Genomic DNA, 243,530 nt, shown 5'->3' with positions numbered 1-243,530 from the left:
TTATGCTGCTTTCCCCCTAGCTTTCGCAATGGATACCCCAGTCGTCGTCTTCTCGGCGTCCTCATGCACACCTTATCGGTTTATCGCAGCGCGCGCCCGTCGAACCCCGGGGCCTCAAGTTTCCGGCGCGGCATAGTGAGAACGAGGATGTTCGATCGAGAATACGAACCACGATCTGAATACTTACGGCACGAGTGTGTGGGAACACATCCGCTATCTCGGGCCCAGGCGGCAATCATGTCAGCCCTTACGAAGAGCACAGCATTCATACCCTCTCTTTCAGTGCTGTGCTCCCGGTTAGGGCGGTCCGCGAAGCGCGGAGGCTCGTCCTGGTGGTGATTCACCACAAGCCGGTTTCAGGTCCTGTGGACCGCCGAGCATATGACACCTCTTGAGACAGAGTGAGTGGTGGCACGCTCTCGGGAGGATTATATTCACCGATTTGAACTATGGGTTAACCCGCGTCTACTCAGACAGAGGCACCTCGGTCTCATACAAAGCACCGACTCGGACTGATGTTAATGTGAATGTTGAACTTGTAACTGCGTTTCTCCGACTTGATTTGGTTCCGTCAACCTTCCGTTCTGTAAAGAAGATCATCTCACCTGCCCAGGGGTTGACATGGACATGGACAGGTTTTATGATGTGACCCAGTTATGTCCTCACCGTAAACCGAACGGACACCCTTGACACAGGACCCCGTGTTTCTTCGGGCGCCCACGTCCACCAGGTGACACCAGAACGACTGGAACTAGAACCGGAAACCCCACCCTCTTCAAATCTGATCGCATAGGTCTCATGGCCTTTCGAAAATGTCCGCGGATGCATCTGTCAACGGTCGTATGTGTTCTTGGCACTTGTGGAGAGGAGCACAGCAAGAGTTCAAACGTTCATGGTCAATGTCGGGGACAACCCCGGTGCGGCAGCGCGGGTTGCGCGCTACTCCGAGTCCACAACTTGAAGCTTCCTGGAGAGTTCAAGAACTATCACCCTAGTCCATAAATGAGTACTGTTGGGTTTATACGGTCGTCAACACTACATAGCAGATATACATTGCTCTCACCGTACCGCGGCGACCTACTGGGTCATGTTGGGTACACAGATAGATCGCAACTCTGGATCATGTCGAGATACATATTCGGACGGCTAGACCGCCCACCACACGGCGCAAACTCCCTGGGCACCGCTGTTCCACCGCATGGGAGGCCGAGGAGGGCATACAATACAATGGCTCCCACATCGACCGCCTCATCCCCGCGGCCCCACCGGACTGAAGGGCCATTGCACTGGCAGAACAGATATCGCACAGTTCGGCGCCACTGTCAGAATGCGTGGTAGTAGCACTAGTGATCAACTATATATGCGCGCTGAATAAACATGACGTCTGAAGCTCACCTTGTCCATGTCCTTGCATCCCGAGGACCTCTCAAAGAGCGTTACTAAGATGACACATACTATGGCCGACTCGGTAGTGCCATCCATCAGGAACCCCGGTCACTGAGATGCGTAGCGGGCAACTGGGATCTCACATGTTTTGCACATGCTCGTCACTTTCTGTCAACTTGCCTTCGTGACTGATGTCGTAGCGGACGTGTTAGGGCATGGCCGCCAAATGCCCGAGCCGCCACACAGGCTGAGACCAACCGTGGCGCTGATCTACAACATTGCCTGAGGGCACTTCTATACTGGATGCCTTCCCGCAGGCTTTCCAGTGATTCTAAATGCATGCGCGGGCCTTGAATCTTATGGTTAAGGAATGTTTATCTGCAGTGCGCCTCCGTAGCTCCACTCAAAGTCCATGGATGCTACCTTGCGGAGTTCAAATGATGCCGCGCTGCCGTTGTGGCACAACGTTACCGTCGCGTAAGACACCAGCTGGCTGTGCGAATGTGTCTGTATATTTTCAAGCATATATATCTCACTGACTCGCATGTTCCATGGGCGAGGCTTGTCTGCTGTCATTGTCGAGCTAGACCGCTGCGAGACGGCTTCGTCGAGCGAATATGCTACGAGGTAGCCTCGTCGCGTGAACTCGGACATGCTAGTATGAGACGGCTTCGTCAAACGAGCACACTACACGACGGAAGTACGCTACAAGACGGTATCATCGCTCGAAGCGACTCGTCACGTAGAAACGTCATCACTCAGAGGAGGCATTACATAGAAGTGGCATCGCGCACAGGCGGCATCGGGGCGGTAAGATCCAAATCTCGTCGGAGGCTCAAACTCAACTTTACGGACGTGTTTTGTACCTAGAAGGGGGGGTCCTACCCCCCTTCTAAATGAGCTGTTTAGAAGAGAGGTGTACTGATCCGAAGCAACGGTACACACGAGATGCCGACTTGCCGCAGAGATTTACAGTGCGAATTTAGGATAGAACGCGCTGTAAACCTCTGCGGGAAGGCATCCACTAGGCAGGTGTTGTAGAACGTTGTGGCTGAGTCGGGGAGCCTGTGGCAATCGGAGCGCGCTGCGTACATAATCTGCGGGGCCGACGGAATTGTGCGGCCAGGGTCCCCAAGCTCGCCGGTGCCGCCACTAGTCCAATCTAAGCGAATTTGATGCCTCCCCGAACGATCTGAGAACGCGGGACCGACAAGGGTGCTCCCGAAAGCTGTGTCGGGATCGAACCGCTTCTGTGATCTGCGGCCTTGGTACTACCTTTCGTCACATCGTAAAAGAAACAGCACGGTTTGTTCAACGGCCAGCTATTAGCCACTCAGATCGACGCTCATAGCCCAGGTCGCGGTGATGCGAGGCAGATGTGCGTCCAGAGCCATACATAATACACACATCTTGTAACGCGCAACTTCATACATGAGAAAAAATGCACAAAGCCGTCGCAGCGCATGGGTCCGTTTGATTGGCACTAGGCGAGTTGGAAATTGAGCCGGAATGCTGCAAAAGGATAGGTTGTGATGAGGACCTAACGCGGGATACGAAACGCAGACAAACCTTCCAGGTCTTGTCTGTCACACAGGTTGGCCAAGTCCAGCCTTTGCATGTGCAGGCAGCAGGTCTTCAGACTCTCCCACAAGGTCAGCGTTGTGACGCCGCGCTTATCGCCTCCGCCGGCCGCCTCATGCACGCTGTCGCTGTCCTGGAGGGACAAGGCGTCCAAAATGTGCTGGGCTGCCTCGTCGTACCGCTAACAAACGTCCGTCGGCCTTCAATGAATACCCCGTAGCGACTACTTGTGCGACTCACCCGAAGGTTGATGCAAGAGATGCCCAAGTTGAATCTGATACAAATGTCAGCGGGCAGGCCGGTCGAACCGATGAGAGAGCGTACCTTGCACGGATGTACGCGGGGTTCAGCTCCAACGCGCGGTAATAGTACTGCAGGGCATCCTCAGGACGACCACTGTTCGCCAGGGTCGCGCCGACACGGTTGTACAGTAGCCAGTCCTGCCGTGGGTTAGCACGCAAATAGACACCGGCAAACAGCGGGACGCACGTCGGGTCGTATTGCTAGCGCTGTATTGAAGCAGTCCCGCGCCTTGGCGTATTCCTGCAGCAGCGTGAGCGGCAATGCAAGTCGGCAGAGTAGTTCGTCCGATGCGTACCTCATTGGTGTTCAGTAGGACGGCGAGGGCAATTTGTATGTCTGCATCTATCTCCCCGCTCTGGTCCCCGCGTGCCATCTCAATCAAGCATTGAATCAGGGTAGCGAACTTCTCGGTCTGCGTCATCTCGTCGTTGATGGGATTCAGGGCGCGGAACTGCTCGACTGTCGAGCGATAACGCTCGTTGCGCTCGACCCACTCGTAGATGGAGGCGTACGTTCCTTGCCTGTTGCTCTCGTTGGTGTGCGACACCGCGACGGCGATCCAAGACGGGAGGTGAGATGGATCAAGTTCCAGCGCACGGCGCAGTGCCTGTACAGCTTTCTGCTCGCGCTCGTTCTCTTGTTGCTTTACACCGAGCTCATACCATCGCGACGCATTCGTGGGATCCCGCTGCACAGCGGCCTCCAGCTCGAGGACGCTCTAATGTGTAGTTAGTACCTCAGGAAAGCATCACGGAGAATCTAACCACCGACGCACCTCAAAGATAGAGTTCCTGGTATCTGAATGCATTGCATGATGATGCGTACTCGACGCTTCTCCGAGGACATACGGATTGTGCGGCTGGAATTGGTAGTGTGCGAGCGGCCGGATGCCGGTGACCGTCGCTTCGAAGGAATCCCAGTCCCTCTGGAGCCTTCCCCAATCCGCATCCTGTGGCCGCTGAGAAGTGTTCCACCACTCGTACCTGGTGTCGGGTGCAGGCACGGTGTCATGCTCTTGCTGCATCCTGATGTACTCCTCGTTCTCCTGCCGGAGGTAGGCATCGATAGGGCTCTCCTGGTAGTCCCCATGGAGCTGATCAGAAGGTCTCTCGGTGTAGACGGGCCTAAGACCTTCTTCATGTCCAATGGGGCGTGCATCCTGAAGTGTACCCATGCCCGGAGCAGAATGCATGATGGTAGGTTCGATTGCCCGGCCTTTCCCCTTCACGTCGGTAGAGCTAAGCGCAGCGTTGGGTGACGCCTCTTCTCGCAGCACCATCTTGTCGCCATCAACCACGACGTTGCCGTCACGCAGTTGTCGCATAAGCCCCAAGAACTCGCTGTTCTTGAACTTCGCGTTTCCTGCATCCCCGACTGTGTTCACTAGTTCACCTGCGATGCGTGCAAGCTCGTCGCCGTCGTGCTGTCGGCTGGGGGCGGGAGCCTCTTGCTGTGGTTGCTCCGCGGCGGTCAAAGCCGCTTCTTGGGACTGGAACTCTCGGTCCCAATGAGAAGCTGATACGTTGCGTCAGTCACATGATACATACACATACGCTAATACTCACCGTCAATCTGACTCACTGGTTCCTGGGCATTCACAGGCATTGCGAAGGGCGGGGAGGCCATGGACATACCGGCCATGCCATATCCCATCGGACTAAAGGGGCGGAAGTCTGATAGCGGTCAGGAAATACAGGCACACTAAGAAGCACGTCAGCACGTACTAGAGGCCATACCATTGGGAGAAAACTGTTGTGGTTGGCCATGGATATTTTCCTGCTGAGCTTGCGCCTGTACCGGGGACTGGGCCGCTGGAAGCTGCGACACTGGCGACTGCTTGCCGGGCTGTTGCAGGAAATCCGAGGCCCATGACGCAGAAGACACAGGCGATAGAGGCCCCTGCCTCTGTGGTGTTAGAACGGGTGTTTGCGCGTGTGCATGGGGTAGTGCTGCATGGAGCGCGGCGAGATCGAACGCAGGAACGGGAGAGGCGTGGGCAGATGAGAATTGGTTCGTAGAGAAGAACCGGGCTGCATCCTGGCTCGAGCCTGCAGTGGCTGAGTATTGCGAACGGAAGACCTGGGGTACGTGAGGCCTAGCGTAACCCGGTGCATGCGACCATGCTTACCTCCTTCGATGAACCCGCGCGACCTGCACCAAAGTGGTCCTGCAATCACGTATATGAGACAAGCATACCTCAACCCCATACCATGTTCATCGTCACCTGCTGAATACCGCGGTCACGATCGAATGTCTTGGACAGACTCTGCAATGGGTTGACGGGGCCGCAATCCGCGCCGTTCACGAGGAGCGGTAGAGACATGGCCGTGGTAGACAACAGCCAGCAGCCTTGAGGGAGGCAATGCGGACGGGAGCTGAGGAGTTATATATACAAGTGTGAATGTCGAGCTCTCGTGGCCGCTAATTCAAAAGCAGGGCTGAGGCTCGCCCGGTAGTCTGCACGTGTCAATGTCATGTGAAATCCCGAATCCGTCTCCCTCGGGGTTCGGCCGACTAAGTAATAAGTATCGAATAGCGAGCACCTTCAGTTGCAAAGACAGCCTGGCCAGCGGCCGGATATGCACCCCAGTTCCGTCAGCGTATGCCTAGAACAGTACAGGAATGCCTAAGGCTTGCCGGAGAAGGAACTCACACGCAGAGGTGTCGCTTGGGAAGAGAAGTTTGACCGTGGAAATACCGTGACTGACGAACAGAGATCGTCGCAGCCACATCGGAATGCAGTCGCTCTCAAACTTGTATCGAAGGCCTGTAGGGGATCCACTAGCAAAAGGTGTTTGTGCATTGTTTCGAATACGATGATCCGTACTTCGTAGTATCGACTAGGTCATTACTAACAGATGTACAAATTACTAGTCATTCACAGCTACAGCAACCCTTTCTACGTATAAGTCTTAACAACGTGACGCCAGTCACAGAATCGCCGACATACTTACGCTACAATAAGTCTATTGCGCCTTGATCCCGTCAGGTATCCACAGATAGATGACTATGGCACACGATCGCGCGGTCATGCAGCTCGGGCATCTGTTTTTTGATATAAGGCCACAGCGCATCTACCAGTCCTCGTCCACGTAGCACCTCGACAGTGACTCTCCGGAGGCAGTCAAATCGACGTTCGCACAGGATGTCATTGACTGCGGCCCAGTCGAGGGTATCGAAGTCAGATGGCGAGGCGCCCCCTACGCGAAGCCGGAAGTAGATGTGCTCAATCGCAGGAGAACTCAGCTCCGCGAGGAGCCGCGGAACCCATGCGAGCGACGGCTTGGGTGTTCCCTCGCCACCGTGCAGCTTCAGGGACCAGAATGCGAGCGTGCGGAGGCCTGTGTTGCGCGACAACGTCAGAGGTTTGCTGAGAGAAGCTGCATGGCGGTCAGCAATGTTAGACAGTCAGTCACGGTGGTGGCACTCACCATCTGCGTTCAACTGTTCGACACCGAGGTACAAGTGCTGAATGCGAGGCCCTAGGTCCTGTAGAAGCGCGCCGAGAGTGGCCGCGTCCTGCCGGCGCGCCACAGTGATCTCCAATGTAGTGAGCTGGACATGCAACGACTGCTCGAACAACCACTTCGTCAAGCTGATCGAGCTGACTTCTCCGAGAGTGCCACCCAAGGGAAAGCGCAGTGTTTCGACCAAGGGGCGAAACCTCGTCGGCACGGGCCCCTCGATGGCGTTGTGCGCCGGGAGCTTTACGGCGAACGTGTCCCTGGCGAATAGGTCGCTGACGACGAGCTTCCTCATGCGCGGGAACAAACAGATGAACCCCGCAACGAAGGCCATCGTGGGTACGACGCAAATATGCATCCGCACAGACTCCACCTTATTCAGGTCGCAGACCTGTCGAAGCAGCGGGACGGTCAAAGCTGTGTGGTCTAGCCTCCTGAGGTCAAGCTTCGTGGCTGCCGGAAACATGGGCACGATCTTCTTATCTTCGTTGGCCTCCTGGACCTGTGGTTTGATGAATTGCGCGAATCCAGAAGGGTCTTGGACGCCGAACTTGAGCAGAAGGGGCACCGGTTGCGTGAGTTGAAGCCGGCGCACGGCGCAGCCGAGATGTGGCGACTTCTTCGCCAGCTTCTCGTACTCCGTCCAGCGATGGGGTGTTAGGCAGATGGTGCGGAAGAGGTGGAATTGCGCACGAAAGCGCATCGAGCGGTGGGTGAGGCTGCAAGCGGTCAAAGTGGCCGCATCCTCTCGGAAACGGTCAATGATGTGGTCAATGAGCTCCGGGGGCAAGTCGGGTATGGACAGTGTTCCGTGACCATCACTCCTCGCAGGCTGGGTGGTCATGGCGGAGTGACGATGAGTAAAGTGAGATGCCGTACTTATAAGGTGTGCAGCCAGTGGCCGGCTACTGTGGCCACTCACACGATCACAGAAAGGAGCGACACGTTCGCGTTGTAGCCTTTGTTCTAGCATAGTAGTGCGCAGCTTGGGCCATGTGCGCAAGATCCGGATCGACATGTACAATAATGCAGGACTTACGCTTCACATCCATAGCAAGTACTGTGTAGCGTGATTGCTACTCACGAAAAGATGTCTCCGGGTTGCTGCAATAGGCGCTGCGGGATATGGTACAGGAGTACAGGACGATGCAAGATGCACCTTGAACTATGTGTACAGGGCTGAAGCCGGTGCGTACTCAGTCTCCGCGAGCTGTGTTCAGATGGAAAATACACGTACGGTTCCTTCTGATGGCAGCGGAAGGGTGGTCACCGCAATCCGAGGCGTTCCCCCCTTGTCATTGCCTCTCTCTTCCTCTTGGCATCCTCTGCTGCGACGAACGGCCGTGAAGAGGCAGACGCGCCAGCCTCGAAAGCGGCGTATTGTTTGTCTGATATTTCGACCCACTTCTGAGCGGCCTCGGCTTTGCGTTTGGCCGCGACCATGTCGCGGACCTGCTGCACGTCCGCGTCCGTCATCCCGATGAGCGTGGGGTCCCTGCGTATCATTTTCTAGTCTCCGACCAGCGGTCCAGGGGTGAGGAGAGGATTTGACAGCGCAGAGGGTCGGTGAGCTGAGGACAATGGCGGGAAAGGACAAAGGCAGACACTGCGCGGCCTGCGCCGCAGGCGCGCACGCGCTGGCAGTGGCACACGACGCGGCGGCCAAACTTCCACGACTCACGAACCACCACCCACCAGCCTACCGCATCCCCGCCTGTACACTGTAAAGCGGCCACCACCACCACCACTCTCTCCCTCGTCCACCTCGCAGCTCACTATCCTTGCGTATACATCAAAGCACAAACAATGGAGGCGCTTCTTCGTGTCACTGAGACTGTCAAGTCCTTCCGGGTGCGTCTTCTGCAGCGTGTCACGCCTCATGTGGCTGCCCGTCTTCGTGCAGGCATGCTTACTCGGAACTTTGAACCGACCAGGAGACCCGCCTTAGTGCACTCCGTCCGGTTTCGGAGTTCTTCGACCACCACCGTATCTCAAAACCCGCAGACTTGAACACAGCCACCTCTGTACGTCGATCCGCCATGCTCACGTTGGAGTCTCCGAACCTGACCTGCGTGCCCTGCAGCGCATATCATACAACACACGATACTTTTCTGGTACGTCTTCTTGAAATCGGGCTGCTCTCCGTGGCGGCCTCAGCAGGGCCGAAGATGTTGACGGCGGCCTACAGGCAACTATGGCGTGATAGTCGGAGTACTCGCAGTGTATGCACTGCTCACGAACTGGCTATTGATCATCTCCCTGGGCTTCCTCATCGGAGGTTTCGCCGCAATTAATAAGTTCGGTGCGTCCAGGCTTGCTACCTACTTCGGCCTCGCGCTCACCACTTTCCAAACCACCCACTTCGTGACCCCTTGTCCGTATCCGAATCCACAGCACCTGAGCCGTTGCAGGTGGGTGACCAGGTCATCACCCAGAAGACCCTCTACACAGGGCTCTTCGTCGTCGGCATCCCCCTCCTCTGGTGGTCCTCGCCCCTCGGCACCTTCTTCTGGCTCGTCGGCGCGTCGTCCTTCCTCATCCTCGGCCACGCCTCCCTCATGGAGCCTGGCATCGAGAGCGAGTACGCGACCGTTCAGGAGGCTGTGTAGTGGACACTTGACGGTGCGGTGGCAGTGCAGGGCTGGGGCACAGAGCGTTCGTGATCGCAGATCTATTTATTTCCGTATGGCTACTTAGCCCGGACAGGACCGCTTGCGTCTCTTCTGCTGGTTGGATAATTCGTGTAGATGGTTTGGTCTCCCCCCTGCGTGCTCACGCGCCACAAATAGCTGTTGTACATGCAAATACACTTTCGATTTGGTCTCAACAAAATACCCGGGACTACGGCAGCGCGGTGCACGTATAAATAGGTCGCTGTGGCTCATACGAAGGTGAGGGTGAATGGAACAGACGGAAAGCGGTCGTGAGACGAGAGCGAGATAGCGTTACAGATAAATGTGGAATGCTGAATGTCCTGAATGGAACCGTGAACGGTCATAATAATGGAAGCCACTGTCCTGCACCGTTGGTCAATACATCGCTTGTATGCAAGGGAATGATCAAAACATACCGATGACAAGGCTTGGAAGGTCCATGATGTCCCTCTTGATTGAGAAGCAGAATGTGCATGGTACAGGGGCGCCCGATGGCTTCAGTAATACGCAATGTGAGTATACGCTCTGTGTCGTGTTTTCGAAAGCATGATTGGCGAAGTTCTCCCAGTATTCCACGACGGATTGGTTTTCGAATAGCTGATAGCACCCAGAGATCAGCCACATCGTCCTTGCTCACAACAGTCGACTGAATAACCCACCTCATAGATATACTTCCGCCGACCAACGAGCTCATCCTTCTCCCAACCCGTGAGCATGCAGAACTCCGGGCCCACCAGGCATATCTCGCCCGTCCGTCGCCACGCAACGGTCGGGGTGCCACTGAACGAGACGAGCTTATCGAGCTCCTGTAGGGACGCCATGAGGATCGTCCCACAGTGGACGGAAATGAAGACGTACGATGAGCGAGCGCTGGAAGCACTTCTCGACGAAGACCTCGTCTTCCTCCGACAGCGGCATCTGCAGCGCGATGAGGGACGGTCGGAAGATCGCAAGCGCGCGCACGATCCGGAGGATGTCGTTCTTCTCGAACCTAAGCCGAATGGAAGGAGACCCTCAGCATGCAACCCGAGCACGCCGCATCCACGAGTGGCAGGAACGGGGAATGGAGCGGAAACGCCGAACTTACCTCATAGGCAGGTGCTTCATCAGGAAGTGGTACCCCTCCGTGTAGTCGTACGGTTTCGTGACAGCCTGGTACACGCCCGCACCACCCTGCGCGCCCGAGGCCAGCGCCGAGCCTGCACCGAAGCCTGCCTGAGTCGCCCAAGCCGCCCCACGCTCGGGACGCATTGCCCCGGGTATTGACGCGCCGACCGCTTGTGTCCGCTGTGCGTACGGCGCAAACCGCTGGGTGGGTGATGACGGGGATGCTTGTGTGGTCGAGCTTGCTGTGTAGTCAGGGTAGCCGACGGGTGCTTGTTGACCTTGGACGTTCAGCGACGGCGGGTTCCCCTGTCCCGGTGTGAACCCGGTCCCCGGGGGATACCCACCATACTCGGAGGCAAGCGCGGGGTTTGCGATAGGTGCGGATGGTGCGGATGGTTGAATACCGAGCTGCGCCTGCTCGGCGTAATTTGATGGGCCTGCACCGGCACTCGAGGCATACCCTGCCGGTTGTTGTGAAGGCGCACCGTAAGCGTCGGTTGACCATCGTGCTGCAACCAAATTTGGGGCGCCAGGAGGAGTGCCATAGGGAGCAGACGGGGCGGCATGATTCATTGTGGGGCTTCCAGCAGGTTGTTGAGAGGATGAATCGGGAGAATTACCAAGGATGGCGGAGAGGATGCTGTATTCGAGGTTCGCGCCCTCCGACCCAGCACCAAACGATGTTTGGTTCGGGTAATGTGCGTACATGGGGTCCGGAGGCGCGTATTGCGGTTCTGGCGGTGCTGTTTGACCGGTTAGGTCTGTTATATGCGATGAACAATGGAGAAGAAAGAAATGCTTTACGTTGTGATACCGGTGCAGATTCGGGGCCTATAGAAGACCCGTCGCCAGACTTTGTGCGTTTGAGTGCCTCTGGCAAGGATCATGAGCATGGGGCGTGAAGCGGGCAGACGATAGGATGGCTGCGACTGACCGAGCTCCTCTGCGTCCAGAAGATACTTGGCCTTCTTACGGCGACCTTCCATGCACTGGTCAGCCATTCCACGCTTGACGCATCGTTGACATGGGCGTGCTGCATGACAAACAGTCCTGTTGAGTAATCATGCACAGATGGCTCAGAGCGGAAACAAGTCTATCAGACGATCAAACTAAGACACAAACAAGGTTGGGAGTTCTAGGAGCGCGGTCAATGTAATTGATTATGCATAGACTCGTGACATCGAGAGCATGGCACGGGGCTACTGCATAATCGATGCGGTCGGGCTAGCTACCAGATGACTTCATGAAGAAGAAACAAGCGGAGTAGAGCAGCCCAGTGCGCTGGCGGTGATTGGAACTCGCAAGAAGCAACTTCGAATGCATGCAAGCCTGGGAAGCCAGCGTCCAAGGGTGCTTTGCGGCGAAATGGCGAATGTACAGTGAAGCAGACGTTCTCACAGTTACATCGGTGACAGCATCTGCATTGGACATAGAAGACATCATTGTTCGCAGAAGCTTATACCACCAGAATCTGTGTGGCTCAACGGTCGAATAGGCAAACCATGCCATAGTGGGGGTGCATAGGGCAGAGAGTGGCAAAACACACCACATAGACGGACGGCCAGGTATTCGCACCCCGGCGAAAGGAATGCAACATCCAGAGAAGGTAGAACACGAGACGTACCGTCGTCGCAAGTGAGATGTGCCTTCTGGCAACTCGCGCATGCGCGGTTGGCCTTTTTCTTCTTCGGGCCATCGCGCGTGCGCGTGGGTTGTGAGGATGAATCTGCACTATCGCTGGTGCCGTCCTGTGTTCGTTTGCGCTTGACGGTGCTCTTTTTCTTAGGGACCGCGGTCGGAGGATCGGTCTCAGAGACCGTGGAGGCAGAGGCGGTATGGTACGGTGGGAGAGAGGGCCGCTGTGCTACCGCGGTGGGCACGTTGCGAATGTCGTCGAGCGAGTTCTGAGAGGACAGCATGTGGGCGACATAAAGGAGGGCGTGCGGCGGTGGTGTCGGAGGGAGGGGGAGGATGTGAAGGCGGACTCAACGAATCACTGCAATGTCAAGTGAGCGCCAGAGAGCGCGCGACCTGCCTTTTCGAGGCCCAGTTTTCCGGCCCGAGCGGGTCTGATCAGCCAGAATGACCAGTCACCGTCACGCCCCGTCACGTCCCCTTGCTCCCCGCCACCAGCGCGTGCGGGACCTCGAGTACCCGTTGCTGACATCCTGTCCGCGCATAAGTACCACTCTGCGTGTACTGAGCACCTTGGGCGTTCGTCTGTACGTTCAAGGTACTTCGGGAGGCGTAACTGTTACGTGGCCAGCACCATGAAGGAACCAATCGAGACACCTTCTTCTACAGAGACTGAAGTTGTCTTGCTATGTTTGCGGGCACCCGGCGGTCCGCAGGTGTGGGATGTGTCGAGCACATCGTGTTCTCTGCGACGATTCTGGCAGTGGTGCGGCGCATTTCCGCTTACACCGATAACGTTTCTTCTGGAGCTGAAGTACTGGAGCGTATTAGCGTAAGGAGCGAGCTTTGAGAGGCGATATCGTTCGCGTCAGCAAGTCCTCGAGGTCCTCAGACGCGTCGGTGGCACTGGCAGGGCGGCAGAAATTTCGGAGTTCCAACGCGTCCGGTGGTCGTGACGGTGCTTACGCGCTCTTGCTTCGGACGCTCACTGTCAGTGTGTCTATTCGCGCGCACCATGCTTCTCCATGTTAGCTGCCGTAACTAGCTGATTGGCTTGCTGTACATCACACGCGCACAACTCCCTATCATGCCCGCCGCATCCTCAGGCTTACAGCCTGCGGCCGCTCGTCTTCTAGACGCCCTCCTCAAACAGTCAACCGGCGTGCAGGCGGCCAGAAATGAGCTTCGATGGATGCAGGAAGCTCTCAAGCAGTCACCTGCGACTGTCTCGGGCTCTACCGACATCGAGAGTATGCTTCACCGGCGAGTCACAGGTGAACCGCTGCAGTATATCCTAGGTCAGTACGACTCGAGTAGTTATGTTGTAAACTGTGAACTGAGCTTCAGGTCAGGGACTCAACCGTTCGGACCGCTCAATCTCCTCACGCGCCCTCCAGTCTTAATCCCGCGTCCAGAGACTGAGGACTGGACCATCCGACTATCAGAACGTCTTCGCTCGTTTGGCAAGGCGCCGATCTCTCTGCTAGACCTCTGCACGGGTTCGGGCTGCATTCCCATCCTGCTCTGCCACCTGCTTCCGGGCGGCTCCCTCCATGCGACAGGCGTAGATCTCTCCCAGGCTGCGGTTCAACTAGCGCGAGACAATTCGGAGGTGTGCAACGTTACCATCCCACCCGAGGGTCCTGTGCTTCCCGAGCAATGCGGGGACTGGACGTGCAACACGTTCTTGCCTCTCTTAGGGAACATACGCGACCCCGCGTTCGTGGCCGCGTGTGGTTTGCGCCCGCCCTACGACGTGATCACATCAAATCCGCCGTACATCACGAAGGACGATTATGACAAGCTGTCACCATCTGTGAAAGACTGGGAGGACCCGCGTGCGCTGATCGGCGACCCCGAGGGGGAGGCTACGCACGAAGACGCTCGAGGGCTGACATTCTATCACACGATTGCCGACTTGCTCGCGACGGCTTCTCGTGGTTTGCTGAAGGCTGACGGTCTCGTCGCTCTTGAGGTCGGAGAGGGTCAAGCGAACGCCGTCGCGGAGATCTTGGAACAGAAAGCTCACATGAAGGATATCGAGATTTGGAAAGACCCTTGGGACAAGGAGCGCGTAGTGGTTGGCAAGAACTAGGATCTATCAGGACGTACAGGCCACAGCTCCTGTTCTCAACGCGTAATAGTAGGTGAATGTGTATGCCAAAACCTCCGTCCAAACCTCTCCATGTGATGTTGTAGATGAAGCTTATGCTTGCTCTAGATCCACCTGTTCCTTCTCCTTCGCGTCAGTCGTCGTAGGTGCTACTTCCCGCGATGCCTCATTCAGCGACATCTCGCTGTGCTGGACCGTGCCCCACTGCAACACCTTCCCAAGGTAGAGTGCCAGCCATGTAAGCGCTAGAAGCACGGGCACCTCTACAAGTGGCCCTATCGTCGCCGCCAACGCTTGGTCGGAGCCAACGCCGTACACAGCGATAGTCACCGCGATAGCGAGTTCCTGCGAACACGCTCTCGTCAGGATCTCACCAGACCTAGCCCGAGGGAACGTACGAAGTTATTGCTCCCAGCCGTGAAACTCTGGACCACCGCCATCTCGTAGCTCCACGTTCCGGCTTCCGCTCGCCCTCTCGCTGCTGCGCGCCGACCGAGGTACCACACCAGCGCGAACGCGCCCGCCCACATCACGCTGAAGTACAGGACGAGTGGGACGATCACGCGGAAGGTGGGCCCGATGTTATGCAGGATGTGATGGCCTTGGTAGGCGAAGAGCACGATGATGGTGTAAAGCAGGCCTAGGGGTCCGAGGGGAGAGATGAGGGGAAGGAAACGCGTCGCGAAGAACTCGCGGGAGGTGAAGAAGAGGAAGAACAGTCTGGTGAGGAGGCCTGCGCCGAGAGGTATACCGAGGTACTGTACATAGCGCTCTTTCCGTTCAGTGGTTCTGCGAAACGCGAGGACGAACTCACAATGAGCACTGATATCGCGACGTTGCCGTAGGAAACATGGATGTCCGCGCCGGCTCCGCCCATGACGTTGACGAACCACACCGCGTACGGCGAGTAGAGCGCGATCTGGAGCACGCTGTTGATCACCACGAGCACCGCGCAGTAGTTCCCGTCGCCGCCCGCGAGCTGGTTCCACACCATGACCATCGCGATGCAGCGCGCGAGGCCGACCATGATGACACCCGTGCGGTACGTGGGCAGGTCGGGCAGCGTGGCCCACGCGAAGGCCAGCATGACGAGCGGGGCGACGATCCAGTTGAGGAAGAGCGAGAGGAGGATGTGGACGAGCATGCTCCGCGTGAAGAGCATGCGTGGGATGGCCTCGTATTGGACCTTGGTGAGGATGGGCCACATCATCACGATGAGACCGATGGCGATTGCTGCGCGGAGCGGTGAGTTGACGAGCGACTGGTGAGATGGGAGACGTACGGGCTGAGACACTCGCGAACCGCGCGGTGTCGAAGGCGGGTTGGACTCCGGGAGCGAACTCCCCGATGATGACCCCCACAATCATTGCAATGAGGATGGCAGGCGTTAGGAGCCTGTCTGTGAGGCTTAGCTTCTTGACGAGAGCTTTGCCTGGTAGTCAGTTTCGTGCAACATGAGCACCCTACAGGTCACATACCTGCCGGCGGTGCGTACTGTGCAGAAGAGTCAACCGACTCTGCTTGGGCTCGGCTCTGTGATTCCACTTCCATGTTTTCTCACACAGCTCTACAGACAAGAGTAGTCAGCTGGAGGAGATGGTTGAAGGGCTCGAAAGTGAGCTGAGCGGTCCGCACTTTGCTCACTCAACGTAGGCGCCGACTTTGAATATGCGGCTTCTTCGTCAAATTCAGATCGATTAGCCCGATCCCATTGTGTCGACAAGTTGGTATTGACAATCCTTCTTTTCGCATTCTCATGCCCTTGCTCTTGGCTGGAGACCCCATTATATATACACATGCGCGGAGAGCATTTGCCTTAATTGATAGTATACGCTGTAATAACCGAGGAAGCTGGACTTTGGATGCTATACACAGTGCTGCATGACATCCCCGGGACGGAAGCATTTGTTGAAAGCGAATCGTAGGCGGTTACAACTGGGACATTCGCTGAATATCCTCCTTTTCGTCACCTCTGAACTTCATTAGGTTACTCAACGCAGAACTATGCTACTTACTGTAGATGTTTTGCAGTGATGCACGCACGGCATGCGATTAGACTTGAGTCACCGCCGGAATGAATCAGAATCACATGCGGTGCGCGGTCACATCGACACGGCGCCTATGACGGCAATAACGCCCGTTTGACACGGCGGTCAGCTGAGCGTCGCACATATTGACGGCCGCGATGCTTCACTCGACTCTTCGTTTCCCCTTACACCACTGTCGACCCCCTGAAGCAGACGGGATCCTTAGGGCTTGACTTTCTGACTATGTCCAAAGCTGATTCGACCTATTCTGCGGCCAAAGTGTCTGGTCGTGCCGAGGGAGACTTCGCAAAGCGCACCGCTGCTCGGCTTGAGCAGATTCAGACGCAGCTCAAGGCGAAGCCGAGGGGATACAGGTTGAAGGGCAAAGTAGGCATCATCACGGGAGTTGGATCTATGGTTGGCATTGGGTGCGTTAGCATGTCTTTGAGGTTGTTAACCCACGGTACGATAACGTATGGGCAGGAGGGCTGCCGCGCTCCAGTTCGCGCATGAAGGTATGCAGCTCAGTGAAAGGTATCATACCGTAATACGTATACAGATGTGCTGCAGGCGCAGCGCATCTTTACCTGATCGACTTCGACCCGACCAACCTGCCGAATCTCAAGTCCACGATTGAGGGGAAGTATCCTGACGTCAAGGTGAGTATGTCATGATTGTCAATACTTGTGAAGTCGCTCAGTTCGGTATAGGTCACCACTCTGGCTGCCGACGCGGCAGATGACGCCGCCATATCTGGAGTGTGCAAGCAAGCCCTCCAGGAGGAAGGACGGCTGGACGTGTTCTTTGCGAATGTGAAGAGTTCAGTACGCCGCTACCACACGGCCCAACTCACTTTCTGGGCAGGCTGGTATCGCGACTCAGCAACCCCTGCATGACACCTCAGCAGAGACATTCATGAACACGATGAGAATCAATGGATTGTCGTAAGTTTGCAAGTATGTTACCTTCCTAAGTGGTTCCACGAGTTCTCGCGTGAAGGTGCTTCCTTGCCCTGAAGTACGGCTCTGAGGCTATGTTGAAGACGAACCCCTCACGCGGAAAGGAACTTGGCGGTGGCAGTATCATCATGACAGCATCTGGTGCGTCTCCTATGTGCTAGCCTATATATACGACTGAAGTGACGTGTCTGTGCAGTTGCTGGTATACGTTCGGGGGCGGGGACGGTTGATTGTAAGCTATGGGTGAATCTACGAATTATTCGTTGTCTGACACGACTTCAGATAGCGCAAGCAAATCTGCGTAAGTGTCAAGGCCGGTCGGCACGATGCTTATGCTAATGAGCATCGTGTAGAGTGAACAACATGGCCCAGACAGCTGCGAACCAGCTATCGAAGACGGACATTCGCGTTAACTCAATTTGCCCCGGTCTTATTGAGACAGGAATGACTACTGGAGTGTTCCAGTACGCGCGTTCAAAGGGCGCAGGAGGAAAGATCGGACAGCTTAACCCCTTGGGTCGGTACGGTATCGCAGACGGTACGTCCGGCTTCCGGCCATTGAATGGCACATGGAGCCTATGTTGACGACGACCATAACAGAGATCGCAAACGTCGCCACCTTCCTTGCATCCGGTAAGTCGTTCGTTGGTGTAGGCTTGGACGGCGCTTTTCTGACACCGTAATAGATGACGCGAGCTATGTGAACGGCCAGAACATCGCCGTCGACGGAGGACTGACAAGCTCTGTCCCTGTTGTTCCGGGGAGATGGGCGTAGTATGTTGTAGTGATAACGGACGGGGTTACCTTCGCTTACTTCGCGGATTCAAGACATCGGCGAGCAGGCACACGGTGTATGTTGTTGCCGCCTCGTGGTCAAGTCTATTGTTCGGTAGTGCTGCGATTGTGTATTCTTGTGTACCCTCGGGCAACATGTTGGCGTCATGGGAAGTTGTGACATGTGACAGTTGAGCCGTGCTCTGTACGACGCGTACGATGAGAACCGAGGCGTGGATGTCGTGGACCCTATATTGAGAGTTGAAACGATAAAGACGAAAGCAATTCCATCCTGACGCAGCTCTGTCGGGGCACTCGCTTCGGACGCCGGGAGCATTCAGCTCTAACTCTCCTTGACACGAGGATATCGACGGTCATCGAAGTCGTTATGACAGACATACGCACTAGTCCTACTGTCCGACCATAGACCATGTCTCGTCGGTGACTCTGGCTTTGACAGAAGGACGCACATAGCGGCTAGAGGCCCAACGATACTCCGCACTGACGCAACCACGCAACCATTCCCGGCCACTAACAAATCGCTCTCCGCCGCGTTACTCCTTGCGGATGGATTGATCTAATTGTGTTGTGCCTACAGGCTCAACGGTCAGAAGATGCTCTGGTCAGTCGAGAAGGCAATGGCACATACCTCAGACTCCTTCCGTCAGACGAAACGTCGGCTGTCTGAACACATATCGGCGGTCGCTGCGGCTCCTCGACCAGTTCGGCGACTGCAGTCCTTTCCGAGCGGCCCTGTATCTGTTAAGTTATGAGAGCGAGAGCAGGTGTGAGAGTAGAGGTGTGAGAGTCGTGACGCGAGCCTTGATCACGGTCGGCTGTTGGTCGCGAATTGGCAGACGCGGAGCAACAAATTTACGTCCTTCTGTGGATCATCAGGGCGCGCAAGACTTGGCGAACAAGGTCTTCTACTTTCCGTCACCGAGGCTGCTCTCGCCCCTTCGAAGAAGACGCGACTCGGGAGATTGCCTCTGCTGTGATTCGATTCCACGGTCAGTGATCAGCAGAGCCTATCACAACCCGGGAGCGCGATGCGGGGAACATTGTTCACGTATCTGTATCTCGCGGACGGACATCGCCGTCCCCGCCTGCGTTCCGGAAGAGTAACGTTGACCGACAGGATTGGTCGGCCGTTCTTTTGTTCGCACAGTCCGCCGAGCTTATTTGCTGAGTCCTTGACGCCGTGTCAGCGAGGTGCATAAGCAGCGGAAAGCAGTGTTTTGTGGACTCACCAACTCGGTGTCGCCTATGTGTCCATATCGGTGTCCTCTCCACCGGAAACATGGTGAATAGAGTGGTGAGAATACCCACCGGTATCACAAGCGCGACGCGTGCCGTCACGAAGTGAAGCTTCAAGCAATGCGAAACGCTTCAGATTTCGGTGAGCACCCGCGCCATGACATCGTCGAAGGCGAAAGGCTTTTGACTGGACTGTCAGACAGACTCCCGGTACTATGCAACGCGTTACAAGCTGAAAGCGTACATGACCGATCGAGGTTGGGACCTCGACTGCTCTACAGTGGGTGTATCGTATCGCGCTTCTGCGCTGGTTAAGCTGTCAAATGTTTTGGCAGCTCACGGACCTGAATCAACGAATTGCGTGCTGGTCTGGCCACTTCCATTCTCATGGTACGTGCCCTAGTGTTTCCTTGAACCCAAGGAAGCACCAGAGCACGGTCCATGAGAAGGGAGCGACCAGAACGGTGGACGGTCATCGACTCCTCTCTGGAGCCGCGTGGGGAGTACATGTATCTCTCGCGAGACGAATCGAACATACGGGCATGCAAGTAACGAGCTTACCGGCGAGGCACGGAGTACATACTGGTGGGTCGCATGCGCTGCATCCTGGTCGAGGATCAGGGACCTGGCGACGTGCGTTGTACGACCACGGCGATGCTCTGGACTCAGAGAGACTGCAGCTGGTGGAGAGTGGCAGACGACGTACCTGGTGCATTGGCTCTCTTTATAGGCGAGAGAAGCGTGCCCGACGTGCAAGAGGGGAGTGCAGGAACGGAGGTGAGTCCTCGGAGCACCGCTGACGGCCCCTTCGAGCGAGCCCTCGTTTTATACCGCATATACTGATGCTCCTTGCATGTTTTACCCCCGAACGCAACGAGACAGGTTCCGAAATCGCAGTAGCACCGCTGGAAGGAGATCGGACCCCATGCGTACTCCGTCGACACCAGGTCGACACCACGGTTCAATGACTCTCGTTGGCATCGTTGAATCATTCATTTAACACCGAACAAAGACCCGTTCCTCATGTTCACGTTGATCATCGACGCGCTAGTACTTCTCCGGCAAGTGCTCACCGGACACGATGCTGATCCGACTGAAGAGCTGAGATGAATTTGGACTCCGCACGGCGTTGGCACGGCGCACCCGTCTCGGTGGCCTGCTCGCAGAAGTACTCCTTCGGAGTCCATGTATTCTGTCGATTGTTATGTCCCCTTCCCCTTCTCTCAAGAGTAGTGAGTCCTCAGCCCCGCTGAAAACAGGCCGCAAGCCTTCCCAGTAGTGAAGCAAGGATGTGTTGGGGCACGTTCGAGGCGTGGTGTTGTATTGCGGCGGACCGGCGAGTGCTATCATGGGTGTGTATGTTAATTTGTGAGTACGGTGGCATTACTCTCGTGTTGAAGACTGATCGCCGACCATGTCCTCTGTCCACGACTTCGGGTGGACAGAGTTGTCATTGCGGCCAAACTGGCCATCAAAAGGCCTTACGCGACTCCTCCCCTCTCATTGAATTCTGCCCTCAAGGCCCATGGCATCATTCTGTCACGTCGAATTGAGCCCTGGACTGATCCAGAATCATGCAATGGCCTCTGCAAAGACCGGGCCGCTTGTATCGACCGTCGCATGCTGTGTTGTGCTGTGCTGGGTGCAATGGGATGGCGTGAAACTCGCGCGACAAGATGCCCCGCGAGTCGCTGGAAAACGCCTGGACAGAGACGCCGTGGTCTGAACAGTCACGATTACGTGTCTACGACAACCACCGCGCCCGCCGCTCGTTTCACGGCAGCACCTCTTTCATCTGCCACTCTCGTGCCATCCACAGTGGAACCTCGCCGTCTCTGCTGTGCACTGGCGGTTGTTTTCTTCTGCAATTGCCATAGATTCGAACTCCCTTCCTCACATGCCCGCAGACTATCTGTGAGTTACTCAACCTATTGAGATGGTATTTCAAATGGGCATCATGTCAACAGCGTGCGGGGGGATGCAGGTCGGCGTCTATGTATGATACGGTGCGTTCCACCATGTAGGCGTTGGGTCGGCGAGTACTAACCACATCAACGCCCAGACATCTACATACTTCGGACTGCAGGCCCAGGATCCCCGTCAGCCCTAGAGCGATCGCACAGAGTCACGTGGGTGACGTACGGTAGCCAGCTGGACGGGACGCAGGCGTAAGATCGGGCAATGTTCGAACATGGCCGACGGTTGGCGTCGACCTGGGCAAAATTGAGATGCCAGCCTCTGTGGGCTCGAAGGAACGGCGACGGTCTGTACGTTTCCCCCCATTTACCATCATGTCTACTCCCAGTCCCAAACGCGTTTGCATCGTCGGTGCTGGAGCCTCTGGGATGTCGGCCGCATATGCCCTGAGTAGGCATCCCGACAGGTACCAGGTGACAGTGTTCGATAAGCAGGACTTCGCGGGCGGTATGGCGACGTCGATCGACATCGACGCTGAGAAGTACGGAGCCGCGTACATCAATGACGGCGTCCAGGGCTGTAGCCCCGTGTTCGCGAATACCTTACGGATCTTCCGAATGCTCGGCTTCGAGGCTACCGAAGTTGGGATGCAGTAAGTACAAACCACTCGGTGCTTATTACTGTCTCACGCACGCCTCTTGCAGGATAAGCTTTGGCAAAGACAAAGATTTCTGGACAAACGTCTTCCCGTCGTCGCTTGTAGCCCAATTCCAAGGCGACATCAAGAAGTTCGGGACCGCGCTATCCATAATCAAGAAATTCGAGCCTTTCTTTGCTATGATACCCGTCCACACGATGTTAAAAATGTTTGGATTCTCGAAAGACTTCGGTGATAAGATGGTGTACCCCTTGGTGGCTTTGTTCTTCGGGACGGGCAATCAAACACCCTATATTTCATCAGCCATTCTGGTAAGCCACCCCCCTCATGGCGTACTTCTTTGCATTGAATCTCGCCCAGGAACGGGTATTCAAAGACCCCAGCATGCGCCTCTTCGAGTATTCGGAGAAGAGTTTGCTCGCAAGCATCCCGACCATGTTAGCATTCCCGAAGGTGATCAGTCATTCGGCCAACCGTCTCACCATTACTCAATAACATTCAGCTTCATGATGTATATGAAGCCTGGAAGACGGAGGCAGCCTCGCGCGGCAACGTTAACTTCCGACTCGGTCATGAAGTCGTCGAGGTGATGTCGCGCCATGCAAAAGGTGGCACCAATGGTTCCGGTCCTGTTCACATCAAGCCGAAATACTCAAGAGATGGTCAAGAAAGCCTCGAGGAGGAATTCTTTGACGAGCTCATCCTGGCTGTTGATGCGGACTCTTGCCTCAAGTTGTTGAACAAACAGTCGACGTGGATGGAGCGAAAGGTCCTCGGCAACGTCAAGTATCTGTACGACGTGACGATCACTCACAATGATCTAGACTACATGCGGAAGGCAAGTTATGCATTTCACAACATGATAGCTGTACGCCCTTATCACGCTACTCGGCAGTATTACGAAACGCAATATGACCCATCCCACAACGCGCCTTTGGAGGCGAGTGGGTCTGCGCAAGAGCGTCAAGAAACGGAAGATTCCTTCAAGTTTGCAAAGGACAACTTCCGTCCGCTGTACTACACCATGCAGTATCCTCAAGACAAGTCGAAGATCGAGATGAGCTTCGATCTGACGCATTATCAGCCGCAGTTCCGAGGCGAGAAACCTGCCGGTCCCATTGACTCCGAGGACAGGTCAGACCATCGGAACGAGTGTGAACACGCGCAGATCACTCGCGACGCACAAGATCCGACTAAGGGTGAGGTTGGCGCGAGCGCACGTACGGGCAAGGATGCAGACGGGCAGTCGGAGCCTCCGTTGGAGCAGCACGTCTTTCAAACCATCTTCCTGGACAGGGACGGCTCGCAGGACCTATGGACGTGGAAGGACATCACCCCCGAGAAGAAGATCTACGAGAAGTGGTGGAAGCAGCAAAGCCACCGCTGGCAGCACTACGCTGGCACTGTCCCCTGGATGATGTGGATCAACGGCAAGAACCATACTTAGTGAGTAAACGTCATTCCGCCGAAGCTTTGCTCACAAATCGATCTGCATCAGCTTCGCCGGAGCGTGGTCTAGTATGTGTACTGGTGTTTATTTCGTTGCGAGCCGCCCTGACGAGTTTGATACGCCCTCTAGTCCTCAATATGCACGAATTGGCCGTCACATCTGGCTTCGCGGCTGCTTATCGCCTGGGGGCCGAGTATCCATTCCACGGCGACGAGGACTGTGAGCGTCTCTTCAGGATGTACTTGGCCGCTAGTCACGGTGTGCGTATGGTAAGTCAAGCAGATGGAGTAGTAGCAGAATTGCGTTCCTGACGATCCTGCAACAGAGGAAGGAGGATAGGGAGGGCTTGTTTGCATAAGCGGCAGAGGTGCCGACGGCTATGTGACCAATACCCTCGTTCTCAGTCGTAATGGCACCATTGTTTAGTGATCGAGACAGAGTTGAGACGAAGATCAGGAAGTCTGCGTGAAGACCTTACTACAGGTGAATACAAAACGTGTCAGCGAGGATGCGCGATTCCATCATCGGTGGTACTCTGTCTGGATTGCAACGCTTCTACATTCGCGAGGGGAACTGAACCAAGTCCATAGCATTGATCCGCGCTATCCCGTTTGACCTGGCCAGGAAACGATGCGAACAGGTCGCGGTTATCCTGACTCCGTGAAGCAATGTTGCCGTGAGGTCGCAGCAGGAGTTCCGTTCATTTCGGTTATTTCATTCCGTAGCCGGCGGCTTGGTGTTGTTCCCGTCCTCGCGAGTTAAGCATGAAGCATAGGCAACCTGAAGTAATGGATTCTTGGAACACCCTTGACGTGCACGCCGAACGAAGTAATCTAATTGAGGAATTCCTTGATTCTCGCAGTCAAAAATTTGACGTCAGTCGGGTTGGCGCTGCCTCCCGCTGTGCAATCCCCCGAGAGGTAAGCATCTGGACTTCACTCCTATGCGCTACCAACTCACCGACGTGACCCCACACACTGTCGATTACAGTGAGCTGTGCATTCTGCAGCAAAGAGACTTCGACCTCGCTGTCCTCGGGCTATATTCACAACATCTCAGCTGAGTCTGGAGACCAGCCGTCCTGGGAAAGGGGCCACCCACGCAGAAATACAGGTCCGTCTTGCAGGGCATGATCAGCGCCTTCGCTTTGATGGAATGCAAGCAGGTCTCGAAGTCTCCACCGTCGCGGACGAGAGAGACATCCCCATTTTGCCAGGTAAGGAGCAGCGCAACCATGTCGTTCGCGTCCCAGTACATGATGTAACGTCCCTCCCAAGCCTCGCGGAGCCAGGCCTCCATCGTAGGATATCTAGGCCAAAGTCAGTGTTCCCAGCTATATCTTCGCAGGTCAAACCCTGGATAGTCACGTACAGGCCGTCGTAGCGATACAGATGCTGGCGAAACCACTGGGATCGCACCATGAGATCAATGACTCGTGAGAAATCGTAGGGTCATACCGCTTGCCCGTATGCCCAAGCACTGTACGCCCGACCAAACGCTCTGATGGCGTGTTGAGGAACGCTCTTGTAATGTCCGTCATCGAAGTCCTTCGCGGCTTTCATAGCATTCTTAGGACCCTCCAGGAAGCTGTGACAAGGCCCAGCGTTTGACTTACTGGTTCCGCACCACGAGATAGGTCTGACGCTCACCATCTGTTGTGCGGGCTCGTTCTTGCGGACGAGCAGATAACAACTATCCTTTCGACAAAGTCAGGGTACACGACAGCCCAATGGTAAGCCTGATTTCGACAATGAGATGGGTTGTTTGCGCGGTGAGCAACGACAGACCTGCTGGCCGCCCATGGAGAATCCAATGGCACAGTACAGTTTATTTACACCGAGGCTCTGTAGTACTGCGTACTGTGCCCGGCTTCGACGAAGCTATCAGTCCGGTATCGTTCCAGTAGGTCCGGCGTACGCACATATTATCCTCGTAGGATACGAGGGGGAAGTAGGGCCCGTTGTACGGTGGCGGCTTTGACGGGGGCGGCGTTCACATATAAACTAGATGTAAAACACAAGACTCACGGTGTTAGACGGTGATGACGACTTGATAGACTGTCAGCAGTATATCGGAGATGAGTAGCAGCTCATACCTCTCCGTTGCAAAACAGAGCGAAGGTGACGATGAAGTACTTCCTAGGATCCAGAGCCTAGACGAGTCTCTTTGAGATTTGCGTTCAAGCGAGCAGGACAGTACCAACCTTGCCTTCACCAACAAGGTACAGTTGACCTGCTCCCGCATCAGCCTTTTCTCTGAGGAGCCATACTCAAACCGTACTGTCAAGTCTCAGCTGCGCGCCATAGCAGGTCGGGAAGACGATGCAAGGGTTCGCGGAATCTCCGAACGTCTGATAGGCAGTTACAGCATCTGGCAATACTCCTCCGGAGACTTTGAGTCGTCCGTGGTAGAAGTACTTGATCTCGACGGAGGGAGTGACCGACATAGTAGAGCAGAAGGTTCAGACTGACTCGAAGGGACAACCTGGCAGGCCGTCGCTCCTGAGCAATATATGCCACACCGCTGATAAGAGAAGTCTCTTCGTCAGTCTCGTGGCCTCACAATGCTATATGTGCAAGCAAGCCTGAGAGAGTAGCGTGTACCGGACACCCGTCGGGACGTAGACGTCGACCGCGGAAAGCGTAGCCGGGTGAGCATCATTTGCAGTACCTCACCACGACCACAGACACTGAGCGACCTGCTCATCACATGCGACTATCAACGTTAGTAACTTATGTGGGGCACGAGAACATGAACAGTGATGTCATTGCGTGTCGTGATAGATCGTCCCCGAAGCAGAGTCGGACACATACATCGAATTTTGTTCCGGGATATCCTGGCAGGCCCGGAGGTGTGATGCGCACTCAAGATAACTTAGAGAGCTAGATGGGGTCGCAAGCTCAGTTGATCTTCAAGAGCTTGACCTCTGTTCGGAGTTTAACATGAATGTCAGTCACGGACAAGTGTCTCAGCACGTACCGAAAGTAAGCGTAGAGTTCGGAGGAATGGGTCCGCTCTTCTTCGAGCCGTATCCCATGTTTGGAGGGACAATAACCTTCCGCTCGCCACCGACTTGCATACCAGCAATACCGATGTCCCAGCCTACGCCAAATACACATCAGCGAGTGCACGGACAACTTAACACACGACAGCACGGACCTTTGATGACCTCACCCTTGCCCAGGCGGAAGCGGAACTGGATCCTTCCATCAGGGCCTATGTCTACCTCGCTGGACACAAATTCCACTCACCGGTGCACCCTTCTTGTTCTCATCAAACACCTTGCCGCTCTGGAGTTTCCCGATGTACCTCATAGACAATGTGTCGCCATTCTTCGCCTTAGGACCATCTCCAACCTTGGAATCAACGGTCTTGATGCCGCCACTCAACTCCTGTTCCTTGCCCTTGCCGCTCAACTCCTGTTCCTTGCCCTTGTCGCTCTTCTCCTTTTCCTTCTTTTCCTTCTTCTCCTTCTTTCCCTTCTTTTCCGCCTTCTCAGGACCAGACGCACCGTTCGTGTCGGCCGGCGTCGTCTCCTCAGCAGTCGTGACAGCCTGGCCACCCTCAGCCTTTAGCTTCTTCAGCTTCTTCCTCTGCGACTTCGACAGCTTCTCCTCGTCAACGTCTGTCGCAATCGCATCCGACTCACGAGGGCGCTTCTTGCTCGCCGGCTTGGCCGCGGGCTCATCGTCGGCGACCTCCTCGAAGCGGTTGTCGTCGTCACTGAGCATGTCCAACTCATCCGGGTTTATCTCGACATCCGAGCTGACTTCACGAAGATCGTAGCCCTCCATGTCCAAGTCTGAGTCACCCTCTTCGTCCGATTCATCGTTGAATGGTACGCCAGGGGGCGTCTGGTCTGAAGGATGAACGTGAGCATTTGCCGCCACTCGCATGACACCACGCTCTTACCAATGTAATTGCCGGTAAGGTAGATGGTGCTGTCAATGAGGTTAGTCTAGCGACTCCAGTGCATTGAGACGGCAAATACACACTTCTTGCCTACTACCTCGAAGAGGACCTCAACATCCTCCTCCAGGATCAGGTCAGCGGTGGCTTGCTCGACCTGTGAAACAAAGTACCATGTATCAGGTCTTGGCTACGGGTGACGAGCAATGCCCCATACCTTCCCAGGAGTAAGCGAAGCCAGCACCGTCTCTACCAGCTGTGCACCACCCTCCTTTTCCTCCTCATCATCGTCCTCGTCTTCCTCGTCCTCATCCTCATCGTCGCTTGGCGCAGCCAGACTCTTGTAATGAATCTTCACTGTGGAACGAGCATTCTCGTCCTCAAGCTCGGCACCAAGTGCAACGTTCGTGATGCGGAGGTCGCTCTGCGGGATGAAGGATGCAATCCCATCCTCGCCAGGCTTTACCTCAAGACTCCTGTAGCAAAGCAGTGAGTTAGGTTCACGCACGCAGACGACGCGTGAGCTATATCTTTCACGCACCAAAGGGCAACAGCGACGGGCATTTTTGAATTTGAACGGAAGGAAAGAGTGACCTCAAGAGAAAAGTTTCGGTAGCGCCCAAGAGACGCGTCGAGGGACATGAGGCACATGACCAATCTCCGCTCGAATCGCGTCCTGCCCAGTGCCAACCCGTCCTCATACCGAGCCATCATGGTGCGTGCCCGACTCGACATGCTCGCCTCTGTGTTTCTGACGAACAATGGACGTATCATTTGCAGTCCAACACACTCAGGCCATACCTTGCGGCGGTAAGATCGACCCTCACCGCTGCCTTGACGCTTGAGGACTTCGCATCGCAGGTACGATGCTGTGCGTCACCTAGACATGAGCGATCGTCCTAACACGCTGTGGTTCAGGTCGTTGAGCGACACAACAAGCCTGAGGTGGAAGTTGGGTGAGAGGCGAGCGTCGCTCCCAACCCGCTTACCCTCTGACATTGACTGATCGCGCAGACAATCGAAGGAAGTGCTCCTCAACCCCCTCATAATCTCCCGCAATGAGAACGAGCGCGTGCTCATTGAGCCTTCCATTAACTCGATCCGACTGAGCATCAAGATCAAGCAGGCGGACGAAATCGAGCGTGTATTGTGCCACAAGTTCACTCGGTTCATGATGCAGAGAGCGGAGAGCTTCATTGTGCTGCGGAGGAAGCCAGTCAAGGTGCGTATCGCTTTGATCCGACGTGCAGAGTCATCACAACTAACATTGTTTACAACTGTTCGAAGGGATACGATATATCGTTCCTCATCACTAACAACCAAACCGATACCATGCTCAAGCACAAGATCGTCGACTTCATTATTCAGTATGCGCGTGCTGAATATCCCCTTGCGCTCTGACTTACGTGTTCCTAGGTTCATGGAAGAGGTCGACAAGGAGATTAGCGAGATGAAGCTCAGCCTAAATGCCCGTGCTCGTGTCGTGGCGGAGTCATACTTGACGGCGGTATGTCTTCAGTCTGCCCATGCCGAAGAGGCGTTGACACCTATCCACAGTTCAACTCATGAGAACTAGTCTACCTGAGATATAGATGCATCTGGGTGCGGCAGCGCAGAGCAGCGAGTTGCGGGCATCGCTGGCATGCTGGGCCATGTTGCACGGTTCGTCGAGGCATCCAAATTGTAACCTACTAAGAAGCGCGGAGTACTGTAATATACGTCAGATGGGATGGGGCCCGAGTTGCAGTGTAGGCTGTCTCATATCGAAGACAACGAACAACGCATCCCTTATAGTACCTCCGTCTCCCTCGATGCAGAGCGGCAACGATATCGGACCCAAGTATCCCCAGAAGTGAAGGTTAATCCGCAGGAGCATCCGCTTGCATCTGATGGCAACTTTTGCGCATAGGCTGCAATCCTTGGATGCGACCATCTTCCTGTGGTGATTTCAGTTGGGCGGACATCCATTGAGGCTTGATCAGTTTCCACAGACGGTCAGCGGTTATGCGTCACTGATCAGTCAGTGCATAGTGCTCTTCTTGTCTGATGATCCATGCATGAATAGTGGGTCTTACAGTCTCGATGCCAATAGTACCGTTCTGGCAGGAATGTTGGATCCACTGGCACCAATTAAACCTCCTCGCGCACAAGACAGGCTAAGCGGCGCGTGGCTCGCCAACTCTATGCGCAGGTCCCCAATCTTCGTCAAACAATCATTCTCAAAATCCAATTAGTGCAGCCATGAACCCAAGAGCAGCGACCTGCAGGCGCTATTGTGCGTGTCGTGGGCATCCTATGATAGCCTATGATCGAGTTGAACGTCAGGGCCGTGTGATCGAGCGGAAGGATTTCTGGACGTACGCATACCTGTTAAGCCAGATCGATGAGACCGCGGCCATGCAACGTCGGACACACTCGTTGTAGGTGCGAACGCAGAATGGAGTCATCGCCTCCTCCATAAATGACGAGCTTCTTCAGCCCTGCAAACTTAGGTTGCACAAGCAGCCTCTCCATGTCCCGCCATTCCAGAGCGCGCAGCTCTTCCCATTGCACGTCCCTCGCCTCGACCGAGGGGAACTGCGTGTCCCGCATGATCGACGTATGGACGGCCAGAGTGATCGTAGTCAAGGACGGGGAGTCGAGCCATCCCAGCAGTGCGTTGATGTCGGACAGATGAGAGTATTCGGTCCAGCGGTTCGAGCTGATGATGAAGTGCAGCGTGAAAGTCTGCAAGCCCGTATAGGCAGACAAGGGAAAGGGCGCGAGGTCGTCAGGCCCTGTTGATCTGTCAGACAGGTGCGGACGACGCATGCACGGACAATTGCGTACTTCTCGATGCTAGCCAGTCCATTGCTAATTCCAGATGCTGTGGGCCCGCGGGCCCAATATCACTGAGCACGCCCTTTAACAGGCGACCCAGATCCATGCGAGCGCGCAAAATGCTAAGGACGTCTTCCCCCGCTGGATGCTCGATGAACCACCACAAGAGGCGGAGCTGCACCCGCACTGCAGCGAGTTGACATGATCCGGTCCAATGGAGATCCAGGGTATGTAAGGCTGGCGGGAATATCACGAGAGTTTGCCACCCCTGTTTGGTTACATTCGAGGTGGAGATCACATCGATAGGGGAGGAGAGGGATGTCATTGTGGTTGCGAGCGAAGTGGAGGAGCCGGCCCGGGTGCTGTATGAACAATCACTAAGACGCAACTGCTTGGCCGACGGCAAGTGCATCATACGCAGCGCATTGACGGCCGCTGAAAGGCCGTCGCGTAGAATGAACCCGGAAAGTTCGACGCTAACCAGGTTGCCACATTGTGGAGCCTGAGGAGACCGGATTCTTTGGCGTGTCATAAGGCTGAAGAAGCCATTGTCAACAAGCCGGAGGTTCCAGATAAGTGAGCCAAAGTCTCCAGAGGCTGCGCACAGGTCGAAGAAAGTTAATTCTCTTGCGTGATTATTAATCTCTACTGTGCGAAATCGGTGCATCCTGGAGGCATGGACCAGCTCGCGACCGGCCAATGCGCATGCGCCGAGGGTCCATGTATCGTCGTGCAGATGGTCGACGATGCGTTCGAGAACTTCCACGGGGAGGTATACCATTGCAGTCGAAAAATTGTGGCGAGATCGTGATGGACGAGGATGTGTGAGGTATTGGTGCACATAGTGGCACAGACTCCGAGTCGGAAGCCAGTAAGCGCGGCGAGTCACCTGATTGAGTGCGCAGGCAAGCTGGTAAATCGAAGGCAAACTGGCCCAGTTGTGAATAAAATTGAATAGTCCAGCGTAAGCTGAACAGTAGGAAAGTACCGGAACGATTGGATGCGAGACAAGGTTGAAGGTTGAGTACTGGGTTCTGGCAGCCACCGTCACGGAACGGCTCTGAATCGGGCACGTAGGATCTCGGATCGCGATCGTGTGATCGGCCTTACAGTGCCGCTCTCGACCGCTCGACGACTGCTAATTACATACTTAGTAGCTTACCCCTCGTACCACCTCTCTCTCGTCCTCCACATCCCCGCGACCACAAAAGCTGCATTCAATCGCAGCAGCAAAAAGCAACACATCAAAGCACAAATCATCAGAGCCAGCCATGGAGATCTCGTACGTGCACCGCCCGCTCACTCCTCTCAGCTGAATTAACCATCCACAGGTCCGTTCTCGCAGGCGGGTACCACCACTCCCTCGCGCGCTCCTGGCAGGCTAAGCGGCAGCTCACCAAGTCCATGTTCATGTACCCCATCTTCATCACCGACGACCCCGACGCGCACGTCGAGATCGCATCGCTGCCCGGGCAGGCCCGCTGGGGCGTGAACAAGCTCGAGGGCTTCCTCGGCCCGCTCGTCAAGAAGGGCCTCCAGAGCGTCATCCTGTTCGGCGTCCCGCTGAAGTGCAACAAGGTGCGTCTGCCCCGCCCGCCCCTCCATGCACGAACGTGACTCGACCCCTTCGCGCGGACTTGAAGGATGACCGCGGCACGCCCGCTGACGACCCCGACGGGCCCGTCATCTCCGCGATCCGCGTCCTGCGCAAGCTCTTCCCGGACCTCTACATCGCCACGGACGTCTGCCTCTGCGAGTACACTTCGCACGGGCACTGCGGGCTCTTCCGGCCGGACAGTTCGGGCACGCTCCTCCCCGACGAGTCCGCTGCGCGCATCGCGGAGGTCGCGCTCGCATATGCGCGGGCTGGTGCGCACTGCGTCGCGCCGAGCGACATGATGGACGGCCGCATCCGCGCGATCAAGCGTGCGCTGATGGAGGGGGGCTACGCAAACCGGTGCACGCTCATGTCCTACTCGGCGAAGTTCGCGAGTGCGCTATATGGGCCGTTCAGGTGGGTATATGCATCAGTGGGCGGGTGACAGTACTGAAAGGAATTGTGTGTAGGGACGCTGCGGGCAGCGCGCCTGCGTTTGGGAACCGCAAGTGCTACCAGCTTCCGCCTCAAGGCAAGGGCCTTGCTCGTCGGGCCATCGTATGCATATCCCTTCTCGTGTCCTTCCCCTTCACTCATGGATATGTATCATCACTCTAGCAACGCGACGTTGCCGAGGGCGCAGACATCGTGATGGTCAAACCCGCGCTGCCCTACCTCGACGTCATCCAGGACGCAGCCCAGCTTGCGCCCGACCACCCGCTCGCGTGCTACCAGGTGAGCGGCGAGTACGCGATGGTCGTCGCGGGCGCGAGGGCGGGCGTGTATGACCTCAAGACGATGGCGTTCGAGACGTCGGAGAGCTTCGTCCGCGCGGGGTGCACGCTCATCCTGAGCTACTTCACGCCGCAGTTCCTCGACTGGCTGGAGGTGTAAATGAGAGGGGCGGTGGGCAGTGCTGCTACTTAGGGGAATATGGAGGCGAATGTAAAATGGCGGCGTTTGTTGTGATGTTGTACAAATAGACTGGTGCAGATGCTGTAGCCCTCGACTCATTGAAGATACCTCTTCGGGTCCAGCGACTGTGCGATGAACCCCGACGACTGAACATAAGGATCACCAGTCCGGTGACGTTACACAACACGATTATATGCGTACTATGATTACATTCCTACAGTTCATGCCAACATATCCATCTACTAGGAGGGCACATGCATTAGCAGCCTTCAGTCTCGTCTTGAGGTGGCAGCACCGCCCGCCGGACTGGCGAGGTTGCGGCGCGTCGCCGGTACAATTTCCGGCTCGGCGCGTAGCGTAGGGATTTGCGTCACGGCGAATCCAGCGACGCCGAGAACTGGGCGACGTGCAGATTAGCACATAACGTAACCGAGGTATAGGATGAGCGTACGGTAGCCTGTCAGCTTCTCAATGGGCGTGTGGAAATACACACTCGTCGTGTACGTCGCGAACAGGGATAGGAGGACCACGAAGGCGTTGAAGGTGACAGCGTACTTGTGATATGGAGGCCACCGCTTGCCCACGCGCTGACGGTCCTGAGACGAAGACGCTAACGACGTGCGGAGCTGGTCGACGAGGAACAGGATCGACATCGTGAGCAGGAATATGTGCCCCGAGACGTCGTGGCCCCTCCGCAACCTCGGCCGTATGTGGAATTCATCCTCGGGGAGGATCAGGACGGAGGGGAGGAGGCTCGCGAGCGCCCCGGTGGTGATCGGCGACCTGGTGTAGCAGAACTCGTTCGGGACGCTGACGACCGCACCGTTGGGGAGGCTCACGACGCACTCCCCGCCCGTGCTCACGATGAGCCGTTCCAGCACAGCGGGGCCGAAGAACCAGCTCGTGAAGACGAGCCAGACGGCCGTGGCGACGGCGTATTGCGCGAGCCGCTGCAACCTCCGCGTGCCTGGCGGGGAGGTGAAGAAGAGGGAGAGGAACGCGACGGTCGTCCAGCCCCATATGCGCTTGATGAAGTATACGTTGAGAGTGTTCTTCTTGTCTGCGAAGTAGTGCGTCGCGTGGAGCGGATGGGGGAGGGCGGTGAGGAGGGGGTTGGATGTGTCGAGGTAGGAGTCGTTGACCACGGAGGAGAGCGTGCCGAGGCCGACGATGGCTGTGACGGTGATGAGGGCAGCTATTCGGGGGCCGGGCATTGCGACAGTACTTGAAGCGGGAGGTGAAGGGAGCTCGAGATTACAGGGAGGGCGTGCAGGTCGTGTACAGGACAGGTGTAAGTAGCGTTGGTGGCGCGTGTCCCCATTAGGGTCACCCGTCAGTGCGTCATCACAGCGCGCGCCTAAGTCGATGAGCGCCTGTCGATAGTACGCTTCCGCGACACTGCCGTCTCGTTGGGCCCTGTACTTGTTTATCTGGAATTCGGACCAAGTTCTCACCATTAGAGTACATTCTATATGAGCTAAATCATGTCACCCAGCCCAGCACAGACGCGCGACATGGAGCTCGTGTACGAATCAGCTCCGAGTTCTAATGCTTACTTCAAGAAGTGGTCGAAGAGCACCGAGTGCTGGTTGATGACATGGGCTACTTGGCGAGATAGAGCACCGGTGAGAGAGTACTTCGATGAATGAAGGTAGTTGCATATGACTAGGAGGTTACTACAGGTTCAAACTTAGTGACTATATCCGGGTCCCAGAGCGAGCGAGACACACCATCACGTGGTCGCGACGCGTCGCGACAGCCTGCCCCACTTTCTCTCGAGTCTCGACCTCTCAACGTTTCTCATTCTCAACCTACGTCGACGAACCCCAAAACATCCACCATAAGTCACAGACCCAATATCCAGGTAAGAATGTTCCCTTTCTTCCCCGCATACATCCGAGTAGATCACTGCCTGACACGCTACTACTAGAAGTGTGGTGGCAGTGAAGGATGTATGCGTCCCAGACGGCCCAGCCTTCCTCCACGTCATGGCAATCCAACCCGCCAACATGCCCCTACTTATGCAAAGACTGCCGCGAACAGTGCAAAAACCAGCGCGAGTACTTCCGACACAGGAGATCCTGCAAGGCGCTGAAGAAGCGCATAGAAGAAGCACCGCTCAAGCGCGTGGAAGAGGAGACGAAAATTAAGGCGGCGAAGGAGAGGATCCGTCGCGCGGAGAAGACGATGGCGGCCGCGCAGGAGGACATCGAGGCCGCTGAGAACGAGATTGCAGCTGCTCGGGAGAAGATCAAATCTATCAGCTACTTCGTGTTGCTGTGGTCTGACCTTGACGAAAGTAGCGCGGTATGTCAGTGATAGGTTATATACAGCAACTTACACCACGCTATATGCGCTGTTGACGTGATGCACAGGACGAGTGGCGGTTCCATCGCTGTACCAAACGTACCACCGAAACAATCCTTGCAATATGCAAGTGCTATCCTATTACCAGCCATGGGCGCTCGGATACTGTCAGCAAGCGATACTATCGAGCCCGGGACGGAAAGACGACACACTGCCACCACCGCTCGCGCTGAGGAGCCAGTGTCCGACCATGTCTTGGCAGATTATTTTGATATGCATTAATCATCGCTTACGAGCAAAGTCCAGATAGTCTATAACTTGTGAAGGGTCGTCACCTGGACGGTCCCTTTGTCTAAACCGCACAGACGCCTTTTCAGACGTTCTTCCGGTGCTCCTGTATCCGATATCAGCTCTGCAGTCAATACGCTGGAGGAGAGTCTTACCGGGGCGTGTGTCGTCTCATGGTCGACGTGCACGAACGCGCGCTCGACGTTCGGGAGGACCTCGATCTTGTCTTGCAGCTGCTGGCTGATATCGTGCGCCTTCCCCAAGGGCGTGTCCGCGTGCATGACGATGTCCACTTCCACGAAGTAGTTCTATGCCCATCTGTCAGCATCCTCCAACAGTATCCGTACACGTGATGCACGTACAGGTCCGCTCTGGATTACGAGTTACGAGGGACCATCAGCAAATGACAGACGAGGGGTAAGGGCGGACAGCGTACGTGGTAAGCTCGGACAGTGTCGACCTGCTCAATGTCATCGCTGAACGTCATCGCATTGTAGATGACGAGCTGAATGAACTCGTGCGGCGCGGACTTCCCCGCGAGCAACCCGAATTGCCGGTAGATCGTCCATCCCCACGAGCCCATGACACCGACAGAGAGCTAGCAGGTCCCCGCGTAAGCGTGGGTTGTTAGACGGAAGAGTAAATGCACCCACGATGATGGCACCCATGGGATCGAGCCCTGATAAGACGTTAAGTACGGGGAGAGCAAGGACAAGGACGCGGGCTTACACCAAACCCATCTGCTGCCCCCCGCGGACATGAGCAGACCTATGGGATACCCGTGAACTGGCTGAATACACGGGCATCAGTACTAGGTCACTGCGCACCGAAGCCGTTGATGAAGATGTCGTTGCGGTGGTCCTCCCAAAGCACGTGCACCTGGCTTGATCGGCCACGGAAAGAGGAGCAATAGAGGAACAGCAGGAACTTCACGCCTAGGAGAGTAGGTCAGCGAACCAGGCGGAATATAGGGTTGATATTAAGGGACATACCGAGCGCCGCACCGACCGCAACCAAGGAGGGGATATGGAACTCGTCATCGTCGTGATGGTGCGATATGATTTCTTGTACCGACTCCACGAGCACGACCAAATTGACGGAGCTCATCCTTTCAGGTGCAGCACTTCAACCCACATTGCGATAACCGGGTTGCATGAAGACCTACAAGAATCCTGACAATGTCGTACTGAGCGTTAGGCACGTGAGTAGTGAGGGAGGACAGTACCGTATATGATGTTGCCGATGGTCTCGAGCCGCGATCCGCCGACAGGCCACTTGTTGACGTCCATGGACAACGCTTTCTTGTGCAGCCAGTACAGGACGACGTTGCTGCCAAAGTCGAAGACCGCATCGATCGAGGTAGCAATGAGGGAGAGTGAAGCGGAGGTGATGGCGGCATAGACTGTTTGCTCATGAGCGACACAAGTCCTCAGAGAATAGTGTAAACCGTACGCTGAAGTATGCAGAGAACAAAATTCCCGATGAGACTTGCCCAAATTGCGATTTTGATCTAGCGTGAATGAGGCATGTGCACCGCGTGAGGAGAGGCGGTGGCGCTTACCGGTAGCCGTGAGGTCTCCTCATCGGCTTTGGCCTCCTCCGTGTGTTCATCCATGGTCTTGAGCAGCGAATTGATGAGCTAATAACGGATTTTGAGCCACAGCAGTATCAAGGAATAGCTGAAACGCACGTCATTCTGCTTGCGTTGGTAATTGACCAGTCGTTTGCCTGCCTTCTTCTGTCGCAGGGCAGCCAACTCTTCCTCGGTCAATAACGCAGTGCGGAACGCATATGGGTCGGGGCGCTCAGAAATGACTGAGGTGCCAATCTGTTCTTCATCCCTACGCTTTCCAGTATCCCGGTGTCTCGCACCCTGACGACGTTAGGATGAGTGGACCGCGAGTGGCATGGGAGGCGGTGGCACTCACATAGTCGGTGGAGTTGGAGTTGGGGCCCACCAGGAGCGTCCCGGAGACAGGGGTCTGGGGATAATAAGCGTCTTTGGTTTGAGTGATGACCATAGCTGGATGCCCTGGCTCTGAGGACGAAGAGAGCGGGCGGGAAGGGAGGGAACGCAGACACAGCCGTCCGCTCAAGTAAGCATGAAGTCCACGGGCGCCAATAGAACTGTGGCTATCTCCGCCCAGATCGACCAGTGCCCGCCGCCTTCTCCAGCTTCGCGCCAGCTTGACAATGAAGGGCGAACGCGACTCTACGCGACTCTGTCAGAGTGAGTCTCAGACTGACAGACCCCGCTTTGTCGTCCGCTACGTCCCTCTGTACCCCACGGCCACATCTGCCCTTCATTCAACAATTCTTGGACTCATCAATGTCTGCCATGTTGCTCATGCATGAGAGCTCACGAACATTTGCCGGAGGGAAGCACCACGTCTATGGAGTTCAGGTTGCGTGGCGACATGATGAGCCAATAAGCAGTAAGTCTCGGCTAGTGCCTGTGCTACTTACCTCGCACCATCGCGCCCCAGTCCCCGCCTGATTGTGAACCACGACCGCGATACGACCCATGGGTTGGCTTGGGATGCGCGTGTCACGAATGGGCCGCAGCAGGACAACACTCGGAAAGCACCGGCACTTGCATTCAGAGTCGTTCCGTAGCATTCATCGCAGTGTCACTGTGGGCTTCTTGGGATGATCCGCTCTCCGGAATCCGGCGGTAAGTGCATCGGAACCCTTGCGGATAGTCAATCACGGCCTTTACCAATGCATTGGGCACGCGTTCCTCTGGGCGGATACTGCCTGAGCTGCCGCTCGAACCGTAGCAGAGTGCTCGCTGCGGAGTGACACAACGGCCTTGCACGGCCAGCGTAGAGTCTGGCGGCATAGGGCGGCATGCGTTCATAGGCTGGACCGGTACATTGTAAGTGCAGAAATGATTCACAACCTTGGCATTGGGGTTGGCTTCCGGCCAGAAATGCTGAGAAGGTAACACCGCGCGCTAACTTGCCCACCTCCCCGCAACCGTTGCAAAGGACCTCCAAAGAACTCCTGCAGGACGATCAACTGCCGGTTCCGCAGCGGCACCGCAGCCTACCGCAGCACTCCCATTCAGCGAACGATAGACATAGATGTCGACACCCCACGACCGCGACAATACTCTACTCACACAGTCTCCTAGAGATACGGACCGAAACGGACACCTCCAATACGATACACACCACAGATCTTCTATTTACTTACTGTAGATAGTTACACTGTGCTTTGGCGCGCTATGTTCGCCTGTCGCGCAGTATAAATACAAAGAACTTCTCTCTCTCTCTCTCCCATTCAGCGAACGCGCTGGCAGTTGGCTGGCCCCTGCTCCTGTGGCGTTTGCGGGCAATCGGCGTGTACACGAGGGATGTTAGGTATTATGGTTATGCTTACTTTACTATGCTCAGAAACGGACGGAAAGCCTTACAGTCGATTGCAGAAATCATGGCACTCGCGGATTTTTTTTGACGCGCGCAATGACGCGCGTGAATCTTCCGACCCAAAGTTCCGAGCTTCCTTACCAGTGTCTCTAGCTATGATAATGCAGCATAACTTCGCTTCTCTGTTCTGGAAATGACAATAACACTACCAGATAAGTCCCTGGTCATCATAGCAGTGAGGTTTAATGGAGAAAAATACGGCAATGCGTAGAACTGGGTTCTGTTACGCGGTCTATCCAATTGTGGTAATAATGCACGTGATTGTTCTGTGCTCGACACGCCAGACTTCTTATTGCGCATTCAGCTCATGGATCCTCCTTTTTTATGTCATAGACCTGTTCCAAGACACATAGAGTAACATGTGGTAGTGTAAATTGCTGTAGTTTTGGTAGAATACATGAGAGATTCGTCATTCGACGACTCGGAAGATGGGCCGGAAGATGCGTGGGAACTTCAGTCGGAAGGTTCACGCGCGTGTCGAATAATTCTGTGAGTGCCAACATATTCGCAATCGACTGTAATACGATAGACATAGATGTCGACACCCCACGACCGCGACAATACTCTACTCACACAGTCTCCTAGAGATACGGACCGAAACGGACACCTCCAATACGATACACACCACAGATCTTCTATTTACTTACTGTAGATAGTTACACTGTGCTTTGGCGCGCTATGTTCGCCTGTCGCGCAGTATAAATACAAAGAACTTCTCTCTCTCTCTCTCCTGTGGCGTTTGCCTTCACCGTACTACGTTGCCTAGTCCAAGCAGCTACGAAACATTCATGCTTTCCGCGGCACAATTGGGGATACAGATGGTTTCGCTTGACATAGCGGTAGGCATAGCGACCCTTCGATGGACGAACGCTCCGCCGCATGGCTTGGGTGTCGGCACACCGCGATAGCTGGGCGATCAAGCCTACCAGATCAATAGCATCCGGGGTTGTACGCTTGTTCAGTCCTGGACCACACGACGCGCCGTGTCAGCATGTGCTCTACTAAAGGAAATTGCCTTTGGAGATTGTTCTGCAGATTGAACTCCATGGCCCTTATATACGGAGCGTCGCGATCCTCTCAACCCATCTTGTGCGCAGGCTGAGCCTCCAGTTCCAGCTTTCTCTGTCCTTCCCCCCTGGCAGGGTCTTCTTCCTCTTCGTGACTGGTTCGCCTATACTTCTGCGTTCTTCTTCTCCAGGATGCATCAATCCGCTTCCGCCTCGTCCGTCGCCACCTCAACCATGGTAAGCGTCGCTTCTACAGCTGCAGCTGCAGCCGCGTCGACCGCTGGCCAAGCATCTGGTGGCGCAGCCGCCGCCAAAGCAGCCCCCCCGAAGCTCAACTCGACCGCGTTCTTCTTCGAGTTCGACTTCATCCTCCTCCTGGTCGTCGGGCTCTTCGTCCTCATGGCGCTCCCGCGCATAGTGGCGCGCTTCATGCGCTCGTCCGAGTGGTTCGCCGGCTGCTTCTTCCGCTCCGTCTCGATCCCGCGCAGCTCCATGTCGTTCATGACCTACGGCGCGTCGGTCAGCTCATTCTCGGAGAAGATGTCTAGCAGGGTGGGCGCGGAGTCGGTGTACTCGCGCTCGGACGAGGAGTTGCCCAACATGGCTGTCGGCTCGGGCGCCCCGAAGAGCCCCCCGTCGTACATCCCGTCCTGGGGGTCCGTCTTCCCGACGGGCGCGGGGATTCTCTCGACGAAGATCAGGCCCGGGTACTCTCTCGGGCAGGTCACCCTCATGACGGGTTACCTCGCTGCGATCATGTACAGCACGTTTTTCGACGTGAACTTGTTCACGAGCCCTACCCGTCTTGGGTTCGTTGCGGTCAGCCAGATGCCGGTGATCTACGTCTTGGGTACGAAGAACAACGTCTTGGGCACGCTGATCGGCCAAGGATACGAGAAGGTAGGCGATCGAGCTGTCACTTCGAATTTGTCTTGGTGGCTGAACACGGTTAATCCAGCTGAACTTCTTGCACCGCTTCGTCGGGCGTCTTGTTGTCCTTTCTGTGAATCTTCACGCCCTTGCATACTGTGAGCACTTACTTTGACGCAGTGTCGTTGTGACTCACGTTTACTTTGCTAGTCGCCAAATGGTCTCAGGAACCGGGAGGCATCGCGCCGAACATGGAGCCAAAGATCATCTGGGGTTGCGTGGCGCTCGGATGCATGGACGTGCTCTGGCTGTTCTCTATCAGCGCTGTGCGCCAGACGTACTACAACCTCTTCTACGTCTCCCACGTCGTTGCCGCCATTGCCGTGCTCGTCGCTGTGAGCATCTCATAGTCTACTGTCGCATGCGGTCATATGTCTGAACTCTACCAACAGACTTTCTACCACATGCCTTGGGACATGCCCTACGTATATATCTCGACCGCGGTCTATGGGTTCGACCGACTCTTGCGCATCGTTCAGACGCGCATCGTCACCGCGCATTTGCACGCGATCCCTGAGCTCGGTGCTACCTGCATCCAGATCCCCTCTGTGAACGCCGGGTGGCGCGCTGGGCAGCATGTACGTATGCGCGTCTTCTCGACTGGTATGGGCGTCCTCGGTTGGACCGAGAGCCACCCGTTCACTATCGCTAGCGTTAGCAAGGCAAGTCGTCTTTCCTTCGCTGTATGAAGCCGACGGCTGACCGCGCACAACTCACAGCACGCGAGCGAGGAAGGTCTCGTCTTGATGATCAAGAAGGCTGGCGACTGGACTACCAGCCTCTACGACATTGCCCAAGGTTCCGATGTCAGCGAAGGTGGCAGTGGCAGCCGCAAAGTTAAAGTCATGCTCACTGGTCCTTTCGGTACGTACCTTGTTGGGACACGGCGTAGCCGGTGCTGACTCTATGCGTGTCACCCAGGTGGACCGGGCCATGCTATTGTTCCCAGCTTCTCTGGAGCCATGCTCGTCGCTGGTGGCAGCGGTGTCACGTACGCTCTCGCTACCACCCAAGAGATCATGCAGAAGAGCGCAGAGGGCGCCAGTCGCACCCGGGTCGTCGAACTCGTCTGGAGCATCACCGATCCCGGTAGGCACTGCAGTTCCTTCGGTTATGCTCAGGTTGGCTGACCCATCAACGTCTAGCGGGACTGAAGCCCCTCCTCCCGCTGTTCGGCCAGCTCCTCTCCGACGCGCGGTCGACCTACACCACGCTCCGCATCTCCGTGTACTACACGCGTGCCCTCACCTCGCCCGACGCGCTCAAGATGTTTGAGCGGCTCCCCCTCGGGCTGACCCTCTCCCCCGGCCGCCCCCGCCTGCAGAAGCTGCTCGAGGGCGTCGCCGACCGCACCGCCGGGTCCGGAGGCGTGGACGGCGTAACGGGGGTGGTCGTCGGAGTCTGCGGCCCGCCCGCGTTGGGCGAGACGGTCGGGCGCACAGTCCGCAGCCTCGACCGTAAGAGGCGCAAGGCTGTCGGAGGTGTCGAGTTGCATTCAGAGTAAGTGGATGTTTGCTTTGCATGGCGGGTCTGTCGCTGACGGTGCTTCGGCGTGACAGGATTTTCGGCTGGTGAACGCCAGGCCTTGTATGGGTTATCGGTTTCTATGTTTGATGAAGAAGTGCTGGTTGCTTGAGGCAGCCTTGACCAACTACACTCGCACACTAGTCCTCATCTCCAAGTGATGGGGCCTCACCATGTCTGCAAGCCAGGCAACTTACGCTCACTCGCACAACGGTCATTACTTCTTCTGTATCCACCCTGTACTACCTGTTGCAGCAGTAGATTGTATCTACTAGCTTTTTCTTTAGAAGTACAATGACGCGTGCTACCCGACTCATGTCTGCGCTACTGAGCGAGAGTGTACATCCACGAGATTCGCACGCATGCCATAAGTATCATCTAGTGCGCAGATGAACGCACGAGCACTTCGCGTGCTGGTAGTATGTGTAAGTGGCGCACGCTAGATGCAGCTGACGTACGTGTAGGTGAAGGAGTCAAGGGAGAAGCACGTACGCTTCCCACACGACGAGCCAGTAGCAATTTACCTCAGTCTAAGATACAGGCCAAGGGGCGCATGAAAGCCCACAATCTTGAACCCTCGCCTTCTGCGCGCGCAAGATGCTTTCCCGAGATCATCGCTGCTCGTCATCCCTACGTACGCATGTTGAACGCAAGCCGGGGCCGAGTGCAAGGGAAGCTATTAGCTATCGCTCGCCGGGCCTACCCTGCGCAATGCGGTTAGTCCAAGTTGAATTTGTAGTGACCTACATTAATTAGCCTGTAATTACACGGCAAGCACGTCCGGAACAGCAGGGAACAAACAGGCAGCTCCGGTTCTATCGCTCATGGTGGCCGCGCACTGCTCCCGGGGACCTACGTGAACTGCGCTGTTACCTGGCCTCGGATGCCGTACACTTACGGTCTTAAAGGTGTATAAGCGATATGAAAGCCAGCGTTGCTTCTGGCACATAAACTCCCTGCACCCTCGATCGCTATTGGAGTCGAAAGAGGAGCGGATCGGACACGCTGCTGCAGCTGGCCATTAGGCTGGCGCCGGGCGGACACATCGATGCGGTCGTTGACTAGCAAAAGTGGTAAATGAATAGTGTCGGGCTATAGGTTCGGTATAGGCTGTAGTGGTAGGCAGATCACAAGACGCTCCAGATTAAATAGACATAGAATGGTAGCGCGCGGGCTGATGGTGCCTCGTGCATACTCATCTGTCCGGATGTCTTCTGAGCAATGTCGTGGTCGAATTGAGCTCCGTACCACCACCCATCGGCAGCCGGAAGAGGGAACCCGCCTCGGACGATAGCTCTTGCGGGACTGATGGTGGTGATGGTGCCGATGAGGCATGTCGGCGAGGCTTGAAGATGAGGACGACGATAAGACCGAAGATGATTAGCAGAAGCAGGAATATGCACGCTCTCCTGCCAGTGTTCTTCTGGTACCTGAGAGGAGACGAGGTAGAAACGCAATATGGTTAGCAGCTGTTCCCCACACGTGTGCCGTAAGCCGTTTATGCATGATCGACGTACCTTGTCGCTGTGTCCAGCTCCTTGACCGCCTCTTCCATCTGTACAGCTGTCTGCTCAATGTTGTATTCAATACTGTCGAGGAGTGTCCCCTGATCTATGACCATCGCTGACAAGTCCTTGAAAAGCTCCGCCAGTGATGCAATGGACTGGGCAATCTGCGTGAGCTCATGGTCACGTCGTCGCAGATCAACGTCCGAGGTCATCATGTCTTGCGCAAGAGCAGCGCGGTTGCGCGACTAGAAGACGAACCAGGATGATCAGCAGGCTGGCGTGGGTACGACCGAGGAAGAACCGCCAGGCGGCGACGCACGGCAGTGGCAGCTTCAACGTCTTCATCGACAGCAGAGAGGCCTTCCGTACCCCGGGAAGAGATGGTACCCGAAGCAATGAGTAGATCCTGGTTCTTTATCGCATGTCCTTGCAGTTCTACGGTGAGGATGTGTTGAGTAATCGGGCGCCAAGGTCAACAGGACAGACTGTTGACGTCTTAGAAGACACGCACTCTCCATATACACCCTCTGCTTCTTCCGGAATGTCGCACTAAGTTCCTGCACTTTGGCCGCGAGGCCACGTTGTACGTTCTTTGCGGCGAGGTCTTCGTGATGTGAGCGTCCCGATTGGGCAGGCGGGAAGGCGTGGTTCGGCGTTGCAGCTATTCGCTGAATGAGAGCATGACATTGGCGGAAGTCCTGTCCAAACGGAGGCGCAAAACACGCGTTGGTGAGTGGGTATCACTCGGGCCAGCTGATACAAGCACATTACTTTGGTGATGTCGTTGGTAGCCGCCTCAATCTCCCTCTCTTCAGCTGACCGGTCCGAGAAACCGGGGAGGACATGTTTCGCGTGGAGCTTGTCGAGGACAGTGACTAGCAGAAATACGTTAGAGAAAATGCTCGGGGAAGAGGAACGACGGAGTGGAAACATACTTTTAGCCTGTGTGCCGACGAGTATCTCCTCCACCTGGTCCGCGACGTCGACCCTGTGTCACCGGCGATCGATTAGCACGAGAGAAAGCGGGCAGAGGAAGATATGATCGGCTCTGGCGGACGGGACGGGGATTATTCACCATCTCGGCGGTAAGGGTGCGTCTATGGCGACATGGCCGGGCTCGTGGTCGATGAGATGTTCCTGCTCGTCGCCGTCGTTGAGGGCGTCGTCGTAGTTTGAGACGACACGGGAGCGGCGGAAGCGGGAGGAGGAGGCTCTGGAGTCGCGGTAGGAGATGAAGAGGAGGGTGCGCGAGCGGGTTGAGGGCGACGACGAGGAGCCTGAAGACATTGCGCACGCTGCGTCGCGCTGCTCTCGCCGTGGCCGTCGTCATGCCGTTGTTTGTTTGGCTCCCCGGCACGCCGCCGACGTCGCTGTCTCGGAACGGAAACTGGGGTCTCGGACGCGCCCCGGCGCTCCGCCCGCCGGCACCCCGGCTCGAGCTTAAGCCACGCGAGCGCGCCGGTCCGAGCGGCGAAGCGGTGCCGAAGCGCGTGGCGGAGGCGCCGGGTGTGGTCCTCGTCGTCGTTCCCGCATGCTCGACGTCGACGACCGCAGGGCCAGCGCGGGCCACGCTGCACGCCACATGCTGCTGTGCGAACGGTGCCGCTCTGTGGTTGCTTTATGTGCCCCGGAAGACCGGCGAAGGACGACGAAGGCCACGTCGCGGAGTAACAAAGCAGGAAGCCGCCACAGCCCCGGGGTCGGGGAGTTGTCACCCACCCCTGTGACAGAGCGAGTCGCGACAGGGCGTCATGCGACGGCTGCTCGCGCGGCTGAACACAGTGTACACCTTCCGTTTGACTTTCATCTCGCCCGTTCGTCTCCCTGGCCGCAGAACGGTCGTGGCTGCTAAGTTATCGCCTACCGATCTTCCTTGTCACCGCCGGCAACGCTGCCTGCACGCAGCAATAGATTGTTATCGATCTGTGACCGGATCAGGAGCGCGACACCTAGCCGTCCTGTGACTCTACGTCCTTTGCCTCATACTCTCTACTCGTCCTTCGCCTGGTGCTCTTTGTCCATTTCCTATAAAGCCTTCCGACCTTAATGATCAATCGCCCACCCTCCCTTGGTCCCCGTTCCCGCTATTAATCCTCCGCCTCCGTAATCGTCGCCCCCGCACACCAGCGCCCGTTACCTCCGCCTTCATCACCGTACGTGCCTCTTCGACGTCTTCTCCGGGGGATCGCTGATTCGCCGCGCGATCTAGCTCGTCACTGTCCAGGATGTGCAATCTCCACACGTACGTTCCCCGACCATACCTGATTTGACCGCTTCCGTTGACCCTGTCCCACAGCGAAGGATACAAGTATGCGTGCGGGGTATGTCTGCGCGCTAACCGTGCCCATACGTGAGTTGCTAATTGCGTCACGCCACACCTCCTAGCACTACATAATCGTAAGTCTACTATCCTTCTGCGGTGGCCAGCACGACTCACGAACTCATAGGAGAACAAGAAAGCCAAGGTCGACTGCGGCAGCTCATGGTGTGTCCACTCAAGAAAGCACCGCACGCCGTGCAACAACTGTGCATGCGAGAAAGTACGTGCATCTCTCGGCGCGTCTCCGCTCCCTGTGTTCATTCGAGAGATGTCCGTCAGTACTACGGGCCTGATGCATCAGAGACTGTCCTCGGCCTGCGGCCAGGCTTCTGCCCCGAATGCAGGCCGTGGTACAAGAACCAGAACGGTGGCCGGTAGCATCGACCCACGCCACCGTGGCCCCGCCCGTCATCCGCATATTTATACTCTATTACCTCATTATTGGCACCTTACAACTCGAATAGTCTCCTTGTCGATGCTGTATCGTTGCTCCTGACTCTTCATCGCTGTCGGCACTCTCACATTTCTATTACGCAATCAATCCTGTACAACACCACACCATCATGGTCCTCGTTATCCCTCTAATAACAATCATTGAATGATTTCAATAGTCGTGTGCGACTCCGGAGTGGAAGAGTACAAGGTAGTCTACCATTTGACAGCCAGTCCGATAATCTCGCTTTCGACAGCCCGGTACTGAGTCCGGAAGAACTTGCGTCTCCACTCTTCAGCCTCGTCATCCATGTTAGTGTGCCAGCTTGTTGTCGGAGACGACACAGCAGTTGGTTTGCACAGGTCGAACAAAACCTGTGAAGCAAGGAGGTCTGCATTCACCGACGGCCGCAGACGGTGTCCATTAGGCTCTCCGGGTTCAGCATTCGGTGGCGTTGGTGGTGGCGTGGGCAGTCCTCCCCAGTACGCTCCCTCGACCTTCTTCGTCCATTCCTTGCTTCCCCAGTTTGCCTTGGGTCCAGAGACAGTCGTGTCGCTGTCGTCGTCAACTTTCACACCGTTCTGTGCCCAGTCTCTAGGATAGCCCTCCGCGTCCTTGTCTTGCACGGGTGACCGCAGCTGGCCGCCTCCGTTCACGCAACCTCCCGGACATGCCATGACTTCCACGTAGTCGTAGCCCTTGTCCACCTCCGGTGCCGCCCCATCTGCCGTGGTCTTCCTCCCCCTGCCGCGCGCACGCACCGCAGCCATCCGCCCTGCCGCGCCTCGTCCGACCTGGACGCCCGCGTCGCGGCCGACCTTCCTGACGACGTTCTGGAGGTTCCGGAAGCCGTAGCACTTCGCGCCCTTGAAGAGCACCGCGCCCGTCGCGCGGTCCGCCACAGTGTACTCCTCGTAGTCCGCGCCGCGCACGGTGCGCACGGCGAGCTCGCACGAAGATGCATCGCCCGCCATCGAGATCACCGATTGCAGATAAGATCCGGAGCTCGTGCCTGGATGCGCGATCAGCTCGGGCAACTCAATCTCGTCGCCATCTCCGAGACCGAGAGGCGTCGCGGGGGACATTGATGATGAGGCTGGTGGTGATGTTGAGCCGAGCTTGAGCGTGCGTTTGGGCGCGTCTTCGCCGCCGACGGCCATCGATAGGTCCCAGTTCTTCTCGCGCATCAGCAGCTCGAGCTCGCCTGTCGTGATGACGCAGTCGACGTCCCGTGTCGCGTACTGCTCGTTGTAGAAGTCCTGCCGTGACGCCTCTAGCTTCTTGTCGTAGCACGGCATGACCGTGACGTGGTAAATCTGATCAGGCCTATTCCGTATTCAGGAAGGCGAACGCGGAGAAACGAGGCGTGCACTCACTTCTTACCCCACTTCCCGCCCATCCACTCCTTCACCAGCGTACCCATGACCTGCTGGGGACTCTTCGTTGTGCTGATGAATGGTAGCATCTCTGCATGTGTCTTCTCGGCATAGCATATCCAGCCGGGGCAGGCACTGGCGAGCATCGGCAGCTTGCCTTCCCCGCGCTTGCGTTCCTGGAACTCTCTCGCATGCTCCAAGAGCGCGATGTGGCGCGCGAAGGTAGTGTCAAACACATGTTCGAAGCCTAGCGCCTCCTTGCAAAACGCCTTGACTCGATGGAGAACGTGCGACAGATCGACTGGGTGCGAACTGCTCGAGGATACGGAGGCGGCAAGCGATGCGAGACTTTGGGGAGAGATTGACAAGACGGGGATCTTGTGGGTGGGAGAAGACCGGTCTGGGTTGTTGGTGAGGAAATTGAGGACTTCGGTGTGGGATTGCATTGTGATCAAAACGGATTCGGCAGAGGTAATGCAACCGCTACGCCCATGGGTCACCGTCTATGTCGTGGAGAGTCTGGAAAGTAACACACCTGCATGCAAGACAGTCATTGAGGCTTATCTGTGCTGTCTCCAGTCTCCTTCCCGCCTGCTTAGTACCATCGGATGTAACCTCGTAGTAGGATCCACTAGAGTCGACTTGAATTTCCGTCTGGTGTAAAGGACATGAATGAACGTCTATTCCCTAACGATTCATCTGAGAGAGACTCACAGAGGCTGCACCCGGGTCTTTGACATCTGGCTTGTTCGTTTGCTCTACTGGCTTGATACAAGCTTGGGACGGGGTAATGAAGTCATTGAGGTCAGTGAGCGTCTATAAGGAGGTTATGAGGTACTATCAACCAGCAAATGACGCGAGCACATACCAGCGCACCCGAGAAAGCCATGTCCTGCACCAGGTGTATGTGGTTGCTCTGCGAGACAAGATCGACGCGAGGAGGATCGAGCTCAGTCAGCTCAGATCGAGTCGGCGTAGAGTTAGGCGCTGACAAATAGCGCCACGGTGATTTGCTTACTTAGTAAGGCAATGTCGTACTTCACTAGCACTCCTTCCGCCACTCCGAGTCATCCACTGAATACCAGTGTTCAGGCTAGTCTCCCGTGGGCAGAGTAGACAATTCCTTCAACCTCCGCTGGCTTCAGATATCCTTGTCAGTGTTCCGAGTCCTAGCTCGGGCTTGGGCACAAAGTGCACTGAGATTGAATACCGGGCCGTCATTGTTATCTTACTCAAGTAATGTTAGGGGATGCTCGAGTGAATGTCTGACCCGACCAGGTAACCGCAACTTGCATTAATAGTCATAGGATACTATCAGCTATTACAACCAGGCTTGAATATACAACGTTGAGAGTAGGGAAGGAATGCAATCTGCTATGTATACATTACGGTCATACTGTAAGGTAGTGCGTTCACGAGTAGAGTAACACAACAGATGTAATACAACAGACGACAATGGGCGAAGCTTTCACGTTGTACAATGCGTGTCCGTTAGCCAAGTCAAACAGAGGAAGGTCCGCGCCTGCCAGTTAAAGGTTACTCCCCTCAGCCCTGCACGACGCTCCCCCTTAGCCATCTTGCGTTCTTCTTCACTCCCTTCCCGCCGTCGATGCCCTTGGCAAGCTCGCCTCTCCCTTCCTCAGGCCCCTTACTGAGGCCCGCCCGAGCCCGACTCCACAGCCTGCTCATGCGCGAGTGCGGCTGCTCCGGCGTAATATGCATAAAGCTCGAGTGTCCCGTCCCGCCGCTGTTCGGCGGAGTGCGCGGGCTCGAGGACCGGCTTATGCGGGACGAGGACGGGGAAATCGCCGGGGGCGTACCGATCGGGTTGTGCACGCGACGCCATGAAGCTGACGGCAAGAGCCCGACGTGGCCGTCCGCAGACTCGGAGCCCAATGGCGCGCGCGCGGAGGCTTGCATGGACGACAGACGCGCCGTGCGCTCGGCTTCGCGAGGAGTGCTTGCGGTGTGGGTTGCACATCGCACGAGACCAAGCGAGCTGGGCAGAGGCGCGGAGCTCGCTGTCGGAGGGACAGGAGGCAAGGGCGGTAGGGGTGGAAGAGGCGGCAGGGGAGGCGCGATCGATCGATGCTGCTGCAAGATAGGCTGTGCAGGCTCGTAGCGGACGGGACGACGAATAAATGGTGTGCTGCGAGCTTTCCGCAGAGGTGACTCCGGACCCTTTGGCTCTGGCGGGACTTGGGCCTGGATACCCCGGGAACGGTACTCGGCAGACGGGTTGCGCGTGTGTCCCGCAAACGAAGCAAAGGCAGGTGTAGAAGACGTGGAATGAGCCACAGAGGAGTAAGCGGATGCGGAGGATGTCACAGTGCTAGAGGAATCCCGCAGATCTCTAGGGCTCACAGACTGGTCTTTTGAACCAGCTGCCAGAAGCGGGCTCGCAAACGATTGCCATCCGGAGATGAGTGGGTTAGACAGGGAGCTTGACCGCCGTTTGTGGCCCTTTCCTTGATTGTAATGGATGCGCCGCGTCTTCTCAAACTCAAACTCCGGCAAGAGCTCGATGGATGGAGGCGTCAGGGGTGATGACACAGACGGTGTGCGAGGACTAGAAGCCGTCGCAGAGGATGCGGTGCTCGGGCTGAAGGCGGGAACGCCGGCGCGCGCGAAATTCGTCGGGTTGAGGCAGCGAAGCAACCGCTCCAGTCGGGCCTCAGCATCACTATCGACCTCGTGCGAGCTGAGATCAGCCACGTCGGTGATCGGGGAATGGATTTCTGACAATGGTGAGCTAGCGTCCGTCGAATCAGAGTGAGTGAGCGGCGGGGACACGTCCTCAGGAGGGGGTCTGTGCAACAGCACTATTTGACCTGCATCGCGACCACGGCCGCTGTCGAGTTGCACTTCCTCCAAGTCCTCCTCGTCATCGTCGAAGAAGCAGGCAGGCTCCGGCGCGTCCGGAATAGGCCCAAACCCTTCCAATTTCGCTATGCTCAGTTTCAGCCGTGTCATGCTCTCCTCGGGATCGAATGCCGTCATCCGATTGTCAGCGAAGCCCCCACTAGCGTAGACATGTGGGCTCCGCGCAGTCCGTAGGAACGGCGGAGTGGGCGGCAGCGGGAGGTTGGGTGGCGTGTCGCGGTCGAGGGCGAAGAGCGAGAGCGGAAACTCGGGTGCAGTCTTGGGAGGCGAGGGAAAGGCAGCGGCAAGCTCATGCATGGATGCACTACGGAGCGCGGGTGTGTTCCCCGACGTAGCACTCACCGCCTCCCAGGAATAGTCCTCGTCATACAGGAAGTCATCGTCATCGTCTTCAGGTACGTCCCGCTGTCCGCGCGGTGACTGTTCGATCTCGAGTGTCTGCTCCGGCGACATATCCTTGCCCTCCGGAGACGCGCCTTCCGGCTGGGCGAGCGTGCGGCGCAGAGCCTCCGAGAACTGCGCATGCGACTGGAAGTGAACGGCGCGCCGCCGCTGCGCGCGCTCCTCGCGCGACGCGTCGGCTTGCGGTGACGGTGCCAACGCCAGCTTCTCCACGTCGACGAGTCCGAGGCCAGTAGGTACGCTGGGGCGCGCTCTGTGGGTGATCCGGCGCTCCGACTTGCGGGCGGGTGATCCGATGGGCAGGCGAGAGGGACTTGCGCCTGATGAGGGGGATGACGACGAGATGGTGCGCGAGCGGACAGGTGTGGAGAAGCGAACACCTTCGTAAGACAGAGAACCGCAAGAGTAGAGACTGTGGGCCCTGTTTCCCTCTGGCGGTGGCGTCGCGGGTGGACGAGTGGACAGCGGGCTCATAGATTCTGAGGGCCGCGTGGGCAGAAAACCGTCCAGACGCCGCTGTTCATTAGGGGCTAGACGGATCGCTTGGGGGGCACCCATGGGGGACGCAGAGTGGCGTGCCTCGTGCAACAGGGGCATGGAGGAGAAGATGTAGAGTGGGCAGAAAGAGGGCACCGGGACCCGAGTCGAACATGACCAGGGATCCGGGTGTGGTCCCTTTACCCCGCTGCGTCGATCGAAGACTAGATCGGGCACGACAGCGCCGTCGCCTTCCTTGCGCCGTATTACGCAGGACTGGCAGGACACGCCTGTTTGCCTGCTGTAGTGTCCGGCGGGTGCATCTGCCGCACCAGGCGCGTCGGCCGCAGCGGCCGCGAGTGATGTACCTGTGCCATGTCTGTGCTGCGCGAATTCATAACAGTCCTCACCTGGAAAGAGGAAGACGGAGGCGAGACGGAACGAGACACGCTAACTGGCGGCATGTCAAACCGGCCGATCGCCCAGCGGCACGCTTCAACAGATCGCCAGCATGGATTGTCCCTTGCATGACTGTCAGGAGCCATATTGTTATCCTTTGGATTAGATGAAACGCCTAGGTCGATACCCTTGGGTATCAGAGAGGAGGTCAAATGGAGACGAAGAGTCGCGACGAGAGAAGACTATGGTCGTCCAAGTTGGGCGGGTTCCTGAGCCGGGACGTTCCTCAGCCACAAGTGCTGGTGGCGCAGAATTGCTTCTCGCCCGAATTGGAAGCCTCCTGGAAGGCACACCTTGAGCGCTTCAACTGCTTCTCGGCAACCTGAACATGGAGGAGCCCGTATGTCTGGGCATGTCATTCTCTCCTTTCCGGTACGCAATCTGGACGGGGATGTGGCACTCCGGTTCCTGGACCCTTGAGTCTATCCTGGGGCTCCTGGCCGAGGCTTGGAACATAGCCACGAAGCCCCAGTTGACTCCGAGTCATCAGGTTGGCACTGCAACAGGCTCACCGGCAGCGATCATGACATGCATCGTTCTCTAACATGTTGTGTATGCAAAGCAACGTGGATCAATTCCTTCACGTATGTATCCACATCACTCTCTTGCATTTCGGTAAGTACAGGTGCAGTACTTCGTGACGGGCCGCACACAGCGTTGGATTGAGCTACAATGTAAGTAACCCACTCAAAGAATATATCGACTTGCCAAATACTTCTATCCTATCTGTGCGCAATTCGAGGTGAGTAGTCGATTATGCGATGAGTCGTGTGGACAGGCATCTCACTGAGGGCGATGTTCTAGGTGCTCACACAGGTTCCAACCAACAACTGGACGTTTCCATTTTGTGAAGCGAAGCGTACTAAGCATGGAACCCACTGGCAGAGGGTTAATTATGCACAACTTCCAAGCTATCTCGCACTAATCTAATTCATCTACATCCATCCTCGCGTACAGCTCTGAATCATCGTCGAACGCGCGTGCCAACAGCTCGTCGTCTTCCAGTTCCCGGGCGAGGAGGTACTCGTCGAGCTCCCTAGGGCTAGGGTGCGGCCTCGGCCTTACTGGAGCGTTCGGATCCGGGCCGGACGGACGCGGGCCAGTGTTCGACGGCCGGCGCGGGCGCGGATGAGGGACCCCAGGGTACGGCCGCGGTGCGCCGGGGATTGGGTGCTGCGGCCGGATCGGGCTCAGAGGGCGTGGACCGTTGTAGCGTGGAGAACGTGCTGTTAGCTCGCGGGTGTAGAGCTCGTCGGCGACGTCGCGCTGGACGAATGTCCTCGCGTAGAGCTCATCCTCCAACGCGCGTGCCCACAGCTCGTCGTCTTCCGGTGCCCGGGCAAGGAGGTACTCGTCGAGCTCCCTAGGCTTAGGGTGCGGCTTCGGCCTTACTGGAGCGTTCGGATTCGGGCCTGACGGACGCGGACCAGTGTTCGACGGCCGGCGCGGGCGCGGATGAGGGACCCCAGGGTACGGCCGCGGTGCACCGGGGATTGGATTTTGCGGCCGGTTGGGGGTGCCAGGGCGTGGGTATGGGTTACCGCCTTTCGATGGAGAACGTGCTGTCAGCCCGCGGGTGTAGAGCTCGTCGGCGACATCGCGCTGGACGAGCGCGTCGTGCTCGACGTTGCGGGTACCACTGGTGTGTGGTGTGTGAGACAAAGTTGAATGAATATGAAGGAAGAACTTACAATCCCCAGGGCAGAGCGGATGCCGGCACCGCGGTCGCGGCGATCAAGGCGGTAGAGACAACAGTAAGATAGCGCATATTCAGTATGGATAGGCGTCGAGAAGGATCGTCAAGTCGTTAGGAAAAAGCAATGACTGGTCATAAGAAATGTGAGTGTCGGACCGCAGCGGCGTTGAAGCTACTCACCAACCAGTGCCCTTGCAAGGTGAGCTCGAGAAGCAAAAGTGAGCTGAGGAGCGAGCACTACGCTCATCGACCTTTATACCAACTGTAGGATCCCCAGACATGTCGTATCATCACTTCTATATTGGGAACTTGATGCGCAATATCAACCAGGTGTGCGAAGATGCGAAAGCTCAGCTCAAGTGATCATTTTGTGCCTTGATGTACTTGATGCGTAGAATAGTACTACTATGGTGGTATCTGGTTCGTCGTCGCTTCGTAAGTTAGCACGCTTCGCTCGGGCGACAAGCCGACTACACCGGCTTACAACTTCATGAGACGATGTGGATCAAGGAAGCCGAGGAAGGTGTTCGATTTCCAGTCCTAGCAAGTACTATGCAGTCTCGCCCTATGGTTTGGTGTCGATCTCATAAGTAGCAAATTGATGAAGTACCATTTCACCATTGATGTCATCATGTTGCACCGCTTTCTGTCGGTTCGAGGGCGTAAGCACTCAAGTACTCATCGGGAAATTGGACCGTTGAGGTGATGTACAGTATACGGCAGCGGAGGGCAGCCTAGGGCAGCGATTCGGAATCTGTTGGCAGATGCTGTCAACAGAACATCAGTGCACCCTCGTGGCGACTTTCCGATCGTTTTATTCCATTACGTTGTGAACAACGCAAGCAACGCAGCGTACTTGAAAATCGAATGTCACTGTGGAATCGATGGTGCACAAAGCTACGAGACTCAATCTGGAACCAAGTGAGGATCCGACGACTCCGGTTGTGATAAAACGCCTGAGGCTGAGGCTGAGGCTGCGCCAGTCAGAGGAGGTGGATTGCCCGCGCACTGCGCAGTACTTTAGAAGGTATGTATGCACGTCATGTGCTCGTGACTCGAGCTCGCCGTCGCTCGCGTCCCACCCACTCAGCACTGCCACCAGGTCGTCCCACTCTCAGTCCTGCCTACTCTCCGTCTTCGCCTCCAGATATTCTGGAGAATAACGGCATTGCTGTTGCCTTACTGCAGTCCTCGCCCTCTGCTCAATGCCACGCTTGCCGGCGGAACTTCTCGACCTCATCCTCGACCATCTATACCACTGGCAGGATGAGCCGACCATTAGTGCATGCGCATTGGCCGGTCGCGCGTTGGTCTGCGCCTCCAGAGCCCACCGATTCCGTGATATAGCGGTCTATTCTGTTGCAAGAGCAGAAACGTTCCGCGACCTGTGCGCGGCTTCTGGGGACCTAGGCTTGCTTGTCCGGCACTTGACGCTCTTCCCTAGTACCCGTCCTCGTCCCTTTTTCTTAGTTCGCGACATGTTTCAGTGTCTCCCGAGACTACCACACGTCGTCGAGGTGACCCTCCTTGGGCTCACGTTAATTGGGGACACCGTTCGGGTCGGCGCGCTGCGTTCCATACAGTCAAAAATACCGTCGCTCAGGCATCTATGTCTTATTATTTGTAGCTTTAAACCCCGTCAAGTGTTCGCGGACGCTGTGTCATTCTATCCCTCCCTCGACTCGATTACCGTATGGTCGAGCACGATGACGTGTTCGACGTCTGAGCGATCGCCATCAGTCCTGTGTGGAGTGTATCTTCATTTCACCGGACATCAACTCGCTCTTATGCAGCTGCAACTGCGTCTCTTATGGTGGTTCATTGAACAACCGGCGCCGGAAGCATCATCTCATATGCGGAGAGTCTGCAACAGTCACTTGACCGACCTGCTGACAGGCATCTCTCATGTCTTTGTGGGGTACATGAATCTCCAACATCTGGACCTAGTAGTGGACTGGTTAGCGTTGAGAACGTTGAAAGGTACGCAAACGCATATGTATGTACCATTTGCACCTTTCTGATAGATCAGCAGACCGTCCCGACGACACGCCATGGCCCCTGTCTGCGTGCAAGAAGTTGCAGACCATTACGCTGCATTTCGTCATCAGCTCGAAGCGTTGGACCAAGTACCCTCATCTGTCCGACATCAACACGCTGCTCGCAGAGCTCAACTCTCGCTCATTGACGACGATCACTCTGGCTGTCCATACTGCGATCATGCGGGACGTGCATGCCCCTTCGGTCGAGGCGAGGGACGTACAATGGGAGGAGCTGTGCGCCTTGGACTGGAGGGGTATCGAGACGCAGCTTCTGCGACCGAAGCTTGCAGGGCTGAAGAAGTTCGTCGTTTACGGAGGAGGAGGCGACAAGTCCTCTCTGCGTTCGCACCTCGAGGAACAGTGCTCAGGGCTGCTTGAGCGCAACCTCATTGATCTGGCATGACCGCAGACGTTCTGCAGTACGCATTCAGTGCCTCCCGCTTAGCTGCACACTAACATCTTGTATTGGCAGCAGCAAATTCACCACATAGACGATGTAACCGATCGTGCGCGACGGCCGATGTTCACGGCCTCAATATTTTATTTGCGAGGACCACTGCCGATAGAAAGTATAGAAAGTCTGTCGACAGGCGACTGCGACAAGGGATCGATTGGTGGTGGAAATAGCGACTTCAACGTCTCGTGTATGGAACGAGCTGTACGACTCGACGGGCGTACAGCGCAGGCAGTACGTGTCTGATGTAATCCTCGAGAACGGCCATCTCACCTGTTCCCTCTACCAATAGCTTTTGCAGGGCAGGTAGCCTGGTCGGTCCCAGCATCGCGCCGATGCTAGCCCAGTCGAACGCTTGCAGCTCATCGAAGCGCACTCTACGAGCTGTGCTGGAGTCCTCTGCGTCTTGGATGTATAGCGACAGCGTCAACGTCTTCAAGAGAGGCGATGCGAGCGTAGCGAGGAGCGTCACGAATCCGCGGACATCTGGGTCATTGTTGTGGGAGGGGCTGTAGCGGAGGAGGACCCGCAGCATGCAGGTGCGGAGGCGGGTGCAAGGCGCGAGCGTGAATCCTTCGCGTTCAATAGATCCTGACATGCAGTCGTAAGTACAAGTTTAGAAGTACAAGGTTTGTTCGTACTCAGCAGTCCATTCGTACCGCCGACGTCCAGCTCGAGCGCCTCGAGGGTATCTGAGCTGAGCGCGTTGAGCAGTTGCTGAGCGACATGTACCGTCCTCTTTGTGTGGATCTCCAGCATGAGCATCTCCCTGACAGTGACTATCTCAGAAGACCTTGCGTGGTCTTCTGACCGTGGCTCCCCTAGTCTGAGCGTCCGCAATCCTGCCGGGAGGTGGGACCGGAGATCACTTGCGACGGAGGCAGGCAGTGGGAAGTGGAAACGCCACTTGATCCCGAAGGAAAGCGAAAGCGTGTGGAGGGATGGAAAGGACCCAATCAAGGTTACCAGGGACTGGAACGACCGGTAACGACACCTGTACATGGCGAGCTGAGTGACGCCCCTCAAGCTCGTAACGAGCATGCCTTGCACAGAGTCTTCGAGGATCACCGCGACGAGCTTGAGCCTCGCCACTGCCGGTAGCAGCGTCAAGAACGTGTACGATGCGTTCTCCCAGGTATGTACCTCCGCCGATCCGACCGGTCCGTGTAGCTCGAGCGACTGCACCAGGATACAAATCTCTGGAGATGCGAGGAGCACTTCATGGAATCGTTGTGTAGAGTCGCGGCTCACAGGTAACGAAGTGTGGTGGAAGCGATGGTAGCGGACCGTGGGCAGCCACTCGCGACATGTTAGTGCGCATGCGCTGAGGGAGTGCTGATCACCGTAGAGGTGATCTATGACTATGTCGGTGAGCTCTGGAGGTAGGTGCATGAGTACCGGCCAATAGGCAAATACGAGAGGCACACGAGAGTCGAGGTCGACGTGCAAGAAGAAGTACGTTGATTATTTGGTGTGCGAACAATGTGCGAACAATCAACTGACGGCCGCGTTGCAATTGCCTTTCTCGGGTATTGTATTCAACGCCAAGGCTCAAGCGCTCAAGCGCTCATGGTCCATCTTGTTCCCCAACCTTCACTTTACCAGATCCAACGCACGTCCCCAACACGTTCCTATCGGCGTTAGCGGGGTCGGAGATGCGTAAATATCTCAGACTTTAGTACACGCCTGCATCGACGTCCTTGTGCGGCCATCTTCCTCAGGTGGACACTCACTAACGCACCGTTCCACTTCCCTCGTTGTCGCGATCCGAACCACATTTATTATCTCATCTTTGTGGCCGGATCCTAACAAGGCTTGAAGCTGGATGCAACCCGAAACCACTCCCTGACTTCCCACCGTGTCGTCACGACGTAGACGTGTTGCTTGCGACCTATGATGCATACAGCGTCAGCGAGTCGTCAGGCAATTGTCGCGTTGGACTGGCCATCTGACCATACCGCAACTCCTGCATGTTGTGAGACATATACCAGGACTAGCTACGAAGGTACTAAAGGAGGTGAGTCCCACTGTTCCAGAACCGTCGCGGTAACGCTCATAGCCACTTCTACCAGCTGATGGAACTAGTCGTCGATCTGATAAAGGGCGGATCTCGGATCGTCCTTGAGCATCAAGTTGCGACATAAAACCAGACCTACATACGGGTTACCGCACGTCTAGTAGGGCTCATGATCAAGAAAGGAAATACCGCAGGTTAGAACAAGGTTGGTTCCACCGACGATGGGTGATTCCGACACATCAGCGAGCAGTTTGTACCCTGACTCGCTCACCGGCTTGGCTGGACACTTATGGCGGAATGCGCACTGCATCATTCAACTCCAGAGGGACAATGATGTGCCTCTACTCAGAATCCGCAGTAGCGCCGCGGCGCAGCCACCGCGGTCACGGCGCTCTGTACTTCGTTGACCTGTCCTCCTGTATCGCATCCCACGCGGGTAGTAGCCCCCCTCGAGGACCGATTTTGACAGCTGGTGGCTGCACACAACTGTCAAAGAACCATGTCATGCACCCTGCGGCGCGGTCGTCCCTTATATGAAGGTGGACTGCCGTGAAGGCTATGCAACCGCCAAAGTCGTATAGAAGGGCGCGTCCCCAATAGGGGTGCAGCATCCACTGCGGTCATTTTCCTGGCGCTTTCAACCCGGATCCGATGTCTGCTGAGCCTACGAAGTTCCCTTCCCCCATAGGCGGCGTGCCCAACCAACACGACCTCGCTCCTGCAGTGGTATTTGCCGTTGCTTATGCCATTACAATCCCGCTCGTGGTGTACAGACTCACGTCGAAGAAGTCGCGCAACATCTTCTGCATTGCCACCGCCGTGTTCGCTATTGAACGGTATGCGTCCCATCATTCACATATGGGTTGACTTAACACTCATGCGCCATCCCCTCTCCAGTGTCGTAGACTTCAGCTTCCGCGCGGTGGAGGCGGAGAAGCCCAACCTCCGGACGACGAGCTTCTGGGTGAACTGGCTCCAAAGCGCATACACGATGGGCTTCATCAGCATCGCGGGCGACGTCGGCAACATCGCGCGCGTCTTCCTGCTCAAGTCCACGCGCGGGAGCGATCCCTCGGCCAGCGCCGCCGCGCCGTCCCTGGATTTGCTCGCCTCGTCTGGCACGGACGCGGACGAGGAGCGCCCGGCGGGTACCCCCAAGGCGGAGGGCAGCGCCGCGGCGTCGATGACGATGTTCGACGTCCGCGAGGCGGAGGTCCTTGAGGACGAGCCGAAGCGCAGGACGCTGATCGAGCGCTGGGGGCTCGTCACGCTGCTCATGCGGCTCACCGCGCTCGCACTAGGGGGCGTGTACAGTGGGTTCTACTTCGGCGGGACGACGGACCACAGCAAGGCCGTGACGGCGCAGCAGACGAGGTGTGTGCATGCGGTGTGTACGGTGGCTCGTGTCGAGGGGGCTGACGGTTCTGGTTCGGTTTGAAGATACGCGTCGGACATCATCATGGTGGTCTACTTACAGCTCGTCATCGCGGTCCTGCTCTGGGCATACCTCACGCGTCCGAAGCGCGTCGCTCGACGGCCCACACTCTTCTTGGTCGCCATTTGTCTCCTCCTTGTCAGTATCGCTCATCTGTGCATATCATCTGGAACTGACAACCCTCACTTGACCTAGGACATACCCGCCATCTATCGCCTCGCCGCTATGGCGAACTACACCGACTCGCTGCTCTCCATGGCACCAGGCTCACTCAACGGTCCCCACGCGAAGGCGGTGTTTTACGTGCTGCACATCGCGCCAGAGCTTTTTGCTGGCACGTTGTTGATGTCGGTGAACGTGAGGGAAGTGTATGGTGTCGGTGGGGGGATGCGTGGATAAGGTTCTTTCTTTGACGTGTCTATTGCATCGATTCCTTTCTATCTACTTGTTAGCACCGTATATATTCTCTTTTGTTGTATCCTTTTGGTTTGGAGTTCGGACGTTCGCATTCGGCCGCTGGGGTAGTAGTACATATGAGCGCACCTGTCAAAAGCTGCAGCCTGAGTGTGCCATGTGCCCGCAGACCCTCCGTCACGCTTTGCCTCGTTCTCAGAAAGCCGCGTCCCGGGGACCTCGTTTCACCAATGCACTCGCGCAACATACGACCTTCGGTCCATTTGACTGTTGGCACAATGTCTAAATCTTGTTAAACTGAATCTTATAGGCTAGGTAAAATGGACCATGGGATCGGCTTGTCGACTTACTCCGATTGAATCAATTGTAAGGCTTGTCTCTCACTGACTCGGAATCATTGCCCTCATCGGATTCGGCCCAGCAGCCTCAGATACCTGAGCTGTTTGGCGAGACTGAGCGATCATGCACATGTGTCTCACAGTTTATACTTACATCCCAGTCTCACCTTGTCTCTCAGGATCATCACAACTTGAACTACCCTCAGTGCCCTCCTCATTGCTTTCACCGGAAAGCTGAGAAGGGTCGTTGCTGGTGTGTGTTGGCATGTTCGTCGAGTTCAACACAAGTTGGTTGCCGCCATTGAGCCGGTCACTAAACTACCCCCGCGCCCGCTGAGACCGCTGAGATGCTGCGCAGAACGTCAAGTGCTCGCATTCTTCGCTTCGCTAATGTATCCCGCAGTACATGCTGTGCATACTCATGTTCAATGAACGTTGCTTTGGTGCTGCGGGGACGCGCCGGTTTATGTTCGCCGCTCAACATAACGGAAGTCCATTCCCGCAGGCGCAAGAATAGACGCGAAAATAGCTTTACGAATACATTATACGCGCGTTCGTATAGTACAATACGGATATGTAGGCGGTGCATAGAGCGAATGCGAAGTAGAGGTACAACGGCATCTCTAAAGCAGAAGATGCAGACACGGTCGCAAGGAGTGCAAGCAGGAGTCACAAGTGATCATGAACGCGATGTACGACTGGGGACCAGCACGGCGTGCTCTGGGGTAACCTTCTGGCGCTTTTCACGATACAGATGCGAATAGGGGGGAAGGAAGCGTCCACGCCGGGCAACAAGCGTCAGGCAGCAAGCAGGGCAGAACAGACACGAATAGCACTCAAACTCTCCACACGCGGTCCAGACACTCCGCCTCGACCTCGCGCGCGTCCGCCGGTGCGCGCTTACTTAGTACGCGGCGCGGCGAGAGCGGTAGCTGCCGAAGGTGCCGCAGAGGCTGGCGAAGAACGCGAGGAAGAGGGCGACGAGCGCGCCGAGGACGAGCCAGTTGGCGTTCTGGTAGGTGGCGACGCCGCCGCGTTCGCGGACGTGGTCACGCGCGATGCCGAAGAGCGCCATCTCGATGATCCAGACGATGAGCGTGATGAGGAACGCGAGCGCGGAGACGAGCGTCATGAGCACGGTGCCGACGCGGTGGTAGCCCGCGCCGCACAGGCCGAAGAGGAACGCGATGCCTGATAGGCCGGCGGCTGTGCGGGGTGTCAGCCGAGGAAGTGGAGCAGGACCTAGAGGGACGTACCGATGGGGACGAGGATGAGGGCAATGGTGAGATTGTGGAAAAGGCCATCGTTCAGCGTGCCGTCAGCGACGCCTGACGGGAAGTACCATCCGATGTGTGTATCCGAGCCGGTGTAGCCAAATACACCGAACGAGGTTGTTGTACCGTCAACTGTAGTGGTCAGGAAGCGGACAGGGTTCCATGTTGGTACTGAGACGGAGGCCTGATGTGGATTCAGTAGACGCGCGACAGCGCAAGCATGAGACTACGCACGAAGATGAGCAGCACCATCGCCGCGAAGGTGAGGAAGAGGCCTGGGATAGCGGCACTGGCAGCCATGGTTGGTCGTAAGAAGGTCGTGAAGAGGGGTCGTGAAATCTGGGAAGCGTTCAGTATGGCACGAGGGTGAGGTGGGCGGGGAGCGACTGACCGGGATGTCTTGTTGGCGGAGAGGAAGAGTGGGGAGGAGAGGATGCGGCTGGCTGGGATTTATGGGCGCAGCGGATATGACGTGCATGCGATGGATGATGTCCCGGAAAGGGAATGGATTACGTCAACCCGATTGCTGGTCATTTCTCCACAGTGCTCGCCACCGCTTTCCACTGCGGCCCACGCTCCAGCCACGCTCCAGCCAGTGTCATTCGCCGTGCCTGTCCAGTCTCCCGCAGCCGTATCCCCGCCAGGTCAGCGGACGCCTCCGTCGATTCTCCTCCGCGCGCTCGTCGACGCAGTCATGCCAGTGCGGCTGCGTGCGACTCGGCTTGCATGTTTCCGCAGGCACGGACTGGGCTGTGTCCGCAGTCCGAGCATCGCCTCCTCAGTGACCGCCCTCGACCGCGTTCAGTGAGTCCATTTCATTGCACGACCGCGTCGGGATTGCAAAAGATACGATAACACCGGGCGCACCCCCGTTCCCAGCCCTGTTTCTCAGCAGGATCAGCATTCTGATTGCTGAGGAAGAACAAGGCCGAGTCGAGTGCACCGAGGGAGAGGGTCGTCGCAGGGTCGTCCGCTGTGTTGGGCCCTACGCCCGCCAGAAGCATTCTCCCGTGGCCTGCGATCGGCCGGAACAGGCCGGCGCCCCATTTCCGGCAGGTGTCGTGGTTTGCGTCGATCCTGCTCCTCCCCTCCTCCTCGCCTGCCAGGCATGGCATCCTGTGCACATCCCAACGCATCGCCTGCGTGGCTCCTGTGAGGCCACCCAGTGGCAGCGCCCAAAAAGGCCACAGTCTGCCCTTCAGACGCCACTGCACTTTGTTCTCCCTCGTACACGGTCCGAGCGCCCATTGTCTTTCATCCCTATAAGGCAGGTCATCTGAACCCTCCGGCACTTCGCTAAAGGTCTCGGCCCTCCACAGACGGCCTTGCCCTTGTTACCTCTTGTAATCGTGCGTACAATTTTTTGATGCGCACCATGGGCGCACGCTTCATCGATTTGCTTACCTCGGCCGTAATGCATAGAATTGGTTAGTGCATAGGTCCTTCACCCCGTTTCACGCGGTTCAAATGTTACCACGGGCACTCAACGAACAAAGACTTTTCGACGCCACAGCCACTTACCCGCTTTGATAAGCCGCGCTGCGTCTACATAAGCCACTTATCGAAACGCTTGGGCCATACTCAACACATGATTTAAACCCCCAACTTCAACCGAGAACGTCTTGACGACCTTACTCACCCTTCTTTCCCGCTGCCCTTTTCGACCCTCATCATCACTACACCCACACCTCAACATCAACACCGACACACTTTATCTCTGTCTGAGACAGAATGCAACGCGTTCGAAAGCTATCGAACTCGTTGATGAAGTGCGTCCCGTTCCCAAGTGTGGCACCGTTCACCTACTTACCGGTTTTCAGACCGCTCTCGGGCGACCGGGAGCGGGAGCGCAACAAGAAAGCCGAGATCGAACGAGAAAACCAGCTCGTCGCCGACTGGAAGCACCTCAACCAGCGGCAAGGCGCCATCCTCAACCGTTCGACCTCGAACCCAACCAAGAGGGGCGCCTCCCTCTCCCGCTCAACCTCCAACCCGCTCTCCCCGAAGGCATCCGCCTCCACGTCCAAGCACACTCCGCCCACTCGCCCCACCATCATCCACCCCGAACCCGCGACCGAGCAATCCCGCCAACGACTCCCGACGCGGGAGGAGATGGTGCAGTTGCAAGAGGCGCGTCGCCACGCGGGATACGGGCCACTCCCTGACCCCAACAAGATCAAGGGCGTGCGCGCGGGTCCCAAAGCGCACGTACGCCGTAGCGCGAGCGAGTCGCATCTCCCCGTGCTGAGTTACGTGCCGTTCCTCGACCGCAAGCCCACGCCGATGATGACCGAGGCGGAGCTGGCGCGGCAGCGCAAGGCGGCGGAGGAGCAAACCGCGGCGCGCTTGAGGGCGGAGGACGGGTGGCGCGAGAGGCGGCTGCCGACGGGTGGCGAGAGGGACTACCCGAGCGGCGACGAGAAGGTCAGGGAGAAGGCGGGCGAATTGGCGAGGATGGCAAGGAAGCAGGAGAAGGAGAAGGGCTCGGTGAAGACGAAGGGCGGTGCGCTCATCTCCCCGCCTCTCACGAACACGAACCTTCGTGAGGACTCGTACAGTAAGCCGCCACACACTGTTTCCCAGCCTCCCCGCAAATCTTCGTCGTCTCGAACGCCCAGTCGCCCTTCGGAGACCCCGAAGCCTATCGACTATGGCCTGCACCGCACATCTTCGGAGTTGGCCGTGGACCGATTCCTGAAGGAGCAGCAGCGTGAAGCGGAGATGGAGCGCCGCGACGCCATGGTCGCTGCATGGAACGCCGCCAGCGAGCCTCAGCACCGGCGCCGACCGTCGCACGACACCAACAAGCCCACGGTGCCTCTCAAGATCCACAAGAAGGCATCGAGCACGGACATCACCATGTCGTCCCCCGCCGTCCTCCCGCCCCGTCGCTCAGCCGAGTCTGACCGCGTCGCTGATCATCGCGACCATCGCAAACGGGACCAGTCTGCGCACAGCACGCGCCGACGCGAGAACCCTGGTCCACCCCTGTCGAACTCGCACCTCTACCGCGAGGAGTGGGTCACTGAGAAGATCCCGCGCCAGGACAAGGTGGCCGTCACCTCGAGGTCGAAGTCGAGGGACGTCCCCTCCGCTTCTCCGGCGCCTGCTGTCCAGGCCACGCCCCCCATGTACCCCCACATGGACGTCTACATGGGGTCATCGACGCCGGCGAGTCGCCAGAGGCAGCTCAGTGGCGGCAGCTCGATGGGCTCCCTGAGCTCGCTGGGCTCGCCACTCCGCCAGCCACAGCCGATGTCGCTGTCGCCCCCGCGCATGCAGCGGCAGATCAGCACCGGCAGCTCGACCGGGTCGTCGTCCAAGTCGTACCCTTCAGAGATGTTCTCGCTCCTCAAGCGACCAGCGCAGAAACCTGCTGCCACTCCGCCCCGTCAGGGCGCGGCACCGCTCCCAAGCTCGCGAAGTAGCCCTGGGACGTCCACAAAGGATGTTGCATCGCCGAAGAAGCCGACCCGCCAGCCCTCGAGCTCGTCCATCGCGCAACGAAGGGAGAAGTCGGTCGATCGCATCGTCATCTACCCGACGGACCCATATGGCGTGCCACTCGAGAAGGAGCTCCCGGAGACTCCGTCGCTCTATACGCCGACCAACTTCGGCCCGCCCTCGCCTACGACAAAGAACTATGTCGTCCCTCCCGTCCCGAGCCTCCCCAGGTCCGTGCGCGTCGGGATGAGCGCGACGCTCGACACGCCGTTGTCGTCGTTGCACCTGTCGCCGACGACCAAGCTGAGGCAGCTGCCGGGCGTCCACCATTCGGTGGAGGTGTCGAAGCCCCGTGCGTCTGTCGTCGCTGCCAGTGGCTTTATGGCAGAGATCGTTACCCAGCCTCTGCCGCTGCCCAGAAGCTCGTCGTCCCACCCCAAGAAGCACGAGCACCGCGAGCGGTCGAGAGGTCGACATGAGCGGCGGGAGGAGAGGCGGGAGGAGAGGCCAGCAGCGGAGCCTGCCCAGCATGTCAAGCGCATATATGGCCCACCGGCCAGCGCTAGCAGCGAGCAAGTGCAGAGGGTGTACGTACCGCCCGCCCATGCCACGCAGCCGTCCAGGAGGATCTACGCCCCATCGACTGCGATCGATCGCACGAGGGCGGACCCCTCCGCGGTGTACGGCAGCACCAGGTCTCCCCCGGCGAACACATCGACGCTCAAGAGCAAGCGGTCCGACTACGGCGGCCTCTACAGCGGATACTCGCGTCCCTAAATGCATCCCGGATCGCGTTCCATCAACTTCTCTCAAGTCCCAAGTGCTCTAGACCCTTGTAACAATACGTCTTTTCTCCATTGTCCTCCCAGTTCAATCGCCTCGCATCTTCGGCGTCTGTACATCACCTTCGCATTTGCGCTCGCCCGATCGCACGCGAGCATACCACTCTCCTTAATCGCCCATGTTATTTCGTTTCGATGTGTCGCGTCGCACTGCGGCCGCTTTCGCTCGCTATGCCCCCCTGCTCTCCGTTATTTGCTCTACATATATGTATCGCTCGTACCCGTCAGCCCTCCGCTCCTTGCATTGTACAGTCTGTATCGTTATCCGTGATATCTGTCGCTCCTTTGTCGTCTCCGTTTCCGCCTTGCATTGTATCAGTAGCGCTAGACTGTATCCTAGCCGTGTAGATTTCTGTGCTCATGTTTAGGGTAGAAAGTCTGGTCTCGTGTCGTGAAATGTACCATTATCATAGTCGTTATAGCCGGGAAAGTACACAAGTCATCCCACAAATCCTGGGTGTCCGCAGAGCTTATATATCATGAAGACGTCAAGACTGGATGGATAAACAGGATCATGAGATCGTAAATATACTACAACCCGCTGCCACTTCCTGCAGCCACCCACCCGTCTACCATATTCGCTTCACCATCGTAAACCGCGTAATCTCCTCCAATGGCAGCCGTTTCTTTTTGCCGCTCTTGCCTGGGTTCCCCCCAGGGTTACGCTCCCCGATGTCGGGCACAGGTGTCGCGTCGTCGCGGACATCGTCCAGAATTGTCTTGAGTTCCTTGTTGTACGTCTGCTCTTCCTTGCCTTCGCCGATCGGGTCGCGCCCGAAGTCGTTCACGACGTCCGCTGCCTCGCGCGCCTCCATGCCCGCGCGCCGGCGGGTGGCATAGCTCAGGAGGTGCACGCCCATGATGATCTTGATAACGACGAAGCTGTGAACATGCACGCGATCGCTCAGCTCGAGGCCTTGGACAGGATAAATAGGCGCACGTACCAGAACCAGAGCAGGACAGCTAGGGCAGTCCATTTCGCAGCATTGATCCACTCGTCGGTCGAGATGTCCTCGTAAGAGCGGTTCCAGATCCAAGGGACGTCGCTGTCCGCGTGCATAGAGATCAGGAGGTTGATCGACTGCGAACCGATGAGGATTGCGAGGACCGCCAGTGGCACCGACGCAAAGCCTAAGCGACGTGCGACGAGAGGCGATTGGTCGACGTAGGTGTGCTGGTTCGATAGTCAGCTAGAGTACAGGGTGGGTTCAAGCAGACACTCCGTACCTTGCGCGCTCCCCTCCGGCCTACAGCGCTCCCACTGGCCAGGTCCCGGCAAAGCACGTCCGTATAGCGCTCGTAGACTGACGGGCGTATGTGGTTGAACTTCGTGATGAACGCGTGCTTGAGCCAGTCGACGATCATCTCGGAGGCCATCACTGATAACACAGGCTGTAGAAGAGGTGAACTTAGGCCCCTTGAACTTGTATGATATGTCGATACGCACGTATGAGATCGTCCAGAGAACGTTATTGCCCCTGAACCAGCCAAAGCTCTTCGGCAGCGTAATACCCTCGCTGAGATCGAACGACGACCCGCTGAGCTCGATAAGGTTCCGGAATGCCACGACAAGCAGCATCAGCGCGAGCGTGAAGCGCTCGACGATGTCTGTAGTAACCAGGTGAATAACGCGCGACAGATTAAGTCGACGTACACACCAGCACATGTGATCTGGAAAAGATTATCCTTCTCGAATTTCTTGAACACGCTGCCCTTGATCTCAACGAACTGATTGGACACCAGGAGGGTGAGCAGTGCATGGTCATAGGAGTTGACCGCGACGTTCAGCGAGATCATCTGGTAGATCATGACCAGGGTGTGCGCGACTAAGTGCGGAGTTCAAAAGACAAGCAGAAACGGGTGTCCGCAATAGACGAACCATTGTATACGAGGGCGAGCGCAAAGAACACGACAGGTCGGAATATGTACGATGTCGGTTTCTTGTGATGTGATATGACTTCCAGCGTTGAACGCGAAAACAGACAGTCTAGGATATCTTGTCCTATCGATGCACATAGCCTGTCTGCAATCTACAGTCAGTTGTTAGCACAGCGCACACTCAAAGGGATCAGTGAGCCCGAGGAATAGCGTACTTCAAGTGCATTGAAGATGACATACAGTTTGATGGTATCCTGTCCGCGGATGGAGTGGTATATCTTGCTGGCGTCGGTCAAAGGTGCGAGGATGACAACAGAGACGAGTAAGAGTAGTGTCCGTAGGATGTCTGCTTTCTGCGACGGAGGCAAGGGCTTCTCTGACCGAGTGATCGTGTTCAATAACAGGCGCCACACGGCCAGAGCGAACCGGATCGGCAGGATGGTGAAGGTATACAGGAAAGAGTCGAAGCAAACGATAAACCCAAAGAAGAACATCTGCGGGTCGTAGCATTTATACCGGGGTCAAGAACATGTGTAGGTTGCATCGCCTACCTTCTCCAAGGCAAGTGGCATGTTCAAAAAGTTGCTCACCCGTTCCCATTTCAGCTCCTGATGCGAGTCGAAGTCTATGGCAAGCAATTCCTCCCGCAGATAATCCCATATTGAGAATGGCGGGTCGTGGTAGAGTTCAGCGGAAGAGAAGGACGGCATGGACGGAGAGAAGGAGGGCGGGGATGCCTGCAGCGGCGGGGACGAGGTAATAGGCGTAGGAGGTAGAGAAGCATACGCCAATGGCGTCCTCCCTCTGTCAATCTCAGAGCTGGCTTGACGGAATGAGCGGTCATTGTCTGAGACAGGATACGAGTGATCATCCTCGACGCCTGAGTCGTCGCTGTTCCGCTCGGGCGAGAAAGGGAAGCCACGGCTGGATGTTGAGGACCCTCTCCGACGCGAACGCGTCGCAGACGATGTGGCTGAGTGTGCGTTCAGCTTCGTTGCATATCTTGCGCCCGTTGCAGCCGAGGCAGAGAAGTATTTGCGGATTCGTTTCCGTCTCGGAGACTGGGAAGTCGGTGGCATTGTCGAGTGTTAGGTCGGCCTCGCCGGCGCTGCCTGCAAGAAAGAATAGAGTTGGCAGATACAGGACAACGCGATATGTCCGCGCGACCTGGGCTAGTGGCGGCTAAGCGAGGAGAAGACAAGATCGCCTCAAGCGTGGTGGCTGGTTGAAGCACCGAGTGAGGGCGCTACTGCAATCGTGACGGTGGCGGCGCGACGCGACCTGCTCAATCTCAGATACAGAGTGTATTGATCCCGATTCATTTTCGGCTCCTGGGTCCATCCGTGGCTGGGCTTACTTGCCTCTGGGTAGGCTGTCGCGGAGACGGATATCACTGTCGCTCGACAAATACAATGATTTACTGAAGGTACAGCGACACATAATGATAGGACGGGAAAAATCTCGTGACTACAGCTACAGTGCAAAAACAGAACATAACGGTACATTCGACAGCAACGCCGAAAGCATATCATACATACAACACAACGAGAACGGTATCACTGTGCTTGCGCCTCCTGCACAGACTACCGTCAGAATGACTAAGCTTCGACATGGAGAGCACACGAACCTGATCGACGAACTCCATAGCCTCTTCCCGAGTAATGTTGCGGATCGAGCTGACTTTCTGGTTGTTGAACAGCACGCCGTAGAACTTGTCGGCGGTGACAAGCATCTCTGGCCTGAACGTTGTCGTGATGAATTGCGCAGTGGACGAGAGGTCATGAATCATGGCTGGAGATTGCGTGAGCTTCCCAGAACCAACGGATTCAGCGTGCGATACGTACCAGCGACAGCAGTCCGGTATTGAGCATCCAGATTAGCGTCGATCTATGGAGAGGATTAAGCACAATTCGTGCGAGACTTAGTGTGCTCGTACCTCATCAAATAGGTAGAACGGAGCAGGGTCGCATTTTTGGATGGCGAAGACTGTTGCATCTCGTCAGTATCTACCCTACACAGTGGACGGGAAGAGTCATACCAGTTGCCAGTGCCACCAATGACTTCTGTCCGCCAGACAACTGCTGGATCCTCAGACCCTCATCCACTTTTGAATTGAACGAGACCTTCCGGGGCGCGTCAGTGATCATGTGCGAATGCGACCGATGCTGCTTACCCTAATAGAGACACCCGTGTAGTTGTCGATGGAGCTTTGCTGCGTCTCGTCAGCTTCCTCGACGTCTTCCTCATCCTGTACCATGTATCAGATTGAGCATCGCCGAGATGAAGATGTGTTGCATACCTGGTCTATCCGACGCTGAATGATGAGCCTCCCCTTGCCAGCGGGTACCAGCTTCTCGAAGACCGTTTCGAAGTTGCTCGCCACTTGCTTGAACGTACGCTCGATGGCCTCGTCCTTGCGCTGGTCGAGAGACTCTACCAATCCCTCGATCGATCCGGCTGACTTGACTAGGTCCTCATGTCGGTTCAGCAGCTGGTCACGTTGCTTCGTGAAATTGTTGTACTGCTCGAACGCTTTCTTGTTGACGTGGGCGAATTTCTTCAGGCCTTCGTTCACTGCGTGCAGCTTTTTCACGAGCTGCAGAGCATACGTCAGATCTTCGACTCCAAAGAAATAGCGAAAAGTGGCGTACTCGATCGAGCTTCTCGCTCGTGTACTTGACAAAGGCTTCCTCGGGCAAGACACCGAGATCTCGAACGTTGCGACCGCACTCGTCCTTTCGGTTCAGCAACATCTGCTTCTTCGCAAGGTACCGCTCAGTGCTCTTTTGCTGCTTCGAGATGCCCCGATTATCGTCTGACTGCTGGTTTTGCAAGGCTTCCAGAGCAGAGCGCTTCTCCTGTAGTTCGGTCGTGAGCTTCTCGATCTCCTTTTCCGCGTCTGTCCAGGTTCATTAGCGAGGCAATGAGGCAGAGGGTAGGACGTAGGTACCATTGGACCTCTTAGTTGCGTCCTCAATGTCACGATTAAGTTCGCGCAGCTCTCGGGTGCGAGCCTCCAAAGCTTCCTCAGAGGAAGCATCGCCAGCCTCGACCTCGCCCAAGGCGTCAATCTTACGCTGCAATCCATCTCTCCGGCGACGCAAGCTTTCATTCAGCTCTATCTCGATGCCGTTCTTGCGGCTGCCCAGCTGCAGAAGACACGGTGAGTCGGATGAGGTAGCAAGAGACGCGTTAGCCGCACCTCGTTCTTCTTCTTTGCAATCTCCAAAAGCTGCTTCTGGCGCTGCTCGACCTCCTTGCCCAAGTCCTCGATCAATTGTTCTTCCTCATCGGTCATGCCGCGGGCAAGCGGGCTCTCTAGTTCAGCGCGGAGACTCTGCAATCTTGCATCAAGACTGCCAATCTCCGTCTCGAGATCGACAATATCACCCTCCAGCTTGGCAACGCGCTCCGTCTGGCGCTCCTTCTCCCTGCTGAGCGCGGTCATCTCGTCCACCACGGTGTCGCGTGTGTGCCGCGCCTGCATCTGCTGGTTGCTGAGCACCTGGATCTTGCCCGTAATCCTCGTGATCTCCTGCTCGGTCGTGACGATCGTGCGCTTGACCTCCTGCAACCGCTTGTCGTCCGTGGAATGCTTCGTCTTCCAGCTGGTCACAGCCTTGATGGCCTCAATGCGCGAGCGACGCACGTCGTGGTACCCACCGGTGAGCGCACCTTTGCGGTCGACCTTGTCACCGTCGAGCGTGATGGTGTTGATGCCATGGCTCTTCACGTATGCGGCAGCGATGGTGAGGTCGCGGCAGACGCAGGTCTTGCCGAAGACTTGCTGGAAGGCTTTGAGGTAAGCGTCATTAAAGCGCAGCTTCTCTATGAGGGGTATTGCGTCTTGGGCGTCGGGGTAGGCGGGAACATTAGACTTCAGACGGCTCAGCGGCATGAACGTCAATCTTCCGGTCTTCTCTCTGTTCATGATGTCGAGCACTCTCTTGGCAGTCTCATCTGTGTCCGTGACGACATGGAATAGGCTAGGCAAACATTCAATTAGACGCAACAGAACTGAGTGAATGCAATCACCTGTTGCCAGCGGTCAACTCAACAGCAATGTTGTACTTCTCGTCTGGGATATCGAAGAGGCGGTAAAGAGGACCGTAGACACCGTCCATGTTGTACCTTTCGATAATCCTGTCGACGGAACGCAGACCAATTCCGGTGTCCTAGGACATCGTGAGTCAAGCAACGGAATTGAACAAAGCTCAGACCAACCTTGTCCATCATGCTCGCTAAGTTCCTCTCAGCAGTCCTCAGTTCGTCAGCAGCATGCGTTACTAAGCTATCCAGCTTCGTCTCCTCTCTCCAGAGGTTCTTCCGTCGCTCGGTCAGTTCAGCGTGCTGCTCCTTGAGACCTAATACTTGTTCCGCGAGGTCCTTGGACCTCTGCCTCTCCGACTCGATCCTGTCCACGTCGTCTTCATTCCTCGTCCCAATCTCCTGCAGGGAGTTCCGCGTCTCCTGCAGGGCCCTCCGCAGGCCATCCAGCGCTGCACTCTGGGAGGTGCGATACGCGTCGATAGACGCGATCTCGCCCTTCAAAAACTGGTCGCGCTCGGCCCTTGTTCTGAACCGGTCCAACCGCCCACGTTTGGCAAAGAGCGCGTCGAGCCGCGCACGCGCCTCGTCCAGCCTCCTTTTCTCGTCTGTCTCGAGCGTACGTTGCCTTTCCCAGTCCGGTAGGAGAGCAGCTAGTGAATCTTCCCGCTCCTTGATCTCAGATTTGACGTTGTTGAGCTCTCCTTGGAGCTCTTCACGTTTGCCTCCGGCGCGCTCAGCCGCGAGGCGAAGGTCAGCGATGGTGCATTCCAGCTCCGTACGTGCTCGCACGAGGTCAGTAAGCTCGGACTGTGCGCCGGTGCGGGTCAGCCCTAGTGTCGTGATACTGGTCCTGATCTGCGAGATTCGCTGCTCCAAGCCCTTACAGCACAGTATATATCAGCCCCATTGTCCTGACAATGAGAGGGCACTGGGATATGCGCACCTGTGCCCTTTTCTCGCGCTCGGTGAACTGCTCCCTTCGCACGTTGGCACTGTGCACTTCGCCCTTACGTTCTTCCTCGATTTCCTCTAATGCCTCTGTGACCTCTTCCAGTTCGCGTTGATAGAGTGCATATTCGAGACAGCGCCGTTCCTTGTCTTTCTCTTGATACTCTTTAAGTTCTTCCTTCTCCTCGTCTAACTCAGCGAGTCGCGAGTCGATGTATGCCAGTAACTCGTTGATCTTAGTCCGCTTTGCGTCGGTCTCCGCCATGATTCGAAGCGATTCTGTTCGTCGCTGTTCGTATACCTTCGTACCTGCGACCTCTTTGAGGAGGGCTAAGCGTTCGTGATCTTTTGCATTTGTGAGGGCGGTGATCTGCATGCGAACGGTGGACTCGGTTGGAAGGTCGAACCAGCAGTGGTAGATTGGAGCACTCACCCGTCCTTGGGGCACGATGTAGTACGGATTACTCTTGCTGAAACCGGCACTCTCGAGCAGGTTCATCACGTCGGCCTTACTGGCACTCTTCTTGTCCAGACTATACTCGTCCTTCTTCAACCCAATTGTTCGTCGAAGAATCACTTCATCTCGGCCAGTAGGGAAGCGGTTGTCAGAATTATCGAAGATGATTTCGACTGTGGTACAGCAAAAGGGGCGTTGCCACGCCACGTCGTACAATGAGCGTTGACTGTAACATGGAACGGCGTCTGTACGCACCATATGCTGACAAGGTCGTGGCCACAGATACTCCTTCATGCAGAAGGGACTGCCGTTCCTCCCGCGACATTGAGGTATAGGCGTCTGATAATACGAACCGAATGGCTGGAAAGCAATTTCAGTCAGGAGCAGAGGCGAGGATGAAACCAACACGACGCACCAGCGAAGAAGTTACTCTTTCCCGACCCATTCCTGCCTACGACTACATTGTGTCTAGGAGAAAAGGGTTCGATTTGGGTCTGGTCGCGGTCTAGCGACAAGCATGAGCATAGACTGCAAAAGTTGTGCTGTGCAGGACTGACATGATTTGAAGCCTTGGATTGTTAGTGTCTTGATATACATGGCTTGAACAGTCGGCCGGTGCCAACCTGTCTGCGATCGGCTGTGTTATGGCCGCGACGATGTTGTGCGTGCTGGAGGTCGCCCAGTGCTCTTCTGCCGTATCGGTCTCACCAGACGTGGCGTGGCGAAGACTTGAGCGGGAGAACGTTGCTTGAGCAAGCGCGGCAGCTGGTTCGAAGTAAGATACTAGTAGTATGGCCACGCGACGCGCGACTGTGACCCGGACGCGTGACATGTCGCGCTCGTCACACGGCGTTGTGACACGTCGCCCTTTGCCGCAGTCTGAGTTCAGAGTCGTTACTGTCTGGCCGCAAACCCCGAGCTCTGTCTTGCCCACCATCTTCAGCGGCCGTGTCCTAGTCGCTCCGAAACACCTCAAAATATGCAGATGACTCGTGCTTGGAGAAATCTGCCCTTTGCGCTCACCCGAGCATGTCGTCGATCATACTCTGAGTCGGCATCACACTTGCCATCGCTTCCTCCTCATGAAGAATGGCGTCGGATATTCGACACAGCCAACAATATTAAGGAGCGAGCTTGCATCAAACGAGTCGACACCGCTCGATTGGTTGTAGAGTCTTTCCTTGGTGACAAAAGCCCAGCAGGTGGCGAAGACAAGGTAGTCATAGAGGCCTTCCCAGGTATGTCTTCGAGCAAGCAATAGTACGGGAAGCTGCATCGTGTCATATTTCTAGGACCGGGGGCATTGTCAAGAGCGCTGCTAGAGCTACCTCGCTCGAAATTACGCAAGTTGATCATATTGGAAGACAATGCGGAATACCTACCCCATCTCAAGGTGTGTCGAATCGCTCCCGCCATTCTGCGGTTTTTTTCATTGACAATTGTAAGGCTCTAGAGCTGGTAGACACACGCGTACATGTAGTCCCATACTCCGGGTTCCTATGGGACACGTATACCTACCTAGAGGATACGGGCCTACTGTCTGACATTCAACCTGTACCCTGGGAGAACGGTAGTGAGTTCTATGTCGCGAGGTGCATTGCCGGGCAGAATGCTGACGAATAGTTTGCTGCACTAGTTCATCCAAACCTGCACTTCATCAGCCACCTTCAGCGCAGCATCAAAGGCGAACAGTTGATTGCCCAACTCTTCCGCTGTATACCGGACAGGACATGGCTATATCGGTATGGTAGAGTACCTATGAGCTTCCTCATGAGCGACTGGGTCAGGACGGTACGTACTGAGATTCCAAAGCATCCCGACGACTGATTCACTTTGTTTGTCAGCGCATGGCGGCGCCGCCCGGCAACTCGGTGCGATGCAAACTTTCTGTCATCGCCGAGGCCGTAGCGAAATGTCATGTTTCATTGAAAGAGGAGCTTCAACCATACGAAGCGAATTTCCACCCTGTCGCATCAAGGGGGGGGGGAGGTAAGAAACCTATAACCAAGCGGATTGGTCACCCCTTTGTAGCCATGAACATAATTCCACATGAAGACCAGGTTAGCGTTATCCTTGCACTGCACCAGCCTCTTCCATTCGCGACTCACTCCCGTCACAGTTCATTACCAAAGGAACCTTGGATAAGTGGGATTATTGCTTGCGTCGGCTGTTTGTCTTAAAGTCAACGCCCTTAACGCGCTGTATCAAGTCTGTCACAACTCACGACTGTGCTGGAGTTTGTGCTTACGATGATGTTGTGTGCCCAGCTCGCTAGCTCCTGGTGCATCGATTCTCCTCAAGGCGCTTACCGATCCGACCCTGCCATTCGATCAGCGGGTTGAAGTCAACAAAGCGCCGCGTGGACTGACAGTCGCAGATTGGGCATTGCTTGTTCGCGCGTTTGATCAATGGCCATTCGCACCGGAGGTCTGTGCATGTATGTCATATGCTCCCACTGATGCTCACTGTCTTGCCTGTAGGACCTCATGATTAACGAGGGTATCCACCAACCTCAGCAATCCAACCGATTCTTTTGATCATTGTGTCGTCCCATTTCTAAAGTTAATGATCAACTAGGGTGTTCTGGACCATGTGCATTATACATACAGTGGGGCGATACAGTAGGATACAGTCAAGGTCATCTACACGCCAAGCAACTGCTGACAGCTCAACCTACAACCACTTCAACGGTATTGTTCTCGTGCGTGGGAGACGGTGGCCATTCGATAGGTTCCGGACTTCCAGCATTCTATCAAGCGATAGGGGTTATACCGTCAATAAACTGCCTGTTGCCGCAATGGCCAACGACTCACCTCTGTGTCTGCGTCCTGGTTTATCTCCGTCTGAAGGGCGTCCATGGCTGGCTCGTCCGCTAGCGGCTGCGAGTCTTCGTCATCAACTGACTGTGACTCTATCATGGTCACGTCCATTGTCTGTGTCTCGCTGTCGTCAGTTGGTTCGGTCTGCTGAGAGTCGACCTGGCTCTCGGAGGCCTTCTTTTTCTTCCCGACTGACTTCTTCTCTGCTTGCGGATTCGCGGGCAAGCCAAAGAGCGTCGTCTGGCGTCCTGCCGACTTCTTCTCTTTCTCCTTGGTGTTAGCCTTCGCTTTTCCAGCAGGGGGGCCTGCATTGGAGAATGGGGTCAGGCTTGAGGTGCCCAGTTTCACTGAGTGAAATGACTGACGTTTTCCCTTATCCGTCTCCGCGGCGTCCACTTTCGAGAAGAAGCTCTCGCTCTTCTGCAGTGCCTTGTTGACGTCGGTGCTTCGTGCAAATGGATTGCGGTTGTTGTCTGTGCCAGTTTTCCTTGCGAAAGGATTCGCTCCTGTTGACGATGAGTACCGCTCTAGTCCTGGCACAGAGTGAAGACTTACGCCCAGCTGATGCACCTGCCTTTACCAGTGGTACCGGCTCATCGACTGCACGACGCTTGGAGGCGTTGTCCATCCCCGGTGAAGGATAGTCCCGCACAGGCTGCATTTCCTCTGCCCGCTTCCTTTTGCCGTCCGGAGATGAGAAGGAGTAGTCATTCACAGAGTCGTCGAAGGACGTGCCATAAGCAGCAGTGTCTTCCGAGAACTGACTGCTCATCGCTTGCGGTTGGGCGCGAGGAGCATTCCTGTTCGTGTCCACAACGGGTGTCGCGCGTTCCAGCCCCGGACGGTGTTTCGCGGGAGGTGGTTTGAAATCTTGGAATGCCTTTTGGCGCGGTACCGCCGCAAAAACCGTCCGTGGCGCGGGGATAACAGTTAGATCTCTTGCGCGCTGTCGGCGTTTCTCGCGTGCGTCCGCCAGGCGATCCGTCTCTTCCCTATCGTCCTTCAGTGCTTCTATCTTCTCCTGCAGACCGATGAGGTGGTAGAACCCTGCAACCTTGATGGCCATGTCGAAAGACGCGGTGTGATGCAAGAGCTTGGTGAGGTCGAGAGCACGCGCCAGCCGGTCGTTCTTGCACGCGTTCTGGATGAGCTGGATGAGCTCCTTGTCGAGCGCCAGCTCGCGCCGGGAGATGTCGTCCGTAGTAAGCTGATCTCCAAGGCTGTCGCGGAGGATGTCGAGTAACATTCCTTCACGTGCGAGGCTACACAACCCCTCATCATTACAGGATCGAACTTCCAGTGAGGTCAATACTTACTGCTCTTCAAGAGGTGCTTCCTTGGGATCTTGACGGTGGAAGGGAAGCTTCAGAGGAAGCTCTTGGATGAGAGGTCTAGGGAACGTGGGATGCTCTTGTCTCCCCTGTATCTGTGTAAGTATCCCAATGTACAGAGATTTCCCTTGGGCTTTGTAGCTCACCTTCAATATTAAGCACATTAACGTCTCGCCGGCGACACCGACTGGCCAGTATGACTCCTGTTTGCCCTCACGTCGATCCAAGACGTTGGTATCAAGTGCTCGCGTCCAGGTTGCGGCGAAGGGTAGCCGGAATCTTGGCATGACGTTGAGAATGCCAGCAGAGTCATATATGGCTGGGGCCTGGAGGAGATTTCAGCGCTCGTTCGATGAGCCGTTGTTGTCACAAAGACTCACCCCTTCCTCAGTGACTCCGATCCACTTCACCGTGTGACGCTTTGGTACGGGCAAGGCATCCTTCTGCAACACACAGAAATCGTCGAATTGAATGAGTCTGCCCGTCAGATTCTGCGAACCTGAAAAACAATTGAATCATTGTCGTATCATCATGGGGTATAGGTGCTTACCGTCCATTGTCGTTGCACCGTCGCGAGTCACTATGAACACCCATTCTGGTGAGGCGACCATCGTCACGAAGTCACCCTGCAAGCTCAAAATACACCGCTCGATGCCCGTCCCGGTCAGGAAAATGAGCTCGCCCGTGCTCGTAGCGATGACCACATTGCCGTTGCCCTGCATATCGGCGTCGGATTTCTCCCGCAGTGACTTCGTCGGTGGGGGGCCTCCGGCCGCGACGCCCAGAACGCGAGTGCCCTTCGGGAGCTCGTATGTCCACTCACCCTGCGTGGCCCAAGTACCGTAGGGTTTGTAAGTGACATGCGCGGAGTGCTCGTTCTCGGGTTGACAGGCGTAGGCTGCGCCACGTTCACCTGTGGAACGGTGAGTCTGAGGGGGAAAGTTGATGAAATATGGCCTAGGGACGTACCGAGGGAGGCTATGTCATACTTGAAGTGATCCGTGAAGTGGTAGCTCTTCCGCGCAGATTTGTCGTGGAACTCAACGTTGACTATGTGGTGCGTATCTTGGTCCGTCACCTCAATGACTCCAATCATGTTATATGCTACATGGGGGAATCGTTCAATCATCCAATTTGCAGGACCAGAACGTCGCATTCCTCACCTAGGTATCGTTTCTTATTCTCCAGGGGTGTCGAGCTAGGCTGAAACGCGGGCTGTGCCTTGGTTACACTGACTGCATGAAAGATGTAAGTTAGCCGACGTCGTGCACTCAATGCGTCAAACCTACCCATCTCTTTTATACCTTCCTTCGTCCTCTTGTCCTCTGCGTCGTCGTCCATTCCGCCACCCAGGTCATCTAGGATCCAATCATCGTTGTCCAAATCCGCACCGAGATCCTCATCCAAGTCCACGTCCCCACCCGCATCCTTCCTCGCAAATTCCTTGTCTGCCTCGGTGTCAAATAGTGTGGGAGTCCTCGCGCGCTTCTTCTGTACGCCGGCAGAGCTTGACGCAGTAGAGGGCTTTATGGGATGGGGAGCGGTGGCTGGGATGGGGTCTTGCCAACGCGTATAGGCGCCCTCTAGGTCGGTCCATGCAAGGAGGTTCTGCGAGGGTGAGAACGCTAATTGGATGGGCGGTGAAGATATATCCTGGAAACTAATACATGTGCAAGATCACTCAGGAGTGTTGGTGCATCAAGTACATTGTGCACGCACCGGTAAAGCAGCCGACGTGTTTGGGTAGACCAGATGAACACGCCCGACTTGGTCGCAGAAGCGATGTATACCCCGTTCGGGGAGAGGGCGAGGGCAGTGATTGTCCCTGAAACATCCTCATTGGAGAAGGTAGAGGACTTTGACCAATCGTTGCGAGAGATGCTGATGATCTCTGGTAACGGATTCAATTCAGTGTATAGGCAGCGATAGAAGAGTTCCAGCTCACATACCATGTGTGCGCGTCGCGACAAAGAAATGTTGGCCAGAAGGGTGCCATACTACAGAGCAGTCATATGCGAATTCGTCAGACCTGATGGCACATGAGTGTGAATCTTCTTGCACGAAGCAAGTAAGGTCGCGTACTCGGTATTAGCCACGGCGGGAATTACGCCCTCGATAGTCTTGGCTTCCTTTCCTTCGCCTTCTGAGATATCCCAGATCACTATTCTGCCGTCAGCGCCGCATGTTGCCTTTACAATGTAAGTTGTAGTGCGTCTGATAAAATCATATTGGCATACCAAGAGAGAGCCTGATGGATGCCATGTAGCCCTACGGACGGCTTTCGTGTGGCCTTTCAATAGCACGACGTTCGTTATGTCTGCCAATTCAATCACTTTGACTGTGGTTTCACTGTCAAGCCGCACTCATGAGACAGGGGATTGTGAAAGATGCGCGGCTCACTCACTCAGACGTCACTGCTATTCGACTTCCCTGCGGGTCTACCGCCAAACTCCGGATAGCGACTCCAGCAGCATTGGTGACCAGCCCATCTTGCTGGGGCGAAGCATGTGCATATCTCCTGACCTCCGAATCATTGCTTCCGGAGAACCAACAGTCGTGCTAATCCCGTTGTTGTCAGACACGACAAGGACACAGACACCCGCGAGCCACGAACCCCAGCAGCGAGACAGGTGACTCCTTCCTTTGCCTCCCCTGCAGAATCTGGTTCCTGTGTGGTTCCTTCGTTGGTGTTCCATATCCGCACGATTGTGTCGCTTCCTCCGGTGTAGACACGTCTGACGCAAAGTGAGCAAGACGACTACGCGTGTACAGAACTGGGCTTGCTCACGAGCCATCACGAGCGAATGCGAGGTAAGTAGGTCCAGGTGGGTGTGCAGAGTTCACGAGTGAAGTCGCCATCCCAAATGAGTCGTATTGGTTAGACAGAGGTACGCGTCCGGGGTTGGTTGCAGGGGATGGTCAGGATCAGAGCGCGTGTCACCGCGTGTGCATGCAGAACGCGTTCCGTAACGCGATCGTGACAGGTAAGCGCTCAAAATGGCTCCGGCGTCTATTCTGAACCGCCAGTGGGCGCTAATGTGCAATCGTCCGCAGATCCTCTTGGCCGCCGACCTCTTCCATCGCTGCACAAACCATGTTTCTGTCCCACTGCGACGTACAAGCGCATTCAAGCGGTCTTCTCATGTCCGCTGAGTGAATCTTGTATGCGTATCATTAGAGAAATCGCATGTCGTTTATTAGGCACGGAGAATCACCGGACCGCGAAGGACGCGATGATGGGCTCAAGCCAGGTAGAGCGGTCCGGTCCTCAAGTGCTCCTGACTCTTGCAGAAACATAAGTAGCGAGCCCGCAGGCTGTAAAATGGCAGCCTTCCTAGGTTCTCGTCGCCCCAGCCATGTCGTACTTCGCACACACCACCCTTTTCGCCTCCAACCCGCTCGAGACCAAGGATGACCTCGCCAAATATCTCGTTGGTGTCCTTGATCCGCTTGCTGCCCATACATCGCCTGGAGGTGCTCGCATACACCTCGGATTCACTGGTACGCACTACGATGAGGCCGCTGCCCAGCTCGAGGGCTTCTCGCGACCCATCTGGGGCCTCGCGTCGTACCTCGCCGGCGGCGGAACCTATGCGGGTACCGAGCGATGGGTGAGGGGCTTCGCTAACGGGACGAACCCCGACCATGAAGAGTTCTGGGGAAATATGAGGGACAAAGATCAGCGGATGGTTGAATGTTCTGCTATTGGCTTCTCGCTCGCCGTGGCTAAGGAGCAATTATGGGACCCATTGCCCGACGAGGGGAAGCGGAACTTCGAGGCATGGCTCGCTGGGATGAATGATAAGGAGATGCCTAATACCAACTGGCTTTGGTTCAGGGTATGTCCCAACGTTTGCACCTCCATACGCATGTCGGCTCACCATGGACGGATAGGTATTCGCCAACCTCGGGTTGTCGAAGGTCGGCTCGCCCCAGTATGACGGAAAGCGGATGAAAGCAGACATGGATCATCTCGATACTTTCTACATCGGAGACGGATGGTCCCGCGATGGTCCGGAGGGAGTAGTCCAGCTTGACTACTATTCGTCGTCCTTCGCCATCCAGTATGCTCAACTTGTATACTCCAAGCTCGCGCAGGCAGAAGATCCGGTGCGCTGTGAAGAGTTCCGCAACAGGGCGCGCAAATTTGCACTGGACTTCGTGTACTACTTCGACCCTGAGGGTGCGTAGCTCAGTGTGCGCACGGCACCTCCAGCTGATGAGCGCTATGGGTCACAGGACGTGGAGTACCTTTCGGACGAAGCTTAACCTACCGCTTTGCTATGTCCTCGTTCTGGAGCGCCCTAGCTTTTGCAGATGTTGAATTGCCTGCACCACTCACATGGGGCGTTGTGAAGGGTCTGCAGCTGCGCAACATCCGGTACTGGGCTAGGCAGCCCGGTGCCTACAATTCAGATGGCACGCTTACCATTGGCTACTGTTATCCAAACCTAAACATGACCGAGGTGAGTCGGGCAAATGGTTTGACACTTTGGCTGTAAAGTTTGAATTCTTCGTGCATAGAACTACAACTCACCGGGCAGTCCGTACTGGTGCTGCAAGTCCTTCATCGCGCTCTCCCTCCCGACCTCGCACCCCTTCTGGGCATCCCCCGAGGAGCCCTACCCCGCGTCACTCCTCAACACCACCAAGTCGCTCTACAAGCCGCTGCACATCGGCACGCACTTCGGCGGGCACACCTTCATCCTCTCGTCCGGGCAGCAGTGCTCGTACCCCGTGAAGCAGTCCGCCGCCAAGTACGGCAAGTTCGCGTACTCGTCCGCGTTCGGCTACAGCGTGCCCTCGGGCAGCCTCACGCTCGAGGAGCACGCCGCGGACAGCGCGCTCGCGCTGAGCGACGACGCGGGCGAGGTGTGGAAGACGCGCCGTGCGACGAAGGACGCGCGCTTCGAGGGCGCGGGCGGGCGCGAATGGCTCCGCTCCATGTGGTACCCCTGGCCGGACGTCGCAGTCGAGACGTGGCTCGTCCCCCCGGCGCAGGACGCCCCACTCTGGCACCTGCGCGTCCACCGTATCCGCACGAAGCGCGCGTTGCTCTCGGCTGAGGGCGGCTTCGCGATTTACGGCCAGGACAGGAATGATAGGGCGCTCGCACCGGCGACGGGCGAGGCGTTCGGGACGCTAGAGGGAGGCGGGGAGACGAGGGCGGCGTCGAAGGCGGGCGCGTCGGGCATTGCGGAGCTGAGCCAGGGAGGGAGGACGGGCAAGGCGCTGCGGACGGATGCGAACACGAACTTGATGGTCCCGAGAGCGGTGCTCCCGACGCTGATGGGTGAGCATGCGGCGGGCGAGAAGGATATCTGGCTTGTGACGGGTGTGTTTGGCATCCCCAGCGTGGGTGACCAGGAGGGAGCACCGGCTGGCTGGGAGGCAGAATGGCGCAAGAGACCGACCATTCCGGAGGAGATTGCTGCCCTGATGGCGCAGTAGATAGATGCGGGTTGAGCAGAAGTCAATGATCAATGAAATGTAGCATACCTATCTATGACATATTCGTCTGCTATGACGCGCTCTAGTGCTGGCCCGAAGCCATTCACCGTATGCGCATGCTCATGCGAGCACGATCACTGCACGCTGGTGCAGCTCGGGGTACTCGTGTTCAATGTATGCCTCTAAGGCGTCTGTTGGTCCTCTGCCTTCAATGACAAATTTGCGAAGGGAAGATAAGTCTTCTCGGGCAAGCGTCGTGTGCATGCTCGCCCAGTCCAACGCTGTCAGATCAGCGTGATTGGCCTCGGTCAGTTGTCGAACTGCATTCTCTGACGCCAGAGTGCGCAGGTCCATCATGTCGTCGACGTGCAGTGAAAGCGTGATTTGGTGCAGGTGAGGAGCGTGCAACTGAGAGAACAGTCTTGGAATCCAGAGGAGGTCCTGATTCTCCGGGACGCACATCTCGGCGAGCCATAGACGGAGCGTGAATGTTTGCAAGCTCGTACATTCGGACAGCGAGAAACCCGCCTTGCCCAATATTCCTGCCGACAAATACGGTCTAGGTCATTAGATGTAAGCGATCAATGCGAGGCTTACTGTCAAGAGACCCTTCAGTCTTGATGACTAGCTCGAAGTGCTGTAGATGCGACCCGCAGATGGCCAAGATGGCTTGCGTCGGCCAGACTTCCCAGATAACATGGCAAGACATGCCGACCAATTGCTGGGGATTCGGGACGTCCTTGATCCATTCGAACAATGCAGCCGCAGGCATGCGGTCCCACTCCAGGTCTCCGAGCTCTATCACTTGTAGTCTATCTGGCAGGGACGGGAGCGGTGGTCCACGAGCATCAGGGTCGTCAATTAGAATTGACATTGACAGGAACTCGAGACACTGAAACGAGGATACAAGCGCCGCGAAGTCGTACAGGGTTGCGAACCAGCAGTTATGGGCGGTTAAGCGTCGGACGGCGGAGAGGCCTTGCACGAAGGCTTCGTGCACGGTGTCGCCAACTCTCATGGTGTCCAGGAAGAAATCGGTAGCAGCGGTGAGCGCCGTGAGGAACGACAAGTCAGCGCGATGCCACACTCGCGATCCGTTCGCGAGGCTGCGTAGCTTGACTGAACGGACCGCCAGCGCGAGCTCCGGGGACACCGCAATCAGCTCTGCAAATGTCTCACATCTGTGAGGGACGAGAGTGACGGCACCGAAGGAGTGATAGCGCGCTGCTGGTAGCCATTGGCGACAAGTCAATGCGCAGGCTGCGAGAGCGCAGGAATCGTCGTGTAGGTAGTCGATAATGTGATCTGTGAGCTCTGGAGGGAGGGAGGGTGCCATTAATCTGTCAAAGAGCGACATCAATGTTAACGCAGAGCACAAAATGAGCAATTGGGTTAGTACATATGAACTGACCTTGGATTTGAGTTGACCGCACGGAGGCAGTGAGCGTGCGGCGCGACGCCACACTTCCACTTCAGGCCATTCTACTCAACCGCGCGGCGGCTAACGTCTTCCTAACGTCTTCCATTCGAGTAAACGTCCTTACTTATGCACTCACAGGCAGGAGATCCAGACTCACTAGAACTCACACTGCCGGCCGGTCAGCTCGTCTATCCCAATTAGCCCACTGGACTATGCAGGTGATATCCATCGCACCATTGCGTCCGTTGCCCGTGCCTCGGCACCGGTACCATGTGCCTGCTGCATCGTGGCTCTCGTGCTGCTTCCTCCCAAATGAAAGGCTCAGCTCTTGTACAGCCGGTCGCAACTGGTCCTTTGATCTTACACCGCCTCGTCCGCCTTGCATGGCTCTCGGTCTCCCCAACGGTCTCCCCAAATTCACCTTGATAGGAACGTTACGCAGCGTTGTGTGAGCGCAGACACAGTGCTATATGTGCAGAACGCTACCAATTCATGTCCGACCCTTTGAAATTTCCACTGGCCGATGCAATTTAGACTTTCCACGCCGAACAAAAGGTGCGTCCGTGAGATTAGATCTTCCGCGAGCCATCTTGGAACGCGTGTCCGTCGCGTTGAATGTGCGGGTGCTCCGTCTCCTCCATGTCCTCTCCGCGGCCTTGTTGTCCTCCCTTCACTCGCGTGGCGGCCTTCGTCTACACCCAACTCCCTCGGTCTTTCCTTCTTATACACCGTCATTGCACCTCCTTCTCTTCACACTATCACTATGTCTGACACGGCCTCACAGACTACGACCGCTGCAGCAGGCTCTGCGGCGGCGACCCTCTCCTCCGTAGATGCCTCCTCTGCGAGCAGCGGTAGTGCCGACTTGCTGCCCAACAATCTCTACTTCCTCGCGGACGTCCTGCTCTTATGTGTCGCCGCCCTCTTCTTCCTCCTCGCTCTCCCCCGGGCCGTGACCCGTCTCCTCCGCCTCTCCGCATGGTCCGAAGGTGTCTTCCTCCGCTCTGGCTCACAACGAGGGCGCATACAACGTACTGGTTCTCTCTCGCCGAAGGAAGGCGAAGTGTACGATTACTCCGAGCAGAGTTACGCCGCCCGGCGGTTCTCCTCGCGGCGGCGCGCCAACCTCACGAGAGACCAGCCCACAGCGAGCCCTACAACTGGTACGAACGATCGAGACTCTGACGGCAGCCATTCCACCAACCGTGCGCGTCGACGTCCTCCCGCACATATGCCCGCATGGTCGTCCATCTTCCCTGGAGTCAGCGCATGGTTGGGCGCCACCCTCCGCCCGGGCTATTCGGTCGGCAAAGCACTGCTCCTACTGGGATATTCAGTGTTGATATTGTTCATTGGGCTGGAGGGGGGGAGTCCATTTGTGCAATATGTACCCGCGGGGTGGGTAGGCGTCAGCCAGTTGCCGGTGGCGTTCATCCTGGGCACGAAGAACAATCTGTTGGGAGTGTTTCTGGGCAAGGGTTACGAGAAGGTGTGTCTCCGTTCTTGGCTCAGTGTTCGTATTGAAGCTGATCAATCAGTAGCTCAACTACTTGCATCGGTATGTCGGACGCTTCGTATTCATCGCCATCAACGTACACTCTCTCGGATTTCGTACGCCCCAATCTAATATCGGTCTCCTTCTACCTACTGACTAGTATCGCCTCACTCAGTGTATAAATGGAGCATTGAAGGCACGCTGTCCCAGAACCTTACGCCCAACATCATCTGGGGGTTCGTGGCACTGGTCGCCGTCGACATCTTGTACTTCCTGTCCCTCCAAATACTCCGCGAACTGCTCTATCCGGTCTTCTACTTCTCGCACGTTCTCGCAGCCATTATCCTCCTGCCTGCTGTGCGTACTCTTCACCTCCCATCTTCGCCTCACCTCATCACTGACTCCCCCGCAGACCATTTTGCACGAGAGCAGCACCACATCCTACGTCGTCACGGCGCTCGCGCTCTACCTCTTCGACCGGCTCCTCCGGCTTGCCCAAACGCGCCTCACGTACGCGCAGCTCCGCGTGCTCCCCGCGCTCAGCACCGTCCGGCTCGTCATCCCGACGCTCAACGCGGGCTGGCGCGCGGGCCAGCACGTGCGCGTGAAGGTGCTCACGACGGGCATGGGTTGGTGGGGCTGGGCGGAGAGCCACCCGTTCACGATCGCGTCGTGCGCGGAGGGCGTCGCGGGCGAGGGCGAGGGCCTCGTGCTGCTGTGTAAGAACGTGGGAAAGTGGGGGGAGAGGCTGATGGTGATGGCGAGGAGGGCGGAGTACTGTGAGGCGGGTGGTGGAATCCCGAGGGTGAAGGTGCTCGTTGATGGGCCGTACGGTGAGTGTTCAGGTGTGCTCGGTGTGATATGTAGCGCTGACTCTGTTGTCGGGTGATAGGTGGACCTGGGCATGCGGTCATTGCTAGCTTTTCGGCGGCGCTTCTGGTCGCGGGCGGAAGCGGCATCTCGTATCCCCTCGCTGTTGCCGAAGAGCTGTTGCGCGACGCATCGTACGGCGCAAGTCGCGTCAGGCTCATCAACCTTATCTGGAGCGTACAAGACTCTTGTATGTGCCCTCTTCCTCCATTCGTCCTGCGTGAAGCTCACTACCTCATCTGCCCTTCCTCCACCAGCCTCCCTCGATCCCATATTACCCGACTTCGCCCGGCTCCTCGACAACGCGCGCGAGACAGGCATCCACCTCCGCATCCAAGTCTTCCACACCCGCGCCACCAGCTCCGCCGAGCCGAAGCCCGCCTCCCCCTCCGCGCGATTCCTCCCGCAGGGCCTGACCCTCCGCTCGGGGCGCCCACCGCTCGAGAGCCTGCTCTCGAGTGTCGTCGACCGCACCCTCGAGGTGCACAAGGCGTCGGACGCGTGGACGCCGCGGCGCGGCGCGCAGGAGCGCAGCAGCCCGAGCGGCGTGGTCGTCGGCGTGTGCGGGCCGCGTGCGCTCGGCGAGGACGTGGAGAGGATCGTGCAGACTTTTGCCGCGCGGGAGGAGCGCGCGGGGAGCGTGGGTGGTGTGGAGTGTCAGGTGGAGGTGTTCGGGTGTTGAGGGCTGCGCGGGGTGGTGATGCGATGTGTAACGACTCGGATGGCTTGACGTCGGCTCTTCATGTGGGGTTGTGGGTTAGATTGTATGATGCACGGTTTGGATTGTACATTACTGGGATATGATGTATACGGTGAACTTGTATTGTTATATGTATGTTACTGTGGGGCAGTCGGCGTAGACATCTATCTGCATACATGATTGTGATAGGCGATCTGGACATGACATTGATAGAGGCCATTGCAAAGACAAGCTGTTTAAGGAGCATTCGATTAATGGCTTTGGCAGGGATGTGCACCTTGATACCAAGATCGCTACAACTTAAATACGTGAGCGTGTCAAATGCATTGTCCGGCAACATTACAGCACCCTTATGGATACAGTACGCAAGCAAATAGAACTAGATACAATACTGGGTCCGTCAAACAAATCGTGAGCTCAGAATACTGTCCGCACATCAGTCATCATGATATAGCCTCATCAACCATCTACACTCCGTCAACACCCAGCATTCACTTGGGATCCTTGAAAGCCAGGTCCGCCAGCCCATGGTTGATGTCGAACATCTGCTTGACGTTGACGACGAGCATCATCAGGAGCGCGATTGTCTCCGGGGTGATCTGCAGGCAGTAAAAGAGCACCTTCGCCGCGGTGCCGTTGTGTGAGCCCGGGCCCATCGCGAGGAGCGAGTCCGTCCAGTTGGCCATCGCGGCGAGCCGGTAGATCGGGGTGATCGACTAGCAGGGGGGAGGGTACGTGAGGATCTGCTTGTGCGGGAAGAGGGGGCACTTACGAGGATGCAGCAGAGAAAGGAGAGGTAGAGCGCAGGCACGATGGCTACTCGCAGGGGGCGCGTGACGAGACCCCAGAGCAAGAGAAGGTTGCTGCTCTGGAGTAGGAACAGAGCCAAGCCCGCTGAGATGTACCTATGCCAGTCGCAAGTCTGAGTAAGGCTCCGTTCTGCTTATTGACATAGACCATGGAGACTTACCGTGAGTGCTGGACCAACATGGCATCGTAATGGCTCATCTCGCCCGCGTAGTAAGACGCGCTGGAGACAGCTCCTAGGGCCATGGCCGTAAGGCGCAGCGGCAGCTGAGCCAGGCAGAACATCCTGATCCAGTGCCTGCGCCTCGGCTCGTCCTCCATTGGCATGTCTGCCTGGGACACCTGCATCCCGAGAAACCTGCTCGAGCTCACGGAGGAACCGTGTTCGTAGAACTTGGGCCGCAGCAGCTCAGCGCGCTCAGCGTCCTCGACCACCTGTGAGTCTGCTGGCAGAGTTTTGGCGAGGGGGAGCGCGTCGTTGCCGCGCGTGCTGTTGACAAGGAAGATCATGACGAGCGTGCCGATATCTTGGGTCATCCCGACCACGCCAATGGCGTACCCGCCCTGCAGGAAGTTGACGTACGCCTTGGGCGTGCGCAGGTCCGAATTGTACGCCTCGGCAGAGCGGACGGAGAAATCGACGATTCTGCTCGGAACGACGGAGTGTTAGTCGGGGGATGATGGACTGGATGGAGGGAACGTACCGTTCACATGTGAAGATGATGGTGCCGAGGATCGCGAGCGTGCGCGAGCTCTTGGAGATGAATCGGTAGGCTACGAGAGCGAGAATGAAACCGTATAGAATATCGAAGAATAAAGCTGGGGCAATATCAATGTGAAGGGGAACCCCTCCCATAGGGGCGGGGAACATATTAGAGGTAGAAGACATGAGGCGTTCGGAAAGAAGATATTAAAAATCAAGAGAAGTGAAGAAGGTACCTCACCAGCACACAGCGGCCCAGCTTATATAGCGTTCGTACCATCTGGCGCTGTGGACTTGGGGTTCGCAGCAAATGAGAAGCTGTGTCAGTACGAAGCTCGAGATTGGTTACTCAGAAGGGACCAATCCGAGGCCTCTCCACCATCGAATCCATACATTGCACCAGTGATAGCACAGAACATCTGACGAGGACAGCTTTACCGAAACTAGCGGCCAGCGATGCTCGTTACTCGGGCATGTCGCATTGTCTGCAGGCACATCGAGGTGCGTTGATTCTGAGACCGACTCGGACAGTATTAGGAGCCCGAACGCAGTCCGTTCTCGTGCCAGGTTGTCCACACGCCCGACCAACCATCGCAACAAAGGTTAGCCAATAAGATGGCGGGCGGGAGCATCTTTGCTGCTAGACAGGTGTCGCCTCGATCTACCCGAGCGATGTCCGAGGAACCATGGTACGCTGTGCAGTGCGCGCAGCGTTTGGTCGCTTGGTTGAAGACCAATCAGCACGCGAAGGGGGCGCAACTACAACGAGAACCAATAGAGGATTAGTACATTCCCGGCGCGAGAGGGTACAACGCGCCATCGCAACATTGGTCGAATTTCATTTCTTTGACTGTAGAGGCCAAGTCTCTGACTGGTGTCTGTGCGCTCTTCATGAAGCCACGGTATACCTTGCGCAGCTGTATATGTGGACCCTGGCACACTGGCATAGAAGACGCAGGGCTCCCAAGCAAAGCAATCCGCTGTGGCCATGTGGGCTTGAAAGTACTCCGTACGTTGGCCCTGGCAAATGGAAGACTCGCCACGCGAGGATACTACCAGTCCGTGTAACCCGGCGGCGTCCGTTTGAGGGGGAGAGCAACTGGCGCTCATCTGGGGCAAAGGTATCGAGGCCGACCAATCAGAATTGTGTCTTGGCGATGTACACCGGGGCCATGATGGACTGCCGCGGCTTGCACGTAACACAATAGGACTACAGTTCAAAGGCTGAGTTACCCGCGCGCGGACGACATTGCACATTAGGCAGGACAGCCGGAGCTGCTAACATGCTACATACCGAATCATCACTCCGAAAATTCCTTGGATTCCTGGAGGAAGTCACGAACAATGTCGTGAAACCCCCCGGCCGTGTCTCTGGATCTGTATCTGCGCTGTCAGCTTTGTTTTGCCATGGCTGTCACTGCTCAGCGACTGCCACCGTCTCCGAACGATGCGACGGCATCCGCTCCTTAGGTGGGCTGTTGTCGAGAATGCCTTCTTGATGTGCCATGAATCAGTCAGGCTGTCGTGATGGCCGAAAGGATGGGGGCTGGATAGAAGAGCTGATCAGAGCGTGAGCCTGAAGACGGCGGCGGGACGGGCTCGGTGCGGAACACGATCGACGACCACGATCAGCCACGATCGAGCGGGCCGCTCCTCCTCCGGGCGCCTGTAGGCCGATGCCCGACGTGCTCACCGTGACCGTACTCAACGGGCAGCAGACTTCCCTCAACTTCTAGATACAGCTCATATTTGTGAGTCTCCGAGAAGCCTGGCGCAGTACCAGAGAGACCAGCACGATGGCACCCTCCAAGCCTATCGTCGATTATTCCCTGTACCTCGTCACCGGGCGAGAGCTTCTTCCAGCAGGAAAGGTGCATAATTCAACGTCTCTAACTGCCCAGGCTCACAACTCGATTGCACGAAGGACTACTACGAGTCCCTCGAAGAAGTAAATTCTCATTCTTCTGCTCGCAGTCCGTTTGGTGAGACTCTGCACAGTCGCTCCAAGGAGGGGTGTCCCTCGTACAGATTAGAGAGAAAATCGCGGAGACAGGCGAGGTACGTCCTACCTTCTACCCTCACTGCCAGCGCTCGAGCGTCCCTGCAGTTCCTCGAGATCGCCCGCCGGTCCAAGGAGATATGCCACAAATACAACGTTCCCATCCTCATCAACGACCGGATTGACATCGCGCTCGCCATGGGCGCCGACGGTGTGCACATCGGCCAGACCGACATGCCCATCGCTGTCGCGCGCTCCCTCCTCCCGGCCAATGCCATCATCGGCATGACGTGCAACACCCCCGAGCACGTACGGCAGGCAGTCAAGGACGGCGCGGACTACGTCGGTGTGGGCCCCGCATGGACGACACAGACCAAGAAGAACCTGAACGCCATCGTCGGCGTGAGAGGCCTGGGCGACATGTTGCGCGAGTTGGACGGCACGGAGGTCAAGGCCGTTGCTATTGGTGAGCAGCCATCCGGTCTATTCCGGGTATATTCAGGCCTATATGACCTCGTCTCATCGAACAGGCGGGATCAAGTCCACAAACGCCCTTCACTGTCTACACGGCTCGGTCTCCGTGACAGGGCACGCGCTCGACGGCCTCGCCATTGTTAGCGACATCGTAGGATCGCCAGAACCGAAGCTCGCCGCGGGGAAGCTCGCGTCTGTCGTCCGTGCCTTCAAAGCGCACTCCCCCTCTTCCTTCTCATTGCCCGGCGCGCAATACGCACCCGAGTCCATCAAAGCGCAAGTCGGATCTCTCGTGTCTGCAGTGCGGAAGCACAGTCCCCTCGTACACCAGGTGAATCCTCCGCAACCTGAGTAACCACTACGCCTCTAACCACCGCACACGGCAGATCACGAACACAGTCGTAACGAACCAGTCCGCGAACGCGACGCTCGCGCTCGGCGCGTCCCCGATCATGGCGAGCTCCGCGAAGGAGATGGAGGACCTCAGCAAAGTCACCGGCGGGCTCCTCGTCAACTTCGGCACCATCCAGGACCTCGACGGCATGCTCGCCGCGGGCAGGTTCGCGAACGTCAACCGCAGGCCGATCGTGTTCGACCCCGTCGGCGTGGGCGCGACGCGATACCGCCAGACGTCTGCCGATAGTGAGTGTGCACCTCGAAAGACGGAATCTGTACTGAAGGGAGGTTCGCGGGTAGCGTTGTTGAACACTTGGCAAGCGACGGTCATCAAAGGGAATGCGGGAGAGCTTTCCGCGATCGCAAAGTCCACTGAGGTGAGGACACTGTCTTAACATACCATTTGTTCCCGCGATGCTCATGCCGCGCTTCAGGTACAGTCCAAGGGCGTCGACAGCATCGGACAAGGTTTCGCAGACCCGGTCACCTTCGTCGCCCAGCTCGCACGCAAAGAACGTACGTACCCCTCGCCCACCGCTCAAACGGCACTCACACCCCACAGGCTGCATCATCGTCCTCACCGGTGTGCAAGACTACGTCTCTGACGGGTACACCGTCGTCCGGTGCTCGAACGGGCACAAGCTGCTCGGCGATATCACCGGCTCGGGGTGCATGGTCGGGACGTCCGTCGCGACGTTCTGCGCCGCGGAGAGCTTGGAGGCCGCGACGGGCGGGAACCCGTCTGTCGCGCATGACGGACTGTTGGTGAAGGGCGACATGCTCGTGGCTGCGGTCGCAGGGTGAGTACTAGTCGTTGACCTCTGGTGCACTGTGGGTTGCTAAAGGCGATTGGGCGGCCAGGGTTCTGGCGTTGACTGTGGCATCCGAGTTCGCTGCGGCGAGGGAGGACGTGTTCGGAAGTGGCACCTTCTTGCCTGCGTTGATCGACGAACTTGGCGCACTCACGCCGGAAAAATTGTCGAAGGCAGCGAACGTCGAGGTGTTCCGTCCGGAACTGGCGTAGAAATGAAGAGAGCATTCAAATTTGTTTTGTATCCGTAACCCATACACCACTGAGTCCTAGCCTATCTTTGTTCGTATCTAGACGTACAAGTATAGCATACAGCCCTACAACATGACACATTCGGATACCTCATACAGGCTATACAGCACACCCCAGCATGGTCACCTCGCCTTCTAAATTGGACACAAACCCCCAACCCCTCACGTGTGCGCGTCTTGGTAGGAGACTACCTCGCCTTCCATGGTTGGCTTCAAGCACCAATCGGGACAGTCGTCGGGTTGGGCTTGTCAAGGATGTGCGGGAACGGCGTCTCCGGTGTGGGCTGCAGCCAATTCTTCTCGTCGTACCGCGCGTACGGAGGAGACTCGATCATGTGGAACGTGTATGCGTAGCGCGTGTGCGGGCTCAGGTTCTTCTCCGACTTGTGCAGTATGCTCCCGTGGATCAGGACCATATCGCCTGGTAGTGCATCCCAGCACGTCATTCGCCAATTACGCATGCATCACAACAGGGGAAAGCACACCTGGGATGCACGCCTCGAGAAGGTATCTCCCCTCCGGCTTCGGGGGCGCCTCCTCTGGGGGAATGAGGGTCTCGAAGCCGGTGCCGCCACCGGGTTTGCGCACGAAGCGCTTCGTTATCGGCGCGGTGAGGTGTGAGCCAGGCAGGAAGGACAGCGCGCCGTTCTCGGGTGTGCACTTCTCGAGGGCGATCCAGAAGCCGAGCGCGGAGGGCGGGTCGGTGTACTGTTTACCGGAGGCGTCAGCGGTTGTGGGGTACCCTCGCAGTCGATGTAGATGGACTAACCAGGAATGTCCTAGGGAGCGCGTGGACTGTGTGTTAGCAACCGTGTGGAATTGGTAGATTGAGGACGTACGAATCGTTGTGCTCCCCGACTGGGCTTGGAGTCAGGGGCGATCTACCATGCTATGAGACCATAACGCACCTTCACCGCCGATATGGGGCTGCTTGCAGATGACCATCGACTGCAAAGCTACGCATCGTCCGACGTTCATTGACGGGCAGTATTCCTCGAAGGCGAGTGTACTTACCCACGGGGTCACGATGGAACTGGAGGTCGCGCACAACGGCCTTCATAGTTTCGTTCTCGAGTGTCACTCTGCGGAAGTCGGGATCGAGCTCGTGCAGACCTTGAGTCGGTATTCAATACAAACCCGGTAGAACTACGCGTCAAGCGACCGCTCACCGTGCCCGATCTTGTTCACCGCCTTCTCCTTGGGCCTGTTCAGCTGCCCATCTGTGACAGCATCCTCCTCCAGGAAGTAGCGAATCTTGTCCCCGGAGTTCAGGAAATAGTCGTCACCGACATGGTTGTCCTCTCCTGTTGTGAACTTCGTCTACAGAGTGAATTAGTGACTAGCACCTGCATAGAAACAGTTAGGCATACGAGTGGGTGGTCCTCCAAGCTGAAGTTCTCGATAAGCTGCTTCGACCGCGTCAGCAGAGCCTCCGTCTCCTGCGGACTGAGGAATGCCGGCAGACGCAGGTATCTTCAGAGGCGTCAGGTCTGCTACATGACGAACGTCTAGAAGCATGGTTACCCGTCTCTGCGGAACTTGAGACATATCTGACTTGAGTATTTGCGTGAGCACTTGTATTGCTAGGAACTGACCTGGTCGACTTGCTCCTGAGTGAGGTATTCGAGCTCGCAGACACTGGCAGGCATGGCGGTCAATGAGAGCGATCGTGCAGCGGGCCGAGTTGCCGGAACTGCTCTGCACCAGTCGCTCACGAAGCCGACTCGCGCGCTGCAGACCTCAGTACATTCGTACGCCCCCAATAGTATGCCTCTCCACCAGTGAACATTACAAAATAATAATAATACAAGCAAGCCGACCGCATGATACGAAAGTCTATTTATCCGGTCCTACGTCAATGTTCTCCCCTTGCCCCAGCAAATGAATCAAATGGTCGATTTTCGCCTTGTGTATCCGGTGGTGCTCTTGCCAGCCCTTCCAAGGATGATGCGGATACTAAACGTACCCCGTCAGACGAGTTACAGACGTCAAACAGTGAATGCGCCTGACCAAGCGTCCGAAATCCTGGAACACTCTGTCGGAGGTACCCTCGGGCTTGTGGTAGAAGTGCTTTGCGAGCAGCACATCGTCCTGACGACTGTACCGCATCTTCTTCTCCGGCGGTGCGGGCAAGGGCGCGTCTTCGTCCGAATGATGCAGCTCGTGCTTATGCCTGCGATAGAATTTCATCCACGAAGCGCGCGAATGGTGCGGAGCCTGACGGACAGACGCAGGTTTGGCTATAAGCTACGAGCCCGACGCCGCGGAGGGGAGATGGACATACCTTCGCAGCGACATCCTTCCAGAACGTCACCATATCAATCTTCCCGCTCTGGGTCCGGTTCCGGTACTCCAGAAAGCGCACGAGGAATGTCACGTCTTCGTCGGTGAAGGCGACACCCTTCCCTGTCGTGCTTCGGAAGAGCGCCCGAGGCGGCGTTGGTGACCTTGTGCGGTTCACGTCTGCTGCGGCCACCCGGTGGGCAGCTGCGATAGTGCCGGGGGCGGCACCAGGAATCGGTATATGCTGCAGCTGATTATCTGCCATGTCTTGCGGTTGCGGTAGCGGCGCATCCATCGGCTGTTGTGGCTGTTGGCCTTGCTGGACTTGTTGTGACTGCGGTTCATCGCTCCCCAAGTCCTCATCCCCTTCAGGAACGTCCATGACATAACCTCCTAATCGGATCTGATGCTTGTTGCAATACCGGCGCCATGAGTAAAACCTGGGCGGCTATAAGATACGCACGAAGGTCGGAAGACGGGCAACGTACGTATGATGGGGAGCCTGGATGGCAACAAAACTCGTTGAGGCGCGCAACTAATGAGGAAGAAAGAAGACCGACCTTGACGGCAATCCGTTCGCATATCTCTCGCAGGCTGGACATAGAGCGTGAGTAACCTCGATAATCGCTGCTCAGGTGTGCAAGATACCTTAAAACCAAACCCTGTTCTTGACTGTAGTCGATGTACTTCTTGAGATACATTACATCGTCTGACGTGAAGAGATTGCCGCCGTATGTACTCTTGATCACCCGTGTCGGAGGAGTCGGTGACCGCGCAGGAGGATTCCGGCGGTTAGCCACTAGAGTCGAGGCGGGTGGGGCAGGTTGAGGCTGCAACTTTGTCAGCAGCAGCACTACACCGAGTCAGCATCATTATTACCTGAGCCCGGACTCGCTTCCGGCCTCTGGATTTGTCGCCCGCAGGGGACGGTTCTGCTTCGGCCGTTGGCGCAGCCGCGACCGTGGATGAATCTGCGGTGGAAGGACCGACTTCCTCCATATATGCATCTTGTTCGGGATATGGCGCGGGTTCGTACTATAGGAGTACAGCTTCTCGTCAAGATGCGGCAGTACAGTGAAACGTTAAGAGTCTTACCGGCTGCTGATAGTACTCCGGTGGAGCAACCCACGTACGTTGGTCATCCCTGTATCTGTAGTCATACTCAGCGCCAGGGGGAGGTGGAACCATAGCTCCCGGGTGCGGCGGTGGTGGTGGAGGCGGCTGGTGGTAGGGACCTGCCCAAGCTGCTTGCCCATCCCTGTACGGATCATGCGGAATCATGTGTGGTGGCGGTGGCGGTGGCGGCGGGTGCATGTGTGTCTGCGAGGGCGCAATGCCATTCGCGGCCTGCCAGGACTGAGGAGGAGCAGCCGTTGGAGGGTGCATGGATGGTGGGCCGTACACTGCATAAGGGAAGGCGTGTTGGGGGTGGTGCACCAGCGGATCGGTCGCTGCGGCTGAGATCGGTGGAGGGATAGGCGGGGGGTGTTGGGCTTGTGGGTCGAGGACCTGTGGAGGTAGAGGAGGAGGAGGCACCTGCTGCATCTGGTGTGCCATCTCTTCCGGAATGGGCATTACGGGCGGAGGCAGAAGAGGAGCAGGTGGCTGGACATGTCGTGTCTCAGGGATCACTCTAGACAAGCATTCTTGGTCAGAGTATCATAATGGTAGACAAGCATGTGCATACTGCTCTTCCCCTGTAACCTTACATTCCGCCCAGTTGTTGTGATACGTTTGCAGCTGACCAGTATTGACACATTCGATCACCCACTTGGCGTTCAGGATAATCTTGCCCTTCTTGCCGGTATATTGGCGAAACAAGCTTTGGCCAGACTCCTTATACGGATCCACTTAATGACAGACGTAGACCATTGATGTTGTGCAGGCGATATTTGAAAGTATGGAATGAATGCATGGCGCAGTGTGAGAACAGCTGCTCGCAATCGCACACAAAGGCAACAGACGCACCTAGGATGTAGGGTACACCACTATAGCCGGGAGACACTATTCCTCCATGGGTCTGCAGAACGAACGGGTATGAGCGATGAACTGCCCGCATACATGCAATAGTCTCGCAGCAATGTGACTCCGACGACGGTGTCGACGGTCGTAACACGTCGCCCAGCGCGCTGCTGGGTAAGCCAGACACGTCTTCCATCCAAACGCAAGACTTGACGCGAACTACACTCTGCCTGGCAAGGAAGACGCGACATACCGTTATGAGCTCTACTATGGTGTCTCTGCCCTCGACGTCCTTCTCGACATAGATTTGGAGGGCAGTGCCCATCATGGGGTCGATAAATATGTCTTGCGACGGGTCATGGTTTGGGTCGGGCTGAGCGACGGGCTGCTGGAAGGCGTGATCGCGTTGTGCTCGACGGTTCGCGGTGCGAGCTGGTGCCATGGGTCTTGCCCAGAAGAGCACAGATGGTGGTTGGAGTCTTCAGGGGGCCTCGCGGACCTCCCGCCGCCGGGCTTCAATTTGGCAATTTGGCGCCCGCGCCCCTGCAGCCACCGCCGCCTGCCACCGTGCCACCACCACCACCACCTCCTCGCCTTGCGTCCTGCTACAACTGCTGTTCCTCCATCTGGCTCCTCGCAATTGCTTTGATGTGCCAATACGCTGCTCTATCTGATCCCATTTTTGGACACGGCAACCCTTTGGTCTCACACGCGGTTTGGCTCCCTGGGACCTTCGACACTCCGAAGTTCCGTCGGCCTTCAGTCGCGGTTCACTGCAGCCTGTAAGTACTTGGCCTTCGCTGAATATCTCATTATGTAGTCGACCTCCAGCCCACTCAGATAAACAGCGGCATTTCTTGCATAGAGTTGCATTGGTGAATTGCTCTGTTGAATATGCTTACCCTCTGGCGAACGCGGTTCCAAAGACCTCGGTCTACTCGGTATGTGTATATAGGTGAGTAATCATGCTAATCTAGAAGTTTGTACACGAACAGTAGAAGTCAGATTGCTCCAGTTACGGTAACGCGTTGCTGCAGGGAGTTACAGCTAGAAGCATATCAAGGCTCTACAGTTCTGCGAATGCGTGTTCTTGTTTGCACACGGGGCCAGCCTGCTTCTCCGGTACGTGAAACGACCGACATGCTTCCTGTTGCACGACAAGGTTCATACGGTCCCGGACGTGTAGCCATCGAATGTCCGTGCGACGTCCAGATGGAATCGAACCCAGCCTGATAGCACATCCAGATGCGGCGTGGACAAACGTCAGCAGCAGAGTCTGAGATGTACCCCGCTTCCTCGCGGAGGTCATACGCGCCATTAGACGTGGCTTGAGTGTGAGTGATTAGCTCATGTCAGTATACATGGCCGCAGCTACGAAGGTTCGAGGACAACGGCAATTGCGCGCACAGGATGCGATCGCCGAAATGACAGTTCGTCTCTATGGCTGCTTATCTCCATTCTTGTTCCCTCCAGGTACCCTGCGCAGTGCGGCGTGGTGCTCGTTACGAGACAAGTTGGTATCCCATCTACAGCTGTCACCTCGTCTCCCATCCTGTGGCACACTGACAATGCTCAGTACCACTGACCACCTGCGGGTCGGGTGGATTTTCTTCATTGTTGTGGGCTCATCAGTGTACGTCACAACCCAGGCGCAGGGCATCGTCTTTCCTGTGAGTTTTTCTGCCGAGTTTAGCTATTGATAGAGTGAACCATCTCATTACTCAACGAACGTCTAGGATGATGGCGACTGGCAGATGCCTGTGACTTCCGAAGTTAACCAAGTTCGTCGCTTGCCATTCTCGTGGTATTGGTTCCCATATCTCAGTACCCAGTAACGGCACTACGAGTTCACGCTCGACGCATTCTGCCAACTTCCCATTTCCGACCTTCCCGGTTGTCAGCGCTGAAACAAGTCGAACTGTCAGCACAGACAGCTGGGATCTTATCGCGGTGTTCATGCACCATCACGGCGTTCTAACAGTTTGCGGTGCCCAAACACGTCCAGGTGTTGTAGTTTGTCACATTTTTCCTCCGTGTATGGCACTCGCCCCTGACATATGTCCACTGACAACTTGAACATGCGCAGCGTCAGGTCAGTGGTCACGCGGCGGTGACACGCAAAATGAGCAGCACTGCACTTGCTCAGAGCCATCGCGCGGAGATCACATTCCCCTAGCTCGAACGGCATTAGCCTCGATGTACAATTGTGATGCACCGTGCCCAAGCCCGTCGAACATTCCCTCCATTTTGCCCGTCCGTTGTGCTGGCCCGCCGCCGTTCCGCGTAAGTTTTGTTCAGCAGATAGTTCCGCCCGAGGGCAATTGTCTCACTTTGCTTCCGCCCTCCCATTGTTTGGCTCACTAATTATATCTACGATGTTGTCTGGCGTTGGTTCCGTGCGCTGCTTATTGTGGTGAGTACGCGCGGCGCGTCCGCACAAGTCCGGCTCTGGCGATATTCTAGATCGAAATCATGTGTACATGTAGCAGGTACGGTACCTGAGGTGCAGGATGGTCGCGCGATGCCGAGAGCAGTCGAGTCGATCATGCCTTGCAAGGAACGCAAATACAATGATGATAGACTCTGCACTGCTGCTTAGAGTTGGACGGTGCGTGCGGCCTTGCAATTGTATTTCTTCGAAGTTGTCATGGCTGCTTCGCAGTGCTGGAAGAGTACTGTTGGTTCGCGATCGTCCAGCCCCTCATCATGCACAACCTCAACTGCCGACCGTTCTCGCGGAACGCATACGGAAAAATGTGGTATCCTCCCTCGGCATGTCCAGATATCCATGGCCAGTGAAGGAGCCCGAAGATTCGGGGGTCGTCTTGATTGGCCATGGAACGTTAACTCCATGGTGCTCGCCTTCGATGACTGAATATTCCCGAAGGAGTACACATGGAAAGTGGGTGCCGCCTGATGGAGTTCTGTCAGAGTACACAACATTGATCGTACGCGGGACCCCCTGCCGCCAATCACAGACGTGATGCAGGCTTATGAATAGCTTCGAGTACGGATCATGTCAATGTTTGCAATGACGTCGACGTATGACAGCTCTGAGATGAGCCTACTAGTCCAGCACTCACTAGTAGTTCGCTGTATACCCGATAGTCGGCGAATAGCCTCGAGGCAACTCAAAGGCCATGGTTGAGCTTTATCGAGGCGATAAGAAGCGCGCCACGAAGGCTGATGCAAACGTAGGGGAAGCCCGGGAAGGTGGCTGATGGCCAGTGACATGTCATGTCAATGCAGAATGTGGTAGTAGTAGCTACCTTTTTCCGTGCCAGAAGATATGTGTGTCAAGGACATACGGTGCCGTACAGGTGTGCTCAGGACTCGGCATGGAAAGGTGGTACTCCTGCGTCTTGCCTGCGTCCCAAACTCTGATTATGCGGCCAGACCGGCTGAAGTAAAGCTGGATATCAGCGGTGCGGTAGCGCGCCGGGGTGAATTCTATTAGGGCGGAATTCGCCGCGGAAACTCGGCCTCAAGAGAACTGGTGGCTTGGGATTCTGTTGTGATTCTGAGAGCTCCAGTGCGGGAGGTTGAGAGATCGCGCGGGCTCCAGTGATCGTGATCGACTCGAGCGGGGGTAATTCCTTCTGCCCATGGCCAAGCGGGTCCTCGGAACCTCGGTCTGGTAGAGGCTCGCAGCCCCCAGACTGTGTGTGGGGGAACCATCGCTCGCGGTGACATTGAAGTGGGCGCTGGCAGGACGCTCGAGAAGGGGAAATGGGAGACGGCGAAAGCATGAGAGACCGATCTGGATGGGAGATTGGCGGTGGGAAGCGAGAGAACAGAAAGGGGGGAAAGGAAATCAAGGAGGGTTCTGGCCTTGCTTACATAATTATTAATCGCAATCCGGATTTGCAAGGCAGATGGGGGGCAAACAGAGCCAAACAGGGGGTGTGTGCACCAACCGAGCAGCCCCCGGCTTCCATCTCCCAAGCACACCCGTTACCTTACGACTACTCTCCCTCTCCCTCGCCGTCCTGCTCGCCCTCGCTAGCAGCGCCGCCCCTCCGACATGTCCGCCGCTGGGCGCAAAAAGTCCGTCATTTCCGCAAGCACGCCCACCATCGAGATGCCCGTCGCCAACAACACCCTCCTCAATAAGGCGGCGTCGCAATCAACCTCCCTCTATCAGCAATGCTCCGCCCTCCGCACTCGCTTGATGCATGTCCGTGACTTTGCTGCATGGTTCACTATCTCGTCCCCGCCCGACTCTTCGCGGCGTTCTACGGATCCCGTAACACAGCTTTGGGACTGCTTCGTACTGGGGTTCCCGCTCTGCTACCTCTTTAACCTCCTGCCCGACACCGTCAAGCGCATTGACGTCGATGCCGAACCTTCGTCTTTCTCCGACACGGAGAAGGCCAAGAAACGCGCCGTTCTGCTCTTCGCCATGAGGATTCCGGAGATTGAGGGCTGTGAGGGCTTCACTGTCTCAGAATTTGTAGACCGTAACTCCACCGATGGCTTGGTCAAGGTGCGTAAGTTCCAAACTCGTACTTCTCGTCTCACATAGCGTGCCAGGTTGTGAATAACGTCATTAAACTCGTGCGAGTGCTGCCCGAGGATGTATTCATCGAGCCTAAGCCATCTTCGCCTTCCCTTGCGTCTGCTCAGCAGTCAACAGACTCGCTTACAAGCGACAGCGTCGCGACGTCGGCGGAGACGAGTGAGGGCGGTGCTCGTTTCAATAACATTGTCCGGGAACTCGTGGAGACTGAGAGGAAATACGTGCAAGACTTGGAGGTCATGCAGGTGCGTCGCAGTGGATATCTACTGTGCCCTCGATACTCAACCAATTTGTAGAGATACTCTCAAGCCGCGACTCAGATGAACGCGCTTGATCGCGAAACGATTCATCTCCTGTTCCCAGGTCTGAAGGACCTCCTCAATTTCCAGAGGAAGTTCTTGATCAAATTGGAGAGCATGGCGGAGCAGTCATGGGGCGACCAGAGCTGGGGCACGCCCTTCATGGAGAACGTGCGTACTTCCAGTTCACCGCTGTTGGCTTGGGGATGCTATACATGGCGTTCCCGTTGTCCGTTATTGTGTCCGCGATCGCTAATCGGGAACGGAACAATAGGAAGAAGCCCTCGCTGTTGCATATCGAACCTATTGCGCTAATTACACGACGGCGTCCGACATCCTACTACAAGAAATGCCAAACCTGAACGTAAGTAGTCTATTGCGCGTGACACCGCCCAGATGTGAGGCGTTGCATTCTGACCAAACATGGCAACAGGCGCTCGATACTGTACTCGCTAAGTCGGATCTTCCGGCTTTCCTAATTAAGCCAGTACAGAGAATATGCAAGTATCCCCTACTATTGGAGGTAAGTTTGGTGGTCTGACCGTCATTGAAACGTCCGCTGACATGGCATTACGCCTAGTCCTTGCAAAAAGCGGTCAAGGGTACAGAGTACCCGTATTACGAAGAGCTCGTTGAGGGTGTCGCATCCGCCAAGCGCGTTACCGACAGGATCAACGAGGCGCAGCGTCAGGCCGAGAACGAGGCGACTGTTGAGGCGCTCAAACTCCGGGTCGACGACTGGAAGGGGCACGAATTGCCCAATTTCGGAAACCTGCTTCTCGATGACATCTTCACAGTCACCAAGTCTGCCGTGGACCGCGAGTACCATGTCTTCTTGTTCGAGAAGATCATTCTGTGCTGTAAGGAGTACCTCGCTGCGCCGCAGAATGGCCGAAAGGTCGGCAAGAGCAACTCGATCCTCAAGAAGCCTCCCGTTTCCCCCATCTCGCCGCTTCCTGGAGCCGGAACCTCCAAGAAGCGAACCACACCCCTCCTACTCAAAGGTCGTATCTTTCTCAACAATGTCACAAAAGTGGAACCCGAGATTTCCGCAGGTTCGTTCGTGTCATTTTGTGCCATGAGTCGTACTGAGAGTCACAATTTTAGGACAATACTCTCTGGCGGTGTTCTGGCGTGGTGATGATGACCTCGAGTACTTCACTCTGCGCTGCCGCAACGAGGAGCAGCTTCGGATGTGGGAGAACCAGCTTAACAGATTGATTCAAGAGGTTGCTAGCCGCCGTGCTTCGGGACGAGCTCACCAGAGGGTGGCTCACCTCACGCAGGCCGCGAACATGACTAGCGGCAGAGCCCCTTCATACGAGCAAGATCGGGCATACTCCACGTTCTCTCAGTCAAGCGCTTACGGTGCCACATCTCCGTACCACTCAGGTCCTGTGCCGGGACGTATGTCAAGACATCCGTACGCTGCCGCCGGCGAAGACCCGGCGATGGTGGCTGGCCCTGCCTATGCCAACGGGTTCGGTAACGGGCCTCAAGGCTATCCGCCTCCCGACGGGTTCGATCTTGACCCCGACGACGAGTACGAGGAGTATCCTCCGACGTCACGGCCGCCGTCAGGGCGGGGAACGCCATTGGGGGCGCGCCGACCAGAGCTCAGCGGCTTCTCTTCTGCGGGCAGCGTTCGAAGCAGCACCCATACACCGGCGTCTGCCGGTGCCTACCCCTCTCCATACGGTACCGGGAGACCGTCGATGTCACGCAATCCGTCGAGCTACATGCAAGAGAGCATGCCTGAATCGGGTCTCCCCAGAGCCAGCCTGCGCAACCAATACAGCGCGACGAAGCTCAAGTCGGCGTACGACAAAGCGGAGACGCGCTCGAATCCGAGCCCGCGCGTCAGCGGAACGGGCTCAGTGCCTATGCGATCGCGCAGTGCCAGTCAACCGTCAGCCTACGTACCACCCCAGAACATGCCGCCGCCTCCCTTGCCGACATCTGTCCCATGGGGCCACAGACCAGGGCAGAACAAGCGCGGCAGTGGCTCGAGTCAGTCCACTGGCGACAGCTCGGACTACTCGCCGCACAGCAGTGGCTCTCCCATTACCCCCTTCGGGTCCAGCGATTCGTCATTGACAGGTGTGTCCAGTACGCGTACGTCACACTCGCAGCACAGTGACCAGGTTGTCACGTCCGCTGCTTCAGCATTGTCAGCGCCGGTGAAGGTGAAGGTGCATTTCCACGAGGACATCTTCGTCATCCAGGTGCCGCGCTCAACGGAGTACGACGAACTCGTCGAACGGGTCGGGAAGAAAATCAGGCTATGCGGCCCACGGAGGGACGATGGTCCGCTGCGCGTGAAGTACAAGGACGAGGACGGCGACTTGGTGTCTCTTGGATCCACGGAGGACGTGCAAATGGCCTTCGAGTCCTTCCGGCCTGGGAACCAAGTAACACTCTACGTCCAATGAATGAACCCACATTATGCCAATCCTCCTCTCCTGCCGATACCTCGCCCGCCATACCGCCGCTTATCTTACACCCTTGCCTACGTGCACCGCATCTCCCTGACTGACTCGCTCCGTCAATTATCCTTATACTCGGGGACTCTCCGCACTGCCCACACTCCTTGGCTATACCGTGTATTACGACCGTCATGACCTCTCGTATCTGGTCTTCTCTGGTAATCTGTTCGTACTCTATCAGCTCGTTGCATATACAACATATTTCCCATCATGCCATCCCTGCTTCGGGCGTGCTCGAGGCCACCGCTCGCACTCCACTCGTTCGCAATTTTCTCGATCACCTCCTTCCGTTCCTCTCCCCTCTCGTCTCCCCTCCCTTCGTATTCTCTAGCGCGCTCTCCTAGTGGGTCCCGGCACAATCGCTGTCGGATACCCGACGGTCGTTCGTTCGTAGCATGTATCGCATGTAGGTTTTGCTCGGCTGGATCGTGTCGCCGACTGTCGTGTATCATTTAGTAGATTGTTGCTCAGGCGGACCGCTTCATGGAATGTTATTCTTATTCTCTCACTCCGGAAATAATGGGTGTGCTTCGAAGAATGCGTCCGACCGTCTCTGGATTGGTCTACATAGTATTCAAAGGCATGTACATCATATGTCGGTCAATTTGACGAGCTTAGGTTACAGCCGATGTTCACGTCGATGACGGATACTTTCGTGACGTGTTGTTCTGGCAGACTTTAGGACGTGGCATGGCTATGTGCTATGACATGAGGCTCAATGGCAGGTCGAGGGCAGATACAACAGGTTCGACGACAGAAGTGACATCCTTTGTTGCCGCTGGACAGTGGCCCGACTGACCCGACGTTATCGTACGACGTCAACAGCGATATGTTGCCGGCAGCTTGAGCTTCTACGACAGGACATGTGTTCCTCAACTTTACTGACTGGCCTTGAGCACTGGCAGCGGCCGCGGACCTCGGTGAGCATGAATAGCCATCTGTCATTTCGACTCCATGCTGGCTGTCAAGATTCTATGTATGCGGTCATTCTAATTCAACGATATATGTTCCATGCCGTGATGTGCTTCGTAGGAATTCATGATGGAACAGATGAGAGACTCGGAGGCCGAGGCGACTCGGTATTCCTGCACGATTCGGATTCGGCGCGCCACAGACGCGTCGAAGGCATGTGGGGAGTTTAGGGCACGTGACCAAGACTCTGCCGGGCGCGTTGGGCCGGGGACCGACTGCCCCTCTGACGTTCTGCACACCTCCACCCGGCACACAGCCCACTTCAGGACCACCAGCACGTCCAGTCCTTGCAAGCCCGTCGCAGCCCCACATATCTAGCACACCCACAGCCACATCGCCCTCGTCCATTCGCCTCTGAGCTGCCCATCTCACCTCGCACCCGGTGCTTTATGCGTGCCCCCAGTATCTGCCTAACTCTATCATGACATCCACAGCGACGTCTTCCGGAACATCGTCCGCCGTGGAGGCCGTGCGGCCCCCCGTAGTCGAGACGAAATCCAAGGAGCCCTGGCTGAGCCCGCAGCTCTCATCGTACTTCATCGCGGGCGGGATTGCGGGCGCGGTATCGCGGACCGTGGTGAGCCCATTGGAGCGACTCAAGATCATACAGTGCGTCTATGCTGCTTCTTGTGTGTCCTGCGATGAGTCGACGTTGGTCGGTGCACAGGCAGGTACAATCATCCACCGCCGAAGGCCAATACAAGGGTGTCTGGGCGAGCCTGGTTCGAATGTGGAAGGAGGAGGGCGTCAGGGGATATCTGAGAGGAAATGGGATTAACTGCTTGAGAATCGTACCTTATAGGTGCGTCCATTGACCACAGCTTCATGCCATCCTGTAGTGACAGTGGAGCGATCGCAGCGCTGTTCAGTTCACCACATACGAGCAATTGAAGAAGGTATGTCCGAATCTTGTCGCACTGGTTGTTTCGGTGGAGCTATCTGCCGCCTAACACAACGCTGACGATTGCCTCGAGGTTTAGTGGCTCACAAACTACGGGGAGAAAGAGTTGGACACTCGGACGCGGCTCACCGCCGGTGCTCTCGCCGGTATAGCCTCCGTATGTAAGTGTCACCGTATCCCGCCAGCAGGGATCTCTGAGGCATCTGACACTCTGCGCAGGCTCTACATACCCTCTTGACCTTGTGCGGTCGCGATTATCCATTGCGACCGCTTCGATACCCATTCAGACTGCCGCCCCAGCCCCGTCCGCGAAGCCGGCATTAGCATCCGCATACCATACCTCCTCCGCTGCACCCCTTCCTGCATCAAAAGCCTTGAACTCCAGGGATTTGACGGTGTGGAGCATGACTTTGAGGGTCGTGCGTGAAGAAGGTGGGGTCCGTGCTCTGTACCGAGGGATCGTTGCCACGGCCGTCGGGGTGGCGCCATACGTGGGTATGTGCCGCGGTATCTGCTTTCATTCTCCCAGCGAGGCTGACAGCTCCGTGTCGGTGTGGCTTGGGTCCGCCTGCTGTGGTGGTAGGAATCAACTTTGCCGCTTACGAAGCGCTCAGAGGAATCATCACGCCGCCCGGGAAGAGCAGTGTTCCCCGGAAACTGTTCTGCGGGGCGCTCGCGGGTGAGTGTCGCAGGCTAAATGCGAGACGGGCCCCAGCTAATCGCGCTGCAGGCTCGATCTCCCAGACCATCACATATCCGTTCGATGTATTGCGCCGCAAGATGCAAGTGACAGGAATGGGCGGATTCGGCAAGAAGTACGACGGGGCATTGGATGCCCTCCGGAGTACTCTGCAGACGGAAGGTCCGAAGGGCTTGTACAGAGGGCTGTGGCCGAATCTACGTGCGTAGAGCTTTCTCCGACGTGTTCATCGGGATTGCCATGCTGACTTCATCGTTTTGATGTTTGATGCTTGTCTGCGACGACATCTCCGGAACTGCATGGTGCTGCGTGGGTGTGGATATGTGTATCATGCTGTTGCGCGTTGCGACTCGCAGTGAAGGTGGCGCCGAGCATCGCGACGTCGTTCTTCACGTATGAGCTCGTGAAGGAGTTCCTGCTCGGAACGTCGTGATTGTGGCGGTCCCGCATGACGCGCAGTCGCGCTCGCTTCTTGCGGTCTTGGCCGGGCAGTTGTGCATATGGGTGGTGTGGGCAGACGAGCCCTGGCCGCTGGATCGTTCGTGCATCAGAAGGGGGAGGGGGGTTCGCAGTTGAGTCGCATATTCGAAGGTCGATGCACGATCAGGCAGATGAGCATTATCGCATGGAACGGACTCGATTTGTAGAGGACTAGCTACGGATAGACTAGTACGCGCATACTATAGTGTAGAATACCATTGCATGCCTGTTGCATACGCTTCGAACGGGAGGGCAGGGAGCGTATTCAATTTTGCGGATGCTATAGGCCCTTGGCGGGGTGCCTTGCGCGCTAGGGCCCGACGAGACTGTGCCGGATTGGCAAACGGGCGTGACCCATCCAGACACATCTGCGGAGTGCGCAGGAGCCCTTCGAAGTGGGAGGATGGCTGGCCTATTCTGGGGTGAGAGAACAGACACGCTGTGCGCCTTGGTGTGAGCGGCGCTGCCCGTGTCCCGCGACTCTCGCTGGGAACGCCGCGGCGGGGGCGGCGGCGACGGAGGCAAACGAGCAGCTGAGACCGGAGAGCGCCCGCCCCTCCGGGCGGCATCCGGCGATTGATGGGGCCAGCGCCGGCCGACGCCGGGATGTCCCTGTCGCGAATGAGTGGCCAAGTTGGTATCTCTCCTCGTCGTCGTCCACGTCGACCAACATCGCCCCCCCTCTCCTCCCCACGAGCTCGCTGGCCTCGCAGCCGGGCAGAGGCCTTGGTGCGTCGCTCCCACTGTCCTCGCATCGCCGGCTGTGCCGCTGACCGTGCCGACAGGATCGCCTCACACCGTCCGCGTTGTTCTCGCCCCACCCCTACGTCTATCTCCTTGTAGTCCCGCGCTGAAGGTCCGAGGCTTTGACCGCCTCGCGCCCTTTGCCCCTCCCCTGCCTCTTCCATAGCCTTCAGCAGGGGCCCTTTCAGTCTACTTTATTACTTTCTCTCTTCTCACATCGTCTCTTCACCTCGCCTGCCCCTCTGAGCTAGCCATGCACTATCCTCACCTCGCACGCTCGAGGGATCCTCACCCCCATGCCTCCTCCAGCAGCTCGCTCTCCTCTACAGCTCCCTCCGACATCCTGCCGGCGGCACCGCCTTCGAACTCGAGCCAGTCCGATATCGCGACTGATCTCTCGAGGGCCTCCATCGTCTACAGCCCGCCGCCCTCGACGTTCCCCGCAAAGAGCCACCGTTTCTTCGCCAAGGCCGTGACCCAGCGTTCGACCTCCATGGGCCAGATTCTCTCTCCAGCCGCTATAGTGAGTCCGCCGAGGCCGAGTTCGCCCAGTGGAGGTGGCCGCTTCAAGCGTGCATTCGGTCGGAGGAAGAAATCCGAAGATCTCACGTCCGTATTCTCCAATGCTATCGGCAACAGCAAGGAGCGGGACTCAAGCGACCATGTTGCCCCCAATGCATCCACGTCTGACCTTTCGTATACCACGGCCCATTCACGCGCAACTGATTCGTCTGGTCCTCGAAACCACAAGCTGCCTAACGCCCTGCAGGCTGCGTCAACCAAGCTGAATGTCTTCGGCAAGCAGAAGACTACAGGTGGCCCGTTACCGAAGGCCCCGACGTTAAGCGGCGCGCCGCCGCCACCGCCTAAGGAGGTGCATTCGCCGCCGCCTCTCACGACTCCCCAGACATCATTGCGGCAGCCGAGACATGATGCCAACGCACCCCTTCCGGCTTTGCCAAAGGAAACGCAGCGATCTCCAAGATCACCCTCGACATCGCCTGCGCAGGAGAGCCGCGAGCGGTTGAAGGAGGACTGGAGGAAGAGTGATGCTACCATGACGTCCCATGTCACGATCCGCCCTGGTGCACTGGCAGGCAACCGCTCACCTCGGCCTGTCTCATTGGCCGAGTCCAGCCACTCGGGTCACACCATCGTTCCGATGAACAAGCGTCTCAGTGCGCTCATCACGGACTCCGAGTTCAACGTCGTCGAGGAAGGCCCGGGCGATCATTTGGACGACGACAGTGCGTCGCTTGCCGATGATGAAGGCTTGACCAGGCGTACTTCGACGAGAGGCAGTCCCAAACCGAGACCATCAAGGTCGCCCTCTGGCTCGATCAAGACACGCAACCGGCGATCCATGTCTTTAAATGTAGGTCCTGGCCACCGATCCAGCATAGTAGAGCCTGTAGCAGCACTCCCCGGACGTTCGCCATCCACCCTTGGACTGCACACTCAGAGCGCGAGCACCGCTGCCCAGAATCCGTCACTCGCGACGACAACTCAGCGCGACAAGCCGACCCTCACTCGTGCAGCCGCCAGTGGCTACATCGCACCCCTGAACACCACCGGCGCGCAGCAGAGCACAGGGAGCAACATCCGCAGCCGGCTCGTCCCCTGGATGTCGACATCGGCTGGTAACACACCGACGCAGATGCACCCTAGCAGGGGCCTCCCTACGCAGGCGAAGCAGCCGAGCGGGTTGCGGCAGACGACGGTGAGTATCACGGGCGGGCTCGCACCTGCTGCGGGAATCGCTATGGGTTTGGGGAAGCGGGCGGTGGAACGTGTCGGGCGCGCATGGGGTGGCTTTGGCTCGTCGAGCGGGGCATCCATGATTTCGCAATCGTCCTCTGTCTCGTCTATCACGTCGTCAGATCAAGGCCATCCTCTAGGTCGAACGATGTCGAAGGAGTCGAGTGCGGCATTCGGGGGCATCGTGAAGAAGAAGCGGCGGTTTGGCCCTGCACCGAGTGTGTCGTCCGTAACCTCGTCGTCCGCGGCCTCAGAGGCTGATGCCTTCGTCGCTGCGGGTCCCGGGCTTGGACGTAGAGTGCGAGGACCGAAGAGGACGCCATCGGGGGCAAGCATCATTGGTGGCCTCGTCTTCAAGCGCGACCTCAAGACGTGCGTCGCTGAGACGGCGATCGATGGGCTGGACAAGACAGCGGCCCAAGAGGGTGGAGAAACAAAGCCGCTCGAGCAGCGGATGTTGCCTGCGCTCGTAGTGCGGTGCGCTCAGCACTTATTGAAGTACGGCGTGCGGGAAGAAGGCCTGTTCCGGTGAGTGCGGTGCTTTCTGATGGCAATATCGTGGATGCTTACGCTTTTGTTAGGATAAGCGGGCGATCATCTCACGTAGCCAAGTTGCGCTCGGAGTTTGACACAGGTAATGTTACGTCCTGCCGTTATTGTTGTGGGTGGGCTTTGACATTGTGATGGCCGGCATGGGCAGGCGCCGATTGGGACATGACGGAATGCGATGTTTGCGATCTTGATCCGCATGCGGTCGCCTCGATCTTCAAGACGTATCTGCGTGAACGTGAGTCGACAATGTGTTTGGTCTTGTCATGATCGCTTATGGATCTCCCTAGTGCCCGAGTCCATCTTGACCATGAGCCTCATTCCGTACTTCGAATCTGCGCTTGCCGCCGAGGATCAAGCGAGCCGGGCGAGTACGGACTCTTCCACCGACGCCTCCGTCAAGTCTTCTACGACGTCCCACCAACGCAGCGGATCTTCGATGGGTCTTCACAAGGCGCCTTCCCTCTCTACGCTTGCTGTCCCGAGGTTTGTGGGGAAGCGGTCCGTCTCGGAATCGCTCTTGAAGGCTCTTACTTGGCTCATCGCGCGCATGCCGAGGGAGAACAGGGATCTTCTGTATACCGTAATTGAGCTGATCAGGGAGACAGCCGCTCGGAGCGCCGAGACGAAGATGCCATTGGCCAACTTGCTGCTGTTGTTCTCACCTACTCTGAACATGAACCCGGGCATGCTTCGTGTACTGTGCGAGAATGAAGACATCTGGCGCGGTGTTCTCCAAGTGCCCCAGCAGCCAGAGACATCGGTCCCGGAGGCCACAAGTGCTGGTGTTGCTGCTCAGGAGGATGAGGAGGACGAGGTGATTGACATTCGTGCCACGTTTGTTACGGCACGAGAATCGACGGGTAGCGTGGGGGATCGCCCCGATTCATCTGCACTGGAGGTCCCGTCCTCTCGTAACGACGCGGAGGAAACAACCGGCGACGATGAGGAAGAGGATGAAGCAAGCCTTCACACCCCTGAAGAATCTCCCGAACGGTCTGACGGGGACGTCGAGGAGTCGCTCGGCAGCGGGCTCACGATGAAGGCGGATTACCGAACTGCACAGGTTACGACCGACCTTGTACTTCTCCCACCCATAAACCCCGTGTCCCCTGTGTCGTTTGGCGACGACAGTGCCTCATTTATGTCCGCTCTGGAGCCGCAGTCGACCTCCTCGACACGCTCGGCGAGCCCACACTTGGCACAGGACGTTCCGCAACTGTCGTCCTCGGAATCCCTGACTTCCCCGTCAGAAGCCTCCGAGGAACCACTGTCACCGCATGGACGTCCCTCCTTGGATGCAAACGAGGACGACGACATTGGGGTCGAGAACGTGAAGGCAGCAGCGACAGGGTCGCGGGACTCGTTCTTCCTGGCCCCTTCTCCCTCGGACGTGGTGGACTTGTCGCTCCCTGCTGCTCCCCGGAGACCAGCGATCAATACTGACCTGTTTGAGTCTCCGATTGCTACACCCGTCCCTGTAGCGCCTGTTCCCTTCCCTTCCACCAGCGGAAGCACGCCTGCCACGCCGATCTCGCGGCGCAAGTCCTTCGCGCTTCTCTCCTTCCCAGGTCTCCGGCCCGCCTCGCCCAGCCCGGGGCCATCAACGACCAACTCGCCCGCATCGACGAGTACGCCGCCCTCGACATGGCGCCGGCCGAAACGCCCGTCACTGCACTTGCTCCTGCAGAAGGTGACCGGTACGCGGAGCTCGTCAACACCCATCGCGGACTCACAATCTGCAATGGCGAGCGTGCCCTCGCTGTCGGTCTACTCGCAGAGCAAAGCGGCGTCGGCGTCGGTGCCATCTCTGACTACGCCGTCGCCGACGGTGAGGGTGGGCTACAGTCGGACGCTGTCGAACGTCGCGCCGAAGCTGGACACGACTATCTCGTCGTCGCCGATTAAGATGAGCTTTGCTGACACTACGGCGGCGCACACCGAGCAGGGGTCGACAGAAACGTCGCCTAGCTCGGCGGGCAGCTCGAAGGTACCCGTCGTGAACGTGGTGACTGATGATGAGTCTCCATCTAGCTCGGACTCGTCGCGCTACGTCCGTCCGCGCGCGGGCTCATGCGCGACCTCGCTGTACGTGACACCGACTGGGACGACGCCCAAGACGCCCATCGCGGACCTGTACTCGCAGCACAGCCGGTCAAAGTCGGCGATGTCGTTCTTCAACACCGAAGTCGAGGTGTCGTCGTGGCGAGCGAAGCAGGATGACGACGACTCGCTCTTGCCGATGAGCAGGACGGAGTCCAGCGCGTCGAGGCTCTCGCCCACGCCTTCGATCAACCTGCCTGTTGAGGAGACGAAGGAGGACTGGGCGGAGAGTGTCTTGATGGCCGCGAAAAGCCCCGCGGAGCAGGAAGTACAGACTTGAAGAGACCCCTTGTACAGTGAGCCGTTCGCACCAGATCGTCGTCTTCCTGTGACTCATCTCCGTAACAGAAGTCACTTTCATACCCGACGTTGACGTCTGCATGATGTTCATGCTCTTCACTTGCTTTCTCCGGACTTCTTATTGCTATCGTTAGGTTCGCTCGCTTGGTTTCCGCCCGTCTCATCTAGCCTTGCACACGACACGTGGCACGCATCCACTATTCATCTCTGCTCTGCTTTGGATCTCCCTGACATAAACGATATAGCCATTCCTACGCATATAATACCACTCTGCTGTCACTGGCAATGCACGCTGGACGCTTCCCACTCACATTTGCTCTACTCTTCTACGCGGCGTCGGTTTTTGAAAAGTCAGAAGTGTGTTGTGGACGGCAGGATACGGTACAATGCTCGATGGATACCTTTGCATTGCAAATCAAAATGTCTGTCTGCTCACCAGAATTCTTTGGAATGCTCAGGATGCGCGTTGGATGGATTCACAGACTCAGAACATGGACAAACGGGTGCTTGATCCCCGGCTGACCGCCGTGAAAATGAAGTTCGGGTTCTTGCGCTGATTCCTCTGAAATATACTGTAGAATGCATCGAGGGCCCGTGTGGAAGCAAGTACGAGTATACAGCGTGAGCAATGTGATCCATCGTCCAACCTAAACCTGTGTAACAGTAGATGACACGCCGTCCGCCACCGACGCGTCTGGTTCGCGGGCAGCCACCAGCCACCGCGCCCGTCAGCCACGCCTGTTCGTGCCAACATATAAGACGACCTCGCTTAAGCTGTCGGCGACATCTCTACCTTCACTCCTGCCTTCCTTGTCGCTCGCCAGCCGCCCCCAGCACCGTGTTCTTTGCCAGGCATCGGCTCCCAATGTACGCGACCTCGTCGTCCGCCAGTGACATCGTGCTTCGTTCGTGCGCTATGAACGCTCTCAATAATGTGCGCTCGAGGTACCGCAGAACGTACAACCCCCCTTAACTTAACCATCACTGTCCAACTGGCACTTTCGATACTCTTCGCGTCACTCGATTTCAGAGTCCATCGGACATAGCTGCGAAGCCCAACTGCCAGTGGTGTCTGTCCTTACCCAGTCTCTCGACTCCGGCCTACACGGTCTCTACGCGATCTCAACATCGACAAACTCAAGTCTGTCCTTACCGGGCTCAGTCTCCTTCGCCTAACTCAAGCCTGTCCTTTCTGGGTTCTGTTCAAGTTCCTCTCTCGCCCAACTCGAGTCTGTGTTTGCTGAGTTCTGTTCCTTCTTCGCCCAACTCCTGCCTGTCCTTACTCGGTCTCCCATCCTCGCTTTCTTTGGACCAACTCAAGTCTGTCATTCCTGGGTTCAAATCTCCTTCGTCCAACTCAAGTCTGTCCATTACACCGTCTCGTCTACCTGACTCTGGTCCATCGACGTCGGATTCAACTCCGCCTTCCACCCAACCGACGTCTGTCCTTACGCGGTCTCTGGCTACCTCTTGGATGGCCCAGCTCCCTACTGTCTGAACTCACATGGTGCCTCAGCCCCATCTCGACCCGGTTTCCTCCTGCATAAACAACACCGCATAGCCCCCACTGGGAACCACTTGCACGACTCTAAATACTGCCTCGACTCAAGTTCACCCAAGCTAGCATACATTCCCTCGTCTCGTATACTCTCGCATGACTCCAGACAATCTCAAACAGCCTCCCGCTTCGACAACTGCACGCTGCCTCGACTCCTCTTGCATGGCTCAACTCCTGCCTGTCCTGACGCACTTGTCTCTCGCCTCGACCACCTCTCCACTACACGAGTTCACCTATAACGGTCCGACTCCTCACTGTCCTTACGTGGTATCACTCGCATGGCCCAATTCCCAGCAGCCTTGTTTTGTGAACTCCCTACGGTCCTTACACGATTTCCAACTTCGACCAACTCTGCACTGTCCCTACTCCGTCGCTTGGTACTTGGTCCAACTCCCCACTGTCCTTACGCGGTCTCCCCTAGCATAGAACAACTCCTCGCTGTCTTTACGCGTTTTCCTCATTCGTTCCGTATTCCTCTCGTCCAACTCCCTCACTGTCCTTACACGTTTCTCAGCCTATCTCTCCCACTGTCATTGACTGGGTTCTGTTTACTTCTTATAACTCCTCCACTGTCGGTTCTGTGGGCTAACTCCCCGTCTGTTTACATCGTATCGTGGTCTTACGCGACGCGGTGCGATCTGACGAACTCGAAGACGGGTGAAGGCATCACAGTCAGAAGAACTGACGATGGTTACTACAACAGACAACAACGTGTATTGAATGAGATCTAAAATGCGGCGGGCTACATGCTGGAGGTTCTACCGTGATATATTGTACACAATCGTGGTACAGTCATCCGTGATGGGCTATCAGAACGCCAATGTCCAGGTGAGGATTCGAAATGATTTTACAAAGCGTCGGGGGAGATGTCTCCGAGGGTGTTGAGGTCTGCGGCGCTGTATGCGCTGCGAAGCGAGTGCGTCTCGTCGCCGTACTCTGACTGCGCTTCGATGTGTTCCTGGGAGTGCATACGAGTCAGTCCAGTAACCTTGATCACAGGCGTAAGGGAGACATACGTCGAAATAGTGGTGGGCAAGACTGCGAGGAGCTGTCGAAGACATGTCAGATTACGTATACGGTAGTGTTATACGGCTACGTACTCTTGGGGGTTCTCGGTAGCCTGCAGGTAGCACCGCTCTGGAGGATATGGTATGCTACGAGCCCAGACCTTGAGGAAGATATCGTCAGCGCTGTTGCACAGTCGCAATCCGTACGGAAGACGTACCAGCCAGTCTGGTGTGATGCGCCCAAGCCTCGGCCATCGTCAGCGTGGAAGAACTGACGAACATTAGTAATGGGTGAAGGTTTCTACTCCATCATCGATGCTCATACGGACCTCGTGGAACCAGACGTAGTCCCTGAAGTGCGGGTCACGGTCTAGCTTCGGGTTACCCCCGTTCGTGGCTCGCCGACCCTCAGCGTCGCGGCCGAAGATGTGGATGATGCGGTGTTGAATCTCCTCCGCGACTTCGACTAAATTCATGTAGTCCCCGCTGCCCGTCGGGCACTCCACTTGAAGCTCGTCGCCGTAGTACTGGTAGAACCGCTGCAGACTCTCGATGAGGAGGAAGTTGACGGCGAGCCCTGGGAAACCGTCAGCATAGAAAAACGACATGATCATGAAGACATGTACAGATCGGGCCTCTCCAATTCGAATTACCACCAAACATGCCAGACTTGGAGTCTCCCGGCCAGTAGTTGACTTCGTACCGCTGGCCGTGCACATCTATACCCCAAGGTTGGTCCTTATGCTTCTTGGACAAACTGCCCAGGAATGTGAGCACCGCGAGATACACAAATCAAGACGGAACACGTACGACCGGATGCCGTGCTCACTGAAGAACTCGTCTTCGTCCAGCATCTTTTGAAGAATCTTGACCAGACGATCCTTGTTAGCAAGCGCGAGCAGCCTGCGCTCGCCACGACCTCCGGCTAGGGGACAACGTGAGCTACACATCTCAGTGAGTATTACAATGGGCCGTACCCTTCATGTTCGCCACGTTACGTTCAGAGAGCTCAGGCCTGTTCTCGATGAACCACTCCAAACGCTTCTTGAAACCAGGGACGCGGTTGAGCGTGGCAGGCTCGATCACACATGTTGCGTACAGTGGGATGAGGCCAACCAGACTACGAACGGGAAGCTGCATAGTGTGCCCGCCCTCGAATTCAATGGCGTCGTAGTACAGACCGTCGTCCTCACTCCAGAGGCTGAGCTCTTGCTCACCCTGACGATAGGTCATGGCGTCAGCAATGAAGATGAAGTGCTGGAAACATGCATGTTAGAATGGTTTGATACAAGGGACACTAGGCGTCACCGACTTCGAAGAACTTCGAGGCGATATCTTCATAGACAGGGTTGTGCTTCGCCAATTCGAGTGCGATATTCAGCCTGTCACGACTGATCAGCGTGATGTTCAGACCAATGAGATCGCCGCATACATATTGAGGCAATAGAAGGCCATCCAGGCAGTGCCATCCGCCTGCCGAAGAACGCCGCCCGTTGGTAGTGGCTCCGAGCGGTTGAAAACACCGATGTTGTCCAAGCCGAGGAAACCGCCCTCAAACACGTTGTTTCCGCCTTGGTCTTTGCGGTTGACCCACCACGTGAAGTTCAACAACAGCTTCTGGAACACACGCTCGAGGAACGGGAGATCTTCTCGGCCGTACAGCTTGCGCTCGATCTTGAAGACACGGAACGTCGCCCTTAGGAAGCACGATGAACACGCGCCAGTCAACATGGCATGATATACAACGACATACCATGCATGCACGGGAGGGTTGACGTCGCTGAAATTCCACTCATACGCGGGGATCTGACCATCGGGCTTCATGTACCACTCGCGCGTGAGCAAGTCCAGCTGCTTCTTGGCAAAATCTGGGTCGACCACAGCGAGAGGGATACAATGGAATGCAGTGTCCCATGCCGCAAAGAAAGGATACTCCCATCTGCAAGTAACGGTGAGTATATGCGCAATACTGATACTCGAGCACTTACTTGTCGGGCATGGAGAGGATGTCCGCAACATACATGTGCTTCCATTCCTATACAGCCTCAATCAGCTGCGCACGCGATCATCGTCATTGTGCCGCACACACCTTGTTCCTTATGTTTTTCCTATCAGGCGGCGGCGGAGGTTGCGCAGGATCACCCTTGAGCCAATCTGTCTGAACGAATTGGTAGAACTGCTTTGTCCACAACATGCCACCAAGCGCTTGGCGCATGATCTGCTGCAAGTCATCCGTCATCGGACCCATGACAAGCGCGGCGTAGAACTCGTTCGCCTCCTCGCGCCGTTCCTCGATGGCGTCGTCGAACATGCCCTCGTCTTCGATAGTCGGGTCCTGGCCCGGTTTGCGGCGCGTGAGCTTCATGCGAACGACGGCACAGCCACCGTGCCCAGGTACGTCCTCGAACACGTAGTGTGCGGCAGACTTGGTGCCGCGTTTCTCTGGGTTCACGAACGACGGCGTCTGAGGGAAGGGTGTACGCGGGCCCTGCTCCTCCTCGGAGCTCGGCGTCCCATCCTCATGGTGCACAGTATTCGAGTGAATCTTGGTCTTGAAGTAACTCGGCTGACCATCTGGAGGCGAAGTCGGGCGGTGGGAAGGAATGATGTGGTCGTGGAAAGCGTCCTTGACAAACGGAACATCGTTCTGTCCTCCATAGAGTCTATGGAAGTTGGTGTTGTTCTCGGTGAAGAGGAGCTCCGGCTCGATGGCATCCATGTCCTCTCCATCTGCTGCACCGTTCTCACCGACCGGTGACCCGTTCGCAGAGACAGGCGGCGGTGATGGGAGGCAGTACAAATGATATCTGCCGAGGGTGGGATGGACAGCAGTGATGACCGTGTTGCCCGAGGCAGTCATGGTTGGCATCTTGGGCTTCTCCGCCGGCCATGACCAGGTGTTCGTGAACCAGAACTGTGGAATGATATGCAACGTAGCTGGGTCGGGGCCGCGGTTGTAGGCGGTGATCCGGACGTAGATGCTTTCAGGGTCTTCTTCATCTTTCGCATACTGCGAAACAGTGAGTGTCGGTCGCATATAGTCATGTATCGAGAACATACTTCTAGGAAGACATCCCAGTAGCGGTCCTCATCGAAAGCGTCCGTGTCCAGGATCTCGAACTCGGACACATCGCGATCGCGATGTTGGTTCTCCTGCACGAGCTCCTCGTAAGGGAAGGCCTTTTGAGGATACTTGTACAAGAACTTCATGTACGAGTGCGTCGGAGTTGAGTCAAGGTAATAATAAAGCTCCTTGACGTCTTCGCCATGGTTTCCCTGATGACCGGTGACACCGAAGAGACGCTCCTTCAAGATGCGGTCCTGACCGTTCCATAGCGACAGGGAGAAGTTGAGGCGTTGATGGTTATCCGAGATGCCTGCGATACCATCCTCGCCCCACCTGTAAGCGCGCGAGCGGGCATGTTCGTGGGGGAAGTGGCTCCAGGCGTCGCCGTTGGCAGAGTAGTCCTCACGGACAGTGGCCTACAAGGCATCATGAGTGAGCAGCACGTTCGGCAAGCCATCTGATAAGTCAGACGCACCCATTGCCTGTCGCTGAGATACGGCCCCCATCTCTTCCAGTGCAGCTCGTGCTTGCGGTCCTGATCAAGACGATGCCTCTCTACACCCTTGTATTCATCGCCCAGTCGATCAACCAGCCTAGCTCGGAATGGTCGAGTGCCCCCGTCCCGTTGCTCTTGCTTCGGCGACGAGGTAGCCTCTGCCCTTGCCATTTTGGGTGGAGCTGGAGAAGCGGTCTGCGACGACGCGGGCTTCGGTATGTTGATCGTGAGGGCAGGATCCGACGTCGAGCGAGGCTGGGGCCCCTTGCCGTTCTCGCCTCTGAATATTTTGCCCTGGATTTTCTTGGTTTGTGACATGGCTGGGGCAGCGAGGATGGTTGACGGAGCAAACGAACGCGCCGAGAACAGTAGGCGCCCGTCTAGAGCTCGCGTCTCGCGTCTTGACGTCAAGCCGCGTGGGCGTCATTGACACGTGACCGTCTCAGCAGGGAAAACGGTCGACGCCCCCACGCCCCCGCACCGCAGAAAGTCGGAACCACGGGGACATTCGTCCCGGGGACGAGGGACGCGAGACGCGAGACGTCACAGTCAGTCACAGCACCGTGAGTGGCCGGCCACCATCATCGCTTTACCTCCCACTTTGACCAGCTTTGACATTGTCATTATTGAGGGCCAGAAAGACAATTCACCGGTCAGCTAGGTGTCTAGATATACATATAGACTGACTTAGTCACTTACTGACTGAGATTTACGAAGGCGTCACGGAGGCCAGGCATAGTGGCGCGCTACGTGACGGAGATGATTATGTAAGCATACCACAGGCACTACTCATAGGCTCTTGTATATAGTTACCTTGAACGACACCCATTGTTTTGAAACCGTGAGGCTAGATTAGATGGTGTAATTACTCAATACACAACGATCGTTGTACACGGAAACGGGGAGTACATAAGTTATTGGAGGACTTCCTGAAATAGTAGCCCCTGTTACTCAAGTCAGTCAGTGTGACAGCGTCCCGCGGGACGTCCCGCAGAGCGTCCCCGGGACGTATGTCCCAGTCGTTCAGACGTTCTCCCGCACCGGGGCCAGACAGACGGAAGCTTACCCTGGCCCATGGGGTAAGCAGCCATACGGGAGGGGCGGAGCGAAGGCGGTACTGTATTGCATTGCACAAAGGAGATTTTGCAACAGAGATATTTACAGATGAGGACTGAGCAGAGCACCCTATCAAGACAAGCACAAGGGCAGAACGGTCGCTTTATGTCACCACAAGAAGGTAGCAGATACAGCAGGTACAAGGCTCATTTTCTTCACAGCAGCTAGCATTCGTACAGCTTATGCCGGGGGTACAGTCGCAGGAGAGCCGCCTCGAGCGTCGTGGAAACCTGGAAACAATTTCATCAGGATACAAATATCAATCGCCTGCTGCTTCAACTCACCGCGTCCCCGTCCCCGTCCACGCCCACGCCCGCGATGTTCGCCGTCAGAGCCCCCTCTCCACTCCCCGTGCGGCTTGCCCCGGAAACCTAGCGCAAGAGTCCATGTGAGCTTGCGAATGCCTCTACGTGATGTTTGATACTTACCACCACGGTCACCGCCGCGATACCCTCCACGGGGGCCACCGCGTTCACCACCACGGAAACCATCACGTTCGCCACCACGGAAGCCATCGCGTTCGCCACCACGGAAACCATCGCGCTCACCACCACGGAAGCCACCGCGTTCACCACCACGACCTCCTCGGAAGCCACCATGCTCGCCCCGGAAGCCGCGACCACCGCGACCACGGGCCCGCATGGACGTGAAACCATCGTCTTCCGCATGATGAGCATGGCCGTTCGTCTGCACGCCATTCGGCCTAGGTGATGGAGGCCCGCTACGCTCTACAGGGAGAACTTCAGGCGCAGGTGTGGCATCACCCGCAGTACCGAACTGAGCGTGTAGACTGCCTATGGACGGAAGACCCTGTTCGTCTTCATCTGCCCAATTAATTACACCGTTCGCCGCAGGGGTTTCAGGGACCTGGCGTGGTTCGAGTTAGTAACCATCTGACTACGGCCTCCTAGGATTTATCGCACCTCTGTCGTCGAGGCGACAGTGACAGATTCCTCTACAACAACATAACCGTTGACCTCTGCCTCGACCAGAGTCTCGACGACTTCCACTTGCGCAGGTTCTTCGACAACGACAGCTTCCTCTTGCACAAGCTCGGGTTCGACGGCTGGCTCCAGCTCGTCTTCCTGCATGAAGTGGAAACCACCAGCAGGGGCAACACTAATGGTCGGAAGTCCGATAACGGGAGCATCCACAGGCTCGGGGACCTCCGGAGCGACGTCCGGGGTCTCTTCAACTGGCGGCTCCTCCGGTGCGGGAGGGTTCAAGAAGAGCTGTGTGATTTCGACAAGGCGGGAGTCTAGTCCAGACAGATGTGAGGGTCTGTATAGAACCGAGGACCGGAGCTACGCACATGGGACTCCATGGACTTCACCCTCGCCGGATATGAAGCTACTGATGATCTCCAAGCGGGCCTCGCTCTCATCACTGAACAACGTATCAGTGACATGGTAGATCGCCGTGCCCTCAGACTGTTCAATGCCGAGGTTGGTGACTGCTGCGTGACCTTGCGAGAGGAGGTCTCTCAGGCGCAGGAAATGGATGAGGTCGGCGGTCTTCTGCCGATGCGCGGCCTTAATCGCAGGTTGCATGTCTCGTCAGATGCTGTAGCGTCGTATGAACGTATAATTATCACCTGTGCAGCGGCAGCAGCCTCGGTCAAACGTTCCCTCTCAATTCTGGCGGCCTCTTCCTGCTTCACTGCCAGCTCTTGAGCGACCTCCGCCTCGTGTATCTACGCGCGTGGTGAACAAGATGGCATTGAAGCGAGTATTGAGAGGAATACATACAACAATGACTTTCTTTACATCCTCCAGCTCCTTCCGTGTCGCCTCCAGACTTGGGAGGGTCGTCAGTAATCGCCTCTGGTCGTCATTGAGCTTGTCGGGTGGTAGAGTCGAATATTGTTCGATTCGCAACTGCCAGACATCACAAATGGTCAACCTTCATTCCAATCATAGACGGACCTGCCATAACAAATGGGGAGGGGGGTCGAAGCGGGATGACGCGTCGAGGGCACGGCGCACGTCCGTCGCGTGATACGTAGCGAGCGATGTAGATACTGTCACTCACCATCTTCTTTTGTATCTGCTTCAATCGCTTGTTGAGCATGTCGACGATCGGAGTTGCTTTCAGCGACGGGTCCTCCACCGGTGTCTGAGCTTGCGGTACCTCCGGCTGGACTGCTAGCTCCGGCGCGACCGAACCCTCCTTCACGTCGACCTCTGTCGGGGCCTTCTCCGTGAGGGCAGCAGACGTCGTATCAGGCAGAACGACATCGTCGTGTTCAGGCGTCTTCTTCGCAGGCTTGGACTTCTTTCTCTTTTGCGACTTGGTCAGTGGTGCCGGCGGGGGAGCGCCAGGTACGATGCGAATGGTCGGGGTAGTTGGGGTGTCGGACATGTTTGGCAGCGTTTCTCGAGGGGGTGGGTTCTGGACGGGGCTGATATGCTCGGGTGGCACGTCAGAAAGCAGGGGGAGCGGGGAGGGCGGTGTTAATGGATGCGGTGTAACGCAAAAATCGAAGGCGTCACTCGACCTCGGCTCATCAGTAACTTACTTGTCACTAGGTACACTGACCCATACGCCTTTCCCACGCCTTCATTGTCGTCGGTCCATAGCCTCCAGGCGATCGCGGAGCTGCCTCCCACCTCGTAGCAAGCAACCCACTAGTCCGGCTAGTCCGTGATGGACGGTCATCACCTATCTCCTCGACACCAACTCGGCGACCTCCCTCGTTCGTGTGCTTGGACAAGTAGGACATGCCTAGCGTTGTCTCAACTGCCGGACATTCAGCAGACTGGCACTCTTCAAATCTTCTTCACTTTCCGACCTCAATCTGACAGTACTGGTCTCTACAATGAAAAGGACTACATCCCGGTTTGGCATAAAACGTCGCGTTGCCGGCGGCCTGAATCATAACTTTCGGGACTCATAAGTGCCAGCCCCATGACGCCCGCAGTATAACAGGTCGGACCTCTCGCTCCTCACTCTAGGCCCTCTGGCGTACTCGTTTCCTCCGATGGTCCTGGACAGCGACTTCAGCTCGAACCGGCATGCCACCCCGAATCTCCAGGAGTTCGAAGTGCCCATCCGGCACCCGGAGCTGTGTTTCGACGATGGCAATCTGGCAGTCGTCACGGGCCGTCAGTACTTCCTTGTGCACCAGGGCCTGCTTTGCCACCACTCTCCTGTCTTGAGAAGCCAGGTGGATGCGCTTCGCCCGGGCCATGCTTGTACGCTCGAAGGCCGGCCAGCACTCGCCTTGCCAGACACACCAGAAGATGTGGCGTGCCTCTTAAAGGCTCTTTACGGGTGCGTCTCGATGTCACCACGTCAATGCAGATCGGCTGACGGCAGTTACAAGCTGCGCTCTGGGCTTGGAAAGTAAGGAATTCACCGACGTCTCGGCTTTGCTTCGTATGTCGACGAAGTATGGCGTGGACGATCTGCGCAAGGAGGTTCTGCAAGTGCTCTTGCTATCATGGCCAACTAGTCTTGCTCTATGGGAGGATCGCGAAAAGAAGGTCACAAGCATACAAGGTATCTATGCCCCGCGTACCGGATTACCCCATCCTCTGTAAGTGATACCATTTTTAGTCGCATGGGCACATTTGACCGGTTGCAGATTGATCATCAACTTGGCTCGCGAAGTCGCCGCTCCGGAACTGCTACCATCTGCTTTCTACGACCTATCTCGATACTTGCCGAGTCAACTCGTGCTAAACCACATGAGTGGACTCGACGAGACTGGAATTCGGCTTTCGCACGAGGATCTGCTCAAAGTGCTGCGAGGGAAGGAACAGGCGGCCCGTTACTTCTCGACCTTCATCGTCAACGAGCTGGAGGGACGGGATCCTTGTGATGCCTGTGCCCGGAAGCGCAACCCCACAACTCAACGTGCATGTCAGGTGGCATTCGAGGCCATCAACTTCGAACTCATACGCGACGTCAACGGCATGGTATGCAACCGGAACTCGGACCCTCTGTTTGCTATCGCGGAGAGTCTAGAAATGCAGACGAGGGAAGACGTGCCCGGGGTGGTGAACGATGCGATATATAGGGCGTGCGAAGCTTGTCGCCTGGAGTATGGCGCCGTTGTCGACTCGCTTCGGGAGAGCTTCTGGCAGCGGATCCCGGAATGGTTCGAATTGGAGGTGGAAAACTGGGGCTGACCGTCTATGCTTCGCTCTGTTCCTCTGCTTGGCTAGTGCTCGTCTGCTTGTTGTCCTATCGTTTGTCTTTGCGTTGTGGCGTCTCGTGACTCGTGCAGTTGTGGGTCCGAATGTATCTTGGTTATCGAACGCGGTTCGTCACAGTGTGACAGGTCGCGCCAATCTCGATGCCCGATCGTGCCTATCGGTTAGCGTCCTCCCGCAGCCCGCCCCGACTTTCTCGGACTCCCTATCGCTTGCAACTGTACGCTCTGCATATGGACGGCGAACTCTTTGACGACGACTACATCACTTTCTCAGACGATGAGGGCACTGTCCAAGGCGTCGACCGAGCCTTGGCCCTCCAAGACGTGCATATATGCGCCGAAAATTCCCACTGGCATGACATCATGCTGATAGACGAAGACGACGATATCCAACGTGTTCCTGCGAACGACGGCGGTCAATGCGTCAGGAAGGATGCGGAAGATAACACTCTTGATAGTGGAGGTGCTATATCGCAATCCTCCACTCTACACGACGACTCGGAGGGCAGCGAGCAGAACATAAATGGCGACCTCGAGGGTCTGAGTTGGGAAGCAGAGGCAAGCCCGGACGTCTCTGAAGAGCGGTGAGCGTGGCACTATACTCCCCTGTCAATATTGATTGTCCGCTGGCAGCTTGGAGGTCATGCAGCAGCTCGAGAACTTGGTCCTGTCGGTCCTAGAACAGCTCGCAGACGCGCTCGACGAAGGTGATATGACGAAGGGGAAGAAAATGACGAAGAGAATCGTCGTTGAGCTTGCTGACCGAAAGCGGACGCTCTCGGATGGGTCGGGATTTCTTCTACACTGTGGACGGCACAGGCTGAATGTGCTCTGATAGGTCTATGGGAACACGTACACTGATGTTTCCACGGAAGGGCAAGGGAGCGAGCATACAATCACTTGGCATGACCTTCACTCGCTGAGGAGTGGCTATTTGCTGACCGTCTCCTCTCAGCTCAACTCTTTCGAGTCATAAGTCTGGTGCACGAAGCCTTGTCGAACGATATCCCTATGACAAAGCGGTGCGTGTATGTGGCGTAGTGCCGCTTATACTGAACCTTCAATTAAAAATCAGTGACATGTACTATAAGGATGTTGAACTCTTCAAGTCCCAGGCCATGGTCGACAGAGTGAGCTGAGTCAGTGCCTTTGTATCATGTAGCTGACACTCATGTTATACATAGCTTGTTGATGATCTTGCAGCAACCCTTGGTGTCGGTCGGGCTGACCTGAATGTCGTATGTGGTCGACAGTGGACCTATCACATACATTTTCGCTAGGCTGACGGGAAATTAGCGCGCCTCATCGAAAGGGCTTGTATGCGGGTCGAGCCTAGTGATTCACCTTCACGATGAAGAAACGGTGGACGTCAACGATTCAGAGGTCTGTCTTCGTCGCTATCATCCGGTGCATATATTGACCGGAGAGAAACAGGGCACCCTGATACCTGTTGGTGAAGACATCGCTCGCTTTGAGATAGATGAGTCGCTGTCATGGGTGCTTGTCGTTGAGAAGGAGGCGCGTTGCAAGCTACCATCAATATTCGCAATAGCTGATGCCGCCCTAGGCGGTCTTCCAGACCCTATGTCGCGTGAAATTCGCTAGTCACCCAGCGTTGCCTGGTCCCGGTCTCATAATCACGGTACAATACCCATCCTGATCCTCAACATTGCTCATCATGCCTGTATTGACGTCCATCAGGGCAAAGGCTATCCGGACGTAGCCACTCGTCAGCTTGTCAAGACCTTGTCGGATAACCTCCCCTCCTAGTGGGCATTCCTTTCGCTCTGCGCATTCTTATGACTGCTCACCCCCTGCAGTATCCCCATACTCGCTCTTGTCGACGGCGATGCCTTCGGGCTGGATATCCTCTCCGTATATCGGTTCGGAAGCACTCAGATGCGGCACGAACGGGAGAGCCTCGCCGCCGGGCGGGTGCGCTGGCTAGGGCTCTGGACGAGCGAACTGGCGGGGTAAGCATTCACACACGCTCTCAGCCCTGCCAGATGCAGGAGGCTGACGAGCGTTGCTCGACTGCGCCAGGCTGGGCATCTCCAGGGACGCGCTTATACCAATCACGAAGCATGACGCGAAGAAGGTGTGTCTCGTTACCTCCTTAGCCTGTCGGCTTGCCCGCGGAGGCGCACCCGTCCCGTATGTCCTGTTGTGCGTGCGGCCCGCTCATAGAGGAGACAGGCACTAAGTATGCTGCGGCGTAGTGCCCTGCCGAAGAAGTGGCGGTGCGTGGAATGTCTTATTTGCTTTTGCGCGTCAGATAAGCTGACATATTCGGGCGGTTGGCCGCGCAGGAAGGAGTTGCAGTATATGCTGCATAATCGGCGAAAGGCAGAGATTGAAATTCTGTCGAGCGTACAGAGGAAGCCGACTGCTTCTGGCTCTCGGCGCGATCTCGGGCGACAGTCTGGCGACATGCTCGACTCAGTTGACTACGAGGATCTGGCGACGGCCTCTGGACATATCCAACCACCTCAACCGCCATGCCTCGTCACCTACCTAACGGACAAGATAAATGCCATCGTTGTCAGCTACGCCGCCAAGTACTCCTGACGAGTCGACGCCTCTGCTTCTGCCTACGTCCGCCGCACACGTGTGATGTTCTACTCGTCAACGGTCTCAACCGCACGGGTCAAGGTCGCACTATGATATTTTTGGACGCCCCGGACGGGCGACTACGCTACAAGGTCTAATGCAGTAAATAGTCCATGGATGCAATGAATGGCCAGCACTAGAATATAGGTTATATGTCCGATAGCTGAGAACAATATATGACAGTGTGCTACGTTATATGTACGCATGATTGCGTCGGAGCGAGTGCGTCAGCAGAAACAGGACACCACAGGCAGATGGGATGTCAATACTAGGTAACCGTATCGATGCGATGGGATGCGATGCAAGAATATCAAGTCCGAGAGTGTCCGTGCCGTTCCACAATGCCAAGTGCAAATGCAATAGTCCAAACGTCGTGTCATCAAGACAAGGTCATGCATACCCAGGCGCACGTTCACGGTCACCGCGATGCCGCGTTCGCTTACGCCATCGACGATGACGAAGGCTGTCCCGAGCGCTCAGGCCTCAGGGCTCCCGGATACCGAGTGGCTGCCCGACTCGCGCTGGCGGTTCAGCAGCAGCTCGTGGACAGCACCTGCGATGGGCGTGGAGCCGTCGTCGGTGTAGGCAGACAGGGTCGTGGTCGTGGTGGCGGTGGTAGTACGCGAGATGGGCGTGGGACCGCGCTCGAGTGCACCGACAACATCGGCTGCCCAGGAAGACTCGGACAACGCCCGTGAGCCGGGACGCGGCGTCCGGAGGTCCTCGGAGTAGTCTGAGGGCTGTGCCAGGTGCGCGGGCAGCGGGAGCGGGGTCGCCAGAAGGGATTCATGTGTCATGGACTGCTCCTCATCGTCACCGCCGTGTTCGCCACCATGGCCGTGCTCGCTGTGCGGGTTTGGCAGGGTGGTCGTCGAGACCTCGGGGACATGCGCGGGCGGCTGCACCAACGTCGTAGGGCGATATGACTTGAGATCGAAGCCGAAGTCCTCCTGCTGCGGTGCGAAGTCGTAGAGCGTGGACGATCGAAGACTCGAAGGGCTGGAAAATGAACGGGACTGCGGGCGGAGAGACGGAGGAGGCAGGAGTGCTACCTGGCTCTCCTCGAAGTGGTCATCCTGCGGAGACTGCACCAGCGATGTCGTACTGTGGTGGCGATCAGCCTGACCCTCTGATGCTGCACCCCGCTTGTACTCCTGCTCTTCGTGAGCAAGGGCGGCCTTGAGCTTGTTCCGTGCTACTTGCAGTTGGCGCAGGATAGTAAGGAGCCAGACGATGAGAAGAAAGATGACAACTACAGTCGGTACATCAGTGATCGGTGCTGCGCGCGATGACGACGAGAAACTCACCGCTCTCGACGATTATGGCAACCATTGCTCCAGTACTAAGTCCGGAGCATGACGCTGCAGTGACGGCGGCGGGGGCGGAAGCGAGCAGGGCGAGGGCGAGGAGCTGCATGGTTAATAGATAGTCGTGAACGGGGCGGCGGGGGAGGCGTGTGGAAGGTGTGGAAGGGTATAAGATGAGTGGGAAAGAAGAGTGGCCACGGCCTGCACCGCAGCAGGTTGGAATACACCGCAGTGAGACGGGCCTATATATAGGCGCGCTTTGCCTGGCTGTCGGCACGCGTTCCTCAAACGCTGCCTCTCGCGACCGCCGGAAGCTGATCTTACGTGGCTGCTGGCGCGCAGCTTCCACAGCCGTGGGCACCGATGGCTCTGTTGAGAGTCCATGGGAGCGCGGGGGACGCGGGAACAGCGACGGGCCTGCTGGGTGCGAGGCTGTGAGCGGCTGTGGCTGGCTGCCACCGCAGGCTGTGGCTGCTGCCACCGCAGGCGGTCGCGCGTCGGCACCCGCCGAGACGCGTCGGGGTCACGTGCCGACGCGTCGCGACGCGGGTCACGGAACATTAGGCGCGTCGCGTCTCGTTGATTATTCGGCGGACTTTGAAAGCGCGTCAACTCCGCACGTGGTTAAAGTCACCCCTCCTCTGCGCTGCCTCTTCTCCTTCAGTCCCTCGACCATCCTCGGCCACGACACAACCTCCCTGCGGTCTCCCTTCAGCGGCCAGATACCCTGGGCACGTTACTCAAGCTGCCTTACACCTCATCAGTTATGCCGGCCACGCTTCGTTCGACGCGTAGCACTGTTCTCGGTAAACGTACACATCAAGAAAGTTCCAGCGACTCAAATATCGGTACCGGCTCTGTTTGCGATGAAGGCTTTTCCTTCCCGACCCCCGACCCTAGCCCCGACCCAAAGAGGCCGAGGACAACGACGTCCTTCGTCGACGGCGACGGAAACAAGGAAAACATTCCGCCGGTTGTTTTCACCGTTCTGAACCGCACCCCGTCTTCGCGTCGCGTGCGCCGATCCAGCACGGAAGGATCAGTCTCCCCGCGTCGCAGTATGTGGTCCTTTTCTTCACACAACATGACACGTGTCTAACCATACTCCAGCGCCACGACGAACCGCATCCTCAAACGACCTGACAGCGTCGCCTCGGACGCCATCAACCTCGTTTAACCACCTTTCTTTGTCGACTCCGCCACCATCACCACCGTCGGCTCTCCTCCCTTTGCATGTACGCGTTCGCGCCTTGTTGCGCGCAACATCTAACGGTGTCGCGGGGATGACGGGGCGGACCGCGGAACGTGCCTTAATTCAGCACTTCCTGACCGCATTCTTCACTGCGGTCGAGGAGCATACTGCTCTCTACATCTCGGGCTCTCCGGGCACCGGGAAGACGGCCCTTGTCAACGACGTCTTGCGCGCCTGTCGCACAGAGATGGAAACGAGCGATGTTAAGGCCATTGTACTCAATTGCATGACCCTCAAGGGGGTCGATGCAATCTGGGAGGGCCTTGCAGAGGCCCTCGACGAAGGATCGAACGCTCGTCGCCTTCGCAAGGCAAAGGAGTCTCCTGCTCAACGTGTTCAGCGTTTGCTATCGACCGGGAAGTTCAAGTCGTGCGTCATCCATACGTTGCAGCTGGTCCGCCTGCTGATTATCTTACTTTTGCAGTGTTGTCGTCCTCGACGAGCTTGATCATGCTGTGTCGGATGACCAGTCCCTTCTATCTCTGTTCACCTTCGCTGAGACGCTCAGTGAACATCTTCGCGTCATCGGCATTGCGAACACCCACACCCTGACATCCTCAACAACGACCGCATCCCTGCAGTCTGTCAAGTCCGTGAAGACAACGCACTTCACTGCGTATGCTCCTCAACATTTGCTGGAGATTCTCACGTCTCGTTTGGCGCCTCTCTATGACGACGTGGATTGCGCGGAGCATATTAAGCAGTTCCTCCCTGCTACATCCTTGACGCTGTTGACGAAGAAGATTGCATCCCAAACGGGAGATGTTCGTGCGGTTTTCGAGGTCCTGCGCCGCGCCATCGACTTGGCCCTTGTTGATGTCAAGTCTGATGATCCCTTGTCTGCGCCGAACCCCGTTGTGACGCCAGCCAACGTCCTTGCGGCATTGAAGGCCCAACCCTCGGCGAATGTGGCCTCGACGCCGTCTGTATCTGGTGCTTCCGCGGGTGGCAGCGAGCTCGTCGCGAAGGTCCGCGGGTTAGGTCTCCACCAACGATTGGTGGTATTGGCCACGCTGCTTGCCCGCAAACGGGTTGAAGCTAGTCTCCCGCTTTCTGGGACTATCGTAGCCGCTTCGCCAACGAAGACGCCTCGCTCTCCAGTGAAGCGGGCCCAATCTTCATCAGCCGCAGCATCCGCTGCAAATGGCCCTCTGGATGTTGCTCAGCTCCATGCGTTCTATTCGGCGATCCTTTCCCGCGGCGACTCAGCCATCTTCAAACCGGTTTCGCGAAGCGAGTTCACCGACCTCCTGGGCTTGCTCGAGACCGTTGGGCTCGCGACGCTCTCATCGGGACGTGGCAACATGCCTGGTACTCCCTCGAAAACGGGCCGCAAGGGCTTCAGCCGTTCGGCGTCCTTCACGACCGGTTCCAACAAGGGTGTCACCCAGGAGGTTTGCTTCGCTGCGGATATCCGTCTTGACGAAGTGTCGCGCGGTCTCGGCATCGCGCTCGCCGGTGCGGAGGCTGAGCCTCCATCGGACGCGCGTGAGGAGGAGGTCCGCACCATCTGGGAGCGCGAGCTTGTACGCATCGCTCGGGAGGTGAAGGCGTCGGCTCGCGGGTCGGCCGTAACGGACGTGTTCGAGGGTGCCTTGGAGGCATAACAGTGCTCCATCTCACATGCTCTAGGTTCCCCATCTCTTTTCCCTTTGGTCGATCTGTCGCACACGCTATCATCTATCGGTCTGCTCATCATCATCGACAATGTCTCAGTACGTATGCATGCATCATCTCTTCGTCTCACATTTCCTCTCAGTTATTTCATCCATCCATCATGTTGGTGCTCAATGCTCGGGGCTCTGACACCGGTCCAAAAGTGCTTGTAGAATTAGGATAATCTCTCACACCATCAACCTAGCTCGCTGTACTGTTCCTACTTGTCATGTATCGTTTCGGGAATAATGAATACCACTTCACGCGTCGTTCATCCGGTGTGATCAATGTACAGAGTGTGGGATGTGGGGTATAATTCATTTGCGTATCCACCAGTCTGCGACATCGAGGCGGGTAACAAGGTCGTGGAGGCTCCCTGTCACTCCGTCCAAACGGGACAGATTCGCTAACTGCGCTGCAACGTCTTCCACGGCCTCTCGTGAGGTTCCAGAACCTCGGTCTACGAGAGCCCTGAGGACCTTGATCTGAGGACACCTGTTAGGACAGCGTGAAGGTGCAGAAACGGTAGTCGAGGCGTACCAGAGTCAGCATCTTCTTCCTAAACCTCTCCCAGACATCCTCAAGGAGGGGCGCCGCCTGGTACTCCTCCAATCGACCCCGATAGCGGTCGCCAGCGAGCACGGCCAGTTCCAGGACAAGTTCGAGGCATCCTCGTAACACGTCGCCTACTGCCTTCTGCCCAGAACGTAGAAGGCATGCGCTGAGGATATCATCGAGGACGGCGGAGTGGTATTCCGCCAATGCGAAGACGTCGGAAAAGCCGTGTTGTGGCTTGCTTTCCGCTTCCGCCGTGCCATCCACGGGAACCGTGAGCTTGGCGAGGAAGGCGTCAAATCGGAATCCGATGGCGCGGTCATAGATGTAGGAGGACAGAGCCGTTACGAACGCATTGGCGACGAAGCGGGCGTGCAGGAGGAGCTTGTTGGTTTGGGACAGGGTCGGGAATAGAGGCGATGCGGATCGTCGGGTCATTCTGTATGTTGTCGCCATAGCATTCGCAGCTATCGAGGGATCATCTGGTATGGCATCAGGAGAAGACGACAAGTGAAGGAGGCTCACCTCGCATGAGCCTGAGGTTGAACGCAAATATGCGGTGATACTTCGAGAGCACGTCTGGCGTTATCACGACGTGCAGAGGTCTCGGGGGCTTGTAGTCCATGTATAAGAAGTCTAGAGCTCTGCGACGACATTAGAACAGCCGTCAGGCGGGAATTCGCAGGCGACTCACTCTATGGCTACAAGCACGCGTCAGCCACAATGCAGAACTCAGAGGACGTCGGACGCACATAAAGGATCCAACCATCTTTCCTTGCCTGTGCCAGTCGGCAGGTCGCGGATAGCGAAGCCCAGACGGTATTCGGCTTCATGTACAATGCTTTCGTGCATCGGAGAGTTTCCTGACCGCTCCGGCGATAATCCATTTGAACTCTGCAACGAGTCGTTGATCACAGTGCGCAGATGGAAGCTCAGTTCCGGGACACTCGGTGGCCAGAGGGCAGCTACCGTCAACGAAGGCGACAGGCCCACTGCCCAGCGACCAGCTGCTAGTGGCGGACTCGCTTCCGCACTTCGGCGACTCGCAGCAGATGCCTTCGACGCAAACTCTGGCTGGTCGTCGGAGTCGGAGAACAGCGCGGAAGAGAGCCTCGATTTGAAGGAATGTGAAGCGAGTAGGAGATAGGAGCGGAGAATGGACAGGTGCAGGGGGAGATTCAGAACAATGGGTGAGAGGACCAGGGATACCAGCGCCGCCGATAGTGCCTCCATGTGGCGAGTGAGAGGAGATAGGACAAGGGTCGTCAGATGTGACAGGTTTGGGGTCAACGGCGGAAAAGAGGACGGAAAAGACTTGGTGAATGACTGTAGGTCATCCACCTCCCTGGGGTCCAGGTTGGACGTTGACGGTGCGAGCAGATCGAGATGTTGACCAGGCGTCAGGTCGAAGAGAGCGAATTCTTTCAGCTCGTCTTTGTATTCCCTTTCTTGAACAGGAGGATCGACCTTCGATGATTGGCCAGGATTCTGCGCGCGCGAGTCGTCTGGCTTCACGATCTCTTTGCGCCCAAACCAAGCGGCGGCGACTTCCGCATCTGTCCAGAACCAATGGATATCAGGTTGCTCTGTCTGATCGTCTTGCACGTGTAATAGTGGATGATCTGGCTGTGCTTCACGGAGGAGCTTGAGCGACCGTTTTGCACGAGGGAAGGCATTGGCTAGCGTATTCTGAATGAAGATTGGATAGGGCTCATCGGTCTGCTCATCGTCATAGAACGTCTCGTCCTGTTCGTCGGCAGGCTCTTCCTCCCATTGACCAGTGTCATAAAGGCCTGCGTCATATTTATGCGCATCGGTGCTGGGTGCAGCCGACGCATTATACCCGACTGACTGGCCGAGTTGTCGGAGATAATCTTTGGAGGTAACAGTCAGGATGAAGGCCAGTATTGCTGCTAGTGCATGCGGCGAATGATCCTCTAGGCTCTCATCTAGCTGGCGGTAGACCTTGGATAGAAGCTCTGCCGCAGTTGTGGGCAACCGGACATATGCAGAAGGTGGCACATGCAGTTCCTGAGTTGTATTCGTCGAGGTGAGCAAGTACAAGAAGATAAACACGCACTCTGTTGCAGAGAACTCCAAGCGCTTGCAATATTTCTTCTGCATCAGCGTATCGCATCCATACTGCGGCGAAGTCAAGCACTGCTCCAGGGATACCATCCGGGGCCATCGGTTCGGCCAGTCGTTCCCGTAAATTGTCAAGCACTGAAGAAAGTGCATGTATAAATGAATAGGTGGCTTGGTCAGTGCGCCCACGACTGAATGGAGTTCTCCGTGAGCATGAGTATAGATTCATAGCTTGTGCACGCACATGGTCCCGTGAGCCTGTATCAGAATTTCTAGACGCCGCATCAAGGTCCCGATCGTCAGAAATCGCTGTAGAATACTATCAGAAACACGACGTGAGTCGTGATGCATAACTACTAGAGGTATGTCCGCCTCACCTCTCGCTGATGACCTCATCCGTACCAATCAGGACGATGGTCCCTTTCGTTCCCCGCGGAACGGCGCGCAAGGCGAACTGCTCGAACTGGGGATCCCAAATGTGGATGGAAGACGAAACGCCTGTGAGTGTCAAGCGCAAGGATTCCAACAGATCGCCGCCAGTCACGTATACCAATGGCCTACAGGGATCGTGCAGTTGGGGCCTGACACTAGCAGGCATCAGTTGCTGAGTCAACAATCGACATCTGTGAGCGTACTAGTGGCGCACGGATGCGAAGACTTGAGGACCTTGTTGCGACAAAAACGCGGAAGGTATTGCCCGCGAGCTGAAAGAGTCGCGTAACGATTCCCAAGACATCAGACGATGCTACAGAACCGCTCAGTAATGCACCACACATATATGACAGGTATCCCACCGTTTCGGATTTCTTTTCCGCTGCCACTCGCTGCCAGATATTGTCCTCGATCTTCCGGCGAGCTTCCGCGACACTGGCAGCCCACATATCCTCTGCCAAGGCTGCGACTTCGACTGGCAGAGGATACGACACAGGCTCGCGTGTTCGCTGCACCAGCTGTATTGTATCCATGATAGGATTCTGCGGTTTGTCTGTGAGACGAGGTATGAAGAAGCCCGAATGTATCTCAGGCAGCGTATCCAATGACACTGGTGGTACTTCCGGACCCGGAAGGTCTGGAAGACTTGGCTCTACCATTTCAGTGGTTGTGAAGGTTCGGGTTCGAGGACCCGACCCTGTGTATTTTTGTGAGGAATATAATGCGGGTGGTAAGCCGAGAAACGCACTACGCGCGACTGTGGCGGACTTGGAAATGATCTCGTCGCGGTGGTGGCAGACAAGATTGTGCGGCGCGTGCGGTCACGGATGTCAGTCACATAGCCATATGTCACACAACGCGTCTTGATCACGAGCGTGCCGTTGATTCGGGCGCCTAAGACCGTGGCGGAGGAGGGCACGCCTCGTTCCTGCACTTCCCTCCGTCCACCGTCCCCCTCGCATACACGCCGCCCTCGGGCCCTTTCTTGCATACCCCGTCGCAGGGCTCGTCTAGGTTTGCAACGTCGACGCGCAACCCTTCCATGGCTACCCTTGCCCGCAACCCGCTGTCCATGCGACCTCACTCCCAGCACCATTCAGTCGCCCTCTCGCATCAGGCGGCCGCCATGTCCCGGAAGGCGTCTACGAGCAGCAAGAGGGCAAGATCCCCGGACCCAAACAAGGATGACGAGTCATCGCAGAGCATGAAGCGGTTGAAGGCCGTGGCCGCGCCTCAACCTCCCGCACCGCCCACCCGTGAAGATCCCCGCGAAGAAGCAAGGAAAGAGAAGGAACGAAAGCGCATCGAACGCGAAGAGGAGTTTAGGATTAAGTACACGCGTGCTTTTCCGAACTGGACGTTCCATTTCGACTTGGATACTTTGAGTCCCGATGTGGCGGCTCTCAAGGATAACCTGGAACGGCGACTGAGGCACATGGGTGCGGTAAGTAGCCGAATACGCTCTAGCGATTGAACGTAACCTTATATTTGGTTGCTCACGCTCGCTCCGCTTCTGTGCACATAGGCGGTCGAGGACTTCTTCTCCAAAGACATCACTCACCTCATCACCTTCGATGCTGAGGGCTCCGAGAAGGAGAACTCCAATCAGCCCTCGACATCTGCAACAACCAGTCTACTTCTCAGTCCGATCAAGCTGAAAGGGCGGTAAGTGCTGGGATGATCGTGCTGGAGATCGTGCCCATGAAAATGTTATGATAGAGCGACAGGTGACGCGCCCACGACCGCCTCTGAGCGCATCGCGAAGAAGGCCCTCGCCTTTGGGATCAAAGTCTGGTCCCCAACCAAGCTCGAGAGTGTCCTCGACAGATGTCACGCGCCGGCAGCATACAGCACACGGGCACCGTCTACAAGGAGCCAGGCCGCGAGCAGCCGCCCACTGACGCGCTTGTTGGAAGAGGAACGCACGTATGGAACGACGAGCGAACGCGACCCGACGCAGAAACGTCATGGCTTCACATACTTCTCGAAAGGAACATACTTCGTGCTTGTCGAGGACATGCGGCAAGAGCTTGCGACGATTGCAGCCGCGGAGTACCCCATCAAAAGAGGTAGGGATGGCCAGGAAAGACCATCCTGGCCGGTGCTGTATTGCCATCCCCTCGCGCGTGGGCCTTTCGTGCCATACGACGAGAGGGAAGAACGAAGACGGGAGCGCGCGGACCGGATGGACAAGGAGAAGGAGCAAGAGCGCGCGCGGCGAAAGGCAAGGCTAAGGGAGGAGGAACGCAGGCGGCAAGCCCAGGCGATGGCGAAGCAGCACGACCTCCGCCGCACCGCGTCCATGCACAACCTCCACCGGCGCGCAAGTCTAGGCGACGCCGGCTGGGCCGTGGACGGCCTCGGCGACTTCGACGCGGAGTTCGGCGATGGGGACATGCAGTCCGCGAACGCGTCGGGCTACCTGGCGAGCGGGGCGTACATGGCGGCGTCCGGGAACAGCGTCGGCGTAACGTCGACGACTGGGACGACGTCTGCGGCCTCGAACACGCTCCGCAACCTCCAGCTCCCGCCAGGTTTGAGGGGGCGACTGCAGCAGCAGGTTGTCACGTCTAGGAGAGTGGTCAGCGGCGCGGAGGGCAAGGAGAAGATGGGCCCGCCGCCGAACATCCCAGAGAAGCCGAACATGCTCCGCAAGAGCCGTAGCACTAATACGCTGAGGCTGCCGAAGCGCGAGGAGGGTGTGAAGCCTGGCTATTGCGAGAGCTGTCGCGTGAAGTTTGAGGATTTTAAGTCGGTGAGTGCGCCGTCCGTGTGACTGTACTTTGCAGTCGCTGATCGCGTTTGCTGGGGCTTGTGTAGCACATCAATGGGCGCAGGCACCGCAAGTTCGCGACGGACGACTCGAACTTCCAGGCGCTAGACATGGTCCTCTCGCGTGTGCGCCGCCGTCCGGTGGCGGAGGTCGAGGAGGAGAAGCGCGAGTGGGCGATCCGGTATACTGGCGGACATGCCGACTTCGAGGGTGCGGACGAGGACGCGACGATGCTGCCGACTGTGGCGGCAGCGAGCGATGACGACTTGAGGTGGGACGACTGGGTCGAGGAATATTAGGCGTTATTAAGGATGCGTCCTCTATCTCCCATTTTCCTTCCCCTTTAAAGTATTGAAGACATCTCTCGAAGAGGCCCTTCATTGTACTCGATGACATCACGGACCCATCACGCAGTTTTCTCCCCAATGATTCCCTTGCATAGTATGATACACCCATGCATACAGTGATTGTAACTTGGTTCCATTGTACAACACCTCGCATCCTGCAATTTGACTATTCGTGTCCGTAACCCTCCAGTCGGTGTCTTGAGCGCGTTGAGTGGTGTGTCATTCTTCGTCTTCGGCCCGCGTCCACTTAGAGTCTTTTGGGCTTCTCGACTAACACATGCAAACGTTTGGGGTGTTCGGGATGTTGACATCCGTCGCTGGCGATGACATCCCTGTGGTTGAGACAGTGTTCTGCACATTGTGTCCACAAATTCGGGGTAAGGTGCCCAATGTGATATAACCGTATATGCTTCGCGATACAATACATTGTCTGACGGGGTATAGTTCCAAGACCGGATCGTCACTGTTATCAACACACCAAACACATTCCTCGAGAAATCCATGCTCCCTTTCGTTACTCCGCGCGCGCGTTCACCGAGACGGTCAGAAGCGTGACGATACCGTCCACAGCGATGCCTGCACGAACGCCAAACACCGAGTCAGCGCATTCTCGGCGTGGGGACTCGCTTAGATAGCTGCAGACGCACCGTGGTTGACCCCCGCGCTCCCGGCGGGCATCAGGCCTGTGATGTTCTGCGCGACGGTGTAGTACGTGATGTCGTCGAACGACTTCGCGCCGATCGCGTGCGCGACGAGTTGGTCACTGTCCACACACGCCATAAGTCAGCCCGTCACGATGTTGAAGGGAGCGGTGGGGGGAGGGAAGGAAGACACGTACCGCCCGACGTTGTACCCGTCCGGGGTGATGTCGTGGCCCGTCTCGACGTCCTCTTCTTTCGACACGCTTGGTAGGTCGGTCAGTCAACATTGGTGGCTAGACAGAGGGTGAGGGCAGCGACGTACGCGAGGAAGAGCGCACCGCTGTTCGCTAACGGCCCGTTCTGGATGTACACCCTGTCCTCACAATATGTCAATAATGCGCCTGTTGTTGCGCACGTGCGAAGCTGCATGGGGCTCGCACCTGAAGTGGTTCCCGCCGATGAGGCTCTCGAGGCAGGTGCCGATCTCCGAGCTCCCGTAGTCTTGCCGGAGCTCGATCGTCTGGTTGACCGCGCCGTGGCCGTCGCCCAGGTTGGCGGAGAATGGGGAGCCGAGGTGGATGTCGAGACATTCCTTAGAGCTAAGGAGACAAGTACAAGCGATCAATTGTTTTGATTGTAAGCATCATGATGCAGACGTTTGCACTCACAACCCTATTGCACGTGCGTAGTTGACGATTCCGTCGAGCCCGCCATCAATCAGTTCCGGAGAGCTGAGGCCCGAGATGATGACCTAGTCACCATTGAATGCATCAGCGTCGGTTTCTGACTTGTTGGATCAGGTCGATGCCCTACATTCAGAGGCTCGCCGAGTCCATTGCCAGTGTTGTCGAACATGGTGCCCCCGAGGTCGACAGGGTTGTAGTAGGCGACGGGCGGGCCAGCGAACGGGCTCTGGATGCCATCTCTGTTGACGAGGTCAGCAGGAGCAGGCGATGCGAGCGCGACTACGCTGAGCAGGGCGAGCTGGAGGACCGCCAGCATCTCAACGTTCAGCACACGGTGCGCAGGCACTGAGGAAAGACAAGCGAGGAGATGGCGGGGCAGACCCTCACGAGGCCCGTCTTATTAGGAACGCGACGTTGTCATTGATCAGAGAAGCATGGGGAAGTCGAAGCTAAACTGAAGAGAGCCCGTCGCCATTTTCGGGCGGCCTGGTGGATAGGGTGGTCGCGGGGCGGCCGTGCTATACATGTTCTCGAATCGAAGGCAGGCTGAGGAACAGAGCGTCCCATTTCCGCAGTAGGATCGCTCAGGCCACCAGCCAATCAACGTGCGAATCGGCGCGTTGCTCGCCAGACACGTGTCTCCCAACGCCACCACGCCCAGAGCGCCCGTCAACCCGGTCCCTCGTTCGTCGGTCCACCACCGTGCATCCGAGACCTGCACACAGAATCCCTTCTCTTGTCCCCTTACAGTCCCAATGCTATTAGATCCAACAAGGTATACATCGCGAGCGCTCCAACGGCCCGAGCGCTCACTGGACGGTCACCGTCAAGAGGGTCACGATCCCGTCAATCGATATGTCTGCACGCAAGGCATCACCAGTTCAGTCAAGCAAACTCAAGCTATGCATCGCATGGAAAAGCCGACATACCATGGTTGATGCCCGCGCTGCCCGCCGACAGCAAGCCCGTGATGTTCTCAGCCGTCGTACTATATGTCACCCCGCCATAACTCGTCGTCCCCAGTGCGTCCGAGACAAGGTCGTCACTGTGGTACAGATCATCAGCCAAGATCTGACGCTCAAATATATGGTCCACATACCGCCCGATGTCATAGCCATTCGGCTCGATGTCGTGCCCATCGGACGCGTCTTCCTCATACGAGACGCTGCATCACAAGCGCCGCACGAGGTGAGTCTTAGCGTACGAGGAGAGCCGACATCACTCACGCGAGGAACAGAGCACCGCTGTCAGCCGCGGTCCCGTTCTGCACGAAGATCCTGCGCGCGACAGCGTCCGTCAACATCTGTGCTGCCACTCTTGACGTTAACTATCGACGTCTCACCTGAAGTGGTTCCCACCGATCGCGCTCTCGAGGCACGTCCCCACCGACGCGGAGCCGTAATCCTCGCGCAGCTCGATCGTCTGGTTCACCGACCCATTGCCGTCCCCCAGGTTCGCGCTCTGCGGGGCCCCGATGTGTATGCCAAGGCACTCCGTCGAGCTGTGCAGATTGGTGAGTCATGAAGCATGTGTAGGGTTCGTCCACTCACAACCCGATGGCCCGGGCGTAGTTGATCGAGCCGTCGTACGTGAGGACGTCCGGCGAGCTGAGGCCCGAGATGATGACCTAGCAGCACACGGCGGCGTCATCAGCTCTGCACACTTGACGTGGCGTTTGGGCGCATACGTTCAGCGGTTCGCCGTACCCGTCGCCAGCGTTAGTCAACATCGAGCCTCCGTCGTCAGCAGGGTCGTAATACGCCGCGGCGCGCTTCGCGAGCGGGCCCGCAGACACGCGCAGGGCGGCTGCGAGGAGGGCGATGCCGAGGGAACGCACAGCGAGCATGGTGATCGTGCTGGAGACCCGGGGACGAGGAGCCTGAGACGTCGGGGATGTCGACGCTGGCGGGGACAGTCCTTCAACGCATCGCGCTATTTATGCGTACGTGGGTAGGTGTGGAGACGAAGACCGTTACGAACGATGTATCGCCGAACAAGGCAGTTTCCCAGCCCGTGCCGGTCGACATATGGGGCACGCTTTCTGGGAGGTCTTTCTGAGACGGAGAAGCGGCTGGGAAGCAGGCGTGATCGCTGTGACGCATGGCTGGGCGTGCGATCGTGGAAGGAGAGCCTCCTTTGCAGCGCTTTGCTACCCTCAGCTGTCGCTCGCCGCATGGCCGCTGGGGACGACGATGAACGTTCGACACGCCTTTTCAGGGACTGAGCGCGGCGCCGTGATCCTGATACGGCCGTTCTTCTTCTGGTACCCAGGCGCGATCGAACGTTCAAAGTGCACGTTCCACTCGGCGCGTAGACCCATTTGCGTTTCTGTCCGGCGGCAGGATCTGTGAGTGGGATCACGTAACAGTGCGCAGCTCGTGATTAGACGCGAAGTTCAGTACCGCAGCACTTATGGTCTTTGGGCGACAGGCACAGCACCGGGATCGAATGAGTGGGCGGCAGGGCGTGTGCAGGAGGCTGATAGACGTGCGTCACGCGTCCATGAAGACGTCCTTCTCCGTCCCACGCTCGATCTGCGTCGTGCAGCACATATGCAGGAAATGTGCCTTTCCATGCCGTTTGCGGGATGTCTGAATGGTGAGCGGGAACCGTCGACTGGAATGACCCGTGTTGCATGTGTACATGGCCCTGGAGGATGGTGTCCACCATATGCAATCATCCTCTTCGCGGAAGGCTTACGCGCCGTTGTACCGTAACGGACCAGGGTCTGAATTTGAATATCAAGACGAATTGGGCATAAACGGAGTCCTGGGGTTGGACTGCGCACGTAAGTATACGTATGTCGAACGACGTCGATAGCAAACGTTCCTTGTAGCGCCTTGATCTGTGCCACCCACCTAGCGTCCTCAGGTTGAATGGTCGTATACAGTACACAAGCACACAGCCCATCGCTCTGTGATTGTCGTGGTGGGTATAGATATCTGATCTAGGTATCCTACAATCGTAACTTCGTAGAATCGTAAAGGACACGAGTTTGATTGTGGGTGTCCATCCCGGTGTCCTATGGACGCTCATTGGATCGTAACGGTCAGCACAGTCACAATACCATCGATGGCAATGTCTGCGTTCCCTCGTTAGCAAGCATATCCAAGCATAGTGTTTGTTCGAATACTCACCGTGGTTGATGCCGCTCGTGCCCGCTTGCAGCAGGCCCGTGACGTTCTCGCCCGTGGTACTGTACGTGACGCCACCGTAGCTCGTCGTGCCGAGCGCCCATGAAACAAGCGTGTCTCTAACGAACATTCATGCATGTGAGTGTCAACTCAGTCGAGGGCAGCGGGAGGCCTCGGACGCACCGTCCAATGTCGTATCCGTCCGGGATAATAGTGTGGTGTTCCGTAGACGGCTCTTCCGTCGACGCGCTGTGTGTCGCAGAGAGTGCACATGGTCAGACATCACGAACAGACGGGTGATCAGAACACTGACGCTAAGAAGAGCGCCCCGCTGTCCGCGTCGCCCCCATCCTGCTTGAACACCCTGTGTGCGGAAACGATAGCGCATCAACACGCAATCGCAGAGCGTCGGGACGTTATGGGAGCGCGCACCTGAAGTGGTTCCCGCCGATCCCGCTCTCGAGGCAGGTCCCGACGTTCGCGTGCCCGTAGTCTTCGCGCAGCTCTGCGGTTTGGTTGACCCAGCCGTTGCCGTCGCCCAGGTTGGCGCTCTGCGGGCCTCCGAGGTGGATGCCGAAGCATTCCGTGGAGCTGTGAGCGAGGCGTGGATGTCCAATCAGAGATTGTTGGAGGTTAAACAGAGGGTACCTACAAGCCGATCGCGCGGGCGTAGTTGACGATGCCGTCGTACGAGAGCACGTCTGGGGAGCTCTGGCCCGAGACGATGACCTGGACACGGATAGCACCGTTGAGCATGTTACCCAGCGGCATGTACGAACAAGGCACTGACGTTCAAAGGTTCCCCGAGGCTGCCAGCGTTGGTGAGCATGGAGCCACCATTGTCGGCAGGGTTGTAGTACGCCTCAGCGCGCTTCGCAATGGGTCCAGCGGATGCGCGCAGAGCGAGGAGGGCGAAGCCAAGGGTACGGAAGCCGAACATGGTGGAGATGCTTGGCAACGGAGGAACCTAAGGCGGGCCGTCGATCAGGAGCAAGGGTGGTGAAGCCGATGCTGCTGAGGGCCCTCGACTGGCAGGGACAGTATTTATGTATCATGCAGTAGTGCTCACCTGAGGAAGTGCGATACTTCCGTCGTTCCGGCGATGGCATATGGTGATAGCACCTCGTCGCGGGAGGTCATCATATGGATCGAGTCGGAGGAAGGATGACGGAACAGAAGACAGGCATGACCGCGTGGCTGCTGGTGTGTTCAATTGAGGAGGCTTCTTCGTCATCTCGCTTCAAGTTCAGTAAGCATGTGCACACTTAGTCTCTGTTGCTGACCGAATAGTGCACACTCCGTACATGGTGGATGTTGAGTCCCGTTTGGGACATCGAACCCGCGACTGAGCGCTGTTGAGACGGTCAGATTCGGGCCACAGATAGAAGGGCGAGGAGGGAGACACACGACCACTGATGCTTGGCAGTTGAGAAGTGATATAAGGCACCCAAGGAGTATCTGTACCGTGGGCATGGCCCGGAGGCGCTTCTGTGATATGTCTATCAGGATGCGAACTCTTGTTCAAGTTGCCCATTCGCGACGGTGGCTTTAGCGGCGCGCGCAGGCGAATGTCATTGGTGCCGCACGTACCAAGTTCCAACGATTTGACCGCGAATCTAACCGGAGGCCGACCTGCGCCAAGACCGCGTGAATAGACCTACGTCACGGGAGTGTTTCCGCATCGAAAGAGCACGAGGAACGACTGCTTCGCCTACTTCTAGATCCCGCTTCGGTGTATCACCGAAGGATTGCCACGCATGGTATGTCGGCGGGGAGCTTCGGGTTGGCTTCGGGTACCGTACTGGCCATACGAGGGGTGTTTATCGCAGGTGTGCAGCTGTCAGTGAGATGATGAAGGCATCCATCGCGAGCACCATGTGTAGCCAGGAGCCTCCGAACTTTGTACTCAGCGGTTCGAGTTGTGTCCTCTTGCGAAACAACCAGCGGGATCGTGTCATCAGTTGAGCACGATGGTCTGAAACAATGCATTGTATCGGTCAAGCAGCTCTTGACGGTCCTCTGAAGAGGAGTGATATCAGGCTAGCAGCTGCTGGTTCATGATAACCTGATGATAACGCGGTGACCGCGGCCGGTACATAAGACGTGATTTGTCGGCGGTTCGGCGCAAGACCTAGTGCCGACGGTGCTTGACAGGCATATACAGCAACATACGGTCGAGTGAGCGGTTTGGAAGCACGAGAGAACATGACTGGTCACGACGACGAGACGAGCAGCGAGGCGTGCGGCCGCCGGACGACATTGATTCGGACGAAGTTGTGCGGCATTCGGGGCGAATCTGATGCCGTTCTTGGTGCAGATGGCTGCAGATGGGTGTGGATCCGCATTTGGCAACTAGGAATCTCCGGCCATCTCCGGCGCGGGTCTTCTGAGTGGTTGCGTGGTTCAGCTCTTTCGTCTCTTGTTCGCCCCGTTGGGCTGCATTCTGCTCAATGCAGCGCTGCTTGGGTACACAGGCGTTGTATAGCTGAATGGAGGTGTTTTTCATGACACAATACGCCGCCCGCGCGCGAGCAGCGGGGTATAAAGGAGGGAGGGACGTGCAGGAGGAAAGATCAGTTGGCCCCGCAGCGCTTCGGGGTAACAATTACTATTAGGTAACGGGTGTCACGCTTCTGAGTAGGTTCGTTTCACTTCTCGCCAAATTTGGTTTCTTGAATAGCAACCTCCTCCGCCACCGCCTCGCCCGCCACGCCCTCGCTGGCCGTTCGCGACAATTCTCGTCGTCGCTGCCCGGCCACGACCCATCAGGCGCAACCTCAGCGCACTCTGACAACCCCGCAGCGTCCGCGTTCAATCGGCGTGCGCTAGCCCTTATCTCACACGGCCTTGCTGTCGTTCGTGGCTCCATCAGACCGTCCACCGACTGCTGCGGCGCCCGCCCCTGTCGGTCGATCCTCTGCGCACTGCTCAATTTTTACTCTACCACCTCCAGCACATTTCTACCATGACTGACTCCCCAGATGGCACCGAATCGGTAGGAGCCGAGTCGGGCGATGACGGACAGCTCACCATCCGCATTCCTAACCCAAAAGTCTACATGGCGCGTCAGTCGCAGTGGAAGGGCCGCAGAGGAAAGCCCCGCTGTGATCACTGCCGTTTGAACAACCTCAAGGTATGTTTGATATGTATTATATAAGCATCAAAACGAGTACGCATGCTCATTCGGTGCCTGTGTGGCCAGTGCGACCGCGTCTTGCCCACATGTAATCACTGCTCGTGGGCAAACGGGCGTGAATGCAAGTACACGCCGTTACCGACTCCTGCACATAGGGGCATCCCGAGATGCGACAGGTGTCGCCTCAAGAATCTCAAGGTATGTTCTCGTGTGCAATGTACGTTAGACCTAGAACGATGCTCATGTCTCGAATCCTTGCAGTGCGATCGCAGTCTGCCCATATGCAACCACTGTCAGGAAGATAACGAGGAGGACTGCAACTATACCCCCAAGAAGCGGCACAAGGTTCCCACAGAGAACCAGACCGCCACTCCCAAGGGCGACGGAAACATGACGCCCTACGCATCGAAGACCGCTTCCTTCCTCGTCTCTGAGGTACCCTCGGACCACGAGGCTGAAGTCCCGGCAGAAAGCTCCACCGCCCCCAACGGGAACGGTGCTACTCCGGCCAACAAACACACGTTCGAGAGCGAGCTGCGAACAGAGCCGCAGATTAAGCAATATAAGCCACCTGGCTCACCAACCCCTGGCGACGACAACGCTATGGATGTCGATTCGGAGATGTTCCAGCAAGTTGGTCCAGACGGGGTGGTGACTTGGGTGCGCAAGCTTGCATTGCCACCGCTTGCGGCGAAGAGTAGTTCCTCTACGAGCGCCAGTGCGAGTGGCTCGGGCTATCATCGCCCCTTCGTCCTCGACCAGGGCATGATCGTCACAACACCGCACATCGATCCCTGGACACATCCATCCTTCGCACCTCTTCCGACAGCCGTCCTGCAAACGCTTGTCGCCATCACAGCCATCGAGATGCCGGCCCGCCACGCATTCGACGAGGCTCTCGTCCGGTTCGTGGGTGGTTTGGCACCGGAACTGCGCGAGACAGCCACGTTCATTCCCGATGTCTACGCCGATGTCGCACACGCTATCACTGAAGGTCGCATATCCGAGCTCTCGGTCCGACTACAGCTCTGGGCGAGCTGTCACCACGCAAGGTCAGGTTCGCACAAGCAGCACCTGCTCATCCTTCCGCGGGACGCGTACTATAACATGGACCGCGCAGACGAGGAGAGCCTCCGCACTCACTACGCTGCTCTCACGGATGGCGAGCCCGTTCCGCTCAAGCCGGAGGACCCGGTGGCGGGAAGCTTGGCTACGCCGGACCCGGTGGCGGTATTTGATCGTGTACCCGTGCAGCAGCAGATATACGACGTGTTGGTGTACACACATAGGAACCACAGCACTGCTCCGAGCATGCTGTCGGAGGCCAGGCGGATAGGCGTCGTAAGTGCATCTTCGAATAATGTCGCTCTCGCCGCTGAGCTTGTTCTGATGCAGGCGACGATTACTTGGCCGATGGTGGAGATCTTCACTCGACTGTGTCCTCTTTGCAAGATGCGCGGCAAGAACAGCACACGTGCCGCAGTCTCGGAGGAGGACCCTTCGGCGTCGTCTGCCTCGCGGTCGCACTCGCACGTTTCCAAGCGATAATTTGGCCCCCGCTGACGCGGCTACTGTATCTTTATTTAGGACATCTACTTCGCCGCACGATACATCATGATCTACACGCTAGCAGTCTTTGATGTATGCCTCGTAGTATTGGTCGCAATCGGGATGGGATTCGTTTGTACTTAACATTTATTCACTCTCGTCGTGTAGTCAGTGCTCCTCTCCTGCCTTGGTGATGATATGAGTTCAGTATTGTTGCTGTACTGTACCGGCTTGCTCCGCTTGTATCGCCGCTGCTAAATAGCCCGACTCGGAATGGACAACACGTTGTCCCCCGGCCGCTCGTGGCGCCTATGTTAGGCTGGCCCCGACATGTCGCCGCGGAACTATGTAGCGCGGCCACAACCACAGCGACTGCCATTTAGGGACATGCGGTTTGGGGATCATATCAAGATTGCCCGGCGTGTCAACGGAAGAGCGGCATCCGGGAAGCATGCAGGGTGGAGTTCCGACAACACACACTCACACAATTCTGGCGCTACAGAATGATTGATACAGCGAACATAACATAAGTTACACACGGTCGTGTAGGTGATATACATAGATGGTACTTTTGAGAGGCGTGAAGACGGGCGGAGAGCTGGGGATGGGTCGTGGGGGCCTGCTTCTCACTGGCGAAGCTCGAAAGTCGCGAACGCGAGGTCGTACCCGCCGAATTCGTAGTTGATCTTGTCCGTGCGCCTGTACGTCCCGCTGAACCCCGAGGGCGCCTCCGCGCTCGCGGTCCCCTGGGCGGTGCTGCCCCTCGCGGCGCGCGCGCACGGGAGCGTCAGCGCGGCCTTGAACGCGCGCTGCGCGGCCTCCACGGCGCTCTCGCCGTCCTCCTCCTCCGCGTTGCTGTTGTCCTCGCCCGAGATGAAGAGCGTGAGCGTGAGCCGCCCGGGCTGGAAGATGTTCACGACGCGGCGGATGAGCGTGCGGAGGTCGGGGATGCGCTTCTTGCCGTCCGGCGCGTGCGTGTCGCCCGAGGGCGCGGAGGGCAGCGGCACGTTGCACTCGAAGGAGGCGTAGGACCAGCCGGACTCGGGTGTGACGTGGATGGTGTAGTAGCCCTCGCCGGGCTTGGTGGGGTCCGTCCCGGCGTCCTCGCGCCATTTGAGCAGGGCGTTGCAAGAGTAGCCGCAGGGCGTGAAGGAGTAGGCATCGAGGGTCGTTACGTGTGGTGGGAAGAGTTCGGAGATGCCAAGGGAGGAGGAGAGGGACATCGCTTGAGCAGAGGGAGAGATGTCAGACTCTGGGGAGGCATTGGGGCTGGTCATGAAGGGCGCGCAGGCGGTCGGAGAAAGGTGGGTCATGAGAATCTCAATGGTGTAGTCTTGTGAGATCTCGTCGTCCGTCGAAGACGTTTGCTCTGGGGCTGCGTCGTCCGCATCGACGCTGTTGGCTTGCTCGTCGGAGGTAGCGCCGTTCAGTGGATGCTGCAGGGGAGTGTTTGGTCTTGTGTTCCCGTTGAGGCCGTCTTCTCCGGGAGCGGTCATGTAGAGCAGCCAATGGTCACCGTTCACCTTCCCAATAGTGTACGCCGCACCGTTGGGAAAGATGTTGTCGAGGTAGTCAATCTCCGCACGCCAGTCCCTGTGAGGTCCCATCTGCCGCTCCGGGAACATGAAAGCCTTGCGAGAGTAGAACAAGCGATAGACGGTTGGCAGCGAGGCATGGTCGCGAGCAATCTCTAGTATGCGCGGGACCCCCAGAAGGTTGAGGGTCGTGCCGCATGTTTTGAGGATGAGACGATGGGGAGACACGAAGAGAGACGATTCACTAGATCGGGCGGGAGCATGAGTATGTTTGCAGTGTGCTCGAAGCAAGGATTGCTAGAGAAGAGATCGCGGCGTTCAAACAGCATCTACGAAGCACCCGGAGCTGTCTGATGCTGTGGAAGGCGCAAGCGATGTTCGAGAACGGGATGCCAGGGCACGATGCGCCCAGACTCATCGTTACAGATATTGGAGACGTATGTCGCACGACCGATCCCAGCGGCCATATACGAGACGGTAGCCCTTTTGGCCTCCTTGCGGATGCACGCACGCACACACTCGGGCGATTGACGTGATCGGCTGGACGGTGAAGCTTACCTGAGGAGATAGGCGTCCACCTCCATGCCCTCCGCGACGGACAGGATCTTGCACTGGACGATGTCGAGCATGTCCGCCCAGACCTCCCTCGGGACCTTCCTGAGGCCGAACTTGCCGTCGGTTGCGGAGGCGGCGTCGGGGACGTCTGCGGGGGACGGCTTGAACCAGATCTCGAGGAGCTTCTCTGGACCCTCGAAGGGGCCGGTGGGCGGGTCGTCAGGGCATGCTGCCATTCAGACGAGCGGGTGCTATCTGGGGATGGAGAGACGGAATGTGGGGGCGGCGGCGGAGGGATGCATGAAACGGCGATGAGGGTGGCGGGCGCGCACAGAGCTCAAAATCTGCAGCACGATCGATGCCCGATCACCCGCGTTGCCGCCCGCCGCCGCCATGACGCGCATCCTTACATTTCCATTTCCAGTTATTATTCGGCTGCCACAGCGCCGTCCTCGCTGTCCTCCCCGTCGCCCTGCTGCCACCACCACCGCTGTCCCCGCCCCCGCCGCCCCCGCGTCGATGGTGCGCAACCTCATCCTCCGCTTTCCCCTCTTCCGCGCCCTCGCCCCCCGCATTGCCAGGCCCGTGCTGCCTCTCACCCGCTTCGCAACAAGTCCGCTCTCGCTCACCGGCGCACCCGCAACCGCCTCTCGTATCTTTCACACCAGTCCTGCCCGCCTCACCGACTCGCCACCCCGCTCACCGCCACCAGATGAGCCCGAGAGCCCCAGCCTCCCGCCGAATGCGACCCTTTCGCAGCGACTAAAATACCTCATCAAGGCCTACGGGTGGTATGCCCTCGGCATGTACATCGTCATCTCCACCCTCGACTTCTCCGTCGCATTCGTCGGCATCAACCTCATTGGTGCCGAGCACGTCTCCCGCGTCACCTCCGCCGTGAAGGACTATATTGCCGGCATGATTCACTCGAGGCCGCCAGAACCCGGCAGGGAGGACATGGAGAGCATCTCGTCGCACGCGCACAGTGGCGGCCAGGAAGGCTTCTGGGCGATGGTCGTCCTCGCCTACACGGTCCACAAGACGCTCTTCCTTCCGGTGCGCGTCGGCCTCACTGCCACGTTGACCCCGAAACTCGTCCACTGGCTGCGGGCGAGAGGCTGGGCGGGCGGGGAGGGTACGAAGCGTGCGGCGCGCGAGATGCGGGAGAGAATGAGGAGAGACAAGGAGTAGACGATGTCGGACGTTTCCGGTGTGCGTGCATAATATATTGTCGTCATTGTTCGCTTATTACTCACTGGTATGTATCGACACTTGTCATCATCGTACAGTCGTCTTGCTGACCGGCTTGTATCGCAGTATAATGCCCACCTCCACTCATCCTACGCAATAGACTATGCTCCCTCGCAAGAAGCACTTGACATGACGTTTGGAACTAGTAGGGGGATCGCTTAGCGTCTCCGAATGCCCTCGTCTGTATATCGCTTTGACTACAGAACTCTGCTGCAAGTGCATCCGCGTCTTCATGTTTTCTTCCACGTAATCGGCCCGTGCCTTCATCTTTGGTGCGTAATCTGGCCCGTCGTCCATCACCATTTGTACTCCACGGGCGCGCAACGGTGTGTGACACCATGCATTTTCCGCCTGCTCTACGCCGTCCTATCCCATTGGCCTCGTATGAGCCGCGGTCATCGTAGCTGCTGCTCCCCGCAAGCAAGTCGAAGAGCTTAGGATAGCGGTACATGCGACGGAATGCAGAATAGTGGGTACCCTTCTGGCGCTCGAATGTTGCTCTGGACCACACTTACTGACGCGCATACTTTGGCAGATCGGCGAATATGTTGTTGGCGGTGCTGCATGCACCGTGGAATTTGGATGGTGTTCTTCTGATGTACGTGATGCTGAGTTGCGTTCGATATCGATCGGCGGTAGGTACTGTACGTATCCCCATTGGCCCAGCGGATTCCGGACAACGTCGCGAGCAGCTCGAAGATTGCTAGTTGGAACAGTGAGGTTACGTCAATACAAGATGCAGCACTACGACCCGCAATTTGGCCCCAGGTCCCTTGCAAAGGGGGATACGAGAACTTACCGTGGCCTCACTACATGGACGTGAGTACGGCATGTCCACAGTCGGGAACGCGTTGCAACGAGGGCAATCATCTTGTACACTGATGTATCATGATGTGAAGCCCGCCGGGTCCCTGCATGCACCGAAGTTCTCGTCATGTTCTGGTTGGATTCTGGTGGCAGCGATGGGAGCTTTCCCAGGGGCGGCCGGGCGCATCAGTCCTCTCTGACACATATGACATTCAAGACAGGGATTCCAACGTTTTGACCAGCCTATGCTCAGCGCCCATCCTTGGTTGTCGCATGCGCAGCAAGGATGTGGTGATCCATTACAGTAACGACCGGCCTGTGGCGATGCAGACCGGCGCTGGGCTCCAAGGCGCGCTTGTGGCGCACGTACGTCCGGACTCGACGGAGCGCGCTCGCGTATGGACTAAGTTTGTCGAAGCGGAGGTGAGTTCGGCCTCTCTGCGTTGGTCAAATTACACGTGTGGTGACTACTGAGGCAGCCCCTTGAAGGCTTTCCGGTGCGCTGAGGCCCCAATTCACGACGAATCAGCGTCCTGCGAAGATTCTGCGGCGGAAGTACATTCCGTATTCATTGCATTATCTCCTCAAGGCAGCAGTGCCCCGCTGATTTCAAGTAGGGGTGGGGCCGCAGCTTGCTGCTTCAGCTTGACAGCTGGACGTTCCCGTGATTGTAGATCAAGCCGCAGGGCTTCGCCGCATCGCCTTGCGACCACAATTACGAAGTGGACGATCCCGCGGGTCAGATGGGGGGACTCTCCTGAGGCGCCGTGCTCGCGGATAAAAGGCAAGCTGAGCTGCCAGGATTCCCCAGCTCTCTTCCTTTTCAGAGTTCACTGAAAGCGGGCACTGGTTGGTAAGTTGCGAACGGACGCGTGTTTCGATGCTGCTTTTGCTGATGCCTCCGCCCTAGCTTTGCTTGATTTTTGACGACCACCAATCTCGCTCCTTTGACGATCACCCTCGTACATCCTGCAGATAACGATCATGCGTTTCGGAGCTACATTCTCGTTGCTTTTCGCAGCTGTCTCGGTTGCTCCCCTTGCGCTCGCGCTTCCCTTCGGTGCCGAAGGGTGAGTATTCACAGCTGTTTCACTGCGTTAATGTACGGTTCTAATTACGTCTTTACAGCACTGATGCCCTTGAGGTGCGCGGCGTCGAGTTCGACTCGGCCGACTTCCTTGCGCGCGCCGATTACGACGACGAGCTTCTTGCTCGCGACGACGAGGAGTTCTTCGCTCGTTCCTTCGACGACGACGAGACGACTCTGCTCGCTCGCGCCGTGCTCGAGGCTCTCGAGGCCCGTAACGACCCGCCTCATTACTCGAAGCACGACCCCACCAATGGCAAGAAGCCGAAGTACTCGGAGAAGGATCCCAACCCTCCTCCGAAGTACCGCCAGAAGGACCCGCACAAGCCGGACCGTCAGCCCAAGCCGAAGCCAGGCCCTTCGCGTCCGCGAGACCTCGCCGAGGTGGAGGAGATGTGGGCGCGCGATGACCCACCTCCTTACTCGAGGCACGTCCCCCACAACGAGAAGACGCCGAAGTACTCGGCGAAGGACCCCAACCCTCCTCCGAAGTACCGCCAGAAGGACCCGCACAAGCCGAACCGCCAGCGCAAGCCCAGGCCGGGCCCCTCGCGCCCGCGAGACCTTGCCGAGGTGGAGGATATGTGGACTCGCGACGATCCTCCTCCGTACTCCAAGCACGACCCGATCCACGGCAAGAAGCCGAAGTACTCGGAGAAGGACCCCAACGCTCCCCCCAAGTACCGCCAGAAGGACCCGCACAAGCCCAACCGTCAGCCTAAGCCCAGGCCGGGCCCTTCTCGGCCGCGTGAGCTGGCGGACTTCTGGTGGTGAGCGAAGGTGTAGCTCGGTGTCTATGGAGTGGGTGGACCTATACTAGGGTGTCACTGTACTGTGGTCGTAGTCATGATCAAACCCGAGATTTGAGTGTTCTGAATTCCTGTTGTGTGATGCATGAGTTGCTCCCGTCCTCTACAACGTCGACCATGTCGAGGTGCTAGTCTCCCGACAATTTGCGACTCACGGTGACATGGTGGAAAGTAAGAAGATCGACTATGAGTTATGTAAGAAGTCTCACAATGGATCTACTGCGCAGTATCTTGGCTACTCACAATTATATACCAATTATATACCGCTTCCGGTGAGATTGTATCCATTCAATCGTCGCGAGAGCGAGCATGCCATCAGAAGTAGAGTGAACTCGTACAAGACATGCAGTGGGCCTCGTCAGTACATATGCGACCAGCGCCAACATTCAGTCGTTCTGTCCTCTCAAACTCCCAGCCAAAATTCATCGTTGATTCCCTTCGTCTCCCTGTCTTCCTTGTCGCGCTGAGCGAGGAACTCCGACGAACGAAGTCTCTGCTCGCTCTTGACCTCCTTCACGAGTGCCCGTGTCTCCCGGATGCTCTCGCGGACGCGCTGCACCTCGCAGGAGATATCATCGTCCATGCGCTCCAAAAGCTTGATCAAGTTGAGGATGGGGCTGCGAGAGGGCCTAGCAGTGGGTTTTGGGGTGGGTGACGGTAGCAGCTTTGATCGTTTCAAGCGCGACCGGGTCGGTGTCCTTTCGATAGAGGTCGAGGAGACTAGCGGTAGACGAGGGCTAGACTGTGCTGAGTCGATACGCGGTGAGAGTGGCAAACGCGGCGACGTTGATGGGGGCGCGCCCCCGGCCAGCAGAGGAGAGAAGGATAGCTCCCACGGCAGCTGCGGCACGTAGGAAACGCGGAAAGGGGCCATTGTGCTAAAGATGTGAGGATGGTAGTAGCTGTACCTTGTGAGCGTAAAACAGCGAGGAATTGAGGCAGTCATGGGCACATTCACGCATATATAACCAGATAGCCTCGGAGGCTGACACGGTTCAAGCTGTGCCAGCCGCGTTACGATCTTGGCCGTAGTAAGCCAGCCGCCTCAACTACCATGTTACCGACTACCGAAGGGAGTATAGAGGTCCGGTCGGCTACTAGAAAAAATCTCAGCTGTACTACATGATGAAAGAAGCAGTGCCGGGCAATGTGAGCATGAGAGATGGCAGCGCTCTCGACGAACTTGAACGACGAAGGTGATTGCCTGATTTGTATGCGCATTCGCGCCACGTGGTGATGAGGCCCGCGTCCCGATGGCGGGCAACGCTCGTCGAACAACACCACCCCGTCTACATAGACCCTCGCCGCACTACGATGTCTCTCGCCAGAGCGGCCGGCACCGTGCTCAGGCCAAGACTCATCTCTACCCCTCTCCTCCGTACTCGCGCGGCGTCGTCGCACGCGCATGAGGAGCACCACGACGACCACCACGGCGAGGCCCACGATTCAACAGTCTATCCGAAGGAGGGTGAGTAGCTATGTTAGCTGTACCGTCTCACAATGTCCCATGGACACTCCTCTAGACTTCTCAAGTCCCTTCTGGGGGCGACTCGCGCTCTTCGGCCTCGGCGCTGTAGGCTTCTACAAGTTTGCGCCTTCCCCGGACGAGGATAACATCGTCACGCGTGTGATCGCGGCCTACTCGACCCCGAGGGAAGTCTGGGAGAAGCTGAGCTTAAAGCACTTGGTGCAATCGGTGGAGGTGTCGGATGATAGTCTGCTGGTTGCGGATGCCCAGCGTGCGCCCGTGCATCGGTACCGCTACCCCCAGTGCGTCGTGATGTGCCTTGGTCCGCCCCGCTCTGCTAACATGGCTTGTATTCCAGACGCTTCGAGCAGACGTCGCCGCATCTGCACCCGGTGGGGCTCGCGGTGGATATCAGCAATGTTGTAGTCAAGAATGTCTGAGGTTGTCTTGCGTTCAATGTCACCCGTGCTCTAGAGTTTGTGCAATTCTCAGGAAGGTCGGGGACCATCCCTCCATGCGGCATCATGGGTTTCTAGACTCAACTTGCCTTACTGAACGTTAGCTGCTCATTCAGAGGTGATCTCACGAGAACAGGCACGCGGTATGTTGCAGCATTTAGCGGCCGAGACTGGTCCCCCGGCAAGTCATAATACTGCAATAACGGTAGCCCAGCGAGACAAACGTGACAGAAGGATGCGTGCGTGTCGACTCAGAGCTTCGCGCCGATGCGTTTCCGCTGACACTGCTCGACCTCCTCCTTGGTCGCAAGCACAAAGCCGAACGTCCACACCCAGACTCTACCATCCGTAACCTCGCCATCCCTGAAACCCATCTCCTTCCACTTCTTCGGATCGCGTTCCTCGTACACAGGGCAGATGAGAGATTTCTTGGTCGCGAAGACAGGGTCCGTGCCCAGGAACGGCGAGTGGGAGGGATACAGCGCGGTTGTAAGACTTACCCGGGAAGGCGACGTCATGAATCACAGCGAGGTACGAAGTGTGTCAGCACTTACTCGTCGTACCCAGGAGCGGTCAGCATGAAGTGAATGTGCGAAGCACGGTGAGGATGCCGGCCTATGTTAGGACAACGGCGTTCCGAGACTTATGATGAGCGTCTCAACAGGGACCGACCCATGTATTTATACTCACCGAGCGCACGCAGGAGGTCGCCGCCGGGCCCATCACTTGGCTGGCACACATTGTCAGCGTGGAGCTAGGTGTTACTGCGGATAGGACGCACAATGGGGTACGCGGTGGGGAGGATGCCACGGTAGGACACTGTCCCGTCGTCTTTAGCTAGAATTTTGCCGCGGTCGTTGACTTCCTTGCTATCAGGATATTGGACATCGTAGATACCGTCTCCGTCGGCTTGCCACTGCGCATGGAATGTCGTGGTCAACACTCGCATTTCACAACCACAGTGAACGGTCACTTACCACGTCCACCTTGGCACCCTTGATGGGCTGTCCCCGGGTATTCTTGATCGTGGCGGAGAAGTACATCGGTTCGCCCGTCGTGCCGGCCTTCGCCAGCGAGCAGCCAGACGGGAACTCGGGAGCACCAGGGTAGTAAAAAGGCCCCGGCTCGCAGCTGTCAGTGCAAGTCTAGCAGCAATGCCAAGTGGTCAGCGTTTCGGGTAGCCACGGTGATCAACACGTACCGGTGGCTTGGGGTGGTTCAGCTCGTCGATGAGCGCGCTGAAGCCGAGGATGTCGCTGAGGAGGATGAACTCGTTCTTGTAGTCCGTGCTCTCCTTGCCGACGCGCGTGAGGAACTCGACGACCTTGGTCCACTCGTCATGGGTGAGTAGTGTCTGCCGGGCGAAGGTGTGGAGGTGGTTGACGAGGCCGGTGATGAGCTGCAGTGTGCGGGGGTCCTTCACCAAGCTATGGTGTAATTCGTTGACGCTGCGGATGACTGGTCAGGCCTCAGGCTGGACACGGTGAGTACGGAGATGCAAGACGGACTTGTCAGTGATGGTGTACTCGGAGCCTTCACGGAAGTCTTTCTCGAGAGGCAAGTCCTGCGGGATTTCTTTCTCGAGCTGGGCGCGGATGGCGACGCCCACACGAAGCGGGTCCTTCATCTGCTTCTCGGAGGCCATGATGTGGAGGTGGAAGACGGGGATGTGTGGGTACCGCTGTTGGAGTGCCGACAGAGGAGGCTGGGTTAAATATGCGGCAATGCACGGTCAGTGGCGCGGTGCTTCTCGCGATGGTTGGCCGGCTCGGAGGGGGCGCGGAGAGGACACCAAGTTCCCAGTTGGGCGAAAGTTTCACTCGCTGCTCGTAAGATGGCAGTAGCTTACAGACGACGAACGCCTAAATTATGAACAAGAGGTGCGCTTCTGAGAGTAGGAAGCGATGTGAGGTCATGCGACGGGTCTAGAGAGGCTAGAAACGGACAGGCTGCCATTGGGCGACGGGGTTGAGACGTGACCAAATGACGCGCAGTTTCACTTTAGTATCCGATGGATTCCCCGGACAGTATGCAGCCGGCCGGTAGTTAAGAAGAGAGTTGTCGGACCAAGGTACTGAAGGGGACGCTAGCTGGTACGCTGACGAAAGAAGAAGCACACGAGGGGTGGTACAGGCGGTGTGTGATGGAGAGCTTACAGAGGCAGGGCGGCTAGGCTGTTCTGCGAGTGTCGCTGGGGACTGCGAAGGACCATTTTGCATGCGAGGCGGCCGCGCAGGGTGTCTTATGACGCCCCTGCCAGGCCCTGGGGAACAACCGCGGCATCTGACTGTGGCTGAGCGACGGCCGGCGGCGGCGCGCGTGGACGCGTCCGGTCACGTGGAGCGCGTTGCTGGGCGATGCTTACGTGAGCAGACGAACACGCGCGGTCGGGTTGTTGGTGGACGGCGTCGAGGTCGAGCACATCGTGAGCAGCCTTTCCCCGCGTGTCGCTCGTCCGCTCGCTTCTCGCCAGTCCGTCTCTCCTTCAGCCCCGACCAGGCCAAAGTATACCCTTACCTCCTCCGTGCATGCCTCTACGCAGATGAGACCCCCCACCTCCCTCGTCTCCTCCGCACTCTGTATTCTTTGCGCCCATGTCGTGTCCGCTTCTCTTCCCCTGGTCGACTTTGACCGCATGGGCACCGTAGCCCTCACTGGCGCGTTTGCAGGACTCGGCATCTCCGACAACTCGACCGTTGCTACCTCGTTTGACTCTTCCACTGCAACACTGCTTTCTCGTGCCTCCGACGGTGCCCTCACAGCGCTTGGCTCTACGGACAAGGGCGGCAGCATACTCGCCGGCTGTGCTCTCAACGATGTCTTCTACTTTGGTGGCAACTTTTCCTCCATCAACGGCACCTCCGCCAGCTACATCGCCTCGTATTCTGCGTCTTCCGACTCCTTCTCTACCCTCGGCTCAGGCGGTCCCAATGGCCCGGTCCACGCCTTGTACTGCGACGCGAGCAACAACAACGTCTGGGCTGGTGGCAAGTTCACGTCACCCGCCAGCTCTGTCGCGGTCTGGGAAACCAAGTCGTCTCAGTGGTCCTCGCCTCCGTTCGGCGGGTTGTCAGGCGCTTCCGCCGAAGTCCTCGCCATCACCACCAACTCGTCTGCATCGAGCCTCTTGTTCGCGGGCTCGTTCACGGTGTCGTATGGCAATGCGACCGTTAACAGCACTAACAACCCCAGTGTGCCGTACTCTCCCGGTGCTTCGTCATTCTCGTCGTCCCTTGTACCCATCGGGCTACAAACTGCGCAGATTGTCGCACAGCCCGCTTCATCTGAGTCTGGGTTCAACGACATAGAGGACATCCTTTGCCCTGCTGGAGCGGATGGCGCAGGCAATACGTGGTTGGCGGGGGACGGCCAGACGGCCGTTATCACCGCTCGCGCATTCTCCCTGCTTTCCGCGAGAGGCATCCGGCTCGGTAACACCTTCGTCGATGGGCGTGGTACCACTGGTTTCACGTATGTGCTTATCCTTGATCGGTGTACTGATGTCTGACACTTTGACGAATAGCCTCACCACTATTCCGGACAACACGGTGCAGACGATGACCTACCTTGACCCCACCACCGGCCAGAACCAGACATGCAGCAATCCTTGCCCGCTATTGACGAACTCATCTATCCTCTACCAGGACTTCTTGTTCAGCGACAGCCTCGACATCACAGGCTTCCAGCTGCAGCTCACCGAGTGGCAGGGAGCGGGAGCAGGATTGCACATCATGCAGCTGCTGTCGTCCGGCGCGTACGCCTCTGCCGTTGCATCTAACAACACACAGTCATGTTACGCGCCTGGTTCGTCTAACGTCACCTTCACCGGGTCTTGGACCGAGAAGCAGGCAACGACCAACATCCCCGGTACCGTTCAGACTGTGTTGGTATCCGACGTCGCTGTAGGCACGTCCGCTTCTTCAGGGCCGAGCGTGACTTGGTTGCCATACGTCTCGGCGTCGGGTACCTATGATGCGTACATGATTGTCCCTGGGTGCAGCAACTTCCAGGATTGCGGCCTGCGCACCAGTGTCTCGGTCACCGTCTTCCCTGGCTCCGGCCTACAGCCCTGGGTCACTACCATCGCGCAGACGAACACTGACGACCAGTCGACACTCATCTACAGCGGACCGGTTGTACCGTCCTCCCCCAACTTCGAGATGACGATCGAGATGACACTGGCGGACAGCCCCACGGGATCGGGAGAGAACGGCCAGTACGAGCTGGTAGCAGGAAACGTCGAATTGGTCCTTACAAGCGCCAACATCACGGCAAACGCGACTGGGAGCGGAAACGGGACCTCCTCTGCGTCAGCCAACTCGTTCGGCTTTTTCGAATGGCCGCTGTCGTCCTCATCCGCGTCGTCTACAGTCAGCGCACAGGTCGCAGTGCCCACCTCTGCGGAGACGTCTCTTGACCGGGTCGGCGTGGATTTGCTCAGTGCCCTTGGTGGCGCTGGGAGTCTTACGTCGAACGCGCCCGCAGTTTCGGCCGTCGTGCAGCACTCCTCTGGCGCCCTCTTCATCGGAGGTTCATTCACCCTCTCGTCGGGATCCGCCTCGGGCGCGTCGAACATCGTTGCTTACAAGAATGGCGCGCTCGCGGCGTTGTCGAAGGATGGCCTCAATGGGCCGGTGACCAGCCTTACCGTGGACGGGGACAACCTCTTCGTCGGTGGCGATTTCACTGATACATCCTCGGCGTCGAACGGTGCGCTTGCCGGCGTGGCATCGTACAGCATTGGAAGCGACTCGTGGTCGTCGCTGTCGTCTGGCCTGAACGGTGCCGTCGCGAGCCTGGATTACGTCAGTGGCAGACTCCTTGTCGCGGGTAACTTCAGCGAATTGAGGACGTCCAGCGCGAGCGAGTCCGTTGAACAGGTATCCGGCTTCGCTGCGTGGGACACGGCCAACAGTACGTGGGTCAACACCGGGGGCTACCTGATCGGCAGCATGACCTTTGTCGGCAACGGCACTTCGTCAACTGATGGTGAGTTCGTCGCTGGCAATGTCCAGGCCTCCCTCCAGATCGGCGCTACGGGCTTCGTGATGGTGCAGAATGGTGCGGATGGCGAACCGGAGTTGTCGCCTCTCGGGGTCCAGCTGACTGGCAACTCTACGTCCGCCACGAGCACGTCGTCCAGCTTGTCGAAGCGTCGGTACGCCCACGTTCACCGTTCGAAATGGCTGCCCAGGGTCGATGTCTTCAAGCGTATGTTCGAGAAGAGAGCTACCGCGACTACACTTGCCCCTCTGCCTCCCGCACCGGCCTCGTCTGCGCCCGCTGTGTTTGCTGGTGCATTCTGGACGAACAGCAGCTCCAACGAGAAAGTGATCGTCATCGGCGGTAACTTCTCGTTCACGTCCGGCGGTTCAACCTACGAGAACGTCGCCATCTACGACAACAGCTCCGACACAATCACACCGCTGCAGGGGAACCAGATCAACGGCACCATACGCACACTGTTGGTCCAGGGTGACAAGCTCTTCATTGGCGGTGACTTCACCCTGGAAGGTACGAACGCGATGGGCTTCGCCATCTACGACCTTGCCGAGCAGAGCTGGGACATGTCTGGCGTCGCTGCGCTCTCGCCCAGCTCTGGCTCTGATGTGATCGTGCGCTCGATCACTGCGTCACCTTCGCAGACGGATGTCATCATCGTCGCGGGGACCTTCGCGCAAGCTGGGTCTACGGTGTGCAGGGCGATCTGTTCGTATAACTACGCGTCGGAACAGTGGAGCGCTCTCGGAAATGGTATTCAGGGCGAGGTCGCGTCCGTCGGGTACACTGAGGTCTGTTTATCTCCGTCATGAAGCTAAATGCTGTGCACTGACTGGATTGATTATCCAGAGCAAGCAGGACATCATTGTCGTCGCGGGTTCCCTCGCACTCGCAGATAGCACTGCGGCGAATGTGGCCCTGTACTCCGTCTCGAATTCGACGTGGACGGCTCTCGGAGAGGCCAGCTCTCTACCTGGACCAGTGACAGCTGTGGCTGTGAACGACTATAACACCAGCAGCATCTTCGCTGCTGGACGAGCCTCTGACAACACGTCGTCGTTCCTGTACTTCTGGGACGGCCAGAGTTGGTCGAGCGTTGGTGAGTGCATGACGGTGAACTAAGAAGAACCGCGCAGCTTATGCCCCGTGCCCCTAGGTTCTTCGCTGGACGCTGCTACGGACGTCACACAACTCGTGATGGTCCCGCTCCAAAACACCCACACTTCGAATGCTGTGATCCAGTCTGACCGTGTCTTGATGATGTCTGGTGCCCTCACCGATTCGTCGTTCGGAAACGCATCCGCCGCTCTGTTTGACGGGCAGTCGTTCACGCCCTACATTGTCACTGCGTCGGCTTCTGGGTCTGCCGGTGTGTTGTATGGGCTCATCCACTCATTCTCGACGTTCAGTTTCGCGCAGAAGCGTAAGTCGCCATCGTCAGAGCTGCTCTTCCGCTATCTTTTTGACTGACGATGTGTTCTTAGACTTCCTTGCTACTGGAATCGTCATCCTAATCTCTATTGCGATCGCGGCCGGCATCGTCTTCCTCCTGGCATTGATCGGCATCCTCTGGACACTGTTCTCTCGCCGAGACGACAAGATCAAGCTTGACAGTGGTCCGGTCGATGAGGATGATGACTCCTCTCACCGTCCATCCTCTCTGCTGGAGCACATCAACGCTGCCACGCGGGCAACAGTTCTCGGCGAGGGTGCGTTCGGTCCCAGCGCAGAAAAGCAGGCGGCTGCTGGTGCAACAGCTGGCGAAAGCGACCCGTTCCAGCCTGACGCAGACAACTACATGCGTGCGGAAACGCCGTCGGACGCCATCGCAGGAACAATGGGTGTCGAGGATATGACCCGCTCGGCTCATGCTCGATACTCGTTCGATGGTGGAGGAGAGGGTGAGCTGCCCTTGTCGGCTGGGCAGGAAATAGAAGTTCTTGATGATGGTGATGCTGCGTACGTCTTTCTTCCTTTCGTGCACGGTGATTTGGACTCACGCACTTCATGCAGGTGGTGGTATGCACGAGATGTGCGCTCAGGACGTGAAGGCGTCGTGCCAGCGGCTTATGTTTACTGAGTCTTAATTTTATCTCTCGATTTGTATCTGGATTCTTGCTGTCGTCGTCGCGCACTCAAATGGGATAGTGGATACCCGTGATGACGGACGATGGACGTCTCACTGACTTTTGGATTCAGTCCACGCTCTCGTACCCTTTCGGTTGTCGTAGCTCAATTGCCTCTCTACACTACTAGACTACTTATATGTTGAATAAAGCGGTTCGTGTCATGCATGCATTCATGATCACTAGAGAAATACGATGAGCAATCTTGGGACCGGGAGATGGAAAATTGATGCTCACCTGAAGCAACGGATCCCTGAAATGCTTCTGGCTGTTGTGGATGAACCCGACCTTAGTCTTGAACTCCTCCCTCCGTCGCTGATCCCTGAACTCCCGAACATGTCGGCCGGCCTCCCTGGCTTCTCCCCTATTCCTCGCCTTGACGACCTCCGTACCAGAACCGAAGGCTCCAAAGCCACCCTTCCTCGGTACAAGAGCTGAGTGCTTGTCATCGAGCAGGCGGCGAACAAGGGCAGCACCAGAGTTGGGGTCTTCGGGCTTGCCGCCGCGCGGTGCCCTCGCGAACGACTGTGCGTAGTAGCGGCGCATACTGCGGTGTCCAATGCGTGCGCCCGACGGTAGGACGAGCTCGTACTCGGTGTCACCGTAGCTGAGCTGATTGTCGGGAACGCCGTCAGAATCGGAGTCGGCTTCGCTCGCGCTTTCGTCGACGACTTCGTCTACGTCCGAACCACCAGCCTCTCCGTCCACGTCCTCCCATTCCTCAGTCTCAGCCTCGGAGTCGGATGCATCGCCGTCGTGAGCGGCACGCTTGGCCTTCTTCCGTGGCTCGTTTTGAGCGTCAGGATACGACGCCGAGAAGTCGTAGAAGTCGGAGATCTCGAGACGGTCGTCTTCGGTATCGTAGGCGATCTTGCAATGGCCCTTGTCCAGCATGTGTTTCCGGACGGCGTCGAGTGTGCGGAACTCGCGTCCCTTGCCGTTGCAGTGAATGCAGACGTTCCCGACGGCGATCTTCTCTCCAAGGTAGGTGATGAGGCCTGCCAGGTCGACGAGGTATTCCGCGTCGGGGATGAAGAATGAGTGAGCGACGGACATGTGTGTGAGGTTGTCTTCGAGGGAGGCGGAGGAGTCTGTGCAGAACAGGCACTGGGAAGAAGAGATCCGGGAGCGGGCCGCCGCGATCTTTTCGTCGATGGTCAGATTTACTTGCTCATCGGAAGCGTCTGCGTCTACCGTCAATGCGGCGGGCTGGGACGGCTGAGCAGAGGCCATGTCGACATCTTTACTACTGCTCGCTGATGGTGAAGATTCAACGACCTCGGCACTGGGCACGGTATCCTCAGGAGGGGTGAGCTGCTTCTTGGGTTTCGAAACAGACTTGAGCTCGTTCTCCTTGTGTTTCCGGGAGCTCAAGTGAGAACGATACGCATTCTCGGTAGTGTACGCTTTCCTGATGCGGATGGTCAGTAACTGCAGATGGAGAAAAAGCATGCAGACTAACCCGCAAACCTCGCAAGTCATGCCCTTGGCAGAAGTGGTGACTGCGGTCTCTGCTCTTCTCTCGAGGACCTTCTGGTCGAAGATGGCAGGACTGACAGGCGGAAGGCCAGCTACGCGGCGCTTCATGTTGTAGCGATGGTGATCTGACTTGTAATGTTCCCCTGAACCCAAGGTGCTCAGTCTGAGAAAGTCGGGTAAGAAAGAAAGGACGCACTCTGATCTTCGGCAGAGTAAAATGCGATGCTGCACGAGAGGCAGGTAAAAAGCGAGCCATTTTGCTGCTGCTGGACGGCGTCCTGCATGTCTGGAGATGGGTGTGCTGTGTGGGTACTGGCGGTGGTGGAAGGAGTCGAGCGAGTTAAGAGGAAGGCGGGCAGACTCATGAGGCGGAAGCGAGATCGCGATGGGTCAGCAAGATCGCGTCCGCCATCTTATCTTATCTGGGAGAGGGCCACTGTGACTCGAGGGCAATTCCGGAGATGGCTCTCTTGCATGCAGGGCATTCTGAGGCTTGCCCTGAGAGTCCGACCCATCCACACCATGGCCTCCCCCGTATACCTCAACTGGCCCGCCGCCAAAGTCCGCCAGGAGTTCTTCAACTACTTCCGCTCCAAAGACCACACCTTCGTGCCCTCCTCCGCCACCATTCCTTACGATGACCCTACCCTGCTCTTTGCCAATGCGGGCATGAACCAGGTGCGCCGGGTTCTGCGGCAGATGGTGTCGATTTGCTGACTCTCCCGCTAGTTCAAAAGCATCTTCCTAGGCACTGTGGATCCTCAATCCGATCTTGCAAGACTCAACCGCGCGTTCAACACACAAAAGTGCATTCGCGCAGGCGGAAAGCACAATGGTGGGTCATAGGCGCGTATCAATAGCATGATATCTCATTCTCTCGTCTAGACCTGGAAGATGTGGGCAAGGACTCCTACCACCACACATTCTTCGAGATGTTGGGCAACTGGTCCTTCGGCGATTACTTCAAGGTACGTGTACATCAGGTTGTGCAAAGCGACATACTCACTAGATACCCATAGAAAGAAGCAATAGCATATTCCTGGGAGCTCCTGACGGAAGTTTACAAGCTACCCAAGGACCACCTGTACGTCACATACTTTGAAGGCGATGCCAAGAACGGTCTGGCACCCGACACCGAGGCGCAACAGTATTGGCTTGACGTGGGTGTGGCGGAGGATCACATACTTCCGGGGAACGCGAAAGATAACTTCTGGGGTGAGTGACACCTACATCAAGCGTATACCTGTGCTAAGCGAAGACTAGAAATGGGCGCCACGGGTCCATGCGGGCCATGTAGGTATGGATTATGCTCCCTGCTTCGCGACCGTATGCTCAAAGTTCCCTAGTGAAATCCACTTCGATCGCATTGGAGGCCGCAATGCTGCCCATTTGGTGAACCAAGACGACCCAGACGTGCTCGAGATCTGGAACAACGTCTTCATCCAGTTTAACCGTGAGGAAGACGGTTCGCTCAGATCGCTCCCTTCCAAGCACGTCGATACCGGTATGGGCTTCGAGCGTCTCGTCTCTGTGATTCAGAACAAACGCTCCAACTACGACACGGATGTCTTCTCTCCGATCTTTGCAAAGATCCAGGAGTTGACGGGCGTGCGCCCATACCAGGGCAAGTTTGGTGACGAAGACGAAGAGGGCATCGACACGGCGTACCGAGTCGTCGCGGACCATGTTCGGACGCTAACGTTTGCACTCAGTGACGGTGGCGTTCCCAACCCCGTCGGCCGTGGTTACGTCCTCCGGAGAATCCTCCGTAGAGGATGTCGCTACGCCCGTAAGAAGCTCGGTGTCCAGATTGGCTCCTTCTTCTCGTCCTTGATGCCTGCCGTGGTTGAGCAGCTAGGCGATACCTTCCCGGAGATCACCCGCAGAACGGAGGAGATCAAGGAGATTCTGGACGAGGAAGAGGAGTCCTTCTCGCGGACGCTGGATCGTGGAGAGAAGGTGTTCGACCTCTGGGCGCGCAGGGCGCAGCAGGCTGGGCTCAAGCAGCTCTCGGGCTGGGATGTGTGGCGGTTGTACGACAGTTTCGGCTTCCCGGAGGACCTTACGCGCTTAATGGCGGAGGAGCTCGGTCTCGATATCAACGAGGAGGAGTTTGCGGCCGCACAGGCCCACTCGAAGGAGGCGAGCAAGGCCGGCCAGAAGAAGGGAGAAAAGGACGTCGTGAAGCTTGACGTCCATGACATTGCAAACTTGGAGAAGACGCTCAACATTCCCAAGACCGACGATTCCGCGAAGTATCGTGAGTATACCTCGTGTATCGACAATGACAAGTGGCATTAACATAGCTCGCTCCTTAGAGCTTGGTAACGTCACTGCCCGCGTCCTGTCGATTTACTCGGATAAGAGTTTCGTCGACTCCACGGCATCCATCTCTGAGGATGCGAGCTTCGGAATTCTCCTTGACAAAACCAACTTCTATGCGGAATCTGGTGGACAGGAATACGATACCGGCGGCATCGTTATCGACGGCGTGGCAGAGTTCGAAGTAACCAATGTCCAGGTCTTCAGTGGCTATGTCCTGCACATCGGCCATATGAAGTACGGGACCCTGAAGGTTGGTGATGAGGTTCTCTCCAGCTATGACGAGGTACGTAGTGTCATGTACTCAGCAGACTTTCAACCTACTTAAGGCATCCGTAGCTTCGACGGTGGCCCCTGCGCCACAACCACACCGCGACACACATACTCAACTACTGCCTTCGTGAGGTCCTCGGAAATCACGTCGACCAGAAGGGGTCTTTGGTCGCCCCCACTAAACTCCGCTTCGATTTCTCTCACAAGGGTCAGATCGCGAACGCTGAATTGTCGAAGATCGAATCCATGAGCAAGGATTGGATCGCGCGGAACGTCACGGTGTTCAGCAAGGAGGTAGCGTTGAAGACCGCGCAAGAGATCTCTGGTCTGCGTGCTGTCTTCGGCGAGTCGTACCCTGACCCAGTGCGGGTGGTCTCGCTGGAGTTTTCCGTGGAGGAGATGATGAGCGACCTTCACAACCCGAAGTGGAGGTCGACGAGCGTCGAGCTGTGTGGTGGAACGTAAGCCGATCGACCCATATCGCACTTTCGTGTCTAATATACCACAATGATGGTTTAGTCATGTCGCACGGACGGGCGAGATCAAGGACTTCGTGGTGACGGAGGAATCGGGTATCGCCAGGGGCATCCGACGTATTACGGCGGTCACTGGGCATGAAGCTGCGGAAGTTCGAAGGGTCGGGGATGCGATGGCCGCGAGGCTGAACCAGTTGGAGGGCATGTCTGGCCCAGAAAAGGATGCTGGTCTGAGGAGCTTCACTGTGGTACGTACATCAACGCTCGCCTGCAATGATCTGTGTTGATAGCCTCTGCAGGACCTTGACCGGGCTGACATCTCTGTGACCCGGAAAGCCGAGCTTCGCGATCGCTATGAGGTCGTGCGCACAACGTTCGACAAGGAGACGAAGGAGAAGTTGAAACAGGCAAACAAGGCTGTAAGTTGATTCGGTTAACTCCCTGCTAGCACCTGCTCAATCTTTTTTCATTCTAGGCCTTGGATGCTGTCCAGGAGTACTTCCAGACAAACGAGGACGCGGAAGCCTACATCGCTATCGTTGACAACGCGAAGGTCTTGCAGAACATCGTCCAGCAGGGTAGAAAGCTCGGCAAGACGATCTACGTGTTGAGCCCCGATGCATCTAGCGGGAAGGTCGCGCATTTCAACTTCGTGTCTGAGGCGGCAAAGGCCAAAGGTCTCGATGCTCACCAGTGGGCTGTCACGGTGACAGACCTCATTGGCGGCAAGGTGAGTGCGACATGGACCCTTTCTTTGATGAGGCTGATTTATGTTCTGCAGGCTGGAGGGAAAGCCGACAGTGTTCAAGGTTCCGGTGTCAATGCCGACAAGACGAATGAGGCGCTCGATGCTGCTCGTAGCTACTTTACAAAACAGACGGGGTTGACGGTATAATACGTAGAACAGGATATGACATGAGTATGTGATGTGTACTATATAGACGTAGCTGCTGCAAATCTCTTCGACCTGACAGGATACGCACGATCTGGCGAGAGTGATACACCGTCACATCCGAGCCTTCGACTGGCCACTACTGCATATCAGTTTCCAACTTAGGATGAATGATTAAATTAGGTGCTCACTGTGTTCCCCCAGAGTCGCGTCATCGTCCTTGCACCTCTTCATACTCCGGTTCATCCTCATGGTCTTTAATCTCATCACTCCGGAAGGAGCCTCTGGGGGATGGAACGCGGTTCTGTGGTCCAGCGGCGGCGACAACACGCCTCCATGTGGGTCGTGCTAGTTCGGTGATGGGCAGCTTGCGAAACGTCTTTCGCCCGACCAGTCGAAAGAGCGGTGTAAACGCGACATCTCCGCCCTGTTGTACGCCGCACCTGAAGTCGCCGCCATCCGCAGTATGTCGCCATTCGGCCTCCGCCCTGCCATGGAAGAGGCGTTGGTGTGCTTCGCCTTCCAAGCTGATGTTCACGACGTGTTCTTGTCGTGGGGCGAGCAGACGTGCGTAGGAAGCGCAACTGTAGAGCTCGCTGACCAAGAGGTGGCGTTTCTTGAGGGCTGTTGAATAGACGAGATCCTTGAGGGTCCCAGGAGGAGAGAGCTGGGTATATTGCGGTTCGAGCATGATGAGGATGGCACCGTGGCTACGCCTAATGATGAATGTCTTCTTCGCGGTTACTCTGTGAGCCCAGCTTGCGCCTCTGTGAAGCAACGCGTCAGACATTATTGACGAAAGCCTGACATCGCTGCCGATACGCACATGCTGCCGGCGGCGGTTCCCCGTACTTCTTCGACGTCGGAAGACTGAATGCAAACAGTACTATTGGTGGGTCCGCGAATCTCTACAACGCCAAATTCTGCTGCCCATCCTTTGCTGAAGATGTTACCCTCCGTCGCGAATGATCCGTCGGCTTGTAGGTGACCATAATCACCCACCTAGGAGACAAGGAATGGGTGTCTCAATCCACGCGTCATGTGTCGCGAGAGGAGTGGGTAGCCACTCACCCGTACCAATCTGGCAGGATCCCAGCTTGCGTAGTAGTTACTGTTCTGGTGGATCAGAGAAACGTAGGTCTGCTCAGGATTTGTTGACCTGAACATCGCACTTTTCGAGGTCTGGCGACTTTGTAGAACGTAAGTATCTCGCAGAGCTCGGGTTCAAATGTCCAGTAACACGACCGACGTGATTGCGTTGTGAACTTTGTCTTCGACATGTCTCTTCCGCGTGTATCGAGACACACAACGGCAATCTCCCTGTATGACATAAATCCTTGAGACCATTCAGTACTCGGGCTTAGAGCTTTGACCTAGGATCACGGGCTGTGACTGGAGCGACTGAATGACGGAGATAGATCGCCCCAAATGGTGTGCACTGGCAGGCAACTCCAAGTTCCGGATAACAGGTCTATACAGTAAGCGGTCAATGTACAAGCAATCTCTGCATGATGGGGAAATGGTATGCATCCTAGCGCATGCAACTTATCTGCGTTGACTCTAAGCCATGAGCGGCGGTACGAGCGGGTACGAGATCGACGCTCCAAATCGAGGCGGACTACTTACACTGACATTGGGCGCTTATGTGAGCGTCTAGACTCCCGTTTTGGAACGCGCACGGGACCGGCCGGCTGGTCTTCCTGCGACTGTCCTCACCGTTGGGCACAACCTCGTCGGCGTCCTCAAGAACATCTGTGAGTATGCTACCCTGCTGTATGTTGGTGGATCGCTGTCTATGGCCTTCTGGGATGGACTGACCGCTTTAGAGAGACGGAGAACCTCTGGAAAGGCTGGATGGCGGTCTATGCGTTGGGATGTAGGGCGGCAGATTGCTGACTGTCGTCTCGTTCTAGTACGGCCGTCCCCTCTCGCCGACTAACACCATGTCTCTCGTCGTCCCGGAAGCCCACCAACAATTCCAGGTGCGCTCGCTAGGGTTATATGGCGGAAGCGGCGTCTGATAGTTTGTCGCAGCACATCTTGCGTCTCCTGAACACCAATGTCGACGGTAAACGGAAGATTATGTACGCCCTGACCGAGATCAAGGGTGTTGGCCGTCGTTACTCCAACATTGCATGCAAAAAGGCCGATGTTGACCTCAACAAGCGGTGCGTAACCTGTGATCGCCATCCGTGCACATGGCTCATGTCCCCTCAGGGCTGGTGAGCTCAACTCGGACGAGCTCGAGCGTCTCGTTACCATCCTCCAAAACCCGACTCAGTTCAAGATCCCCACATGGTTCCTGAACAGGCAGCGGGACATTGTCGATGGCAAGAACTCGCAGATTCTCTCCAACGGTGTGGACTCGAAGCTCCGTGACGACCTCGAGAGGCTGAAGAAGATCCGGGCGCACCGTGGTCTCCGGCATTTCTGGGGCCTCCGTGTGCGTGGTCAGCACACCAAGACCACCGGTGCGTATGCAGCAACAGAGCCTAGTCGTACTGTACTCATCTGCTTTGTTAGGCCGTCGCGGCAAGACCGTCGGTGTGTCGAAGAAGCGTGGTTAAACGCTTTCTGGGGAGGGTCGTACGTACATGGCCATTTTGCTGGCATCTGCGACATCATGTCTTTCATACGTCTACATGTATCATGCGATCATATGGAGTACTCTGCACGACACGTCCAGCCTGTGTGTTTTTGGCTCCCTCGCGCTGATGCGGATTATTTCTTCGGCGGAGTGCACGCGAGCGTCTATTTCACGTGACCGTGCTCGAAGGTTCGTGCGTGTGGCTGGAAGGGACGGGGTGGCTCGGTGGCGCGTCCGGTCTGTTAAGTACTACCCTCACTGTCTCCGCCATCCTCGTCTTGCCCGCCGCCATACGACTTGCTCTCTCAATTACTTACGCCTTCTCGCGATGACAACCTGGGCATACTCTCCAAGCGCTCATCCCTGGTTCCGCGAGCCCTCCCTGAAGCGCAAAACACTCGAGGACGACGACATCTCTGTGGTCGAGTTCCCCCAGACGCGTCCCGTCGCACCGCGTCCGAAGCGTCGCAGGTGCGACAACATCGAGCATGGGCTCGCTCAGATGACACTGAATCATCCCGTCGTCTCATCGCCACCAGCTGAGCCCCAGTTCGTGCCCCTCGTCGAGCCGCCGTACGCGCTACAATACGCCTACTCTGAGTCCACAGCGCATGCTCCATCAGTACAAGAAGTCCCGTCGTCTCCACGCCCTCTATTCTCGATGGGCTTCCCTTCGCGTGTGGTCCTCCCCGGCTCTGTCGAGGAGCCAGCGTCCCCCGAGCAAACGAGGGATATCCCGGACGTCAGGATGAAGATACCCTCTTGGTACGAACCGGAGAAGGACCGTAAGTAGCTTTTTAGTGCTTCCCATATAGGCTGCCCTCACGATGTCAGCAGGTATCGTCATCACGGATCTCGAGGACTCGGACACGGACGACCAGGAGGAGACACAAGGTCCGAACGCGGACGCAGGGTACACCGTATCTTCTGCGCTCCTGGATCGCTTGCCGATACATGCTCCATCCTTGCCTCTACCTAACCTCTCAGACTCGGATTCTAGAAAGGCACTCGTGTTGTTCAGACCATTGGTCGTGCCGAGTGCCGTTGAAACGGAGCCAGAGGAGAGCAGTGAGGACGACGTTGAGCCGGATGTACCAACGATGGACTTGGACACACCAATGGATGTAGATGACGCCATGGACGTAGAACCACTGTAGCAATCCACTAATACAAGCGTTGCGAATGGAACGGGCGAAAAACAGTCCAGAACTACGAGAGCGAATCAACGCTGAGGATGTGTTTCCTATACGAACGGTATTAAACGAGGGGTGGACTCTAACAAGAAGGCTGGTAAACGAATCTAACACCGGAATCAAGGGGCAAAGACACAGCGATTACTAGGATGGCCACATAAGCAAAGCGATGGAGAAACGGTTGGAAGCGAAAGGTATATTGTACAGTGCGGCAGGCGCATTTATCTCCTCGACGACTCGGGACCCGTCCCGTATCTCATTAGGTCTCCAGCACGCGATTGCATGTCTCCCTTCAGCGATCCAGATATACCCATGACATTGCGATCATCAGCGTACAACCGCTCTACGTTGTTCACGTACGAGTGGTGGTGACGGGCATGCGCGTGCGGGTGGGGGACGTGGTGCATCTGCGTGTAGGGAGCCCGGAGGTTGATTGAAGACGAAGGGGGGGCGCCTACCTGCGCGACGGGCTGAGCGGACGCGTTAGAAATGTGGCTCCCCATACTGGACGAGGAGGCGGTAGAGCCCATGTGCCGGGAGTGGTCGTGCTGCCCGTGCTCCTGATGGGAGTGCCCGTGCGACACGTGCTCGCGGTTGCGCAATGCGTCCGACATGCTGGGGTGCGGCGAGAGCGGCGTTGGTGAGGTAGGATGGGAGAGGGAGTGTTGGTATCCGACGCTCAAGAGACTAATGGGCCCGGCGTTGTGCCCGAGCGAGAGCTGGTTGTCGAAGGGCGTGCGCATCGCCCGGTGGTTCTGGGAGGATTGCGGCTGTGATTGCGCTTGGGGCTGGCCCTGGAAGTGAGACGACGGCTGCATGTGGACGGGCGACTGCATTTGGGTCTGAGGCTGGCTTTTTGGAACGTGCGTCGATACCTGCGGCTGGGCGGGAACCTGGATCTGAGGATGGGAAGGTTGCGGCCGGGGCTGAAGATGAGGTTGAGCAGGACGCTGCTCGGCTCTGACCTCTGGGAGCTGGACCTGCGGCGGGGCAGCGAAGTTTGGCTTGATCTCGAGAGGACTGTCGATGGACATCTCAGCATCCTTGTCGGTGTCCTTATCCATGTCCTTGTCGACGAGCTCTGCATCGTCGTCTTCGCCATCCTGGGAGGTGGATGCCGAGGGACCGGCCTCAGCAGCCTGGCTGGCTTTTTGCGCGGCGATCTCCTCTGCGGTGAGGAAGCGACCACCGGGACCGCGGGGGCGGCGCATGGCATGTTTGTGACGCGACTCGTGCAGGTAGGGCTAGACGGCGCGCAGTGTGAGTTAGGTGCGCAGACGATAAGGGCGGCTGGAACATGCCTTTCTCTGCCTGGACAGCCTATGGAGCTCTTCGAGCCGCGCGCGGGCTACGCGCCTTTTGAGGATGCGATAGTACTGCTTTGCGTTGACGTACAGGGGCTCTTCATCTAGCGGAGGGTCATCTTGTATCTGGTCGACGGGGGGCTCTTGCTCGCGTTGGTCACGGGAGTGGGAGTCCGGCTGCTGTGCGTGCTGCTGCTGTTGCTGGTGGTGGAGAAAGAGCCCATGGGGAGACGGAGGGATGGGGGTCGACGCGGGGGACTGGTGGGGGGACGGTTGGCGAGACTGATGGGGCTGTTGTTGTTGTTGCTGCTGGGGGTAGAAGTTGTAGAGATGGGCCTGATGGTGGGCTGTTCGGGGAGCAGTCAGTGTGTGTTGTGGGCAGGGAGGAGGCGACGGACGGTACTGATGATATGGATTTGGGTTGAAGAGGTGATCGACGGGATCCATTGCAGCTGGCGACTGGTCGACGGACGAGGGCCGCTGATTGGGCGACCACCGCCACGCCCGCCTCCCATTGGCCGCCCGCACGTGCTCCGCCCACGCTCTGCAACGCTGTGGCCAAGCTGCAGTGGCTCTCCTCCTCCTCCACCGCAATGGACGCCAAGCTGTGAGTATGCCCGTCTTCTGCCCTCCACCGTGCTCACCGCCCGCAGGAAAGCACTCAAGGTCGTCGACCTCAAGGACATCCTCACCCGCGCCGGTGTCTCCGTCCCCAGCAAGTCCAACAAGAACGACCTCATCGCGCGCGTTCTCGCGTCTCCCGCCGCCCTCGACGTGTACAACGCGCAGCACTCGCCCAAGGCACCCGTCGCGACGTCAGAAAAACTCACTGAACAACAGCCGCAGCCCACACGCGACGAGGTAGTGTGTCTCCCTCTTCCCTCCCGCGCCGTGCTAACATCGCATCCTGTAGCCACCATCAGAGCCACCTTCGCAGTAAGTCCTTCCACTCGACGGTGTTGCCTGTCTCATATTTCCCTCTCAGACCCACACCTCCTGCCGCCACCCCGAACTCGCCTGCACGCGCACCCGTCAAGCCTACATCATCTGCCGCACAAGTCGTGAATATTCTTGTAGCCACCCTCATTGCAGATGAACTGAATGTGGTCACAGACACCCGACACGCCCTCCACCGAAACGGCAGCTACTCCCAATGCCTCCAAGTCTGCCGAAGACGACGAGCTGGAGAGGCGGAAGGCGCGAGCAGCGCGGTTTGGCCTTCCCCTAGTCGAGCCGTCGAAAACGCCACCGGAGTCCAAGAAGGTCGTCAAGAACGCAAACACAAAGATCGCTGGTGCGCCGCTCAACGTCAGTATCTGTACGCTGTCGAGCGATCGCTGGGCTGATTCACGGTCTCTCGTAGGATCCGGACAAGCTCGCTGCTCGTGCAGCACGGTTCGGTACAGCGCAACCTGCCGCGACGCAGACGACTACCTCTCAGTCTAACGGCCGGAAGCGTAACGCGCCGCCGGTAGAAGCCGCTGACGAGGAGGAATTGGAAAAACGGAGAAAACGCGCAGAACGGTTCGGGATGCCAGTTGTTGTGAGCATTCAGCAGCGTCCTCGCCGTTCTGTGCCATGTACTAACTGCCTGCTGTGCTAGGGTGCGAAGGCTTGAGAGTAGATGTTTGCTTTTGTGACATACCAGGTTCACACTTGATGTTTTGTACTTGCAGACCTTGGCTTTTCGTGCAGCCTCCAGTTACACAACAAAACCAAGTGGGGTGCAGTAGGTTACCAGATGACACAACCCGCTCGCATGGAGTCAATCACATAGCTCATGCAAAATGCAAAGAATCACCAATGTCATGGGTACTGGTATCAGCACAGCTTGAAATTGGTTAGACTGAGCATTCTACAGTGTACTACCACTTCTTTACCCAGACAATGCATCTAACCTAAATAGCATTGTTCCCATGTTAGATCTGCCCAATGTTAGTTCTGAAGTCATAGCATAGTTGGCAGTCTGAGAGAGGCGAGGCACGAGCCGATCGCAGACTTGAGTCTAAGTACCGTAGTGCATGGATTAGGCGCGCAACGCTTCTCTCGTTGCGCGCCCACTTGTCCTCAGCCAGCGAAAGTATTGTAGAGCTTTCGCAACGCTTCGGTCGTTTTTCACCCACCCGCCACTCCCAGTTTCCGCGGCGTCAAGCCGCGTCAGATGCAGGCAAGCATGCTTACCCACATCCACTTGGCTCGACGCGCTTCCTCCCCGCGACCTGCGATATACAACCGGAATGACTCGGAAGCTCTCGCGGTGGGCCCGCCCGCCCGCGCAGCTCATCCGTCGCTCCGCAGGTCCCGGAGGTTCGTTTTGGGCCGGGCAGCCCGGAGGGCTGCGCCCCGCACTCGCTACAGCACCAATCTCCGTAATTACTCAATTGCTCCGTTTGCATGGCGAGCATTGAGCTTCATTTGCTCGCCGCTCATGTATCGTACTACATCTCTTCTAATCAGCCTCATTCCGAACGAGGTACCTAGATCCGATATGCTAATATCGGGTCTTTTCCGCAACGTCCGAGCCCTCGCTTAGTCAGCACCGCGTTAGGAGATCGCGACATTGGACAGTCTCATTGGACAGAAACGTCGGACAGCTTACTATATCGGGCAGGGATCTCGGCCACCCTAGCTAGTCGGTCACTGGACTCTCGTAAAGCTCCAGCCTCTTCTGTAGCCAGGAATTTAATACTATTGTGTTAATGTACACCTGTTATTTGCCTGTGCATCAGCTGAAGTCAATGCATTGAGGTTTGCATCCTAGAAAAATCATTCTTTGAGAGGATGTCCATTTTAGGTAATCAGTGGCTGGATCTCCTGGACCCCTCGACTTCGACTAGGCACGTTGCTCAGATCTCATGTCTAGCGGCCAAGGAAGAGCTGTAGACATATCTTTGGATATATCTGCATGATTTGCGGTCCATGCAGATGTGTGTTGGCGATGTACAGTGCTGCTTGAAGCAGCATGGCCGACTTCTTAGTCAGCACAGCTCAACCCACTCGTGCCAGAAGAATCTGCGCTGACCTTCACTCAGTCAACCTGGAATTTTTCTGACATTTTAAACGTGTTCTAGGGATGTTTTAACATGACATAAAACACAATTCCAGGGGTGTACAGTGTATATAGGGCGAGGAAGGCTCGATGAGTGCTTAGGTGGCCGAGATCCCGGCCCGATATAGTACATCATCCGCGCGCTTCCGAGTCAAACATTCAAACCGCCTGTTGTAAGATTCGAATTCCAGAGTTGCAAGAGCCTGCATCCGGTAGCATTGACTGGTCTGGTGTCGTAGTAGATTCTATCTGTACTAGTAGGGTTCTGGGTGAACAAGGAAAGTGGTAATATGCCTCTGATTGCGGCATAGCTCCGAATCGCCCGGGGCGGCGAAGCCGCCGCGGGCGAGAGGAGCACTGTACTGTACATAGGTGCTCACAGGTCACTTGAAATATTTTTGTGTCGTTGCCTTCACATTGGTGCATACAACAATATGCATATCGGATCCTGCCGGGCGTAGCAGCGGCAAATAAGACAAGTCCATAGCAGCAGGACTATCTTCACCAAGTCCCTTTTCGCAACATAAGTAATTTCTCCCTTTCTGTCCTGCCAAACCGGTACGAAGCGCCCAATTCTCGGGCACATGATGCCTAGTTTACCAGCGCCTACCAAGCCCTACCATACCTGCTGGGTCTTCCCGTTCTCCTTGCGTGGGTCTGCGTTGTCATGGACTGGTGCTACGACTATCGTGCATGCTACTTTTCAGATGACGAAGATTCGCTAGACGACAAACAGAGCACGACGCTAACGGATGGGATCCTTCTCACGGAGCTGGACTTGTCGAGCAGACAAGATACCGCTCAGCATCGCAGCAATCCGTGGACCATTGCAAAGATAAATGCCTCAATGCGGACTTCGACTGCTGCGACCAAGTCGCAGGGCGATCGCGGTCGAAAGCCTGGCTCCTCTCTTGTCAAGCCTATCTGCACGCGCGGGATATCCAATGTCGAAAAGCCTGCTTCCGCCGAACCCAAGCACCGGATAGATGTATGGTCTCATCGCGTCGTCTTGTGATCATCTCTGGATGCACTGAACTACGTCAGCTTGCGTTCGGTGTCAGCGGTAGTAGGCCAATAAAATCACAAAAGCCCAAGACACAGCCCTCGAGACATATTGCTACAAGCGGAGAAAACGCGCCATCACAAGTGAGATCTCCAGCCACTGTAATTATCACATAGATATCCACTTCAAGTTCCTACATTCACAGCGTGCAGTTTCGCCGGTCGGGACTAGCCCTGATAGTGAGCTTCAGTTATCTACCGTGCTAAACAGCGAGTGAACATGCATACAGCTACTCGCACTGCAGAATGCGGACAGTCACTGCAGGATGCGGGCGTTGTAACCCGGCGCAAAAGGTGTGCACCGTCGTAAAATACTCACAATCGACGCTATACACGAGTCCCCACGGTAGCGAAATAAACCGAGCCATTGAAGAAGTTCGCGTTCCGGATGATGCCTCGTTGAACTCTGTGGGAGACGATGGCCGCGTGCAGGAAACAGTGCAGCCCGCAAACGACCATTCCACTCTTATACCCGCCGCCCCCGCCGCTCGCACGAAACAGCCAAACACCCGTCCCCATTCACCTTCTGTCCTCCCTCCGTCCTCTCAATCCCGAAGCCATATTCTCAAACACCAAGACCATGTTATCGGGACCCGCGCACCGCCTGCCCCCGGTCGGCCCATTAAGCGTGACGCATACAGCGCCTTCCCGCCTTCGCCAGACGCGGCCTGGGGTACAATCCCATCGAACAAGCCCAAACGACCTGCGCAGGGGGCTACCGCGCGCACCGCGACTGCGAAGAAATTCAAAATCCCGTTGCTGACGAACAACCGCGGGGAGAGCCAGCCTGCTGACGGGAGGCGCCCCGTATACCGTCCGCCTCCTCGAGTAACGACCAAGTCTCATATCCACGACACATCAGGAACATCCTCCCGTGGCTCGCGTGCCGACAGGAACCCAACGCCTGCTGATACGGACACGACTAACAAGCGACGTTTCAATCCCGTCGTCACGATCTACGCACCGCTGTCACCAGTCTCCTCTCCCGTTCGTCCGTTTTCCACTGATCAAGCTACTATCCGTGCCAGAGCTTCCCTTCCATCGCCACCGCCCTCGGATCCTATCCCAGAGCCCGACGATGACGAACGCCCCGCATGCCCTCCCGTCCCCTATGAGCCGTTCAAAATCAGATATGCCAGTATGAAGAGGAGAATCGCTGAGGTACGTCCCGCCCCTGTCATCACCCGCATATACCCACCCCAAGAAGCCGATGCGCCCTGCCCTATATACTGATGTCTTTACAATTAGTAGCGCAAGCGCGTGTCGACAGGACTATGGGATCGCCTCGGTCTGCCCAGCTGCGGCATCGTCTACAAAGATCCTCCCTGCACCCTGACCTCGCGGGAAGATGGAACTGCTCTTGATATGCTGCCAAACGAACTTGAAGAGACTCTATTTGAACTGCCTATATGCGCCTGGAACCGAACCGACCTTGCGTCTCCTGCTTGACTGCTTTCGTGAAACGTCTTCGACTCGCTGCAGCGCACCCTTCCCCGGTCCACAACGCAACGTCCCGATCAATCCCGCTGCTCGTTCTTTGTGCATTATTCTCTCGCTGTCGCTCTTCCCTCGTCTCAAACAGTCCCTTTGTACGCTTCAGCGTCCCAATACCCTGCGTGTATGTGTGTAGTGATGACAATTGATGTTCATTGCCGAAGTACACTGTGATGACATCCTCCACACCTGAGCGCGAGCCTTCACACAAATCAAATTCGTATGTGCATATATACATCAAAGACGAGCATAGAAACAGGGGCGTTCAGACCTTTGGACAGATCATACATGCAAGAGCGACTAGATACACTATAGCCTTTCATGACTAGTGACTTCGGACATCAGGAATGAGGGTAAGGGGTCTAGAATGGGTGTCGCATTAAGCGGAGGGGTGGGCGGGTGATGCATGTCCAAGGGGACAGACACGCGGGATAGTATGGGGAGGTTACATTTAACAAGGTGTCGCAATACGAGTGAGTGAACGGGTAGAAGAGACGGAGATGACGATCAGTAGGCAAGTAGATCAGCACGGATGGCAGATATGAAAGAGACGACATGCTCGAGGGTGTAACATCAACAACACTCAAGAAAGAAAGCAGAAAGGAAATCCGGTGGAGCGGATATCAAGATCAGCGCAACCTAGTCGCATAGCATAAGCAGCATACTGTTTCGGAGCACAGCTCGACGCTCAGCTCAGCCCTTCACAGGCCTCGCAGGGCCCATCGCCCGACGAGCCGGGTCGCTATCCTTCTCGGGGAGCCTCGGCGCAGCGCGCGCCCGCGCGCGCGTCCTCGGCGGCTCGTACGTCGCCGTCGAGGTGGACGCACGACCAATACTATCAGTGCGGGCGATCGGGATCCGCTGTGCAAGCCGTTTCGCCATCGCAGCTTGAAGTGCGGCCTCGTCCACCTCGACTTCATTCTCCTCAACCTCAGGCACGGCAGCCAGCATCTTCCCCTGCGGCAGCTCCGTCTCCTCGTCGTCTGAGTCGACCGTAGCCGCGCGGGACCGCGAACGTGCGCGTGTTTGTGAGCGCGTCTCGACGCCGGGGCTGGGGAGGCCACGCGAGTGAGTGGGCGTACGAGGCTCTGCGGAGGGCTCGCGGTGCTTGCGCAGGTCGCGGCGCGCCCCGGGGAAGAGCAACTTCGGAGCGTAGGTTGCTGGCGGGCTGTAGTCCGGGTGCGTCTCGGGGAGTAAGGACGCGGCCTCCGTAGGGGAGTCTGGAACACCTGGGGACTTGTAATGCGGATTTGCGAGTTCGACCCTCTTGCCACGGCTGCGAAGTTCGTTAGGCGGTGATAATCGAGGATAGAGATATGAGGACGCACAAAACCCATGTCACCGTCGGTTTCTCAACAACTCGCTCTGGCGTGCGCGGTGCCTCCAAGGCAATCGCTGCAGCCCTGGAGGGACCGGGCGAATCGTCAGACAAGAACGGATTGTCAGGCGTATCACGCGTAGGGAACAATCCTTGTTTCTTCACCCGCGTCTCGGACGGCGCAGGCGGAGGAGGAGCGGGAGCTGGCGGTGTGGTCTGCCTGCGCGTCCGGATGTTCCGTATGAAATGCGTCCTGGGCTGCCGTCGCGACGGGGGAGGCGATGCGAGCCCCGTATGTTGACGACGAAGGAGATGTGGCGCAGGCGGCGGCGAAGACGACGGTGAACGTGTGGGAGACCTTGAGCGTTGTCGCCCTCTGGTGGCCCCCTGGCTCTTCGTACTACTCTCCCCAGCCTTGGGTGCACCCGACTCGCCTACCCAGAACGCCTCTTCAACCTGGGCCTCGCTCAGCTCCTCGGCGATCGCATCAAGGGTCTTGCGCTTCTTGTACCCGAGGATGAGGGCGCCGTTGCCATCGCGCTTGCCAATGTCCTCCCTGTCTTCTTCATCGATTGAGGGGAGCTCAAGGGCCCGCTCGTCCTCCTCCGAGTCGGAATCAGTGATGCGCGACCGGGCGCGTTTGCGCTTGTGCGTCGTCCGCGGCGGGGTCGGAAAGGGCACGAGAGATGCCGCTCGCTTTACCGGGCTGGCCTTTCCTCGCGCGGATGGCTTCGAGCTCCCTGATGCCTGCTGCTCGTCTGCGTCCGCTTTCACAGGAGGCGCTGCCACGGCAGGTCTGCGAATATTGCGTGTTTTAGGCATTAATATGTGAGAAGTTGGGATACAGGTCGTGAATGTCGTTCCCGCCGGTCGGAAGAGCAGAGGGGTGGGCAGAAGGAAGGAAGAAGGCGGGAAAAGGGGTTGAGGATGCGGGCGACGCGGGTCTATGGGCGGCCACAACAACGCGTCCAAATTCCAACACGCACCGGCGTCTCCCGTGCTGCACAAACACACCACAACAGACGCGCCTTATTCCCGTCGATTCGCGTCGGCGTCGATCTCATTGTTCTTTCTTTCGGAGACTCCCTTCATTTCTTGAGCGCGGTGCGGCTATCTTCCGTCATACGCAGGCAATTGACGCGTCTACAAACCGGCTACGTCTCGAGGAACTGCGTATGTCCCCGTCCAAGTGATGCATTAATATTCTGACTTTTGTGACAGTTCAGCCGGCGGCTCAGTGGCGTCCGCGCCAGTCTCAGCGACATTGACACCAGCAGCCTGCATGACGTCTACAAAGCGAGATACAGTTCTAGGTAACAGCATCTCGCTGGGTAAACGTCGTGTTGTACTGCTGGGCATGATGCATGACACCCGAGCAGTATTCCTCTCAGCACCGTGGATTCACAAGGCTGTTCGGACCAGTCTGCTGCTAGCTCTTCCGTAGCCGCTGTCACGGTGTGGGCCGGTTATGACCACTTTTACAATCCGACTATGCGAGTTCCGTTTCCTCGTGTTCTTGCATTGTGTGAGGACACCCTCGCTATTAGATGCATAGCATTGTGATCTAAGGTGCAGGATAAGATGCCGTTCTATCGTCTACATATATACAACAAATTTACAGGTGTCACGTCCCTCGATCTATACAATTGAATATTGGACGCCCTACAACCAAGTCCCACAGCATCTACCTGCTAAAAGGAGTGCGTGCACCGTGTATTCTCTCCCTGTAGCGCATCTTGACGTCCGTGTCAGGCCAAGGCACGCTGAACAGCCCCATCACGGGCTGTGGCGCCTTCTTCAGTGGTTGACCCTGCGCATCCACCAGCTCAAGCTCGTAATTCCACAGCAGCACGGCGACGAACACCTTGATGATGAGCTTCGCGAGGCGCTGTCCAGTGCATGGATGAGTCCCTAGACCACCTCCGTCAGCAACTGAACATTCAACCACAGAACGACCCAACTCACCAGCTCCCCATGCGACGAACCCCAACTTACCCGCCCTGCTCCGATCCCGGAGCGGGTCGAACCTCGTAGGTTCGGGGTACACCGCTGCATCAAGGTGCGCATCCTCCATCATGTACATCACGTAGTCCCCGCTCGCGATCGTCCGCCCAGCGACGTCAATGTCATCGCCGGTATTCCGCCGGATCAGTGGGACGTTCATGTAGAGCCTCAGGCACTCTTGCAGGCAGAGGTCGAGCGTCGGGAGCGCGCGCTCCCACGCGATGAGCGGGATGTCGGACGGCGAGGCCGGCGGGGAGGGTATGCCAGCTGGGGAGGGCGACTGTGAAGGGGAAGAGACGTGGTGCGTGGACAGGAACGCGTCGACCTCAGCGCGGACGGCTGCGAGCCAGGTCGGGTGTTGTACGAGGGTGATGAGGAGCCAGGAGAGGATCGCGCTCGTGTTTGTATGCGCTGCGAGGATCGTCATGATGGTCAACTGCGCCGCACGTGGCATCCTCGTCAGCAATCCTGTAGTAACGGTACGATGCGTACTCACAACGGAAGCCTGCGTTGCGCTCACATCCTCGTTCACGAGGCTCTGCAGGACGTCCTTGTTGCTCGCCGAATGCCGTTTGCGCTTCTGGAAGACCTCGCTGAACATGCGATGCAGCTTCAAGGCTCCTAGTACGCCACGGAATCGTGCGGGCGTCGGGATCCAAGGAAGGATCAGTGCATGCGGAGTCGAGCCCTCCTGCATCCAGGATAGAGCGCGTTGTACAGCGTTGAGTTTCGCGGGCTCGTCGGCGATCTCATTGCCCGCTGCGATGCGCGTGGACACGCTTAACACGGCCTAAGAGCCTTCGTGAGTAAGGACTTGCGGTGAACATTCGGAATGCTCACAGTGTCCACATCCTTGAACGGGTCCATGACACCTTCTGTGCCGAGCTGCGACACAAGCCTCTGAGCGTCGGCGGCGGTGGGAGTAAGGACTAGCACATCTTGGGTGAGTCTTAGTTACACTATGATTGACAAGCTCCTTACATTGTTGAAGCACGTCGGATCGTCCGAACTGCTTCAGCAGCCAGCCGAAGCCATCATTGCCATCTGTGTATGCCTCAGGAAGGAGGTACTTCATGTTTGGGTGCTGACGACCGATACTTTAGTGATGTTGTGGCATAGATCTGTCTCGCACACTTACTAGGAGGAAGTAACCCTCAAGGAAGGTGAGCGACTGGCAGTTGAAGAAAACATGTCTCGCCTCGCTCCCGGAGACTATGACGACGTCATTCTGCAACGCATGGCAGTCAGAGATCCGTTCTACATTCGAGGTCGGCTCTCACTTACCTCCCGTACCCTGAATCTGAACCACGACCCAGGAAACCGTTGCAACGCCTTAGCAAGGTACCGGTACTCCTTCGTGAAGAATTGCGGTGTGCCCAAGTACCGCAGCCACGGCAAAATCACGTAGTTCCCTTTATGGCCCGTGGAGAGCTGCCTCTGCGCGAGCAAGAACTGGCCTACCTCGCCGAGGACCAGCAGCGCGACGAAGACCGCGACGACGACGAGGGGCGCCTGCGGGCCAAAGTCGAACGAGCGCGAGGCGGGGAGCTTGCGCAAGAACAGATCGTTCGACGGCCGGTAGTTGAACTGGACGGACGTGCTAGTGTTTCCTGACGACATGGTGAGACCAGCGGATATGGCGCGGTTCCGGACAATGCGCGCAAGACCCTTTATAACCGCCTGCCCCTCCTTTGTCTGCACCCCTCAGGACGCGAGACACGCTGACACCCAGATAGGAAGCGAACACTGGGAGACACCAGGAATATTACGGTAAATTATTGTCATCATCCAGGGTTCCCCCGGACTCAGGCCGACCCCGACAAGATAGAACGGTTCGTGTGGGGCTTCCGCCATTGTTGGAACTGACGAGCACGCCAGGGAAGATAGAAGGGCGCGCCTGAAGACACTGGCTCGCCCGAACTAGACACCGCGAACGAGTGGAGGCGCTGTCCGTGATGTTGAGTTATTCTCTCGCCAGGGGCCGATGCTTGCGCAAGCAAATCCAGGAATACTTCGGCTTTTGGACCGTTGGGTACGCAGATACCGTGAACTAGGTTACCACAATCGGGAGCTTCGTCGTTGAAGTCAGCGCCGCGCTCGCCGCCGAATGGTGATACAGAGCTCAGTCCCGTCTCTAGCTCCGCACCGAAGGTGAGATCACGTCGCACAAGTCAAACGTCATTGATATACAAATACGTTTGTGTGAGCAGGCAGCATGTAGAAGTGATGCAGCGTCCTATGGACGCACAAATCAACGTAATGAGTCCGAGGAAACAATCCCGCTATCATAGGCACATCATCGGAGGTAAGATGTCTTAGAGATAATTGAGTATGCCTACAATTTCGGGCAGTCTACCTCATCGCCATCCGAAGAGGCAGTCTTGTCCGTGGAAAAGACACACGAACTGCCTTCAAGAGGACGAAGCCACAAACCCAGCGTCTACTCGACACAGTGGCTGGTAGAAGATGACGTCGGCCCGACAATTTGTGTCAGACACTATCAAAACGTGCAAGCTATGACGGCGACCTTCGTAATGATTATTTCAGACGTACATATGCGACATATGCATGGTGTCTACTCGCCGCACATCTCGTCGCGGCGCCCGAGCGTGCCCGGGCAACAGTACTTGGTGAGTCTTGAGAACAGAATTGTGGCGTTCGGCAAGTTCATCCGATGAGAATGGTTCCATTGATCTCTGGAAGCCGGTGACATGCACCGTACTCTCGGTGCCGGGATCTTCGATGCAATGCAGGAACGAGAAGCGCCTCTGTTCGAGGTACAAACATCGACCGTCCTGGCGGGCTTATTCGGAAGAAACCTACATCGAAGTACTGACGTTCGAGAATGCTTATCCGAATTCGCAGACATGACCGGTCATGACCACTGACGCCCTCCCTGCACATGCGTCACTTCCGATCCCAACGGTCGATACAACGAACCGACGGCATGTTCCCAGCACGATCTCGCGTAGTGGCCTATAATCGCAAGCTAGCAGCAGCCACAAGATCCAGATTGACGAGGCCCACCAACCTGTCAACAACCTGCCACTCTCAGGCATCTATCCGGTTTTCTACTTACGGTTCAGGGAAGCTGATATCGTTCGAACTATTTTTGCTCCCTCCCGCAAATGTACAGTTCTCCAGAGCCAACGGCTAGGCACTTAGCCTCGAGATAGAGGCTGATAGAGGGTGCAAACTAGCAAACTAGCGTCGTCAACGATCTCTGCGGCGCATTTACCGCGTCGGGCCCTCGAACCAGCAAGGACCCTCAAACTCAACACCCTCGACGACGAATTCGAGCTTCGTGGGAGATAACGCTAGACCATTGCTCGGGTCCTCGCTGGTAGGAAGAACGAGGGCGCCGTTAGTACTGTCTTCGCCACGTCTCGGGCGAACCTCACTCTGAATCGAGCTGCGTAACATGCGTTCCATTGGGGACACAACTATGGAGAATCACTATCATCTGTCCACCTGCAGTGTGCTTGCATTAGCTATCGGTCACTTTCCTGGTGATGACATGGACCAGGGGCACAAGACAACAAGGAGATTGAATTGACACTTCGAATGAAATTACAGGGACTACAGCACGTTCGATAGGATTTACTCCAAACAGTATCGTAGTATCACCGACAGAGAAACAAAGCAAGAGCGACGGCGTAGTCTAAAATAGAATGTCCCTCCGCATCCTCACTCCTGTGGCTGCAACTTCGCCCGTTCCTTGATGTTATGGTTCTTCACAAACCTACCGCACAATTCACATCAGCGCTAACCACATCCAGGCAACGTAAATCCACTCACACTCCACACAGACTACCGAGCACGACGCAGCCCAGGACGAGCAGCCACGTCGGCTTCACAGCCCCAATAGCAGCGTCGATGACTGCGGCGCGGAGCGGCTCGGGGAGGGTCGCGATCACCTCGATGCTCTCTGCGACCTCAGTGCGAAGCGCGTCAGAGAGGCCCGGGACCTGAGCGAGGTGATTGCCGAGACTGTTGTCGAATAACGTTCCCGCCAAACTGTGGACCATCTCTTCGTCAAGAGGGGGATCGGCATACTGAGACACGACGTACCTGAGGCCGATGATACCGCCGATGAAGCCCATAAACGTCTGCAGGACGCGTTATGATTGGTATCAAACACATCTCCCTTTCGCACTCACGGATATGGTCGTAGCGAGCGTGCTCCGGCGAGTAACGTCTGCCCAATCACTCTGCACGACAATTAGACCAAACAACGACACCCACAACAGCGCCGCAACGCACCTGAATGGCGACGTTGGGCGAAGAGAACGCGCCCCCGATACCAGCCTGCACATTCAATCAGCTCTGTTTGCGCGCGGCCTTGATGCGAACACATACCCCCAAGAGGATTTGGAACCCAATGAGGTGACCGGTCGAGGTCCCCGGTCCCGAGCGGTACAACATGACCGCACCAGGTATTGAGATGAGCGGAGAGAAGACGAGGAAAGGCCAGTAGTATCCGACGCGCTGGGATCAACGTCTCCGTAAGCCTGCAAGCACCTGAGCTCGAGAACACTTACGGAAACGACGCTGGACGCGAGCACGGAGGCTGGGATCATAGGGTAAGATGACAACGTTACCCAGCAAGAGACGAGGGAGAGGCGTACCAATGAGATATGACAACATGAACGCCATGACATTGACACCTGCAGCGACGGGGCTGCTCCCCTTGATCTGATACCTAGCCATAAATCAGCACCTTCGGAGACGTGTTCGAAATCAATCTCGTTAATTTACCATTCAGGCAGGTAGTACTGTGAAGTAGTCCCCAGTCAGAATCACCTCACAGGCAGAAGACCAGTACATACCACCGTGATTGTCAACGCAGCCTGCAAGAAACACTGAAACACAACAGTCAGACCTCAGTACCTCACGATACCCCAGGAACTTACCGTCTCCAAGCTCGCAAACACCTGTGTCCTCCTCGTCAGCATCGTCGGTGGTATCAACGACCTCTTCCCAAACCATCTCTACCACACACACACCCATCAGTACCTCCCCACCTCGTCCCACCACCACAACACGCACCTGCCAGAACACCAAAGTAACAAGCAACACCGCAAACACGACGAAGAGCGCAATGATCGTCGCGCTGTCCCAGGGGTACGTCACGCCGCCCCACTGCATCGCGAGCAGAAGGCATGTCGTCAGGCCGACCGTCAGCACGCACCCGAGCCAGTCGATGCCCCTATATGCGGAGGCATCAGCGGGGGGCGGAAAAGAGGGGGAAGAGGGGGACGTACGTTCGGAGGCGGGTGAAGAACGGCTTGTCCGCGCCCTGGGGGGCGGGCCGGCTGGGCATGCAGAGGAAGATAGCCACGACGGCGAGGCCGCCGAACTGGCAGATCCATACGAAGACTCGTCAATGATGAGTCTCGGAAGACGAGAGAGAAAAACGGACCGGGAGGTTGATGTAGAAGCACCAACGCCAGGAGACACGATCTGCAGCACAGACGTCAGCTGCCGTCATAGCGTCCAGAAGGGAATAAAGACTCGCCTGTAAACGCTCCACCTGCACGCCCACCGCCGCCGGTTCAGCGCACACCCACAGACAACAAAAAGGGCACACACCGAGCAGTGGTCCACAGATCGTCGACACAGCCAAGACGACAGACAGCCCCGCGAGGAGCAACGGCCGCAGCGTCAGCGACGTGAACTGCGTGGAAGATGTCAATACCGCATCATCTACATAGTGCACTGGCAGATTGGGCATGACGTACGCTGACTATCGCCGCGATGTAGCAGACGGTGATCCTGCATACAGTCACACTGCAATCAGCGGCTCATCATCTCGGAGACAGCGACGACGTACCCAGACGACCCGATCCCCGCAATAGCCCTCCCAATGATCAACGCATTGATGTTCGGTGCCTGTCCGCAGGTCCCGATGAGCACTCCCACCAATCTCCTTTCAATCGAGATCGAGTCAAACGTACCGCGCCGCACAGGGCCGACCCGCCCTCGAAGAAGATGACGCAGAGCAGGTAGAGCGTCTTGAGCGGGACGACGTTGACGAGTTGGCCGATGACGAGCATGAGTGCCGTCCGGGTGAGCATGTCTGTGTAGAGTGAGAGTGAGTGGAGGTGGGAGTAAGTGGGAGGGGAGGGCGGACGTACAGGCGACGGCGACCCAGGTCGCGTCATGGAGCGCATCGAACTGGGAGACGATACGCGGGAGGGCTGTGGCGACCTGCGATGTTTGAAGGCAATAGCTAAGTGTGAGCGGAGAGTTTGAGTGGCGGGGCGCGAGTACGTACGATTGTGCCGTCCAGACTCGTCAAGAAAACGGTCAGAACCATCGACCTGCATAGGCGCATCAGTCCCGAACCTCGGTCTCGAGGCAGTGTCGCAGTGCCATAATACATACCCAAAGAGCGTCCAAAGCCTGGGACCCGTCAAGTACTGGGGCGGGTTCCCACCCCGCGGGGCCTGCATCTCCGTCTTCTCAGGCAAGCCCGCCTCGGGGTGGGTGCTCTCCATCGTCCCCTCCGCCGACATCCTATTCACCTTGTCTATGCTGCCCGCGCCGCCCGCAGCTGCACTCTTCTCCACATCCGCGTGTGCGTGCCCTGCATTCACCCCGCCCGCGTCGGGGAGGTTGACCACGGGCGCGGCCTCGACGCCCTTCGCGAGCGTGTGCGCCGCGGGTGGCTTGGTGGGCCCGTCGAGCGAGAGGTCGAGCGACTGGAAGCGCGAGTCGGCCTCATCAACAGAGTCGTGCTTGAGCGTGCGGCTGTCCGTGGAGAGGTCGATGGACGTGGTTGCCTGCTGGTCAGAAGGAGACTGGGACTCTTGGCCGTTGGTCGTGAAGCTTCGCGAGTGCGTGATCACCTGGTGGCGGACAACCACGGAGCTGTGCCCAGACTCGTGTAGTGTGTAGCGCGGAGGGCCATCTCCTGCAGCGACCAAGTGAAGAGTAGCGACAGTTTGGTCAGCGAGGCAATTTTCTCGACAGACGAAGCAGCGTACCGTTCCCGGGCGCTTCTATGCGCACGCCGTGGAAGGAGGCCATGCTCAAAGAATAAACGACAGTAGGTGATAGCTAGAGTTGGGCTAGGAGATGGGGTCAGTCTGGGGCGCGGGGGAGGATAAAGGGAGAAGTTAGGGACGGACCTGGAGGGCGGAGGGCAAGGGGCAGATGGGGGCAGCATACTCGCGGGCGATGGGTGTCTAGCTCGGATCCTAGCACGGCTGCTGTCACCACGTCCGGTGCGAATTCGCGCGCGCGGCAGGCGGGAAATGAGGAAGGCGGGCTTCTCTTGCACCTCCTCTTGCCCTATCTGTCATAGGGCAACTGCAACGTCGCGCACGTCGCCCTCGCTCAACGATATCCCAGCATTATTATCCCATCGCCGTGCTCTGTGTTCTCTTTCTCTGTACATCGACGATGCATCCGATGTAGGAGACGACGGGAAGCGGCGTGCTTGTTCGCGAACGAGGAGCTGAACGACACAAGCTTAGCGCCCATCTCCACCGCGCGCCACAACCGCGTAGGCGCCCGCATCCAAATTCCCCGTTCGCGTCGCGGAATCATCTCTTCGCCCTGCGCAGCCGAGGCCCCTCGTGCGCGACCATTTCTCAGAGACTCGTAGCAGCCTTCCATGGACGCGGAGGGTCGAGTGTGCCGTACTGAGGCTGCGCGCCGATGAAAGCATGAATAGTACTACTCGGACCGCCGGCGGTCAATGACTACAGTGCATGTAGTCACGGCGGAGGCAAATGGCCTGGCGCTCAGGCCTCTGAGTCTCAACAGCAATTCGACCGCCATTTTGAGGAACCCAACGTTGCTTTTAGCTCATGAGCATGCATAGCCACGAGTGCATGACAAGCTGTCCTGGCATGTACCGATGCCCGGAAGTGTACGGAGCATGACCGCACCCGATAGAGCATTCATCGAAGGACGTTGTCCGTAGGTCGCAAGGTCAACGACCACTCAAGTGACTTGAAGAGGACTTGCTGATATGTGCACCTGCAGTTGAAAAATGACACACGTGTGCAGTTGGCGTCGACTGGTGAGGGAAGTGCGGTGTTGCCATTGTTTCACGACGCGCCGGTGGGCGTACTGCGTTACATGTAAGTCTGTAAGCACCGTGGAACTGCGTTAGCACAGCGTCCGGTGTCGCTCAGAGACAAACCCGGTGATGAAGAGCCGCTCGGTGGCGACGTGCACATGATCTATGAACTGTGAAGTTGTCGACTTTCAGCAGTCCAACCGACAGCTCTATCCATACGACGAGCTCTCGCATACAATGACATGACCCTGGGAACGAGAGACATGCATGATGATGGAGGGCGTCCTACGTGCGTGGCCCAGCAAAAGTAGCGTCCCGCACGAGTCACAGCTGTCGGCCTGTTGGTTCCAGCACCTGCCCTCAAAACAGTCGAACATCGCACATGAACGATCTGAAATGCCACCATCATTTGAACATGCTGATGCTATCACGTCAACGCACGAATGGGACGAAAGACCACTGTTGGTCGTCCTATCGAGTCGTCAGCCTGTCGACGCGATATAGCCTTCCAGCTGTAGCGAGTTTATTTGTTTCCGAGAGAGAGAGAACTCGGGCACGGAGAGCGACGACTGTCATTCACGGCCCTCCTTTTAACGGCCATCTTGCGCCCACCGGACACGATCCTTCCTACGAGAATGGTCAGTCAACACACAAGCACACTGCCAACAGGAGCCGGCTCACCTAGTAGTACCTACCACTCCGACACCTCCGTCCGAGTCCACTCGCCTGTCCCGTTGCGCAGAAGGGTCGCACTCTCACTAACTTTTAAGTTACCACTACAGTACTTACACCTTACCACTAATTGGTCAGTAGGAAACGACGGCATCATCAGTAGATCACCTGCTACATCCTCTCCTCGTCCGCGCGCAGTGTTACAGTATACGTATGACATACCACGACGTAGCAACGCGCCCAGCTGACCCGTAAATATGACGAGACGCGATCCTTAGCCTACTGAATAGCGGACGTACCGCCGGCAGCCTCGCACGCGGAACGCCAGAAGCCCGCCTCGCCTGGGCCGCAGCGCACAGCATGACTTCAACCATGACTTCACCTTCCTCCCATCTCGCCCCCAACCAACTTCGTAGTCAGCCTCGTAATCAGACATCCCACTCTGGAGCGCGACACTCGCCATATCGCAATTCCGTGCGACCTCGCCGGCGCGAACAGGCGATACTTGGACTGCATGCACCCGGCGATGATCGATATCCCCAAGCGGCGGGCCCGGGGATCGTGGGAGGGCGGTCAGATGGGTCAGCGGTGTGGTGCGGGGCGAGAGTGGGGGTGGGGGTGGGGGTGGGGAGTGGGAGGCCGGCCGGTGGACAGGCTGAGGATGGTTGTTGCCAGTGGGATGAACTTGACAGGAAGACTTGACCTGTTGTCGCGATCGCGACTATGAACCAGACCTGTTGGGAGGTGAACGTGGTCGGTACGTCAGGGGGTCGATACTCTAGTAGCAGAGTTCACCGAACGTTTGTCGGTTGCAGCGTATCACTATCACAGACTCAACGAAGAAACACCCGAATCGAGGCTTCTCCGCGCGGCCAACGGGCTCTGTACACACACACGAGGTTCGTGTGTACCAGGAGCTGACTCGGACGTTCTGTTCGGCTGCGTCTCTGGCATTTATTCAGCCACAGGCACCGGCGATACTGCCTGCCTTCAGCCAGCGATTTCGAGAGAATCCCAAGCACCGCTTCTTCCTGCACATACTTCTTATCCTAAACGGTGCCCGCGCAGACCGTCGAGATCGTGGAGCCCTGGACATCCTATGTAAGTAAGTGGCACCCTTCAACGAGTGCAGCTCGAGCGCGATCAGAGACACTCACCAGTCCGCGGGGACCCCCGGGTGGTCGTTCTCGCTGAGTCGTGTATGCAGAAGTCGCGGCTCTGTGGGAGAGTGATCCAGGAACGTCGACGCGATCTGTACTTGGGAAGTGCGGACGGTTTACGTCAGGCGACGTCGAGCGCCGCGAAGGCCTGCGAGGGTTGGGCTCTGGAGGGTTGGCTTCCATGGGAAATCTTGTTATTCTGTTTTGTGAGCTTCGAGTTTGGTTCCTGGCTACTAGTAAAGTCTGAAAGGGATGGCCGTCGTGGGATGCCGGGGAGCTTCCGCTGTGAGCGTAGACTCGCCACTAGAAAGGGCGCGTGCGATCGACACGACTCTGTCGTGTCTGCAGGGATCTGACGACGAAGATGTGGTCGGAAACGTGTCGACGAACGGCCCGCCGGTGTGCACGACACAAGGGAATCGATGCCCGGGACTCAGTCGGGGGATATCCTAGTAGGTCTTCCTTACTGTGCTTGCGCGAGTACTCAAGACAGCGGCGCCCGTACGGGGCCCTCCTGCCGCGGCGTGTCGTTGTGTTTTCCAGCAGGGCGTGCGGTGGGCGAGCTCGAGGAGGCTATATCGCACGGCATCTGTCGCGACGCGCTTACGTGCGCAACGCGTCTTCTTGCCTAAACATAGGCGAGTTCGAACGTCGAGGGAGGGATTGGCGCGGACCGAGGTGCGGATTTCCCAGCGAAGACGGCCACGCGTCCGAGGGCGCGGGCGTCCGAGCTTGTTTGTGGTGATGCCGGAGGGCCCGGGTGGGCAGGTTCGTAGCCCGGGGGAGATTGGAACTGCGCAGGGCGGGCGCCGGGGTCGTCGCTGACATGGGTGGGCCGCTAGTTCCAGGTACATTGGGGGGCTCGAGGCGCGTGTAGGGGGGGCGGCGAATATAGGGGACATATAGGGAGGCGGCGAAAGGGGACGTCGATAAGCAAGTCGAGTTGATGGGGTGATTTGTATTGGGAGGCGTTGTGTGAAGCTACGCGGCGGGCGCACGTCCGTGGTACCTGATGCGTCATAGGTGAGCGCATTCGCAGTCGCCGCTGTTTGCGGCTCTGTGCGCTGTTTCCATGCATGTTCAGTGTGGCCGAGTGCGCCGGGACGGATCTGGGGCGTCGATGGCCGAACTGGGGCGCGAGGGGCGCAGAAGAGGCAGGTGGGGCGGGACGCGTCGTCGGGCGGCGGGGGCGGCGGGAGTGACGCGCGCACGAGACCGCGTTGGGGTGGCGCAGGGGTGGCGCAGCGCAGTGGACGCCGGGATGCCGGTGCGCGCAACGCCAGATCTGGGGCGATCGTGGATTGCGCCGACTCCCCGGAGACGTGCAGCGGCGTCTTTGGGCGACCGGGAGCAGAGCACTGGCAGGCTGCCCGTCGCCTGCTTTTTATTTCGCAGCGGCCTCTCCAGCGGCCTCCCAGCGACCCCCGCCGCCCGCCCGTCGCCGCCGCCCTTGGCCCGCCCCTCCATGCCCACCGCGCAGCCTGCTCCACACACTGTACGCCCTGCCACGCCCCCAGAAGCGCCCCGTCCGAGTAGTCGGTGCAGTCGCTCGCCAGCCTGCCGACGCGCTGCTCCACGCAGGTCTCGAGGCACACTTGCTCTGACCACGGTCTGACATACGCCTGCACATGCTCCCAGCCTCTGCCCACGCCCGTCACGATACCCCAAAATACGCCCGTCCCGTCCTCCATGCCCGCACGTCCCCACCCGCACCCTGTCCTAGACCGCCCACCCAGCTCCGTGTCCCGCTCTGCACGCCCACCTACCCTACAGCCCCCTCTATTCACGCCTCTTCACTCGTAGATCCGCCCTATACCCAGCCCTCCGCGGCACCCTGCCCACCCACGCCCGCCCCGGGCGTGTCCGACACCCTCTCCGCATGCATACAACTGGCCTCTGCGCCTGCGCGACCCTCCGACCCACAGCGCACGCGCGCTCCCAGCCACCCCCGCCCTCCGATGGCGAGCACCATTGACGCCCGAGCGGACCCTCCGAGGCCGCGGCGAAGGTGCGTTTCCTTCTGCCTGAGCGGAGGCCCGCTGATGGACTCTTCGTGCTCGTCCAGGTCCGCAATACGCGCACGGAACATCAGCGCGACGCTCGGCCTGCTTGCGTTGAGCCTCACCTGTGCGCAGGGACCCCTCCCGGCCTCTGCGGCGTGCATCCAGACCGCGAGCGCAAGGGATATCAATGCCTGCGTACGTCTCCTCCCTGTCAAGGTAATCGACTCGCCGCAGCTGCATCCCCTCATGGCGCGGCAAGACCAGGCCGGTGCCGGCGCGTCGACGACAAGTGCACAGGGATCCTCGTCCAGCTCCGACTCGAACACCGCCAGCTCGTCCTCCCCGGCTGCGACCACGTCGGACTCCCCTTCGCCCTCGCCCTCGACGTCCGCCTCTGCCCCGCCCTCGACGCCCGACTCCAGCTCAGCCACCACATCCGATTTGGGGTCCACCCGAAGCTCGCAGAGCAGAGGAGACTCGCAACCAGCGCCAGGCAGCACACAGTCCACGTCCCTGTCCTTTCCCATAGGCACCTCCGTCCCAACCAGCATCAGCGTGAGCACGCCCTCGGTTCCGTTATCGCAGTCGCAGAGTACCGAGAGGAGTTCCGCTCCCCAGTCCAGCGGCGATGGTTCTACGAGTGCTTCGAGCGACTCGAGGTCGCGGAGCGTGTCGGACTCGCGTTCGTCGTCGAACGCGTGGTTCTCGCTGTCCTTCAGTCGTTCCGACTCCACGTCCGTCGGACGCTCGACCTCCGCTTCAACGCGCTCCCAGTCGACGTCGGCGTCCCAGTCGGCCTCGTCTGCATCGTCTTCGCGGCCCAGCTCCAGTTCCAGTTCCAGTTCCAGTTTCAGGTCCAGTTCCAGTTCCAGTTCCAAGTCTTCAAGCAGCGCGTCGAGGAGCGCGAGCACGTCTAGGTGAGTGTATGACAGATCGTTGCGTGGGTGCCCGCGCCCGTCTGACCGCGCGCTTTTCCTTGTATACCTTCCATTCGTCGTGTCTTCCTCCGTGCGCCTGCGTCTCCCGTGGTGTTCGCGGCGGCAGGCCGGGTTCCTCGCGGTCGTCCTCGTCCTCGTCGGCGCGGTCCTCGTCGAGCACAGTGGCGTCGGCGTCGGCGTCGCGGTCGAGCTCCGCGCCTTCCACGTCTAGGTCGAGTGCTCGTTCGAGGTCTACTGGGTTAGTATCGTCTTCGGCGCCTGTGACGGCCTCCTCTACCTCTGGTAGTGCTGGTTCTAGCGCGACTAGTCTCAGCGCATCTACTACTGGTGGCGGCACGGGGAGCGCTCCGGCGACCCGGTCTTCTGCCGCGAGCGTTGCGTCCGCGTCCGCGTCGACTTCGACTTCGACTCCGAGCCATTCGATCCCCGGTGGGTCGACGACTTCTGGTGGAGCGGCGACGAGCGTGAGCGCGGGGAGCTCTGCCATCTCGTCTGGGGCGGGTGCTACGGGGCCTGAGAGCACGTCGGACGCGCGGGGTACGAGCACCTCGCTGAGGACGTCGTGTTTGTCGGGTGGAGCGACGGGTGCTTGGTCGACTGGCGGCCCTCCGAGTCCTTCGGTTTCGTCGGTGGGTGTGTCGAGGACTTCCGCGGGTGGCGGGTCGGCGAGCAGTGCGTCGTCGGTGGGCTCGGGTGCACCTGGCTCGACGTCGTGGTCGGTGTCGGTGTCCGGTAGTGCGTCCGGGCCTGGCGACCCGGGCTTGTCAACGACTGTGCCTTTGTCACGGAGTGTTTCGTCTGGGAGCTACTCGGTACCTGCGTCTTCGTCTGTGGCCACGTCGTCGGTTTCTCCTGTCGGACCGCCGTCCTCTTCGTCTGGCCGCGATCTCAGTGCGAGTAGCACGTTTCCTCACTTTACGAGTTCCACAACGTTAATGACTGCCATGTCCGGTTCTGCTGATGATCTCACGAGTTCTATGAGTGTCACGACTGGATCTGCAACCGATTCTGACTCTGTGCTTTCTTCTAGCCATGCTTCTTCCTCTTCTTCCTCTAGTAGACGGTCGTCCTCGGCGTCCAGTGGGAGCGCGTCGCGGTCCAGCTCTTCGACATCGTCCTCCCATTCATCTTCTCACCTCACAACCTCACCATCGTCTACGGCCTCACCAGCATCCTCCACCTCTCCAGTGACGCCCACGTCATCCGCAAACACATGGACCTACTCGAACACCGCCGTGTCCTTCCCCGTCGTGAGCACGCGGACGTCGACGTACGTTGCGACGACGGACTCGACGACGACCGTCCACTCCGCGACAACGGAGACGGTGCACTACACCGTCAAGACTGTCACGGCGACGTCGATCTGGACGCTCACGTATACGAGCCAGGGGCACACGAGCGTCACAGTGCTGTCGTCCGTCATCGTGTCGGGCTCGCTCATCCCGGAGGCGAACGGCGGTAAGCAATTGTAAGTCGTACATCTTATGACGTGCATGTACTGTGTGTTGACTCTCGAGTAGCTTCGCCCAAAGCCACGGCGCGCTCGCCGGCCTCATCATCGGCTGCATCGCGTTGCTCGCGCTGCTCGGCGCCCTGCTCATCATCGCGCTCCGGCGGCACCGCGCGCACAAGACCGCAGAGGCCGCCACCGCCGAGGCGCTCGCCAACACCGCGCGGCGCCGCCCCGCGAACATGCTCGCCGACGAGGACGAGGACGACGCCCCGCCCGGGGGCATGGCGCAGCGCGGCGGCCCCGCGAGCGTCCCCGGGTACGGCAGGCTCCGCGGCGGCGACGCGAGCGACTCTGTGTTTGATAGGCTGGACGGGTCGGGCGCGGGCTTCGACCCGATGTCGAGGTTTAGCGGGCAGAGCGCGCTGGCGGACCTCGCGCTCAGCTCGAGCTACTACGCCGGCGCGTTCGCTGCGGGTGCATCGGCGGACGGCCATGAGCGTGACCCCGCGGACGGCTCGGACGGACGCCCCACGGGGATGTCGCGCTCGAATAGCGGGGAAGACGATTATGCGCAGGGGAGCTCGAGTGATCACCTCAGTGCGACGCCGTTGCTGGGTACTGCTACTGGTGCGGTGACACGTTCTGCTTCGGGCTCGGGCTCGGGAGCGGGGATCGACCCTGCGGCGTGGCTCAGTGGACGGGACGTGGCGTATACGGCCGTGCCTATGAGCGCGAACGCATCCTCGCCGACGTTTCCCCACCCGCCTGGCGCCGCGGATCCGTTTGCGGACCCTGCAGCACAACCGTACAGTAACCCGGCCGCGAGCGCCAACCCGTTCGGCGACCCGGTCTCTGTCCAGCCCCCGCGCAGTCAACGCCAGTCGTGGGACGAGTTCGCCGCGTATAGTGGTGCGAGCGACGCAGACCACGGTGCGCCCGCGGGAGCGAGCGGCTCGTCGAGCGGACATGGTGCGGGCTCCGGCGGGTATAACTCTGGCGGGTCGGCATACGGGCACGCCGCACTCGGGAGCAGGCCCGGCTCGTCGAGCGGGCATGGCCACGACGGTTGGTCGTCGGACGGTCACGGCAAGCAGGTCGATGGCCGCTCGAGCAACGGCCATGGTGATAGCTACGCCGTCACTGCGAGCAAACGCTCGAGCTTGCTGCCGACGATCCCTGGTGTGCCACCCACGGCTTACCGTGCCCCGGACGGCCAGGGCGAGGACAGTAATGCGAGTGCGGGGAAGAGGAGGAGTTTCTTGGGTGTGGGTAAGCCGTGGAGACGAAGAGCGAGCGTGAGCGAGTCGAGCGATACGAGGGCGTCGTACGTCGATGCGAGGAGCTCGTTCCCTGACTCGGATCCGCGCCTCTCTGGCGCGTCGAGCGGTGTTCCGGCTAACCGCGCCCGAAGCGCGACGGTCAGCCCTGCGACGTCCCAGCAGGCCCTGAACGTCCTCGGTGCGACGAGCTCGTCGCGGCTGTCTGCCGTGGGCGGTGTGGCGAGTGCCCCTGGGACGTTTGGGCGCACGACGATGCGCCGTCCACAGTCGCCTACGCTCCCGCCGGGATCGATACAGCCCCCTACAGTGGTGCACAACGCCGCCTACTCCCGCCCCGCGCCCTCCGCTTACACAAGTCCTGCGTACCCAGTTGTCCCACACGGCTCAGGTACCCTTCCGCCCTCGTCCTACTCGAACAACGGGTACCCGTATGGACACCAGACGCCCTCGACGCACTCAGATGCGTACGCGTCCTCCTCTGACCTACACAACGGGCTGCACCCCTGGCGCGGCCTCGCAGGCTTGTTCGGCGCGCCCGACATGCCGAGTCCCGCGCTGACGGAGGCGAGCAGCACGGGTGCGCCTGAGGGCCTGTTGGACCCCCATCGGGTGGGCACGGTTGCGGGCGGTATGGGCGCCGCGGGGATGCGCAGCACTGGGGAGATTAGCTTCAGGGATGAGGTCGATTATAGTAGGCCGATCGGTGGGGTGAGTCGTTCTTTGCAGTAGGCTTTGTGATTGGAGGCTGACTCGTTGCGTAGCTCTTATATAACCGCCAGCATAGTCAGACGACGGTGCACACGACGAGCACCCGTCATAGACCGTTCGCCAGCGAAGAGGACGAAGAGGACGAAGACCTCTCGTATTTGCATGGCCTTGTGTCATGAGTAGTAGATTACTTTGTTCTCTATCCCCATCTCGTTTACATTGACTGTAAATATTCACTCTCCCTTCAAAACCGGGCGTCGCCGCTCACCTAGTTTCAGTCGACGTGTGTTTGCTTGTCCTCCCTTCTCCACACACTTCACGACTTTCTACTTCGTTCCATCTATGGTACCACAGTAATGAAACGAACGAACTTCCGCATCACCCATGCCCATGACCCCCCCCCCCCGCCCACTCGCGCACACCGCGCGGCCACCTACGTCTACGCCGTTGTACTAGCCTGCTCTTCTCCCCACTGTACCGACCAGATTTACGCCATTCAACGTCACACACACACACGCCTTGATTGTCTCATTAAGTTCTCTCCTCCATCACTGTGCATCATAGTTAAGTTGCCTACAATAGTCTATAGATCGTCAACTCGCAAATATAAAGCCGTCTTAGAATTATTATCTGGGCTCTGGAGTGCTCCGCGCTGGCTATATGCTTGCGCCCTTGCATCCCCTTGGCCGTCTCACACCTAGGCCCCGCTTCTTCCACGCTCTGGCATGGTGCTCGATCGCTTCCTCATAGTGCCTTCGCCCTTGACTACGTCTACACACAGTCGATGTCTGTTCTCGTACTATTCATTACCTTCTCCGCCCATGCAGTGCCGTAGAGTACCTTAGACAACTTGTATACCTTTTCGAAGGCCGTCATCATCTTCACCCGTCTACCGCTAGTTCCCCCCTACTGGCGTGACGGCCGTTTGCCTGCCGACGCGCCTGTGATGTTGCTGCTGACTCCTGCTCGAGAGTGAGATCGAGACATTGCCGAAAACCTTCGTAGTTCGGGCCGTAGAACCAAGTCCTCCTTGGGGTTATTCGGGTTCGGGACTGATTGGAATTGTACCAGGCCTTCCTACGAAGGCATGAGAAGATCAGCATATGGGTCCGTAGAGGTTCATCCGGGATGGAGCGTACCTTGACCTCAGCTCCGACTGCTCCTCTTTAGTCAGGTTCACCATGATCAGTTCCCCTTCCGGTGGAACGAACTCGGGTCCCGGTCCAAACCAGTAGACTGCGCGATCCCCGGCACTTGCCAGTTTCATAAATTGCCCCGTATGACCTTCCCACTGCACATACTGCACTGCGCTCTGTTCTTGGTGCGGGTGTGCCACTGTAGTAGATGAATATCAGCATACGGTCTATATGTTGAGGGAGCATAACGGAACCTTTCCTGGTACTTGAGGCCGGGGGTGCACTTTGTGTCCCTTGTAGCCTAGTCTGGAACAAAGCGGCCAACTTAGAGCGCATGGCTCGCGGTCGTATACTCGTGCGAATGTCAATAGTGTATTTTGAACCAGAAGTAGTGAGCAGCTGCGTACCCTGAGAGCCAAACTTGTCGACACATCATACGCGCTCCGCGTGTCGTCGTAGCGTACCACCGGCGCAGCCGACGTGGCAGAGATCGTCACGAGGAAACATAAAAGAAAGAAAATCAAAGCAGTGTGCATAACGCGTCGTTAGATGCCGTTTGTGAAGAAGTGAAGGGGGAGCCAGCCGCACTCTGGGTTCGTCGACAATGCTGTCGCGCCTTATAAATGACAGTGACCGGCATGTGGGTCACGATAGTCGATATTATTGCTGTGTGACTTAGCCAGGACTGTTTCTCCGTCAAACAGTCACAACTCTGCGCTCCAATGACGGGGAACGATTGCAGTGATCATCCTAGACAAGTCTGAGACTCGAAGAGGAAAAAGCAATGAGTTGAGTCAAGACATAACGATGACAAAATGGTAATTGAAACGTCTTTCACTAGTACCTTGTGATCAGGCTGCCAGTGGTGAGTCCTGAGGCCTGAGGCCTGAGGGCGCCCATTTCGACCGCATCACCCCCGCTATACCTGTGTCTGGCTCCTTCCTAATCGCAGACGTCAGTCTCGAGTACAAATCGCCATCAAGAAACGTATGATCTCTACGTTCCGGGCCGACTCCAGGTCAGGGCAACTGACAAGCTGAGAGGTCATGCCCGAGGTATGTTACACCGTTCGTTGCAGTCCGAGCTTTCTGAGCTCAAAAGTTGGCAATATGATGGGTTACTAACCGAAAATGTATCTGCCCAGCTGTATTGTCGAGGGATTCAGAATTGAAGTGTACTACGACTCACACTTGAGCTCGTGCTCGACCCGTTGGTGTCTCCATTGCGAGGACCTCGCTTAATAGAGGGCTTCCTCGATTCTGACCCTTCTGTCATTCGCTCTTGCGACGAGTATATCGAGCCAGTTCCTGAGATGTTATCCTGAGATGTTATTGTAAGTGAGTGCCCTGCAGGAACATCCAGTGCAGAGGCCGCCATAAGCCAGGAAACGTTGGCGACGGAGCGCCCGTATGCACGTGATGTGACGCGGGGTGGTGACTGAGTTGAGCTGAGTTGGTGTTCATTGTTGCGGTCGTCATCCATCTTAGTCCGAGCCATCTTACATCTCCTGTCTCTCGCATGTCGGCTTACATTTATCTTGATTTATAAACACTTGGGCATACTGCAGACAACTTCTCTTCGATGAACGCTGGCCACAGGGCCGACGATATCTTGCCAGATCTCACTAACCACTTTGGTTCTTCCCGCAGCGCGAAGGCCGCGAGGCGCAAGCATGGCTCCTCTCTCGCTCGGAAACCCACCTCAAATGCAGAGGCAGGCCCATCTGGAACAGCTGGAACAGGTCTCTTGACACCGCCGTCATCGCAGAGCCAGGCAGAGATGGACGCGAGGAGGATGCTGATCAGTCCCCCACCCGAGGAGTTCCTCCGAAGGAATAGGACTGTAGTATGTCATTATACAGCTCATGCGCTGGGAGAGACTGATTGTCTACGTAGTCGGTGCGCTCTCGATTGACGTCCGCACCTGCGGAATTGCCCCATGTTGCTACCTCGGCGCCCAAGTCGGCGAAGCCTGCTGCGAAGCGCAAGCGTCAAATCAGTGCCGGCACGATACAAGAAACAAGCGTCTTCGACGCTGGAGCTGTGTCCGAAGAAGGCGTGAGCTCGCTAGTAGATACCCACGTCGCCCCAGAGGCGACGCCCAACGGCAAGCCCCGCAAGCAGTCCAAGCGTCATGTCAGCTTCGTTGCCCGTGAAACTTCACCTCCCCGGCCTTCCACAAGCAATCTTGCAGCCTCCGTTACGACACCCACGCGCCTCTCTCGCTCCCGCTCCGAGTCGCCCACCAAGCGCGTCCTGTTCCTCTCCCCGCACCAGACGAATCCCCGCGCGGACTACATCCCGCCCTCTCCTTCACGCCGCCGCGAATTCGTCTCCGCGCCCGCTCGCCGCCGCTCCGTCACGCCAGTCTTCCCATATGAGCCCCCGCCCGAGCGCTTCACCCCGCCGCGCGAGGTGTTCTGCTCGCCCCCGCAGGAGTCCCCGACGCGCTCGCGCACCCAGCGGCGCAAGTCCGTGCAGAGCGCGAAGGGCGCGAAGAGGCTCACGCTGACGATCAAGAAGGAGCCCCCGGTGATCGACCTGACCCAGCCGCTTCCCCCACCCTCGCCGACGGATGACCCGCTCTTGTTGTCGGGCCCGCCCCGACGTCAGAAGTCGAAGCAAGCACGCCCCTCTACTCCGCCGACTCGCCGCGTACCTTCTTACTCCTTCGACGACTCTTTCGACGCGGATGCCCGCGCTTCTGTTCACTCGCTCAGTGGTTCTACACATTCGCATTCTCGTGATACCCCACCGCTCGCGTCGAGCTCGCCTGTGCGCCTTCATGACGATGACGATGAAGACGCGCCTCTCCCGGAGCTCATAATGAGCGAACCAGCTCATATGGGCCCCTCCGACGCAACATTCACTGACGACGACGATGCCGGAGATCCCATGCCTGCATTTGACTTTGCTGCGCTGGACGCGGCGGGCGACGATGACTGGAGCGATGACGATCGTGGACCAGGGCAAGAGGATGCAGAGGATGAGGCGACGGGTGAGTATACGGGGAGGTTCAGGATGATGGCGGTCCCGACGAAGGCGGATCCGCCGAGCAGTTGCACGAGGATCAGGATGGACGCGTGGGGACGGCCCAAGAGCCCGCACCCGCACAGGAGCTTGGCAGCGCTGGAAGAGGGAGAGGAGGATCGGGACGAAGAGGACGAGGCTATGGAAGAGGTGGAGGCGGCCACAGTTGGTGAGCTCGAAGGGGACAGTGCTGAGCTGGAGGACGATGATCGTCATCCACCCGTGGAGATCGAGCCACAGTCGACCGCACCTACCGACGACGAAAAGTCATACGAGGTTCAGAACCAGCCGGCCGACTCAGATATCTCCGGGGAGGTGCAAGAAGTGGTCGACCTTTCGGTACACGATGACCTGTGGGCGCATTCATCTTCTCCCGTTGAACCACACGATCGTACGAACACTCTACACCATGAGTTCTACGTGCCGATCCCTAACGACGCGCAAGACATCGTCGACACATCAGTACCCGAACCCTCACGAACGCCTTCCTCGTCCCCAATCGAGTTGCTTGCCAGACCGGCCGAACCTCTAGATGACTTCGACGTACTCATGGACGACGCGAGCGACCAGGACACCCTCACGGAGCCGGACCTCGACCTCGCGGACGACTTCATGTCCCACTTAAGCTCGCAAGAGAAGCAGGGACGTATGGGCGTGCCCAGCGTTGTATCTCCATTGCCGAGTACGTCTACCATCATGACAGAGACTCCTGTTGTGGAAGTCCAGGTCGAGGCGGCTCGATCTCCATCCTATGTCAGTGAGGACGAGGACGAGGATAAGGATGAGGAGGATCGTTCGGATGAGGCTATCATTGACCGCGAGTTGTCCGTCTTGCCGGATGAGGACAGCGATGTCGATGACGAAGTCGAGGATACGACAACCATAACAGAACATGCGTCTCGTCTCTCTACCGCACCCCGCCCTACCAACGCCGACGCAAGCGACGTGGCTGAACAGCAGACACAGCCTGCGGAGGCAGACGAGTATGACCACCCGGCAGATGACGACGATGGCGACGAAAGTGATACCCTGGACGACGGGGTCATCAAGATCACCAGCGATGACCCGTTAGCGGCTGCTCGTGCTGCGGCCATCCTCCGCTTGGTGAGTTCTGAATATGTCCTTCTATTCTCCCAGATATTAAACGTCTCTATCCTCTCAGCACGACTATGACTGCGTTCCGCGCATCCTCACCAAGAAACGTCGCCACTCGCACCTCGACGCGCCCTCCGTCATCCGAGATGCGCGCCGTCGTTCATCGCTCGCATCTGGGATCAACAAGGGCAAATCCTCGTTCATACCGAACGCGCCACGCCGCCACACTCTCGGGGGAATGCTTGGTGACAAGGTGTTCATACCCGGGAGCCCCGCCATGACCGTTCCGGAGCTGCTCAACGAAGCAGAGCGATCGCTGGATCTCGAGCTTACCAAGCAAGGTCAGAGTATGATCATCCGAAGAGTAGAAGAATCCCGCAATGCGTTTGTCACGCCGATGAAACCTGGAGAGTCGTCTAGGGCGGTGGACTCGTTTAGCTGGGCGACGCCTAGCTTTTCGTTGGAGGATATGTCGACGCCGGTTGGGCGGCCGGAGGGTGCCTGGACGCGCAAAGATTGGAAGAGGCTGGATTCGTGCTTGACGGACGAGCGGCTCGTGCGTGGAGAGGGGAAGGCCCTGGCGGATGTCGAATTATTGGACTTGGAGAAGGTTGTAGACAGATTCCTTACGCAGCTAGAGGGGTCGTCTGCGCTGCAGGAGCCCTCTGGATTCAATCGGTGTGTGTCACATTCTCGGAAGGGAGCCAACATCTGATTATTTCACAGGGAGGATGTCCTACGGCGTGCAAGAGCGCTACAGAAGAAGCAGCAATCTGGACGAGTCGCACCGCCTACCCCGTCATCTTTCTCCCTGTTGGCGCATACCCAGGAAGTGTCGAGTCTAGAGAAGGAGTGCATTACACCGCAGGGACCCGCCTCTTCCACAGCTTCCGCTACCTCATCGACCATCGCGGATGGTCCGCAACAGCCGAGAACCAACTCAGCTCTCCCGCGCCCCACGTTCGCAACACGCATCAAGGGACTCTTCACTTCGTATTTGCCTGTGGCCTCTAGCTCGAAGACACAGCCTGTCAAGAAGCCCGCATCCGCGCAGCCAGGCTTACCCGTGCCACCTCCGGAAACCTTCGCCAAACCGCGCGCACCGATCCACACACCCGCCCCGAAGCCCGTGCCCAAACCTGTCCCTCCGAAGAACACCGTCCACCTGAACAATGTGCCCCCTCCGAAGCCGTCGAGGATCCCCCGTGGCAAGGAGCAGCCTCGTAGACTGGTCGAGCTGCACCCACTGCCCGCGCCGCCGTCCGACAAGCCCATCCGGATCGACCCCCCTGCGAAGAGACGCAGCAGCGGCGGGAGCGTCAAGGATCTGATCATGGCCTTTGAAGGCTTGGGCGAGGATCAGAGCTCGAGCTCGAGGCCCGCTTCGGTCGCGTCGGTTCGTGGAGGGAGCAAGTTGAAAGAGCGGCCCCTATGGAGACCTTGATCTTGATTGAGTGATATGCAGTAATTCGTATGGTTTATGATCTTCTTTTGGATTAGTTAGTATGGTGAAGTATGTGAATGCCCGGTCTAAAGATCTAATGGCGCAGTGAATTTAGGGTTCTGCAGCTCAGGCCGGGAGTCTGATGCCCTCCTTGAGCTGGTAGTAGTACTGTCAGGCAAAAGTCTCGGCTGTCATGCTCCTCGTCAGTTGTAGCATTACAGTGCAAGCGCCGTCTGTCATCCATTACTATACGATGCATCATTCCACCGTTCGGGATGCAATAGCGGGCTTAGCCCGCTCTCGCACGCAGTCTCATTACTACTCAAACCGAATGCATACACCGCTCATGCGGACTTATGATGAGACATGATGATTCGATCAACCCTCGGCCACAGGTCTTCCTTGTCTCGGGTGTCCATCCTTTAAATAAAGACTGGCTGGCTCTTGGAGTTCACAAACGTGCACCGCGGTTCCTCTCCCCTACAGTAGACTGGAATACGTAGCACGTTGGTGAGAGCTTCTCGAAGCCTTCCGCTGTTCGGATTCGCGCCGGTAGCTTACTCATATTCAGCGAAACTGATATATATATAGGGACCGTGGTCAGTCAGGTCTCGTAGCGGGAAGCTCTTGAGGCTGCCACTGACGATCTGGCTCCAACCACATAGCGGCCATGGGATTCTTATACTGTATCGCTGTGCGGTTTGCCTCCTGGAGCAGCCTAACTCTGCTCCTGGCAAATGCAGCCCCACATGCACGGTCGCGTACGTCGTACACAGTTCCTGCTCACGCGCAATCCAAAACCTGATCAAACATTTCTCCCCAGAGACGTCGCTCGTTACTGATCTCAATCCTTACCCGACCAAACCGCGCATCACCTTCCGCGCGGACGGCATCTTCAAGATCACGGTCTTCTGTGATCTGCACTACGGCGAAAACCCGTGGGACGCATGGGGTCTTCAGCAGGATGTCAACAGCACCGAGCTGATGAACATCGTCTTGGCTGACGAAAAGCCGGACTATGTGTGAGTGCGCATTGGATGATAGTCTTTACGGAGCGATGAACGCAGCCTGCCAGAGTGCTGAATGGCGACCTGATCACTGGCGAGAGTAGGTCCTACTAAAGGGTGTGACTGATCCACGGACTGTTCGTCCTCATGCATACGATTAGATACTTTCCGGCAGAACTCAACGCGTCTCATCGACGAGATCGTCGCGCCCCTCAACACCGCCCAGATCCCCTTCTCGTCCACTCAAGGCGTACGTTTCCTGCTCGCTTGGATAACTGTGTGGTCTGACGACGATCCTAGAACCATGACAATGAGCCGAACATCACCCATTTGGAGGAGATCAAGCGCGAGCAGTTGGTCGCGCCACTGAGCTACACGCGCACTGCACCGCCCGGGATCGGTGGTGAGCAAGGCCCTGGGACGTACTGGGTACCTGTGCGTGACAACAGGGCACCGTTGCTGGCCACACTTGCTGACTCAGCCTGCCGCCAAGCTAGGTCTACGAACACATCGACGGTGTGCACAGAGCTGCATGTAGCGGTAGACTGGACCTAACCCTAACCCAGACCCTACCCCCAAGCTCATCCTATGGTTCTTCGACTCGCGAGGTACGTCACACCCACATTCGGACCGCCCCTTCCTACCGACCGACGGTGGCTGCAGGCGGCTTCAGCGAGGGCGATAACTCGACTGCCCTCCCAGACTGGGTTGACGACACCGTCGCGGGGTGGATCCAGTCGGAGGCGGAAGCGATGGACGCCGCCTGGGGTCCCGCGGCGTCGTCTCGAGGAGCCATCGCATTTGTTCACATTCCTCCGTGAGCACGCCTCTCCTCTGTCTCACCGAAAAGTATTTCACCCGCGTAGGCACGCAATCCAGGCCCTCCAGCCCGACCTGAACAGCAGTCGCGATCCCGGGCTCAACGGTCAGCCTCCCAAGCTCCAGCTCTCAATGTTGAGCCTACTCACCTTCTAGTCGATAGCCGACCTTTTGGGCTCAGGCTCTACTCAGGCCACAACTGACTCCGCCAACCTGGGCAAGGACGAGCCGTTCTGGGACGCGCTCAATGAATATGTGCCCAACCTGCATGCCGTCTTCTCCGGCCACGGTGCGCCCACCTTCCGCTTGCACGGAACGTCCCCCCTTACGACCCAGCGTACCCACAGATCATGGCAACGAGTGGTGCGTCCGCGAGCCCACCAAGAACGTCATCTTCTGCTTCGGCAAGCACTCTGGGTAAGATGCTCTCCTCTTGAACGGCAGCAGATCGAGCGCTGACGAGTGCCCCGCACTTGTGCTGTGCAGCTACGGTGGATACAGCGACTCGTGGTGGGGCCACGGAGTGCGCAACATCATCTTCTCATCCCCAGATCCCAAGGGCCCGCTACAGTCGTGGATCAGATACGAGAACGGGACGATCAACGCGAACGTCACTTTGGACGCATCGTACAACTGAGGCTTCGTTGAGAGTAGCTTGACGGCCATGTCGGAATATCTGTCCACATCGGTGCTTGTCAGTAGTCCATGGACAGTACGTACGTCCCGAGGAATGATATCTTGGTTGACACGAGCGAGTGGAACTGCGTCTCACCTACCAATGCCAACGCCAATTCGCTTGTGAAGTTGTTCAATACACCCTGCTTATTCACTGAAAAGAGGGAGCGTGCCAGAGATCAGGAGCATACTTGCGCCTTTGCAGTCATCTTCATCTAGAACGATTTAGTCATACACGGTAAGTTATACTTCGTCCATGCTTCAATCATCATGCCACAGGTCCCACAGCATGCAAGACCAAACTTCCGATATTATCCGTCTCTTCATCCAACTGCTTCATCCAACTGGCGGTCAGCAAGAACACGCGTCCCGTCCAGCCCAATGAAACCGACGCACCTCCACCCCAATCAACACGCCCTCGTCCATCATCACGCTCTCATAGTCGTACCACTCCCCCGTCTCCGTAATCATATACGGCATCTCCGACCTCACCGGCTCCTCAAATATTGTCGACAGCAGCGTCGCGCGGCGCACAAACACCGTCCGCGCGCCGCTCTTCGCGTCCACGTCCACGTCGCGCTCCGTCGTCTCGTGCACGAGGCGGCCCTGCGCGCGCGCCGCCTGCGTGCGCCGTGCGCCCGCGCGCGGGTTGAAGTCGTAGATCTGGATCGGCGCCGGGCTCTCGCGGCTCATCACGACGAAGCGCTGCCCGCAGGTGACGGTGATCCAGCGGATCGCGAGCCCGTCGCCGTCGAGCCACAGGCACGCGGGCGGGCCCCACGCGGGCCACTCCACGCGCGGCGGCTGCAGGCCGGGCGCGGTCGGCGTCGTGGGCGTCGTGTTCGCGCTGCGCGGGGAGACGCACTGCGCGAGGCGCGCGAGGAGGGACGAGCGGTGGACGACGAGGGAGAGATAGTGCAGCGTGCCGTGGGTCATGTCCTGTGCGACGACGTTGAAGATGATCACCGCGCGCGCGGGGTCGGTGAAGAAGGGCGCGTCGGCGAAGGTGCTGTTGCGCGTCGCGAGTGCATTCGGCTCCGCCCTGCACCAGATGCGGTGGAAGAGCGTGGACGGCGCCGCACGCGGGAGCCCGAGCGTGCAGAGCGTCTGTAGCGGTGCCGGCTCCGCAGACTCGCCCTCCTGGTCAGCGATCGAGCAGAGCTCAAGCGCATGCGTCGTGACATTGGGAAGGACGATCACGTCGGGCGAGAGGAAGCAGAAGGCGTTGTAGTGTGGCGAGTTTGCCGTGCGCGTCTGAGATGGCGTGGATCAGGGCTCGTCCGTGCGAAGAGGGTACGCGACTGACCGATTTCAGTTTACCCGTCTTCCAATCGTAAAGGTAGAACGCGATGATGGGCGTCATTCCCGCCCCGTGCAGAAAGCGCGAGAGATTAAAGAGGACGCCAAGCGTGTCCCCGACGATCTCTATCGAGACGCTGCAATTTCCGGGCAAGAACGGCATCCGCGGGACCTGTATGACTGGCTGGGATGCCGCAGGATGATGTCCTCCTGTAGAGAGCTTCACCAAGTGGATCTTCAATTCGGCCAGAAATTCATTGACTTCGATGTATCTGTGAACAGCGATCCGCGACATGCGACGCGGTTGTTAACGGATGCACGCATATATATGACAAGACTGTAGAAGTGAAAGTCTGGCTTGTTATGCACGGCAGCAGACATCTAGCGCAATGTGAAATGTGGCGAGAGCCCGCCATTCGATGCCCCTCGCTGCGCTCTGGGACCGTCACAGACGCAGGCTGGTGCATACACAGAGATCACACGATTCTGCTAGAGTTCCGCTCATGATGCAGACCTCTACCGCCGTGCATCACCTCAAATACCACACACAGCTTCGGACTTCTAAAGCGTTGGGAAGACATCAATGACACGCACGTATAGGTTACGATCGCAATCAAGTCATGCTCCTGGGCAGCAATCCCGACGTCCATAATCTTCGCATTGACGTCTATCCGCGCCCACGGGCCATCCAGCACAGTTGCGTTCTCCGAGTTCTTCAGCGCGGCGCGCAAGTTCAGATATCGCGCCGCATCCGTTGGCCGCCAGGTAGGCAGTATGCGCGAGTAGGACTCGCCGAGCAGGAACATCCCGCCGGTGAGGTCATATATGCTCGAGGGGTTGTGCGGCACCTGGATCTGCGCGACCCGCGAGAACTCCATGCGCTGCCACGCGCTCTCGCGCTCCTTGAGGATGCGCAGGCGGTCGGCGAGGACGTAGCGCGAGGCGGGGTTGTCGACCGCTCCGGTGGCGCAGAGCTCGATGGCATACTGGAGGCTGGTGTCTGCGTCGATGAGGGCGCGGCAGAAGCGGCTGGTGGATCTGAAGGTGAGGAGGACGGGGCAGGGGAGGTGGGCGAGGATGCGGACGATGAGCTCGGTGGGGAGGCTGAGGAGGGCGGGGGAGGGCATGCGCATGACGTCCATCATGGTGGCCGTTGTCGAGCAAGCGCCCACTGCAAGCCCATCCGTGTCCGAGATCCATCCACTGATCCACTTCCTGTGACGCGTGTACGATACACGTAGTTACTGTGGCTAAATGGAATTTCCTCCTCCTCCTCCTCTTGCTCACTCGTCCATCGTCTGACAGACAGCTACTACAATTTCTGGCGATGGACTATCATACATCTTGGCAATCAGCTGCAGTGACAGAGTCCCTCCAGACATCGTGAGCACGCACAGATACGCCCTTTCTCTAGCTATTCACAGGTATCAACAAGTTATCAACGACCGCCCAAAGACCCGGTGTACGTCGAAACATACGGCAACATTCATCCTAGTGCCTCCTGGCACCCTCAGGCAATATTGTAATGTTGTAGATGCGAGCGAGCCGCAAGTCGAGCACCGCAGAGTCTTCCCACACCTCAAACTCATACGGGTTCTCATCATCCTTCGCGATGAGGGGGCTGCTCAAGAACGAGGGGTGTGGCGCAGGGTCTTCGGCAGCGTGAGGTAGCGCGTCGAGTGGGTATGGCATTCGATTGGGCTGAGGCACACCCACGGGACCGGGACGCGCAGGCTGCACGGCGTCGGGCCTCCCGCGACGACGAACTGCGCCCAGTGCCTGAAGAGGCCGTTGAGCGTCGACAGCCGGCCGACCCCGCTCGTCCTCGTGGACGTCTTCAGGACGATGTACTGGTTGGCGGAGAGCTGCTTCTCTGGCCGCGCTGCTACTGCCCATACCATCCCCCGTCGCCCTGTTGTCGGCCGGTCGAAGACCTGCACCTCGATGACGTCGTCATCTATGTCTTTGAGGCAGAGACGCGGGAGCGGAAACGAGGGCGGGTTCTGTGGGTCCCATCGGCTCGAGTCCTGTTGCTCTGCGATACCAGAGCGAAGCGCGATGTTCTGGAATGCGTTGGGGATTGGGCGAGGCATGGTGCGTTGCAGCAGATGTCCTTGCCTACTAATATCAATTATGCTAGGATGGGCGTTATGTCGTGTACGTCAAAGAGGGCGCCTTAGAGGGTGCAACAAGGGTGCGAGGAGAGGCTGTCAAAGCATTGTGGGAGGCGTTGTGCCACATCGCGCGGGCATGTATCAAGGCGAAGCACGCGCAGCTGCTTTCTGACTTTGGGCAACCATGGCTAGACGCGGACATTTGACAGCGAGGCTGAGCGAGCGTCATGAACTAGGACAGGCTCACTCACCGGTGCTGTGCTCACACCTGGTGTGGTCCTCATTGATTTGCTGCTATACATCTAGGTCAATATATGTATTCCATCAATCTAAGCCCTTCGGCCTTATGGTTGCAACGACGAACACTCTTGCCAGATGTGGGCTCACTCGCTTCGCCGCAGATGGGCGTCCTCGGTGATCGACCTGGCAGCACCTCGAATTGAAATAACACCGCCAAAACACCGTCAAAACACCGCTTTGAACGCTACCGCGCCACGCTCCATAGTACGGTCCTCATGCTTCTCAGCAGTGCCTTGTACGCTCACTACATAGCCGATGATCCACGAAGAACAAATTCGGTCCACCTATGTCGACTCTTCGTTGTATCCCAGCGCGTTCCAGGCCGACAAAGGCTGTGGGGAGGTAGCCAGACATAGTATGGAGCAGCAACGCCAAAGTATAGCATTACCCTTGATGTCATGCGAATCCGAGTATGTGGGCACTGCATTTAATTGCATAAATATCGGCGTTCCCTCTAACCCTAGTACTACTAGGCCTCGGCCGTCCTCAAGGCCTCATCGATTCATCCCTCGATGCCTTGCACCGGGAAGCTCTAGGACGTAAGAACTGTCTCTTGGCAGACCAGAAGGTCGACCTTTTCAGGTGTCAGACTCGCTGAAAGCATATCCTCTGTGACACTGTTCGATAGGAGCGGCCCCGTAAGTTTAACTGCAAGCACGAAAGGCTGTTGCATACATAGAGCCTACTCCAAGTACAGCTGAGCGTGCGACGTCAGCGATAACAGAAACCCCCAAAACCATGCTAGAACCCGCTTACCTTAAACCTTCTCACTGAAGACGGACACCATCAAAGCCACTTATGCCCAATGCGTCGCATCACAGCAGGCGAGTCTAGTATACAGGTGTCGTGTCTATCTCGTTGTGTATCATACCAAGTCGTCCAAAAGTCACACCGTTTGTCCTATGAATTTTTACATACAGCGGCAGCGCTCAACAGGCGCAGACGCACGCCGACAGCTTAGGTCGCTTTACACCTGTCCACGGAGAACACGGCGGGGTCGGGGTTGCCCCACCATAAGGGGAAGTCGACCGCCTTGCCGCTCGCGCCGAACACAGCAAAGGACTACAGGTCACACAAGCATAAGTGTGCGAAGACCAAGCGCGGCAGAGGCTCGAACGCACCAAGATGAATATGATGACCTGGCTGCCCCCGTCGAGCGCCGCGGACAAGAGGTAGTTGTACTTCTTGAACCACCCGGGGCGGTACTTGCGGAGCCACCACTGGCTCGCGAATCCGATCACGACACACGACCACCACTGGCCGTTGACGGAGTAGGGCAGGTACCCGACGTAGAGCGCGAGGATCGGCGTGTTGATGTAGCTCGCGAAGCGGTTGAGGAGCGTGCCCGGCTTCGTGTAGCGGTGGAGGAGCCAGAAGGGCACCGGGAAGAGCAGCCCGATGAAGATCGAGAACGCGAGCATGTCGTACCGCTTGTGCACCGCGAAGAGCTCCGTGCCGAGCGCGCCCAGGGCGACGGACGCAGAGTTGTACTGCTGGACGATCCAGCCGGACCACTGCGAGGGATGCGGATCAGCTGCTTGTCGACGATAGTAGGCGTACAGCACAAGAAGGCTCTACGCACAACACGGGTACCCGTCGGGTCCTTGAGCACCTCACGATTCGCGTCGACGATGGAGCGCATCACTGCGAAGACGTGAGCGAGTGGTTAGACGGGACACGAGAAACAGACGTACTCGTGTAGTTGAAGATCGAGCCAACGATCGAGCCCACCATCTGGGCAGCAAATGTCGCGCGGGGCGGAAGCTTCGTGTACTGACCCAGCTTGAGATCTACACCTCACCGTGTCAATCAAGGCCAGCGCCCAAGCACAGAAGGAACGGAGGCGCACCCTGCAGCATGTACAGCGTCTGGTAGGTGGTCGAGTTACCGTACAGGTTGACATACATGACGGCGATGGGCTTCCCAGGGTGCACGAACGCGGCCATAATCTGGATCGCATACTTGACCGAGATGCTGAAGCCTGTCGTGGCGGCAATGAATCCCAGAGCGATGGCGAGGAGGAAACTGATCGCAGTGAACAGGATGATGCTCCACCAAGGCAGCAGCGCGGAATCGGTCGTGTACTATATTCACATTGTGTGCGTCAGACGACCAAGGGAGAGAGGGACAGAGAATGGGACATACGCTGCAACCGATGCCGACGGCGAGGGAGATGACGAAGAGCGTCATGTACCACCAGGCGGGGACTTCCTTGTACTTCTGCATCTCCCGGTAGTGCGGGTCGTCGATCTCGATCGGCTCGCGCAAGCGGCGCAGGGTCGAGACGGCGTGCCTAGCAGCTGGACACACAACGGGACACAAGCGCCCACACCTCGTCAGCACCCTCTGCGATCACGCCATACACCCAACAAGGCTGCGCAATGAGACTCACCCTTCTTGAGGTCGGACCAATACCAGAGTATGACGTGGACGATGCACGCGCCGAACGAGAAGTTGTAGCACATTTGGCTGATCGCGTACGTCGTGGTGTAGTACGGCAGGCCGACCTCGTCGAGCGCGGTCTTGTTGAGCGAGTTGTCTGCATTGAGGATGAGGCTCTGGTCGTACGTCGTACCGTTCTCGAAGAAGAGCGAGGTCGACATCCATTCGAGGTCCCGCCCGCCGAAGACGTTGTTGTAGTAGCAGAGCGTCAGCACGAGGTAGCCGAGCGCCATGCCGAGGTACGAGTTGACCTCTGCGGCGCGAGACGTGAGTGGGCGTGGACGCGAACGATGGAGGAGAGGACTTACGGGTCTGGAGGGGCCACACCAGGGGCGAACCCTGTGTGATGAGCGTCCAGCTCGTGCTGAAGCTGAACAGCCCAATGCCTTCGTTGGAGGAGCCCGCGCCAAAGAGGTTGCGCACGAAGTCATGCCTGCCGTTGTCTGCCAGGCAGATGATGGAGATGGCCGTGAGCAGCGGGAAGGGGTACTGCGGTATCCTGGAAAGGGTATGAGCATCGGACGACGCCGCACGTGAAAGGAGAAGGGACGCACCATTCCCAGCAAAAGATAGCAACGAAGACGATCCAGAAGAACCTTCTCCGCTTCTGGTTGAGAGCGTCACCAAAGTGGAGGGACTGGAGCAGGTTGACGACGGAGATGTAGGTCGGGTAGAACGCGTACGTGGGGTACACAAGCAGCTCGCGGAGGACGCCCGCAATGCCGTACCCGATCATCTGGCTCGCGAAGATCTGGAAAATGGCGACGGCGGCGTTCAGGCGGATGTCGTAAAATAGGTCAAGCGCGGCAATGATCTCCATCGCTACGGCCACCGTAGACGCAGTCGACGCCATGATCACGATCGCGGTGTGCTCTGTGGACGCAGAAGATTAGCATTGAGATCGACTGCGGGGATATGACAGAAGATTATGGCTTACCCTTGATGTTGAACGGACCAGGGTTGAGGTAGCGCCAGTAGCCGTGCGAGGGTATAATGACGTGCATGGCCGTACCGAGGACATAAGCGATGATGAGACAGAAGAGCTGAGAGACGGAAGCGTTCTGTAAAGGGGGTGAGCATCTATAAGGATCAAGGAATAGAACGGCACGCACCTGTGGCTTGAACGTGTAGATGGTGGCAAGAACGGCACCGAAGGCACTGAGGCCAACACCGAGGAAGAGGGTCCGGAAGGTCCATGCGGGGAGTTCAGGATGATCCTCCGAACTCAGAATCTACGCCAACACATGCGATCGTGTGAGTCGATCTAGGTTTAGATACCAAGTGACACATGAGCATACCTCGATGGCGACATCCTCGGCCTTCTCAATGACCTTGACTTCCTCGTCGTCGTCGTAGGGAGCCTCGTTGACGTCGACCTTCTCGTGGTCAAAGTAGGCATCCTTCTTGGACGCCGAGTCGGGGGTTCGCGTCTTCTCTATGGAAGAAGAGGAGAGCTTGCGCTCAAGCTCGCCGGGGGCGTCGCTTATCAGTGTCGGGAGCATGATTGACAGACAGGCGCAGGGCCAACAGAGTCGACTCAGAGGTCGGGGGAACTCTAGGAAAGATGGCTAGCGGGACGGGGCGCATGGGGACGGTATTTATGCTCCCGAACGGACGTATGTGTAGCGGCAGGGAGTAGAATATTTGCTATCTGGCAGCGTACTATCTCTTGGGCGCACCTGAGCAGACGATGTTGACGCTCGCGTAGAGCGATCCCACCGGGCAGAGATAAGCTCCCAAATTGTCTTCCCATCGTTCCTGGTCATTTCGCTCATACTTATCGCCCAATCGCCTCATATCGTCCCCTACAAGGCCTCCAGGCGGGTTCTGCGGTATTTCGCTTGCAGAATTCGCGCAAGTCGCTGTCCGTCGTCGCGCGTGGTGGCGGTGCACACGGTAGGCGCGTCGCGGGGGCAATCTACGCGTATCGCTGCACATCCAAATTAGGAAGGTGTGTAGGAAACAAGAGCGCGGCATCATGGAGATCGAGATGGAGGTACGCGGCTCCTCTCTATCGCACTTCGTAACTGAACCACCTGCACCAGTGTTGAAGGAGCCAATGGCAAGGCACACGACAGCTCCCGGCAAGCATATTGCGTGAATAGGAAGGCTCGAAAGTTCGGGGGCCAACGCCACGGCGTCCGCAGAACTAGCCATAGAGCGGGCGGCGGGAGGAGCCTATCCTGTCCGGTTGCGCCCGCTGCGCTAGCCCGGTCCTGGTGGACGTACCTCATACCCTGTGGGCCTGTGCATGGAGGCGCGGGGCGCAATGTGCTGCGGCTCCGAGCTCGACCCGTCGCGCCGCCACCACGGATGAGTGGATCGCTATCGCAAGCGGGGAGGCGCGATCCGGCGGCGGGGCGATCGATCAGTTACATAATATCGTCTCGTCCATAATTCATGTTCTCTAAACACATACTGTATGTGCCTGGGCGTCAGCACACCTTGGCGAGATAAACACGCTCTTCCGCCTGGGCACTGGCCTGCGGGCCTTTGGCGAGCCTCTCTAGGTACTACCCTGTACCTGCTCGTGTGCGCAGAATTGACTGCAAATCCACACACACACACACACACACACACACACACACGGTCGGTCGCGGCGGACGTCTGTCTGTTTGAATGAAGGTGAGGAGACTACTTAATCAGTTGAGGGAAACCTTGCATTGCATGGTCTAGTGGTCAGTACAGGAGCATCGCTCACATGTATACACATAAGTAGCTACGAACATTCACTGGCCAATGTCCTGCAGTTTCTGATAGCAGTCTCTCTCCGTGGCTCGTCTCGGCATTGTCTGCGAGATGTCCTCCGCGTGAGTTCAGTGTCTTCCAAACGGTCGTATGGGCATATATAAGACAGCCTACGATATCGGACTTCCTCAGGGTTTGTGACACACCGGGCAGCGGCAGCGACACCAGATTCGGAGAGCGCCCCACCTGTTGTGCAAAATATACAGCATTGGCACCCGACAACCCTCGATGAGCACACGGCTTCGATAGCCAGCCAAAGTCTGAATTGCGCCTCGAACGCTTGAACGCCCATCCTCTTCTTTGACGGGGGTTTGCAGTCTTCTCCGCCAGGGTCTGGTACTCTGGTAGTCAATCCACTGCGCCGGACGTACCGGTGAGAACAAGAAAGCATTAATTTCCAAATCGTGTCGTCACAAGATCCTCCCCCTTAGATCGCACGCCCCACGCGCACCTCATACCTAGTACTGACCTACGCCACCTCTGCGTCTCTCTCATAGCCCTCGCCCTCCTTGCGATCCGCATCAAGCCGCGCGCGTACCTTCTCCACCTCACGCTGCCAGTTGGTGTGCACGCAAATCCATACACCGATTGTGCCGCAGTAGAAAAGGGACACGGTCAGCCCGACCCAGAGCCCATGCAGGCCCATGTCCCGCCAGAAGGTCAGCCAGAGGCCGAAGGGAATGCCTGGTGACGTGAGAGGTCAGTCATGAAGGGCCTCAGGGGGAGGCCAACGAAGAACTCACCAATCACGTAGTATGCGCTAAAAGTAGACGAGTTAGCATACCAAAGAAAGCATGTGGCAAGGTGCGTGCGTACCTTAGGTTCAGCAGTGCCCCGGTGAACTATCAAAAGCCGTGTCAGTTTGGGACACAAGGAATACGACGGCAGCAGCAGTCTCACCTGCTTTCCAATCGCACGGAGGATACCACCAGTCACGCCGCCGAGGCCATCAAACACCTGAAAGAGCGCGACGATGGGTAAGATGACGGCGACGAGGGAAACGACCTCTGCGTATGGTGAGTATCCGCTGGGATTATTGCAGCTTTCCGACATGACGTACCAGGGTCGTCGTTGAAGAGGTGCGCCCATGACTTGCGGAAGACCATGAACATCGTGCTGTGCCGTTGTGAGTACTGACCCTGACCATGTATCCTGCGGGACTCACCTCCAGACCAAACTGATGGCGAGCGACATCAGGATAGAGGCATTAGCCGCTACGCCCGCACGTTTCGCCTTTTGTTCTCCAAGCAAGTTGCCCACCCTGGAGTGTGCATGGCATGCGTGAGTGACCTCGCAAAAAGGTGTTGTAGCAGAGACAGAGCACGCACCGCACGGAGGTGGCTACGCTCAGAGCGAACGGCGCCTGGTAAGTCGTCGAGCACGAAACGAGGAGCACCGACTGCGTCGCGAGTGCGACGGGGCCGAGCCTGTCCGACAAATGCGCATCAGCATGAGTGGCTCTTCGAGATGAAACGGTAGGTCTGGTACGTACATACTAGCCGCAACTGGACAGGGACGTATCCTCTGTTAGCTTTGGGAGCGATGATGAGGCTGACGACCCACTCACGCCCGACGAGCTCCCAGGACCACCATTCCGACGCGGTCTGACCTGTAGAGTAAATTCATGCTCAGTCAGTCGCTACCTCGTTGAAAGTGGCACGAAGACAAATGAGGAAAGAGGGATGGCTGGAATGCCGCAAGCCGATCAAGCGACACACAACAGATAAGGTAAGACCGGTGCGGGGTAAGTTGAACACAGAAGGGAGGGCAGAAGTAATATCAAGGAGTGAATGAATAGGAGATAACGCACCAACGCCCGCGAGCCCAAGATGGACGAGCACACCGAGACTCGTGAAGCACCGGCGGCTCAGGGGGTGCCATGCCGTGCGAGGAACAAAGAAGATGCCGTACACGATTGACGCTAGCGAAATGAGGTTGAACGAGACAGCCGTCGCGATCGGTGCACCGATGAACCCCAGTCGCACCGGCTCTGGACCCCATACTGTTCTCCAGGTCAGTGAAGCGCTGAGAGGATAGCAGGTAAATTACATACCAAGCACGTAGTTGAGCACTGCGTTGATTGGCGCGATGACCATGATAATCCGAGTAGGCACTGTGAACAGGCCTGTGCGAGAGTAAAATCAGCGTTTCTGGGGGGCGCTTCATGGCTAATGCGAGATGAGCGCTATCGAGGGACGTAACTTACCTTGGGACTGGAAATACCGCCTATAGATAGCGGGCGTGTCAAGAGCCGAGGACAGCACATGCGCGGGGCAGGGACGTACCGAGAGATAGAATTGAAGGCGTACGCGGGGAGCCCAACGACAGAGCACTTGAGATACGTCGCGGCTAGGCGAGCTACCTCGGGCTCTTGTTTGAGGAAGAGCAGGATGCTCTCGGAGCTAAACCAGATCAGGATGATAGGCTACCGAGATGGGTTTTAGGTTAGCGTTGGGAAATAGTGGCTTCGAGGAGTCATGACGTACCACTAGGACAGCGGCCATGACGACAGCTGGGACCAGGATCAGAAGAAGGAACGCCAGAGAAGCAGAGTGTACGACGAAGACGCACCCATGCGCTGTGCCCAGAGGCCTACGAGCTGTGGCTGGGACGAGGTCCACGCGCCGGGGAGCATCGTGTCCAAGGTGCTAGTAAAGCCCTGGATGATGCTGAACCCCGTCACGCTGGCAGTCATGGATCCCAGCGTCGACGCGGCGAGTGCGGTAGTGGATAAGTGTCCTATGGACACGACGGACGCAATGACGAGAGAATACTCGAGAACGTGTGTCCTGACCAAAACGCGTCAGCGAGGACGGTCCGTACGAGACTGCTACCACTCACCCAAAGACGGGCAACGTGTATTTTGCCAAGATTCTGACTTCTTCCTTCAACATCGTCGAGTAGCTTTCCGCGTCTGCGGGGTCTGCTCTGTCAACATCTTCCTCGATACGAGGTACGAGGGGTGCGAGCAGAGGTGTGTTCTCAGAGGCATCACTGGAGTTCGCTGGCCCCGACCGGTAGCCCGACTTGTCAGGTAGCGGGCCCACAGTAGGCTTGAAGGAGGAGATATAGGAGGTCGGGAAGCTCATCCGTCTTCCAGCTTGTTCCGCGGGCATCGCAGGGTTTCGATGTCGTTCAGGTGAGGCTTCGCTCTCTTCGATTGCGCTATCTTCGTCCACGGGGTTCTCGTCGCGTGCGTTGGTCGCATTCTCTGGGCTCATGTTGTGGGCGGCGGCGTAGCGGGAGAGGAGGGCGTAGTCGGAGGGAAGCGAGGAGGGCGTGGAGTAGTGCGCGTACGTCTGCGACATAATGGCCGTGTCTGACGCGAGTACCGCGGTCACGAATGGAATGCGCAGGAAATCAGAGGTCGTCTGAGTTCTTCACGGGCCCGACTGGCGGCGTCTTGCAGGCGCCCAGAGTGGCGATCTTCCTTCAGAAACACGCATAGACGCCCACCCACGTTCCGATGTCCGTCCGATCCGGAGGAGCAGGCGCCCGCCGTTGACGCTGCCAGCAACTCGCTCTCACCCTCTCGTCTTTCATTTTCATTTTCTGCAAAGTCCACGCGGTCTGATGGCAGACGCGGACACCCATCTCGACGCGCCGCCGCTGAAGCCGCCGCTCGCCAACACTTCGGCCCCGCGCGACAGGGAGCCTCCAGAGGCCGACCTCGCAAAGCTGCGCAAATGGCAGGAAGACAGGATTGCGCGGAAGCTCCGCGGCGAGTACGAGTCCGCGGTGTTGCACCTTGCGGAGATGGTATGTCATATAGACCTCATCTTCATACGTATGGGTTGACAATGTCGCCCAGGTCAATAACAACTTGAGCACGCCTCTCCGTCTCGCTTCAATTCGCGTCGAGGGCGCAGCCAGGACGAGGCAATCCTTCCTCTCTGCTCTAGTTACGCCGTTCCTGCCTCTGCCTGTTTCACCATCGTTCTCCGCGTCTTCCGTCGATACTCAGAGCACGCTTGAGGATGTCTTGCACAAAGCAAGGCACGTCGGCTCGCTCCTGCAAGAGACGGACATCTTCCAGACCGTGGAGGCGCGCCTCGAGGGCAGCAGGGATTTCCTCGCGCGCCCGGGCGACGTCGACCTTGTCTTCCGTACGCGCGAACGCGGTAGATTCTACCTGAACACCAGTACGCAGGTTGGCAACAACGAGGGTGGTGCGGTGCGTAGCCAAGCAGACACAGTCTTGGCAAGCGAACTGACGTTGCATCGGGCGTAGAGCGCGACGTGCCGCATGCGCAACGCGTTCGGCGGCGCGGAGCTCTTCCAGGCCAACCTCTCGTTTGCGACCACCACCCGCGTCGCGTTCTCCGCTTCCCTCTCTGCGCCGCTCCTTCCCTACCTCCCGTATGCTTCTTCGGTCTCTCCAAATCCCGACCTGAACACACGTGGGGAGATTTCGGTCTTTGGGCACGAGCGGGACAATACGAGCTTCGCGAGCTCGTTTGAAGGCGTCCGGGGCCTGCGGGCTGCTGTCAGGGTGAGCTAGGTTAGCTTGTTCTGCTGCACATTGGGGCGGGCTGTCTCACAGGAGGTGTTCGTCGCGCACTTGCATGGTAGACAGGCACATTACGGAAAGGGACACATGAGTTTGCGTATGAGGGCGTGCTACGGCACATAGGCAACCTCGCGCCGACAGCGTCGATCAGGTACGTCTTGTCTATCCACATCTGCTTTGCAAGGGAGCTTAAATCGTCGGGAACAGCATACGCGAGGCAGCGGGACCGTCAATGAAGTCTGCCCTATCGCATACCTACATGCGCGACACCCGGGACGACGCGCTGCTTGGTACGCGGGGGTCCTACGTCAAGGTCTCGCACGAGCTCGCGGGGCTCGGCGGCGACGCGAGCTTCTACAAGACAGAGGGCGCGACGCAACTCGCACGAAGACTCGTACCCGGTGTGGTGAGTCGAGTTTCAGTGCGAATTCCTTCGTGGCGCTGACTGCTGGCTAGACTCTGTCTGTGGCGGCAAGGAGTGGGTTCCTCTGGGGCTTGGACGGGCGGAAGGTGCCGCTCTCGGATAGGTTCCAGCTGGGTGGGCCGATGAGCGTGCGGATGTTCCGCGCGAACGGGCTGGGCCCGCAGGATGGACGTATGTTGCAGTTATCCCTGCGCCTTCAATGTTTTTGAGCTCACGGGTGCATGTCAGCCGACTCACTTGGAGGGGATCTGTACTGGGCAGCGGGTCTGAGCGTCATTAGTGACATTCCGAAGAAGCCGCAATGGCCTGTCAAGCTCCACGGCTTCGTGAACCTTGGTCGGTTAGATTCCATTGACAAAGGTACGTCTTCCTCAGACGCTCGTGTGCCCCGCTCGCCTAACGCACGAATCGCAGCCCAAAGCCTCATCGACAACGTGCGCGAGAGCATCAGCAAGCCGTCAGTCGGCGCAGGTGTCGGACTCGTTTACAAACTCGATGCGGTGCGGGTAGAGGTCAACTTCGGGGTGCCGCTGGTGGCGAGCAAGAGCGACGGTGTAAGGAAGGGGATACAAGTGGGCATCGGGCTGGACTTTTTGTAGGGCGCGATACTTTACATATGCGACATATAAGACTTCACCACTTTCTCGACTGATGTCTGGGTGGTGTCACAGTTGAACGGCATGAAGAGGATGCTCGATCACCAAGTAGGCACTGGTCCGGCGTGAATGACTGGAGTTTCCAGAAGCGGGGATGGTACCGATCGAATCTGGCGGTGAACCTGATCGGGACCGGAGCGCCTACGTACACAGTGCCGGTTCGTGCGCCGGTGGCTCATCTCAGCCTTCGAATTCCTCCTCCGCCGCTACAACCTGAGCGCTGTACATATTGTGTCTGACTGAACAAGCCATCGACTGCTGCTGCGACTGTCACTCACTACTCTGGCCGTGAAGGGGACGCAGCAGTCCGCAGACTTGGAGCATGTCGCTCATCAGCGACCCAGAGTGCGTCCACCCTTTGTTTCCGCGAACGGCTGCGTATTCACAGTGTCATCGCACAGCTATCTCATACACTCACTGCGTCTGAACTATCTGCGCAATGTCGACGACCCCTACGGTCCCCGCCTCGTCTCGCTCGATCACTCCTACGACACGAACCCCTACATCTTCGCCGCGGGCCTCACTGACGTCGAGAAATGGCCAGAGCTCGCCATGCCCTCCAGCCCTCCCCCGAGCGACGACGAAGGCACCTCCCGGCCCGGCGGCCGCGGGCTCGGCGCGACGGGCTTGAAGTACACCACGACGATCATGGGCCCGAGCAGGGTAGGCGCGATGGGCCTGCGGGTGACTGGGAAGCGTTCGTCGGTCGGGAAGAGTTCGTATAGGTTCTCGATACGCTCGGCGACGGAGGTGGGCCCGAGCGTGCCGCCTGGCGAGAAGAACGCGATGGAGGCGCAGGAGGCGTCCCCGACGAAGGGCGGCGCGGAGGCGTTGGACGGCGCTGTGAATGGTGGGTCTGTGCCTACCTCGGACGCGACTGCTGGAGCAGAGGACCAGAAGGAGCCTCATAAGAACTTATCACCCGAGTTTCATCCTCGGTTCAAGGGCGCGGCCGAGATGGAGGCGAGACGGAAGCTGAGGATGCTCGCGAGGGCGCAGCCACCGCCTGCGGCGATCCGGCCACCCCCGCCAAACCACTATCTCAACCCGGAGCTGTCGTCGTCTGAGTCCGAGTCTGAGGAGGATGTGGACGAGGACATACCGGAAGATGAGGATGAGGACGAGTTTGACATGGTGCCGGAGGTGGACGATGCGATCGACATGGATGGCGATGACTTCGACCCGTAAGTCCCATATTCTTCCTAGCGCACATACACGTTGCTAACCCATCGCGCAGTGACTTTACAGCCAGCCGCGGCCTCAGCGGAGACCTCGACATGCACACCGACAGCGACGGCGTCTCCATCATGTCTGGCACCAACTCCGTCATGTCCACCTCCGAAGCGTCCTCCATGGTGGGCTCCTCCTTCCCTCAAGGCAGCAGCACGCGTACGCGTAGCCGACTCAGCCCCGTGCGGGAGGGCCGGCACAGCGAGGAGACCTCCGTGGAGGCGCTGCCCGAGCGGCCGGAGGAGTCCGCGCCCATCGAGCTCGGCTTCGACATGGTCATTCCCGCACCCAAGGCAGACAAGGCGAAGCCGCCAGACCTACTCTCCCCGCCTGCGAAGCGTACGTCGATCGCGGGCTCGGGCCCCTCGAGCGCGACGAGCGAGAACCCCTTTGCGCGCCGCCCCGTCCCCCCCGTGCGCCCAGGCAAGTCTTCGCTGAGCGCGATGCTCGCGAATACGTCGAGCTCTTCGTCGACGAATCCGTTCACGGAGCTCTACAGCGCAATCGCCGCGCGCTCGGACTCTGATACAATGGTGGTGAATGTGTACTTCCCGCATGTGCGCGACCCGGCAGGCAAGCCGCTGAAGGTGAAGGTGCGGAAGGATGCGACGGTGGAGGAGGTGCTGGGCTTCGCGTTGTGGAGCTATTGGGAGGAAGGATGGCAACCCAAGATCGACGAGGGGCTGCAAGGAGAGGAAGATCCCAAGTGGGAGAGTAGGTGTTCGGCGGTGGGATGGATTCTGAGGATCGCGGAGGATGATGGAGAGGTGGACGAGGACTTCCCTCGTATGTCTTTGTATTCTGTAGCGGACATGTATGGCTCATCGTTGACTCTGTCCGTACAGCACCGGATCGCACTGGTAGGATATCGAAGTTCAACTTCGATGCGTACGCTGTCCTGGAAGCGACTGCAGCACAAGGTCGGTGTCCCCTACTCTATCACCTCCCTGATCTTCTGCTCACCCTTGCGGGATCCTGCAGTGCAACAGAACAAGGTGCTCGAGTCCAAGATCCAGCGGCGCGCATCTCGCATTGTCATTAAAAAGAAGAAATCCGTGGGCCTGCTCAACAACATTGGCGCAGCGAATGCCCTGGCATTACCAACAGAGACGCTGCTTGGGACTAGCGCGGGCCTGAGCTCACTTGCTTCCTCACTGGGGATGTTCTCCAGTTCGCTTGGCCCTTCGACGAGCCACGGCCCGCCGCAATTCTTGCGTATCAGAATCTCGGACACAGCCGACGCCGGGCACGTCTCGACAACCATCCAAGCGTGCGTATACTTCCATCTCTCACGCGCACATGCCAACAACTGACATGCCACGCAGGTCTGGGGGGATGTACATGGCGGAGGTGCTCGAGGCGGTGTGCCAGAAACGCAAGCTGAGCAACCCGAAGGATTACGCGCTCGTGCTCGACCATGGCGCGATGAAAGTGTACATCCCGCTCGACCGCACGGTGAAGAGTCTGCAGGGCAAGCGCGACCTCATCCTCATGAAGCGGAGCATGCTCCAGAACTATGGCGTCGAGATGAGCACCGGCACGGGGCGGACGACGGATCCCAATGGTGCGTGTTTTTTTCGATTCGGAGAGAGCTGTGAGGCTGATTGGTGGTGGTGGTGGTAGCGTCTATACTCAAACGGCAGTCGGAAGTCATCGATACCACGCCGTTCAACTCGATATTCGACCCGACCAATGCGTACAAGGTACAGTAGCACTGGATTTCATAGCCGGAGCAGCTCGCTGAATTACTCTCACCAGAAATATACCGTGTACCGCAAGCTCCCTATGCTAGTCACGCGCAGTGCACGGTTGCTCGCTATAGATGGCGGCTATCTTCACGTACGAAATTGTGTTGATATTCGCCATGTACTTCTTACTCATGGCATCCTTCGTAGATTATACCCATGTCGAACAAGGCGAAGCACGTCTTCGAGAGCGGCAAGACATCCTCCTACCACCTCAAGAGCGTCGTTGCATGTCAACAGTCGAGTAAGAATAGCTCCACGTTCAAACTGGTCGTCCGGGGCAACGCTGAGAGGAATAAACGCTACGACTTCGAGGCGGAGAGCGCCAAGCTGGCTGGTAGGTGCACTCCTGCTGTAACGTCAATATCCCCTCTGAGTCAATTGACAGCCGATATTGTACAAACAATACGGTCATTGAAGGTGGCGATGGAGAGGCCTGGGACTATCAAACAGTCGCGCAGAAGTAGGCATGTTGGATAGCTGGGCGCTGGAGGTGGACCATTGTACTATACCGCATGTTGGATACCAAGGCATTGTACATCAGCAGCATTCTCCAGTATATACCAGGCAGATTACGACCATGATCCCCTTTTTTGCATAATAGCAGCACGGCTATCTCAAATTCAGGCTCAGAGGCGGGAGTGTGCAAGGATACCAAATTAGCGCGACCGCAGAGCAATAACTACAAAAAGACTTAGCGAACGGTCAAGATGGGTCCTGTCGCTGCATGACTCACTTTACAAGTATGTGTACCCATCCATTCGGTTTATCGTGCCCTGCAAACGATCTCTCCGCCAAGCTGCAGCTGCATGGCCTCCCTCGCCTCGACCCATTCGTACTCTGGGTTTCTCGTCCGAATGACAGCCACCTCGCCCATCCTCAGCGGCTTGACGTTCTGTGCCCTCCGTCCTGAACATATCCTTCGTACCTCCGACGCATCCAGGGAGATGCCCTTACTGGGCTTGCTGACGAGCTCCATGTTCGTGAGGACTGGCGCGTCATCGCGGTACTTGAGCTCGACCCAAATCCGCCGCTGAGCATCGCCCACCTCGCGGAAGGCTTCAGGTGAGGGCTCAGAAATTGTGCCGCGAGTGATGGAGGTGATGAAGCCAGAGCGGAGGAGGATGGAGAGGATGCCGAGGTTCTGACGGGTGTGGTCGACGGCGACGCGGGCGTGCCTTGCGCGGAAGGCGTTTTGGACGCTCGAGCAGAGGTAGTGGGGCAGGACCATCCTTGTGACCTTTACTACAGTCAGTCGGAGCTGATCAGGGAGCAGGCGCAGGGAACGTACCGGCCTTGCACACGTCCAGCGAAGAAAGGCAAGAGCAGAGACCGGGTGTGACAACCAGCGCGCGTGACACGCTCTTCTACGTGCGTGACACGACGCGACGCGTCCGCCTTGCTCCCGTTCACTCTCGCGCGTTGCTCCTCCTCTTCGCCATCCGGACGCGTCGGCAGCTTTCTCGCTACTCAATTCTTACATAAAATGTCGTCTGAAGACGTGCGGCGGGTATGTTACATTGTGTCTAATGAGCTCGTCAAGGTCAGTCACATCGAACGCCACTGGCACGTCTCGCGAGCTCAGAACTTAGTAGGCATCTTCTCTGCTTCCGTCAAACAAGAACCGTTCTCTGCTGGTTCATGCACTCGTGAAAGCTTCTGGCCTACTCAACCCTGCGAATTGTCGAGATAACACTCATTTACAAGTCCTCAGACCTGTTCTTGCTGATGACAAAGAGCTCGGGGCATATCATACTCAGGACTATCTACAGTTTGTTCTGAATCCTGCTCATGCGAGCGCAGCTGATGATACGAACTGTGCGGAGTTTGGTCTCGAAGAAGTGCGCTCTCACACCTCAATCGTATCTTTGTGAATTGAGCGTCGTATCTGCCACAGGACTGTCCGACCTTCGTTGGACTGAGTGACTACGTTCGCCTCGTTGCAGGAGGCACTCTGACAGGCAAGTCTACCCTTCAATCATACGCGCTTCATGAGAGTCAACTTGTCGCATAGCTGCCACCGCTCTCCGAGAGGATCGTGCTGACGTTGCGATATGCTGGGACGGCGGCAGGTATATACGTTCACATCACACTGAACAGATCTATGCCTATGTAACAACACAGGCATCACGCTCGCAAGTCAGAAGCATCCGGGTTCTGCTACGTTGCTGACTGTATCCTCGCTCTGCTCACTCTCAAACGCATGCACCGTTGCCCAGACTCGTCCGTCCGACGTCCTCGCGTTATGTACCTCGACCTGGACCTCCACTTCTCTGACGCAGTATCTGAGGCATTCCTCGACTCCTCAGCGACTGCTCTGGGGCCACAGATCTTGACTCTGTCGATACACCACAGCACTCCGGGTTTCTTCCCTCATTCGTATCTCGCAACGTTGCGGGACCCGTCTGCGGACCGCTTCGATCCGTTCACGCTTTCGATGCCGCTCGATCGTGGGGCTACGGACGCAACGTTCGCTCGCATATGGCCTTCCGTCGAGCGCGTCAAGGAAGCATTTCGGCCGGAGGTCCTAATTGTCCAGTGCGGCGTCGACGGTCTCGCAGGTGACTCACATGCAATATGGAACTGGTCACTGAACGACGGCGAGGGGAGCCTGGGATGGTGTGTGGACCGGATCTGCAATCAATGGGGCTGTAAAGTTCTCATGCTCGGTGGCGGTCAGTGTAGACATTCGCTCGATCCCCGGCTAGGCTGACGTCTCCATTAGGTGGGTACAACCATCCTAACGCTGCCCGTGCATGGACATACTTGACTTCGATAGCGGTGAGTAAGCCCTACTGTCTGCGGACACGGGGTCTCGTTCATCATTGGCTCGAACAGCTCCGACGTCCTTTAGCTCGGGATGCCGACATCCCTGACCACGCTGCGTTTCCGCTCTACGCCCCATCGTTCACTCTGGACGTCCCAGCGGGCAACGCACCAGACCAGAATGGCGATGCATACCTCGACGAGATCACGACGTACTTCCACGAAGTAGCGCGGATGATTGAAGAGAGGATGAGCACCTGTACCTGAAGTCATTGGTGCCTGTGCCAAGAAACAGCCGAGAAGAACTGTTTGTAAGCCGAGTTGGGGGCAGTTCCGCTGAATGACTTCGCACTTCATGGTGGGTCCTGATGGAGTCACGATATTGAAGACGAGAGGACGGTAAACGGGCGTCAGCATTGTAACATCATGACACACAATAGACATACACTTTCACCATGTCACTGATTCTGTAGAGTCTGTAGCGTCGAAATCAGCGCTGAGCTCCGGCGAGCTTCCTTTGAACGTAGGGTATCACCCCTGCTGGTGTCCTGCTGGCAGACACGAATGGACGATCTCGGGACATCTCAACGTCACGATGTTCCGCGAGCTGCTCGTGTACCCGACGTACGCATTCTACCCGACCTAGCATCTACGTCGCCAACGTGCTCCATCATCCCGGCAAAGTGTCCTCCTCGGAGGTACACTGAGTCAATGTCCCAGTCGACCCCACGTCTTGACTTACTATACTAGTACAGTACCCCGAGCGATCATGTCTACATAGGGGCCAGGGCTTCGCCCTCACGCGACAATAAAAGGGATTTACAAACAACCCTGATCGGTCCACTCACCGCATTCTTGCCAGTTCGAACCTCCCGCGATGTATGTGCCTGGTATGTGCATCACAATTGCAAGGTACTCGCAAAATAGCATGACCGACATGTCTGAATTACCCTGAATTACCCTGTCATGATCGATCTCGATTCAGTGCGACTGTTCAACTCAGCGCGTCTGTCGCAAATCTAAGTACTGTCACGGTGGGATCTGGTAACGCCAAGCTTAAGGAGTCAGTACTAGTCAGTACTTCAGTCACGCAACTCGTACGGACCTAGCTATAAGATGCACAGACACCTATACGACTTTGGCTCGTTGCTGCGCACGCCGCCGGAGCGCGCGCGTACGGCGGCGAGAATCAGGGATGATGGCACGCGCATCGTGCGCAAGTACTATTACATACTGCCGCATACTTATCAGCAACAACTCGCTGCCGCGGGCGCAATCCACTTGGTTGCCTCGTTCACTTCACGCCTGGTATGTATATTATTCGTTTCATTACGACGCATGACTAGTCCTGTGGCTCAATCGGAAATACGCAGCACGACCATGTCACTATCAGCGGACGCTGGCGACGTTGCCCTGCTCTTCGCCTCATCCTTGCAAGACCCGGCGCGACCGAAACATTGTGCCAGGGTTCTCTGCGGATGTCTGCATCTTTTTGATGGCAGGAACAGAGACGATCCCTATGCACTCTACGAACGATATACCACACCTGACAACGAAAACTACGAGGGTCTCCGCAGGCTGCACCCGGAGTGCCTGGATGCGTCCGTTGCGTTCTTGTCCCTGGTTCGCTCGGCAAAGGAAGAAGACGATCTCGATGCCCTTCTCAGTACGTGCGCATGCCCGTCTGCTTCGGACGAAAACACGGCCGAGTTGTTGCAATGGTTACACGCGTTCGAGGTCGCTCGCCAATTCACCCTCCGGGACTTCACCGAAGCCCTCCTCCGTCACCTCAGCGGCGTGCTTCACAGTACAATACAAACAAGGACAGTAGGAGGCACTGTCGCTCTAGGTGGCATCACGAAACATCGCAGGAATCTGCATGCTGGGAGTCCTCTCTGGCCCACGGACGCCAGCCTACTTCTTCCCCGCGGTATCGAGGAATCGATGAAAGGATACGCCGCGTCGTTCCACCTGTGTCGTCAAGAGAGATTCCAGGAGGCCCTCGGGCTTGCCGCCACACTCATCGCGATCTGCGGTCGATCCATCATCCATCCTCTCCTCCAGTTCCAGCCTGTGTGGCCAAGCAGGATCGCCCTCCTTGCTGCAGAACTCTGCCATGACCGCATGAAAACACTTGGGGAGTCGATAGACCACGTCATTCAACGCGAATGGATGTGCACCCTCTTCCGCATACTGGAGTTCTGCCGTGCTATCATAGACCCCGGGAAAATCAATCCCTTGGACATTGACCTCTTCGTCTCCCAGTGCATGACTGTGTCATCATACAAAAGTGCACGTACAAATCAAGTCGGCGACTGTGGTCTCCTCTTAGCCTGCGATACCATCCTCGGTTGCCTATCGTTTTTCAGCGAGGATACCGGTACAGATCTCTTCCGTGATGTGATCATCGACCAGTTCACCGTGGACTTCAGCCTCATCGGAGCGTTTCTCTACCGTCACAAGACACGAGATGACACCACAGTCTATCACCCTGCGATCCTTGCAGTGAACACCGAGGCGGAAGCGCGCTACTCTGATCCTGTGAACGCCTTCGCCGGGTTTTGCTGGGCATCTGTGGTGCGGCACTGCTGCGCGCCAGAGTGTCGCGAAGAGTTCGCTACCGCCGGCCGTGCGTTCGCCCGGTGCTCAGGCTGTGACGTTTTGCGCTATTGCTCTCGTCTGTGCTTGGCGCGGGCCTGGAAGCACACGCTACTCCCGCACAAGGCCGTATGCACGAAGTTGCGCATCCTTAGGGAACGCACGAACCTCCCGCGCGACCGTGACCTTGATCCTCTGCGCGATCGCGAGCCCTTCATCGAAGCGTGCAGAGCGGACGAGGGGCTCGCGGCGTTGGCCCTGGACTGCGGGGAATATTTCATCGGCTTGTTACGTGCGATTGGATAACAGCGAGGTTTTCATACCGGATGCGTATTTGGCATGGTCCGCCTGACAGGCATACATGGCTGTGGCAAGTGCTCATTAGTGCGAGTTTTGTATCTTCGATGTGGTTTGTATGTCTTGCTTCTATTACCTTTGACCGACTTTCCCTGCTTGTCTATTGCCGCACTGTGATCTTGGGTGCTGCGTGTACTAGTAGGGCCCTACCCCCTGGTATTTCCAGTTGCCAGCGACAATTCGGATGCACGTCCAGATCAAGCCCGAACCTGATCAGTCGGGAGTAGCGTCCGAGTGTTCCGGCGGCCCCAATTCGTCAGTTGCCGGTCTCCTCTAGTCCGCGGACATCTTCTGCAAAGTTGGCAGCATTACACAGCTAAACATTGCTACGTCGGTCCTTCGGCTTAGGGTATGTGGTAGCGATCGATGACACGGACAACCGCCGCTAGTACGCAGCGTATGTACGCTTGGTACGATCCGGATCTCGTGACGAGCGCTACGAGACCACCCGCGAAGCCAGCTATGCAATTGGAAGAACACGGAGCATCTAGGTTCTTAGTACTTACCGCTACGACGACGCTGAGCCGTTTACTCTCAAATCTCTGGAGCACAGTACGTTATGTAACTCAAGCACTGAGCAGATTGAAACACTGCGTGCCATGTGTGCGCCCCTCACTCACTGGGCTGTTGAAGCTGATTGCGAGACGTAGCGGCAGCCACGGGCCCCATTGAGGAAATGTTGAAAGTTGAAGCCGAAGGTTCACGGGTGTTGAGTACTGAATACCAGCGGCCTGATAGTACCTGCATGAATCGTTGTCGAATCGGTATGTGGGGCATCTAACTTTGGGCCAGGGCCCGTCCCGGGAAAGGTCAAACGCAGCGCCTTTGTGGTAGCCGCCGGCGTCGGAACTGTGACAATCCTATGATGAGGCAGATAAGAAGACGATGTAGTTTTCGAGGCTTTGTTGGTTTGCATGGTCAGTGTGAGGCTCTGATGGTTCGTTTTCCATGATCGTCGGCCCACTCAGGCTGACTACCAGCTATCCACGCTCCTGTGCCACCTGAATTTTATGATGTTCGAAGGCAGGTGCAGGCCACTACGTCAAGACATCACAGTGATCAGTCGCCCGTGCGGGTATCAATGGACAGCGACTGAATTGAAACCGCGACTAAGTGGTGTCTATGCACGTCAAATACATTGGTACTCCATATCCTGCTCATTACGAATACATGCTGCTACAGTTAAGATAGGCCTATTCGTCTATGCAAGTCCACTGGCCATATCGATCCAACGAGACAGAAATGTTATAGTATGACGTCTGAGGGGAAACCACATAAAGTTACAGACAGATGGAATCATGATTGCAAAAGAGGGATGTTGGCTTTACGGCGATGCGTATAATAGGGAAACCCTATCGAGACTCAGAATGACAGTCTGTGGCGATGAAGTGGAAAGGGATGTTGTATCAAGGTAGACTGACGAAGCACTACTGATCAGCGTTTACTCGTATGCACGAACCAATGTGCCACTTACTGGTACAGGGCATAATGAGAATGCTCGTACAGGTGGGGATGATGGTGCCTCGACCAGCTACTAGACGTTCGCTCAGGCAAGGCATCTTCTAAAGGCTCGATCCTGAGTATCCTGCTGGCCGCCATCGTCGGCAGCGCCTTTTCGACGACGCTCATGGCCTTGTGCCACGTTTCCCGCGTGTTCTCGTAGTCCGCGCGAGCGCGCTTGAGGTTATTCCACTCCAGGTTTGATCCATGCTCGCGGATCTCTCTCTCCACGTCCTTGTCCTCCTCGCGCTCTGCATCGCGCGCCGATGGCGGAGAATCCTCGATGATTCCCTGCGGCAAGTCACTGAGTGTATCGGAGAAGACCCGCCTCTGCTCGATATCCGCTGCGATCCACTGGTCTGCGGACGGCAGTCTCCTCAGCCTGGCCCAGTCGCGGGAGCGTATCTGCACCAGTACACCTTGGAGACTCTGGAACGGCTGAGAATCACGCAGGAGGCCGTCAGTGTGTCCGAGCTTGATGCGCTCCAGCTTCTCGACGCTCTGCTCGAGCGGCGCGTACTGGTTGTCCAACACGAAGCGAAAACGAACAGTGCTGATCTGGGTCGCAGAGATCTCCTTGAGTAGAACAGGGACAGAGGGCGGGCCGTACAGCGTGCCGAAGAGGGTGGTATGGTCGAATGTCAGGTTGCGCAGGGAGGAGAGGTGTGGCAGAAGCGGGTCTCCTGCGTTCGTTGCACTTTTAATTAGACACAATGAAGTATGGTTGTGGCGTTACGTACCCGTCAACAGATAATGAGGGGACGAGAATGCGAACACAATGGTCAGATCCTTGACCGACGCTCCAAGCGCCATGAGAGAAGGTTTAGGCGCACGGACCTGCCAGCGCTCGATCGAGTAGACGAACATTTCTAGGAGGATGGCCTCTGAGGGCTGGTGGAGGAACCAGTTCAAGAAGAACTCCTGGCCAGAGCTGCTGTAAATTTCGAGATTACGGAGCGGTGGTCGTGGGCCAGGGGCCGCCGCGTCAGATATCCTGTAGGTGATGGTGAAGTCTTTGAGAGTCAAAGAAGTGAGTCGCGGAAAGTGGCGCATGAAGAGTGCAAACTCGGCGCCGACGTGGAAGCATAGCCGGCGGATGGTCAGCTTCGTCACGTTGGGGAACAGAGGGTCAGGGTAGCTTCCCCATTGGATGTCGTGTCCGTTCTGTATGATGACCGAGTCAATCGCGAGGGAGTGAAACCGATTGAGCTTCGAAAGCATCGCGGGAACGCAATGGTCGACCCAGTACGCCCGGTCGCCCGGCTGCTTGAGTGACAGGTCCTGGATATGAAGCTCCCGGATACACGACGCCAGGAACGGGTCACCGTAGTTCATTTCCGCTTTACTGCAGTGCCATTTGGACGTCACCTTGAGCGCGCGATGGATGTGTGTCTGGCTGCGAGGACGCCATGACTGAGAGGTCAAAGCGCATGCGAGCAGGCTCTCCCTGTCGTCTTGCAGGCAGTCGATGATGGCGTCCACCAGCTCCTGCGGGAACCGCGGGATGTTCTTGCGCGCCTTGGGTACGTGGAAGACGAGGTCATTCTGGTCGTCAGCATCGATGGTGAACTCGGTGGGCGTGGAAGTGGCGAGGTCCAGAGGAGTGGCAAGCGGATGGTCGGACATGCGAACGGGCGTTAGGCGTGAGCGCGTACTAGTAGTACGGAGCGTAGTGAGAGACATGGCTAGAAGGATACAGTCTTATATACATCGGAGCCCGTGAGTGATGGGCCGAAGACGAAGCAAACCTGAGAAAGCACGGAGAACAGCCTCCAATTAGGAGATGGCTGCTTCTCAACGTCAACATTTGAGCCCGGCACCCACCCCGGCGGTGGCTGTATTGCCATTTGTGGCGGTGCACGTGGCACCTCCGCGGGCGCTCCGTTACGTATCCCTCCTCCTCAGCTTTGCCTTAGCTCTCCTGTCTAAGGCTGTCTTCCTCTGCCGATTCCATCTATTGCTGTCTTCGCTGAGCATCGGCTCCGTGCGAGGCAAAGAAACGTACAAATCTAGGTAGGTCAATTGGAAATATACAGCATGATTTCCAAAGTGTAGGGTCGACTGTCAAGGCGGCCTGTCAACGTGGATTGCACATTCCACCACCCAGACACTCGCCCACCAATAGCCACCAGCATTAGCCAACAATAGCAACACGCGAGATTCTCCTCACGACGACTGCGATCAGGCTTGCAGTTGCGGAGGCGAAGCGTTTCACGATCAACGTGTCAGCTTCGATGATCTCTTCCACTTGAAATCGCCGTGGTTCAGATAGAGCCCCAGTGACAACCGCACATCGCCATCTCGCCACTCGGTGGCACAGCGCGGTATGTAAAAGTACAGATTATCCACCTTCTCCTCGTCTAATGTCACTTATCGACACTGCCTAGTCAACACCAACAGCGTTTGGCCTTGGAACGGAGCTTATGTGTACGCCTTCACAGCTGTCACAAGCCTCAGGCTTTCGCCGAGCTATGCAAGTGTACAGAAGGCACAGCCGCACGCATTTGCGGGCGCCGCGGCCTCTGTACTTGGCCTACAAGCGCCGATGTATTCCTGTCCCATGGCCACGGCGCTTTGGCCTCGACTCATGCCATGACCAATGCCCTCCATTCACTCAGACTGTAATCCCGGTCATTTTGCACCACTATAGCTGTGCTTGTCATCCCTCTGACTCGCCTTTGCCTTTAGCTTTACTCGACCGGACCTGAGGTTCATTCAGTCCAATGTCTATAGACTGTGGCGACACCTTCAATTCGCGCTGGCGATCTCATCCCTGATACAGGCCATCTGCCATTGTCACTCACTCAGTGTCGAACTATTGCTGACACAGAATGACGCTCTGCCTGCGAACAAATAACCGGGAGCAGTGTACCAATGTCATAAGTTGACAGTATATCGTCCTTGTCCTCTTGATACAAGAGTCTGAGTACGTCCCTACCACCTCACCCTCACAGTACCGCTGACTGATGCACAGACATCTGTTCTCCCTCGCACTCCCAAGTTTTTCAGTTTCTAGTGATTCTCGAGTCAAGTCTTGTGCAGCGCTTCAAGCGAACGCTTGTGGTACTCCACAGCCTCAGTGCAGTTACAGATCCACATGCCCAGGACTTGGAGCCCGTCAGTCGTTGGACGTGATGAGTGCGAGGCTCGCATCGCTCCTCATCCTGAATCCGCAGCGCACTTCCGCCGGTCAATCTCTACGGCAAACTAAGATGTCTTGTCCCCGGCTTTCAAGTCGCCCGAACGCATTTCGGTGCATTCGGTCGGCGTAGGCGCTCAATGCCGACGCAAAAGCATACCCATGAATGGTGCGAGGGGTCTCATGGTACGCATCCCGTCTCCAAAAATTATGAGGCCCGAGGAGACCCAGACATATGGGGATACAGTCCGGGTGGGTTACCAATCCTGGGTACCCTCGGCGGGCCCGACGAAGGAGCTACTCAGACTGGGTACTGGGTGCTTGCAGACGACTGCAGCCGTCTAGCCGCGGCCAGGACATCGTTTGCGTAGGTATGTACGTCAAGAATTGACTCACGTCAGTTGAGGCACTGCGTCCTGGAATTCATAGCGGAGAGCCGCACGTTGACTTTGTGTCCCGTAACATCCCGAACTGACGCTTCGGTTCCGTGAGCAGCGAACAGTTTCGCGGATGTGCGTTGTTTCACCCTCGGAGCATGAGGATATGGATTCAGCTCAATACATTCCATTTACTCTTCACCGCAAACGAGCTCGACATACATGACGTATAGACGATAATATTAATGGCCTCAGCCTTTGAGAAGGAGTTCAGCCACAGTGACGCATCGGAGGCTGATCGACCGAGATCATCGGGAGGCTCTTGGCAGAGAACCCAGCTCGCAAACGGCCAACCCCGCCTCCAGACTTTCTCCCAGACGCCGGTCACGCTACACGGCTTGATCCTGACTGAGGACCACCATCTGCTTCGCCCGCTTCTTGTCAGCAATGTGCTTCGTCTTCTAATTATTTGCGTCTGGATGCATAGCATGACTCAGGAAAATTCATCAGCGAGCCGTGAGGCGAGACGACGAGGTCAACACGCTAGAATCGTGCTCAAACTCTTTGCGTTCATCGTTGCAACTGAATGCCCGCGTGGCTGCACAGGTGTTTTGGAGCATAGACGCATGAGAAAGGTGAGCAGAACCTTGGCCAGTGCTTTCCCGAATTGTCCAGGTGAACGTGTGCCACCTGGCTCGTCGTTCCGCGCTCAATTGCCGTGCGGTGATCGCATGCTTGTTGTCTTGTGCCAACGTTTGCCAACTCGCTCGTGCATATAGGTGCATACGCGTCAGCAAGGGGCATGATCGCGTCGGGCCCTTGCCCGTGGTTGACGGATCATCACGACGAGCTGGTGGGGGCAAGCGAACGGGCCATTTGAATAAGCGGGCTGAAAGCGAGCCTTCACCTCGTCGATCACTGGCGCGCGCTGCTGGACCATACAGGAGGGGGTTCACGATGACGAAGGTGGCTGTGGTCTGTTTCATGGACAGTGGACGGTCGAGGCGGGATCGGGGGGAAACGCAGGGGCCATTCGGAATTCTGCATCGGCATCTCCGGTGGACGTTCGATATGCCCCAAATGCTTAGTGTTCCAATCAGAGGATGCCCTGGGCTAGTGGCGTCGCCACGACGCGACACGGCGGCAGGGGGTTGCGCGCGCGGTAGCAAGTGGCTGGCCCGGGCTTGCCTTCTGTGTGCGCGCGGACGGGGCGGGCCGGAGTCGGGATGACCAAAGGCGGGTGGCTGGAGGGCGTTGGGAAACAGGCGCAAACAAGATCCCGAGGGCAGCCCGGAGTGGATCTGAGATGGGCGCGCGGTCGAGCAGGAACGCGGATTGGCCAAGGCGGGCTGTACCGTACCGCGCCCGCGCGACGACGCCACGGTACAGGACCTGGAATTCATCATGCATCGCTGCCACGTTTTCGTCATGTTCATATGGTTGCATCCTCCTCGCCGAGAGCCGACGAACCGCGGGGCGCTCCCTCAGGTTGGCGCGGGCGTCCTCCAGGTTCGGTTCAGGCAATGGCTTGACTCAAGTCACAGTCGTCTCCCCTTGTTCCGGAAGGGCGCCGCTCCGACATTTTCGATCTCGTGTAGATTACACCCACCGACAGACCCGTAACCTTCCCGCACGTAGTGGGTATAAGAAAGGCACCATGGCGGCACAGTTGGAGTGACAGATCTGCGTCGAGTAATACGCGTCCCCTCTTATTCGCCTCTTTTTCGTAACACTCAACAATGTCTGCTCAAGGATCTAACCCCACCCCCACAACGGGCTCGGGCAGGGCGCCGCGAGGTTCAGCGTGTCTGAACTGTCGTCGTCGCAAGTTCGTACGTGTTGTCCTGCTTTCTTGTGCAACGCGTTCTGTTGACACCTCTCTCAGAAATGCGATGGCGTGAGGCCAGTTTGCGGACCCTGCATTCGCACTCAGCGAGAGTACGACTGCGAGTACACCGACGGTGCAACCAGAAGTCCTACTCAACTGCTCGAAGACAACATCGCTCGTCTCGAAGCACGCATCTACGAGCTCGAGCATCCCGACTCCGTCGCACCTTCTGTAACCCTGCACGACCCTCGTACAGCAACGACTCAGCCGGGTCTTGCTCGTGAGTATGCCTTGATGCTTATGTACAGCGCGTACTGACCTTCGAGTTTGACTTCGTGCACAGTCCAGTTGCCAACGGTAGCCTCTGGTTCTACTGCGGCTGCGGGGCCATCCGCTCAGAACACAGCATATCTAATACCGCAGGCTACTCCCGTGACAGCCCTCGATGCTACCTCAGAACCTTCTCCTGATGTAGTACAGATGTTGTAAGCAGACGCCTGATCTTTTGAAATTGCCGCTCTTCGCTCATTTTCATCAGGGTCGGATTCTTCCTCCCGCATGCAGACCAGGTTGGGTTCTTCCTCCATCATGGCCGTTTCCGCGAGTACGCGCTAGTCCCCACAGCTGAACACTGCCAGGCGCGCCTGTCCCCCGCTCTCCTCAATGCGGTGTACCTGTGGGGCGTGCATTTCTCGGGGAACGCGTCTATGCTTGCGCATGAGCCTGTTTTCCTCCAGCGCGCGGTACAGTCTGTGTCCGCTGCTTTGGTGCGGGCGCCACGCTACAATATCATCTACAGCATCCAGGCCGAAGTCCTTTTGGCCCACTACTTCTTCGCCGCCAATCGGTCCCTGGAAGGACGGTACCACTCAAACGCAGCCGTGGCGCTTAGCCTAAGTTGCCGGCTCAACAAGCTCAGATCCAACTCTAACACCGCGAACCCTCCAGGTGTGATGAATGTGGACCTAGCGCCGCCGGCGGATGTTCTGGAAGAGGGAGAGAGGATCAACGCCTTCTGGAATGTCTTCATCCTCGATAAGAGTTGGTCAGTCAGAGCGGGATCGCCGTCTCACTTCAACGGTTCTCCAGGCGCCCAGGTGGATACCCCATGGCCGCTACAGATAGAAGACTACGCACAGGTAGGCAGATCCGAGACACTCATGATCAGGCGATCCTCACTACAGTTTCCATCAGCGTGGGTTACCTCCTATGTTACGGGGTTCTCTCACAATTCAGGCATTCCTGTCTGGCATACTGCCCGAAATTGGGCAGGGCACGTCTTCGGTGGCATTGCGCGCCAAAGCGTCCGCGTTGTTCGAGCGTGCCTCGCGCCTTGCCTCCCAATGGACTCCTGGTGCGCCTAGATCGCCGCGTGTCTTCTTCCAGCGCTGGCTGACATCCTTTCATGCCCACGATCGCAGCAATGGCTTATGTAGAACAGTTCGCCGCTGAATTCTTCGTGCTAGAAAACGTTATAGAACAGTTCATGGACGCGCTGCCGCCGCTGCACGGCGCACTCGAACAAGGTATCGCTCGGGATCTGTTGGTCACTCACACCTTTGCCTTGGTCGCGATCATGCAAGTCCATGGCGCAACCGGGCAGGGCCAGAATGGGGCGCCGGGAAGGGACCTGGATACTGCGCGGAGAGCCGTCGCTGCTATCGACTCCGTAAACCTTGCCGGCTTTGCTTACGTGGATCCCATCATGGCGGTATGTCTTGCACTTTCTAACCCCGGGTTCCCTTGCGCACTTCGCTTCCCGAACGCCGTGCTGACCCCGCGCCGCCTGCAGGTGCTCTGGACGGCAGTGAGCCGTGTGTTGATTGGTGAGATAGTTAGGTTGCGTATGATCTGGACATCGACCTCATTGCTCGCGGACCAAGCTGTTGCTGGCGCTCATCAGCAACAACACGTCGAGGCGGACCACGACGGCCTCATCGCCGCCTTGCAGAGGCTCCTGACGGCGATGACGACCTTCGCGCGCACGTCTCCGCTGATGGGTAAGTCCGCTATCAAGTCCGCATTGAACGTTTCTGACACTCGTCCAGCACTGCAAGCTGCGAAAGTCCGACAAGAGCTTGAGGGATCCACGCAATAGATGGCGATAACAGGTACGTTGATAGCTCGTTCCCTCCATGACAGTGTGCGATTCACACTCCATGATGTCTAGCTATGCACCACGCTTCCATGTATAGAGGTGGTGATCCCTACTGCGTAATGCGGTCAGCCACCTTGATGGCTGCGGCATGTACACTCTTGATCGGCGATACCGTTTCACCTCTAGCTCCCTCCAATTATGCAAATGTTCCTTCCCATTCTTCCCTCTGATGAGCGATGCAGACACCACAGTCAGTAACTGAGACCGTCTGTCACTCCATGTCATCTCCCATAGGCGAAAAGTGTCGACGTTCAGCGCCTTCGCAAGTTTCATAATCGCGCCGACGTCTGAGGATTCTCGGTCCACACTGTGATAGAAGAGTCGATGGACACGCATGCTAGTATTCTCAAGCGATGCCGTACTGGTACACAAAGTATGTAAGCTGAACTCACTGCATGAAAACGGAAGTAGATCGCCGTGACCGCACTATCTTCTAGAGAAAGTGGAATGATCATTTTGTGGGTATCAGGTATCAACATAGAATTGTGAAACATGAAAGCATCCTTTTCCAAGCATATTAGTCGCGTTCGCAGTTTATTTGCATCGGAACTTGTACAGATACAATTGAGTGTGTGTGCTGCTGAGCCTGATCTCTGCGGGGAGCGTCTCGCTTCTTCCGCGGAGTATGTAGTCCTACCTGGCCATTGTGCCGGGTAAGCTCTCATCTCATTACCACGCTCGACGCGGGGACGCTCCAGGAGAGCTACCATCGTCAGCGACTAGACAAGTGTCTGAGAATAGCGAGTCGTTCCGGACAGATGTCGCTCGGCCTAGGATGGGTGACCTGTTTTCCATATGATGCGCTACGGGATGGAGAGGTTGCGGTTGCGGTCTCTGTCCAAATGGATCCAGGCTGGCGCTCCAATGAGCCACTGTGATCTTCTCGCGCGCCCAGGGAAACCTTACACACGACAGTTAGACAGTTGCTTGCGCGTGCATTGAAGCGGAACGCGTAGTGACCAGAGAGTCCAGGTTGCGCTTGTTGAGGACGCTCGTCCAGGGCACACTCCAGCCATCGGATATGAAGTGCACTCCCCTAGGTCCACAAATATTCATGTTGCACGCCCTGATAGAAGACCGCGACCATGGATGCTGAGACCGACTTCCAGTGCAGGCCATGCAATGAGTAGCGGGAACGATGTGACCAATAGACGTGGGCAGTAGGCTGCGCCATTGCCTCATCGAGAATGTTTAAAATCCATGTAGATTGTCCACATCGCTCAGCGACAAAGAGCTTGTAGGATGGGTTTGTGGCGGCGCGTGAGTTCCATACTCTATCAGGGACATCAAACAAAAAAGTCCTCTGAGCTGTTTGTCGGAGAACGCTAGTCGTTGACGACCCATCGATTGAAGCGAGTGCTCAGACAATCTGAATCACATAACATTAGCCCTCAAGCCGTAGAGTCCTAGGAAGGTCGACAATGCATACCATTGGGTTTTAAAGGGCGCCACTATGGGCACATTGAAGTAGCCGTGGCCCTGCGGCGAGCAATGATGAGCCCGCGCGACGTTGTTATGACCTAACTCGACAGTCTCAATTGACTTCCCTAGCGGTCTATATCCCTCTTGTGGAGTGCACATTGTAGGAAAGCCGTGCAGGATGTTAACGGCCTCGAAGAGACGGGTGAGGAGGGCGCGACGGAAGTGCCCATGATGAATGGGTTCAAGCAGAGAGACGCTGCGCGCGCGCAGACATACTACGTTCGCCAGGCTCAAAGAGGAAATAGGTCACGTGTAGAGGCGTGAGTTGTTTGTTCCAGGTTTCCCATCCGCCAAAAGTTGCGTGGGAATCTTCCTCGATGCCCGTCCATGGCCGCCGCGCCAGCGCTTATGGGTACCAAGCAGGAACGGTGGAAATCCAGCTTTGCTTCCGCCCTGTATACGCAATCGCTTCCAACACACTTGTCTACAAACCTATCAGCTCTTCTAGTCAGGTCACTATGTGGCTGTGTCAGTTGTGCTGATTCTCCTTCCCTATGCGCGCGTCTGGCAAGTCGACACAAAAAAATATGCAATGACCGTGTTGCATAGTACCAGATACGCAGGACGTCAGCGTAAGATACGGTGTGGATCCTAACTCTTCTTGCGATTTCTTGGGCTGAAATCTGCCATTTTCACACTAGTTATTGCTATGGTCTTCCATCTCTGCTAACTTAGTGCGGTTCGAAGTAGGGCCAGTGCAGAAGCATGCATGAAAACAGGCACAAAGCGCTGCGCAGTGAGTGAACAGTTGTCAGTTTGTCACTGAAGGGCTTCATTAATGATGAAACCTATCTTGCCTTTTGCTACCGTACCGGTCTGGTCAGATTACCAAACGAGTTGTGTCTCCGAGTCTATAACCTCGAAATTTGGGCTCGTTCCGCAACAGTATCACGCATGACTCAGTGAGTTTACCCCCTATGCTGCCTTAATGCCAGTAGCTTGCGCTCTCTCGACTTACTGTACCCCGTTTCCCGTAGCTTTTGCGGGCGCTGTCAAAGCATTATGTATGTGTCTCGAGACTCGGCGGCAGTCGATGCTACGGCTCGCTCCTGTGAGTGTTGCTACGGCTGTCTGGTTCTACATATTGCTCATTTCGCATAAGCAATACGTTTACCACTTTATTACGTTTATTCTATCAACACAGGTTGTGTGCGACGGTAGCTTCACGAAGATGTCGATGCGGATCTAGCGCGATCGACATGATCGAACAGCGAGATGTCGCCACACGCCGTACGTTACATATTGGTCCTGTGACCGACTGTGAAGTCACCTTGGAACCACGTTCTCCATTAACAATGGTGCTTGTGAGCATAGTATGGCCGGACACAAGGTCGCTGTGCGTATAGGATCTAGGCGTGGTGCCCACGCACAATGCTGACAACTGTACGTGGAACCAAGTTGGAACAATCTATTTAACCCGAAGACTGCGTAAGCATAAGCTTCCCTTGAGTTCTATGGAGAAGCTGATCCACGTTGCATACAGCTCGTTGTCTGTGCACGGTCAGCGTCGGCATTCGTGCGTAGGTAGGAAGGACTACAACTCCACACAATATGGACGGCACCGATGCGAAGGCAACGGACCTTGACCAGATGTTATGGTGTTCAGTAGCTTCTGGAAAGCTCAGCAGGACGGGCGGGCCTTTCAGACGAATAAGCATGCTTGCAACACATGCCTTGCCGGACCTTCGTGTGGATCTACTCCTCCCAACTCCACTTTCTGTTTGAGGTGAGCTACGGCGACGCTTCTGCATTTCCGTTTCGCCTGACTTCTTCACATGCGCCCAGCAATGCGGCTCAGTTCGAGCCGGATTGTCACACTGTTTGCCGTCAAAAACCCCGGAGTAGTCGTGATGCCCATCGCAAACCTGCAGTTGAGCATTCACCTCCGGCGCTGCATAAACATTGTGAAGTGAGTGTCACCCGTCATTTACGGGTGTTGAAACCCAAGATGTATCTCGTCAAGCCGGCGGCCCGCTCTCGCGTGGTCGGAGATGCGTACCATATTCAACGAGCATCGCAAACCCGTGGCTTCGCCACGGGTTTACGGGGCAATTTCTTCATTCAGTGCTTCATGTAACTTTTAAGATTTCATGCTTATGCAATGCCAGACCTGGGCTTCGCCTCAGGTCTGGCGGCGGTTCTTTCATTCTGTGCTTTGTGTTACTTTGAAGGTTATATGCTTGGGCATTGCCAGCCCGTGGCGGGTGATTTCTTCATTCTGTGCTTCATGTTACTTTTAAGATTCCATGCTTATGCAATGCCAGACCTGGGCTTCGCCTCAGGTCTGGCGGCGGTTCTTTCATTCTGTGCTTTGTGTTACTTTGAAGGTTATATTCTTGGGCATTGCCAGCCGAAGCCATGGGCTGGCAGCATAGTTCTATTCAATTCTGTGTGTTAATCTTCATGCTTCCCGGCCTGTGGTACACTGTCAGTGATATGCTTGACTTTTAGAATATCAGGGCAATTTTATCCCCTATTGTCCTGGTATTTATGTGTCATTTTCCTGGTACTACTCAGATATCCTATTTCCCGGTACTGATTTCCCGGTGCTCCCAATATGTTCAGTCTTGTGATTGCATTTTAATTCAATGCTTCCCGGCCTGTGGTACACATTCAGCAATATTTCTTGTCTTCCTGTTTTCCCGGTACTGATGTTGGCTATTTTCCTGGTATTTATGTCACATTCTCCCATTACTGTTTTCCCTCCCATCTTTGCAGGCCTCGGGAACACATGTGTACTCACAGGTCCTATTTCCCGGTACTGAGTTGTCCTGCATTTCGCGCGGAAATCCCGCTCGGGGACAGCTCGGGCGGGGTCGCAGGCGCCGGGGAGGAGAGAGCGCCCGGCCGGTAGGTGGCTGAGGCCACGCGGCGAACGTGGACGCCATGTGCGCTCCATGTGCGTTTCTCGTGGGCGTAGGCGAAAACCACGCGAGTTACGCGCGCCACATCGACACCGCCGTCCCATAATTTTATAGACGAGCATCGCAAACCCGTGGCTTCGCCACGGGTTTACGGGGCAATTTCTTCATTCAGTGCTTCATGTAACTTTTAAGATTTCATGCTTATGCAATGCCAGACCTGGGCTTCGCCTCAGGTCTGGCGGCAGTTCTTTCATTCTGTGCTTTGTGTTACTTTGAAGGTTATATGCTTGGGCATTGCCAGCCCGTGGCGGGTGATTTCTTCATTCTGTGCTTCATGTTACTTTTAAGATTCCATGCTTAGGCAATGCCAGACCTGGGCTTCGCCTCAGGTCTGGCGGCAGTTCTTTCATTCTGTGCTTTGTGTTACTATGAAGGTTATATTCTTGGGCATTGCCAGCCGAAGCCATGGGCTGGCAGCATAGTTCTATTCAATTCTGTGTGTTAATCTTCATGCTTCCCGGCCTGTGGTACACTGTCAGTGATATGCTTGACTTTTAGAATATCAGGGCAATCGTATCCCCTATTTCTCAGAGTATTCTTGCATCATTTTCCTGGCACTGCTCAGATATCTTATTGCCCGGTACTGATTTCCCGGTGCTCCCAATATGTTCAGTCTTGTGATCGCAT

The 243,530-nt window shown here is 57.1% G+C and overlaps 88 protein-coding genes across 88 annotated transcripts; 42 read left to right on the top strand and 46 right to left on the bottom strand.

The window, feature by feature from the left end:
- Positions 1–2,483: 2,483 nt before the first annotated feature.
- Positions 2,484–5,938, bottom strand: C8Q71DRAFT_783546 (TPR-like protein). Its single transcript, XM_047924980.1, has 11 exons — positions 5,495–5,938; positions 5,399–5,437; positions 5,007–5,349; positions 4,836–4,943; positions 4,046–4,785; positions 3,566–3,988; positions 3,457–3,510; positions 3,292–3,407; positions 3,208–3,241; positions 2,956–3,148; positions 2,484–2,898 (listed from the first exon to the last, which is right to left on the bottom strand). Exons 1-11 carry the CDS (start codon positions 5,591–5,593, stop codon positions 2,870–2,872), a joined length of 2,178 nt encoding a protein of 725 aa, XP_047774437.1. The 5' UTR covers positions 5,594–5,938; the 3' UTR covers positions 2,484–2,869.
- Positions 5,939–6,255: 317 nt separating this feature from the next.
- C8Q71DRAFT_727079 (uncharacterized protein) lies at positions 6,256–7,578 on the bottom strand (the record flags this gene model as incomplete). The annotated part of the gene is made up of 2 exons (XM_047921817.1): positions 6,256–6,650; positions 6,702–7,578. The coding sequence occupies 2 exons, from the start codon at positions 7,576–7,578 to the stop codon at positions 6,256–6,258; spliced, it is 1,272 nt and encodes a 423-aa protein (XP_047774436.1).
- Positions 7,579–7,847: 269 nt separating this feature from the next.
- Positions 7,848–8,506, bottom strand: C8Q71DRAFT_312578 (uncharacterized protein). Its single transcript, XM_047917731.1, has 2 exons — positions 7,972–8,506; positions 7,848–7,913 (listed from the first exon to the last, which is right to left on the bottom strand). The coding sequence occupies exon 1, from the start codon at positions 8,238–8,240 to the stop codon at positions 8,001–8,003; it is 240 nt and encodes a 79-aa protein (XP_047774435.1). The 5' UTR covers positions 8,241–8,506; the 3' UTR covers positions 7,848–7,913; positions 7,972–8,000.
- Positions 8,410–9,568, top strand: C8Q71DRAFT_783539 (prenylated rab acceptor PRA1). Its single transcript, XM_047924979.1, has 5 exons — positions 8,410–8,585; positions 8,669–8,758; positions 8,818–8,848; positions 8,923–9,036; positions 9,129–9,568. The coding sequence occupies exons 1-5, from the start codon at positions 8,541–8,543 to the stop codon at positions 9,341–9,343; spliced, it is 495 nt and encodes a 164-aa protein (XP_047774434.1). The 5' UTR covers positions 8,410–8,540; the 3' UTR covers positions 9,344–9,568.
- On the bottom strand, positions 9,569–12,524 carry C8Q71DRAFT_783537 (uncharacterized protein). The gene is made up of 8 exons (XM_047924978.1): positions 12,120–12,524; positions 11,430–11,528; positions 11,300–11,368; positions 10,476–11,238; positions 10,247–10,379; positions 10,048–10,194; positions 9,805–9,985; positions 9,569–9,751 (listed from the first exon to the last, which is right to left on the bottom strand). Exons 1-8 carry the CDS (start codon positions 12,412–12,414, stop codon positions 9,729–9,731), a joined length of 1,710 nt encoding a protein of 569 aa, XP_047774433.1. The 5' UTR covers positions 12,415–12,524; the 3' UTR covers positions 9,569–9,728.
- Positions 12,525–13,217: 693 nt separating this feature from the next.
- C8Q71DRAFT_715678 (S-adenosyl-L-methionine-dependent methyltransferase) lies at positions 13,218–14,225 on the top strand (the record flags this gene model as incomplete). The annotated part of the gene is made up of 2 exons (XM_047921057.1): positions 13,218–13,428; positions 13,483–14,225. The coding sequence occupies 2 exons, from the start codon at positions 13,218–13,220 to the stop codon at positions 14,223–14,225; spliced, it is 954 nt and encodes a 317-aa protein (XP_047774432.1).
- A 55-nt stretch (positions 14,226–14,280) lies between these two features.
- On the bottom strand, positions 14,281–15,837 carry C8Q71DRAFT_312480 (sodium bile acid symporter family-domain-containing protein). Its single transcript, XM_047917730.1, has 5 exons — positions 15,722–15,837; positions 15,526–15,669; positions 15,058–15,476; positions 14,642–15,001; positions 14,281–14,588 (listed from the first exon to the last, which is right to left on the bottom strand). The coding sequence occupies exons 1-5, from the start codon at positions 15,792–15,794 to the stop codon at positions 14,337–14,339; spliced, it is 1,248 nt and encodes a 415-aa protein (XP_047774431.1). The 5' UTR covers positions 15,795–15,837; the 3' UTR covers positions 14,281–14,336.
- Positions 15,838–16,399: 562 nt separating this feature from the next.
- C8Q71DRAFT_783530 (uncharacterized protein) lies at positions 16,400–18,263 on the top strand. The gene is made up of 11 exons (XM_047924977.1): positions 16,400–16,698; positions 16,754–16,785; positions 16,841–16,929; positions 16,981–17,082; positions 17,135–17,214; positions 17,270–17,370; positions 17,426–17,461; positions 17,512–17,530; positions 17,583–17,767; positions 17,830–17,862; positions 17,916–18,263. Exons 1-11 carry the CDS (start codon positions 16,514–16,516, stop codon positions 18,002–18,004), a joined length of 951 nt encoding a protein of 316 aa, XP_047774430.1. The 5' UTR covers positions 16,400–16,513; the 3' UTR covers positions 18,005–18,263.
- Positions 18,264–21,551: 3,288 nt separating this feature from the next.
- On the top strand, positions 21,552–23,643 carry C8Q71DRAFT_799135 (FAD/NAD-P-binding domain-containing protein; the record flags this gene model as incomplete). Its single annotated transcript, XM_047925870.1, has 8 exons — positions 21,552–21,829; positions 21,882–22,146; positions 22,196–22,288; positions 22,338–22,673; positions 22,731–23,281; positions 23,334–23,353; positions 23,415–23,554; positions 23,611–23,643. 8 exons carry the CDS (start codon positions 21,552–21,554, stop codon positions 23,641–23,643), a joined length of 1,716 nt encoding a protein of 571 aa, XP_047774429.1.
- A 78-nt stretch (positions 23,644–23,721) lies between these two features.
- Positions 23,722–25,938, bottom strand: C8Q71DRAFT_783516 (homoserine O-acetyltransferase). Its single transcript, XM_047924976.1, has 12 exons — positions 25,566–25,938; positions 25,489–25,517; positions 25,381–25,437; positions 25,313–25,333; positions 25,207–25,259; positions 25,073–25,154; positions 24,935–25,023; positions 24,743–24,872; positions 24,657–24,691; positions 24,387–24,594; positions 24,246–24,324; positions 23,722–24,186 (listed from the first exon to the last, which is right to left on the bottom strand). The coding sequence occupies exons 1-12, from the start codon at positions 25,729–25,731 to the stop codon at positions 24,119–24,121; spliced, it is 1,017 nt and encodes a 338-aa protein (XP_047774428.1). The 5' UTR covers positions 25,732–25,938; the 3' UTR covers positions 23,722–24,118.
- Positions 25,939–26,032: 94 nt separating this feature from the next.
- On the bottom strand, positions 26,033–27,807 carry C8Q71DRAFT_816730 (uncharacterized protein). The gene is made up of 8 exons (XM_047926122.1): positions 27,736–27,807; positions 27,412–27,670; positions 27,281–27,351; positions 27,198–27,226; positions 26,537–27,144; positions 26,445–26,481; positions 26,265–26,387; positions 26,033–26,211 (listed from the first exon to the last, which is right to left on the bottom strand). Exons 1-8 carry the CDS (start codon positions 27,756–27,758, stop codon positions 26,186–26,188), a joined length of 1,176 nt encoding a protein of 391 aa, XP_047774427.1. The 5' UTR covers positions 27,759–27,807; the 3' UTR covers positions 26,033–26,185.
- A 64-nt stretch (positions 27,808–27,871) lies between these two features.
- C8Q71DRAFT_816729 (actin-like protein ARPC3) lies at positions 27,872–29,050 on the top strand. The gene is made up of 7 exons (XM_047926121.1): positions 27,872–27,909; positions 27,975–28,055; positions 28,113–28,150; positions 28,209–28,416; positions 28,482–28,561; positions 28,611–28,701; positions 28,752–29,050. The coding sequence occupies exons 1-7, from the start codon at positions 27,907–27,909 to the stop codon at positions 28,761–28,763; spliced, it is 513 nt and encodes a 170-aa protein (XP_047774426.1). The 5' UTR covers positions 27,872–27,906; the 3' UTR covers positions 28,764–29,050.
- A 514-nt stretch (positions 29,051–29,564) lies between these two features.
- C8Q71DRAFT_861999 (uncharacterized protein) lies at positions 29,565–30,339 on the bottom strand (the record flags this gene model as incomplete). Its single annotated transcript, XM_047927976.1, has 2 exons — positions 29,565–29,971; positions 30,024–30,339. The coding sequence occupies 2 exons, from the start codon at positions 30,337–30,339 to the stop codon at positions 29,565–29,567; spliced, it is 723 nt and encodes a 240-aa protein (XP_047774425.1).
- Positions 30,340–31,285: 946 nt separating this feature from the next.
- On the top strand, positions 31,286–32,505 carry C8Q71DRAFT_861998 (tetrapyrrole biosynthesis porphobilinogen synthase; the record flags this gene model as incomplete). The annotated part of the gene is made up of 5 exons (XM_047927975.1): positions 31,286–31,296; positions 31,346–31,592; positions 31,658–32,028; positions 32,082–32,169; positions 32,230–32,505. 5 exons carry the CDS (start codon positions 31,286–31,288, stop codon positions 32,503–32,505), a joined length of 993 nt encoding a protein of 330 aa, XP_047774424.1.
- Positions 32,506–32,795: 290 nt separating this feature from the next.
- On the bottom strand, positions 32,796–33,740 carry C8Q71DRAFT_861997 (inositol phospholipid synthesis and fat-storage-inducing TM-domain-containing protein; the record flags this gene model as incomplete). The annotated part of the gene is made up of 2 exons (XM_047927974.1): positions 32,796–32,923; positions 32,978–33,740. The coding sequence occupies 2 exons, from the start codon at positions 33,738–33,740 to the stop codon at positions 32,796–32,798; spliced, it is 891 nt and encodes a 296-aa protein (XP_047774423.1).
- Positions 33,741–35,206: 1,466 nt separating this feature from the next.
- On the bottom strand, positions 35,207–37,142 carry C8Q71DRAFT_861995 (cation efflux family-domain-containing protein; the record flags this gene model as incomplete). The annotated part of the gene is made up of 14 exons (XM_047927973.1): positions 35,207–35,227; positions 35,277–35,429; positions 35,484–35,492; positions 35,558–35,719; positions 35,775–35,800; positions 35,851–35,889; positions 35,949–36,056; positions 36,114–36,229; positions 36,287–36,293; positions 36,347–36,523; positions 36,574–36,631; positions 36,683–36,760; positions 36,812–36,994; positions 37,050–37,142. The coding sequence occupies 14 exons, from the start codon at positions 37,140–37,142 to the stop codon at positions 35,207–35,209; spliced, it is 1,230 nt and encodes a 409-aa protein (XP_047774422.1).
- Positions 37,143–39,592: 2,450 nt separating this feature from the next.
- Positions 39,593–42,249, top strand: C8Q71DRAFT_311951 (incomplete iron reductase). The gene is made up of 8 exons (XM_047917729.1): positions 39,593–40,459; positions 40,518–40,587; positions 40,640–40,824; positions 40,882–41,151; positions 41,209–41,353; positions 41,411–41,578; positions 41,635–41,989; positions 42,049–42,249. The coding sequence occupies exons 1-8, from the start codon at positions 39,752–39,754 to the stop codon at positions 42,062–42,064; spliced, it is 1,917 nt and encodes a 638-aa protein (XP_047774421.1). The 5' UTR covers positions 39,593–39,751; the 3' UTR covers positions 42,065–42,249.
- An 821-nt stretch (positions 42,250–43,070) lies between these two features.
- C8Q71DRAFT_783414 (t-SNARE) lies at positions 43,071–44,879 on the bottom strand. Its single transcript, XM_047924975.1, has 7 exons — positions 44,597–44,879; positions 44,457–44,509; positions 44,293–44,396; positions 44,033–44,219; positions 43,841–43,956; positions 43,531–43,766; positions 43,071–43,443 (listed from the first exon to the last, which is right to left on the bottom strand). Exons 1-7 carry the CDS (start codon positions 44,806–44,808, stop codon positions 43,209–43,211), a joined length of 1,143 nt encoding a protein of 380 aa, XP_047774420.1. The 5' UTR covers positions 44,809–44,879; the 3' UTR covers positions 43,071–43,208.
- Positions 44,880–45,487: 608 nt separating this feature from the next.
- On the top strand, positions 45,488–46,374 carry C8Q71DRAFT_311836 (uncharacterized protein). Its single transcript, XM_047917728.1, has 5 exons — positions 45,488–45,763; positions 45,818–45,842; positions 45,907–45,918; positions 45,969–46,061; positions 46,121–46,374. The coding sequence occupies exons 1-5, from the start codon at positions 45,747–45,749 to the stop codon at positions 46,217–46,219; spliced, it is 246 nt and encodes an 81-aa protein (XP_047774419.1). The 5' UTR covers positions 45,488–45,746; the 3' UTR covers positions 46,220–46,374.
- A 48-nt stretch (positions 46,375–46,422) lies between these two features.
- Positions 46,423–48,610, bottom strand: C8Q71DRAFT_783408 (iron hydrogenase). Its single transcript, XM_047924974.1, has 5 exons — positions 48,519–48,610; positions 48,365–48,466; positions 48,186–48,304; positions 47,651–48,133; positions 46,423–47,600 (listed from the first exon to the last, which is right to left on the bottom strand). The coding sequence occupies exons 1-5, from the start codon at positions 48,537–48,539 to the stop codon at positions 46,490–46,492; spliced, it is 1,836 nt and encodes a 611-aa protein (XP_047774418.1). The 5' UTR covers positions 48,540–48,610; the 3' UTR covers positions 46,423–46,489.
- A 298-nt stretch (positions 48,611–48,908) lies between these two features.
- C8Q71DRAFT_850949 (uncharacterized protein) lies at positions 48,909–54,041 on the bottom strand. Its single transcript, XM_047926746.1, has 8 exons — positions 53,767–54,041; positions 53,563–53,710; positions 52,827–53,510; positions 52,684–52,733; positions 52,559–52,597; positions 52,165–52,193; positions 51,823–51,999; positions 48,909–51,796 (listed from the first exon to the last, which is right to left on the bottom strand). The coding sequence occupies exons 2-8, from the start codon at positions 53,637–53,639 to the stop codon at positions 49,196–49,198; spliced, it is 3,657 nt and encodes a 1,218-aa protein (XP_047774417.1). The 5' UTR covers positions 53,640–53,710; positions 53,767–54,041; the 3' UTR covers positions 48,909–49,195.
- A 518-nt stretch (positions 54,042–54,559) lies between these two features.
- C8Q71DRAFT_311696 (uncharacterized protein) lies at positions 54,560–56,266 on the top strand. The gene is made up of 3 exons (XM_047917727.1): positions 54,560–55,547; positions 55,600–56,025; positions 56,079–56,266. Exons 1-2 carry the CDS (start codon positions 54,773–54,775, stop codon positions 56,007–56,009), a joined length of 1,185 nt encoding a protein of 394 aa, XP_047774416.1. The 5' UTR covers positions 54,560–54,772; the 3' UTR covers positions 56,010–56,025; positions 56,079–56,266.
- C8Q71DRAFT_783400 (uncharacterized protein) lies at positions 56,082–57,516 on the bottom strand. Its single transcript, XM_047924973.1, has 2 exons — positions 56,702–57,516; positions 56,082–56,651 (listed from the first exon to the last, which is right to left on the bottom strand). The coding sequence occupies exons 1-2, from the start codon at positions 57,450–57,452 to the stop codon at positions 56,239–56,241; spliced, it is 1,164 nt and encodes a 387-aa protein (XP_047774415.1). The 5' UTR covers positions 57,453–57,516; the 3' UTR covers positions 56,082–56,238.
- Positions 57,517–58,401: 885 nt separating this feature from the next.
- Positions 58,402–59,936, top strand: C8Q71DRAFT_311686 (uncharacterized protein). The gene is made up of 4 exons (XM_047917726.1): positions 58,402–58,913; positions 58,975–59,451; positions 59,518–59,650; positions 59,708–59,936. Exons 1-4 carry the CDS (start codon positions 58,729–58,731, stop codon positions 59,909–59,911), a joined length of 999 nt encoding a protein of 332 aa, XP_047774414.1. The 5' UTR covers positions 58,402–58,728; the 3' UTR covers positions 59,912–59,936.
- Positions 59,937–61,010: 1,074 nt separating this feature from the next.
- Positions 61,011–62,225, bottom strand: C8Q71DRAFT_311511 (uncharacterized protein). Its single transcript, XM_047917724.1, has 4 exons — positions 61,930–62,225; positions 61,773–61,877; positions 61,521–61,722; positions 61,011–61,470 (listed from the first exon to the last, which is right to left on the bottom strand). Exons 1-4 carry the CDS (start codon positions 62,014–62,016, stop codon positions 61,169–61,171), a joined length of 696 nt encoding a protein of 231 aa, XP_047774413.1. The 5' UTR covers positions 62,017–62,225; the 3' UTR covers positions 61,011–61,168.
- Positions 62,226–62,791: 566 nt separating this feature from the next.
- On the top strand, positions 62,792–66,041 carry C8Q71DRAFT_311670 (uncharacterized protein). The gene is made up of 4 exons (XM_047917725.1): positions 62,792–62,887; positions 62,961–62,965; positions 63,035–63,307; positions 63,359–66,041. Exons 3-4 carry the CDS (start codon positions 63,270–63,272, stop codon positions 65,757–65,759), a joined length of 2,439 nt encoding a protein of 812 aa, XP_047774412.1. The 5' UTR covers positions 62,792–62,887; positions 62,961–62,965; positions 63,035–63,269; the 3' UTR covers positions 65,760–66,041.
- Positions 66,042–66,276: 235 nt separating this feature from the next.
- Positions 66,277–68,940, bottom strand: C8Q71DRAFT_910895 (eukaryotic membrane protein family-domain-containing protein). Its single transcript, XM_047929108.1, has 8 exons — positions 68,254–68,940; positions 67,918–68,196; positions 67,704–67,854; positions 67,483–67,650; positions 67,272–67,432; positions 67,052–67,216; positions 66,769–66,998; positions 66,277–66,706 (listed from the first exon to the last, which is right to left on the bottom strand). Exons 1-8 carry the CDS (start codon positions 68,779–68,781, stop codon positions 66,394–66,396), a joined length of 1,995 nt encoding a protein of 664 aa, XP_047774411.1. The 5' UTR covers positions 68,782–68,940; the 3' UTR covers positions 66,277–66,393.
- A 158-nt stretch (positions 68,941–69,098) lies between these two features.
- On the bottom strand, positions 69,099–73,852 carry C8Q71DRAFT_841882 (structural maintenance of chromosome protein 3). The gene is made up of 17 exons (XM_047926540.1): positions 73,715–73,852; positions 73,573–73,662; positions 73,413–73,517; positions 73,134–73,330; positions 72,696–73,070; positions 71,927–72,631; positions 71,738–71,877; positions 70,905–71,688; positions 70,653–70,851; positions 70,354–70,601; positions 70,002–70,298; positions 69,876–69,950; positions 69,741–69,825; positions 69,639–69,688; positions 69,547–69,589; positions 69,330–69,493; positions 69,099–69,276 (listed from the first exon to the last, which is right to left on the bottom strand). The coding sequence occupies exons 1-17, from the start codon at positions 73,752–73,754 to the stop codon at positions 69,259–69,261; spliced, it is 3,615 nt and encodes a 1,204-aa protein (XP_047774410.1). The 5' UTR covers positions 73,755–73,852; the 3' UTR covers positions 69,099–69,258.
- A 290-nt stretch (positions 73,853–74,142) lies between these two features.
- Positions 74,143–75,647, top strand: C8Q71DRAFT_715774 (S-adenosyl-L-methionine-dependent methyltransferase; the record flags this gene model as incomplete). Its single annotated transcript, XM_047921065.1, has 7 exons — positions 74,143–74,395; positions 74,450–74,550; positions 74,604–74,730; positions 74,794–74,948; positions 75,002–75,217; positions 75,277–75,365; positions 75,425–75,647. The coding sequence occupies 7 exons, from the start codon at positions 74,143–74,145 to the stop codon at positions 75,645–75,647; spliced, it is 1,164 nt and encodes a 387-aa protein (XP_047774409.1).
- Positions 75,648–75,825: 178 nt separating this feature from the next.
- Positions 75,826–80,166, bottom strand: C8Q71DRAFT_861980 (uncharacterized protein; the record flags this gene model as incomplete). Its single annotated transcript, XM_047927972.1, has 18 exons — positions 75,826–75,906; positions 75,971–76,281; positions 76,342–76,482; positions 76,532–77,238; positions 77,293–77,396; positions 77,454–77,633; positions 77,688–77,806; positions 77,858–78,220; positions 78,277–78,411; positions 78,471–78,542; positions 78,597–78,967; positions 79,027–79,198; positions 79,257–79,336; positions 79,390–79,496; positions 79,545–79,656; positions 79,712–79,866; positions 79,922–80,042; positions 80,096–80,166. The coding sequence occupies 18 exons, from the start codon at positions 80,164–80,166 to the stop codon at positions 75,826–75,828; spliced, it is 3,402 nt and encodes a 1,133-aa protein (XP_047774408.1).
- Positions 80,167–80,663: 497 nt separating this feature from the next.
- C8Q71DRAFT_715683 (uncharacterized protein) lies at positions 80,664–82,758 on the top strand (the record flags this gene model as incomplete). The annotated part of the gene is made up of 4 exons (XM_047921058.1): positions 80,664–81,146; positions 81,202–81,490; positions 81,547–81,773; positions 81,832–82,758. 4 exons carry the CDS (start codon positions 80,664–80,666, stop codon positions 82,756–82,758), a joined length of 1,926 nt encoding a protein of 641 aa, XP_047774407.1.
- Positions 82,759–82,861: 103 nt separating this feature from the next.
- On the bottom strand, positions 82,862–84,277 carry C8Q71DRAFT_311374 (uncharacterized protein). The gene is made up of 3 exons (XM_047917722.1): positions 84,170–84,277; positions 83,356–84,098; positions 82,862–83,300 (listed from the first exon to the last, which is right to left on the bottom strand). The coding sequence occupies exons 2-3, from the start codon at positions 84,092–84,094 to the stop codon at positions 82,879–82,881; spliced, it is 1,161 nt and encodes a 386-aa protein (XP_047774406.1). The 5' UTR covers positions 84,095–84,098; positions 84,170–84,277; the 3' UTR covers positions 82,862–82,878.
- Positions 84,278–84,741: 464 nt separating this feature from the next.
- C8Q71DRAFT_311347 (ferric reductase like transmembrane component-domain-containing protein) lies at positions 84,742–87,254 on the top strand. Its single transcript, XM_047917721.1, has 6 exons — positions 84,742–85,667; positions 85,720–85,789; positions 85,849–86,030; positions 86,086–86,506; positions 86,566–86,733; positions 86,801–87,254. Exons 1-6 carry the CDS (start codon positions 84,942–84,944, stop codon positions 87,223–87,225), a joined length of 1,992 nt encoding a protein of 663 aa, XP_047774405.1. The 5' UTR covers positions 84,742–84,941; the 3' UTR covers positions 87,226–87,254.
- Positions 87,255–87,539: 285 nt separating this feature from the next.
- Positions 87,540–88,943, bottom strand: C8Q71DRAFT_311388 (uncharacterized protein). Its single transcript, XM_047917723.1, has 4 exons — positions 88,755–88,943; positions 88,214–88,696; positions 88,016–88,148; positions 87,540–87,959 (listed from the first exon to the last, which is right to left on the bottom strand). Exons 1-4 carry the CDS (start codon positions 88,937–88,939, stop codon positions 87,735–87,737), a joined length of 1,026 nt encoding a protein of 341 aa, XP_047774404.1. The 5' UTR covers positions 88,940–88,943; the 3' UTR covers positions 87,540–87,734.
- A 1,498-nt stretch (positions 88,944–90,441) lies between these two features.
- C8Q71DRAFT_311134 (Hydroxyethylthiazole kinase) lies at positions 90,442–92,766 on the top strand. The gene is made up of 10 exons (XM_047917720.1): positions 90,442–90,624; positions 90,678–90,701; positions 90,752–90,811; positions 90,861–91,218; positions 91,283–91,557; positions 91,613–91,868; positions 91,923–91,999; positions 92,057–92,138; positions 92,185–92,422; positions 92,484–92,766. Exons 1-10 carry the CDS (start codon positions 90,550–90,552, stop codon positions 92,644–92,646), a joined length of 1,608 nt encoding a protein of 535 aa, XP_047774403.1. The 5' UTR covers positions 90,442–90,549; the 3' UTR covers positions 92,647–92,766.
- Positions 92,767–92,896: 130 nt separating this feature from the next.
- On the bottom strand, positions 92,897–94,333 carry C8Q71DRAFT_861974 (phytanoyl-CoA dioxygenase; the record flags this gene model as incomplete). Its single annotated transcript, XM_047927971.1, has 10 exons — positions 92,897–93,105; positions 93,170–93,392; positions 93,454–93,463; positions 93,524–93,542; positions 93,593–93,640; positions 93,699–93,797; positions 93,854–94,004; positions 94,055–94,157; positions 94,209–94,222; positions 94,280–94,333. 10 exons carry the CDS (start codon positions 94,331–94,333, stop codon positions 92,897–92,899), a joined length of 930 nt encoding a protein of 309 aa, XP_047774402.1.
- A 95-nt stretch (positions 94,334–94,428) lies between these two features.
- C8Q71DRAFT_783369 (uncharacterized protein) lies at positions 94,429–97,503 on the bottom strand. The gene is made up of 11 exons (XM_047924972.1): positions 97,183–97,503; positions 96,936–96,987; positions 96,655–96,817; positions 96,063–96,600; positions 95,847–96,002; positions 95,616–95,797; positions 95,528–95,561; positions 95,456–95,469; positions 94,969–95,407; positions 94,695–94,901; positions 94,429–94,640 (listed from the first exon to the last, which is right to left on the bottom strand). Exons 1-11 carry the CDS (start codon positions 97,369–97,371, stop codon positions 94,521–94,523), a joined length of 2,094 nt encoding a protein of 697 aa, XP_047774401.1. The 5' UTR covers positions 97,372–97,503; the 3' UTR covers positions 94,429–94,520.
- Positions 97,504–100,953: 3,450 nt separating this feature from the next.
- On the top strand, positions 100,954–104,179 carry C8Q71DRAFT_715947 (uncharacterized protein; the record flags this gene model as incomplete). The annotated part of the gene is made up of 7 exons (XM_047921075.1): positions 100,954–101,415; positions 101,463–101,693; positions 101,745–101,918; positions 102,022–102,111; positions 102,181–102,270; positions 102,328–102,802; positions 102,855–104,179. The coding sequence occupies 7 exons, from the start codon at positions 100,954–100,956 to the stop codon at positions 104,177–104,179; spliced, it is 2,847 nt and encodes a 948-aa protein (XP_047774400.1).
- Positions 104,180–105,432: 1,253 nt separating this feature from the next.
- Positions 105,433–107,718, top strand: C8Q71DRAFT_783337 (mitochondrial carrier domain-containing protein). Its single transcript, XM_047924971.1, has 8 exons — positions 105,433–105,814; positions 105,873–106,007; positions 106,065–106,101; positions 106,186–106,267; positions 106,326–106,601; positions 106,690–106,785; positions 106,837–107,007; positions 107,163–107,718. The coding sequence occupies exons 1-8, from the start codon at positions 105,627–105,629 to the stop codon at positions 107,237–107,239; spliced, it is 1,062 nt and encodes a 353-aa protein (XP_047774399.1). The 5' UTR covers positions 105,433–105,626; the 3' UTR covers positions 107,240–107,718.
- A 220-nt stretch (positions 107,719–107,938) lies between these two features.
- On the top strand, positions 107,939–112,693 carry C8Q71DRAFT_882841 (RhoGAP-domain-containing protein; the record flags this gene model as incomplete). The annotated part of the gene is made up of 6 exons (XM_047928507.1): positions 107,939–110,316; positions 110,370–110,422; positions 110,489–110,575; positions 110,628–111,178; positions 111,404–112,473; positions 112,588–112,693. Coding segments are annotated over exons 1-6 (3,900 nt in total), but the record flags the coding sequence as incomplete, so codon positions are not given.
- A 2,296-nt stretch (positions 112,694–114,989) lies between these two features.
- On the bottom strand, positions 114,990–119,230 carry C8Q71DRAFT_783331 (Six-hairpin glycosidase-like protein). Its single transcript, XM_047924970.1, has 15 exons — positions 118,848–119,230; positions 118,366–118,788; positions 117,395–118,315; positions 117,294–117,340; positions 117,059–117,244; positions 116,738–117,001; positions 116,618–116,687; positions 116,283–116,562; positions 116,116–116,230; positions 115,932–116,062; positions 115,635–115,882; positions 115,524–115,576; positions 115,399–115,466; positions 115,315–115,346; positions 114,990–115,256 (listed from the first exon to the last, which is right to left on the bottom strand). Exons 1-15 carry the CDS (start codon positions 119,184–119,186, stop codon positions 115,146–115,148), a joined length of 3,288 nt encoding a protein of 1,095 aa, XP_047774397.1. The 5' UTR covers positions 119,187–119,230; the 3' UTR covers positions 114,990–115,145.
- A 737-nt stretch (positions 119,231–119,967) lies between these two features.
- Positions 119,968–122,481, bottom strand: C8Q71DRAFT_910881 (uncharacterized protein). Its single transcript, XM_047929107.1, has 8 exons — positions 122,016–122,481; positions 121,733–121,861; positions 121,579–121,677; positions 121,297–121,516; positions 120,908–121,242; positions 120,413–120,851; positions 120,269–120,355; positions 119,968–120,214 (listed from the first exon to the last, which is right to left on the bottom strand). Exons 1-8 carry the CDS (start codon positions 122,343–122,345, stop codon positions 120,165–120,167), a joined length of 1,689 nt encoding a protein of 562 aa, XP_047774396.1. The 5' UTR covers positions 122,346–122,481; the 3' UTR covers positions 119,968–120,164.
- A 483-nt stretch (positions 122,482–122,964) lies between these two features.
- Positions 122,965–125,748, top strand: C8Q71DRAFT_715710 (uncharacterized protein; the record flags this gene model as incomplete). Its single annotated transcript, XM_047921059.1, has 9 exons — positions 122,965–123,257; positions 123,310–123,522; positions 123,571–124,099; positions 124,426–124,727; positions 124,777–124,969; positions 125,071–125,165; positions 125,219–125,273; positions 125,328–125,381; positions 125,440–125,748. 9 exons carry the CDS (start codon positions 122,965–122,967, stop codon positions 125,746–125,748), a joined length of 2,043 nt encoding a protein of 680 aa, XP_047774395.1.
- A 44-nt stretch (positions 125,749–125,792) lies between these two features.
- On the top strand, positions 125,793–126,874 carry C8Q71DRAFT_310817 (uncharacterized protein). Its single transcript, XM_047917719.1, has 4 exons — positions 125,793–126,116; positions 126,187–126,241; positions 126,340–126,383; positions 126,453–126,874. Exons 1-4 carry the CDS (start codon positions 126,043–126,045, stop codon positions 126,709–126,711), a joined length of 432 nt encoding a protein of 143 aa, XP_047774394.1. The 5' UTR covers positions 125,793–126,042; the 3' UTR covers positions 126,712–126,874.
- Positions 126,875–127,219: 345 nt separating this feature from the next.
- On the bottom strand, positions 127,220–128,532 carry C8Q71DRAFT_310802 (uncharacterized protein; the record flags this gene model as incomplete). The annotated part of the gene is made up of 2 exons (XM_047917718.1): positions 127,220–128,005; positions 128,061–128,532. Coding segments are annotated over 2 exons (1,248 nt in total), but the record flags the coding sequence as incomplete, so codon positions are not given.
- Positions 128,533–128,826: 294 nt separating this feature from the next.
- Positions 128,827–130,919, top strand: C8Q71DRAFT_715666 (P-loop containing nucleoside triphosphate hydrolase protein; the record flags this gene model as incomplete). The annotated part of the gene is made up of 3 exons (XM_047921055.1): positions 128,827–129,118; positions 129,171–129,681; positions 129,737–130,919. The coding sequence occupies 3 exons, from the start codon at positions 128,827–128,829 to the stop codon at positions 130,917–130,919; spliced, it is 1,986 nt and encodes a 661-aa protein (XP_047774392.1).
- A 366-nt stretch (positions 130,920–131,285) lies between these two features.
- C8Q71DRAFT_861963 (Spc98 family-domain-containing protein) lies at positions 131,286–134,699 on the bottom strand (the record flags this gene model as incomplete). The annotated part of the gene is made up of 10 exons (XM_047927970.1): positions 131,286–131,453; positions 131,509–132,005; positions 132,049–132,167; positions 132,218–132,224; positions 132,276–133,554; positions 133,604–133,799; positions 133,853–133,927; positions 133,986–134,195; positions 134,244–134,353; positions 134,403–134,699. 10 exons carry the CDS (start codon positions 134,697–134,699, stop codon positions 131,286–131,288), a joined length of 2,958 nt encoding a protein of 985 aa, XP_047774391.1.
- A 221-nt stretch (positions 134,700–134,920) lies between these two features.
- On the top strand, positions 134,921–137,349 carry C8Q71DRAFT_783298 (uncharacterized protein). Its single transcript, XM_047924969.1, has 4 exons — positions 134,921–135,484; positions 135,566–135,705; positions 135,760–136,795; positions 136,861–137,349. The coding sequence occupies exons 1-4, from the start codon at positions 135,083–135,085 to the stop codon at positions 137,110–137,112; spliced, it is 1,830 nt and encodes a 609-aa protein (XP_047774390.1). The 5' UTR covers positions 134,921–135,082; the 3' UTR covers positions 137,113–137,349.
- Positions 137,350–137,518: 169 nt separating this feature from the next.
- C8Q71DRAFT_310451 (uncharacterized protein) lies at positions 137,519–139,106 on the bottom strand. The gene is made up of 7 exons (XM_047917717.1): positions 138,615–139,106; positions 138,470–138,552; positions 138,242–138,400; positions 138,124–138,174; positions 137,999–138,064; positions 137,808–137,923; positions 137,519–137,736 (listed from the first exon to the last, which is right to left on the bottom strand). The coding sequence occupies exons 1-7, from the start codon at positions 138,801–138,803 to the stop codon at positions 137,675–137,677; spliced, it is 726 nt and encodes a 241-aa protein (XP_047774389.1). The 5' UTR covers positions 138,804–139,106; the 3' UTR covers positions 137,519–137,674.
- C8Q71DRAFT_310433 (uncharacterized protein) lies at positions 139,023–140,541 on the bottom strand. Its single transcript, XM_047917716.1, has 7 exons — positions 140,175–140,541; positions 140,038–140,114; positions 139,830–139,988; positions 139,714–139,764; positions 139,587–139,652; positions 139,417–139,532; positions 139,023–139,346 (listed from the first exon to the last, which is right to left on the bottom strand). The coding sequence occupies exons 1-7, from the start codon at positions 140,331–140,333 to the stop codon at positions 139,297–139,299; spliced, it is 678 nt and encodes a 225-aa protein (XP_047774388.1). The 5' UTR covers positions 140,334–140,541; the 3' UTR covers positions 139,023–139,296.
- Positions 140,542–141,519: 978 nt separating this feature from the next.
- Positions 141,520–142,936, bottom strand: C8Q71DRAFT_882767 (uncharacterized protein; the record flags this gene model as incomplete). The annotated part of the gene is made up of 7 exons (XM_047928506.1): positions 142,412–142,936; positions 142,274–142,350; positions 142,054–142,212; positions 141,935–141,985; positions 141,805–141,870; positions 141,625–141,740; positions 141,520–141,569 (listed from the first exon to the last, which is right to left on the bottom strand). Exons 1-7 carry the CDS (start codon positions 142,559–142,561, stop codon positions 141,520–141,522), a joined length of 669 nt encoding a protein of 222 aa, XP_047774387.1. The 5' UTR covers positions 142,562–142,936.
- A 1,350-nt stretch (positions 142,937–144,286) lies between these two features.
- Positions 144,287–146,603, top strand: C8Q71DRAFT_816651 (uncharacterized protein). Its single transcript, XM_047926120.1, has 4 exons — positions 144,287–144,754; positions 144,824–144,955; positions 145,019–146,098; positions 146,153–146,603. Exons 1-4 carry the CDS (start codon positions 144,587–144,589, stop codon positions 146,303–146,305), a joined length of 1,533 nt encoding a protein of 510 aa, XP_047774386.1. The 5' UTR covers positions 144,287–144,586; the 3' UTR covers positions 146,306–146,603.
- Positions 146,604–146,795: 192 nt separating this feature from the next.
- On the bottom strand, positions 146,796–148,805 carry C8Q71DRAFT_910872 (S-adenosylmethionine decarboxylase). Its single transcript, XM_047929106.1, has 2 exons — positions 148,399–148,805; positions 146,796–148,084 (listed from the first exon to the last, which is right to left on the bottom strand). The coding sequence occupies exons 1-2, from the start codon at positions 148,629–148,631 to the stop codon at positions 146,932–146,934; spliced, it is 1,386 nt and encodes a 461-aa protein (XP_047774385.1). The 5' UTR covers positions 148,632–148,805; the 3' UTR covers positions 146,796–146,931.
- Position 148,806: 1 nt separating this feature from the next.
- Positions 148,807–149,586, top strand: C8Q71DRAFT_850925 (uncharacterized protein; the record flags this gene model as incomplete). Its single annotated transcript, XM_047926745.1, has 1 exon — positions 148,807–149,586. The coding sequence occupies exon 1, from the start codon at positions 148,915–148,917 to the stop codon at positions 149,584–149,586; it is 672 nt and encodes a 223-aa protein (XP_047774384.1). The 5' UTR covers positions 148,807–148,914.
- Positions 149,587–151,437: 1,851 nt separating this feature from the next.
- C8Q71DRAFT_861955 (uncharacterized protein) lies at positions 151,438–152,314 on the top strand (the record flags this gene model as incomplete). Its single annotated transcript, XM_047927969.1, has 2 exons — positions 151,438–151,523; positions 151,582–152,314. 2 exons carry the CDS (start codon positions 151,438–151,440, stop codon positions 152,312–152,314), a joined length of 819 nt encoding a protein of 272 aa, XP_047774383.1.
- Positions 152,315–152,752: 438 nt separating this feature from the next.
- On the bottom strand, positions 152,753–153,223 carry C8Q71DRAFT_850923 (uncharacterized protein; the record flags this gene model as incomplete). Its single annotated transcript, XM_047926744.1, has 1 exon — positions 152,753–153,223. The coding sequence occupies one exon, from the start codon at positions 153,221–153,223 to the stop codon at positions 152,753–152,755; it is 471 nt and encodes a 156-aa protein (XP_047774382.1).
- Positions 153,224–153,663: 440 nt separating this feature from the next.
- Positions 153,664–154,257, top strand: C8Q71DRAFT_799098 (uncharacterized protein; the record flags this gene model as incomplete). The annotated part of the gene is made up of 3 exons (XM_047925869.1): positions 153,664–153,817; positions 153,873–154,119; positions 154,176–154,257. 3 exons carry the CDS (start codon positions 153,664–153,666, stop codon positions 154,255–154,257), a joined length of 483 nt encoding a protein of 160 aa, XP_047774381.1.
- Positions 154,258–154,331: 74 nt separating this feature from the next.
- C8Q71DRAFT_882738 (aromatic compound dioxygenase) lies at positions 154,332–155,920 on the bottom strand (the record flags this gene model as incomplete). The annotated part of the gene is made up of 7 exons (XM_047928505.1): positions 154,332–154,770; positions 154,830–154,890; positions 154,966–155,005; positions 155,057–155,191; positions 155,253–155,420; positions 155,477–155,723; positions 155,784–155,920. The coding sequence occupies 7 exons, from the start codon at positions 155,918–155,920 to the stop codon at positions 154,527–154,529; spliced, it is 1,032 nt and encodes a 343-aa protein (XP_047774380.1). The 3' UTR covers positions 154,332–154,526.
- A 757-nt stretch (positions 155,921–156,677) lies between these two features.
- Positions 156,678–161,618, top strand: C8Q71DRAFT_850920 (cortical protein marker for cell polarity-domain-containing protein). Its single transcript, XM_047926743.1, has 6 exons — positions 156,678–157,746; positions 157,799–160,067; positions 160,126–160,375; positions 160,433–160,699; positions 160,761–161,235; positions 161,290–161,618. The coding sequence occupies exons 1-6, from the start codon at positions 156,818–156,820 to the stop codon at positions 161,354–161,356; spliced, it is 4,257 nt and encodes a 1,418-aa protein (XP_047774379.1). The 5' UTR covers positions 156,678–156,817; the 3' UTR covers positions 161,357–161,618.
- On the bottom strand, positions 161,538–163,247 carry C8Q71DRAFT_910865 (cytoplasmic protein; the record flags this gene model as incomplete). The annotated part of the gene is made up of 3 exons (XM_047929105.1): positions 161,538–162,813; positions 162,865–163,024; positions 163,078–163,247. Coding segments are annotated over 3 exons (1,606 nt in total), but the record flags the coding sequence as incomplete, so codon positions are not given.
- Positions 163,248–163,403: 156 nt separating this feature from the next.
- C8Q71DRAFT_715732 (tRNA synthetases class II (A)-domain-containing protein) lies at positions 163,404–166,847 on the top strand (the record flags this gene model as incomplete). The annotated part of the gene is made up of 12 exons (XM_047921060.1): positions 163,404–163,559; positions 163,611–163,716; positions 163,767–163,849; positions 163,901–164,096; positions 164,145–164,178; positions 164,228–165,141; positions 165,200–165,489; positions 165,543–165,937; positions 165,996–166,200; positions 166,252–166,371; positions 166,428–166,682; positions 166,734–166,847. The coding sequence occupies 12 exons, from the start codon at positions 163,404–163,406 to the stop codon at positions 166,845–166,847; spliced, it is 2,868 nt and encodes a 955-aa protein (XP_047774377.1).
- A 208-nt stretch (positions 166,848–167,055) lies between these two features.
- C8Q71DRAFT_715745 (uncharacterized protein) lies at positions 167,056–168,011 on the bottom strand (the record flags this gene model as incomplete). Its single annotated transcript, XM_047921061.1, has 3 exons — positions 167,056–167,611; positions 167,671–167,846; positions 167,916–168,011. 3 exons carry the CDS (start codon positions 168,009–168,011, stop codon positions 167,056–167,058), a joined length of 828 nt encoding a protein of 275 aa, XP_047774376.1.
- Positions 168,012–168,547: 536 nt separating this feature from the next.
- Positions 168,548–169,576, top strand: C8Q71DRAFT_783254 (ribosomal protein S13). The gene is made up of 5 exons (XM_047924968.1): positions 168,548–168,617; positions 168,671–168,826; positions 168,879–169,012; positions 169,062–169,315; positions 169,368–169,576. The coding sequence occupies exons 2-5, from the start codon at positions 168,788–168,790 to the stop codon at positions 169,409–169,411; spliced, it is 471 nt and encodes a 156-aa protein (XP_047774375.1). The 5' UTR covers positions 168,548–168,617; positions 168,671–168,787; the 3' UTR covers positions 169,412–169,576.
- Positions 169,577–169,594: 18 nt separating this feature from the next.
- C8Q71DRAFT_783252 (uncharacterized protein) lies at positions 169,595–170,632 on the top strand. The gene is made up of 2 exons (XM_047924967.1): positions 169,595–170,216; positions 170,269–170,632. Exons 1-2 carry the CDS (start codon positions 169,760–169,762, stop codon positions 170,586–170,588), a joined length of 777 nt encoding a protein of 258 aa, XP_047774374.1. The 5' UTR covers positions 169,595–169,759; the 3' UTR covers positions 170,589–170,632.
- On the bottom strand, positions 170,633–171,814 carry C8Q71DRAFT_783251 (uncharacterized protein). Its single transcript, XM_047924966.1, has one exon. It carries the CDS (start codon positions 171,686–171,688, stop codon positions 170,846–170,848), a length of 843 nt encoding a protein of 280 aa, XP_047774373.1. The 5' UTR covers positions 171,689–171,814; the 3' UTR covers positions 170,633–170,845.
- A 707-nt stretch (positions 171,815–172,521) lies between these two features.
- On the top strand, positions 172,522–173,546 carry C8Q71DRAFT_861944 (uncharacterized protein; the record flags this gene model as incomplete). Its single annotated transcript, XM_047927968.1, has 7 exons — positions 172,522–172,535; positions 172,582–172,789; positions 172,842–172,864; positions 172,914–172,989; positions 173,042–173,236; positions 173,292–173,471; positions 173,532–173,546. 7 exons carry the CDS (start codon positions 172,522–172,524, stop codon positions 173,544–173,546), a joined length of 711 nt encoding a protein of 236 aa, XP_047774372.1.
- A 2,071-nt stretch (positions 173,547–175,617) lies between these two features.
- C8Q71DRAFT_910859 (uncharacterized protein) lies at positions 175,618–177,666 on the top strand. The gene is made up of 5 exons (XM_047929104.1): positions 175,618–176,123; positions 176,186–176,219; positions 176,270–176,333; positions 176,390–177,200; positions 177,291–177,666. Exons 1-5 carry the CDS (start codon positions 175,968–175,970, stop codon positions 177,486–177,488), a joined length of 1,263 nt encoding a protein of 420 aa, XP_047774371.1. The 5' UTR covers positions 175,618–175,967; the 3' UTR covers positions 177,489–177,666.
- Positions 177,667–177,730: 64 nt separating this feature from the next.
- C8Q71DRAFT_841800 (uncharacterized protein) lies at positions 177,731–179,812 on the bottom strand. The gene is made up of 2 exons (XM_047926539.1): positions 178,862–179,812; positions 177,731–178,809 (listed from the first exon to the last, which is right to left on the bottom strand). Exons 1-2 carry the CDS (start codon positions 179,671–179,673, stop codon positions 178,227–178,229), a joined length of 1,395 nt encoding a protein of 464 aa, XP_047774370.1. The 5' UTR covers positions 179,674–179,812; the 3' UTR covers positions 177,731–178,226.
- Positions 179,813–180,372: 560 nt separating this feature from the next.
- C8Q71DRAFT_309740 (cytochrome P450) lies at positions 180,373–182,567 on the bottom strand. The gene is made up of 7 exons (XM_047917715.1): positions 182,140–182,567; positions 181,994–182,083; positions 181,837–181,939; positions 181,696–181,784; positions 181,352–181,645; positions 180,817–181,291; positions 180,373–180,762 (listed from the first exon to the last, which is right to left on the bottom strand). The coding sequence occupies exons 1-7, from the start codon at positions 182,473–182,475 to the stop codon at positions 180,536–180,538; spliced, it is 1,614 nt and encodes a 537-aa protein (XP_047774369.1). The 5' UTR covers positions 182,476–182,567; the 3' UTR covers positions 180,373–180,535.
- A 1,620-nt stretch (positions 182,568–184,187) lies between these two features.
- Positions 184,188–187,457, bottom strand: C8Q71DRAFT_783234 (major facilitator superfamily domain-containing protein). The gene is made up of 22 exons (XM_047924965.1): positions 187,243–187,457; positions 187,133–187,178; positions 186,993–187,065; positions 186,813–186,934; positions 186,689–186,747; positions 186,597–186,630; positions 186,448–186,532; positions 186,374–186,388; positions 186,278–186,318; positions 186,120–186,214; positions 185,905–186,064; positions 185,769–185,846; positions 185,685–185,717; positions 185,614–185,630; positions 185,484–185,557; positions 185,397–185,425; positions 185,215–185,343; positions 185,119–185,163; positions 185,016–185,066; positions 184,927–184,964; positions 184,654–184,872; positions 184,188–184,597 (listed from the first exon to the last, which is right to left on the bottom strand). Exons 1-22 carry the CDS (start codon positions 187,371–187,373, stop codon positions 184,543–184,545), a joined length of 1,629 nt encoding a protein of 542 aa, XP_047774368.1. The 5' UTR covers positions 187,374–187,457; the 3' UTR covers positions 184,188–184,542.
- Positions 187,458–190,579: 3,122 nt separating this feature from the next.
- C8Q71DRAFT_309651 (uncharacterized protein) lies at positions 190,580–191,578 on the top strand. Its single transcript, XM_047917714.1, has 4 exons — positions 190,580–190,664; positions 190,727–190,925; positions 190,982–191,171; positions 191,263–191,578. The coding sequence occupies exons 2-4, from the start codon at positions 190,901–190,903 to the stop codon at positions 191,462–191,464; spliced, it is 417 nt and encodes a 138-aa protein (XP_047774367.1). The 5' UTR covers positions 190,580–190,664; positions 190,727–190,900; the 3' UTR covers positions 191,465–191,578.
- A 547-nt stretch (positions 191,579–192,125) lies between these two features.
- Positions 192,126–193,728, top strand: C8Q71DRAFT_309638 (uncharacterized protein). The gene is made up of 2 exons (XM_047917713.1): positions 192,126–192,727; positions 192,785–193,728. Exons 1-2 carry the CDS (start codon positions 192,348–192,350, stop codon positions 193,641–193,643), a joined length of 1,239 nt encoding a protein of 412 aa, XP_047774366.1. The 5' UTR covers positions 192,126–192,347; the 3' UTR covers positions 193,644–193,728.
- Positions 193,729–194,637: 909 nt separating this feature from the next.
- Positions 194,638–197,280, top strand: C8Q71DRAFT_861938 (uncharacterized protein; the record flags this gene model as incomplete). The annotated part of the gene is made up of 3 exons (XM_047927967.1): positions 194,638–195,128; positions 195,181–197,101; positions 197,155–197,280. 3 exons carry the CDS (start codon positions 194,638–194,640, stop codon positions 197,278–197,280), a joined length of 2,538 nt encoding a protein of 845 aa, XP_047774365.1.
- A 612-nt stretch (positions 197,281–197,892) lies between these two features.
- C8Q71DRAFT_309564 (uncharacterized protein) lies at positions 197,893–198,880 on the bottom strand. The gene is made up of 4 exons (XM_047917712.1): positions 198,645–198,880; positions 198,492–198,589; positions 198,241–198,436; positions 197,893–198,178 (listed from the first exon to the last, which is right to left on the bottom strand). The coding sequence occupies exons 1-4, from the start codon at positions 198,671–198,673 to the stop codon at positions 197,983–197,985; spliced, it is 519 nt and encodes a 172-aa protein (XP_047774364.1). The 5' UTR covers positions 198,674–198,880; the 3' UTR covers positions 197,893–197,982.
- Positions 198,881–199,818: 938 nt separating this feature from the next.
- C8Q71DRAFT_715957 (uncharacterized protein) lies at positions 199,819–203,805 on the top strand (the record flags this gene model as incomplete). Its single annotated transcript, XM_047921076.1, has 5 exons — positions 199,819–200,079; positions 200,133–202,023; positions 202,132–202,370; positions 202,429–203,039; positions 203,088–203,805. The coding sequence occupies 5 exons, from the start codon at positions 199,819–199,821 to the stop codon at positions 203,803–203,805; spliced, it is 3,720 nt and encodes a 1,239-aa protein (XP_047774363.1).
- Positions 203,806–204,177: 372 nt separating this feature from the next.
- C8Q71DRAFT_783195 (Metallo-dependent phosphatase) lies at positions 204,178–206,382 on the top strand. The gene is made up of 13 exons (XM_047924964.1): positions 204,178–204,404; positions 204,471–204,566; positions 204,629–204,827; positions 204,881–204,912; positions 204,974–205,062; positions 205,113–205,247; positions 205,310–205,328; positions 205,379–205,420; positions 205,476–205,629; positions 205,679–205,737; positions 205,795–205,920; positions 205,979–206,048; positions 206,118–206,382. Exons 2-13 carry the CDS (start codon positions 204,476–204,478, stop codon positions 206,266–206,268), a joined length of 1,167 nt encoding a protein of 388 aa, XP_047774362.1. The 5' UTR covers positions 204,178–204,404; positions 204,471–204,475; the 3' UTR covers positions 206,269–206,382.
- C8Q71DRAFT_910851 (uncharacterized protein) lies at positions 206,275–208,774 on the bottom strand. The gene is made up of 5 exons (XM_047929103.1): positions 208,200–208,774; positions 207,613–207,877; positions 206,703–207,560; positions 206,404–206,640; positions 206,275–206,307 (listed from the first exon to the last, which is right to left on the bottom strand). Exons 1-4 carry the CDS (start codon positions 208,748–208,750, stop codon positions 206,575–206,577), a joined length of 1,740 nt encoding a protein of 579 aa, XP_047774361.1. The 5' UTR covers positions 208,751–208,774; the 3' UTR covers positions 206,275–206,307; positions 206,404–206,574.
- Positions 208,775–209,096: 322 nt separating this feature from the next.
- C8Q71DRAFT_861934 (uncharacterized protein) lies at positions 209,097–209,698 on the bottom strand (the record flags this gene model as incomplete). Its single annotated transcript, XM_047927966.1, has 2 exons — positions 209,097–209,384; positions 209,420–209,698. 2 exons carry the CDS (start codon positions 209,696–209,698, stop codon positions 209,097–209,099), a joined length of 567 nt encoding a protein of 188 aa, XP_047774360.1.
- A 1,071-nt stretch (positions 209,699–210,769) lies between these two features.
- Positions 210,770–214,043, bottom strand: C8Q71DRAFT_309339 (OPT oligopeptide transporter). The gene is made up of 12 exons (XM_047917711.1): positions 213,760–214,043; positions 213,574–213,693; positions 213,399–213,522; positions 213,016–213,334; positions 212,770–212,960; positions 212,412–212,714; positions 212,165–212,319; positions 211,869–212,103; positions 211,714–211,809; positions 211,602–211,663; positions 211,141–211,533; positions 210,770–211,081 (listed from the first exon to the last, which is right to left on the bottom strand). The coding sequence occupies exons 1-12, from the start codon at positions 213,961–213,963 to the stop codon at positions 210,977–210,979; spliced, it is 2,307 nt and encodes a 768-aa protein (XP_047774359.1). The 5' UTR covers positions 213,964–214,043; the 3' UTR covers positions 210,770–210,976.
- C8Q71DRAFT_309305 (uncharacterized protein) lies at positions 214,044–214,934 on the bottom strand. Its single transcript, XM_047917710.1, has one exon. The coding sequence runs from the start codon at positions 214,616–214,618 to the stop codon at positions 214,124–214,126; it is 495 nt and encodes a 164-aa protein (XP_047774358.1). The 5' UTR covers positions 214,619–214,934; the 3' UTR covers positions 214,044–214,123.
- Positions 214,935–215,561: 627 nt separating this feature from the next.
- Positions 215,562–218,606, bottom strand: C8Q71DRAFT_783178 (MATE efflux family protein). The gene is made up of 16 exons (XM_047924963.1): positions 218,051–218,606; positions 217,781–217,998; positions 217,696–217,721; positions 217,495–217,634; positions 217,416–217,435; positions 217,263–217,334; positions 217,020–217,211; positions 216,777–216,818; positions 216,702–216,714; positions 216,538–216,636; positions 216,375–216,470; positions 216,270–216,325; positions 216,110–216,216; positions 216,026–216,051; positions 215,953–215,969; positions 215,562–215,893 (listed from the first exon to the last, which is right to left on the bottom strand). Exons 1-16 carry the CDS (start codon positions 218,515–218,517, stop codon positions 215,679–215,681), a joined length of 1,806 nt encoding a protein of 601 aa, XP_047774357.1. The 5' UTR covers positions 218,518–218,606; the 3' UTR covers positions 215,562–215,678.
- A 114-nt stretch (positions 218,607–218,720) lies between these two features.
- Positions 218,721–220,795, top strand: C8Q71DRAFT_783176 (surface antigen-domain-containing protein). The gene is made up of 8 exons (XM_047924962.1): positions 218,721–218,968; positions 219,021–219,383; positions 219,441–219,701; positions 219,782–219,870; positions 219,927–220,125; positions 220,176–220,314; positions 220,372–220,503; positions 220,558–220,795. The coding sequence occupies exons 1-8, from the start codon at positions 218,783–218,785 to the stop codon at positions 220,740–220,742; spliced, it is 1,554 nt and encodes a 517-aa protein (XP_047774356.1). The 5' UTR covers positions 218,721–218,782; the 3' UTR covers positions 220,743–220,795.
- A 168-nt stretch (positions 220,796–220,963) lies between these two features.
- C8Q71DRAFT_309206 (stress-activated map kinase interacting protein 1-domain-containing protein) lies at positions 220,964–224,397 on the top strand. The gene is made up of 10 exons (XM_047917708.1): positions 220,964–221,144; positions 221,201–221,983; positions 222,037–222,815; positions 222,875–222,949; positions 223,011–223,299; positions 223,355–223,593; positions 223,653–223,732; positions 223,788–223,868; positions 223,925–224,111; positions 224,163–224,397. The coding sequence occupies exons 1-10, from the start codon at positions 221,122–221,124 to the stop codon at positions 224,252–224,254; spliced, it is 2,628 nt and encodes an 875-aa protein (XP_047774355.1). The 5' UTR covers positions 220,964–221,121; the 3' UTR covers positions 224,255–224,397.
- C8Q71DRAFT_309215 (ribosomal protein S8) lies at positions 224,371–225,103 on the bottom strand. Its single transcript, XM_047917709.1, has 3 exons — positions 225,066–225,103; positions 224,511–225,006; positions 224,371–224,456 (listed from the first exon to the last, which is right to left on the bottom strand). The coding sequence occupies exon 2, from the start codon at positions 225,003–225,005 to the stop codon at positions 224,541–224,543; it is 465 nt and encodes a 154-aa protein (XP_047774354.1). The 5' UTR covers position 225,006; positions 225,066–225,103; the 3' UTR covers positions 224,371–224,456; positions 224,511–224,540.
- A 78-nt stretch (positions 225,104–225,181) lies between these two features.
- On the top strand, positions 225,182–227,062 carry C8Q71DRAFT_783168 (histone deacetylase 8). Its single transcript, XM_047924961.1, has 7 exons — positions 225,182–225,317; positions 225,370–225,615; positions 225,672–225,735; positions 225,789–225,846; positions 225,899–226,449; positions 226,500–226,555; positions 226,613–227,062. The coding sequence occupies exons 1-7, from the start codon at positions 225,261–225,263 to the stop codon at positions 226,805–226,807; spliced, it is 1,227 nt and encodes a 408-aa protein (XP_047774353.1). The 5' UTR covers positions 225,182–225,260; the 3' UTR covers positions 226,808–227,062.
- Positions 227,063–227,634: 572 nt separating this feature from the next.
- C8Q71DRAFT_309123 (uncharacterized protein) lies at positions 227,635–229,606 on the top strand. The gene is made up of 2 exons (XM_047917707.1): positions 227,635–227,848; positions 227,914–229,606. The coding sequence occupies exons 1-2, from the start codon at positions 227,736–227,738 to the stop codon at positions 229,442–229,444; spliced, it is 1,644 nt and encodes a 547-aa protein (XP_047774352.1). The 5' UTR covers positions 227,635–227,735; the 3' UTR covers positions 229,445–229,606.
- A 934-nt stretch (positions 229,607–230,540) lies between these two features.
- Positions 230,541–232,791, bottom strand: C8Q71DRAFT_850902 (uncharacterized protein). Its single transcript, XM_047926742.1, has 3 exons — positions 231,736–232,791; positions 230,970–231,678; positions 230,541–230,911 (listed from the first exon to the last, which is right to left on the bottom strand). Exons 1-3 carry the CDS (start codon positions 232,676–232,678, stop codon positions 230,902–230,904), a joined length of 1,662 nt encoding a protein of 553 aa, XP_047774351.1. The 5' UTR covers positions 232,679–232,791; the 3' UTR covers positions 230,541–230,901.
- Positions 232,792–236,131: 3,340 nt separating this feature from the next.
- On the top strand, positions 236,132–238,767 carry C8Q71DRAFT_783153 (uncharacterized protein). Its single transcript, XM_047924960.1, has 10 exons — positions 236,132–236,343; positions 236,397–236,619; positions 236,683–236,824; positions 236,878–237,478; positions 237,534–237,693; positions 237,761–238,050; positions 238,132–238,165; positions 238,223–238,339; positions 238,388–238,450; positions 238,510–238,767. The coding sequence occupies exons 1-9, from the start codon at positions 236,251–236,253 to the stop codon at positions 238,435–238,437; spliced, it is 1,710 nt and encodes a 569-aa protein (XP_047774350.1). The 5' UTR covers positions 236,132–236,250; the 3' UTR covers positions 238,438–238,450; positions 238,510–238,767.
- Positions 238,768–243,530: the final 4,763 nt, after the last annotated feature.

Source organism: Rhodofomes roseus (assembly GCF_022264815.1).
Source record: "Rhodofomes roseus strain CIRM-BRFM 1785 chromosome Unknown C8Q71scaffold_27, whole genome shotgun sequence".
NCBI lineage: Eukaryota > Fungi > Basidiomycota > Agaricomycetes > Polyporales > Fomitopsidaceae > Rhodofomes > Rhodofomes roseus.
The sequence above is the reverse complement of the archived record's forward strand: the minus strand, read 5'-3'. Positions and strand labels throughout refer to the sequence as shown.

Excerpts from the sequence above, each read along its gene's own strand:
- C8Q71DRAFT_783331 (XM_047924970.1), bottom strand. The coding sequence starts at position 119,186 with ATGTCACAAACCAAGAAAATCCAGGGCAAAATATTCAGAGGCGAGAAC. Across the intron at positions 118,789-118,847 it reads ATCTCAGCGACAGGCAATGG|GCCACTGTCCGTGAGGACTA; the intron begins GTGCGTCTGACT and ends GATGCCTTGTAG. Across the intron at positions 115,883-115,931 it reads GAATTGGAGAGGCCCGATCT|GGCTCGCCGTCAACTTCCTC; the intron begins GTACATGTCTTC and ends ACGGTTTCCCAG.
- C8Q71DRAFT_311374 (XM_047917722.1), bottom strand. The coding sequence starts at position 84,094 with ATGGCACCCTCCCTCCCTCCAGAGCTCACAGATCACATTATCGACTAC. Across the intron at positions 83,301-83,355 it reads GACTGAAGGGTCTCTTGACA|GAATATTGGGCAAGGCGGGT; the intron begins GTAAGCCTCGCA and ends ATTTGTCGGCAG.
- C8Q71DRAFT_783234 (XM_047924965.1), bottom strand. The coding sequence starts at position 187,373 with ATGTCGGCGGAGGGGACGATGGAGAGCACCCACCCCGAGGCGGGCTTG. Across the intron at positions 184,965-185,015 it reads CGCTCGCTACGACCATATCC|ACGTTTATGGGCTTCATCGG; the intron begins GTGAGTGCGAAA and ends CGCGTCCTGCAG. Across the intron at positions 184,598-184,653 it reads CTCGGTAGTCTGTGTGGAGT|GTTTGTGAAGAACCATAACA; the intron begins GTGAGTGGATTT and ends ATTGTGCGGTAG.
- C8Q71DRAFT_783414 (XM_047924975.1), bottom strand. The coding sequence starts at position 44,808 with ATGTCTTCAGGCTCCTCGTCGTCGCCCTCAACCCGCTCGCGCACCCTC. Across the intron at positions 44,510-44,596 it reads GCACCCTTACCGCCGAGATG|GGTCGACGTCGCGGACCAGG; the intron begins GTGAATAATCCC and ends CCGGTGACACAG. Across the intron at positions 43,444-43,530 it reads GAGCTGGACACAGCGACAAG|GTACCAGAAGAACACTGGCA; the intron begins GTACGTCGATCA and ends GTCTCCTCTCAG.
- C8Q71DRAFT_816730 (XM_047926122.1), bottom strand. The coding sequence starts at position 27,758 with ATGCCCGTCGCTGTTGCCCTTTG. Across the intron at positions 27,227-27,280 it reads TTCGAGGTAGTAGGCAAGAA|CACCATCTACCTTACCGGCA; the intron begins GTGTGTATTTGC and ends CCTCATTGACAG. Across the intron at positions 26,482-26,536 it reads AGAACAAGAAGGGTGCACCG|TTCCGCTTCCGCCTGGGCAA; the intron begins GTGAGTGGAATT and ends GGAAGGATCCAG.
- C8Q71DRAFT_309740 (XM_047917715.1), bottom strand. The coding sequence starts at position 182,475 with ATGTCGTCAGGAAACACTAGCACGTCCGTCCAGTTCAACTACCGGCCG. Across the intron at positions 181,646-181,695 it reads CGTTCAAGGATGTGGACACT|GCCGTGTTAAGCGTGTCCAC; the intron begins GTGAGCATTCCG and ends GAAGGCTCTTAG. Across the intron at positions 180,763-180,816 it reads GTTCGTCGCATGGGGAGCTG|GGACTCATCCATGCACTGGA; the intron begins GTGAGTTGGGTC and ends GAGGTGGTCTAG.
- C8Q71DRAFT_311836 (XM_047917728.1), top strand. Across the intron at positions 46,062-46,120 it reads ACAACTGTGCATGCGAGAAA|TACTACGGGCCTGATGCATC; the intron begins GTACGTGCATCT and ends GATGTCCGTCAG.
- C8Q71DRAFT_311511 (XM_047917724.1), bottom strand. The coding sequence starts at position 62,016 with ATGCACGTCATATCCGCTGCGCCCATAAATCCCAGCCAGCCGCATCCT. Across the intron at positions 61,723-61,772 it reads CGATGGTGCTGCTCATCTTC|GCCTCCGTCTCAGTACCAAC; the intron begins GTGCGTAGTCTC and ends AATCCACATCAG. Across the intron at positions 61,471-61,520 it reads CCTCATCCTCGTCCCCATCG|CCGCCGGCCTATCAGGCATC; the intron begins GTACGTCCCTCT and ends CACCCCGCACAG.
- C8Q71DRAFT_910872 (XM_047929106.1), bottom strand. The coding sequence starts at position 148,631 with ATGGCAGCATGCCCTGACGACCCGCCCACCGGCCCCTTCGAGGGTCCA. Across the intron at positions 148,085-148,398 it reads GTGGACGCCTATCTCCTCAG|TGAATCGTCTCTCTTCGTGT; the intron begins GTAAGCTTCACC and ends CGCCCGATCTAG.
- C8Q71DRAFT_783176 (XM_047924962.1), top strand. The coding sequence starts at position 218,783 with ATGGCAGACGCGGACACCCATCTCGACGCGCCGCCGCTGAAGCCGCCG. Across the intron at positions 219,702-219,781 it reads GCCTGCGGGCTGCTGTCAGG|ACAGGCACATTACGGAAAGG; the intron begins GTGAGCTAGGTT and ends CTTGCATGGTAG. Across the intron at positions 220,504-220,557 it reads GTTAGATTCCATTGACAAAG|CCCAAAGCCTCATCGACAAC; the intron begins GTACGTCTTCCT and ends CACGAATCGCAG.
- C8Q71DRAFT_910895 (XM_047929108.1), bottom strand. The coding sequence starts at position 68,781 with ATGCCACCGACTTCCCAGTCTCCGAGACGGAAACGAATCCGCAAATAC. Across the intron at positions 67,651-67,703 it reads GCTCGCCCTCGTATACAATG|TCGCGCACACCCTGGTCATG; the intron begins GTTCGTCTATTG and ends CTCCGCACTTAG. Across the intron at positions 67,217-67,271 it reads TTCTCTGGACGATCTCATAC|CCTGTGTTATCAGTGATGGC; the intron begins GTGCGTATCGAC and ends CCTCTTCTACAG.
- C8Q71DRAFT_910851 (XM_047929103.1), bottom strand. The coding sequence starts at position 208,750 with ATGATGGACGTCATGCGCATGCCCTCCCCCGCCCTCCTCAGCCTCCCC. Across the intron at positions 207,878-208,199 it reads ATTGCGATCGTAACCTATAC|ATACATCGAAGTCAATGAAT; the intron begins GTGCGTGTCATT and ends CGCTGTTCACAG. Across the intron at positions 207,561-207,612 it reads AGACGGGTAAACTGAAATCG|ACGCGCACGGCAAACTCGCC; the intron begins GTCAGTCGCGTA and ends ACGCCATCTCAG.
- C8Q71DRAFT_783369 (XM_047924972.1), bottom strand. The coding sequence starts at position 97,371 with ATGGCACCAGCTCGCACCGCGAACCGTCGAGCACAACGCGATCACGCC. Across the intron at positions 95,798-95,846 it reads GGAAGCGAGTCCGGGCTCAG|CCTCAACCTGCCCCACCCGC; the intron begins GTAATAATGATG and ends ACAAAGTTGCAG. Across the intron at positions 94,641-94,694 it reads TCCAGGATTTCGGACGCTTG|TATCCGCATCATCCTTGGAA; the intron begins GTCAGGCGCATT and ends GGGTACGTTTAG.
- C8Q71DRAFT_311686 (XM_047917726.1), top strand. The coding sequence starts at position 58,729 with ATGTCTGCTGAGCCTACGAAGTTCCCTTCCCCCATAGGCGGCGTGCCC. Across the intron at positions 58,914-58,974 it reads GCCGTGTTCGCTATTGAACG|TGTCGTAGACTTCAGCTTCC; the intron begins GTATGCGTCCCA and ends TCCCCTCTCCAG. Across the intron at positions 59,651-59,707 it reads TCGCCATTTGTCTCCTCCTT|GACATACCCGCCATCTATCG; the intron begins GTCAGTATCGCT and ends CACTTGACCTAG.
- C8Q71DRAFT_783546 (XM_047924980.1), bottom strand. The coding sequence starts at position 5,593 with ATGTCTCTACCGCTCCTCGTGAACGGCGCGGATTGCGGCCCCGTCAAC. Across the intron at positions 5,438-5,494 it reads GTGACCGCGGTATTCAGCAG|GACCACTTTGGTGCAGGTCG; the intron begins GTGACGATGAAC and ends ACGTGATTGCAG. Across the intron at positions 4,944-5,006 it reads ACAACAGTTTTCTCCCAATG|ACTTCCGCCCCTTTAGTCCG; the intron begins GTATGGCCTCTA and ends GACCGCTATCAG.
- C8Q71DRAFT_783298 (XM_047924969.1), top strand. The coding sequence starts at position 135,083 with ATGGCTACCCTTGCCCGCAACCCGCTGTCCATGCGACCTCACTCCCAG. Across the intron at positions 135,706-135,759 it reads CCGATCAAGCTGAAAGGGCG|AGCGACAGGTGACGCGCCCA; the intron begins GTAAGTGCTGGG and ends ATGTTATGATAG. Across the intron at positions 136,796-136,860 it reads AGTTTGAGGATTTTAAGTCG|CACATCAATGGGCGCAGGCA; the intron begins GTGAGTGCGCCG and ends GGGCTTGTGTAG.
- C8Q71DRAFT_783251 (XM_047924966.1), bottom strand. The coding sequence starts at position 171,688 with ATGGATAAGGACACCGACAAGGATGCTGAGATGTCCATCGACAGTCCT.
- C8Q71DRAFT_309339 (XM_047917711.1), bottom strand. The coding sequence starts at position 213,963 with ATGCTCCCGACACTGATAAGCGACGCCCCCGGCGAGCTTGAGCGCAAG. Across the intron at positions 212,961-213,015 it reads GCTATCTTTTGCTGGGAATG|GATACCGCAGTACCCCTTCC; the intron begins GTGCGTCCCTTC and ends TACCCTTTCCAG. Across the intron at positions 211,534-211,601 it reads ACCCGACGGGTACCCGTGTT|TGGTCCGGCTGGATCGTCCA; the intron begins GTGCGTAGAGCC and ends CATCCCTCGCAG.
- C8Q71DRAFT_841800 (XM_047926539.1), bottom strand. The coding sequence starts at position 179,673 with ATGCCTAAAACACGCAATATTCGCAGACCTGCCGTGGCAGCGCCTCCT. Across the intron at positions 178,810-178,861 it reads CCGACGGTGACATGGGTTTT|CCGTGGCAAGAGGGTCGAAC; the intron begins GTGCGTCCTCAT and ends CGAACTTCGCAG.
- C8Q71DRAFT_783400 (XM_047924973.1), bottom strand. The coding sequence starts at position 57,452 with ATGCACCTACCTCCAGAGCTCACCGACATAGTCATAGATCACCTCTAC. Across the intron at positions 56,652-56,701 it reads CGGTACGAATGGACTGCTGA|GATCTATTGAACGCGAAGGA; the intron begins GTACGAACAAAC and ends ACTGCATGTCAG.
- C8Q71DRAFT_783539 (XM_047924979.1), top strand. The coding sequence starts at position 8,541 with ATGGAGGCGCTTCTTCGTGTCACTGAGACTGTCAAGTCCTTCCGG. Across the intron at positions 8,586-8,668 it reads AGACTGTCAAGTCCTTCCGG|GAGACCCGCCTTAGTGCACT; the intron begins GTGCGTCTTCTG and ends TGAACCGACCAG. Across the intron at positions 8,759-8,817 it reads ACTTGAACACAGCCACCTCT|CGCATATCATACAACACACG; the intron begins GTACGTCGATCC and ends CGTGCCCTGCAG.
- C8Q71DRAFT_783254 (XM_047924968.1), top strand. The coding sequence starts at position 168,788 with ATGTCTCTCGTCGTCCCGGAAGCCCACCAACAATTCCAG. Across the intron at positions 169,013-169,061 it reads GATGTTGACCTCAACAAGCG|GGCTGGTGAGCTCAACTCGG; the intron begins GTGCGTAACCTG and ends ATGTCCCCTCAG. Across the intron at positions 169,316-169,367 it reads TCAGCACACCAAGACCACCG|GCCGTCGCGGCAAGACCGTC; the intron begins GTGCGTATGCAG and ends CTGCTTTGTTAG.
- C8Q71DRAFT_311388 (XM_047917723.1), bottom strand. The coding sequence starts at position 88,939 with ATGTCTTCTACCTCTAATATGTTCCCCGCCCCTATGGGAGGGGTTCCC. Across the intron at positions 88,697-88,754 it reads ATCATCTTCACATGTGAACG|AATCGTCGATTTCTCCGTCC; the intron begins GTACGTTCCCTC and ends CGTTCCGAGCAG. Across the intron at positions 88,149-88,213 it reads ATGTTGGTCCAGCACTCACG|GTACATCTCAGCGGGCTTGG; the intron begins GTAAGTCTCCAT and ends CGACTGGCATAG.
- C8Q71DRAFT_311696 (XM_047917727.1), top strand. The coding sequence starts at position 54,773 with ATGCCACGCTTGCCGGCGGAACTTCTCGACCTCATCCTCGACCATCTA. Across the intron at positions 55,548-55,599 it reads AGCGTTGAGAACGTTGAAAG|ACCGTCCCGACGACACGCCA; the intron begins GTACGCAAACGC and ends ATAGATCAGCAG.
- C8Q71DRAFT_910859 (XM_047929104.1), top strand. The coding sequence starts at position 175,968 with ATGGTCTCATCGCGTCGTCTTGTGATCATCTCTGGATGCACTGAACTA. Across the intron at positions 176,124-176,185 it reads GAGAAAACGCGCCATCACAA|CGTGCAGTTTCGCCGGTCGG; the intron begins GTGAGATCTCCA and ends CTACATTCACAG. Across the intron at positions 177,201-177,290 it reads TGAAGAGGAGAATCGCTGAG|CGCAAGCGCGTGTCGACAGG; the intron begins GTACGTCCCGCC and ends TACAATTAGTAG.
- C8Q71DRAFT_783337 (XM_047924971.1), top strand. The coding sequence starts at position 105,627 with ATGACATCCACAGCGACGTCTTCCGGAACATCGTCCGCCGTGGAGGCC. Across the intron at positions 106,102-106,185 it reads CATACGAGCAATTGAAGAAG|TGGCTCACAAACTACGGGGA; the intron begins GTATGTCCGAAT and ends CTCGAGGTTTAG. Across the intron at positions 106,786-106,836 it reads GTTCTGCGGGGCGCTCGCGG|GCTCGATCTCCCAGACCATC; the intron begins GTGAGTGTCGCA and ends ATCGCGCTGCAG.
- C8Q71DRAFT_309305 (XM_047917710.1), bottom strand. The coding sequence starts at position 214,618 with ATGGCTAGTTCTGCGGACGCCGTGGCGTTGGCCCCCGAACTTTCGAGC.
- C8Q71DRAFT_783153 (XM_047924960.1), top strand. The coding sequence starts at position 236,251 with ATGTCTGCTCAAGGATCTAACCCCACCCCCACAACGGGCTCGGGCAGG. Across the intron at positions 237,479-237,533 it reads AGATAGAAGACTACGCACAG|CGTGGGTTACCTCCTATGTT; the intron begins GTAGGCAGATCC and ends AGTTTCCATCAG. Across the intron at positions 237,694-237,760 it reads TGCCTCCCAATGGACTCCTG|CAATGGCTTATGTAGAACAG; the intron begins GTGCGCCTAGAT and ends CCACGATCGCAG.
- C8Q71DRAFT_783408 (XM_047924974.1), bottom strand. The coding sequence starts at position 48,539 with ATGGCTTTCTCGGGTGCGCTG. Across the intron at positions 48,305-48,364 it reads AAGACCCGGGTGCAGCCTCT|ACGGAAATTCAAGTCGACTC; the intron begins GTGAGTCTCTCT and ends CCTTTACACCAG. Across the intron at positions 48,134-48,185 it reads AATGACTGTCTTGCATGCAG|CGGTTGCATTACCTCTGCCG; the intron begins GTGTGTTACTTT and ends CCATGGGCGTAG.
- C8Q71DRAFT_816651 (XM_047926120.1), top strand. The coding sequence starts at position 144,587 with ATGACTGACTCCCCAGATGGCACCGAATCGGTAGGAGCCGAGTCGGGC. Across the intron at positions 144,755-144,823 it reads GCCGTTTGAACAACCTCAAG|TGCGACCGCGTCTTGCCCAC; the intron begins GTATGTTTGATA and ends CTGTGTGGCCAG. Across the intron at positions 146,099-146,152 it reads AGGCCAGGCGGATAGGCGTC|GCGACGATTACTTGGCCGAT; the intron begins GTAAGTGCATCT and ends GTTCTGATGCAG.
- C8Q71DRAFT_311670 (XM_047917725.1), top strand. The coding sequence starts at position 63,270 with ATGCAACGCGTTCGAAAGCTATCGAACTCGTTGATGAA. Across the intron at positions 63,308-63,358 it reads CTATCGAACTCGTTGATGAA|ACCGCTCTCGGGCGACCGGG; the intron begins GTGCGTCCCGTT and ends ACCGGTTTTCAG.
- C8Q71DRAFT_311951 (XM_047917729.1), top strand. The coding sequence starts at position 39,752 with ATGCATCAATCCGCTTCCGCCTCGTCCGTCGCCACCTCAACCATGGTA. Across the intron at positions 40,460-40,517 it reads TCGGCCAAGGATACGAGAAG|CTGAACTTCTTGCACCGCTT; the intron begins GTAGGCGATCGA and ends CGGTTAATCCAG. Across the intron at positions 40,825-40,881 it reads CCATTGCCGTGCTCGTCGCT|ACTTTCTACCACATGCCTTG; the intron begins GTGAGCATCTCA and ends CTCTACCAACAG.
- C8Q71DRAFT_310451 (XM_047917717.1), bottom strand. The coding sequence starts at position 138,803 with ATGCTGGCGGTCCTCCAGCTCGCCCTGCTCAGCGTAGTCGCGCTCGCA. Across the intron at positions 138,175-138,241 it reads ATCGGCGGGAACCACTTCAG|GGTGTACATCCAGAACGGGC; the intron begins GTGCGAGCCCCA and ends TTGTGAGGACAG. Across the intron at positions 138,065-138,123 it reads AGCGGTGCGCTCTTCCTCGC|CGTGTCGAAAGAAGAGGACG; the intron begins GTACGTCGCTGC and ends CGACCTACCAAG.
- C8Q71DRAFT_783530 (XM_047924977.1), top strand. The coding sequence starts at position 16,514 with ATGTCCAAAGCTGATTCGACCTATTCTGCGGCCAAAGTGTCTGGTCGT. Across the intron at positions 16,699-16,753 it reads GGATCTATGGTTGGCATTGG|GAGGGCTGCCGCGCTCCAGT; the intron begins GTGCGTTAGCAT and ends ACGTATGGGCAG. Across the intron at positions 17,371-17,425 it reads TATCATCATGACAGCATCTG|TTGCTGGTATACGTTCGGGG; the intron begins GTGCGTCTCCTA and ends GTGTCTGTGCAG.
- C8Q71DRAFT_910881 (XM_047929107.1), bottom strand. The coding sequence starts at position 122,345 with ATGTCCGACACCCCAACTACCCCGACCATTCGCATCGTACCTGGCGCT. Across the intron at positions 121,862-122,015 it reads AGCAGATACAAAAGAAGATG|TTGCGAATCGAACAATATTC; the intron begins GTGAGTGACAGT and ends GATGTCTGGCAG. Across the intron at positions 121,678-121,732 it reads ATGTAAAGAAAGTCATTGTT|ATACACGAGGCGGAGGTCGC; the intron begins GTATGTATTCCT and ends CCACGCGCGTAG.
- C8Q71DRAFT_783252 (XM_047924967.1), top strand. The coding sequence starts at position 169,760 with ATGACAACCTGGGCATACTCTCCAAGCGCTCATCCCTGGTTCCGCGAG. Across the intron at positions 170,217-170,268 it reads GTACGAACCGGAGAAGGACC|GTATCGTCATCACGGATCTC; the intron begins GTAAGTAGCTTT and ends CGATGTCAGCAG.
- C8Q71DRAFT_816729 (XM_047926121.1), top strand. Across the intron at positions 28,056-28,112 it reads TTGAGGACTTCGCATCGCAG|GTCGTTGAGCGACACAACAA; the intron begins GTACGATGCTGT and ends GCTGTGGTTCAG. Across the intron at positions 28,417-28,481 it reads TGCGGAGGAAGCCAGTCAAG|GGATACGATATATCGTTCCT; the intron begins GTGCGTATCGCT and ends AACTGTTCGAAG.
- C8Q71DRAFT_309564 (XM_047917712.1), bottom strand. The coding sequence starts at position 198,673 with ATGATGTGTCGACAAGTTTGGCTCTCAGG. Across the intron at positions 198,590-198,644 it reads CGACAAGTTTGGCTCTCAGG|TATACGACCGCGAGCCATGC; the intron begins GTACGCAGCTGC and ends CATTCGCACGAG. Across the intron at positions 198,179-198,240 it reads CAGTCGGAGCTGAGGTCAAG|GAAGGCCTGGTACAATTCCA; the intron begins GTACGCTCCATC and ends ATGCCTTCGTAG.
- C8Q71DRAFT_841882 (XM_047926540.1), bottom strand. The coding sequence starts at position 73,754 with ATGTATATCAAGACACTAACAATCCAAGGCTTCAAATCAT. Across the intron at positions 73,331-73,412 it reads CACGACCTTGTCAGCATATG|TCGAAATCATCTTCGATAAT; the intron begins GTGCGTACAGAC and ends GCTGTACCACAG. Across the intron at positions 73,071-73,133 it reads ACATCGTGCCCCAAGGACGG|ATCACCGCCCTCACAAATGC; the intron begins GTGAGTGCTCCA and ends GTTCGCATGCAG.
- C8Q71DRAFT_309215 (XM_047917709.1), bottom strand. The coding sequence starts at position 225,005 with ATGGTCCTGCCCCACTACCTCTGCTCGAGCGTCCAAAACGCCTTCCGC.
- C8Q71DRAFT_850949 (XM_047926746.1), bottom strand. The coding sequence starts at position 53,639 with ATGCGCTATCTTACTGTTGTCTCTACCGCCTTGATCGCCGCGACCGCG. Across the intron at positions 52,194-52,558 it reads CAAGTCGATATATTCTTTGA|GTTGCCGAGAAGCAGTTGAA; the intron begins GTGGGTTACTTA and ends CTCCATGTTCAG. Across the intron at positions 51,797-51,822 it reads CTCCGTCTTCCTCTTTCCAG|CACAGACATGGCACAGGTAC; the intron begins GTGAGGACTGTT and ends GAATTCGCGCAG.
- C8Q71DRAFT_850902 (XM_047926742.1), bottom strand. The coding sequence starts at position 232,678 with ATGTCTCTCACTACGCTCCGTACTACTAGTACGCGCTCACGCCTAACG. Across the intron at positions 231,679-231,735 it reads CCCTCATTATCTGTTGACGG|GAGACCCGCTTCTGCCACAC; the intron begins GTACGTAACGCC and ends CAACGAACGCAG.
- C8Q71DRAFT_309638 (XM_047917713.1), top strand. The coding sequence starts at position 192,348 with ATGCTCCCAGCCTCTGCCCACGCCCGTCACGATACCCCAAAATACGCC. Across the intron at positions 192,728-192,784 it reads CCTCCGAGGCCGCGGCGAAG|GTCCGCAATACGCGCACGGA; the intron begins GTGCGTTTCCTT and ends GTGCTCGTCCAG.
- C8Q71DRAFT_783516 (XM_047924976.1), bottom strand. The coding sequence starts at position 25,731 with ATGTCGGTCACTCCCTCCGTCGAGATCAAGTACTTCTACCACGGACGA. Across the intron at positions 25,438-25,488 it reads ACCTTGTTGGTGAAGGCAAG|GCTCTGGATCCTAGGAAGTA; the intron begins GTTGGTACTGTC and ends AGACTCGTCTAG. Across the intron at positions 25,155-25,206 it reads GTATCCTACGAGGATAATAT|CCGGGCACAGTACGCAGTAC; the intron begins GTGCGTACGCCG and ends GCTTCGTCGAAG.
- C8Q71DRAFT_310433 (XM_047917716.1), bottom strand. The coding sequence starts at position 140,333 with ATGCTCGCTGTGCGTTCCCTCGGCATCGCCCTCCTCGCAGCCGCCCTG. Across the intron at positions 139,765-139,829 it reads ATCGGTGGGAACCACTTCAG|GATCTTCGTGCAGAACGGGA; the intron begins GTGAGACGTCGA and ends TGTCGCGCGCAG. Across the intron at positions 139,533-139,586 it reads AATGGCTATGACATCGGGCG|TGACGACCTTGTCTCGGACG; the intron begins GTATGTGGACCA and ends TCTGTACCACAG.
- C8Q71DRAFT_850920 (XM_047926743.1), top strand. The coding sequence starts at position 156,818 with ATGAGACCCCCCACCTCCCTCGTCTCCTCCGCACTCTGTATTCTTTGC. Across the intron at positions 157,747-157,798 it reads CGTGGTACCACTGGTTTCAC|CCTCACCACTATTCCGGACA; the intron begins GTATGTGCTTAT and ends TTTGACGAATAG. Across the intron at positions 160,700-160,760 it reads GTTCAGTTTCGCGCAGAAGC|ACTTCCTTGCTACTGGAATC; the intron begins GTAAGTCGCCAT and ends ATGTGTTCTTAG.
- C8Q71DRAFT_311134 (XM_047917720.1), top strand. The coding sequence starts at position 90,550 with ATGGCACCCTCCAAGCCTATCGTCGATTATTCCCTGTACCTCGTCACC. Across the intron at positions 91,558-91,612 it reads ACAGTCCCCTCGTACACCAG|ATCACGAACACAGTCGTAAC; the intron begins GTGAATCCTCCG and ends CGCACACGGCAG. Across the intron at positions 91,869-91,922 it reads CCGCCAGACGTCTGCCGATA|CGTTGTTGAACACTTGGCAA; the intron begins GTGAGTGTGCAC and ends GTTCGCGGGTAG.
- C8Q71DRAFT_783168 (XM_047924961.1), top strand. The coding sequence starts at position 225,261 with ATGTCGTCTGAAGACGTGCGGCGGGTATGTTACATTGTGTCTAATGAG. Across the intron at positions 225,847-225,898 it reads ATATGCTGGGACGGCGGCAG|GCATCACGCTCGCAAGTCAG; the intron begins GTATATACGTTC and ends GTAACAACACAG. Across the intron at positions 226,450-226,499 it reads AGTTCTCATGCTCGGTGGCG|GTGGGTACAACCATCCTAAC; the intron begins GTCAGTGTAGAC and ends CGTCTCCATTAG.
- C8Q71DRAFT_309206 (XM_047917708.1), top strand. The coding sequence starts at position 221,122 with ATGTCGCTCATCAGCGACCCAGA. Across the intron at positions 221,984-222,036 it reads GATGGCGATGACTTCGACCC|TGACTTTACAGCCAGCCGCG; the intron begins GTAAGTCCCATA and ends CCCATCGCGCAG. Across the intron at positions 223,869-223,924 it reads TAGATGGCGGCTATCTTCAC|ATTATACCCATGTCGAACAA; the intron begins GTACGAAATTGT and ends CATCCTTCGTAG.
- C8Q71DRAFT_309123 (XM_047917707.1), top strand. The coding sequence starts at position 227,736 with ATGATGGCACGCGCATCGTGCGCAAGTACTATTACATACTGCCGCATA. Across the intron at positions 227,849-227,913 it reads CCTCGTTCACTTCACGCCTG|CACGACCATGTCACTATCAG; the intron begins GTATGTATATTA and ends GGAAATACGCAG.
- C8Q71DRAFT_309651 (XM_047917714.1), top strand. The coding sequence starts at position 190,901 with ATGGGAAATCTTGTTATTCTGTTTT. Across the intron at positions 190,926-190,981 it reads AAATCTTGTTATTCTGTTTT|TGGGATGCCGGGGAGCTTCC; the intron begins GTGAGCTTCGAG and ends GGATGGCCGTCG. Across the intron at positions 191,172-191,262 it reads CTCAGTCGGGGGATATCCTA|CAGGGCGTGCGGTGGGCGAG; the intron begins GTAGGTCTTCCT and ends TGTGTTTTCCAG.
- C8Q71DRAFT_312480 (XM_047917730.1), bottom strand. The coding sequence starts at position 15,794 with ATGGAAGTGGAATCACAGAGCCGAGCCCAAGCAGAGTCGGTTGACTCT. Across the intron at positions 15,477-15,525 it reads GTTCGCGAGTGTCTCAGCCC|CAATCGCCATCGGTCTCATC; the intron begins GTACGTCTCCCA and ends CGCTCCGCGCAG. Across the intron at positions 14,589-14,641 it reads CGGCTGGGAGCAATAACTTC|GAACTCGCTATCGCGGTGAC; the intron begins GTACGTTCCCTC and ends GCGTGTTCGCAG.
- C8Q71DRAFT_783537 (XM_047924978.1), bottom strand. The coding sequence starts at position 12,414 with ATGCTGTCCTCTCAGAACTCGCTCGACGACATTCGCAACGTGCCCACC. Across the intron at positions 11,529-12,119 it reads ACATCTCACTTGCGACGACG|CACGCCCATGTCAACGATGC; the intron begins GTACGTCTCGTG and ends TTTGTCATGCAG. Across the intron at positions 11,369-11,429 it reads TCTGGACGCAGAGGAGCTCG|AGGCACTCAAACGCACAAAG; the intron begins GTCAGTCGCAGC and ends GATCCTTGCCAG.
- C8Q71DRAFT_783195 (XM_047924964.1), top strand. The coding sequence starts at position 204,476 with ATGGGATTCTTATACTGTATCGCTGTGCGGTTTGCCTCCTGGAGCAGC. Across the intron at positions 204,567-204,628 it reads AGCCCCACATGCACGGTCGC|AGACGTCGCTCGTTACTGAT; the intron begins GTACGTCGTACA and ends ATTTCTCCCCAG. Across the intron at positions 205,630-205,678 it reads GCATTTGTTCACATTCCTCC|GCACGCAATCCAGGCCCTCC; the intron begins GTGAGCACGCCT and ends TCACCCGCGTAG.
- C8Q71DRAFT_311347 (XM_047917721.1), top strand. The coding sequence starts at position 84,942 with ATGTCTGACACGGCCTCACAGACTACGACCGCTGCAGCAGGCTCTGCG. Across the intron at positions 85,668-85,719 it reads TGGGCAAGGGTTACGAGAAG|CTCAACTACTTGCATCGGTA; the intron begins GTGTGTCTCCGT and ends ATCAATCAGTAG. Across the intron at positions 86,031-86,085 it reads CCATTATCCTCCTGCCTGCT|ACCATTTTGCACGAGAGCAG; the intron begins GTGCGTACTCTT and ends ACTCCCCCGCAG.
- C8Q71DRAFT_312578 (XM_047917731.1), bottom strand. The coding sequence starts at position 8,240 with ATGATACGCAGGGACCCCACGCTCATCGGGATGACGGACGCGGACGTG.
- C8Q71DRAFT_310817 (XM_047917719.1), top strand. The coding sequence starts at position 126,043 with ATGCGGCACGAACGGGAGAGCCTCGCCGCCGGGCGGGTGCGCTGGCTA. Across the intron at positions 126,117-126,186 it reads TGGACGAGCGAACTGGCGGG|GCTGGGCATCTCCAGGGACG; the intron begins GTAAGCATTCAC and ends CGACTGCGCCAG. Across the intron at positions 126,384-126,452 it reads GCCCTGCCGAAGAAGTGGCG|GAAGGAGTTGCAGTATATGC; the intron begins GTGCGTGGAATG and ends TTGGCCGCGCAG.
- C8Q71DRAFT_783178 (XM_047924963.1), bottom strand. The coding sequence starts at position 218,517 with ATGTCGCAGACGTACGCGCACTACTCCACGCCCTCCTCGCTTCCCTCC. Across the intron at positions 217,335-217,415 it reads GCGGTATTTCCAGTCCCAAG|GCCTGTTCACAGTGCCTACT; the intron begins GTAAGTTACGTC and ends ACTCTCGCACAG. Across the intron at positions 216,052-216,109 it reads TCCGTGCGATTGGAAAGCAG|TTCACCGGGGCACTGCTGAA; the intron begins GTGAGACTGCTG and ends GGCTTTTGATAG.